The sequence below is a fragment of the Oncorhynchus nerka genome, linkage group LG11, assembly GCF_034236695.1.
Source record: "Oncorhynchus nerka isolate Pitt River linkage group LG11, Oner_Uvic_2.0, whole genome shotgun sequence".
Taxonomy (NCBI): Eukaryota; Metazoa; Chordata; class Actinopteri; order Salmoniformes; family Salmonidae; genus Oncorhynchus; species Oncorhynchus nerka.
In genome coordinates, this window is record NC_088406.1 from 31,677,541 (window position 1) to 31,965,898 (window position 288,358).

The following is a 288,358-nucleotide window of genomic DNA, read 5'->3' on the forward strand; positions in this document are numbered from 1 at the left end:
GTCTGGCCTGATATGGTTCTCAATCAGAGGCAGGTGTTAGTCATTGTCTCTGATTGGGAACCATATTTAGGTAGCCTGGGTTTCACTGTGTGTTTGTGGGTGATTGTTCCTGTCTCTGTGTTTTGCACCAGATAGGACTGTTTTAGGTTTTCGCACGTTTGTTGTTTTGTTGTTTTGTTAGTTTATTCGTGTACAGTTTCTTTATTAAAGTACAATGAATAACAACCACTCTGCATTTTGGTCCGCCTCTACTTCACCTAAAGAAAACCGTTACATTACATGTGATAATGAGGTACTAACAGAGATACTTATGTGGTACTATAAGATACTGATAATGAGGTACTATAAGAGACTTATGCTGTACTATAAGATACTATAATGATACTATAAGATACTGATGATGAGGTGCTATACTATAATTATAATGAGGTGAACATGAGGTACTATAAGGTATGAGGTAGGTTGTGAAGGGTCCTATTGACATTCCCTACCACCACTACACATGACCACATATATGTTTCATTTGCAGTCCCTCATGGACTGTGTAGCCTCCATACTGTATGGATAGTAATTAAAAGGAACTAAATTAAGAGGAATCGAGAAAGCCGCCTGTCCGTCAGGACCGGTCTATCCTAGACCAATCAATATCTCACAATATAGGAGCTGCATATTCCTCTAGCCGATCAGATGGGAGAATTCTGTCTGGCTGATTTAAGAGAGCTGTTAATAAACTTTTCGCATGCCCTGGAGGGTGGTGTGTAAATCTCAGACCACCGCCATGGTTCATTTGGTTTCTAGGCCTACTTCAGAGGAAGTTGGGATGGGGGCAAGGAGGGATGAGGAGATGAATACAGTTATGTGGCATAAGGTGATAAATCCACCCCCTCGCCAGGAGGACGCCAACCCAACCAAGTCTCCCACCTAGTCCAGTCTGATGATAGAGGAATAGAGGAAGCTCATGAGAGACCATTTGTTGTCAGAAGCATCCAGCAGCGCAGATCAGACCCTTCAGTTAGGACACGGACAAGACAGCTTCAGTTAGGACACGGACAAGACAGCTTCAGTTAGGACAGGGACAAGACAGCTTCAGTTAGGACACGGACAAGACAGCTTCAGTTAGGACACGGACAAGACAGCTTCAGTTAGGACACGGACAAGACAGCTTCAGTTAGGACACGGACAAGACAGCTTCAGTTAGGACAGGGACAAGACAGCTTCAGTTAGGACAAGGACAAGACAGCTTCAGTTAGGACACGGACAAGACAGCTTCAGTTAGGACACGGACAAGACAGCTTCAGTTAGGACAAGGACAAGACAGCTTCAGTTAGGACACGGACAAGACAGCTTCAGTTAGGACACGGACAAGACAGCTTCAGTTAGGACACGGACAAGACAGCTTCAGTTAGGACACGGACAAGACAGCTTCAGTTAGGACACGGACAAGACAGCTTCAGTTAGGACAGGGACAAGACAGCTTCAGTTAGGACGCGGACAAGACAGCTTCAGTTAGGACACGGACAAGACAGCTTCAGTTAGGACATGGACAAGACAGCTTCAGTTAGGACACGGACAAGACAGCTTCAGTTAGGACAAGACAGCTTCAGTTAGGACACGGACAAGACAGCTTCAGTTAGGACACGGACAAGACAGCTTCAGTTAGGACACGGACAAGACAGCTTCAGTTAGGACACGGATAAGACAGCTTCAGTTAGGACACGGACAAGACAGCTTCAGTTAGGACACGGACAAGACAGCTTCAGTTAGGACACGGACAAGACAGCTTCAGTTAGGACACGGACAAGACAGCTTCAGTTAGGACAGGGACAAGACAGCTTCAGTTAGGACGCGGACAAGACAGCTTCAGTTAGGACACGGACAAGACAGCTTCAGTTAGGACACGGACAAGACAGCTTCAGTTAGGACACGGACAAGACAGCTTCAGTTAGGACACGGACAAGACAGCTTCAGTTAGGACACGGACAAGACAGCTTCAGTTAGGACAGGGACAAGACAGCTTCAGTTAGGACACGGACAAGACAGCTTCAGTTAGGACACGGACAAGACAGCTTCAGTTAGGACACGGACAAGACAGCTTCAGTTAGGACACGGACAAGACAGCTTCAGTTAGGACACGGACAAGACAGCTTCAGGATCCAGAGAGAGAGAAGAGAGAAGGAGACAGTGTCAGAAGGATCATGGGGGAAGACTGGTCTTGTGAGGAGGACAAGGGCTGACAGATGAAAGTAGCACAGGGTTACCTCCAGGGAGATGCCCAGTATTTCATGAGCTCCAAATTGCCCCCATCTGATGCCTGTTCTTCTGGCACCTCATTATGAGGCTTACGGGTGAGTGGTGGTCTATTCCAAACCTGCCTAAACTGACACTGCAGCACAATCCCCTCAGAGCCTCCCTAACCAATAGAACCATCCTCAGGGCATTATCTCTGACCTCTAGCCGAATCAGCTCACACACACACACAACTTTAGAATTCCAGCCCATCTCAGATAGAGTGGGAAAAGCCATGAAACCCCTCTTCTACTGTACATTCACTCCCTGTGAGGCTGTACGGTCCTTGTACACTGTGCTACAAAACTGTCTTATCATTTCCGAACCCCAACAACACTTACTGAATGAGCTCATCAGCTTATACTGTAAGTAACACCATTTTCACATTTGGATGCAGGCTATGACTTAACAAAAAGTTGTGAATCTCTCCTGAATGACACTGAGGCATTCACGTCTTGTTTCCCCAGGGGAAGGTCGTCGTGTCTGTATCTAAAATCTGATTAGGTTTAGAGCTTCTCTAAGGTGTGCGCATTGGGAGGTGGAATAATGGCCTCCGGTCAGAGGAACAAATACTTAATGTATGAGAGTGAAATCAGCACAGTACATTTACTACTGTACATGGCACCTACTAAGTAGGTGCCATGTACAGTAGTGAATGTACTGTGCTGATTTCACTCTCATACATGAAGTATTTGTTCCTCTGACCGGAGGCCATTATATATATATATATGCTCATATTGTCCTGTGTGGCTCAGTTGGTAGAGTATGGTGCGTGCAACGCCAGGGTTGTGGGTTTGATTCCCATGGGGCACCAATACGGAACTAGTATACATTCACTACTGTAAGTGGCTCTGGATAAGAGTGTCTGCTAAATGATGAAAATGTTCAATATTGTTGCTGTCTTATGGAAACCCCATTACCCCAAACCAAAACCTTTTAGTAAAATTATTTTTTTCTCTCCATAATTTCCATTTAACGAACGTACAATTATAAAACATCCGAAGCTATTTTGAACACATTTTGTTTTTGGTACTAGAGTCATGAAATATTCAGAGGACATTGAGGGGAGTTGCTGCTTTCAATAAATGAAAAGAAAACATTTATATTGACCAACAATTTGTTTCCAGGTTTTCATCAGACAGTGACGATGTGTAGGATAAATGAGTTATAACCACACTTTCCATGTAAAGACAGGAACAGTTACATCATGTTAGTATGTACAGTATATATGTGATGTCAAGTCAATTAGGAATATGTCAACATGTACTGTAGATGTGTGAAGCACAACAAAAGGCTCCAATGTTTTTCAAAACACAACAAGTGCCTACTTCTGTCATTACGTAAGCCCCATAGCTGTGATGTGACTCCTCAGGCTCAGTAGAGTAGCTCATCAGATCTCCAGTGCTGCATTATAGATGCTGTGTCTACATGCAGACCCATTTGGACAGTAGACAAACCCAATAGCACCACCTCCGTATTGTTTCTAACTTTCCAGAGACGTAGTACGTTCATTAAGATGTTACTACCACTCCCTGCAGTGGCATAGTGCTGTGTGTGTGTGTGTGTGTGTGTGTGTGTGTGTGTGTGTGTGTGTGTGTGTGTGTGTGTGTGTGTGTGTGTGTGTGTGTGTGTGTGTGTGTGTGTGGTGCCCCATATTCTGTTATAGGGATCAGTGTGTGACAATGTAAACCTGATCTGGGACCCAATGTCGTTGTGGGGATGAATAATTTATTGGGTTCTGTGCGCTAGAGTCTAGCGACGCTCCAAGTGGCTGGATAGACTACAGCGTGTTCCTGTGCTGCCCTTGAAGCTTCCCATGAGAATGTCACAATGTGTTTAAGTACTGTACAGCCCTCTCTAAAGCTAAACCAATTCCAGGCCAACCCAGTGAGAGCCATTCAAAGTCATATCAAAAGAGCGCTGGTACAACCAGTGCTAAAGGACTCGAAATATAGACTAAGACACAGGAAGTCTCATCTTTCATTAGTTTGTCATCTCACTGAAATAAGTATAAGGTCTTGTCAATACCCTTCACTACAGTGTTAAATTTAGATTTGGGCTTTCAGGTGATGAATGTAGCAATAAGTTGTCACTACTGTAGATAAATGATACTTATTTAAGCAGAGAGCCCTCTGCACTAAAGGTGAAGGGGTCACTGGACTCAGATACCCCTGAGGTCTGATAGGGAGCAGTGATGTCTATACCCTGCCTGCCCTCTACTTGCTATTATAATGTGAGACATCCAATCCAGGTGACCTGTTCAGAATAATTGACCATGTATACACCAAGACCAATTATTGCAGTTACCTCGACTTACATGTACCCTTGCACATTGACTCGGTATTGGTACCTCTTGTATATAGCCTGGGTATTGTTATTCTATTGTATTACTATTTTTCCTTTAGTTTATTTAGTACATTTTTCGCGCATCCTTTTCTTTTACGCTGCATTGTTGGTTAAGGGCTCGTAAGTATGCAATTCACAGTAAGGTGGCAAGGTAGCCTAGTGGTTAGAGCGTTGGACTAGTAACCGCAAGGTTGTAAGTTCAAACCCCCGAGCTGACAAGGTACCAATCTGTAGTTCTGCCCCTGAACAGGCAGTTAACCCACTGTTCCTAGGCTGTCATTGAAAATAAGAATTTGTTCTTAACTGACTTGCCTAGTAAAATAAAAAAAAATAAAAAAAGGTCTACTACACCTGTTGTAATTGGTGCATGTGACAAATAAAATAAAATTTGATTAAGTGAGCTGTGTGCTGGGCTCTGTGGTGGCTGAGAGGGTAGAGATGGAGGAACAGAGAGAAGAAACAGTAGTATCTCCAATCAAACCCACGTGTGCAAACATGACTAAGGACTTTATTAACCAAATCATTTTCCTTGTAATATCCACAAATAAAAGTGATCTCTTTTATATATATTCACATTGTATAATTTTCATAGTGTGACAAAATTCTCTTTTGGATTTTCCAGCCATTCCTATAATTGTCATAGATCAGTCCCCATGCAGTCATTGGAAAGGTTGAAGAACGTAGTAACAATCTATCTGAGTAGATTGAGTAGATGGCATGGACAGACAGGTTCAGCTTTAATGGAGTTCTTTTCCTTGACTCCTCTCGTTGTTGAAAAACGGCCAGATACCTAATCATCGATTTGATCACACTGCAACATACAAAATAAATAAATGAAGAAAGCAATATCCCCTTGCAGAGTCCTCCTCTTCTTCTTCTTGTTTTTAGATTTCTATATTTTTATATATAATAATAATGACTGTAATTATCCTTGATATAAATTCAATAGTATTTTTCTCTGTCAAATTTAAATACATTATTTTGGCAATTTCATATGGTGTTTAGAATAAAATAATACTCAAAATAGAAAATAAAACAGAGAAATGAGACAGCCAGAAGAGGAAAGAAGGGAGAAAGAACAAAATAAAGGAATACTTGGAGTCAGAAATATACAACTTCAGTTGTTGTTGAAAAGTGTCCATCATCATCATAGTTCCGTGCCAGCTCTCTGTGTAGAGCTGCAGTACAGTATACAGTCCAAGTCCTGGAGTGTGTAACTCCTTGTGTTATACCAGTGTGTAGGACTTTGCGTAGGGGTTGTTGCTCTGTTTTAAGTGTCCTCTGGAATCTAGCAGGGACTCCTGTGAGCTACTGAGCTTGGCGGCCTGTGCCTGGGCCAGGTCTCCGGTGGCCTCACGGCCAGTGGGCTCACGCTGGGGCAGGGTGGAGGCAGTCCCTGGCTGCCACTGCTGCACCTCCCTGGACGTGGGCACCTCCATGGGTGTGGGCTCCAGGAGCGGGGGCCGTTTCAGGGTGCGGCTCTTCTGGGGCTCCAGACACGCCTGGCCCAACGCCCCTGCCTCCCCTCCTCCGTTACCACCGTTGGACCCCCGGCCTCCCGACACAGAGCCACGGTTTAACAGGAAGTCCATGCGTAGGTACGGGGGCAGGTGCACCAGCTCTCCACCTGAGGGATGAGACCAGAGAGGGGGTTAGAGGGGTAACCAGTCAGGAAGGTTAGCGGGGTAACCAGTCAGGAAGGTTAGAGTGGTAACCAATCAGGATGGTCAGAGGGGTAACCAATCAGGAAGGTTAGCGGGGTACCCAGTCAGGAAGATTAGCGGGGTAACCAATCAGGAAGGTTAGAAGGGTACCCAGTCAGGAACGTTAGCGGGGTAACCAATCAGGAAGGTTAGAGGGGTACCCAGTCAGGAAGGTTAGAGGGTTACCCAGTCAGGCAGGTTAGAGGGGTACTAGTCAGGAAGGTTAGCGGGGTACCCAGTCAGGAAGGTTAGCGGGGTACCCAGTCAGGAAGGTTAGCGGGGTACCCAGTCAGGAAGGTTAGCGGGGTAACCAATCAGGAAGGTTAGCGGGGTACCCAATCAGGAAGGTTAGAGGGGTACCCAGTCAGGAAGGTTAGCGGGGTACCCATTCAGGAAGGTTAGAGGGGTACCCAGTCAGGAAGATTAGCGGGTTACCCAATCAGGAAGGTTAGAGGGGTACCCAGTCAGGAACGTTAGAGGGGTAACCAATCAGGAAGGTTAGCGGGGTACCCAATCAGGAAGGTTAGAGGGGTACCCAGTCAGGAAGGTTAGAGGGGTACCCAGTCAGGAAGGTTAGAGGGGTACCCAGTCAGGAAGGTTAGCGGGGTAACCAATCAGGAAGGTTAGAAGGGTACCCAGTCAGGAACGTTAGCGGGGTAACCAATCAGGAAGGTTAGAGGGGTACCCAGTCAGGAAGGTTAGAGGGTTACCCAGTCAGGCAGGTTAGAGGGGTACCAGTCAGGAAGGTTAGCGGGGTACCCAGTCAGGAAGGTTAGCGGGGTACCCAGTCAGGAAGGTTAGCGGGGTACCCAGTCAGGAAGGTTAGCGGGGTAACCAATCAGGAAGGTTAGCGGGGTACCCAATCAGGAAGGTTAGAGGGGTACCCAGTCAGGAAGGTTAGCGGGGTACCCAATCAGGAAGGTTAGAGGGGTACCCAGTCAGGAAGGTTAGAGGGGTACCCAGTCAGGAAGGTTAGAGGGTTACCCAATCAGGAAGGTTAGAGGGGTACCCAGTCAGGAACGTTAGAGGGGTAACCAATCAGGAAGGTTAGCGGGGTAACCAATCAGGAAGGTTAGCGGGTACCCAATCAGGAAGGTTAGGAAGGGGTACCCAGTCAGGAAGGTTAGAGGGGTACCCAGTCAGGAAGGTTAGAGGGGTACCCAGTCAGGAAGGTTAGCGGGGTAGGAAGGGAAGGGTACCCAGTCAGGAACGTTAGCAGGGTAACCAATCAGGAAGGTTAGAAGGGTACCCAGTCAGGAAGGTTAGAGGGTTACCAATCAGGAAGGTTAGAGGGTACCCAGTCAGGAAGGGGTAACCAATCAGGAAGGGTTACCCAATCAGGAAGGTTAATACCCAGTCAGGAAGGTTAGAGGGGTACCCAGTCAGGAAGGTTAGAGGGGTACCCAATCAGGAAGGTTAGAGGGGTACCCAATTAGGAAGGTTAGAGGGGTACCCAATCAGGAAGGTTAGAGGGGTACCCAGTCAGGAAGGTTAGAGGGGTACCCAGTCAGGAAGATTAGCGGGGTAACCAATCAAGAAGGTTAGAAGGGTACCCAGTCAGGAACGTTAGCGGGGTAACCAATCAGGAAGGTTAGAGGGGTACCCAGTCAGGAAGGTTAGAGGGTTACCCAGTCAGGCAGGTTAGAGGGGTACTAGTCAGGAAGGTTAGCGGGGTACCCAGTCAGGAAGGTTAGCGGGGTACCCAGTCAGGAAGGTTAGCGGGGTACCCAGTCAGGAAGGTTAGCGGGGTAACCAATCAGGAAGGTTAGCGGGGTACCCAATCAGGAAGGTTAGAGGGGTACCCAGTCAGGAAGGTTAGCGGGGTACCCAATCAGGAAGGTTAGAGGGGTACCCAGTCAGGAAGGTTAGAGGGGTACCCAGTCAGGAAGGTTAGCGGGGTAACCAATCAGGAAGGTTAGAAGGGTACCCAGTCAGGAACGTTAGCGGGGTAACCAATCAGGAAGGTTAGAGGGGTACCCAGTCAGGAAGGTTAGAGGGTTACCCAATCAGGAAGGTTAGAGGGGTACCCAGTCAGGAACGTTAGAGGGGTAACCAATCAGGAAGGTTAGCGGGGTACCCAATCAGGAAGGTTAGAGGGGTACCCAGTCAGGAAGGTTAGAGGGGTACCCAGTCAGGAAGGTTAGAGTGGTACCCAATTAGGAAGGTTAGAGGGGTACCCAATCAGGAAGGTTAGAGGGGTACCCAGTCAGGAACGTTAGAGGGGTAACCAATCAGGAAGGTTAGCGGGGTAACCAATCAGGAAGGTTAGCGGGGTACCCAATCAGGAAGGTTAGAGGGGTACCCAGTCAGGAAGGTTAGCGGGGTACCCAATCAGGAAGGTTAGAGGGGTACCCAGTCAGGAAGGTTAGAGGGGTACCCAGTCAGGAAGGTTAGCGGGGTAACCAATCAGGAAGGTTAGAAGGGTACCCAGTCAGGAACGTTAGCGGGGTAACCAATCAGGAAGGTTAGAGGGGTACCCAGTCAGGAAGGTTAGAGGGTTACCCAATCAGGAAGGTTAGAGGGGTACCCAGTCAGGAACGTTAGAGGGGTACCCAATCAGGAAGGTTAGAGGGGTACACTCACTACACTGAGCTGGGAGGAAAATTGTCAATGTCAGCATTACTTGGTTACTTTCGATTCCATAGTAGGTCTTTTCATATGGTATGTACTTACTGTCAGGATATATGGTATATGATAGGAAATCATATGAGTGGAGGAAATATGATTTCAGTTTGGATAATGTAATCTAATCTATCATATTGAGTCAGGAGGATACAGATTCTATAATGATTTCAGGACGATATAATTTTACATGGCTTGGCGAAGGGATTACTTATCCTATGATATTGCTGCATTAACCTGTCAGATTCATATTCAAATCACCTTTCCATTTCTTCAGGACTATCACATCGAACAGTCCTGCACTGCCCACTCTCAAACTCTCCTCATCTGTACTTGGGGTTAACTGAAGCAAAAAGGTGCTTCAAATCTCATTCAGAGACAGATTCTTTGCTGTCCAGGACCAGAACAAACCAAGCATGTGACGTAACCCAAGCGTACATTTAGTTAATGACACTGCAGCACTTTAAAATACTTCTCAACACAGTATTCCCCCATGCAGACAGTGAATCACTGGACACGGTTGAGTGGATGATGACACCATCACTTCTGCTGTAAATGTATCTCATCCACTGAATAAATGACATATTTCATTTAGTAAATTAGATAATCACAAAGACGTGTCCAGTAGCCATAGATGTATGAGTCGTACTGAAGATTTTACACTTGATTAGGAGTGGTGGGGAGACGTGTACTGTTCCATTACTGTTCTAATGGATGTCTTCAATATTAATCTTTCAGAGGCCACAGAGATCAGCATGCTTCAGTGACTGGCCTTTTCAATGCCAAATCATTATCCCCCATCACACAGAGGAGGACCGGCCCATCTATGTAGATTATATCCTACATGTGACCTTAGTGACTTAATCCCAGAGTTCACAGGGAGCATGAATAATTTACTGTGTATCTAATAGGCTTTATTAAAACCTGTAAATGGCAACCATTTTAAAGCTTTTCTTTGGGAGCTCATTGGGAATTTATTTAGCTGAAATCCATCAGGCTGTAAATTGCAGGGCGTGGGTAATGGCACAATTTATATCAACTACACAACAATGATTCCCAGTCATGCATTATGTCTCTATGCGGGGGTTTGGGGGTTGATGTATATGAATGTTTCAACATTCTGTGTGCCCAAGTCGATCTGCGCTAATGGGAGCTGTTCTCATTTTCTGTAATCTGGCCTTCAACTACCCACACACTAGTAAACATACAGACACATCGCGCATGCCCACACCCACACACACCCACCCACACACACCCACACACACCCAAACACACAGAGACACCTTGGCTTGTTTAAAGGCCCATCACATTTTGACTACTCAACACAAGAAACAGTGTTGCAGTAAATGTTTATGAGCTGAGAACCTCAAGATCATCCTCTATGATTGGCTCATAACAGTAATTGCACAGGACAGACTGTTTATGAGCGGAGAACCTCAAGATCATCCTCTATGATTGGCTCATAACAGTAATTGCACAGGACAGACTGTTTATGAGCTGAGAACCTCAAGATCATCCTCTATGATTGGCTCATAACAGTAATTGCACAGGACAGACTGTTTATGAGCTGAGAACCTCAAGATCATCCTCTATGATTGGCTCATAACAGTAATTGCACAGGACAGACTGTTTATGAGCGTCACACAGATCGTTACCCAATGTTTCCATCCAGCTTGGCCCCAATCACTCTATTGTCACACACACACACACACACACACACGCACGCACTCGCACTCGCACTCGCACACACTCACACACACACACACACAAAGAAATGGGCTTGCCAGGTTGACCCACTGACCCCAGGTTGACCTACTGTATCAGTATCAGGTGTGTGTGATTGTGATTGACACGTGCCCTCCTCTGTATCCCTGTGTGAATGACAGATGAGGTCACAGTGTCAACTCAGGGCAAAGGTACATTACTACAGAAGGGGGGGGGGGGCAGGGGGCAGTGGGCCACTGTCAGTCAGTCAGTCAGACAGACAGACAGACAGACAGACAGACAGACAGACAGACAGACAGACAGACAGACAGACAGACAGACAGACAGATCGTTGACATTTTATATTGAAAATTGACTTTTTTTTCTGATCATACTGACACTCACTGGGAAAAAGCACACAAAAATGAACTGTGTTCAAACTAACATGGGTGAATTCCACAGTGTGTGCCACAACAGAGCTGGCTGATGGCATACAAGACTGGTAACAACGGTCTTCAACAGGGACTTACTGTAGAAACCTCTAAACTTGTCTATGTGTCGCTGGTGTCGCCCAACTCCCGCTGGATGAAAGTGAAACCAGGGTTAGCACGACGCTACATCAGGCTCTGCGTCTGAAAGACCGATATCACGCTGAACGTCTCCATTGTGGAAGTAAAGTGCTGTTTTGTATTGACAGACAATAGCTTTAGATTGGCTTGACAGATAGCCTCTACTTGCCCTTAGCTGACGGTTTAAGTCTCCTGCTGGCTGATGACTGTGGGCAGATGGCTTGTGTACTCACCATGAAAACATAATGAGGAACGGAAACTCAAGACCCAGCTCAGATAGCCAAAACCTGTCTATCTCGTGTCGTTGACCCCAGCCCAGTCCCTACCTCCAGACACCATCAACAACTAGCTAGTCTTCATACCCCCAGCCCAGAATGACAACTAGGCAGGCCAGGACTCACTAAACGCACAATACATTCTGTCTCTGTGTATTTTTTACAAAAAATATTTGAAAATGGGAATTTCTTCATATCTATGTATTTCAACCCAGTCTGTTTGGTCTGTCCACAAACTGCGCTAGACAGTGTAACCAATAGGAATGGGAGGTGAGAAGCAGCAGGTCATATGAGGCCAACCCGGGAGGAGGACAGTGTCAGAAAGGCGGATAGCCTGACAGATGGACGTAAGGACAGCTCCTCCATGTGCAGACATTTCTGCAGAGAGCTGAAGCTAAACGCAGCACTGTGAAGGGTATTACTGGGTTTTAATGGTGTTTGTACTTCATCGAGCATTAACAGCATGCCAGAGGTGTTATCTGAGGAAGAGTATCTCATGATCACTATTTTGCAATAGGCATTTTGTAAAATGCTGTGTTAAATGAAAGCTATGAAACTTAACTTAACTTTGAACAGGCCAGAGAGCTGTGGAAGTTACAGTTGTAATGCTGTGGCCCAAGGCCTAATTGGAGCAGAACTGAACTGCTATCTATAGCAGTGTTTTCCAACTCCGGTCCTCTAGTACCCTCAACAGTACACATTTTTGTTGTAGCCCCAGACGAAAACACCTGATTCAACTTGTCAAGGGCTTGATGATTAGTAGAATCAGGTGTGCTTGTTGAGGGACATATGCCTGTTGGGGGAGGACCCGAGTTGGAAAACACTGATCTAGAGTAATGAGGAAAATAATACATAATCATTTCCTTTCAGTAAGGTTTGAATTGTACTGTGTGTTTGCAGTGTATGTCTGTTCTGTATATGAGTGCTGCCTTCTCCTTACCCGGTCTGTGGGCCTTTGGTGCGGCCATGTTCATGACCCGGCTGATGTCCTGAGGCTTGGGCGGGGAGGCTGTGAACCTGCAGATGCCTGACTCAGACGGCGTGCTAGATGCCAGGCTGTCTGTGTAGTCGTTGGTGCCGGCCGTCATTTGCTCCGAGGAGGTGTCGGAGATGAAGCACTCTGTGATAGTGAACTTGGCGTGCCGCAGGTGCTCCTCCATCTTGGCGTGCTCGTAGGCCCGGGCCAGCTCCTCGTACGTGGACGACGCGCTCTCCGTCGACACCATGCTGCTCCGCGCACGGTCTGCGTAGTCACACACACACACACACACACACACACACACACACACACACACACACACACACACACACACAGACACAACATCCATTATAGTGTATGTATATAGCTGAAATTTCCTAAGATATATAGGAAATATCTTAAAACATACCGTGATCACTCTGACCCTTCCACGTACAGTAGTAGTGGTCTCCCCTTTGCTGCAGACTAATGTTGTATGTGAGACATAGGGTCAGTCCAGTACCTGTGTCCTGCGATGGGCTGACGCTGTAGCTGTCGCTCTCCTTGTCCACAGAGCCGGCAGCACGCGGTGTGGGCAGTCTCCAGTCTGTGCTCAGGGTGTGGGAGGAGGTGGGTGGTTGTGGCCGGTTCAGAGTCCACTGGCTGGCATAGCGGTTCCTGCTGGCTGCAGGGCCTGCTTTGGCAGTGCGGCGTGCTGTGGGGTCTGGGCATGAAAGGGCCAAGGTCTTTACTGGTGAGAGGCCTAGGCAGTGTCAGGCCTAGGCAGTGTCAGAATTGACACCCTATCCCCTATGTAGTGCACTACTTTTGACCAGTGTCCATATAGAAAAGGGTGCCATTTCAGACATACCACTGAAGAGCTACTAGAAAGTAAATTGCATACTGTATATTGAGTCTTAATTGTCTGTGTATCAAATTACACAAACATCTATTGATCAATAATAACTCCTAGGTTTGAAATTACAGTATCATCCTAACCTTTCACAGTCGATATAATATTTCCCAAAGACAAAAATAGTATCATATTCGGTCTGACCCAGACATTTAACCTACTGTGCTATGCATCAATGGCACCAAATCAGAATGTCCCTTTAGAACGGCCATGATTAGATCCGGCCTGGAGAAGCCAGAGAAGAATAGCAGTGGTAATAGTAGTAGATAGTAGTAATTCCATCAGTGGGTTGGAAACTGGCACAGCGGGCAGTGTTTGCCCAACACTCTGGATAGATGTGGCTGAGTCAGCAGATAAGGTTCAGGCTCACTGTGCTTATTGTTTATTCATTTTTTTTGGGCCCACTGTGCTTCCTGGCCAGCCTCAATGAGCCCAATCAGGTGAGCGGTCAGATGGAGCCAGAGGCCTCTCCACTCTTCATCAGCTCAACTCGACTGGCTCAGCAGCAAGAGCCTCCATAGGCCACTGTCTAGCCACTGCCTTGAATCACATTGCTCTGGGCTGTGGGCTCTGTAAGTGGATCTGAGTGTTGAAACTATGATAAGCTGAAGATTCTAGTTTGCTTAGAATGGATTTGGGATCAGGGTATGTGGATACCTGGAGGTTAATTGTTAGAGCTTTTGTTTATAAAAAAAAACTTTAAAGTCTAAACACTGATTGGAGGACTGGGGTACAGTTACATGCACATGAGAGAGAAATATGTACAATGATGCTTGGATTGAATGCAACTATATAAAAAAATGTGAATCTTGACAAAGAGCATTCTCTTATGTTTCCAGGGGATGACATTAGGCTAGTAGCTTACTGTACGTCAGAGTAAAGGTGGTGAGGGGTGGGATATAGAGGTGATTAAATAGGCTCTTACTGGTTCCAGGCCGGGCGTCGGAGACGTCCACCAGTGGACCGGTGGCCTGCGACAGGGACTGGTAGTGGACTGTGTGCGTGACCGTGGACGACTTCTGTTTGGACGTCTCCCCAAAGTCATTATCAGTCAGCAGCACCGTCGACCTGTCGTCTGTCAGACAGAAAACAGGGAGGGAGACAATGAGTTCTTAGAAAAGATGATCAAATATAACATGCAAGGGATAAGCATACTGTAAACTGGCGGGGAAGACAGGGGTCTCACCAATAATCTCCATAGTATCTCTCTCCTCGATGAGCAGCTGGGCTCGGGGGATATCGATGTGCATTCTCATGGTCTGCTGCTTGTTGGATGTGTCTGGTGTCCGTGTGTTTTTACTAGGAGATAGTATTGTTTGCAAGTATTCAGTCATAGTTAGTAACTGTCCAGTGAAAATATCAGTTTTAAAAACTCATATTTTGATAACTCATACTCAAATAATGTTGCTGACTCATCCTGTAGACGTATTTGTGGCCAAAGCATAAATTGGAGAAAAAAAACGCTTCAAAAACCCTACCTCAAACTTGAATCTCAAAAAGACTCTTTTAAAAAGACTTGCTATTTCCTCATACAGTATGTCATACTCCTGAGGAGGATGAGCTGGCCAATCAGCGGTCTAGAGGAGGATGAGCTGGCCAATCATCAGCGATCTATTTGTATTCATATTTTTAATGGCTGGTATACGCCCACAACATCCTGTTGTCGGGGTACGCACACACCATTCCAACACAGAAAAGTTGTTTTAAAAAAACTGAATAAAAGAACGTTGGAAGGGAAACTATTTCACTCATATTGTAAGTAATTATAGGTAATACTTAATAGAAATCTGGAAACACTGGACAGTTAGTTTAAAGTATTTTATGATTCCTATCTAAAGTTAACATGTATTCTTCTTCACGTACCTCATCAGCATTTCTGCCAGGCTTTTTGCATCTGTAAAGTCAGCATATAGTAAATTAGTAACAACGCAGAGTTGACAGAAGCTAACATATTAAAATCAAAAGCACCAAGCTAATTTCCTAGATGTGCAAAACTAGAACATTAGAGTGGGGCAAATTAAAAGTGGAACACTAGATCTGATCAGAACGTTCTACGCTGTTAGCTAAACTGATAGCCTCTTAGCCTCTCGGGGCGGCAGGTAGCCTAGTGGTTAGAGTGTTGGGCCAGTAACCAAAAGTGTTGCGAGATCAAATCCCTGAGCTGACAAGGTAAAAATCTGTCGTTCTGCCCCTGAACAAGGCAGTTAACCCACTGTTCCTAGGCTGTCATTGTAAATAAGAATGTGTTCCTAACTGACTTGCCTAGTTAAGTAAAACAATCTATTACATAATGAAAGTCAATAGTCAGAATTCTACTGGTTCTGCTCAGGTTAATTGATCCTCACTCTCTTGAGCATGAAGCATACAGCTCTAAAAAGTGCTTGTGTGTTATTAAGTGCTTTGTTTCTATTGTGTGTGTACGTGCTTGTGCGTGTGTCCTGACTCACCGCGTAGCCTCTTGAGCCTCTGCTCCCTCCTCCTCCTCTTCAGCACCATCAGGAGGATGAAGACCATGACAGCAGCCACCAGGATACAGGTGATGGTCACCATCATCTTCAGCCCCTCGTTGCCTGACATGTTGTCTGTGATGGGGTCCACTGTCTTCAACAGAGGAGGGATGGTGCCTGCGGAGGGAGGAACCAAATAAGCTTGGGGAACCTACCATCCTGAGTATCAGGCATGACTATTTAAGGATGCACCACCAGGGTTGAGGCATCGTAGTCAAATATGTCTCTTTGGAAGGCCTTCTTTGGTATATGAAATTACCCTGGTTCAGGAAAATTTTTTATCATACTAGAAGACCACTGAACTGAACTCACTTCCATCGGCGTTGAGCGTGGCGAACATGATCTTCTTCTCAGCGGAGCCGGCGCTATTGACCACTTTCATCTGCAGCTCGTACCAGGTTGCCTCCGCCAGGTCATACAGGATGTAGCTCTTGGTTAGGGAGGTGCGCTGAGCCGTGGTCCACGTTGCCGTGTCCATCGGATGGTACTCCAGGGTGAACGAGGTGATTGGGCAGCCACCATTGTTCCACCCAATTAGATTGAGCCTGACCCGGGTGGAGTTGATGCTGGCAAACAGCTCATGTTCTTTGGCAAACTGGGGCTCTGGAAAGAAGAGGGGTGAAGAGATCAGATGTAGACTTCTAAGGATGCCTGTAACATTTTATTCATGAGCCAGATCAGGTCACATAATAATTGAGCTAGTCTGAGGGATTGTTTGATAAAATGTTGGATAAACTGCTGAGTTAGAGTCAGTTCTAAGGGGACAGTGGTGGTGGAGATGCTATAGAGCATGGATGGGCAACATTGAAGGGGGTGGGGGCCACAAAAAAGTTGCTTGCAGGTCTGCATACCCACATGTGCCCACACACACCCCACCCCACCGCCACCACGTTGTGAGCAAAACATTTTAGCAGCCCCCCTCTTGACAGTGGACTGATTTTTTTTTACGTTTAAAAAAAAAAATGTTGCAGTTTTATAACTAATTTCATGCAATTCTACTCATTTTGCCATGGGGTGGAGAGGAAAATTAGCCGTTTTACATTTTACCATAGGGTGGAGAGAAGTGTTTGCAGTTTGTGATATCTGTGATATCTGAGTGAGACTGACTAACAAAATCAATGGGGGCCCCTCGGCCGGTAATTCGACCATGATTACTAAGTTTAGATAGCTGGCCGCTAGACTAATTTATCAATCTAGAAATGTTTAGCTGACGTGGCTAATTGATTGACTATCAGTGACTGACATAAGATAAAAACTACTGATGCACAACCAAATTTCAAAATTGCACTTTGTGTATTCAACTATTCTAACTTGCAATAGAACGTTTAGAACCCGACTGAGTAAAAAAAAAAAAAAAAAAACTTGATCCGAGGGCCAGTTGCCCATCCTTGCTAAAAAGACTTCACCTTTTCCGTGGGTCTTTGCTTCAATGATCTCACTGATGCGTCCGGGGCCCACTCCGTTCTGAGCAGTCAGGGTGAACTTGTACCAGGTGCCACACTTCAGGTTCTCCAGACGGTACGACCGCTCACTAGGGCTGATGGGAAAGCTCCCCCACTGCTCAGAGTTGTCCTCTGAGTACTGCAGGATGTAGCCTACAGAAAGAGAAAAAGACAGAGACAGAGCATAACTGTAAAATCTCTCCCAACATACTCCAAGTTAATCTAATAACTACATTACCCAGATAATCACTCACAGTGCTGGCACAGCAAAGTGGAACCTTGTAGTATTTGCACTTCCCTTCCAACAGATTGTTCAGTGTTAGACATCGGCTAAATACCTATAAACATGCCATTGAGATTGATTAACATTAAATGTAACATAAGGCAGGACAACAGCACCTGATCATAGCCACCATTTACTCGGACAAGAGGAAAATAAGACACTGTATTGGTGTTAGAGCAAAGACTAAACAAAATCATTTGACTCATGACATGAAAACAAATACCATAGGAAATCATCCTGGATATTCCTTAAAATCTCTTTTAAAAAGCCTGAGAGGCCAGAAGCCTGTTGTGTTCCAGTGATGACCAGCTATGATAAATCACCAGTGCTACTCCTGTGATTGGGCTTTCTTCTTGACTGAGTGGTTTAACCTTCCACTTTAACCCACCTAATCTTCTTTGTTCCTTTTTAATCTATTCCCTCTCCACTGTTTTAGCACCCCACTCAACGCAATTACCAGGCCTGTCTAAGATAATGAGAAGTGGAGGGCCTTGTAAGATGATTTTGTTCACCCAATGTCCTAATAGGATACTAGCCGTGTAACTGAAGTGTCATTTGTGTGTCTTGGTAGTTATCAGTGGCTTGTTGAGGTGTTGTTGGTTTGCCCAAATGGAGGTCTACTTTATCTCTTGTTGAAATGTCATTAGATAGTGTGTCTGAATGGAGGTCTACTTAATCTCTTGTTGAAATGTCATTAGTTAGTGTGTCTGAATGGAGGTCTACTTTATCTCTTGTTGAAATGTCATTAGATAGTGTGTCTGAATGGAGGTCTACTTTATCTCTTGTTGAAATGTCATTAGTTATTGTGTCTGAATGGAGGTCTACTTTATCTCTTCTTGAAATGTCATTAGTTAGTGTGTCTGAATGGAGGTCTACTTTCTCTCTTCTTGAAATGTCATTAGTTAGTGTGTCTGAATGGAGGTCTACTTTCTCTCTTCTTGAAATGTCATTAGATAGTGTGTCTGAATGGAGGTCTACTTTATCTCTTGTTGAAATGTCATTAGATAGTGTGTCTGAATGGAGGTCTACTGTATGTCTTCTTGAAATGTCATTAGTTAGTGTGTCTGAATGGAGGTCTACTGTATGTCTTCTTGAAATGTCATTAGATAGTGTGTCTGAATGGAGGTCTACTGTATGTCTTCTTGAAATGTCATTAGTTAGTGTGTCTGAATGGAGGTCTACTTTATCTCTTCTTGAAATGTCATTAGTTAGTGTGTCTGAATGGAGGTCTACTTTATCTCTTCTTGAAATGTCATTAGTTAGTGTGTCTGAATGGGAATATTTGTCTTGTTGAAGTGTCACTGGGGTGTCGGAAAGGAGGTCTATGCCTTGTAGAGGTGTCTCTGGTGTGTCCAAATGGCCTAATGTCACTCACCTCTGATGGAGCTTCCTCCATTGTCCCCAGGTATCCAGGACAGAGTGATTGACGTGGTAGTTGTCTTGGTAACTGTGAGGCGTGGTTGGTCTGGAGGAACTGTAGAACAAAAGGAATGATGTTTTGAACTAGATCCATGACAACAAAGCATCTGTGCTACATCAAACTATCCACAAAGTGTCCTCAGAAGACCTACTGCTAACCTACATAGAAAGGCCTTTGAAGTGTTAGTACCAATTAGTATTGGACAGTTTTGGACAATTCTCCTTTTGCATCTCTCTCTGTCTTACCTTGAACCTGCAGGTTCAGCGTGATTTCATCAGAGCCCCAGTTGTTGCTGGCCACACAGCTGTAGTTCCCAGAGTCCTCTGCTTTCACCGTCCGGATGATGAAACTAGCGTTGCTATGGACACTGTGGCGTCCGTCAATCAGAACAGGAGCAGGGGTACCATTGCTGTTGAGAGGTAGAGTTGACCACATGATATTCAGTACAGTATGTGATCAGAGTAATAAAAAAAAAGACATTCCTGCGTTGTGTTGAATCATGTGACAGATGGGTGTTGACCATAGAGATGTATAGAGATCATTACTTGGAAATAACCCAGTTTTGCATGGTTTGCCTAGTTCGTAAACAGCTTAAAGCTATATGACCGCCATAGAGTGGCTACAATAAATGAATGACACACAATATTTGCTTCAAGACTCCAGCCCTGCAGGTGGCGGTAAGTCACCAATATTAGCTTTGCACTTTTTTCAAACGTCAAAATAAGAACAAAATTGAATACTTTAAAATGTAGATAGCCTCAATGACTGTCACAGACGCCATAATGGCACAGATACAACGTTGCGATCTCTATACATCTCTATGGCCTTGACTTACTTTCCCTTCAGCCACTTGATGGTGGGGGGTGGATCTCCGACCGCCTTGCAGGGCAGAATGATGTCCCTCATCCAGGGTGTAGTCACTGTTCCGTTGAACGTCAGGATCCTGGCCGGAGCTATGGGGGTTACATACATGCACCACTGTGACTGTACCATTCTACTCCTATGAAAAACAATGATGAATAAAAACAGAACGCAAGCAATATCATAGATGCCAACACCATAGTGCAATCAATAATACTTCAGCCAGATTAGTTTTGATAGTTACACTATTACACAGGCAGCCTGTACCTTTGGCCCGAGGTTCCACTGTGATGGTCTCACTGCTGTTGCCTCGCCCAGCGGCTGTCACGGCAACCACCCAGATGCTGTACTTCCTGTTGCGGGCCAGGTTTGGCACTCTGTAGAAATATACATCAGGAGAAGCCTCAAACTCACTCATCACCTGGAGAGAGGGACGGAGAAAGGGAAGGGGGTTACACATCTGTGCATTTAACAGGGGAGTAATCTTCAAGAGTATTCTCTCTCCGTACAGGACTTTCAAATACAGCCCAGAATGGCAGGACTGGAGGCGGCGTTATAATGAGAGCTGTGGTAATGATAATAGAGCTCCGTACAGTGGGGTGGTTGGAGCAGAAGACGATGTACTTCCTAATGATGCCGTTGAGTTTGAGAGGAGGGAGCCAGGACACAAACACCACGGAGCTGGTGGAGGCTGCGGCCTTAACCCCCGCTGGAGGCCCAGGGACTAGAGGGAGGAAGGAGAGTAAAGATTATGTTAAACATACATATATACTGCAAGTATTAATAGAAACATATGGGCTCATGGCCCTATTCAAGCCCATTGCAGACAGTGCTTTATTCCTGAAATCTGATTTGACGTATTCATGCATAGCTTGAACTTTTGCAGGAATCATGCTGTGATGTCAATGTGAAAGCAATGATCCACATCTATCTCAAGTGTATCTCAAGCCAGGATTTGTATCTCACTGTCTTCCTTGGTCCGGGTGAAGATCTGCTCGCTGCGCACCCCGTCCCCGGCCCGGGTGAAGGCCAGAACCTGGATGCTGTAGTTGGTGTATTTCTCCAGACCATCCAGTTCCAGAGATGGGTAGGAGGTGGTTACGTTCCTGATCTCTCCCAACTCTGACAATGTCACACAATGGTTACACAACAGTTTATCACTCACTCTCACACCATGTCAAATCAAGTCTATGATCCAGTGTGATAGAATTCAAAGAACTACAGTACAGTGACCACAATAACACAATAAGCCTATAACATGCTCCCTGTAATACCACACTGCAAACTACCATACAAGATGATGCCCATACACAGTAAAATCCTGTGATTTTTGACCGAGGTAGTATCTGTGATATTGCAATGACTGACTACTGGCAGTAGTGCTCTGTCTGCTGCGTCTCCTCTGTCCTTGACTGAGTGTCCTTGTAGACAGAGCTGAAGCAGTGACATACTGCATCCTGTGAATTATTGATGGAGGCCCGGCAGGCTGCAGGCTGGATCCCATCCATAGGGCCTGAGCAGGAGCAGGGTGTTAGCTCTGGGTGCTGCCCACTCTGGCCCTGTGGTACCTTCCTCCATATAACCCACCTCACTAGAATGAAGCTACTAAACAACTAATGGACTAGATTATATACAGAACAGGATGTGTCTATTGAGATATAATACTCATTGGATAGTTGATTTATAAGTAAAGCTATAAGTTTAATTTGTAACTCATTTGACCAACACTGGCAGAATGAAATTAAGGAGAAAATGGCAATGTTGCTGAAATATTGCAAAAATTCAAAAAGAAAACCCATAATCTAGTGTTGCCTGTTGAGAAAACTAAAAACGAAATTACTACTAATAATAAAAACTAAGCTAGGGGTGCAAATCTGCCAAGTAAGAAAATTAGAGACTGGGCAAAAACCATTATGATCATAGTGCTCACACCACCAGTGGTCCGCTAAGTGCCTGCTAGCTGGTGTGTTCTGAGTGTCTGTTAATAAGCCCCTACCTCCATCTGGCAGATTGGCCCAGTAGATGACTCTGTAGCCCTGCAGGTTTCCATTGAGGGCCTCTTTGGGCAGGGTCAACCAGGAAAGAGAGATGACTTCTGGAGACTTGGCCATGGCCAGGACATTCTCAGGGGGACGCGAGGGGACTGTTAAGGGACAGGAGGGAAACAAAGTTAGGACAAATGTACAGACAATGGTCAAACTAGGCTGAATTAACTCCCCCTACTGGCTTCTTTGTATTGCTGATTTCAAATCTTTCGGTTTGAGGTAATTCAGCAATCATCCAGAAGATGGTAGTCTACCTACGGCAGTGAATTTTCACACTGTGAATGCAGGCACACGCACACACACACACAACTCTACCCTACCCCACCCCTTAACCCCCTGATCCATACTAACCATCCTCCAGTGTTTTGGTGATGACCTCCTGAGAGGAGGGCCCGGTGCCTGCACGGTTAGCCGCCTGCACCACCACCCCGTACTCAGTGAACTTCCTCAGGTTGTCCAGGGTGATGCTCTCGCTGCTGTCCCCTGTGGTGTCCATGCTGATGATGTTAAACTGGAAGCTGCCTCCAGAGCTGTACTCTCTGTAACCCACCTGGTAGCCCCGGATCACCCCATTCTGAAGGTGCTTGTTGGGGGCCTGAGGAGTAGGAGGAGGAGGAGGAGGAGGAGGAGGAGGAGGAGGAGGGATGGATCAGACTGTACATACTCATGACACAGATAGAAACAGGAAAATCTCTCTGTTTAACTCCATGAAGACACAGTACCTTCCATGTGACTTTGATGCTTTGTGGAGAGGTGGCCTCCAGTTGTACTTCTTGTGGAGGGCCATCGGGGGCTGTAGAACAGATGTGTAATATTAACACAAAATACTCTTATGAGAGATTCAGTTGAATGAGGCAGAGATGATAGCAGAGACGATAGAGGAAAGCAATACTTTTTTCTGGTTGGTGTGTGGCAAATTAATTAAGTAGACTAGACCCAGCTGCTATCGCATTGGTGCATATGGGAGAGACACCCCTTAAGTAGACCAGAACTGTGAAAAGAAAATTCCACGGTAAAAGGCCTTTTTGAATCATCTGTATAATCCACCATCTTTGACGGAGGCATTTCAGACATTAATTATATTTAGGAAATATTTCACTAGATGGCGATGCAGCACTAGAAATATGTTTGCTCTGTTATGAACGAGAGACAGACCTTTACTGTATTCAAGGGAATATTACAATACAAATAAATACATATCCATGAATAAAATCTGAAGACAAACAGAATATGTGTCAACCTGGTTTGGAACATAACTACATGATGTTTTGACCCGGTGAAGGAGAGATCTGCGTGGGCTGACCTGCTTCGTCAGTGGTGATAGTGAGCTCGTTGCTGGTATCGCTCTTGCCGATGTCGTTCTTGGCAAAAATGCGGATGTTGTAGGTGGAGGAGGGGTGCAGGTCTATAATGGTGGCCTGGTTCAGCTGGGGGGACACGTCTTTTGTTATCTGGGCTGAATTCCACGAGGCTGGGGGAAGGGGCAAACACAATGAACCTATTAGCATCTCTGTATGACATGACAACCAACAACAAACAAGTTAGCTAAAGCAGAAACATATTTAGTTATAACTATGTCATATGCAATTTCCTATGGATTTATCACGTTATTCCATAGGCCTATATGCCAGCACTACCTGATTTGTTCTTGCACTCAATGTCATATCCTGTGATGGGGCTGTTTCCGTCGAAGCCCATGGTCCAGCGGAGGGCAATGGTCCGGTCTCTGACCTCTCGGATCTCCACCTCGGGAGGGTCTGGAGGTTCTGAACGGGTTTAACACCACACACACACAGATTAGATAGAGAGGTTTACCTGTTCGCTTAGTTGTCCTGACAAGGAGAAAACAAACTGCAGGCTGAAGTTAACTAGGGCCCAGAGATGTTGGCTTATGTAGTCAGGAACAACTTACAGTAGCAACAGAAAGGTTCCACTATGAAGAAACAGCTTAAGAAGCTGGAGCAGAAGCCAGGGGTTTACCTTGTACTGTTAACTGAATGATCCCTCTGTCTTCACCATAGGAGTTGATGGCATGGCAGGAGAAGAATCCAGAATCTTCCCGAACAGTGGGCAAAATCTGAGGAGAGGTCAATGTAGTTTTTAACCAGGAAGCATCACCATAATGCACCATCATAGTTCAGTATTCAACTGATAATAACCTCTGGTTATTTTATAGGCTACACAAAATGTCCAGCATCAATCACTGCAAGTACAAAGGCTACTATAATTATTCATGCTATATTGAGAGCGTACTATACTAATACCAGCTCAGTACAAACACAACAATATACATCACCCCCTTTTGAGGTGGAGGCCCCAGGCCCCCAGCGCACCTTCAGAGTGGAGATGACCTCGTCAGCCACCTCTTTGACCACGACGGTGTAGCGGCTGGTCTCTGGGTTGATGATACGTTCCTCCTTCTCCCAGCGCACCATGATGGGCTTCTCCCCGTGGGCCGTGCAGCTCATCTCCTTCTGCTGGCCCACCGTGGCCATGGTCGTGTTGGGGTACGACGTGATCATGGCTGGGACTGAGGGAGAGAGGGAGAGGAAAGAAAGGGAGAGATTGATGCAGAGATTGTAACTTTTATTCAACTCAACAGAGGCTCATACATTCTCCTTTAACAATTCACTCACTATAAGTTCACAGACTGGCCTCTGCCACCCTAAAGCCTAAGGGGGGACTCATTCCCAACATGAGAATAGTCAACTATGGAGAGGCATGAACTCCTATTTAGATCGCCCTGGTTCCCACAATACATTGAACACTAATGGTTCAAAAACAGGCCTTCAGGTAAGCAATCTTGTCTCTGCTACAGCATATTTGATACAGACGGACAGCAACTGTTTACGTGTTGTTCCTGAGGCAGAGCGTCTCAGACAGAGACAGAGACAGGGTGCTACAGAGCAGAAGAAAGCCGTGACTAGTCTGAACTCCCCACGGTGTGTAGAGCTCGTCTGGCGTTACGACACTATGACGCACCACGCTTATTAGCAGTGGCTATGTGTGTGTGTGTGTGTGTGTGTGTGTGTGTGTGTGTGTATATTTGGGGAAATACCCCAGTACAGCTATAAACTGCTGCAGGTGTCTTCTACTACTGTACAGATACACAACACAGTCCTGTACTGTCTCACATAGGTTTGTGTAGATCACAGTTACATTGAAAGCCTTAATGGTACAACCTGCTGTATTGATATCTGTTACAAAGGCAGCACATGCTGTATGTACAGTGCACTGTTGCTGATGTTTCAGAGAGGAATGGACTTCAAAGCAGATCAAATAATGTATTGTATATGAATGTGTATGTTTACTGTATGTGTTTAACAAGATCATCCATACAGTACATCCTACTGGCTAAGACAATGGGATAAGTCTGGGGGCTGGTGCTGTAGCCATTCTCCTCTGTCTGTGTGTGTGTGTGTGTGTGTGTGTGTGTGTGTGTGTGTGTGTGTGTGTGTGTGTGTGTGTGTGTGTGTGTGTGTGTGTGTGTGTGTGTGTGTGTGTGTGTGTGTGCGTGTGCGTGTGCGTGTGTGTGTGTGTGTGTGTGTGTGTGTTAAAGGAGCTGTTTTCCAGAAGCTAAGTGGGTAGTACAAGCAGAGGACTCGTGGCACGTCTCAGAAACACTGTCTGAGAGCATGTTCCCCTGCAGCAGTGTAACTGTGATCTCTCTCCTCTCTCTCCTATCCCACCAGGACAGCTATGATTTAATGATGAGAGCCCACTTTGATTATTCATACACAGCAGACAAGACTACTCCTCTGGCCCCACTGCTGTCTCACTACCTCTCCACACACACACTCAGAGCCTCAACCTCTCCACTGTCTTCTACACACACAGTCGCACACCAACACAAGAAGGCAACACTCATACACAGAACACACACATACACACACACAAATTCAGAGAAACAGAGAAAGACATGCAGAAAAAACAAACCACACATAATCCCAGGTGACACACTCAGAGGGGTGTGTGTGTAGGAGGGAGATGCGGCTCTGCTAGCTGACAGCCCGTCTCTGACATGATTGAATGTGTCAGACTAAGGTCTGCCAACGTTTAAGCCTCATCTCTTATTCACTCCCAAGCTACGCCAAAGAACGCTGATTTATTTAGCGTGACAACTATGAATTTTAAGTGAGGCACATTCAAAAATCCTCCTCAGCCTTCTCTAAATGTTATTGCTCCTTAACAGGGGTAGTTTCTACATCTGAGGCAGCAGGCAGCGCCGTGGCGGGCGGAGTCAGCAGGAGACCTGCCTGATGTTCTCCTACTCCTGCCCCCGTGAGACCGAGGGCATGCCTTGATGAGCGCTCCGCCTTTGAGGGGAGGGGGGAAGAGGGGGAGCCGGAGGAGGGGAGAAAAAATGCAGAAAATAAGAAGAATCCTAGTTCTGACATTCCTTTCGAACAACACAGGCAAATGATCTGCTATTGTTATCACACACGTAGCTCTGGCACATAACCTAGCTCCATCACTGTGTGATCAGCACAGGTCCACATGATCAAATTGCAGGGAAATGTCTGTCTGCTGTGGCTGTCTGTTAAAGCTACAGAGACTGCCTCCTCTGTGCTGTCACGGTGTCATACTCAGTTTGCTGTGACACTCCCAATACTGCTACAGTAAAGGCCTCAGGTGTCAAAGATGACCGAAAACAAACAGGCAGCTCAAGGTGTTCTCCATCTTAAACCATCCTCACAACAACCTGAGACTTGTTAAAGAAGGTTGGGGGACAACAAAAGGCTGCTCTCAGCTAGACTCCTCTCTCCTGCCTACATTCACCAAACAGCCCTCAGTAGCCCCCAGGCTACCAGTATTCTTTTTGATGGCCCATAATTGCTTCGTTGATGTATATTTTTTAATATCCAGCGATGTTACAGAGCCTGGTAATAAAGCGCAGTAGGGAGAGAAAGAGAGAAGGGGAGAGAGAGAGAGAGCGAGACAGAGAGAGGGAAGAGGTTTCTATTCCTATCTGTCTGTCAGGTCCCAGTCAGGGCTGGCTATGTGTCACTGGGCAGAGGGAGACTGAGGAGGAGGTTTCTATTCCTATCTGTCTGTCAGGTCCCAGTCAGGGCTGGCTATGTGTCACTGGGCAGAGGGAGACTGAGGAGGAGGTTTCTATTCCTATCTGTCTGTCAGGTCCCAGTCAGGGCTGGCTATGTGTCAGAGGGAAACTGAGGAGGAGGTTTATATTCCTATCTGGGCCCAGAGGGAAACTGAGGAGGAGGTTTATATTCCTATCTGTCTGTCAGGTCCCAGTCGGGGCTGGCTATGTGTCACTGGGCAGAGGGAAACTGAGGAGGAGGTTTCTATTCCTATCTGTCTGTCAGGTCCCAGTCAGGGCTGGCTATGTGTCACTGGGCAGAGGGAGACTGAGGAGGAGGTTTCTATTCCTATCTGTCTGTCAGGTCCCAGTCAGGGCTGGCTATGTGTCACTGGGCAGAGGGAGACTGAGGGGGAGGTTGCCATATTGGATGGAGATGTACTACAACTGACTAAGAAAACAATCATCCAGTAGCATTATTAAAAGGATTGAATTGCAAAAACTGCCGGTCTTGAAATTGTGCATGATGAACAGAACATTATAGAGTTTAATTTAGGGAAATCCAAAAAACATTGGTTTATCAAATAAAATGAAAACATCTTAATGTAGGATTTCTAGTTGGCTAAGGTGTACACATTTTGAGGAAAATGTATTATCTGCACAGCAGGAGAAAAATCATTGTATCTTTTTGATCTGTACCCCTTCTCTGTAGAAGAGAGGGACTGAAAATAAGGTAGAACACCACATGCAAATAGCTGTTCCCCTGTGCCCTTACTTAGTCTGTCTCTAATTTAAGTACTGATGGGTTTAAATGAAGCAGAAACGCACTGAAGAGCTTCATCGGCCGGTGACACACACATGCATGCACAAATGTGCACACACACACACACAGGATAGTTAGGAGAGGGAGGGCAGGCAGGCAGCAGTGCATACTGAAACACTAATGGTCTTCCTTTTCAATCCACTCAAGCGAATAAATACACTTTTACAGAAAGCATCTTGAGTCTGAGTGCACAGTTCAGGGGTTATAAGGCATGAAATGTGATATTATGATGAGTGACAAGAGTACAGCTGTACCATCATGTAATGATAGCTTCCAACCCCCCAGTAGCATGATGGATACCACTAACAAAAGCCCCAAAGGACATCACAACTCTGGGATTTTGGGATAATCAGAATTTCCCCTCTCCAAGATGTCGATCGTCATTAAATTAAAATAGTCTTGAGAGATTTGAGTAAAAATAAACAGGAAATGAGAGTAGGCTATAGAAGAGAACGAGCAGGAATCTATAAAGTAGGGAATCTATACAGCTCACTACACAGAGACACGCTCACAGTAGGTCCCCTTTACAATTTGTGTTACTGTAACGCCCCTTTCTATAACAGCCCTAAATCTCCCTGCGTCTTCCTGATGAAGCTTTTGAAGGCATACTGAATCTGGTGGTCAGGAGCAGCTCTCCACCTAACTCCTCCATCCTAACCTACAGTACAGTACAGTACAATGTAGCCAGCTCACACATACACACACAATTACAGTAGGCTATGAAAGACTGAGACTGATACATTAAAAGCAAATCTCTTGCTCTCCCCTCCTCCCCCTGTTCATTCCCAATGATATTGTGTGTCCTGGGGCGTGCTGGTCTCAGTGTCATGGTGGAGGCTGATCTGGGACGGAGGCTGGGGTGACGGTGCTGTGTGAGGATAATACGCTTCAACCCTCATTTCATCATCTCTCCTCGCCGGGCATCGTGGGAAAGTAGGCCACCACGCCACACAATGCCTCACTGGGCAATACCCCCCAAACACACACACACACACACACACACACACACACACACACACACACACACACACAATTAAATGCATATAGCCTACAATACACCCACACACGCATATTTACAATACATACACACACACTCCTCAGGCCGGCCCAGCATTCTTCTCACAGGCCATACAGTACAAGGATGACTGGTTGGGTGGAGCCACTTTAATGCCCTGTTCTCCTGCACAATTACTCTCTCACACTCACTCACCACCACACTGCCACAGAACTCTGCGACAACAAGAGACAAATACCTCGAGGGAAAAGAAGGTAGAGAGGAGAGGAAGATACTTTCTTGTGTCTGGAAGTGTATTGCTGTTGTTGGGCATGGCTACGGTGTACAGCCAACTGTCTGTCAGTGATAAGTAGGCATTAATCACCTGCTTAGCTACTGTTTATGGCATGCTGACCAATGACCTGTGTGGTAATGTGAAAAAAGTAATGGTGCCTGGGCCCAGCCAATTGCTGATTGGCTGTGTAAATGTGCTGTCTCTAGGAGGGCTGAGAGTCAGTGTCACCACAGGTCTAGCCACTGCATGGCAACCATGGCCTTCAGTGAGCTAATGTACTGATGGAAACACAGAGTGCTACATAAGCACTTCCATGTTAGCCTCATTAACTATGACAAGCTCATACTGTACAGTACACTGGGTGGAGTAGGCCAGGGCATCGTAGCCATGCTAGCTAGCATACAGCCACTGTCTGTTGCATCTGTGAACAATGGCGCCGGAGGGGAGGGCTGCCGTCTTATCGGCTTTTAACCAACCATGCTATTTTGTTAGTTTTTTTGCATTGTTCATAACTTGTTTTATACATAATGTTGTTGCTACCATCTCTTATGACCGAAAAGATCTTCTGGACATCAGAACTGTGATTGCTCACCTCAAAATGGACAAATAGTTCTTTTTTAATGAGTCGGACGGAAGGGATATACTACTACAGACACCCGATCAGGCCCAGATCCCCATGATTCGCTGGAGAAGGAAACAGAGATTTAGTGGAAAAAGATCAGGGTGCCTTGCGAGGATGAGGCGACGAGTGGTTAATCTGCCCTTGCCTTCCGTCCTGCTAGCTAATGTTCAATCGCTGGAAAATAAATGGGACGAGCTGAAAGCACGTATATCCTACTAACGGCACATTAAAAACTGTAATATCTTTTGTTTTACCGAGTCGTGGTTGAACGACGACATTAAGAACATAAGGCTGACGGGTTATATACTCCATCGGCAGGACAGAACAGCAGCCTCTGGTAAGACACGGGGTGGGGGCCTATGCATATACAGTATGTGAACAACAGCTGGTGCACGATATCTAAGGAAGTCTCGTGGTTTTGCACGCCTAAGGTAGAGTATCTCATGATAAGCTGTAGACCACACTATCTACCTAGAGAGTTTTCATCTGTATTTTTCATAGCTGCCTACATACCACCACAGACTGATGCTGTCACTAAAACCGCGCTCAATGAGCTGTATACCGCCATAAGCAAACAGAGGCGGCGCTCCTAGTGGCCGGGGACTTTATAGCAGGGAAATTTGAATCCGTTTTACCTCATTTCTATCAGCATGTTAAATGTGCAACCAGAGGGAAAAAAATTCTAGACCACCTTTACTCCACACATAGAGACGCATACAAAGCTCTCCCTTGCCCTCATTTGGCAAATCAGACCATAATTATATCCTCCTGATTCCTGCTTACAAGAAAACATTTAAACAGGAAGCACCAGTGACTCGGTCTATAAAAAAGTGGTCATCTGCAGATGCTAGCACAGACTGCAATATGTTCTGGGATTCTTCCGATGGCATTGAGGAGTACACCACATAAGTCACTGGCTTTAAGAATAAGTGCATCGAGGACGCCGTCCCCACAGTGACTGTACGTACATACCCCAACCAGAAGCCATGGATTACAGGCAACATTCGCACTGAGCTAAAGGGTAGAGCTGCCGCTTTCAAGGTGCGGGACTCTAACCCGGAAGCTTATAACAATTACTGCTATGCCCTCCGACGAACCATCAAACAGGCAAAGCATCAATACAGGACTAAGAACGAATCGTACTACACCGGGTCTGACGCTCGTCATTCACAAGGCCGCAGGGCCAGACGGATTACTAGGACGTGTACTTCGAGCATGCACTGACCAACTGGCAAGTGTCTTCACTGACATTTTCAACCTCTCCCTGCCTGAGTCTGTAATACCAACATGTTTCAAGCAGACCACCATAGTCCCTGTGCCCAAGAACACTAAGGTAACCTGCCTAAATGACTACCGACCCATGGTAGTGGGCTATGTTTGTAGCCATGAAATTCTTTGAAAGGCTGGTCATGGCTCACATCAACACCATTATCTCAGAAACCCTAGACCCACTCCAATTTGCATACCACCCCAACAGATCCACAGATGATGTGATCTCTATTGCACTCCACACTGCCCTTTCCCACCTGGACAAAAGGAACACTATTCATTGAGTACAGCTCAGCGTTCAACATCATAGTGCCCTCAAAGCTCATCACTAAGCTAAGGACCCTGGGACTAAACACCTCCCTCTGCAACTGGATCCTGGACTTCCTGACAGGGCCGCCCCCAGGTGGTAAGGGTAGGTAACAACACATCCGCCACACTGATCTTCAATACGGGGGCCCCTCAAGGGTGCGTGCTCAGCCTCCTGTACTCCCTGTTCACTCATGACTGCACGGCCATGCACGACTCCAACACCCTCATTAAGTTTGCTAATGACACAACAGTGGTAGGGCCTGATCACCGATAACGATGAGACAGCCTATAGGGAGGAGGTCAGAGACCTGACCGTGTGGTGCAAGGACAACAACCTCTCCCTCAACTTGATCAAGACAAAGTAGATGATTGTGGACTACAGGAAAAGGAGGACAGAGCATGTCCCCATTCTCATCATCAGGGCTGTAGTGGAGCAGGTTGAGAGCTTCAAGTACCTTGGCGTCCACATCACCAACAAACTAATATTGTCCAAGCACACCAAGACAGTCGTGAAGAGGGCACGACAAAAGCTATTCCCCCTCAGGAGACTGAAATGATTTGGCATGGGTCCTCAGATCCTCAAAAGGATTTACAGCTGCACCATCGAGAGGATCCTGACGGGTTGAATCACTGCCTGGTTTGGTGTCAGAGGAAGGCCCTAAAAATGGTCATCGACTCCATACACCCTAGTCATAGACTGTTCTCTCTGCTACCACATGGCAAGCAGTACCGGAGCGCCAAGTCTCGGTCCAAGAGGTTCCTAAATAGCTTCTACCCCCAAGCCATAAGACTCCTGAACAGCTAATCAAATGGCTACCCGGACTATTTGCATTCCCCCCACCCCCTCTGGAACACTGGAACACTGTTGCTACTCTCTGTTATCATCTATGCATAGTCACTTTAATAACTCTACCTACATGTACATATTACCTCAATTACCTCGACAAAGGTTCCCCACACATTGACTTTGTACCGGTAGCCCCGCTATTGAGGACTGGCCACCCCACATATGCTCTCTCTAATTCTCTCTTTCTTTCTCTCTCTCGGAGCACCTGAGCCCTAGGACCATGCCCCAGGACTACCTGACATGATGACTCCTTTGCTGTCCCCAGTCCACCTGACTGTGCTGCTGCTCCAGTTTCAACTGTTCTGCCTTATTATTATTCGACCATGCTGGTCATTTATGAACATTTGAACATCTTGGCCATGTTCTGTTATAATCTCCACCCGGCACAGCCAGAAGAGGACTGGCCACCCCACATAGCCTGGTTCCTCTCTAGGTTTCTTCCTAGGTTTTGGCCTTTCTAGGGAGTTTTTCCTAGCCACCGTGCTTCTACACCTGCATTGCTTGCTGTTTGGGGTTTTAGGCTGGGTTTCTGTACAGCACTTTGAGATATCAGCTGATGTACCAAGGGCTATATAAATACATTTGATTTGATTTGATTTATTGTTATTTACTGTTGCTCTTTAATTTGCTATTCTTATCTCTTACTTTTTTTTGTGTATTTTCTTAAGACGGCAGTATTGGTTAAAGGTTTGTAGGTTAAGCACTTCACTGTAAGGTGAACGAACACCTGTTGTATTCAGCACGTGACAAATAACATTTGATTTTATTTGATCTTCTCAGTGTCTTAGCCACACCATGATCAGAGACTCTGTCTAAATAGATTGTTCATGCTTGTTTACACCAATCAGAGTAAGTATATGAAACACAAAGGCATGAGATGGAACCTAAAAGTCTGTGTGAATTTATGATGTGTACATGTGAATGTATGGTTACTGATGTGTGTGAGAGGGTGTATTTATTTACATTATGTGAATCTGAATGGATGCATGTTAGAGATAGTGTGCGCGCACGTGTGTGTGTAAATGTGGCATTGTGTGTACTGTAGGAGCACACGTGTCTGACCATATTTGCATGTGTGTGTCTGTCTATGTGTGTTTGTGTGTGTGTGTGTTTGCATTATTATGTAGCAGTCAATGCCAGGAGGGAGCTGCATTTGGCTCTGACAGAGAGAGCGACTTAGCAGGGGGGCTCCTGCAACAGCTTGATAAGAACAGCAACAGAAAATAAGCTCTCCTCACATCTGAGCATCATCAAATGAGAATACTTCCCCCACGCAGCAAAGCCAGACTGGCAGTGCCAGGAGACTGGTGACCAGGTCATTAACATACTCCACATGCTGCAGTCAACACAGCAGAGAGAGAGACACCACAAACTGTCTGGACTCCAATAAAAAAATAAAAATAAACCATGTCCTTCTTTCAGTATGTCATGACTCATCACTCAGACTGTGTCTGTTTAAACGGTGTGATGATTCAATGTACAGTTACTACAGTAGCTTATAGGCCATCTGAGCAACCCTAAGGTCCATTGTTCTAAACCTTTGGAATGACACAGTGTCTAATGAGTGACCTCACGTCACTGAACTGTATCCCAGTTCCTCTTGGTTCTGTCTCAGGTTGGTTTTGTAACCAGAAAGTGATTAGTGATGCTACAGTTAGTTACATTTGGCTGCTGCTGGTACTGATTAAAATAGACCTGGCAAGGCAGGTCCTCTCCCTCTTGTCATTCACACATGATGTCTACAAGGCTATAGGAGAACACTGTAATACAAATCAATACGCAGCCAGGGACAGGGCTGATACCAGTAGATAACATATGGGGTGGTACAAGACATGTCTGTGACTTAAGGGAAATACAGAGAGATGGCATGAGAGATGGCATACAGTAGATAACAAATGTGATGCAGGCAATGTAGTACAAGTAGGGCAACAGTATCATTATCATACACAGACACAGACTGAAAGAGAGACAGACAGACAGACAGACAGACAGACAGACAGACAGACAGACAGACAGACAGACAGACAGACAGACAGACAGACACACACAGACAGACACACACAGACAGACAGACACAGACAGACAGACAGACAGACAGACAGACAGACAGACAGACAGACAGACAGACAGACAGACAGACAGACAGACACACAGACAGACACACAGACACACAGACAGACAGAGAGGGTGAAAGAGTGAGATAGAGAAAGCAGGGCAGAGAAAGAGAGAGCACAGTGGTGTAGTGGTGTTGTGCTCTCTCCCTCTCTTTTCCACATGGCAGACTCTGCTTGAATGAAGAGTTGAACGTGTAATGGAGGGGACATAAGTCCTTAGCTGCTCAACAAAAAAACACACGGTCACCCCCCCATGGCCAAAGTACCAGTGACTATACTGTGGGGTCAACATTTTACCCTTACCCTTCTTTCCTCTGACCCAAACTCACAGACATGATACAGTTAAATAAAGGTTCAAATGAAAAATAAATAAAATAAAAAATACATACTTGTCATTTGATGCTTCACCCAACAATACCAAACAGAGTTTGTCTAACAAGGAAGTCAAAAAGAAACGTTACAGTAGTTTTGGAGTCTTACTTTTGACGGTGAGGTACATGGACTTGCTAACGTCAGCTCCCACATCGTTGCTGACCTTACACAGGTAGTAGCCGCTGTCCTCCTCTAGCACGTGTTTGATTAGCAGAGAGCCATTGACCAGCAGCTGGATACGGGAGCCAGAGTTCAGGGCGATGGGCTGGAACTGGGGAACCCCGTTACCTGGGGTGGAGACAAGGAGGGACGGGGACATGAGTCATGGATGATACACATTTCAAATGCATTTAGCACCTTTCAAAAATCACCATCATAAACACTTTGAATGTAGAAGTCTACAATATCCTCTAATCCTTAATCGGAACCATTGTATTTATGGCATAAGCAAAGTAAGCTTAAGAGCACATGGGGATGGTGTTCTACAATTTCCCCTAACTAATTTAAACCCAAAGCTACTACTGTTTTTGTTTTTAAAGCTCATGTTTTGGGTGCAGACTATTGACAGATGCGCATCCTTATTCAACTTGTACAGTGTGTAACGCTTCAGTGACAAAGCTTTAGGGATTTAAGGACAGTAAACATGCATCTTAACGCTGCCCCTAAACCTCAGCAGCTGCTGTGGAGAATGTAGCCACTAAAAGTGGGTAATCATGAAAGATATGGTGCCCATGTTCAACACCAGAGCAGATTGTAAAGGAAGAAAACAACAAGACTGCAATGAGGCCTTGAAACAAGGAATCAGCCAATGAAATGCTGTGCAGTTTCCTTTACACAGCAACGTACTTTTCTTTTCCTTTGTTTTTACATGTGAGGATTTATTTATCCACGGACTCTCAGGATTTGATGCCTGTAAGCTATGATTGGTATTTTTCATGTGAACAACACTGAACTTGTAGGCATGTACATTTACAAATCTACACATCAAAGACGGAAAAATGTATTGTACATATATTTTTGGGTAAATACAACCTAATCCCCAAAGCATTGATTTTGTCTTGGTGAAACACAAAGATTAGTATTAGTATGTACATGCTTTTGTAGGTCAAATAGTATTCAAAGATCTCTGGTGATGAGGTACACTTCAGCATACCAGCATACAGCATTATACTTTCCACATATCAGGGAACAAGTATATTTTCTATAATCCTCCATGTTTCCGTTGGAGGTAATGTTGGACAGTCTCATTCAAAAAGGTCAAAATGACTTAGTGTAGTGTAGGAAATGCTGAAAATGTTCAGGTCAATGAGCTGCCTGGGAATGGAAACCCACTCAGAGCTGTAAGTGGTCTACCTATGTTACAGTAATAGCAACACATCCAGGCTCGCTCATAGAGTATTAAACATATGTCTGAACTGGGCCAGATATCAGCATGCGCTAAAGTTAGAGTGTAAAGATAAGGACATTTAGTGAGCTGTGGGTTTTGGTCCTTAATTAAACATGCAGTCAAGTGCTTCTGGTTAGCGAGGGGTCAAGTGGCAGTACTATTCCCACTCTGCTGCCTTGTAAACGAGAAGAGAGAGAGATAGAGAGAGAGACAGAAAGTGAAAGAGAGAGAAAGAAAGAGAGAGACACACAGAGAGAGAAACCAAGGGTGACAGAGAGAGACAGAGAGAGAGAGAGACAGAGACAGAGAGAGAGACAGAGAGACAGAGAAAGTGCTCTTGGATCATGGATTTTGCATATCCAGAGAGAGCTAGCAGTTATGATAATACCAGCTGACCTTTCCTTATTCACTTTTCTATCTCTCTGTTGCTCTGCTCTGCTAACACCTGACTGGGAGAATAAAAAGCATCTCCAGTGCCATAATATACAGCAACACAGACACTTGCACTTATAAATTAGAGGTACATCTCAGATAAAGGCGCCGGCCAAGTCTTCTCTCGCCATCGCCGTGGCGAAGGATCAAGGTTCTGTCAGGCGTTATTAATCAGACAGGGCGTCTAAGATATTCAGGAGCGTCTCTCTCACATCAAACCCAATCTCCTCTCGGTCCCAGGGAGCCCAAGTCAAAAACAAATCCCATCAAAGCCTGGCTGCTGAGTCTGGCCCTGACCCACACCTTTGATGCCCCTCACACTGCCCCCACACGCCACACAATTGGTTGGATTAGTTGTCGTCTCTCCATTGGGGGAAGATTTCACCCGTGTTATGGACGGAGCAGCAAACACCTGGGTACCATCTTCAGCTATCCTGGTCAAGTGCTGTGCCACTTTATTCACCTGCTCTCTCCCACCTCACTGGTAGCTCCCCCACCAAACAACCCACAGTGGCTTCACATCTGTGACTTGTGAGAGTGTGTGTGTACACCTGCGACCTGCGACCTGTGAGAGTGTGTGTGTACACCTGCAGTTGTTGAACCACATCATACATGGGCTGTGGATGAAACCATATGTGTTCAATTACAACTACAGTTACTCTATCCAAAACAGCTGCTGTTACATCCCTAAACAATGTCCTTTAATACGTTTGTATAACCATTGAATTAATGCTACCGACAGTCTTCTGATGCTTGATTTACGTATCTGTTTACCTTTGGAGTGTTTCCATATGAGGGTGGGGCGTGGATAACCCTCAGCAGAGCAGTTGAGGGTCACAGTTTTGCCATAGATCCCATCCTGGTCTGTGGGCTGCACCACAAACTGGGGAGGAACTGGAGGAGCAGAGGGAACCACACACAGACTGACTTACTAGTACTTCTGAGATAGAAAGATAGTATGAGAGATAGATTAAGATTGACAAAAAAGAGTGCAGTGGAGAGAAATATACAGTATAAAGACAGATGCGAAGCAACGGAGAGAGGAGCAGAGAAACAAACAGAAACAGAGAGAGAAAGAAAGACAGTAAGAGTCAGGGAGTGAGAGGAGGGAGCCTAAGAGAGATACATCTAGAAGCAGTGACGGACACAGAGGAATAACGTGCTAGCCTCCTCTCACCCCTGACAATGAGCTGACTCTGGTGCTCAACGGCTGCAGCCTCGTTGCGCGCAATGCAGGTGTAGTTTCCGTTGTGGTCTGGGGACAGGTTGGAGATCCGCAGTGAGCTGGTGAACTCTATGTTGTCAATGGTGACCCCCAGACTGGCAGGGATTGGCCGCCCGTCCTTCTGCCATGTGATGTCCAGGGGCTGGTCACCTGACATTACCACGCAGGGGATGAAGACACGCTGGCCAATGGAGAACCGCTGGAATGCAAAGGGCTGGATGTACGGTGGAACTGGAGGGGAAGAGGGGGAGAGATGACCATAACCACATTAGGCTGAGAGACAATACACTATACCAGTCCAATCTCCTGTGTGTCATACTTCAATCTTCTATCAATCCCTTTGGTCCTTGGAAATCGTTGTTTAGACTCTAAACTCAAAAGGACTGAGAGTGAATCATCACATAATTCCACCTTAGTCATTCCTCCTGTCTAGCCGAACATTCTGTACTCTGAGTCAGAGCAAACAGTACCAAGCACAGGTGTACTATTCCAGAAACAGTTGAAGGGGTGATTCTGTATTTTGGCGATTCATGCCATGTCTGTCTAGAAAGAGAAGATTAAAGAAAACCTAACGATCCTCAAGTAGGGAAAAACCACCATGTTAAACAAATGATTGGAGAATCAGGCCTCATGCTAGACTAGATAATGACCTAGATGTGAGATCCTCCTCAGTAAGTCCACTGTTGCACCTTCTCAGGGGACTCTCCAGCCATCTCGCAAGTCAGCCGTATTTGAGGATCAACAAGTTAAAATGACATTAAAATAAGCAGCACTTCAGCACTGATTTAATTCACAACAAAGTAGGGATAATGGACTCCTGGGATCTCACCAGCCGCTTTCAGAATTTGAAACATGAGCAGAGCAAATTAACTAAGGTACTTGTAGCGGGGAAGTGTTGCTTTATATCATGTGGTCACCCTTTTCCCCCGCACCCCCAGGCTCATCTTATGGAAATGTCTTAAGTTAAGCAGTGGCTGCATCCTTCATGACATGGATATGAGGCGTGGGGAATCACTTGTTAACGTTACCATTACGTATTCTTGGGCCTCTGGTAATCAAGCTCAATCGCTACAGTACGTGCAGTCATACTAATGACCCTAGCTTAGTCTCACATCCCATAGCAGTGCAGTCGTAGCAGTGGTGAATGTGTTACTGTAGCTTATGTTACACAATGTGATGTGAAGGCCAATGGGAGTATGGTCATTGCGAGGTCACTTCCTATCTCTGCCTACAGCTTTGCCATGTTCTACTGTCTACACTCTCATACCTCTTAGAATGCTTATGTATCACATGGAGATGTGTGAAACTTACTCCTCAGCCTGCAGTGTCCTCACTTGCGCCAATGAATAGCTAGCTTTTCATGTGGTGCCGACTGGTAAGAAACTTCAGGAGGGTGGTCGTGTGTGCTAGCATGGCAGAGGTCAGGAGTTTGCGCCAGGTGTGGGCCAAATCAAGAGGCAGAGGAACTCGCTAAGCAAGCAGGGTGACGTCCTTTACCTTTATCCTTTACTAGTGTGGTATGCTAGTGTGTTTACTGTGTACTGTCACAGTGCATGAGTCAGGGAGACGGGCTCTTCCTACCTTTGACACTAAGATGGACGCTCTGATTGGTCTCTTGGTGAGGTTTGACCAATACCCTGCAATTGTACTCTCCCTGGTCCAGCTCCTGCACGTTAGACAGCTTCAGAGTGCCGTTGTTCTCAAAAGCCCTCTGCCTGTGGTTGAAGGGGAGCAGGTGGGAGTTCTTATACCACTTGATGGAATAATACGGGTAGCCAATAACGCGACAGTGGACGTACGCGTCCCGCCCTGCGATGGCCGTGATGTTTTTCATTGGACGGATGCTGGCAGCCCCTAAAAATACAGAGAGGGAGAGAGAGCTCTCTATAAACACATTTATGGGTGAGGGGATTGTGACATGACAGTCAGCAACATCAAGCCGTATGTATTGACAGCACACCCAAATGTGTTAGTTTTTACCACAGGACCTCATGGTAGACTCTGAAGAGAGGGCTGTGAAATCAGGACCATATTAGACAAGGACAAGGTAGGGTTGGCTGACAGCTGAAAGACAGAACACTTTAGTGGACAATATTCACTGTATGAGTAAACTGAATTACAAATCCAAGAGCCACTTGAAACTAATTGTCTTGTCTGAATAAATAATCTATACATTCAGCCACAACATAATAAGTAAAAACTAACTAAGGAAACAAGAGAGCGAGAACTATATTCCCTTTTTCAGTCTAAAGATAAAACCACCACCAGCCTAGAAACAAAGTTAACCTATGTGACGCTCAACAGTTACACCACACTGGACTGAAAACCTGCCTGTCAGTAAGGCCTACAAAGAAAATAATAATAAATTGGTCAACTGTGTTCAAACATCTACACATGGAACAGCAGTGCAAATCAGCTGACGGGAATCATCTCAGCAACAGTGATCTGTGTAGAGGATCAGATTACTATTAAAGACAAGAAGAGAGGTATTATGTTCAACAAATAAGACACAGTCAATAGAACAGACATGTTATGGATGGATCATACACACAATACACACAAACCGACACTAACAAAACATGGGTGGTTGTGACCTGGCATTGTTATTGACAGTATGAGGTACTGACATGCCAACAGGCCAACCAGATATGGGTGACTACAAGCAGACCTGGAGTATCACAATCACACTAAGAGCATAGAGGGACGATGTGATGAGAGATTCACACAGGGATACAAAATAAAAAAAACACTGAAAGAAATTAGGGGAAACTAAACAATGGAGTCCAAAAGCTGCAACTGAGGAATAAAGGGAGCAAAGAGAAAGAAAGAAAGACAAAAAAAATCTGAAAATGAGTAAAAAGTAAAAAGGTTAGGAATCTGTAGGCACTTTACAAAGGAGGGAGAATACCACAAAAACCTAAAAGAAACAGGCATTGAATTTGGAAACCAAACAAACATGAGTTAGGTGTATGTTCTTGTTGTTTTGGAGGAGCTGATCTGACAAGCACCTCTTACGTTTATTCGAGCCTGGTGGTAGACCGCCCCGGCCGAGTTCCTGCAGGTGCAGCGATACACCCCTCCGTCCACCTCCTTAGTGTGAGTGATGTTCAGCTGGCTGACCACGTGGCCCTCGTTGGTCTCGTAGTGGCCGGGGTGGTGGTGGTTGTCCTTGATGACCGGGTCATCGTCCAGGTTCCAGGTGCAGGAGGGAGGGGGAGTGCCTTTGACGTTACACACCAGGAAGACCGGTTCGTTGGGGTTGACCACCTTCTCACTGAAGGAGGACAGAATCTTCGGAGTGCCGTCTGAAAGGGGAGAGAAAGGGAGACCATGAATAATGGTTAATAAGACTGAACAAAAGCAGCAATAGAATATCTATCATCTGTCACTCAAACCTGTACACCTACCTTTTTTCTTTGTCTGCCATTATTGGGGGCAGTCTTGGCCAAATAAAAAACAGCTTTATTTTAGAGTGGCCTGCTGTTGCTATCTGCTAACCCTGGTATGTTCTACATCATTATAGATGATCAATATCCTCCTTATACAGTTCTGTGGCCACGCGAGACAGTTGCCCAAGCAACCAGGCTCAGGTAAGCAGTTTAAAGCTGACTGGGATAGTAGCCCTAATGACACTGGCTGCTCTGCAGCAGCACAACACAATGCATTAACACAGGCCCTGCATCGATCCAGGGCCAAAATCCCTTTGTGCTAAGTCACCGCTGGTGCTACTAAACATACATGGAGACAAAACATATACACAACCAGGGGTGAAACATTCACTGGGTACAAGGGGGACATGTCCCCCCACATTCTGAAATTGCATTTTTGTCCCCCCCAGTTTTATCATTGGAATGTGAGGCAATGGTGTACTTTAGGACTATGCAGACACCTCAGAGTGGTCAGGTAGGCTGTGTTTATCTGACTGGATAAAAAAATGGAACAATAATTATGTCCCCCCCACTTCTTTTTTTTGTGTTTTTTGTTGTTGAAATTTTTACCCATTTTTCTCCCCAATTTCATGGTATCCATTTGTTTAGTAGCTACTATCTTGTCTCATCGCTACAACTCCCGTACAGGCTTGGGAGAGACGAAGGTTGAAAGTCATGCGTCCTCCGATACACAACCCAACCAAGCCGCACAGCTTCTTAACACAGCGCCATCCAACCCGGAATCCAGCCGCACCAATGTGTCGGAGGAAACACCATGCACCTGGCAACCTTGGTTGGCGCGCACAGCGCCCAGCCCACCACAGGAGTCGCTGGTGCGCGATGAGACAAGGATTTCCATACCAGCCAAACCCTCCCTAACCCGGACGACGCTAGGCCAATTCTGCGTCGCCCCACGGACCTCCCGGTCGCGGCCGGTTACGACAGAGCCTGGGCGCGAACCCAGAGTCTCTGGTGGCACAGCTGGCGCTGCAGTACAGCGCCCTTCACCACTGCGCCACCCGGGAGGCCTCCCCCCAATTCTAACACAAAAGTTGCGCCCCTGCATACAACATAAAACCGTGAACGCTCATGCTACAGTCAACTGCCAAGAGGTACAGTACACATGGAAAAAAAACACATGGTAATATATTCTAACCACTGTCTTGTTACAACATCATAAATATATCCAATAACTGTCATAGCAACATTGATCTTTATAAGAAACCACTACTGTATCTCACCCTCCAAGATGACCGGAACAAAATCCTGAGCGGACATTTTGTTCTTCCTGGCGAAACATTGGTAGGCCCCTCCGTCGCTCTTGGCCATGCCCTCCATGATCAGGTTCTCCCTGCTGATGCCTGTGATCCGCACGTTGTTGCCGGGGTAGATGATCTCTCCGTTACGGTACCACGACAGCTCGTACTCATCCGAGCCACTGACACTGCAATGCAAGGACACCTTACTCCCCACGCTGCCCTTCACCTTTCGTGGGCTGACCACTGCCTTCAGGGGCTCTGGACACCAGAGAAAACACAGAACACACATCAAAAACCACAAACCAAACTGGAGGCCTATGACATTGTTATACCGTGAAATAAATATTTTGTTGTGTGAACATGATCAAACAAATAGGTAAACAAAGTGACAGGGCTATAGCAGCTAACGCAGAGACATCATGGTACCCAGGCTGGGATAGCTCCTGATGTGTGAGTGTGATGTGGTGTTTGGACTCACGTTTGACAAGCAGCCGGCCAACCACCTCAGCGTTGCCATAGCTGTTCCACACCTCACACACGTAGGTGCCAGAGTCGGTGGGCTGGGCGCTCTCTATCAGCAAGCCTGTGACACTCTGGTGGAAACGTGTGTCGGGCTCCAGGGGGCTGTTGTCCTTCAGCCAGCGGTACTTGGGCATGGGATGGCCCGACGCCTTACAGGGCAGCTCTACCCGATGGGACGCCATGACCTCCCGACGGTCAAAGCCATCCAGAATCCCCGGCTCTGAGTTAGTGGGATCTTGTGAGAGATAATAGAGAGAATATGTTATGATAAGAATAGAGTTCACTATTAGAAGAGATAGTGTTACGATAGCATTCACTGTGTTGTGGACATTGCAATATATGAAGATGCAGAAGTTTCTGATGTATTACTGCACCATTGTGTACTGTACAGAAATCTAGATGTTTCTGGAGTACCGTTATTTAAGGTATTTAGGGCACCATAGACTGACCTGACACAAAAAGTCGGGCGCTGTTGCTTTGCCTGGTCTCGCCCGTGTAGCGATGCCGTGTGGTGCAGCGGTAGTTATACAATCCATCCTCATTCTGGACGTCCAGAATATACAAGGCTCCTGTGGTTGTGATGAGAAATCTAGGTCCTAGAAGAGAAAAAGAGAGAGGAGGGGTTATTCACATAAAAAAATACAGGAGGTCGTCTGGCCAATCAGCTCAATAGGAAACTATCCATCCAGTTAGAAGATACACCTGGTCCTGCATAATGCATAAAATGCTCAGTCTACACACAATACACCATAATGACAAAGCGAAAACAGGTTTAAAGAAATTTTTCCAAATGTATTAAAAATAAAAACAGAAATACCTTATTTACATATGTATTCAGACCCTTTGCTATGAGATCAGGTGCATGCTGTTTCCACTGATCATCCTTGAGATGTTTCTACAACTTGATTGGAGTCCACCTGTGGTAAATTCAACTGATTGGACATGATTTGGAAAGGCACACACCTGTCCATATAAGTCTCTGACTGCATGTCAGAGCAAAAACCAAGCCATGAGGTCGAAGGAATTGTCCATAGAGATCCAAGACAGGATTGTGTCGAGGCACAGATCAAGGGAAGGGTACCAAACAATGCAGCATTGAATGTCCCCAAGAACACAGGGGCCTCCATCATTCTTAAATGGAAGAAGTTCGGAAACACCAAGACTCTTCCTAGAGGTGGCCACCCAGCCAAACTGAGCAATCGGGGGAGAAGGGCATTGGTCAGGGAGGTGACCAAGAACCCAATGGTCACTCTGAAAGAGCTCTTGACTTCCTCTATGACAGGGCTGTCCAATCCTATTCCTGGAGAGCTACAGTCCTGTAGGTTTTCACTCCATCCCTCATCTAGCACACCTGATTGTAATAATTAATTATTATGATGAAACCAAGATTTAACTCTTTGGCCTGAATGCCAAGCGTCACATCTGGAGGAAACATGGAACCATCCCTACTGTGAAGTATGGTGGTGGCAGCATCATGGTAAGGGAATGTTTTTCAGCGGCAGGGACTGGGAGACTAGTCAGGATTGAGGGAGCGAAGTACAGAGAGATCCTTGATGAAAACATGCTCTAGAGGTTCACCTTCAAATAGGACAATGACCCTAAGCAAAGATCCAAGACAACGCAGGAGTGGCTTCGGGACAAGTCTCTGAATTTCCTTGAGTTGCCTAGCCAGAGCCCGGACTTAAACATGATCGAACATCTCTGGAGAGACCTGAAAATATCTGTACAGCGACGCTCCCCATCCAACCTGACAAAGCTTGAGAGGATGTGTAAAGAATGGGAGAATGCCATGAAGGCGTCGCTCTCTGATCAAACATGGTGTTCTATAGGATATACTACACCCCTTATGATATAGTGAAGTCTGGTTACGTTCTAGGAACTCTGACGAATACAAACGGACGTGATTTGACTGGTTGAAACAACGTTTAGGGTCAGATTTTCACAGATTCCTGTCTTTGCAAATAGAACAAGTGGAAATACAAAATCGATTGTTCATACTATATGGACCTTTTTGGATATGAAAAAGGATTTTGTCTAACAAAACGACACTTCATGTTATCTCTGGGACCATTTGGATGATAAATCAGAGCAAGATTTCAGAATGTAAGTACACATTTCACCTTCAGAGGGGAATTTATCAAACCTATCGCGGTGAAAAAAGTGTTTTGTTGTAAGGAGCTCTCCTCAAACAATAGCATGGCATTTGTTCGCAGTAATAGCTACTGTAAATTAGACAGTGCAGTTATATTAACAAGAAATTAAGCTTTCAGCCGAAGACCCTTATATGTACCGACATTTGTTGTTTCTCTAAAATCTGCGATGGTGACAGAAGGCGCCGCATGATTTACAACTGTCCCATTGACGGGACGCCTATCCCTAAGAAGTTTTAACGCTACAGCATACAATGACATTCTAAACCATTCTGCGCTTCCAACTTTGAGGCAAAAGTTTGGGAAAGGCCCTTTCCTGGTTCAGCATGACAATGGCCACGTACAAAAAGCGAGGTCCATACAGAAATTGTTTGTCAAGATCGATGTGGAAGAACTTCCGACTGCGAGCCAGGCCTAATTGCCCAAATATCAGTAATGACCTCACTAATGCACTTGTGGCTGAATGGAAGCAAGTCCCTGCAGCAATGTTCCAACATTTAGTGGAAAGCCTCCCAGAATAGTTTTTATTTTTATTTTACCTTTATTTAACTAGGCAAGTCAGTTAAGAACAAATTCTTATTTTCAATGACGGCCTAGAAACAGTGGGTTAACTGCCTTGTTCAGGGGCAGAACGACAGCTCGGGGGTTTGAACTTTTGCAACCTTCCGGTTACTAGTCCAACACTCTAACCACTAGGCTACTCTGCCGCCTCTTGGAGGCTGTTATAGCAGCAAAGGGGGGCCCAACTCTATACTAATGCCCATGATTTTAGAATGAGATGTTCCACAAGCAGGTGTCCACATGCTTTTGGTCATGTAGTGCATATCCTTGAACACATCATACCAAGACCTTTTACCTGAAATAACCTTCACATTTGACCTCTGTCCTCCCTAGCTCCAGTAATCTATCTGGTCTGAACCTCTGCTTCAGCAACCAAGTCCTCTTTGGGTGTCACTAGCAGTTCAGTCTGTGCAGTAATATTATGTTAATTCTGGGGATCAAACCCGACTGAGTGGGGTTGTCAACATCCATAAGGAATGATACCTTCCTCTTGCAACCATGCGTTATCCCCATGAGAGCAGATTGATGTCAAAACTGATCGAAAAAGCAATTTAGAGAGATTGTCTTCACTGTGCTTTGGCGAGCATGCTACGACAGAGACAGCTTAGTGAGCATTTAGGTCCCAAGGTACACCAGCCAGGGGCAGCTTCAGTTAAAACCAGCTATAGTAGCAGTGCTGTGCCTTGTCTCTGACAACGAGGAGGATGTCTTTAGATAAAGCCTGATCAAAATAGACTGTAAAACGTCATGCTTACAGGCCCCATGTGGCCTGAAATGTACAGAGAATCAATGACAAGTCAAGCATAGGAACAGTATGTGTTTTTTTTACAAAGTTACCAATTGGTCAAATATACAAAAGGACCGGAAAAACCTCAATTTAATATGGGCATATTTAATCATTAATTCAATATCTATTGTTTATATTAATAAATAATTACAAATACAGTGCCTTCAGAAAGTATTCAGACCCCTTGACCTTTTCCACATTTTGTTACATTACAGCTTTTTTATCAAATGAAAAAAAAAATCCTCATCAATCTACAGACAATACACCATTATGACAAAGCGAAAACAGGTTTTTAGACATTTCTGTAAATTTATAAAACATTAAAAACAGATACATTTTTCACATAAGTATTCAGACCCTTTGCTATGAGACTAGATATTGAGCTCAGGTGCATCCTGTTTCCATTGATCATCCTTGAGATGTTTCTACAACTTGATTGGAGTCCAAATGTGGTAAATTCATGATATGGAAAGACACACACCTATCTATATAAGGTCCTACAGATGACAGTGCATGTCAGAAACCAATATAGGAGGTCAAAGGAATTGTTCGTAGAGCTCCGAGGCAGGATTGTGTCGAGGCATGGATCTGGGGAAAGGTACCAAAAAATGTCTGCAGCATTGAAGGTCCCCAAGAACACAGTGGCCTCCATCATACTTACAGCTGAAGTCGGAAGTTTATATACACTCTCAAACTCAGTGCCTCTTTGCTTGACATCATGGGAAAATCAAAAGAAATCAGCCAAAAATTGTAGACCTCCACAAGTCTGGTTCATCCTTGGGAGCAATTTCCAAATGCCTGAAGGTACCACGTTCATCTGTACAAACAATAGTACGCAAGCATAAACACCATGGGACCACACAGCCATCATACCACTCAGGAAGGAGACACGTTCTGTCTCCTAGAGATGAACGTACTTTGGTGCGAAAATTGCAAATCAATCCCAGAACAACAGGTAGGCCAGTTGAGAACAAGTTCTCATTTGAAACTGTGGCCTGGCCAAGATAAAGCAAAGCAGTGCGACACAAACAGCACAGAGTTACACATGGAATAAACAAACGTACTGGCAATAACACAACATTTTTAAAAGTATATACAGCGTGTGCAAATGAGGTAAGATTAGAGAGGTACGTCGAAAAATAGGCCGTAGTGGCGAAGTAATTACAATTTAGCAATTAACACTGAAGTGATAGATGTGCAGAAGATGAATGTGCAAGCAGAGATACTTGGGTGCAAAGGAGCAAAACAAATAAACAACAATATGGGGATGAGGTAGTTGGATGGGCTATTTACAGATGGGCTATGTACAGGTGCAAGGATCTGTGAGTTGCTTTGACACCCGATTCTTAAAGTTAGTGAGGTCTCCAGCTTCAGTGATTTTTGCAATTTGTTCCAGTCATTGGCAGCAGAGAACTGGAAGAAAAGGCAGTCAAAGGAGGAATTGGCTTTGGGGGTGACCAGTGAAATATACCTGCTGGAGCCTGTGCTATGGGTGGGTGCTGCTATGATGACCAGTGAGCTGAGATAAGACGGGGTTTACCTAGCCTGTTGTGACTCGGGGGCAGTATTTTCATTTTTGGAGAAAAAAAACGTTCCCGTAGTAAACGGGATATTTTGTCAGGACAAGATGCTAGAATATGCATATAATTGACAGCTTAGGATAGAAAACACTCTAAAGTTTCCAAAACTGTAAAAATATTGTCTGTGAGCATAACAGAACTGATGTTGCAGGCGAAAGCCTGAGAAAAATCCAATCCGGAAGTGCCCCATGTTTTGAAAGTGCTGCGTTCCAATGAGTCCCTATTGAGCTGTGAATGGGCTATCAACCAGATTACTCTTTCTCCGTATTCCCGAAGGTGTCTACAGCATTGTGACGTAGTTTAACGCATTTATGTTGAAGAATACCCGTAAGTGGCTACATTGCGCAAGTGGTCACCTGATGCTGCCAGAGAGATTCTCGCGTAAAATACAGAGGTAGCCATTACTCCAATCGGTCCTACTGAAAAACGAATTGTCCCGATGGATATATTATCAAATAGATATTTGAAAAACACCTTGAGGATTGATTATAAACAAAGTTTGCCATGTTTCTGTCGATATTATGGAGCTAATTTGGAATATTTTCCCCCGTTTTCGTGACTGCAATTTCCAGGCGATTTCTCAGCCAAACATGAAGAACAAATGGAGCTATAAAAAATATTTTTGGAAAAAAGGAACATTTGCTATCTAACTGGGAGTCTCGTCAGTGAAAACATCCGAAGCTCATCAAAGGTAAACGATTTAATTTGATTGCTTTTCTGATTTCCGTGACCAAGTTACCTGCTGCTAGCTGGACAAAATGCTATGCTAGGCAATCGATAAACTTACACAAATGCTTGTCTAGCTTTGGCTGTAAAGCATATTTTGAAAATCTGAGATGACAGGGTGATTAACAAAAAGGCTAAGCTGTGTCTCAATATATTTCATTTGTGATTTTCATGAATAGGAATATTTTCTAGGGATATTTATGTCCGTTGCGTTATGCTAATTCGTGTCAGGCGATGATTACGCTCCCGCATGCGGGATGGGGAGTCACTAGAGATGAGCAAAGACTTATAGATGACCTGGAGCCAGTGGGTTTGGCGATGAATATGAAGCGAGGGCCAGCCAACGAGAACATACAAGTTACAGTGGTAGGTAGTATATGGGGCTTTGGTGATAAAACGGATGGCACTGTGATAGACTGCATCCAATTTGCTGAGTAGAGTGTTGGAGGCTATTTTGTAAATGACATCGCCGAAGTCAAGGATCGGTAGGATAGTCAGTTTTACGAGGGTATGTTTGGCAGCATGAGTGAAGGACGCTTTGTTGCGAAATAGAAAGCCGATTCTAGATTTAATTTTTGATTGGAGATGCTTAATGTGAGTCTGGAAGGAGAGTTTACAGTCTAACCAGACACCTAGGTATTTGTAATTGTCCACATATTCTAAGTCAGAACCGTCCAGAGTAGTGATGCCGGGCTGGTGCGGGCAGCGATCGGTTGAAGAGCATGCATTTAGTTTTACTTGCATTTAAGAGCAGTTGGAGGCCACGGAATGAGAGTTGTATGGCATTGAAGCTTGTCTGGAGGTTAGTTAACACAGTGTCCAAAGAAAGGCCAGAAGTATACAGAATGGTGTCGTCTGCGTAGAGGTGGATCAGAGAAATACCAGCAGCAAGAGCGACATCATTGATGTATACAGAGAAAAAAGTCAGCCCGAGAATTGAACCCTGTGGCACCACCATAGAAACTGCCAGACGTCCGGACAACATGCCCTCCGATTAGATACACTGAACTAACTCTATCTGAGAAGTAGTTGATGAACTAGGCGAGGCAGTCATTTGAGAAACCAAGGCGGTTGAGTCTGCCGATGAGAATGTGATGATTGACAGAGTCGAAAGCCTTGGTCAGGTCGATGAATACGGCTGCACAGTATTGTCTCTTATCGATGGCGGTTATGATATTGTTTAGGACGTTGAGCGTGGCTGAGGCGCACCCAAGACCAGCTCGGAAACCAGATTGCATAGCGGAGAAGGTATGGTGGGATTCGAAATGGTCGGTGATCTGTTTGTTAACTTGGCTTTCGAAGACCTTATGAAGGCAGGGTAGGATAGATATAGGTCTGTAACAGTTTGGGTTTAGAGTGTCTCCCCCTTTGAAGAGGAAGATGACTGCGGCAGCTTTCCAATCTTTGGGGATCTCAGACAATATGAAAGAGAGGTTGAACAGGCTAGTAATAGGGGTTGCAACAATTGCGGAGGATAATTTTAGAAAGAGAGGGTCCAGATTGTCTAGCCCAGCTGATTTGTAGGGGTCCAGATTTTGCAACTCTTTCAGAACATCAGCTATCTGGATTTGGGTGAAGGAGAAATGGGGGAGGCTCGGGCAAGTTGCTGTGGGTTTGCAGGGCTGTTGACCGGGGTAGGGGTAGCCAGGTGGAAAGTATGGCCAGCTATAGAAAAATGCTTATTGAAATTCTCAATTATCGTGGATTTATCGGTGGTGACAGTGTTTCCTAGCCTCCTTCTGTTCACCTGATTTAGAATTCCTCACAATCAAATGTAGACCGCATTATCTTCCAAGAGAATTCTCTTCGATTATAATCACAGCCGTATATATCCCCCCCAAGCAGACACGTCGATGACTCTGAACGAACTTTATTTAACTCTTTGCAAACTGGAAACCATTTATCCGGAGGCTGCATTTTCATTGTAGCTGGGGATTTTAACAAAGCTAATCTGAAAACAAGACTCCCTAAATTTTATCAGCATATCGATTGCGCAACCAGGGGTGGTAAAACCTTGGATCACTGTTACTCTAACTTCCGCGACGCATATAAGGCCCTGCCCCGCCCCCCTTTCGGAAAAGCTGACCACGACTCCATTTTGTTGATCCCTGCCTACAGGCAGAAACTGAAACAAGAGGCTCCCACGCTGAGGTCTGTCCAACGCTGGTCAGACCAAGCTGACTCCACACTCCAAGACTGCTTCCATCACGTGGACTGGGACATGTTTCGTATTGCGTCAGATAAAAATATTGACGAATACGCTGATTCGGTGTGGGAGTTCATTAGAACGTGCGTCGAAGAAGTCGTTCCCATAGCAACGATAAAAACATTCCCTAACCAGAAACCGTGGATTGATGGCAGCATTCGCGTGAAACTGAAAGCGCGAACCACTGCTTTTAATCAGGCAAGGTGACCGAAACATGACAGAATATAAACAATGCAGCTATTCCCTCCGCAAGGCTATTAAACAAGCTAAGCGTCAGTACAGAGACAAAGTGGAATCTCAATTCAATGGCTCAGACACAAGAGGCATGTGGCAGGGTCTACAGTCAATCACCGACTACAAGAAGAAACCCAGCCCAGTCACGGACCAGGATGTCTTGCTCCCAGGCAGACTAAATAACTTTTTTGCCCGCTTTGAGGACAATACAGTGCCACTGACACGGCCTGCAACGAAAACATGCGGTCTCTCCTTCACTGCAGCCGAGGTGAGTAAGACATTTAAACGTGTTAACCCTCGCAAGGCTGCAGGCCCAGATGGCATCCCCAGCCGCGCCCTCAGAGCATGTGCAGACCAGCTGGCCGGTGTGTTTACGGACATATTCAATCAATCCCTATACCAGTCTGCTGTTCCCACATGCTTCAAGAAGGCCACCATTGTTCCTGTTCCCAAGAAAGCTAAGGTAACTGAGCTAAACGACTACCGCCCCGTAGCACTCACTTCCGTCATCTGGGTCTCGACCCCGCCCTGTGCAACTGGGTACTGGACTTCCTGACGGGCCACCCCAGGTGGTGAGGGTAGGCAACAACATCTCCTCCCCGCTGATCCTCAACACGGGGGCCCCACAAGGGTGCGTTCTGAGCCCTCTCCTGTACTCCCTGTTCACCCACGACTGCGTGGCCACGCACGCCTCCAACTCAATCATCAAGTTTGCGGACGACACAACAGTGGTAGGCTTGATTACCAACAACGACGAGACGGCCTACAGGGAGGAGGTGAGGGCCCTCGGAGTGTGGTGTCAGGAAAATAACCTCACACTCAACGTCAACAAAACTAAGGAGATGATTGTGGACTTCAGGAAACAGCAGAGGGAACACCCCCCTATCCACATCGATGGAACAGTAGTGGAGAGGGTAGCAAGTTTTAAGTTCCTCGGCATACACATCACAGACAAACTGAATTGGTCCACTCACACTGACAGCGTCGTGAAGAAGGCGCAGCAGCGCCTCTTCAACCTCAGAAGGCTGAAGAAATTCGGCTTGTCACCAAAAGCACTCACAATCTTCTACAGATGCACAATCGAGAGCATCCTGGCGGGCTGTATCACCGCCTGGTACGGCAACTGCTCCGCCCTCAACCGTAAGGCTCTCCAGAGGGTAGTGAGGTCTGCACAACGCATCACCGGGGGCAAACTACCTGCCCTCCAGGACACCTACACCACCCGATGTTACAGGAAGGCCATAAAGATCATCAAGGACATCAACCACCCGAACCACTGCCTGTTCACCCCGCTATCATCCAGAAGGCGAGGTCAGTACAGGTGCATCAAAGCTGGGACCGAGAGACTGAAAAACAGCTTCTATCTCAAGGCCATCAGACTGTTAAACAGCCACCACTAACATTGAGTGTTTGCTGCCAACACACTGTCATTGACACTGACCCAACTCCAGCCACTTTAATAATGGGAATTGATGGGAAATGATGTAAATATATCACTAGCCACTTTAAACAATGCTACCTTATATAATGTTACTTACCCTACATTATTCATCTCATATGCATACGTATATACCAGTGGTTCTTAACCTGGGTTCGATCGAACCCCAGGAGTTCGGTGAGTCAGTCTCAGGGGTTCGGCGGAGGTCAAGACAAACATCCGATTCATATGATTCGTGATGACACGCTCCGCTTGGCCATCATTGGCTGCAGGTGATCACGCTACATCGCTTGGCCTATCTGTGCTGCAGGAAATTTGGTGCGCTCAGTTTGTGACTGTGGTGATGGTACGTCTTGTGATTTCTTTCTTAATATTTTAATCCCTTCATACTTACTATGTCGAACAAAAAAAGAAAGTGGTCGGACGAATATGTACAATATGGATTTACATGTATAACCGAACGTGATGGGAGTCAGTGTCCTAACTGCATGATTTGCAATGCCAAGTTGAGCAATTCTAGTCTAGCACCGGCAAAACTAAGAGAACACTTCCTTAAGCTGCATGGAGATGGAAAATACAAGAACACAACGCTCGCTGAATTCAAGGTGAAGAGAGCCAGATTCGATGAAAAGGCTACTCTGCCTGTTCTTGGCTTTGTACCCATCAACAAACCGATCCTCACAGCATCGTACGAAGTTGCTTACCTGATCGCAAAGCAGGGCAAACCACACACCATTGGTGAAACACTCATAAAACCAGCTGTGTTGAAGATGGCGAATATCATGCTGGGAAATGAGGCCGAAGTTAAGTTATCCCAAATTCCTCTTTCAAATGACACCATCAGCGACAGAATAGAGGACATGAGCAAAGACATCTTGGCTCAAGTAGTTGCAGATCTGATTTCAAGCCCGGCAAAATTCAGCCTTCAACTCGACGAGAACACAGACGTTTCCAATCTAAGCCAGCTTGCTGTATTCGTGCGCTATGTGAAAGACGACGTGATAAAGGAAGAATTTTTATTTTGTAAGCCTCTTACAACAACAACTAAGGCAGCCGATGTGAAGAAACTTGTGGATGACTTCTTCAAAGACAACAATCTTTCGTGGGATATGGTTTCTGCAGTTTGTTCGGACGGAGCTCCAGTCATGCTGGGAAGTAAGACTGGTTTTGGTGCGCTAGTGAAAGCCACACATCATTGTTACGCATTGTATTCTGCACAGGCATGCGTTGGCAACAAAAACCTTGCCTCCAAAACTGGCAGAAGTATTAAAAATTGTAGTGGAATGCGTGAACTATGTGCGAACTAGTGCTCTGCGGCATCGCATCTTCAGTGAGCTGTGTAAAGAAATGGGCTCTGAATTTGAGGTACTTCTGTACCATTCTAACGTTAGGTGGTTATCCCGGGGACAGGTGCTGAATCGTGTTTTTGCCGTGCGTGTGGAATTAGCCCTGTTTTTGCAAGAGCACCAACATTGTCATGCAGATTGCTTCAAAAATTCTGAGTTCATTCTCATTTTAGCGTACATGGCCGATATCTTCGCAGCTCTCAATCATCTCAATCAAAAGATGCAGGGCGGTGGAGTCAACATCATCGAAGCGGAGGAAAACCTGAAGGCTTTTCAAAAAAAGCTACCGTTATGGAAACGATGAACAGAGAACAATAACTTCGCAAACTTTCCCCTGCTGGACGACTGTGTAAGTAAGATCGAAGATGTATCTGGAATCGGAGACATTTCTGTACCCGCTGAACTGAAGCAAGCAATTGCCACGCACTTAGATGAGCTTGCAAAGTCTCTCGACAGATACTTCCCTACAAGAGAGTCATATCCAGCATGGGTGAGACAGCCGTTCACGTTTAGTGTTGAGACAACAGATGTCAATGATGAATACCTCGATGAAATCATTGAAATTCAGCAGAGCCAGGTTCAACAGCAACTCTTCAGAACAACAACGCTTTCAACGTTTTGGTGTCAACAAATGGTAACGTACCCTGTTATTGCTAAGAAAGCTCTGGAGATTTTCATACCGTTTGTTACAACATATCTTTGCGAGGAATCCTTTTCGAGGATGCTGGACATAAAAACGAAGAAAAGGAACAGACTTTGTTGCGAAAATGACATGAGAGTGGCACTTGCCAAGGTGAAGCCGCGCATTTCTGAACTGGTCTCTGAAAGGCAACAGCAGAAGTCACACTGATTTGCAGTAAATATTCATTATTATGTTTTTGTTTTTGTGTGAAAATGATAATCTGTGTGAAAATGTTTTGATGATTTTGTTCTTTGAACACAGTGATGTTGATGCACGGTTCATTTTGTGCACCAGTCAAATATATACCTATGTTTTGAATTTGATTTTTTTTTCAATTAAGAAGGGTTCGGTGAATGCGCATATGAAACTGTTGGGGTTCAGTACCTCCAACAAGGTTAAGAACCACTGGTATATACTGTACTCTACATCATCGACTGCATCCTTATGTAATACATGTATCACTAGCCACTTTAACTATGCCACTTTGTTTACTTTGTCTACATACTCATCTCATATGTATATACTGTACTCGATACCATCTACTGTATGCTGCTCTGTACCATCACTCATTCATATATCCTTATGTACATATTCTTTATCCCCTTACACTGTGTATAAGACAGTAGTTTTGGAATTGTTAGTTAGATTACTTGTTGGTTATCACTGCATTGTCGGAACTAGAAGCACAAGCATTTCGCTACACTCGCATTAACATCTGCTAACCATGTGTATGTGACAAATAAAATTTGATTTGATTTGATTTGATTTGGGAGGAGGTGCTCCTATTCTCCATGGACTTTACAGTGTCCCAGAACGTTTTGGAGTTTGTGCTACAGGATTGAAAAAGCTAGGCTTTGCTTTCCTCACTGCCTGTGGATATCGGTTCCTAACTTCCCTGAAAAGTTGCATATCGCAGGGGCTGTTCAATGCTAATGTGGTATGCCACAGGATGTTTTTGTGCTGGTCAAGGGCAGTCAGGTCTGGAGTGAACCAAGGGCTATATCTGTTCCTGGATCAATTTTTTTTTAATGGGGCATGCTTGTTTAAGATGGTGAGGAAAGCACTTTTAAAGAATAACCAGGCATCCTCTAATGACGGAATGAGGTCAATATCCTTCCAGGATACCCAGACCAGGTCGATTAGAAAGACCTGCTCGCTGAAGTGTTTTAGGAAGCGTTTGACAGTGATGAGTGGTGGTCGTTTGACCGCAGGCAATGAGGCAGTGATCATTAGATCATTAGAGGGCAGGTTGGTTAGGATGATATCTATGAGGGTGCCCGTGTTTACGGATTTGGGGTTGTACCTTGTAGGTTCATTGATAATTTGTGTGAGATTGAGGGGATCTAACTTAGATTGTAGGACAGCTTGGGGTGTTAAGCATGTCCCAGACCCAGTTTGGGTCACCTAACAAAAGTACAAAAGTACAAAAGTCCACAGTAAAACGAGTCCGATATCAACACAACCTGAAAGGCTGCTCAGCAAGGAAGAAGCCACTGCTCCAAAACCACAAAAAAAATGCCAGATTATGGTTTGCAACTGCACATGGGGACAAAGATCGTACTTTTTGGAGAAATTTCCTCTGGTCTGTTTGGCCATAATGACCATCGTTATGTTTGGAAGAAAAAGGGGGAGGCTTGCAAGCCGAAGAACACCATCCATTGTTGTGGGGGTGCTTTGCTGCAGTAGGGTCTGGTGCACTTCACAAAATAGATGGCATCATGAGGAGAAGAATTATGTGGATATATTGAAGCAACATCTCAAGAAATCAGTCAGGAAGTTAAAGCTTGGTCGCAAATGGGACTTCGAAATGAACAATGACCCCAAGCATACTTCCAAAGTTGTGGTAAAATGGCTTAAGGACAACAAAGTCAAGGTACTGGAGTGGCCAACACAAAGTCCTGACCTCAATCCTATAGAAAATTTGTGGGCAGAACTGAAAAGGCGTGTGCGAGCAAGGAGGCCTACAAATCTGACTCAGTTACACCAGTTCTGTCAGGAGGAATCGGCCAAAATTCACCCAACTTATTGTGGGAAGCTTGTGGAAAATGTTTGACCCAAGTTAAACAATTTAAAGGCAATGCTACCAAATACTAATTGAGTGTATGTACACTTCTGATCCAATGGGAATGTGATGAAAGAAATAAAAGCTGAAATAAATAATTCCCTCTACTATTATTCTGACATTTCCCATTCTTAAAATAAAGTGGTGATCCTAACTGACCTAAGACAGGTAATTTTTTTAATGATTAAATGTCAGGAATTGTGAAGAACTGAGTTTAAATGTATTTGGTTAAGGTATATGTGAACTTCCGACTTCAACTGTAAATGGAAGAAGTGTGGAACCACCAAGACTCTTCCTAGAGCTGGTTGCCCGGCCAAACTGAGCAATCAGAGGAGAAGGGCCTTGGTCAAGGGAGATGACCAAGAACCCGATGGTCACTCTGACAGAGCTCCAGAGTTCCTGTGTGGAGATGGGAGAACATTCCAGAAGGACAACCATCTCTGCAGCACTCCAACAATCAGGCCTTTATGGAAGAGTGACCAGAGTGAAGCCACTCCTCAGTAAAAGGCACATGACAGCCCGCTTCAAGTTTTCTAAAAGGCACCTAAAGACTCTCAGACCATGAGAAACAAGATTCTCTGGTCTGATGAAACCAAGATTGAACTCTTTGGTCTGAATGCAAAGCGTCATGCCTGGAGGAAGCCTGGCACCATCCCTATAGTGAAGCATGGTGGTGGCAGCAGCACCATGCTGAGGGGACGTTTTTCACTGGCAGGGACTGGGAGACTACACAGGATCGAGGGAAACATTAACCGAGCAAAGTACAGAGAGATCCTTCATGAAAACCTGCTCCAGGGTGCTCAGGACCTCAGACTAAGGCGAAGGTTCACCTGCCAACAGGACAATGACCCTAAGCACACAGTCAAGACAATATAGGAGTGGCTACGTGACAAGTCTCTGAATGTCTTTGAGTGGTCCAGCCAGAGCCCAGACTTGAACCTCTGGAGAGACCTTAAAATAGCTGTGCAGCGACACTCCCCATCCAACCTGACAGATCTTGAGATTATCTGCAAAGAAGAATGAGAGAAACTCCCCAAATACAGGTGTGCCAAACTTGTAGCATCATACCCAAGAAGACTCGAGGCTGTAATCGCTGCCAAAGGCGTTTCAACATAGTACTGAGGAAAGGGCCTGAATACTTGTGTAAATGTGATATTTTTTTATTTGTATTGCATTTGCAAACATTTTTTTTTTAAATCTGTTTTTGCTTTGTCATAATGGGGATTGGTATAGATTGGTCGTGTGTAAATCTAGTGTAGATTGGTAGTGAAAATATCAAGAGAGAGGAGAGGGAGAAAGAGTCTGCAGCTCATGTAAAAGTTGACCTAGTTAGAATAGACACCAGAGTCCATGGATTTGATATCCTGAAGGAGCTTCTAGCTCCTGGTTTCAATGCAATTGTGTGAGACGGGCAACCAGCAGTGAGATCCGTAGAGGGAGGGAGAGAGGGAGGTGTGTGTGCATGTCCTTATCATTGCCAGGCTTTTCTTTTAAGTTTGAAGAGAACAGGTACATCAATAATAACCCCTGCAGCATCTCTTTCATATTGATATTCATAAATGATATGTATGATTTACTTCTTCAATATTCAATATTGATTGCACAATACATTGTGCAATCAAAGTGAACATATACAATTGTGTGATTTGTATCAGAGTATTTGATATCACCAACATAGACCAAAAGCAATTATGTCTAAAAAGCCTTTATTTTTTTCCTTTCGAGTTCTCCATTTTGATTCTGTCTTTGGTACCCTGCAATCTCAGAGTGGAATCCATCTTGAGCGAGACAAAATGTTTTTTTCTCTCTTGCCACTGAGCTGCCTGTGTTCTGCAGCAATTTTCTCCCCAAGCACCTCCATGCTCATCCAGTGTCTTTGAAGCTGTCAGACCTCTGTTATTGTGTTATGACAGACTGAAGAGCAGGAAGAGGGGATGCTAGAGAGAAGACAGGGGCTCAGCAGACTGCAGCAGAAAATCAAAATGAAAGAAAATCTATTGTCTTTCTCTCGCCTATCTCGCTCTTTTTTCTATTAGTCTCTCCTTGCCTCGGACTCCTTCTCCACTATCTAGCTTCTGATTTCACAGCACTCAGAGATATTCTGTCCCTGTTCTTCTATCAATGTTAGTCTGTAACAGATCCTCCAGACATACAGTACTATTATACACAGAGTATTCTTATACACCCCCCCCCCTTCAAAATAGTTATTGACACCAACCAGTGGCACCTACTACCATACCCCATTCAAAGGCACTTCACTCTCTGAATGGCACATATACACAATCTGTCTCAATTGTCCCAAGGCTTAAAAATGATTCTTTAACCTGTCTCCTACCCTTCATATACACTGATTGAAGTGGAGTTGACATCAATAAGGGGTAATAGCTTTCACCTGGATTCACCTGGTCAGTCTATGTCATGAAAAGAGGAGGTGTCCTTAATGCTTTGCACACTCAGTGTATATGCATGTATAGATTAAGCTTCTGAACCTGAGGCGAAGTCATTGAAACAGGCAGCCTGAAGTTTGTGATGAAGGCAAACAGCCCAACCCTGCTCAGCCCAGCTCCACACATTCCCTTCCCAGTCCAGCCCAGCCCAGCTCCACACGTTCCCAGTCCAGCCCTGCCCAGTCCAGCTCCACACGTTCCCTTCCCAGCCCAGCTCAGCTCAGCTCAGCACAGCTTCAAACGTTCCCTTCCCAGCCCTGCCCAGCTCCACATGTTCCCTTCCCAGCCCAGCCCAGCTCAGCTCAGCCCAGCTTCACACGTTCCCTTCCCAGACTAGCTCAGCTCAGCCCAGCTTCAAACGTTCCCTTCCCAGCCCTGCCCAGCTCAGCCCATCTTCTCAGGTTCTCTTCCCAGCACAGCCCTGCCCAGCTCCACACGTTCACTTCCCAGCCCAGCCCAGCTCAGCTCAGCCCAGCCCAGCCCAGCTTCACACATTCCCTTCCCAGCCCAACCCTGCCCAGCCCAGCACAGCTTCACACATTCCCTTCCCAGCCCAGCTCAGCCCAGCTCCACACATTCCCCTTCCCAGACCAGCTCCACACGTTCCCTTCCCAGCCCTTCCCAGACCAGCTCAGCCCAGCTTCACACGTTTCCTTCCCAGTCCAGCCCAGCTCAGCCCAGGTTCACACGTTCCCAGCCCAGCCTTGCTCAGCTCTACACATTCCCTTCCCAGCCCAGCCCAGCTCAGCATCACGCATTCCCTTCCTTCCCAGCCCAGCCCAGCCCAGCATCACGCCCAGCCCCCAGCCCAGCCCAGCCCAGCCCAGCCCAGCCCAGCCCAGCCCAGCCCAGCCCAGCCCAGCTTCACACGTTCCCTTCCCAGCCCAGCCCAGCTCAGCCCAGCCCAGCCCAGCTTCACATGTTCCCTTCCCAGCCCAGCCCAGCTCAGCTCCACATGTTCCCTTCCCAGCCCAGCCCAGCTCAGCTCCACACGTTCCCTTCCCAGCCCAGCCCAGCTCAGCTCCACACGTTCAATTCCCAGCCCAGCCCAGCTCCACACGTTCCCTTCCCAGCCCAGCCCAGCTCAGCCCAGCCCAGCTTCACACGTTTCCTTTCCCAGCCCAGCCCAGCTCAGCTCCACACGTTCCCTTCCCAGCCCAGCCTTGCTCAGCTCCACATGTTCCCTTCCCAGCCCAGCCCAGCTCCACACGTTCCCTTCCCAGCCCAGCCCAGCTCAGCCCAGCTTCATACGTTCCCTTCCCAGCCCAGCTCAGCTCCACACGTTCACTTCCCAGCCCTGCTGATCTGAAGGAGCTGGCTCTCCCTCCATTCTCCAGAAACACACAGTCACCATCACTTTGCCCCGACAAATCAAATTTCTCCTGACTCTCATACTTAGAATGCTAAATAAGGCACAACTTACAGATGAGAATGTGTGTCCTCCTTTTTAAGGGGAGGGGGTTCTGGATCCTCTGGTGACATAGACTGTGTTTCCTAGTTCAATAGAGAAACTATGGATAGGATCATTCTTACCATGTGGCTTCCCACTGTGCACAGACGTCAATTCAACGTCTATTTCACGTTGGATCAACAAAATGTAATTGAAATTCAACCAGTGTGTGCCCAGTGAGCAATGGTGTAGTACAATGACTTTAAGTACCACTTAAAAAACAAATTGTATCTATACTTTATTTTGCTATTTATATTTTGACAACTTTTACTTTTACTTCACTACATTCCTAAAGAAAATAATTTTTTACTCCATATAACTTACACCAATAACTTTTTACTCCGTGCATTTTCACTGACACATAAAAGTACTCGTTACATTTTGAATGCTTAGCATCACAGGGAAATTGTCCAACTCACATAATTTGCAAGAGAACATCCCTGGTCATCCCTACTGCCTCTGATCTGACGGACTCACTATAGACAAATGCTTTATTTGTAAATGATGTCTGAATGTTGGAGTGTGCACCTGGCTAAATAAATAAAAACCAAGAAAATTGTGCCATCCGGTTGGCTTAATATAAGGAATAAGAAATTACTTGTACTATTACTTTTGATACTTTAGCAATTACATTTACTTTTGATACTTAAGTATATTTAAAACCAAATAGTTTTAGACTTTTACTCAAGTAGTATTTTACTGGGTGAAAAATCTATGCGAAATAGGTGTGGTATTATATGGACATTGTACAGACAGAGATCTGGGCTCTGCCTGCTCCTCCACACTCTCTCCTTGTCCTCCTGGACAGGGTATTCTGTTCTGACGGCATGTTCTGAGTCTAATTGGTGGCTGCTCTGAGGTCAGCGGTGCATTGTGCCGTGCTGGGGATCTGATCTGATCTCTAATCTGGTCTGATAGAGGTCAGGTCACTGGGCTTCTGACCTCACCATTCAGGGACAAGAGCCAGGGAGCTCCTCTCCTCCTCAGCCTGTAGCGCTGCTGGGTGGCTGCATGGACACCCGGCTGGCTGACCACATGGCTCCATCATGGCTGTCATAGTGTACGTAGGCTACATTCACCAACAGCCCAGTCCTCACACCCTGGACAATATAAAACACACCAAGCCCTCTCTCTGGACCTTTCTCTCCTTTAGCCACCTCTCAGTCCCTCTTTTCACTTTCTCCTCCTTTCTACATCTCTCGGTCCTCTCTCGGTCCTCTCTTGGTCCTCTCTCGGTCCTCTCTCCCTATTCATCTACATGTACTGTATGTGAGCTGACTAGTGTCATTTGAGTTTAGAAGGGGTTGCTAGCCAGCCTATAGAGGTGAGGGGGAACCCTGTACCTGCAGGGTCAATAAAATAATCCTATCTGTTCCAGTACACAGAGCCCAGCCCACTAGACAGCTGGCCCAGACACACCACACCGACCCACGGGTAGAGTAGGGTAGGGACGCGGCACACTGTGGAGCGTCAATAATGAATGTGTGTGTAAGGGCGACGAAGCGTGTCACCATCTCCCCTCTTCCTCTTTGTGCTACATCAAAACACCCCTTAAGGTCACATAGTAACTCATTTGATCCATCACTCAACCCTAACCCCCTCAAAGATCAAAGACCTGTAAAATCAAGAAGTGATTTTAGAGGAATTATTTGATGGCTTGTTGTGATTGGCCTGTAAATAAAGCGTCCTCCATTTTGCAGTGAGTGGCTGGTGTTATTTACCTCTCCTCAGTCAATTAAAGATGCCTTTTCATTCATCATAAATCATTCAGCTGGGTTGAATCAATCCATGCAAAAAATGCCCAGCTGCCATGAGATGAACTATGCATATTTAAACACAAATCTTACACGTGAAATATGTCATTTGAATAAATCATATGGAGTTAACCTTTATCCAAATACCTTTAGTTTGGCAATTAAAAACCTAGTTTGGATTGTGAAGGAGCCGATAAAAAAATGCAGGTAGCCACTAACACATATGAACAGTGTACAGTAGTTGAGTATAGAATGACCTGTACAGTACTTTATCACAAACAACAATGGTTTTCCTAAATTAACCTGTTTTATACAACAATAATTGATTCATCAAAAGGTTAAATGCAGCTTGTTAGTATTTCAAACTCCCTCTTCAAGTTGTGATGTCAACGAGTCTTTAACCCTTCTAAGTAATACAAGGCCTATACAGGAGATTATTGAACTATACTAGCCTCATCAAAAACACCAGAGCTCCAGTCTGCATAACCTCTGGGACCTGGGTTTTTCAGTACTTTAGATCCTATAAACACACAGCCTTAGGGCTCAGACAGACCAATAGCGTTTGCTGGCCAAGAGTACTTAGCACCTCTGAATGTAATTTGCAAACTGATTGCGCAGCGATTTTACATGTAGAAACGCATGAAAACTGTTGGCAGTTTGACGTCTACAGCAGGTGGTCCCTGAAACAGCACGCTGAACAATCGTCAGGCGAATGGTAGATCCACATTCGGTGCGATGTGTGCAAGCCTTTAGTCTGAGACCGGCTGGGCAGAGACGCCAGGCAGGCAGGGAGCTACTGTATTGTACTTGCATGTATAATTAATCCACCTTCCCTCCATGTGCTCTCTGCATACCTGGTGCCATTGTGGAGGTGTTCTCCCACCGTGCCATTCCACGACCACGCACCAACCAACCGCTCTCATCTCCACACGATACTGTATAATGAGGGAGTGCTATTCTTTCTCTCTGACTCCTGGCCTGATGAAAGGTATTCAAAGATCTCTTTTCTTTCTTTCTTCCCTCTGCTCTGACAACAACAGAGGCTCCATGCTGCTTCCATGCAACCAGAAGCCAAGGTCAGTATAGTGCAGAGAGCGACTGGCTGGCTGGCCACCCTTAGATGTACTCTACTACAGCTGGCTTCTTGTATGAGCACCTCTAGCCAACAATGAGAAAAGGTTCCTGGATTAACAGTGGTTGTTGCTGTGGACTGCGCATGGTTGGAGAGGCGACTATAGATCTATGGTGGGATTTTAGCTGTGGGGTGGGATATTTGTATGTGGGGGTAATCTTTTTCATGGCAGTTAAATATCCCTGAGAGATGCCTGATGGGCTGGTTAATGCTAGCTGCAGCACAAACAGACAGCACACTGCAAGCAAAACCAATCAACTGGGAAGACAAAGGCCTGTGCTTGCTCCAGCCAGAGACAACAACATTCACACTTCTGTCAGTCAAATTATTACCTCTAGTCTGCAGTGTCTTTGTATCTGAGAACCACATTCTGTGTAGGCTACAAGAGAGAGGACAGCCAATGCCACAGGAACCCCTGTATGTGTCACATTAAACCAGCTAACTAACACCACAGCTGGAAACTCTTCCACTGGCACTAAATGTATATTTGACAATGTCGAATATCCACAGATTGTAAAATTAGTTATTCAATTTAGCACCATTTTCACCAACCAACTGTTCTGTGAGTTTATACAGGCTGAGGCTAAATAATGTGCCATGAGTAGTCTGCCATCATAACCTCATTATTGCAGCAGCTTAACAACAGCAATTCACACATTTCCATCAGACAACACTAATTTGTGAATTTCCTTCCCTCTCCATGCAGTCACCAACAAGAGACAAACAACAGTATTCTCCACTGAGCTATTGGCAACACCAAACCCACATATATTAAGCCGCTGGAATTGCTTATGGTAATTAAAGTTATTTTAAAGCTAGGTTTAAGCTCTCTATTTCATAAAACTAAAGTGAGGCTGGAATTAAATTGAACCTGCCATAGAAATGTTCATCCTGTAGCGTCATGTCGTTTTAATGTTATATGTTGAACAATGTTGATCATCCTTTTACTGTCTGTCTATAATGCTGAACTGTTATGGACTACTGAGTTCCTCCAAGCTCTCTCTCAATTCAATTTCAATTTAAGGGGCTTTATTGGCATGGGAAACATATGTTTCCAAAATAATAAAGACATTTCAAATGTCATATTATGTCTATATACAGTGTTGTAGGGATGTGCAAATAGTTAAAGTACAAAAGGGAAAATAAATAAACATAAATGTGTATTGTAAATAGGTTGTATTTACAGTGGTGTTTGTTCTTCACTGGTTGCCCTTCTCTTGTGGCAACAGGTCACAAATCTTGATGCTGTGATGGCACACTGTGGCATTTCACCCAATAGATATGGGAGTTTATCAAAATTGGATTTGTTTTCAAATTCTTTGTGGGTCTGTGTAATCTGAGGGAAATATGTGTCTCTAATATGGTCATACATTTGGCAGGAGGTTAGGAAGAGCAGCTAATTTTTCACCTCATTTTGTGGGCAGTGAGCACCTAGCCTGTCTTCTCTTGAGAGCCAGGTCTGCCTTCTTGGTTGGTGAGCGAACCTCACAACCATAAAGGGCAATGGGTTCTATAACAGATTCAAGTATTTTTAGCCAGATCCTAATTGGTATATCGAATTTTATGTTCCTTTTGATGGCATAGAAGGCCCTTCTTGCCTTGTCTCTCAGATCGTGGAAGCTTTGTGGAGGTTACTGTGGCGCTGATATTTAGGCCGAAGTATGTATAGAATTTTTGGTGTGCTCTAGGGCAACGGTGTCTAGATGGAATTTGTATTCGTTGTCCTGGCAACTGGACCTTTTTTGGATCACTATTATTTTTGTCTTACTGGGATTTACTGTCAGGGCCCAAGTCTGTCAGGGCCCAGGTCTGTCAGGGCCCAGGTCTGTCAGGGCCCAGGTCTGTCAGGGCCCAGGTCTGTCAGGGCCCAGGTCTGTCAGGGCCCAAGTCTGTCAGGGCCCAAGTCTGTCAGGGCCCAGGTCTGTCAGGGCCCAAGTCTGACAGAATCTGTGCAGAAGTTCTAGGTGCTGCTGTAGGCCCTCCTTGGTTGGGGACAGAAGAATCAGATCATCAGCAAACAGTAGACATTTGACTTCAGAATCTAGTAGGGTGACGCCGGGTGCTACAGCCAATTTGTTGAAATACACACTACCGTTCAAATGTTTGGGGTCACTTAGAAATGTCCTTGTTTTTTAAAGAAAAGCTATTTTTTGTCCAATAAAAACATCAAACTAATCAGAAATACAGTGTACACATTGTTAATGTTGTAAATTACTATTGTAGCTGGAAAGGGCTGATTTTTAATGAAATATCTACAGAGGCCCATTATCCGCAACCATCACTCCTCTGTTCCAATGGCACGTTGTGTTAGCTAGTCCAAGTTGATAATTTTAAAAGGCTAATTGATCATTAGAAAACCCTTTGCAATTATGTTAGCACAGCTGAAAACTGTTGTTGTGATTAAAGAAGCAATAAATATGGCCTTCTTTAGACTAGTTGAGTATCTGGAGCATCAACATTTGTGCGTTCGATTGCAGGCTCAAAATGGCCAGAAACAAAGCACTTTCTTCTGAATCTCGTCAGTCTATTCTTGTTCTGCGAAATAAAGGCTATCCCATGTGAGAAATTGCGAAGAAACTGAAGATGTCGTACAACGGTGTGTACTACTCCCTTCACAGAACAGCACAAACTGGCTCTAACCAGAATAGAAAGAGGAGTGGGAGGCCCCAGTGCATAACTGAGCAAGAGGACAAGTACATTAGAGTGTCTAGTTTGAGAAACAGACGCCTCACAAGTCCTCAACTGGCAGCCTCATTAACACCAGTCTCAACATCAACAGTGAAGAGGCGACTCCGGGATGCTGGCCTTCTAGGCAGAGCTCCTCTGTCCAGTGTCTGTGTTCTTTTGCCCATTTAAATCTTTTCTTTTTTTTGGCCAGTCTGAGATAGGGCTTTTTTCTTTGCAACTCTGCCTAGAAGGCCAGCATCCCAGAGTTTTTTTTGCGGGTACTATTTAATGAAGCTGCCAGTTGAGGACTTGTGAGACTGGTGTCTGTCGTACGATAATTTCGTAAAAAGACAGTTTGACATTTGCTTAGTACATTGTTTTCGCTGAGGAAATGTATGAGTCTGCTGTTAATGATGCAGAGGATTTTCCGAGAGTTGCTGTTGATGCATATCCCCCGGTAGTTATTGGGGTCAAATTTGGGGTAATCAGTCCTTGGTTCCAAATATTGGGGAAGATGCAAGAGCTGAGGATGATGTTATAGTTATAGTTTAGTTATAGTTTAAGTATAGCCAATTGGAATTTGTGGTCTGTATATTTGATCATTTAATTTAGGATACCATCAACCCCACAGGCCTTTTTGGGTTGGAGGGTTTGTATTTTGTCCTGTAGTTCACTCAATGTAATTGGAGAATCCAGTGGGATCTGGTAGTCTTTAATAATTGATTCTAAGATGTGTTAACTCAGCAAAAAAAGAAACGTCCCTTTTTCAGGACCCTGTCTTTCAAAGATAATTAGTAAAAATCCAAATAACCTTACATATCTTAATTGTAAAGGGTTTAAACACTGTTTCCCATGCTTGTTCAATGAACCATAAACAATTAATGAACATGCACCTGTGGAATGGTCTTTAAGACACTAACAGCTTACTGACGGTAAGCAATTAAGGTCACAGTTATGAAGACTTAGGACACTAAAGAGGCCTTTCTACTGACTCTGAAAAACAACAAAAGAAAGATGCCCAGGGTTCCTGCTCATCTACATGAACGTGCCTTAGGCATGCTGCAAGGAGGCATGAGGACTGCAGATGTGGCCAGGGCAATAAAGTGCAATGTCCGTACTGTGAGACGCCTAAGACAGAGCTGCAGGGAGACAGGACGGACAGCTGATCGTCTTCGCAGTGGCAGACCACGTGTAACGACACCAGCACAGGATCAGTACATCCGAACATCACACCTGCAGGACAGGATAGATAACTCTTTGTGTTGTTGTTTGTTTAGAGTTTTCCAATTTTCCCAGAAGTGGTTAGATTCTATGGATTCTTCAATTAAATTGAGCTGATTTCTGACATGCTGTTCCTTCTTTTTCCGTAGTGTATTTCTTTATTGTTTTAGTGATTCACCATAGTGAAGACGTAGGCTCAGGTTTTCTCTTTTTTGGTTGAATAGGTTTCTCAATTTCTTTCTTAGGTTTTTGCAAACCATTTGTCATTGTTGTTCAAATTTTGGGATTTGATAGGGAAGCCGAGAAATAAAATATACTGTTTAGGTTTTCTAATGCCAAGTTTACACCTTCACTATTACAGTCAAACCTTTTGTCCAGGAAATTGTCTAGAAGGGATTGAATTTGTTGTTGCCTAATTGTGTTTTGGTAGATTTCCACACAATTTTCCTTCCATCGCTAGAATTTCTTAATATCTTAATATAAGAGATAAGCTATAGGTGTACCTACCATAGGTGTCCCCTCGAAGCCTAGCATTAACTATGTACATACCCAGCATGCGACAGAGCTGCAGGAGTTGTGACCCATTTCTGTTGGTTATGTTGTCGTAGTTGTGTCTAGGGGGGGGGTATATGGGGGAGGGAATGCTGTCACCTCCAGATAGTTGTTTGTCCCCCTGTGTGCTGAGGGTGTCGGGTTCTTGTCCAGTTCTGGCATTTAGGTTGCCACAGACTAGTACATGTCCCTGAGCTTGGAAATGGTTTTTCTCCCCCTCTAGGATGGAGAAGCTGTCATTGTTAAAGTATGAGGATTCTATTGGGGGGATATAGGTAGCACACAAGGACATTTTTCTCTTTTGAGATAATGTCCTTATTCATTTATAGCCATATGTAAAATGTTCCTGTTTTGACTAATATCATAGAGTGGGTTAGGTCTGCTCTATATCAAATTAGCACTCTCTCTCTCTCCCTAAGACAAAGGGTCATAAAGTGGCCCTTCACACCTGAGTGTGATACTATGTGACCTCACAGGACTACAGAAGGACTCTGACGTCTCCCCCTCACTCGCTTAGCCTCTTATCCTGCTGGACCTCTCAAGCTGGATCTCTATCGAGGAGGGAGAAGAACCTCCATGTTCAGTAGGCAGACCACAGGGCCTGGACCTTTGCCTTTAATGGCAAGAAGTAGTGAACTGATAAGTTAGGGAAAAAGTACCTTTTATGGAATAGTACCTGTAAACCCACTGGCTCCAGGTCATCTAAGTCTTTGCTAGGTAAAGCCCTGCCTTATCTCAGCTCATTGGTCTCCATAGCAACACCCACCCATAACACGCGCTCCAGCAGGTATATTTCACTGGTCATCCCCAAAGCCTACACCCCCTTTGGCCGCCTTTCCTTCCAGTTCTCTGCTGCCAATGACTGGAACGAATTGCAAAAATCACTGAAGCTGGAGACTTACATCTCCCTCACTAACTTTAAGCATCAGCTGTCAGAGCAGCTTACCGATCACCGTACCTGTACACAGCCCATATGTAAATAGCCCACCCAACTACCTCATCCTCATATTGTTATTTTTGTTATTGTTTCTCTTTTGCACCCCAGTATCTCTACTTGCACATCATAATCTGCACATCCATCACTCCAGTGTTTAATTGCTAAATTGTAATTATTTCGCCACTACGGCCTATTTATTGCCTTACCTCCCTAACCTTACTACATTTGCACACACTGTACATAGATGTTTCTATTGTCTTTTTTACTGTACGTTTGTTAATCCCATGTGTAACTCTGTGTTGTTGTTTTTGTCGCACTGCTTTGCTTTATATTGGCCAGGTCAAAGTTGTAAATGAGAACTTGTTCTCAACTGGCCTACCTGGTCAATTAAATAAAGGTGACATTTTTAAAAAATATGACGGAAGAGCCCATGCACTAAACAGTCTCAGAAGGAGACTTACTCTTTAAAGAGTTAGTGTGGACTAAACGGTACATTTAAGCTAACCTTCTTCAAGGAAATAAGGAGAAGACAATTTAGACCACAGCCTCTGTAACTCAAAGGAAGAGCCAGCAGACAGAGTAACCCAACCCAGAGTAACACAACCCAAAGGAGCAGCCCACGAGGGACCATCCAAACTCATAGCAAAGGAGCAAGAAACCACCACCAAGAAACCCCTCAACTCAGGACAAAGGACACACCACCATCTTTCCTTTGTTCACTTCCATGTGGCCTAACCAGAGCCAAGGACAGCAGTCTGAGCATCACATCTTTAATATTCAGATATCTTGAGGTCTCCTTCTTGTCTTTCATTCTATTCCCTACCTTTTCATGATCACTTTCATTATGATTGTGAATATTTAGATTAGTGTTCTTAAATGTTGATTGTATGAATAACTTATGTTTGTCTTGTTATTCTGGAAAAGAACTCCAATAGATTCTTAAATAATTCATACCTTCAGATTAATCAATGTATTACTATTATTGAAATGTTGTCTTATTGAGTTATTGTAAATAACTCATATGTCAGGTCTTCTTCGAATACCAATTTTGTCCAAGAAAGGACTGGTGGCCCATTAATAATTTCATAGTAATAAGCGTACACACTATCTTACAATGCAGTGTCTTTGTTGACAAATTACTGCCCACACACACAACTGGAAGCACCTGTGACGGGAGTCTAATTGGTAAGAAAAGTAGGTTTGTATCAGAATCAAAACCATTCTGTGATTTTATTTGACCATGGGAAAAAGCTCCTCCTATGTACTGTAAATACTGAAGTGCAGTTCCATTGAATTGAGTCGTATGTCTATTACCCCCTAGCCTGTCCTCCTACAGTATTTCTGTCTGAGTGAGTAGAGTTCTGGACTTAAGGACATTAGTATACGGGTTCTCTACATCAGCCTCCCAGAGATGCAGCTGAATGATAGGCCTAACCATGAGACTCGACACTGAATCTGAAGCCCTGGCTTTTAATAGGGTCTGTTCTTAGTAATTATGCTGACACAATTTGATCAGTGCAGGCTAAGTATCTTCATCTGAAGGAGATGGGGGGAAATTAACGCTGATGTAATAAGTACCATTTGTCACTATTAAGACAGAGGTGTTGACAGCTACTGATGTTGTCAGGGCAACTGTTGCCGCTCCCTCACTTCCAGCAAGCACCCCATCCCCCTCAAATAATCAAGTCAAATACTGTACTGTGCAGTACACACACGCATGCACACACACGCAAAATAACCATTATTCCCCAGGGCGCTGTGTTTCAAGCAGTCCCCCATCATGATTGAGAGCTGCTGCATGCTGACTTGAGCAGTCAGTGCTACACATTGGCCTGGTTAGTATCGGCTTGGAAAATAGTTTAGCATGAAACAAAGCACGAAGCCCACATGAAAAACATGAATTAGAGAAAAAAAGCCATCAAAAATATTGACAATGCCTTTCATAAATGATCCATGGTTTGTCAGGTCAGTGAATCAAATATGAATTGTCACATGCTCCACATACAACAGGTGTAGATTTAACCTTGAAATGTTTATGAGCACTTACCCAAAAAAAGGAAAGGGTAACACAATAAAATAACGAGGGAATGTACAAGGAGAGATTGTTGTCCTGGTACCACACTGCCAGGTCCATGACCTCCTCCCTACAGGCTGTCTCATCGTCGTCAATGATCAGGCCTACCACCGTCGTCTCGTCAGACAACTTAATGATGGTGTTGGAGTTGTGCGAGGCCATGCAGTTGTGGGTGATGGGTGAACAGGGAGTACGGGAGGGGACTAAGCATGTCAGTGTGGCGGATGTGTTGTTGTCTACCCTCAACACCTGGGGGCAGCCCATCAGAAAGTCCAGGATCCAGTTGCAGAGGGAGGTGTTCAGTCCCAGGGTCCTTAGCTTAGTGATGAGCTTGGAGGGCACTATGGTGTTGAACTTTTGTCCGGATAGGAAAGGGCAGTGTGGAGTGCGATATAGATTGAATAGATTGGAGTCCAGGGTGTCTGGATATCTGGATTAGTATCCCGCTCCTTGAAAGCGGCAGCTATAGAATTTAGCTCAGTGCGGTTATTGCCTGTAATCCATGGCTTCTGGTTGGGGTATGTACATACGGTCACTGCGGGGACGACGTTGTAGATGCACTTATTAATGAAGCCGGTGACTGATGTGGTAAACTAAGCTACAGTCCTGTAGCTTAGCATCAACTTCTTCGGACCACTTCCATATTGAGTACTTCTGGTACTTCCTGTTTGAGTTTTTGCTTGTAAGCAAGAGAGAGCTTTTTATGCGTCTCTGTGTGTGGAGTAAAGGTGATCTAGTTGCACAGGTGACATTCTGGTAGAAATGAGGTCAAATTATTTCAGTTCCTGCATTACAATCACCAGCAACTAGGAGTGCCGCCTCTGGGTGAATTTTTTTTGTTTGCTTATGGCCATATACAGCTTGTTGAGTGCTGTCTTAGTGCCAGCATCGTTTTGTGGTGGTAAAATATATATGACAACTCTCTTGGTAAATAGTATGGTCTACAGCTTCTTATGAGGTATTCTAGCTCAGGCGAGCAGAACATAGAGACTTCCTTAATATTAGAGACCAGCTTTGTTAAGAAAGAGACACACCACCCCCCTTGAGTTTACCCGACGTTGCCGTTCTGTCCTGCCGATGTTTAGAAAAAATAGCTTAATTTATATTTTCCATGTCCTTTTTGAGCCACGACTCGGAGAAACATTCTCCAGTGATTGCACATTCGCCAATAGAACGGTAAAGGCAGTATATCCACTCGCCGACATAGTCTCGTCAGGTATCCTACACAATCATACTTCAATACTGAAGTATGACTGTGTCATGACGTTGGCCTGGGGGTAGGTTTATGACAGTCATAAATACCTCTTCCCCCCTTTTTCCTCTCTCTACCCCGACTGATGTTACATTTGCAAACCCTTTGGTTAACATAGAGATTCTGGGAACATCAGAAGGTGGGGGGAAATTAACTATATTCTGGTAATCCGACCAATTGAACATATGCGGTGGTACTTAATGAATATGATGTCAGTTCGGTTGTCATCTGAGACATTCTTATCAATGATAAGATGATATAAACTCTACGGTGGAAAGTCTACACATCAGAGTCATCGGATTCACATGGAATTGTTGTTCAATTTAAATGTTTGAATATGAAATTATTTGTGATGGGATGTAATGTGATTTTAGCTTCTAAAATGTGAGATTTGGGTTTTCATAAGGTAGGGCTCTGCTCAATCAGTAGCCTGCCCCTGTGAAGGGACATGGGCTATAAAACTTTTCAAACACGCCCTCCTCTCCCTTCCTATATAAGTCCTTGACAAAAATATAACCTCCTGTTCCGAAGGAAGTGAGGACGATGGTCCGATGTCAGAATGGTTCAGATAATAACTACAGAACGAAGCCAACATCAGCATGAGCTTTGGTTGCGAATGGTATGAACGTTGAACTCTTATTCACTACAGAAGTGATGCCTCTTAGCCGTTGAGTTAGCAACAGCCGCTGCAAACGAGGGTTAGGAAGGAACAGACAGAGTATCCCGTCTACCACACAACGACGTTACTACAACATATTCAATTTACCAGCAGAGACATTCTTCAAAGGACAAAGGACTCGGTTGGGCAACCTACCGAAGCGCAGCTCAGAGTAAATATGTATTGCATTTTCCTTTTCCAAATGGGCGGTCATTTAGAATGCATAATATACTGTATTTACGATAGCACAGCTTCGCCTTTTGTTCCTCAGTCTTCCCGCTCTTTCACTCAAACCCAGACCCTTTTTTTTGTGTAACCAGCTGTCATATATGTTCCGCCCGCTAGGGACGTTTTCCTTTATGATGTAATTTGTAATCAAGTTATGATTTAAATATGTGTATGTGTAATTCTGTGTGATTAGTTAGTTATTTAGTAAATCAATAATTAAACCCAATTTTGCATTGCTGAATCAACTTGTTAGCCATGGTTCGTGCAGATAACCAAGAATTTACAACTTTCAGATGAGACTCAATTAAGATGACGATTAATATTGACTGCTATTGATGTAAAATATTACTAGGTCTTTAAGAGTTTATTCGGAAGATAACAGCTCTATAAATATTATTTCGTGGTGCCCGACTCTCTAGTTAATTACATTTACATGATTAGCTCAATCAAGTAATATTAATTACGGAGAAATTATTTTATACAATAGCATGTCATATCACTTAATCCGGCATAGCCAAAGACACGACAACTGTGATATTGTTGTGTTAGAATACTGAGGACAACTTCTGTATCTGACTAGATTACACCTAAATAGCACACATTGCTTGTACCACTTTTGACACGTTTAGCCAACAGCAAAAAAATATACATGTATCTACCCCCTAAAAATGAATATATAAAAACTATCAAATCTATTATCTAATACTGAACAACAACAAAATGTAAATTTCCCAATATAACCCAAGTGTCCTTTCAGACAATGACTCCAATTAAGCATCCAAAACGAGAGAGAGAGAGAGAGAGTAAAAGAGAGTGAACGAAAGAGGGTGAGACAGAGGATGCAGCAGAGCTACAGTAATCAGATGACACATATGGTTTTGTAAGGCTGAGCTCGTTAAAAACTACCTGCAGCCAGGGGCCCGGGGCACGTCCATCTTAGGGCCCGGGGCACGTCCATCTTAGGGCCCAGGGCACGTCCATCTTAGGGCCCAGGGCACGTCCATTTTAGGGCCCTGTCTCTGTCTGAGGCTTCGTCCCAAATGAGCCCTTGTCAAAAGTAGTACTCAATATAGGGAATAGCGTACCATTTGGGATGGAGCCCGACACTGCCCATCCTGCAGTATCCCCTGTTCTGTCATTCCTCACAACACCGTACTGATACGGTCATAATCCCCAAGCTTTTTCTCTTTTGTGTGTGAGATTTGACTGGGATGTGAGCATTTTTCGAAAGGAATACTCAGACACACATGACATCAAAACCTCAAATCAATTAAATACACCAAATGTGGGTTTTCAGAACACCTTAGCATGCTGATTCCATACATTTTACACGCACACGTCTAGCACCCCCCCGCCCTTGGGGAACCCCACTCCTACACCCCACCACCCTGCCCCTGCCTCTCCTTTTCAGGTGACTGCCCTTCTTCCATCCAGGCCACTCACAGGGGTAATTAATAGGGCCCACCTTGCCTGCTCTACACTAAAATATCTTTGACGATGCCTCTGTTTCAGGGAAGGGAAATGGGGGTTGGAAAAAAGCCCTGTCATGTTGTGTTGGGGTGACATTAAAGCCAGTGACGTGTGACATTAACCAAAGGTCACATGTGGACACATTCAGCAGCCACGCAGGCAGAATGCCTCTCTGGGTTACAGTTTGAAACCGTCATAAGAGGATATTGAAAGCTCAACGGAGAGGGGCCCTATAGGGTGTTTTCACATTTGGTCCCTTTCAGACAATTTCTGTGAACTCAGATAGGTGGCCCGAGTTCGGTTTGCTTGAATTCCGGTTCCCTTTTTTAGGGCAATGTGAATGCGAAGATCCCCAGATTCACTTGTTATTATTCCTGCACCACACACTAGACTACTGCAACACTGTTTCCCTTGCCATAAACCATCATATTGGTGCCACAAAAGAGAGAAGAAGATGATCTGCAGGTTCGGGCAAAAAAATGTGTGCTGTTTTTGGATATTGATTAGTGATTGTCAAGGGCGGACAGAAATTCCAAAATGTGTGGAGGATTTAGTTCAGATTATTTGTTTGCAATATGTGATCTATAGGCTAAGCGATCTTCATAAGATGTTTATTGATTTTGGGGTTTGTATAGTGTGAGAAAACAATATATTTGATGAAAATCACAACATGGGGTACAAAATCTATTCTAGCTCTTAAAGGGGTAGTAGCCTACCGTGTACAAGTTTCAATTACAGCATTATTTATTGTGCAGTTATTATTTTGCTATTTATTCTGTTACCAATCAAATGTACAGCTGTCCGACTCCATTTTGTTGCTCCCTGCCTACAAACAGAAACTAAAACAAGAAGCTCCCGCGCTCAGGTCTGTTCAACGCTGGTCCGACCAATCTGATTCCACGCTTCAAGACTGCTTCGATCACGTGGATTGGGATATGTTCTGCATTGCTTCCAACAACAACATTGACGAATACTCTGATTCGGTGAGCGAGTTCATTAGAAAGTGCATTGACGATGTAGTTCCCATAGCAACGATTACAACATTCCCAAACCAGAAACCGTGGATTGATGGCAGCATTCGTGTGAAACTGAAAGCGTGAAACACTGCTTTTAACCAGGGCAAGGTGACCGGAAACATGACGGAATACAAACAGTGTAGCTATTCCCTCCGCAAGGCAATCAAACAAGCTAAGCATCAATATAGAGACAAAGTAGAGTCACAATTCAACGGCTCAGGCACAAGATGTATGTGGCAGGGTCTACAGTCAATCATGGATTACAAAAAGAAAACCAGCCCCGTCACGGAGCAGGATGTCTTGCTCCCAGGCAGACTAAATAACTTTTTTGCCCGCTTTGAGGACAATACAGTGCCACTGACACAGCCTGCAACCCAAACCTGCAGACTCTCCTTCACTGCAGCCGACGTGAGTAAAACATTTAAACGTGTTAACCCTCTCAAGGCTGCAGGCCCAGACGGCATCCCCAGCCGCGTCCTCAGAGCATGCGCAGACCAGCTGGCTGGTGTGTTTACGGACATATTAAATCAAATCAATCCCAGTCAGCTGTTCCCACATGCTTCAAGAGGGCCACCATTGTCCCTGTTCCCAAGAAAGCTACGGTAACTGAGCTAAACGACAACATCATCATGAAGTGCTTTGAGAGACTAGTCAAGGACCATATCACCTCCACCCTACCTGACACCCTAGACCCACTCCAATTTGCTTACCGCCCAAAAAGGTCCACAGACGACGCAATCTCAACCACACTGCACGCTGCCCTAACCCATCTGGACAAGAGGAATACCTATGTGAGAATGCTGTTCATCGACCACAGCTCAGCATTTAACACCATAGTACCCTCCAAACTCGTCATCAAGCTCGAGACCCTGGGTCTCGACCCCGCCCTGTGCAACTGGGTACTGGACTTCCTGACGGGCCGACCCCAGGTGGTGAGGGTAGGTAACAACATCTCCACCCCGCTGATCCTCAACACTGGGGACCCACAAGGGTGCGTTCTGAGCCCTCTCCTGTACTCCCTGTTCACCCACGACTGCATGGCCATGCACACCCCCAACTCAATCATCAAGTTTGCGGACGACACTACAGTGGTAGGCTTGATTACCAACAACGACGAGACGGCCTACAGGGAGGAGGTGAGGGCCTTCGGAGTGTGGTGTCAGGAAAATAACCTCACACTCAACGTCAACGTCAACAAAACAAAGGAGATGATTGTGGACTTCAGGAAACAGCAGAAGGAGCACCCCCCTATCCACATCTATGGGACAGTAGTGGAGAGGGTAGTAAGTTTTAAGTTCCTCGGCGTACACATCACGGAGAAACTGAATTGGTCCACCCACACAGACAGTGTGGTGAAGAAGGCGCAGCAGCGCCTCTTCAACCTCAGGAGGCTGAAGAAATTCAGCTTGTCACCAAAAGCACTCACAAACTTCTACAGATGCACAATCGAGAGCATCCTGTCGGGCTGTATCACCGCCTGGTACGGAAACTGCTCCGCCCACAACCGTAAGGCTCTCCAGAGGGTAGTGAGGTCTGCACAATGCATCACCGGGGGCAAACTACCTGCCCTCCAGGACACCTACACCACCCGATGTCACAGGAAGGCCATTAAGATCATCAAGGACAACAACCACCCGAGCCACTGCCTGTTCACCCCGCTATCATCCAGAAGGCGAGGTCAGTACAGGTGCATCAAAGCAGGGACCGAGAGACTGAAAAACAGCTTCTATCTCAAGGCCATCAGACTGTTAAACAGCCACCACTAACATTGAGTGGCTGCTGCCAACACACTGACTCAACTCCAGCCACTTTAATAATGGAAATTGATGGAAATTGATGTAAAATATATCACTAGCCACTTTAAACAATCCTACTTAATATAATGTTTACATGTATATACTGTACTCTATATCATCTACTGCATCTTTATGTAATACATGTATCACTAGCCACTTTAAACTATGCTACTTTGTTTACATACCCTACATTACTCATCTCATATGTATATACTGTACTCAATACCAACTACTGCATCTTGCCTATGCCGTTCTGTACCATCACTCATTCATATATCTTTATGTACATATTCTTTAGCCCTTTACACTTGTGTGTATAAGGTAGTAGTTTTGGAATTGTTAGGTTAGATTACTCGTTGGTTATTACTGCATTGTCGGAACTAGAAGCACAAGCATTTCGCTACACTCGCATTAACATCTGCTAACCATGTGTATGTGACAAATACATTTGATTTGATTTGATACAAGTTAATAGTATCTTCTGGTTACAATAATTTAACAAAACGCTATTAGCTTCCAAAATATAAGTAGGTATATCTAGCTGTCCGATAACACAATCTGATTGAATGGCTTGTCCTGCACTTTGTAAAAATCCAGAGTGCATGTTGGAAAAATATCTTGGTTCCTTTCTAAACGAAGCAATGTGAATGCAGAGAGGACTCGGTCCACAAAATAGGTGAAGTGAACTGGTAGAGCCTGCTAGAGCTGCCCTGGTCAAAGTGCTGTTATTGTGAATTGGAAATGTCTAGGAGCAACAGCGGGTTAGATGCGAAATGGTAGGCTAAACAAGCTCACCGATTGGGATGGCCGAGTTGGTTGCAACACTCACTGCTGAGTTCCAAATGGCCTCTGGAAGCAACATCAGCACAAGAACTGTTCATCGGGAGCTTCATGAAATGTATTTCCATGGCCAAGCAGCCGCATACAAGCCTAATATCACCATGCGCAATGCCAAGTGTCGGCTGGAGGGGTGTAAAGCTCGCCGCCATTGGACTCTGGAGCAGTGGAAACACGTTCTCTGGAGTGATGAATCACGCTTCACCATCTGGCAGTCTGACAGACGAATTTGGGTTTGGCAGATGTCAGGAGTCCCCTCCTGCCCCAATGCATAATGCCAACTGTAAAGTTTGGTGTAAGAGGAATAATGTTCTGGGGCTGTTTTTCATGGTTCGAGCTAGGCTCCTTAGTTCCAATGAAGGGAAATCTTAATGCTACAGTACAGCATACAATGACATTCTTGACGATTCTGTGCTTCCAACTTTGTGGCAACAGTTTGGGGAAGGCCATTTCCTGTTTCAGCATGACAATGCCCCCGTGTACAAAGCGAGGTCCTGGCAGAAATGGTTTGTCAAGATCGGTGTGGAAGAACCCTAACGTCAACCCCATCGAACACCTTTGGGATGAATTGGAAAGCGATCTGCAAGCCAGGCCTAATCACCCCGCATTAGTGCCCAACCTCAGTGAGGAGTTTCTCTAAAGAAAAGGTGAGAAGCTGAGGGTCAAATCTCTGTCCTGTAATGGCATGGCATGGCTGCCCCCCCTCCCACCCATTCACACACACCTGACAACCTGTGATGTATGATCGCCATTGTGTGTGTGCGTCTATGGCTCAGTCAGCAATTCGGCAGTGTGTGGTGTCTGTTCAGCTGATGTCACACCTGGGGAATGCGACTCAAACTCTACCAGGCAACCCCTGGCCCTATCCGCACAGAGACGGGCAGAAAATACAGCCAGACAATTCCTATCGACATAAAGACAAGGAAGACATCTACAGCCAAATCAAATGCAAAGCATTTTGTCGCACTCTCCCAGTGTCTTTCTCTCTCTTTCTCACTCTGCCTCTCGATCTTTCCCCCCTGTCTCTCTTTCTCTCTCTCCCTCCCCCCCACTCTGTCTTTGTATGTGTGGATGTCTCTCCATTTCTCTCTCTATCTCTCTCCACACACTCCATTCACTGTTCATAATCTCCACTCAAGACAGCAATCCTCCTCCCTCTCTCTCCTCTATCTACCCTTTAGAGTACCATTGCAGGTCTGGCACTCAGTATGCGATGATGTGGCCGTGTGGCTGAACAATGGCTCATTTCAACCTCAATTTCCCCTGAAATGAATGGCTGCCCAACCCTGCGCACGCTGCATGCCTTTTAATTGGCCCCAGTTAGATTCAAGCCATTAAACCATTGATGTCTACACATCTCCACGGCACCCATTGGCCTTTTTTCCCCTGCTGGCAGAACATAAACGTCTTATCTCTGGGCTCCAACCGAGCACCAAGCACGCGCCAAGAATATTCAGCATTCAGCAGCCTTTCTCTGTTGTCTCTGTTTCAGGCATCACACAACAACACACCCTAGGCTTTTATCTTACAAACACCACTCTCAACCCATCCAGGCATCCTTATGTTGCGATGACTTCTGGTAATTTGTCTAGTACTGTACTTTCTATTTGTTATTAGTCGTATAGATACTACTGATTAGAGATGCTATTGAATCACCTGACAAAAATTTGAATCCACTGGCTACACTACAATATTTCAGTTTCAGTACTAGATTTTTTTCTAATTATGTTAATTGAACACAGTACAATATATTTATATGGCTTACCTGTTTCCAGAATGATTCCAAGGTATGAATGGAAGAGAAAAGAAGGGGAGAAATTGGTTAATTTAATACACCAGCAATTAACCTATAATAAATAGCTGTTATGTGATTGTGTAGTCAGCACTAATCAACAACAGCACTTGCTTCTTGTGAACTGTTAGTCACGCAGAATGTAAACAAAGTCAAATGTATAAATGGTATGTGCTGTGTGAGGTTCCACTGTCTAGATGCATTTGAAGATATCATACATTATCTGGAGGCAGGTTCACAATCCGTTGCATAGAGGACAGAAAATGAATATGTAGCATTGAACAATTATTCAGAAACTAAATCCAGCCCTGAGATGATCTAGTACACAGTAATTTTCAGAAGCAGACATAGCAATTATTAGTCTGTGTGTCATCCTGGTTAATCAATGTCGGACTGTATTATCAGGTGAAAATTAAAAAGACAACAATTGCAGCAACCCTTAGATTTCTACTCAGCAGCACAGAGACAACATGGTAGAGGAGAGATGAATCTTCAGTTCTGCAACCCCTTTGAAATAGGGGTCGCAGAATATCCCAAACCCCCAGAGGATGTTGTAAGAGATGAAAGAGGGAGTGTTCTGTCCGCATGCTCCCTCCCTCTCTCCCTCCCTCTCTACAGCAGAAGAAAAAGGAGAGAATGCTCAAGCAGCCCTCTCTCCAACCATTTTACACTCCTCTCTTTGATCTGCTACAGCATGCCACCGTCACAGAAACCACGGATAAACCCCAGGAACGTCTTTGTATTAGAAAGTGCATTCTTCCCTGAATCTAACTTGCATGCATTAATTTCTCTTTCTCTCTCTTATAAAAAACTCTGCTGTTGGCTGAGAGGGTTTTCCTCCTCGTTTAGCTCGTTAGAGCTTGGCGGTAGCCAGCAGGATCAATTACTGGGAATATGCTCTCCCGTCTCGGTATCATTACCCAGCAAAAACTATATTAGCTCAGTCTGAGGGGGAAAACAGACGAGGAGTCATTATTATTAGTCTGTATGTTGCTTCTTGAGCATCGTCTGCTGCTAGCTTGTCTCTCTGGCCTCAACACATACACACTGCCTTTGTTCCTAAACTTCAAACGCTACACTGTTTTTACTTACTTGATGCCAATGACACAACCAACACAACTTAAGAAAGAGGTTAGAGATATATTGAATATGTTGAGACAGAACTAAATTAGTAGGGATGCTACTTTACATTTCCTCCGATAAGTGAATTATTTTGTTTGTAATCATTCTTGTCAACAAAGGTCAATATGTCACTGTGAGAAATGATGGCTCAATTTGTCACAACGTGAAAGCCCACGGCTGCGGTCTCCTTATCTCCCCGTGTTTTTACATCTTATGCACAGATCTAGGATCTGTTTATCCTCCCCAAATCCTAAACTTAACCATTGCACAGGGAAATGAAAAACCAACCTTAAATCTGTGTCTTAGGTGCAACCTCGCTCTGTTTTGATGCATCTCATACAGTATCTCTGGTGATTCCTCATCATCACATATTCAGCGGCCAATCTAGAGGAGGCATGCTACAGGGAGTAACACATCCTCATCACCAGATGTCCGAGGAAACCAGCCCCTTTCCCCTTCCTCCCTCTCTCCACCTTTCTTCTCTCCCTCTCCTTCTCTCTCTCTCTCCCCTCCCCTCCCCTCTGTCCCTCTGCCTCCCTCTGTCCCTCTCCTCCTCCCTCCCTCCCTCCCTTACCCCCCCCCCCTTACCACCCCCCACCTCCCTCTTCTGTGAGCTGTATTCTGTAATGTGAGATTATGATACAAATTAGATCTCCTTAATCTGTAATGGAAGCCACTTGATATTGCATCATGTCTTCTGCCACGGCATGAATAACCTGGCAGATTTCACTAGGAATACTCTTTGAGCAGATTTGACATGAGAAGAAAATCATCTCAGCAAAACCCAACATGATTTAATCTATGGGATGATGGTGATTGGCTGTGGAATGTCCATTCATAAATGAGTGGTTTGATTCTACAAGCCGGAGGCATCCTCCAGAGCTCTGGGCCTCCACAGTTGGCCTATTTATTTACGGGATGATCCTCAAATCAGAACTAGTGACTGCATGAACAATGCCCAGCTGTTGTGTAAATTGTCAAAGGACTGCATGACAACAAACATACAGCCAACAGCTGAAGTTGTGGGGAGTGAATAAGATCTCCCTTCATCATTTAGCTCGACAGAATGATCACTCAATAAATAAAGTCAACCAATTAATCACATGTATTTTCTAAAGCCATTTGTATGATGTCGATGAGAGCATTAAGTGTAGGTTCTAATATCATACATATCTGACATACAGTATATAAATCCTGATGACTTGAGAAGGGTTGCAAAGGGAGGGTATAAAACTGACTAATGTGCTCCAGACTAATGTTTTCTATTGTCCACAGGGTTGGGGAGTAACAGATTACATGTAATCCGTTACATAACTGAATAACTGTAATCCGTTACCAGCAAAAATATTGTAATCAGATTACAGATATTTTTGAAAAACTACTTAGTTATTTAGAAGATTACTTTTAAATTCAGAAAGGACGTTTGTGAGGAAAATCGGACACTCTGTTTTCTCAATGACATTCAAATCAGCATTGAAAGAAGAAGTTCAAGTGTGTTCCACCTGAGTGAGTCTGACCACAAGTCAGAGACCACTATGATGACACTCCAAATGTGTTTGACAGATTGCGGGAAAAGAGCAGGAATAGGCTTTTGTAGGCTACAGTCCAAGCTATATGGGGTGGCAGGTAGCCTAGTGGTTAGAGAATTGGGCCAGTAACCAAAAGGTTGCTAGATCGAATCCCTGAGCTGACAAGGTAAAAATCTGCCCTTCTGCCCCTGAACAAGGCAGTTAACCCACTGTTCCTAGGCTGTCATTGTAAATAATAATTTGTTCTTAACTGACTTACCTAGTTATATAATAAATTCATTTTAAAAATTACCCTAAGCAAAAAAAAAAGATTACAAAAAAAAAATGTCTTCCAAAGATTATCCAATTGAATAAACGCTTGGAGGTAAGTATGACAGCTGTGGTGTAGTCTGCGGCAACACGGATATCACTTATACATTTACATTTACATTTACATTTAAGTCATTTAGCAGACGCTCTTATCCAGAGCGACTTACAAATTGGTGCGTTCACCTTAAGACATCCAGTGGAACAGCCACTTTACAATAGTGCATCTAAATCTTTTAAGGTGGGGGGGGGGTGAGAAGGATTACTTTATCCTATCCTAGGTATTCCTGAAAGAGGTGGGGTTTCAGGTGTCTCCCGAAGGTGGTGATTGACTCCGCTGTCCTGGCGTCGTGAGGGAGTTTGTTCCACCATTGGGGGCCAGAGCAGCGAACAGTTTTGACTGGGCTGCGCGGGAACTGTACTTCCTCAGTGGTAGGGTGGCGAGCAGGCCAGAGGTGGATGAACGCAGTGCCCTTGTTTGGGTGTAGGGCCTGATCAGAGCCTGGAGGTACTGAGGTGCCGTTCCCCTCACAGCTCCGTAGGCAAGCACCATGGTCTTGTAGCGGATGCGAGCTTCAACTGGAAGCCAGTGGAGAGAGCGGAGGAGCGGGGTGACGTGAGAGAACTTGGGAAGGTTGAACACCAGACGGGCTGCTTATTGTTGATAGCGCGTTGATGTGAATCACACTCCTGCTCTCTAATTTAGATATTTGTGCCATACGGACTGTGGTTGTTGTGGATGGCTGTTCACAAATCTACATTTGTATTTGAACCAAATAATGGTTGAGTTCAAGAAGTTTAAGCAAGCTATCACTAATTGTTTTTGAAACCAGTGGACAGCCAGTGAAAAATGCACTCTTGCAACAGCTGCATAGTGCGGATCCAAGCCTGTGGAATAAAAGTGGGGCTTTTATTGCCCAATCTTATACATTCTGATAAAAAAATGGTCACATGCTCAAAGTTTTGATAGACTTAAAGGGGCAATATGTAGTTGCTACACCCATTTTTGGACTTATAAATAATATATATATACATATCACCACAGACCGATGCTGGCACTAACACCGCACTCAATGAGCTGTATTATTATTATGTTTTATTATTGTATTTCACCTTTATTTAACCAGGTAGGCTAGTTGAGAACAAGTTCTCAATTACAACTGCGACCTGGCCAAGATAAAGCAAAGCAGTGTGACAGAAACAACAACACAGAGTTACACATGGAATAAACAAGGGTACAGTCAATAACACAATAGAAAAAAAAGAAAGTCGAAATACAGTGTGTGCAAATGGTATGAGGAGGTACGGCAATAAATAGGCCATAGTAGCAAAGTAAATACAATTTAGCAGATAACACTGGAGTGATAGATGAGCAGATGATGATGAGCAGATGATGGTAAGTAGTGATACTGGTGTGCAAAAGAGCAGCAAAGTAAATAAAAACAATAAGGGATGAGGTAGGTAGATTGGGTGGGCTATTCACGTGGACTATGTACAGCTGCAGCGATCGGTTAGCTGCTCAGATAGCAGATGTTTGAATGTAAGTCTCCAGCTTCTGCGATTTTTGCAATTCGTTCCAGTCACTGGCAGCAGAAAACTGGAAGAAAAGGTGGCCAAAGGAGGTGTTGGCTTTGGGGATGACCAGTGAGATATACCTGCTGGAGCGCGTGCTACGGGTGGGTGTTGTTATTGTGACCAGTGAGCTGAGATAAGGCGGAGCTCTACCTAGCATAGACTTATAGATGACCCGGAGCCAGTGGGTCTGGGGACGAATATGTAGCGAGGGCCAGCCGACTAGAGCATACAGGTTGCAGTGGTGGGTGGTATAAGGCGCTTTGGTAACAAAACGGATGGCACTGTGATAGACTACATCCAATTTGCTGAGTAGAGTATTGGAAGCTATTTTGTAGATGACATCGCCGAAGTCGAGGATCAGTAGGATTGTCAGTTTTACTTGGGTAAGTTTGGCGGCGTGAGTGAAGGAGGCTTTGTTGCGCTATAAGAAAACCGGAAAACGCTCATCCAGATGCGGCGTTCCTAGTGGTCGGGGACTTTAATGAAGGGAAACTTACCAAATTTCTATCAGCGTGTTAAACGTGCAGCCAGAGGGAAAACAACTCTAGATCACCTTCACTCCACACACAGAAACACAGAAAGATACACAGAAAGATCTCCCTCGCCCTCTATTTGGCAAATCTGACCATAATTCTATCCTCCTTATTCCTGCTTACAAGCAAAAATTAAAGCAGGAAGCACCAGTGACTCTGTCTATAAAAAAGTGTCAGATGATGCAGATGCTAAGCTGCAGGACTGTTTTGCTAGCACAGACAGGAATATGTTCCGGGATTCTTCCCGATGGCATTGAGGAGTACACCACATCAGTCATTGGCTTCATCAAAAAGTGCATCGATGATGTCGTCCCTACATACCCCAACCAGAAGCCATGGATTACAGGCCACATCCGCACTGAGCTAAAGGCTAGAGCTGCTGCTTTCAAGGAGCGGGACACTACACCGAAAGTTGATAAGAAATCCTGCTATGCCCTCCGACAAACTATCAAACAGGCAAAGAGTCAATACAGGATTCAATGCAGGACTAAGCCCTGCGTCGGATATGGTATCCCAGAAACCCTATACCCACTCCAATTTACATACCGCCCTAAAAGATCCACAGATGACGCAATCTCTATTGCACTCCACACTGCCCTTTCCCACCTGGACAAAAGGAACCCCTATGTGAGAATGCTGTTCATTGACTACAGCTCAGCGTTCAACACCATAGTGCCTTCAAAGCTCATCACTAAGCTAAGGACCCTGGGACTAAACACCTCCCTCTGCAACTGGATCCTAGACTTCCTGACGGGCCGCACCCAGGTGGTAAGGGTAGGTAAAAACACATCTGCCACACTGATCCTCAACACAGGGGCCCCTCAGGGTTGCGTGCTCAGTCCCCTCCTGTTCTCCCTGTTCTCTCATGACTGCACGGCCAGGCACAACTCCAACACCTTCATAAGCTTGCCGATGACACAACAGTGGGAAGAGGGAGGAGGGAGGAGGTCAGAGACCTGGCCGTGTGGTGCCAGGACAACAACCTCTCTCTCAACGTGATAAAGACAAAGGGGATGATTGTGGACTACAGGAAAAAGAGGACCGAGCATGTCCTCATTCTCATTGACGGGGCTGTAGTGGAGCAGGTTGAGATCTTCAAGTTTCTTGGTGTCCACATCACCAACAAACTAACATGGTCCAAGCACACAAAGACAGTCGTGAAGAGGGCACGACAAAACCTATTCCCCCTCAGGAGACTGAAAAGATTTGGCATGGGTCCTCAGATCCTCAAAAGGTTTTACAGCTGCACCATCGAGAGCATCCTCCTGACTGGTTGTATTACTGCCTGGTATGGCAACTGCTCGGCCTCCGTGCGCAAGGCACGGGTAGTGCGAACGGCCCAGTACATCACTGGGGCCAAGCTTCCTGCCATCCAGGACCTATATAACAGGCGGTGTCAGAGGAAGGCCCTAAAAATAGTCAAAGACTCCTGTCACCCTAGTCATAGACTGTTCTCTCTGCTACCGCACAGAAAATCTAGGTCTAAGAGGCTTCTAAACAGCTTCTACCCCCAAGCCATAAGACTCCTGAACATCTAATTAAATGGCCACCCAGACTATTTGCATTGCCCATCTCCTTGACGCCGCTGCTATTCTCTGTTATTATCTCTGCATAGTCACTTTAATAACTCTACCTACTTGTACATAGTACATATTACCTCAAATACCTCAACTAACCGGTGCCCTCGCACGTTGACTCTGTACCGGTACCCCTGTATATTGTTATTTTACTGCTGCTGTTTAAGTCCTTTAATTTCTTATTCATGTTTTTTTAACTGCATTGTTAAAATGCAAGTAAGCATTTCACTGTAAGTAAGCATTTCACTGTAAGTAAGCATTTCACTGTAAGGTCTACCTGTTGTAATCGGTGCATGTGACTTGTACAATTTGATTTGATTTGATATACATACATTACCGGTCAAAAGTTTTAGAACACCTTCCCATTCAAGGGTTTTTCTTTAATTTTACTATTTTCTACACTGTAGAATTATAGTGAAGACATCACAACTATGAAATAACACATATGGAATCATGTAGTAACCAAAAAAGTGTTAAACAAATCAAAATATATTTTATATTTGAGATTCTTAAAATAGCAACTCTTTGCCTTGATGACAGCTTTGCACACTCTTGGAATTGTTTTGGTTACTACATGATTCCATGTGTGTTATTTCACAGTGTTGATGTCTTCACTATAATTATACAATGTAGAAAATAGTAGAAATAAAGAAAAACCCTTGAATGAGTAGTTGTGTCCAAACTTTTGACTGGTCCTGTATATATTTACAAAAATATATATGGGGGATTGGAAATTATGCACACAGGTTACAGTTAACTAAATTAAAGAACTCAAATCTGATTTACTTTCTATATGCAATCTTTTTTTCTGAATGCCCGCACACAGTTTTACATGTGACCCATATCAGAATATTTACATTCACATTGATTTAGCAGTCGCCTCTTACACTGAGATGCAGTGCCTTAGATTGCTGCGCCACTCAGGAGCCCCCCAAAGGTTATGTGCTGTACACCACTAGCTTGTCTGACAGTTTCAGTGAAGGAAAAGTGCTTGGACAGTGTCTGAGTAACAGCGCTAAACTTCATGGCTATGGTGACTAAGAGGGGACCTGCCTCTCTCCTGTCTGTAACTATGATGGAAATTGATGTAACGCAACCATATGTAGACCGGTTGTTATGATGTCATCATTGTATTCTCTTATCATTGGACTGAGTAGCCACCAACATTTTTCACGCTCCACTCCTATAGCTACTTGGCCTAGATAGTCTTTTTCTTTTTTATTCTCTACAGCTAGGCTATTAATAGTGTCCCTGTTACATACACCTTAAAGAGGTTATGAAAACACAACTTAGGCATACCGTATGTCATACATAAATCCACACTTTGTTCTAGCCACAATTTCACACACACACACACACACACACACACACACACACACACACACACACACACGCACACACACACACGCACGATTAGTCCATTCTCATGGAGGCAGCCACTCACTTAACAATTCTAATGGGGTGATTCCAGTGTTAAGATCCCATTTAACAACCGAGCAGCGTCATGTGGCTACCCCCGCAAAGATAGATTGTCACCACAGAGACAGAAACGAGACACTTCAGGATTTGCATAGAGCTTAATTTGATCTACTTGAGATTACGACTTCCTCCACTCAATGTAATTAAACTCAGATGTGACTAATTACGTTGACGGTAAAAACTGGGATGAATCTGAGCGCTGCTCAGTCTGATGTTGACGTGGGAAGCAGCAGACGACTGTTAATATTGTCACCGACACCTGATTACTGAACACACAGGGACTGATGATAGTCAAGTTAGTGAATTGAGGAGACCTTCACATGGATGATCATGTGTGAATTTGATGTTCTAGAGAAGAGAAGTGCTCATGTACAATATTGACATCTGACCGTTCTTCTGATTGCCTCTGTATTATATAACCATGCCTTATTTATAAGGTAAAGATATGTAAAACATACGGTTCAAATCGCAACCCAGATTCCAACATACACACAGATAGCCAATATGACCCTTGCACAAGCCATACAGCAGCCTCATACTGGCAAAGGGCAACAGTCCAACCCTGCCAGTTCAGCAGGCCACCCTGGGTCAGTCATAACACAGGATTAAGGTGTGAGATCCATTCCCTGTGATATAACTCTATTACCATCTGTCCAAATGTGCCGTTAATCACATAAACAATTAGTGGGCCGTGTAAACTGGCTTTAATTAAACCTGGGGTAAAGACAATAAAACAGCATTAAAGACTGCTGACTGTTTCACAGAGACGACAGAATGCCGGTAACCACACACACACACACAGGACCGAGGCATAAAAGCACAAAATATTTTACATCTCCCTCCGGTCAAGACAGGTATATAAATATGATTGCATATAAACCACAGCCATGTTGTTGTTGTTGGGGAAGCTTTTTTTCACTCAAATTGCCATCGTCACTTGCTCTCGTTTGTGTTCGGTGGCTCCATTCAAGTGCATAATTGGCAATCTGGGCTGGCCCTGGAGGCTTGATTCATCGCTCCGGATGGGGCTTTTAGGGCACCACTACAGACATACAGGAGTTTAAACAGCATTGTAGCGTTGAGGAACAGATGCTCACACACAGCAGGGCAACAGGTCTGGAGCCGTTGGCAACAGCTGTTGGTCTAGTACAGAGCTCTTCAATCCTGTGGGTTTTCTCTCCAACCCTGTTCCCAGAGAGCTACCGTCCTGTGGGTTTTCTCTCCAACCCTGTTCCTGGAGAGCTACCGTCCTGTGGGTTTTCTTTCCAATGCTGTTCCTGGAGTGCTAGCGTCCTGTGGGTTTTCTCTGCAACCCTGTTCCAGGAGAGCTACCCCCCTGTAGATTTTCGCTCCATCCCTGTTCCTGGAGAGCTACCCCCTGTAGGTTTTCAATAACAGTAATTACATTCAACTCATTGAGTATGAATTGAGCAGAATGGAGCCGAAAGCAACAGTGCCAGGAACATTTACTTTTAATTGAATTTTCATCTCCGATTGTAATCACAATTTCCTTAGTCCAGGGTAATTAGCCATTAACAAGAGTGTTATTGGATGTTTATAGACATATACAGGTGGTGAAAGTCTCCCTCCCTCTCCTCTCTCTCTGCCCTCTCTCTCTCTCTCTCTCCACTCACAAAAGTTCCATAAGAATGTCATATTTTGTCTATATACAGTGTTGCAATGATAAATAAACACTTCACTGGTTGCCCTTCTCTTGTGGCAACAGGTCACAAATCTTGCTGCTGTGATTGCACACTGTGGTATTTCACCCAATAGATATGGGAGTTTATCAAAATTGGATTTGTTTTCAAATTCTTTGTGGGTCTGTGTAATCTGAGTGAATGTGTCTCTAATATGGTCATACATTTGGCAGAAGATTAGGAAGTGCAGCTCAGTTTCCACCTCATTTTGTGGGCAGTAGTGCACATAGTCTGTCTTCTCTTGAGAGCCAGGTCTGCCTTTGGCATCCCTTCTCAATAGCAAGACTATGCTCACTGAGTCTGTATATAGTCAAAGACTTCCTTAATTTTGGGTCAGGTATTCTGCCAATGTGTACGCTCTGTTTAGGGCCAAATAGCATTCTAGTTTGCTCAGTTTTTTTGTAAATTATTTCCAACGTGTCAAGTAATTATCTTTATGTTTTCTCAAATATTTGGTTGTGTCTAATTGTGTTGCTGTCTTGGGGCTCTGTGGGATCTGTTTGTGTTTGTGAACAGAGCCCCAGGACCAGCTTGCTTAGGGGGCTCTTGTCTCTGCCTCTGCTCTCCATTCCCCCTCACTCCCAATTCCCCTGTCTTTCTCTCTCTGTCCTCCAGCAGATACACTCATCTCATTAGGTGTGACTGGGGAGGGAAGGTGAGATGGTTACTGTGACAACGGCAGGGAGTCACAGGCGGTGCGGGGTGGTGTAGAGCAGAGCGGTGACAGGAGCAGAGAGCAGTGGTGTATACCTCTCTCAGCTCTAAGAGGCCTATCACAGACATGCCAGATGGGGGGACTGGGGGACCGGAGATCCACCCTGTTCACCCAGGAAGAAAAACCCAGACAAAGACGTCATCATCCTCTCCTGGATAACTGCAGTCGGAGGCTGCGGAGAGACTGTCACAATAACCAGTGTCACACTAACCAGCTCTGCTGCTGTCTCCCTGAGATGCTACAGACAGTGTGTTTGTAGTGCTGCTACTGTACAATAGCTGACATATGAGATTATGTCTCTATTTTTCTTCTACATTATATATGTGGTAACTAGGCTAACATTTGGGTACAAAAAGCACCGCACATCACCTTGTGGTGTAACTAAGTTCTTAACATTATCTATTTTACAGCAGCTTATTTATAATGAAGATTACTGTCGGTAGACTCCAATGAAAATAATCTGTTTGAAGAACAGAACACTCAGCCACACTCAAGTGGATATCTCATTGAATGGCTGTCAGTCAGACAGAGTGAGTGTGGCTCTGTTTCCACTGTGCCAGGAAATGAAGCCCAGTACTGAGGGGCAGGGATAACTTTAGATCTTGAGTGACAGCCTAGTAAACCCAATTGGAAGCATGCCACCCTTCCCATCAGAGGTACCCACTGTGTTCCACCACAGGAAAGCCAATGTATTTAATGTAAAGTATGTACAGTACAGGTCCAACCCAGCAATAACAAACAGAGAAAGACAACACAGATACAACCCTTCTATTGTGAAATGTAAGATTTTACTGTACATACTGTAGGGTATCAGGTCAGGTGGCCAAGTGGGGAAGGGAGGCGGTGTTGATGCTTCTGGGCTGTGACACGGAGAAGTGCCACCCCTGTGACCGAGAGAGAGGTCAGCAGACGCCCGTGGTGAAGCAGAGGGGGAGAGAAAACAGCCTGGTGGGGTATCTGAAGTGTGGATGCTGCCCCCTGTGGTGTGGATGACCTTCGCACTGCGTCAGCACTATGTGGCTCTGGCAGGCCCAGCTGAGAGGTGCCAAACTGCTCCGGCAATCTCCCTCACAACACAAACAAACATTTACTATAAAGACACACACAAACTTACACATGCACACACATTACTCAGCTCCAAGCTGATTATGGGAAAAGAGAGTAGAAAAACGGGAGAAAATATCTAAGCTGAGAACAAACTAAATGCAAATAACCAAAAGCACAAGCATCAAGATGCACAGCGATCATAAGACAGAGAGACAGTAACAAGGAAGGGTGTAAGGGGTGAGGCAGGCTCTCTAGCTCAAGGGGAGAACTAAATAGCATTTGAAAGCTTTTGCTGAAAATGTCCTTTTCAACACTAATTACCGTCACAGAGCTAGACAGTAGGCAGAGCAAGGGAGCGAGAGAAAAGGAGAAGAGAGAGAGTATGAGAGGGAAAAGGGGATGATAGAGAGAGAGCAAGAGAGAAGGGGAGTAGAGAGAGAGGAGGAAGAAAGGGAGGGTAGCGAGAGAGAGGGAGAGAGAGAGAGAGAGAGAGAGAGAGAGAGAGAGGGGAGGAGAGGAGAGAGAGGCAGAAGCGGAGGGGAGAGAGAGAAAAGGGACAGGGCGAGGGAGTGTGCGTGCATAAGTGGGGCAGAGTATATGTAAGTCATCAGCTTGTCTGACACACTGACACGCTAGTTCTCCCTTCAAGTCACCTTCTGCAGAGCAGGCACTATCAAACACAGGGGAGAAACCTGACCCGGCCCATCCAGGGCAGGCCGGTCGTAGGGTAACGGGGTCAAAGAGAATGAACTAGCTACAGTCACATACTGTAGGCTGCAGGTCCTCCAATGTAACCACAGCTGGGCTAGCCCAAATTGCCAGACGTTGGACTGCGCCCCCCAACCCAGATTGAACGGGAGGTAATCTGATTATGAACCAGCTGTCACAGATGGCCTTTGACGTATTTTATCGGTCTCCTCCTCGTATGTGTACATACGTTCAGGACAAACGCTCAGGCAACGTTGTCCTAAGGCCAGAGCACTCAGACATCAGGCTTAATTACATGGACTGTAATTAACACTCTTTACAGGCTTGTAACGGAGGGGCAGCACCTGGTGAATGGGGACGAATGGCCTCTTTGAAGACAGTTATGGTCCATCTCATCCATTTCAATATAACCCTACACACACATGCACAAACACACCCACACAAACATACACACTACAAGCTGCCACCCTTGTTAGAGCGCCAGCCATATCCAATGCAGCCGTCAATCAGCTGTGGATTAGAAGGTGGTGACGTCAGGGGCGGGGGTTTCCTCGCTGTGGTGACGGCGGCACTGATGGTGACAGCCCCACAGAAAGACAGGCGGTGATGAAACAGCCTGGGCGTCACACAGACACAGGAAAATAAGCCATCAGCTGGAAACCAGTTTGCTCCAGTACACTCATCGTAGGAGGAACGAAACAGACTACATTATGCAGAGATGGAGAGAGAGAAAAGAGAGAGAGACATGAAAATGGTATCCCTCCGTGCACATCCACACTCCACAGCAGAAATCAGTCACTTTCATCATCTGAGACCCGTTTGCAGAGGGAATAGCTCTCTTTGTCATAGAAGGACGTTTGTGTGTGTGTGTATGTGCGCGTGCGCCTGTGTGTGTGTGCGTGCGTGCGTGTGTGTGTGCGTGCGTGTGCGTGTGTGTACCCACAAACAGCATGGCATTTGGTAAGTTGCTTCTTGGCGATGACAAGCGACAAGTTAACAGAGTAGTCAGCAGAGAGTAGGCTACGCAGGGGAAGAAGGTTGTGTAAGGGGGGACGGGGGCTTTACTAAACGCTCTCATCTGTTCAAGCCCTCCGGCGCTACGGTACTCTTTTATGTAGATGAATCTGTAACAGGGCCTTCCATTTAGCTGTGATATATAAATACATTAGAATAATGGAGAGCTAGCGCTACAGTGTGACGGCTTGGAACACAATGTCAACAGTCGCCTCGGGGCACATTATTTTACGGTGTAGCAATTGGAAGATGAAAACGCAGCTTAACAGGACCTCCCGCCTCCTCCCCCCCTTCAGCGTTAATTACTGGCCTCCCAAGGGACTTGCTGCCACCCCGAGAGACTCAGCTTCTTGGTTGGGATCTTTGAGTAAACAAACGGATGCTTAATTGAACGCCTCTTTTCTCAGCCAGAACTAATTTGCCTTCCCTTTTGTTATCAATTGGCACATCGAACACTGTACAGGAGCCATAGGCCTAGGAAGAGAGACCGGTAAGATCCAGGCCTAATATCTTACCCAGAGCCCTACATACAGTGGGGAGAACAAGTATTTAATACACTACCGATTTTGAAGGTTTTCCTTCTTACAAAGCATGTAGAGGCCTGTAATTTTTATCATAGGTACACTTCAACTGTGAGAGACGGAATCTAAAACAGAAATCCAGAAAATCACATTGTATGATTTTTAAGTAATTAATTAGCATTTTATTGCATGACATAAGTATTTGATACATCAGAAAAGCAGAACTTAATATTTGGTACAGAAACATTTGTTTGCAATTAAAGAGATCATATGTTTCCTGTAGTTCTTGACCAGATTTGCACACACTGCAGCAGGGATTTTGGCCCACTCCTTCGGAGCCACTCCTTAGTTGCCCTGGCTGTGTGTTTCGGGTCGTTGTCATGTTGGAAGACCCAGCCACGACCCATCTTCAATGCTTACTGAGGGAAGGAGGTTGTTGGCCAAGATCTCGCGATACATGGCCCCATCCATCCTCCCCTCAATACGGTGCAGTCATCCTGTCCCCTTTGCAGAAAAGCATCCCCAAAGAATAATGTTTCCACCTCCATGCTTCACGGTTGGGATGGTGTTCTTGGGGTTGTACTCATCCTTCTTCTTCCTCCAAACACGGCGAGTGGAGTTTAGACCAAAAAGCTATATTTTTGTCTCATCAGACCACATGACCTTCTCCCATTTCTCCTCTGGATCATCCAGATTGTCATTGGCGAACTTTAGACGGGCCTGGACATGCGCTGGCTTGAGCAGGAGGACCTTGCGTGCGCTACAGGATTTTAATCCATGACGGTGTAGTGTGTTACTAATGGTTTTCTTTGAGACTGTGGTCCCAGCTCTCTTCAGGTCATTGACCAGGTCCTGCCGTGTAGTTCTGGGCTGATCCCTCACCTTCCTCATGATCATTGATGTCCCATGAGGTGAGACCTTGCATGGAGCCCCAGACCGAGGGTGACTGACCGTCATCTTGAACTTCTTACATTTTCTAATAATTGCGCCAACAGTTGTTGCCTTCTCACCAAGCTGCTTGCCTATTGTCCTGTAGCCCATCCCAGCCTTTTGCAGGTCTACACTTTTATCCCTGATATCCTCAAACAGCTATCTGGTCTTGGCAATTGTGGAGAGGTTGGAGTCTGTTTGATTGAGTGTGTGGACAGGTGTCTTTTATACAGGTAACGAGTTCAAACAGGTGCAGTTAACCTGTTAGTCCTATAGGGGCAGTATTTCATTTTTGGATAAAAAGACGTGCCCGTTTTAAGCGCAATATTTTGTCACGAAAAGATGCTCGAATATGCTTGGAATTGATAGTTTTGGAAAGAAGACACTCTTACGTTTCCAGAACTGCAAAGATTTTCACTGTTGAGTGCCCTAGAACAAATGCTTCGGACAAAACCAAGATGTTTGACCGACCAGGAAATGAACAGGATTTCTGAGGCTACGTTTTCCATGATCGCCTTATATGGCTGTGAATGCGACAGGAATGAACGGACACTTTGTCTTGTTTCCCCAAGGTCTCTGCAGAATTGTGACGTATTTGTAGGCATATCATTGGAAGATTGACCATAAGAGACTACAATTGCCAAGTGTCCCGCTTGGTGTCTGCGTGGCAATTGGTGCGCAAAAGTCAGCTCCCAGTATTTTTCCATTCGAATCAGAGAACAAAGCTTGCTTCAAGGACTGGGGTTTCAATGGAGAGATATATGACAAACCACCTTCAGGATTGATTCAAACAACGTTTTCCATGTTTCAGTCGATATTATGGAGTTATTTCGGAAAAAGTTTGACGTGTAGGTGACTGAATTTTCGGTTAGTTTCGGTAGCCAAATGCATAGTAACAAAACGGAACGATGTGTCCTACACAAGAATCTTTCAGGAAAAACTGGACATCTGCTATGTAACTGAGAGTCTCCTCATTGAAACATCTGAAGTTCTTCAAAGGTAAAATATTTTATTTGATTCCTTGGCTGGTTTTTGTGAATATGTTGCGTGCTAAATGCTAACGCTAAATGCTAAGCTAGCTATCACCACTCTTACACAAATTATTGATTTTCTCTGGTTCAAAAGCATATTTTGAAAATCTGAGACGACAGGATTGTTAAGAAAAGGATAAGCTTGAGAGCAGGCATATTTATTTCATTTCATTTGCGATTTTTAGAAATCGCTAACGTTGCGTTATGGTAATGAGCTTGAGGCTGTAGTAACGATACCGCATGCGGGATGGGGCGGACTATGAGGTTAATACAGGTAATGAGTGGAGAACAGGAAGGCTTCTTAAAGAAAAACTAACAGGTCTGTGAGAGCCGGAATTCTTACTGGTTGGTAGGTGATCAAATACTTATGTCATGCAATAAAATGAAAATTAATTACTTAAAAATCATACAATGTGATTTTCTGGATTTTTGTTTTAGTCTCTCACAGTTGAAGTGTACCTATGATAAAAATGACAGACCTCTACATGCTTTGTAAGTAGGAAAACCTGCAAAATCGGCAGTGTATCAAATACTTGTTCTCCCCATTGTACATGTAGGATATTCTGTAATGTTGGCTTTTATCCTAGTGTTCTCTTCTTGTTCCATTTTCTCTCAAGATAACTAAATGTGGTCGTATCCTCTGAATTACCTGGAATCAGTTCAAGGCTAAGCTTGATCTATTATTGTTGCTGGTTGTCTGTACACATTCTGTAGATCATGTCTTATAAAATATATCCAATCTCACTGTTTGGTAAAGTAATTGCATATGGTTCATGTGTTGAATCCTAGTCCCTCTAAATTGCAGTACATTCAAATTATGAGGCTTTAAATGAAAGAAAAGGGAAAATTGGACAGCTTCCACCCCACTCCTCCATACGTCCTTCAGGTAAACAAATATATTATGATGCTTTAGACACAATACACCGTGTGCTAGGTTTAGGCTAGACTACTATTGAAGTACCAGTCAGTGATACAGGCTTCAAGCATGATCTCACAGCTTCAAACCATACTACTTTAGTATAAAGACCAAAAAGCTAAAAAGCTGTATGGAGATGGGCAATTATTCACAGATAAAGCCCCGTTCCCTCAATCTAAATTAGCCTAGCACGTAGCCTACTGTTAACCAGGGGATATCTCTGTGGGGCTAGCATTATCTAACACTAGCTAGTGTTAGTGTGTAACTTCTATTGTAATATCTGAGTCGTGTGTCCACAGTTCTGATCGCTGATACAATTGAGTAGAGGGCCCAGGCCTAGATAATAGGAGTCTATTTTTAGAGCACCAGTATATTAAAAAAGAGAGGGGATGGAGAAAAATCTAATTGACAAATTTGTAACATTGAAGTACTGAAGGAAGAACAAAAGTGTTATGAGCAACCAAGCAACTAATAAGCTTGAACCTCAGCACTCTGCGTAATGCGACAGCTCATTACAGCCACATTAGGCATTAAAAGCCTTGCTTAGCCTGGTTTATTGATGCAAATCAGCCTGGAAAAGATACCCTGGTGCCAAAAAAAGGAGAAAGAACTGGATCGACAGGGAACCAAAATTGTTGTAAGTACAAGCTTGGTGGCAGGTTGATCGGTTTACAAACTGTCTCTGGCGGTAGGTCTATCCAAATGAGGATGATATGCTGACAATATAGAGAACTTTTTCCCTCCACAATCAAATAGCTTGGCTTCCATCTTTGATACACTGTAGCTTTGAGAAAACTATGGCTATAAAGGGCATACCATCTCTAATTCTCCCAACAAGTGAGTTGTTGTAGATGTTGTTGTTATTAGACGATTTAGAGATGAGTGCCAACAGACGCTGATGGTAGAAAGCAGATTCTGTTTCAAGACCCACACACATGGGTCAGACTATTAGCCCCTAATGTTCCCTTATTCATTTATTTATTTTCTTGTGGGATGCTAATTTCTCCCGTCTCCATATACTCCCAGGATTACCACATGGCAGTACATTCCTGTGTGGATGAGGCCTGGCTGGGGTAATTACTGTAGAGGCCTGTCACTGTGTGTCCGCCTGACTGACGGCCTGACTGTCTGACTGAAGGCCAAAACATCCATCTCTGACTCCCTGACTAGCTGTGGTGGTCCCTAGGACTGAGGTCAGGGTGAGGTGAGGCCCACCCGAGTCAGTGTCTCACCAAACGTCTGGAGAAACAGAAATTAAATACAGAAAAGTTCCGTTTGGATTAACAGTTAATGCAAAGTAAAAGAGGCTCATCTTCACTCTGTTTGCCTTTAATGATGGCCAGGAAGTCAAGTCATGAATTACTAAAAACATTGTGTGTCAGACAGACACTGTCCATAATAATCTCTGGGAGTCTTCTAAAACAACATGTTTGTAGGGAATATATATTGTCTCTCTCAGGCACCAGTTACTTGAAACAAGGCGGTTGTGAACATGTAAACAGTATGTACTGTGTGTATGTCTGCCCTCGTGTTAAATTATTATTGAACATTTCCTACACTCCCATATACAGAAGGCTATGTCCTGTGAATACCACCTACCTTGTTACTTGAACATTGTGTGCTAAGTGGTAAGATATGATCAAGATAGCAGTTATATCCAGCAGACAGTCTATACAGACAGAGAAAGGGGTGGTCTCCATTTTGTTTCTCTCCCAAGGACACAGTAAGGGTAGAAGATACTTGTGTAGAATTGCTCTTCACTCCATCTTATTCACTAGGAGATATCCTCCTCCATCACTCAGCCACACACACAGCCTCAGCACCACACAACCTGCCTGTTTCAGCCTGGCACACCCAATGTCCACACGTGTCAGGTGGGTAGAACAAGGGACAGTCCATTTAGGGTGGGAAGAGGGGTTTGTAGTAGCATCACAGTGGTAGGCTGGTTATTTTTTAATGGGCCAGTGGTATAACCTGATAAAGGGCAGCGATCCATCTGTGCTCCACAGTCAACTCTGACACGGTTTCCTAGGAGACACCACCCGTGGGAGAGCTAGGGAGGGAGACCTTGAGGGGGAATATTCTCTTCTGGTTTTCGCCTGTCTGAAAGCCAGAAGGGGTGAGGGAGGGAGGGAGGGAGGGAGGGAGGGAGGGACCAGCCGCTTCACAGGGGTTAACTATAATCAGACATGACAAACACCCTCCCCAGGAAAAGAATGACATGTAGGGAGAGTGACACACACACACACATCACTACAAACTACCATCAAGAGACCCTTTGTGAAATACGTAGCAAAATCCCCAAATGACATACTTCATTTTCAAGTAATAATTTTCCTCGCTACCAGAAAAAGGCAAATGGATGACAGACAAAAACCTACTGATGCAAATGGCTAGGAAATACATCCTACAGGGTGTATCATGATATGAAAATCATATACTGTCATTTCTAATAACATCCTACATTACTAATATCACATCATCATCCATCATACAGTAGAGATTTTTTTTAAATACAGTACCTTCGGAAAGTATTCAGACCATTTGACTTTTTACACATTTTGTTACATTAGCCTTATTATAAAATTGATTTAAAAAATATATAGAATCCTTAGCAATCTACACACAATTCCCCATATTGACAAAGTGAAAACACGTGTAAAACACATAGCACATAATGTTTTTTGCGACTGTATTTGAAGAAACATTGAAAGTTGTTGAAATTTTCCAGATTGACTGACCTTCATTTTATTTTTATTTTATTTCACCTTTATTTAACCAGGTAGGCTAGTTGAGAACATGTTCTCATTTGCAACTGCGACCTGGCCAAGATAAAGCATAGCAGTGTGAACAGACAACACAGAGTTACACATGGAGTAAACAATTAACAAGTCAATAACACAGTAGGAAAAAAAAGGGGAGACTATATACATTGTGTGCAAAAGGCATGAGGTAGGCGAATAATTACAATTTTGCAGATTAACACTGGAGTGATAAAGAGATATTGGTGTGCAAAAGAGCAGAAAAGTAAATAAATAAAAACAGTATGGGGATGAGGTAGGTAAAAATGGGTGGGCTATTTGCCGATAGACTATGTACAGCTGCAGCGATCGGTTGGCTGCTCAGATAGCAGATGTTTGAAGTTGGTGAGGGAGATAAAAGTCTCCAACTTCAGCGATTTTTGCAATTCGTTCCAATCACAGGCAGCAGAGAACTGGAACGAAAGGCGGCCAAATGAGGTGTTGGCTTTAGGGATGATCAGTGAGATACACCTGCTGGAGCGCGTGCTACGGATGGGTGTTGCCATCGTGACCAGTGAACTGAGATAAGGCGGAGCTTTACCTAGCATGGACTTGTAGATGACCTGGAGCCAGTGGGTCTGGCGACGAATATGTAGCGAGGGCCAGCCGACTAGAGCATACAAGTCGCAGTGGTGGGTGGTATAAGGTGCTTTAGTGACAAAACGGATGGCACTGTGATAAACTGCATCCAGTTTGCTGAGTAGAGTGTTGGAAGCAATTTTGTAGATGACATCGCCGAAGTCGAGGATCGCTAGGATAGTCAGTTTTACATGGGTAAGTTTGGCGGCGTGAGTGAAGGAGGCTTTGTTGCGGAATAGAAAGCCGACTCTTGATTTGATTTTCGATTGGAGATGTTTGATATGAGTCTGGAAGGAGAGTTTACAGTCTAGCCAGACACCTAGGTACTTATAGATGTCCACATATTCAAGGTTGGAACCATCCAGGGTGGTGATGCTGGTCAGGCGTGCGGGTGCAGGCAGCGAACAGTTAGCACAGTGTCCAAGGACGGGCCGGAAGTATATAGAATGGTGTCGTCTGCGTAGAGGTGGATCAGGGAATCGCCCGCAGCAAGAGCAACATCATTGATATATACAGAAAAAAGAGTCGGCCCGAGGATTGAACCCTGTGGCACCCCCATAGAGACTTCCAGAGGACCGGACAGCATGCCCTCCGATTTGACACACTGAACTCTGTCTGCAAAGTAATTGGTGAACCAGGCAAGGCAGTCATCCGAAAAACCGAGGCTACTGAGTCTGCCGATAAGAATATGGTGATTGACTGAGTCGAAAGCCTTGGCAAGGTCGATGAAGACGGCTGCACAGTACTGTCTTTTATCGATGGCGGTTATGATATCGTTTAGTACCTAGAGCGTGGCTGAGGTGCACCCGTGACCGGCTCGGAAACCAGATTGCACAGCGGAGAAGGTACGGTGGGATTCGAGATGGTCAGTGACCTGTTTGTTGACTTGGCTTTCGAAGACCTTAGATAGGCAGGGCAGGATGGATATAGGTCTGTAACAGTTTGGGTCCAGGGTGTCTCCCCCTTTGAAGAGGGGGATGACTGTGGCAGCTTTCCAATCCTTGGGGATCTCAGACGATATGAAAGAGAGGTTGAACAGGCTGGTAATAGGGGTTGCGACAATGGCGGCAGATAGTTTCAGAAATAGAGGGTCCAGATTGTCAAGCCCAGCTGATTTGTACGGGTCCAGGTTTTGCAGCTCTTTCAGAACATCTGCTATCTGGATTTGGGTAAAGGAGAACCTGGAGAGGCTTGGGCGAGTAGCTGTGGGGGGCGGAGCTGTTGGCCGAGGTTGGAGTAGCCAGGCGGAAGGCATGGCCAGCCGTTGAGAAATGCTTGTTGAAGTTTTCGATAATCCTGGATTTATCGGTGGTGACCGTGTTACCTAGCCTCAGTGCAGTGGGCAGCTGGGAGGAGGTGCTCTTGTTCTCCATGGACTTCACAGTGTCCCAGAACTTTTTGGAGTTGGAGCTACAGGATGCAAACTTCTGCCTGAAGAAGCTGGCCTTAGCTTTCCTGACTGACTGCGTGTATTGGTTCCTGACTTCCCTGAACAGTTGCATATCGCGGGGACTATTCGATGCTATTGCAGTCCGCCACAGGATGTTTTTGTGCTGGTCGAGGGCAGTCAGGCCTGGAGTGAACCAAGGGCTATATCTGTTCTTAGTTCTGCATTTTTTGAACGGAGCATGCTTATCTAAAATGGTGAGGAAGTTACTTTTAAAGAATGACCAGGCATCCTCAACTGACGGGATGAGGTCAATGTCCTTCCAGGATACCCGGGCCAGGTCGATTAGAAAGGCCTGCTCACAGAAGTGTTTTAGGGAGCGTTTGACAGTGATGAGGGGTGGTCGTTTGACTGCTGCTCCGTAGCGGATACAGGCAATGAGGCAGTGATCGCTGAGATCCTGGTTGAAGACAGCGGAGGTGTATTTGGAGGGCCAGTTGGTCAGGATGATGTCTATGAGGGTGCCCTTGTTTACAGATTTAGGGTTGTACCTGGTGGGTTCCTTGATGATTTGTGTGAGATTGAGGGCATCTAGCTTAGATTGTAGGACTGCCGGGGTGTTAAGCATATCCCAGTTTAGGTCACCTAACAGAAGAAACTCTGAAGCTAGATGGGGGGCAATCAATTCACAAATGGTGTCCAGGGCACAGCTGGGTGCTGAGGGGGGTCGGTAGCAGGCGGCAACAGTGAGAGACTTATTTCTGGAGAGAGTAATTTTCAAGATTAGTAGTTCGAACTGTTTGGGTATGGACCTGGAAAGTATGACATTACTTTGCAGGCTATCTCTGCAGTAGACTGCAACTCCTCCCCCTTTGGCAGTTCTATCTTGACGGAAGATGTTATAGTTGGGTATGGAAATCTCCAAATTTTTGTCGTAAAGTAATGATGAACTGTTGTTTCTCTTTGCTTATTTGAGCTGTTCTTGCCATAATATGGACTTAGTTTTATACTAAACTTCTTCTGTATACCACCCCACCTTCTCACAACACAACTGATTGACTAAAACGCATTAATAAGGAAAGAAATTCCACAAATTAACTTTTAACAAGACACACCTGTTAACAGAAATGCATTACAGGTGACTACCTCGTGAAGCTGGTTAAGAGAATGCCAAGAGTGTGCAAAGCTGCCATCAAGGCAAAGGGTTGCTACTTTGAAGAATCTCAAAAATAAAATATATTTGAATTCATTTAACACTTTTTTGGTTGCTATATGATTCCAAATGTATTATTTCATAGTTTTGATGTCTTCACTATTATTCTACAATGTAGAAAATAGTAAAAATAAAGAAAAACCCTTGAATGAGTAGGTGTGTCCAAACTTTTGACTGGCACTGTGGGGAGAACAAGTGTTTGATACACTGCCGATTCTGCCGGTTTTCCTACTAACAAAGCATGTAGAGGTCTGTAATTTTATCATAGGTACACTTCAACTGTGAGAGACGGAATCTAAAACAAAAATCCAGAAAATGACATTGTATGATTTTTAAGTAATTAATTTGCATTTTATTGCATGACATAAGTATTTGATACATCAGAAAAGCAGAACTTAATATTTTGTACAGAAACCTTTGTTTGCAATTACAGAGATCATACGTTTCCTGAAGTTCTTGACCAGGTTTGCACACACTGCAGCAGGGATTTTGGCCCACTCCTCCATACAGACCTTCTCCAGATCCTTCAGGTTTCGGGGCTGTCGCTGGGCAATATGGACTTTCAGCTCCCTCCACAATTTTCTATTGGGTTCAGGTCTGGAGACTGGCTAGGCCACTCCAGGACCTTGAGATGCTTCTTACGGAGCCACTCCTTAGTTTCCCTGGCTGTGTGTTTCGAGTCATTGTCATGCTGGAAGACCCAGCCACGACCCATCTTCAATGCTCTTACTGAGGGAAGGAGGTTGTTGGCCAAGATCTCGCGATACATGGCCCCATCCATCCTCCCCTCAATACGGTGCAGTCGTCCTGTTCCCTTTGCAGAAAAGCATTCCCAAATAATGATGTTTCCACCTCCATGCTTCACGGTTGGGATGGTGTTCTTGGGGTTGTATTCATCCTTCTTCTTCCTCCAAACACGGCGAGTGGAGTTTAGACCAAAAAGCTCTATTTTTGTCTCATCAGACCACATGACCTCCCATTCCTCCTCTGGATCATCCAGATGGTCATTGGCAAACTTCAGATGGGCCTGGACATGCGCTGGCTTGAGCAGGGGGACCTTGCAGGCGCTGCAGGATTTTAATCCATGACGGCATAGTGTGTTACTAATGGTTTTCTTTGAGACTGTGGTCCCAGCTCTCTTCAGGTCATTGACCAGGTCCTGCCGTGTAGTTCTGGGCTGATCCCTCACCTTCCTCATGATCATTGATGCCCCACGAGGTGAGATCTTGCATGGAGCCCCAGACCGAGGGTGATTGACCGTCATCTTGAACTTCTTCCATTTTCTAATAATTGCGCCAACAGTTGCTGCCTTCTCACCAAGCTCACCAAGCACCTATTGTCCTGTAGCCCATCCCAGCCTTGTGCAGGTCTACAATTTTATCCCCGATGTCCTTACACAGCTCTATGGTCTTGACCATTGTGGAGAGGTTGGAGTCTGTTTGATTGAGTGCTTGGAAAAGTGTCTTTTATACAGGTAAGTAGTTCAAACAGGTGCAGTTAATACATGTAATGAGTAGAGAACATGAGGGCTTCTTAAAGGAAAACTAACAGATCTGTGAGAGCCGGAATTCTTACTGGTTGGTAGGTGATCAAATACTTATGTCATGCAATAAAATGCAGATTAATTACTTAAAAATCATACACTGTGATTTTCTGGATTTTTGTTTTAGATTCTGTCTCTCACATTTGAAGTGTACCTATGATAAAAATTACAGACCTCTACATGCTTTGTAAGTAGGAAAACCGGCAGAATCGGCAGTGTATCAAATACTTGTTCTCCCCACTGTATATATATATATTAGTCACATGAAATGTGCTGTTTTACATAGTAGTACAGCGCCCCTGGAGAAAATTAGGGTTGAGTGTGTTCCTCAAGGGCACATCAACAGATTTTCACCTTGCTGGCTCAGTTATTCGAACCTGCGACCAGTTACTGGCCCATCGCTCTAACCACTTTGGTACCTGCCACCCCGTACATGTAGGTGTGGGCCGCTGTGCATGTCAAACACATGCAACTTGATGAGTTCCTTCCCTCCATACAGACAGACACACCGCAGCCCTCCCCTCCCTCTGAAGCAGCATGAAAAACATTGTGTAATAGAACAGCCTAATCCATAGTCCTCCTCTCTAGCTGCTATTTGTATTCTGCTGATAATAGACTGGCTGTCCTGGTTAGCTGCCTGCTCCCTGCTTCGCTGTCTGGCCCCAGAGCAGAGCAGCAGCCAAGGCTGTTCTGTTCCCAGGCTTCCATTACACTACAGCAACACCACAGCAGCCTCGCCCTGCCTCCCCCAATTAAAAGGTGTAACCTTCCACAATCCATCTGCCAGAGGCCCGAGCACAAATGCTGAGGAAAGGAGAGGAGAAAATAACCATTATTACCAGCAGCTAGCTGGAGCTCTATGTACTGGGAGCCTGATCACCTGCCTCATCCACACACACTGCTTTACTCAATCTTTTTCCTTTCATTTCTCTCACATGCACACACACTCTAACTTTCCTTCTTCTCATGCACACAAATACACACACATGCATCCACATCAGCATTCATGCACAGTTGTACACAACAGGCATCTACTCTAAATAGGCTATGAATGCATATACTATACATATCAAGACTTTTGTGTTACACAGCATATCCTTGAACAGTGAGGGATATTGAGAATTAGTCACCCTAGCAACAGACTGCAGTTCACTTTGATTTAACCTTCTTGATTCCAATGTTTACGGTACACTTTTCACTACTGATTACATTACGTGTGCAGTCCAACTATACTGTCACACCCTGATCTGTTTCACCTGTCCGTGTGCTTGTCTCCACCTCCCTCCAGGTGTTGCCCATCTTCCCCATTATCCCCTGTGTATTTATACCTGTGTTCTCTGTTTGTCTGTTGCCAGTTAGTTTTGTTCATTCATACCTACCAACGTTTTCCTTGGTCCTGCCTGTTTTTCTACTCCTGTTTTCTAATCCTTCCCGGGTTTTGACCATTCTGCCTGCCCTGACCTTGAGATTGCCTGCCGTTTTGTACCTTACCCCACCGTTCTGGATTATTGACCCCTGTCTGCCTTGACCCTGAGACTGCCTACCGTTCTGGACCCTTTATACCTTCTCATTGACCCCTGCCTGCCTTAACCTGTCATTTGCCTACCCCTGTTATTAGGAATAAACTTTTGTTTAAAATATAATAATCCTGTATTATCCTGTATTAACAAGAATCACAGCAACAAAACAAATGCTGTTTAAAAACGTTGTATAGATTATAATATTAACAATACTGTTAACATGTTTTCTTATATTACAGCTGTATTACAGCTGCATTATATTGGATCAGTGGCACTGTTCCAAGTCTTGAGAGCAAGGCCCCATTAAAAAAAACTGTCAAAAACGTGTTTTCATTCCAAATGTTCTAATATAAATCATATTAAATAATAATATTTTTTAAAATTCTAAATATAAGATTCTATAGAAGTAACTTCTACAACCAAATACATTTGATTTTGTGCGTTTACATTTGTCATATGAAATCTATCAAGCAAAGGATGATGTCTTTGATAAATACTTCAAATCACTTATACATACTGTATGTATATAGTGGTATGTCTGCTTTTTTTTTGCTCTCTTCTATGCTTTGACACCTTTGCTACAATCCAGTAGTCCGTTTCTGCAGGTGTCAACTCTGTCCTTTTCAGCGTGCATAACGGAACAAATCATCAATTATCAACAAAAACCTCCAGCCAGCACAGAGCCTCTAATTCTCCTTCTGTGTCCACTACGAGGTGTGATAGTGGCGAATGCTCTTTTCTTTTACTGCAGGAGACCTTCTCAAAGAGCATAGCAACAGACCTGTCTTCCCTGTAAAAATAGGATGGGCTTGCATGAAGCAGTCTCAATGCTGGGGGTACAATACACACTTCACTTCATTGACTATGCAGCCCAGCCCTTGAGGGCCCAGCTTTACAAGCAATTTCTTCTTGCATCCTTCTGCAATTTTCACTCTCAGATTTGGAGCCATTTACCTCGCAGTGGCATAAATATTTCAACCTGCCAGGATGCTGAAATGTCCTTCTTTTTTTTTACATACATTACTATTGTATCACACTGGTAATGAAATGTTAATGTTATTTGTGCCTGACAGACAGAAAAAGGCCAAAGACAGTGATGGCAGCCATGTTGTAAATACAGGAAGTGTATGTGGAAGTCCCCCAAAAAGTATAAAATAAAAATCAGGGGCACATTTGATTTCTCACTCTGTTCTATGGTTAATTTTCTTGCAGCCCTCTGGTATGAGTGGTCTTGGTAAGTGGAATGTGTAGCATGCTTCTCTACATATTGGACTAGCTTTCAGTAGCTGTCCATTAAACCCAAGCAAGCAGAGCACACACTGGGCTTGGAATACAGGCACAAGGGCAGAAGAGTCTGAGCCAGAGGCGATTTTAGCATGTAAAACTTGATGGGGTAAACTCATTGGTGTTCTTAAGTAGTTTTAGATGCATGCCAGCAAAGCCTCTACAAAACACAACACTAAACAATACATTCATTGCACTATAACGGATTACAAACGGTGACCACAAACTGTTAGTGCCTACATAAAGCTGTCCCAACAGCAGAGCATTCTTTTCAGCACCATGTAGTGAATCCTTACCACTGCTACACCTGACTTTTAGATGAGCCTTGTCTGGAGGCAAACCAGTTCATTCAGCCTCATTTGCTGCCTTTTCAAAAAACATAGCTATTATGGCTGACTTGCTTAAACAAATGATGACGAGCGTATAAGAGGCAATCCATAATTTCGATTAATGAGCGAGCTAGGATGGACGTAGGTCAATATAACTATTTGTTATATGAAATTAACATTGAATTCAGAACATGGGTCGTTCTTACAGTATTCTCCCTGTACACCAAGTCAGAACCGTAGGATAAATAAAAGGCGCATATAAGCAGACAATGAAAGCTCTTACAATATTTGATGATCACATAACACTAAAACAGGTTCTAGGCTACATGTGCACCACCAAGGCAGAATAGTCGGCTACTTTATGAGGGGGAAAGGGACTAAATTATTAGGGTGTGGCACATGGGCTACTAACAGCTTACAACACAACATACACTTAGTATTACTTTCTTAGCTACAGTATACACATATCTCCCTGGCATATTACATCATTTATGCAGCAGCATAAAATACATTTTTGGAGTAGCCACATTTGCACACTCTTGGCATTCTCTCAACCAGCTTCATGAGGTAGTCACCTGGAATGCATTTCAATTAACAGGTGTGCCTTGCTAAAAGTTCATTTGTGGAATTTCTTTCCTTATTAATGAGTTTGAGCCAATCAGTTGTGTTGTGACAAGGTAGGGGTGGTATAAGGAAGATAGCCCATATTATGGCAAGAACAGCTCAAATAAACAAAGAGAAACGATAGTCCATCATTACTTTGAGACATGAAGGTCAGTCAATCCAGAAAATTTCAAGAACTTTTAACGTTTCTTCAAGTGCAGTCGCAAAAACCATTAAGCACTATGATGAAACTGGCTCTCATGGGGACCGCCACAGGAGTGGAAGACCCAGAGTTACCTCTGCTGCAGAGGATAAGTTCATTAGAGTTACCAGCCTCAGAAATTGCAGCCCAAATAAATGCTTCACAGAGTTCTAGTAACAGACACATCTCAACATCAACTGTTCAGAGGAGACTGCGTGAATCAGGTCTTCATGGTTGAATTGCTGCAAAGAAACTGCTACTAAAGGACACCAATAAGAAGAAGAGACTTGCTTGGGCCAAGAAACACGAGCAATGGACATTAGACAGGTGGAAATCTGTTCTTTGTTCTGGTGAGTCCAAATTTGAGATTTTTGGTTCCAACTACCATGTCTTGTGAGACGCAGAGTAGGTGAATTGATGTTCTCCGCATGTGTGGTTCCCACCGTGAAGCATGGAGGAGGAGATGTGAAAGTGTTAGGGTGCTTTGCTGGTGACACTGACAGTGATTTATTTAGAATTAAAGGCACACTTAACCAGCATGGCTACCACAGCATTCTGCAGTGATACGCCATCCCATCTGGTTTGCGCTTAGTGGAACTATAATTTGATGTCAACAGGACAATGACCCAAAACACACCTCCAGGCTGTGCAACAAGTGCTCAGCATATGTGGGAACTCCTTCAAGACTGTTGGAAAAGCATTCCTCATGAAGCTGGTTGGGAGAATACCAAGAGTGTGCAAAGCTGTCATCAAGGCAAAAGGGTGGCTACTTGGAAGAATCTCAAATATAAAATATATTTTAATTTCTTTAACACTTTTTTGGTCGCTACATGATTCGATATGTTTTATTTCATAGTTTTGATGTCTTCTACAATGTAGAAAATAGTCAAAATAAAGAAAAAAAACCTTGAATGAGTAGGTGTGTGTCACGTTCTGACCTTAGTTCTTTTGTTATTTCTTTGTTTTAGTATGGTCAGGGCGTGAGTTGGGTGGGTTGTCTATGTTAATTTTTCTATGATTTGCTATTTCTGTGTTTGGCCTGGTATGGTTCTCAATCAGAGGCAGCTGTCAATCGCTGTCCCTGATTGAGAACCATATTTAGGGAGCCTGTTTTCTATTGTGTTTTGTGGGTGATTATTTTCTGTTTAGTGTGTGTTGCACCAGACGTGGCTGTTTCGTTTGTTCTCTTTTGTTACTTTGTATTTAGTGTTAATTTCAGTTTATTAAAAGGATGAACACTTACCACGCTGCGCATTGGTCTGACATTTCTTACTCCTCGTCAGTGGAGGACGAAGACAAGCGTTACAGAATCACCCACCACCAAAGGACCAAGCAGCGTGGTAACGGGCAGCAGCAGCAGCAGCAGCGATCTCAGGAATCCTGGACATGCAAAGGTCCCTGGGCACAGGCTGGGGAATATTGCCGTCCCAAGGCAGAGCTGGAGTCAGCGAAAGCTGAGAGGCGGCGGTATGAGGAGGCAGCACGGCAGCGTGGCTGGAAGCCCAAGAGGCAGCCCCAAAAATGTCTTGGTGGGGGGCACACGGGGAGTGTGGCGAAGTCAGGTAGGAGACCTTCGCCAACTCCCCGTGCTTACCGGGGAGAGAGAGGGACTGGGCAGGCACCGTGTTATGCTGTGAGGCGCACGGTGTCCCCAGTGCGCAGGCATAGCCCGGTGCGGTACATAGCAGCGCCTCGTATCGGCCGGGCTAGAGTGGGCATCAGGCCAGGTGCCATGAAGCCGGCTCAGCGCATCTGGTCTCCAGTGCGTCTCCTCGGGCCGGGGTACATGGCACCAGCCCTATGCATGGTGTCTCCGGTTCGCCAGCACAGCCCAGTGCGGGCTATTCCACCTCGCCGCACTGGCCTGGCTACGGGGAGCATTCAGCCTGGTAGGGTTGGGCAGGCTCGGTGCTCGAGAGCTCCAGTGCGCCTTCACGGTCCGGTCTATCCGGTGCCACCTCCACGCACCAGCCCTCCGGTGGCAGCCTCCCGCACCAGGCTGTCTCTCCGTCTCCTCCCTACAGGTGCTCCCGTCTGTCCAGCGCTGCCAGAGTCTCCCGTCTGTCCGGAGCTGCCAGAGTCGCCCGTCTGTCCGGAGCTGCCAGAGTCGCCCGTCTGTCCGGAGCTGCCAGAGTCGCCCGTCTGTCCGGAGCTGCCAGAGTCGCCCGTCTGTCCGGAGCTGCCAGAGTCGCCCGAATATTACAGATGTAGACCTTACAGTGAAATGCTTACTTACAACAATGTAGTTTTAAGAAAAAATAAGTAAATAGATAAGTGAACAAGAAAAAGAACAGTAACAAATAATTAAAGAGCAACAGTAAAATAACAATAGCGAGGCTATATATACAGGGGGTACTGGTACAGAGTCAAAATGTTAGTCGAGGTAATTGAGGTAATATGCACATGTAGGTAGAGTTAAAGTGACTATTCATAGATAATAAACAGAGAGTAGCAGCAGCGTAAAAGGGGGGGCTATGCAAATAGTCTGGTTAGCCATTTGATTAGCTGTTCAGGAGTATTTTGGCTTAGGGGTAGAAGCTGAAGTATTTTGGACCTAGACTTGGTGCTCCGGTACCACTTGCCATGCAGTAGCAGAGAGAACAGTCTATGACATGGGTGGCTAGAGTCCTTGACAATTTTTAGGGCCTTCCTCTGACTCCGCCTGGTATGGAGGTTCTGGATGGCAGGAAGCTTGGCCAAAGTGATGTACTGGGCCATACGTACCTCTCTCTGTAGTGTCTTGCGGTTGGAGGCCGAGCAGTTGCCATACCAGGCAGTGATGCAACCAGTGCTCTCGATGGTGCAGCTGTCAAACTTTTTGAAGATCTGGGGAAAGGTACTAAAAGAAGTCTGCAGCATTGAAGTTCCCCAAGAACACAGTAGCCTCCATCCTTCTTAAATGGAAGAAGTTTGGAACCACCAAGACTCTTCCTAGAGCTGGACGCCCGGTCTAACTGAGCAATTGGGGGAGAAGGGGCCTGGTCAGGGAGAGCTCCAGAGTTCCTCTGTGGAGATGGGAGAACCTTCCAGAAGGACAACCATCTCTGCAGCACTCTACCAATCAGGCCTTTATGGTAGTGGCCAGATGGAAGCCACTCCTCAGTAAAAGGCACATGACAGCCCACAGTTTACCAAAAGGCACCTAAAGAAACTAGATTCTCTGGTCTGATGGAATCAAGATTGAACACTTTGGTCTGATTGCCCAGCGTCACATCTGGAGGAAACCTGGCACCATCCCTACAGTGAAGCATGGTGGTGGCAGCATCATGCTGTGGAGATGTTCTTCAGCGGCAGGGACTGAGAGACTAGTCAGGATCGAGGGAAAGATGAATGGAGCAAAGTACAGAGAGATCCTGGATAAAAACCTGCTCCAGAGCGCACAGGTCCTCAGACTAGGGTGAAGGTTCACCTTCCAACAGGTCAACAACCCTAAGCCCACAGCAAAGACAACACAGGAGTGGCTACGGGACATGTCTAAGAATGTCCTTGAGTGACCCAGCCAGAGCCCAGACTTGAACCCGATCAAACATCTCTGGAGAGGCCTAAAAATAACTGTGCTGCGACGCTCCCCATCCAACCTGACAGAGCTTGAGAGGATCTGCAGAGAAGAATGGGAGAAACTCCCTAAATACAGGTGTGCCAAGCTAGCTTACTGACAAATGAAATACATTTAAGAATAATAACAGGCTTTCTACATAATAATTTGTCATATCAAATAACAATAACAATAAAATAAACATGAGATTTCAAAAAATATTAGGCAAGTCTTTCTCTCAATCTCTCAATAAATGTACATTTGTCAAAAATACAATTTTGGCCATGGGGACTTTGATTGATGGTGTGCAGGTAAACACCAGGTGTCCAGTTAAGACCAGACCCTTGCTTTTATACTGTACAGAATGTCTTTATCAAAACAGCAAAGGGGCTAGGAAGTGACATATGACCACTGTGCCTAGTATCAAATGCCAGCTATTCTAAACCTCTCTTCTACAGAGCTGTCTGACTGTTTACCGTACAGTACATGGACACTTCAGTCAGTATCCCTCTAGGGAGGACTATTAATTACTATTGATCTGGAAGAGAAAGTTGGGATATGTCCAACACAGTGACAGGACAACATCTGACTTGAAATACTGAGGAAACTGGTGACCCCAAGGCCCCTTTTGAATCAAAGCCGAATAGTTAAGAACCCTCAGCCTTTTTGCTGAGTAAGCATGCGATACCGCCCAAATTTCAGTTAATTATTCCTGCAAGAAATCGAGAGCTCTCTCTCTCCTCTCATTTGGGTAGGAAATATAAATCCTGTAAAAACAGTATGAGAGATGCTTGGCAATGGCAGTTACTGTACATCCCTACAAGCAGTTATTTACATTACAAATGCAACAGTCCTTTGAAGTAGGCAATAATGTATAATCAAATAGAACGGGAGAAGAGAAGGCATTACTTTATTTCTAGCAAAGGTAAACATAGTACACTATCTTCTTATGAATGTAGTCAGAGGCTGCTAAATGCTACACAGGCAGGTTCATAAAGCTCCAATTGTAGAGACTCCAGAAGGAATATATCCTTGAGAATGTTTTTTTTAATGTGATTGGTAGATGAACCATTGAGAGAGCTGGAGAATTTGGCTTTGAGAAACAGACAACAATTACACTTGCCCTAGGAGGCCAGGGGAACATGACCAGGTTTCCATGGTAACAAGTACAGCAGAATTTAACAGGAAAATCAATTCAGATTGAGCTTTTTTTATTTATTTCATTTCACTAAGGCTACAAAGCTTTTGCTCTAAAACCCTATTTAACATTTTTTCTAACATTATACTTAATTGCAATGATTGAGGCACTGAACATTTTTCAAACAGCATTAAAAAAACTCTTCTTCAAATATGTTTAAGCACAACAGCAATATCAAACCCTAAAAATGAAATGTGAACGTAGTGCTTTAAAATACATGGATATGTCCTGGTACATGCAGCGGAAATCATCCTCTTGGACGGCAGAAACATCTCTCCCTCTCACTCTTGCTTCTTCTCTCCCTCCTTCCCTCGCTCCCTCCCTGCCCTCCTTGCTCCATCACAGGGGCAGCAGCAGCTGTATGCAGGTGATAAGACTGTGCAGCAGCAGGAGCTGCTCTGATTGGCTGGCTGAACTCCTACACGGATGTGAAGATTGCAGGCTGCGTCTGTCAAAAGGTCAGTCTCCACAGCCGCCACCTTGTGACGTCACAGTCAACAACACTATGAAAGGCTCCATAATACCAAAGGAAGACAGGGACAGATAATTGCTTTCCCTTTCACTGCGGTATGCACAAAATGGAAAATGTCAAGAGTGCACCTACCAAGCCCAAGGCTGTGCATCTCAAAATAAATTGCATCCCTACTTTACGATCCTCACTTTTGTTATTTCAGGTAAGCTGAATCAGGTTTGTTACATTAGTACATGGCTGGAACAAAATCCTGCACACCCAGTTAGCTATCCAGGCCACCCCTTTTCTAGACCATAAGCATCTTAGTGACAGCCAGGAGAGAGCCACACCTCCACCCTGCTGCCACCAGAAGCACTCAAATGACCTATCCTAGAACAACCCCTAGACCCTACCATGCTACCCAACACCCTAAACCATATCACCATGCTAACACTAATTGCTATTCTCTCCTGATGAAAACTGTCTGACGGTCCGTCCGTCCTGGATGGATAGATAACAATGTCCACAAACCCACCACACACCGCAGGTCTGATACTCACATTCAAGGGAGACATACTGTAGTGTAGGCTGAAGGGGGAAGGAGTGGTCAAAGACATGCCACTTGTGTTCTTTGTCCATGTTCCTAGGGTTAGTGTTAAGGAAGAAGGGAGAAGGGAGAAGGGGAAGAAGAAGAAGGAATTGGCCATATATGGCTGTAGAAAAGGGGCCAATGAAGGTTGATGTTTCATCCATCGAAACAGAGATGGAAGGTCACCTTAAAATGATAAGGGAGCAGTGGTGAGGAGCACTGGTACACTGTAGACACTGTATATTAACACCAATAACAGATTTGTATCAAATATTTTTTTAATGCATGATTCAAGCTCAGCTTTGTTTGAATACAAATATGATATCCACCAACAACACCAAAACTGCAATGACATTTGATGTCTGAGATGAGTTCTTTGTCGCACAAGAAGCAGTTTCACTCTACTTGATTAGTTTACTTCAGTGTCTTCAATGTCTTAACTGTTTCCAATCAGCGTTAATGCCCCAAGTATGGGCAGAATGGCTCACGGCTTTCGTGTGAAAGTTTAATGGACTAAATGCGATTTACTGTATTTTTCTAGATTGACCACCCTGAGAGGAAGATGCATTCATCTTAAATTGAAAGGATGAAGGAGAGAAAATAAAATCCCATTGGTCAGTCAGTGGGTGTTTTAGTTTCTTTAAGTGCATTTTTCAAGGCTTTTAAGATGGGATCAGACACTGTTGCATTCTGGGAGGTTGATTGAATATCAATTGGCCTATGTTCTCTGTGTTTATCCTGTGTTCCAGACCATATGAGAGGCGCCAACCACAACCCTCGCCACCTGCCACCAATACACCCCGACCAGGGGACGCCTGCCCCACTGCACCATGGGTAAACACAACCTCAAATCTAGGAGTGGTTTATAAACAGAAATTAATTGGTTGGTCTGCCCGTAATTATCTCACGCCGTGCTTATTACTAATCTGTTTCTTGGCCAGCTGCCATGATGTAGGCTGGCCTGGGTCCAGTCCAATAGTACAGCAGTGTAATCCATAAGCACTGGAAAGGCCCATTCCAGTTCCGACGACTGATACCAAAATGCAAAATACCATAAACCCATCACTGCTTATTAAAGATTAAACCATACTTAGTACCCATCGCTCACAGATCCCCACCTAATCATTTTCATCCTAAGCGGCCTAATGGCTGCCATATTGCTCTTATTTATCAGTAAACTGTGATGTAAGAATGCCTGCTAGGAGCTCTAACTGTGATGTAAGAACGCCTGCTCAGACCTCTAACTGTGATGTAAGAATGCCTGCTCAGAGCTCTAACTGTGATGTAAGAACGCCTGCTCAGAGCTTTGACTGTGATGTAAGAATGCCTGCTCAGAGCTCTAACTGTGATGTAAGAACGCCTGCTCAGAGCTTTGACTGTGATGTAAGAACGCCTGCTCAGAGCTCTAACTGTGATGTCAGAGCTTTGACTGTGAACGCCTGCTCAGAGCTCTGACTGTGATGTAAGAACGCCTCTAACTGCTCAGAGCTCTAACTGTGATGTAAGAACGCCTGCTCAGAGCTCTAACTGTGATGTAAGAACGCCTGCTCAGAGCTTTGACTGTGATGTAAGAACGCCTGCTCAGAGCTCTAACTGTGATGTAAGAACGCCTGCTCAGAGCTTTGACTGTGATGTAAGAACGCCTGCTCAGAGCTCTAACTGTGATGTAAGAACGCCTGCTCAGAGCTTTGACTGTGATGTAAGAACGCCTGCTCAGAGCTCTAACTGTGATGTAAGAACGCCTGCTCAGAGCTTTGACTGTGATGTAAGAACGCCTGCTCAGAGCTCTAACTGTGATGTAAGAACGCCTGCTCAGAGCTTTGACTGTGATGTAAGAACGCCTGCTCAGAGCTCTAACTGTGATGTAAGAACGCCTGCTCAGAGCTTTGACTGTGATGTAAGAACGCCTGCTCAGAGCTCTAACTGTGATGTAAGAACGCCTGCTCAGAGCTTTGACTGTGATGTAAGAATGCCTGCTCAGAGCTCTAACTGTGATGTAAGAACGCCTGCTCAGAGCTTTGACTGTGATGTAAGAACGCCTGCTCAGAGCTCTAACTGTGATGTAAGAATGCCTGCTCAGAGCTTTGACTGTGATGTAAGAACACCTGCTCAGAGCTCTAACTGTGATGTAAGAACGCCTGCTCAGAGCTTTGACTGTGAGGTAAGACTGTGAGGTAAGAACGCCTGCTCAGAGCTCTAACTGTGATGTAAGAACGCCTGCTCAGAGCTCTGACTGTGATGTAAGAACGCCTGCTCAGAGCTTTGACTGTGATGTAAGAACGCCTGCTCAGAGCTTTGACTGTGATGTAAGAACGCCTGCTCAGAGCTCTAACTGTGATGTAAGAATGCCTGCTCAGAGCTTTGACTGTGATGTAAGAACACCTGCTCAGAGCTCTAACTGTGATGTAAGAACACCTGCTCAGAGCTTTGACTGTGATGTAAGAATGCCTGCTCAGAGCTCTAACTGTGATGTAAGAACACCTGCTCAGAGCTCTAACTGTGATGTAAGAACGCCTGCTCAGAGCTTTGACTGTGAGGTAAGAACGCCTGCTCAGAGCTCTAACTGTGATGTAAGAACGCCTGCTCAGAGCTCTGACTGTGATGTAAGAACGCCTGCTCAGAGCTTTGACTGTGATGTAAGAACGCCTGCTCAGAGCTCTAACTGTGATGTAAGAACGCCTGCTCAGAGCTTTGATTGTGATGTAAGAACGCCTGCTCATGCTCTAACTGTGATGTAAGAACGCCTGCTCAGAGCTTTGACTGTGATGTAAGAACGCCTGCTCAGAGCTCTAACTGTGATGTAAGAACGCCTGCTCAGAGCTTTGACTGTGATGTAAGAACGCCTGCTCAGAGCTCTAACTGTGATGTAAGAACGCCTGCTCAGAGCTTTGACTGTGATGTAAGAACGCCTGCTCAGAGCTCTAACTGTGATGTAAGAACGCCTGCTCAGAGCTTTGACTGTGATGTAAGAACGCCTGCTCAGAGCTCTAACTGTGATGTAAGAACGCCTGCTCAGAGCTTTGACTGTGATGTAAGAACGCCTGCTCAGAGCTCTAACTGTGATGTAAGAACGCCTGCTCAGAGCTTTGACTGTGATGTAAGAACGCCTGCTCAGAGCTCTAACTGTGATGATGCTCAGAGCTTTGACTGTGAGAAGAACGCCTGCTCAGAGCTCTAACTGTGATGTAAGAACGCCTGCTCAGAGCTCTGACTGTGATGTAAGAACGCCTGCTCAGAGCTTTGACTGTGATGTAAGAACGCCTGCTCAGAGCTTTGACTGTGATGTAAGAACGCCTGCTCAGAGCTCTAACTGTGATGTAAGAATGCCTGCTCAGAGCTTTGACTGTGATGTAAGAACACCTGCTCAGAGCTCTAACTGTGATGTAAGAACGCCTGCTCAGAGCTTTGACTGTGAGGTAAGAACGCCTGCTCAGAGCTCTAACTGTGATGTAAGAACGCCTGCTCAGAGCTTTGACTGTGATGTACTGTGATGTGATGTAAGAACGCCTGCTCAGAGCTTTGACTGTGATGTAAGAACGCCTGCTCAGAGCTCTAACTGTGATGTAAGAACGCCTGCTCAGAGCTTTGACTGTGATGTAAGAACGCCTGCTCAGAGCTCTAACTGTGATGTAAGAACGCCTGCTCAGAGCTTTGACTGTGATGTAAGAACACCTGCTCAGAGCTCTAACTGCCTGCTCAGAGCTCTGAACTGTGATGTAAGAACGCCTGCTCAGAGCTCTGACTGTGATGTAAGAACGCCTGCTCAGAGCTTTGACTGTGATGTAAGAACGCCTGCTCAGAGACTGTGATGTAAGAACGCCTGCTCAGAGCTCTAACTGTGATGTAAACGCCTGCTCAGAGCTCTGACTGTGATGTAAGAACGCCTGCTCAAAGCTTTGACTGTGAGGTAAGAACGCCTGCTCAGAGCTCTAACTGTGATGTAAGAACGCCTGCTCAGAGCTCTGACTGTGATGTAAGAACGCCTGCTCAGAGCTTTGACTGTGATGTAAGAACGCCTGCTCAGAGCTCTAATTGTGATGTAAGAACGCCTGCTCAGAGCTTTGACTGTGATGTAAGAACGCCTGCTCAGAGCTCTAACTGTGATGTAAGAATGCCTGCTCAGAGCTTTGACTGTGATGTAAGAACACCTGCTCAGAGCTCTAACTGTGATGTAAGAACACCTGCTCAGAGCTTTGACTGTGATGTAAGAATGCCTGCTCAGAGCTCTAACTGTGATGTAAGAACACCTGCTCAGAGCTTTGACTGTGATGTAAGAATGCCTGCTCAGAGCTCTAACTGTGATGTAAGAACACCTGCTCAGAGCTTTGACTGTGATGTAAGAACGCCTGCTCAGAGCTCTAACTGTGATGTGAGAACACCTGCTCAGAGTTTTGAGTGGGATGTAAGAACGCCTGCTCAGAGCTCTAACTGTGATCAACAGTTTTTGTTTTCTATAGCTCTGCTAGGCTGGGACAGGCAGGCAGGCACTGTATCAGCAGGAAATCTGGTGCTCGGCCTCTCCAATAGAACATTGCTATACTATTGTAATACTGCAGTAATACTCTGACTACTTAATTTATACTGTACATCCCTACTAAAAGAGATGAGTGCACCTCATACAATTGATGTTTTACTCATGTTGTACAATGTAAAAATAGACAAACAATTCTAAGTCACTGAATTCAGGAAGTGATCAGAATTTTTTATTTAAAAAATTGAATAACTGAAATGAATAGCTTCTCCTGTCCAGTTTATTCAGAAATCATGAAAATAGTTGCCCTTTTCTCAATTATTGAATTGGAAATGTAGCTTAATTTATGAATTGGCCGATTTGAATTTGAAATGACCCCAACACCGCCTCCCTCCCTCTGTCCCACATCACAGAAATGCTGAGGACTTCAAACATCAGACATCAATAGCAAAGACCGTTGGTTACTCATTTACTCCAACATGCCATCTTCACATATGAATAATGTCTTCTATGGTTCATATTGAGGGCTGAGTTGTGTGAACAATATGTTTTTAACATGAAATGAAAACCCAGCAGTGCGGTTCTCAAGAGTTCATATGGCCATATAACAAAAATATCACTGTGTTGATGTACATTTAGATTAACAACCCACCCCAGACCATCTCCTCTGCACACCCTACTCAGATAGAAAAGGGTCCATTCTCCCCTCACCCCAATTCCACAAACTCCCCTTCAAACAGCATTCATGCTGCAAATGCACAAATGCATCCTTCAGCTCATGTTCCCATAATTCTCTCTGGCAGCCGCGTGATTAATGCACACAAGTATTGATAGTTCTGGATTGTATCCTTCTCCACAGTCGTGCACACACTCCCAATACCCCATCTCCCCAGCTTTCTAGCAGCTGTGCATGAGTAGACTATGAACTGGGATCTAGTGAAAGATGAGGGTCAGCATTTCAGTTGCTGCTGCTCTGGGTGGAGCAGGAGTAAAATGATGTGCTGTGTTGTTTCATAAGGCTTTACTGCAGGGTGGGAGGAATAGCACACGCAGGCACACACACACACACACACACACACACACACACACACACACACACACACAGCCCAGGGATGCCTCGTAATCGTTCTGTGGTTAGATAGAGATCATGCTCTCCCTCTTTCTGAGAAAGAGAGAGAGAGAGAGATAACAATGCGGCCCATGCAATGCAGTGTGGACGCCTATGTTTACCAAGGAAAGCTTCAGCCTCGCCCACTCACCTCTCCATTGTCTTCTTCCCCCTTGGCACACCAACAGAACCAGTAAGGTTCTGACTTAGGGTTGGTTCCGGGGAAATATAACTGTCCTGTCTCTGCCTGCCTGTAGGTGCCCTCTGTCAATCCCAGTGACAAATGGGGAGGCGTCATGAAGCTGACTAGATAAATCCCTGCTGTGTGATGATAGCTTCCTTCCTTCCCTACTCTAGCTCCTGTAAGGGCATCCCAGACATTATGGAGATTGGCTGGTTAAGGCACTGATGCTATTAGCAGGCAAACTCCTTGATAAGCTTTGATTAGCACTACTCAAGTACCTTGAATGAGGGTGAGTGGCATCAAGAGCAGGAGGAGAGATTGCAGTGGCATTTAAACAGTTAGTGTAAAGTACACAGTTGTGAAGCAGCCCACATAAATGTGACTGAAAAATGTTTCCAGGGGCTCTGGTAATGCTCAGAACATTAGATGGTACATTTGCATAAACCAAATAGAAAACATTGTTTTTGTTGCCAGCAGTAAATTGACTCGGGCCTTCTGCCAAGTGTTACGCAATGGAGGATGGCAGGCTGACAGTCAAGGCCAGTAAATGATGAACGGGAAGAAGACTCACTGATCATCCAGGATAGAGACTTTATGACTGCATCAGTAGAATCGTAAGGCCCGTTTCGCTGGCCACTACAACCCTTATAGAAGGTCAAATCCAGAAGATTATACAGTACATACTGTATGACTGCATTTAATACCATTATGGTATTGTACCAACACTAAGAAATAGGAAAGCTGCTCAGTATACAATGCATTCACCAATACATGTAATAACAAATGCCTTTCAACAACATTCCTTATAAGTGAGGAAGGGAAAGAGGTGATGAGAAGGAGAGAGAAGGAGAGGGAGAAAGACGGAAAAGAGAAGGAGAGGGCGAAAAAGAGAGGAGAGAGGAGATGGAGAAAGAGAGGAGAGAGGAGAGGGAAAAAGAGGGGAGAGAGGAGATGGAGAAAGAGAGGAGAGAGGAGAGGGAAAAAGAGGGGAGAGAGGAGATGGAGAAAGAGAGGAGAGAGAATGAGAAGGAGAAAGAGAGAGGAGCGAGAAGGAGAGGGGAAAAGAGAGGAGAGAGGAGAGGGAGTAAAAGAGGAGAGAGAAGGAAAAGGAGAAAGAGAGGAGAGAGGAGGAGGGAGAGGCTTACAGTCATCCTTCCCCTCCAGCATTGCAGTAAGCCTGTGCCTTAATGCTTGAGAAAAGCTTTCCTTGCACCATCTCCAGCTTAATCTTCAGCTTGAAAAGATGAAAGGCACGTGTGTTTGTTCTAATGAGAAAGCACTATCTCCAGCAACAGTAGACTTACACTGGCTGTCATGCTCATACACAGGCCTTGTACCTGTCTGTTGGTCTGTCTGTCTGGGGCAATGTGATCTACCAGGCTACAAACTTGGTGCAAAATGGTCTGATGCAGCAGCACTATGGAAACATCCTGACACTTAAATGAACATTTAAATATGTGCAACTGTTTGCGAACGCCAGCAAACTACATGTGTAAGATACTGTATACACAGAACGCCATTTGCTCAAGACAAAGTCCCACCTCACATGGATGAATACAAGTTTCCTAGTAGGTGCAGAGTGTAGCATCATTGGAGAAGACTGAAACCCAGAGGACCAATGCAGGGCCATGCAGAGACGTGCTCTGAATGAGACAGGTTCACTGTGCAGCAAACCCCACCTCTACTTCATCCAGCAAAACAAAGAGTAAGAGTGTGAGAGAGAAGAGAGGAAGAATAAGTTATTGTATAACCATAGGACTGGAATACAAACCTGTATGCCCACATGTTGTATGCATCCCTTAGAGAGCTAGTTTTGATCAGCCTTTCTCCCATCAAGGCCCCCTCATTAAATTGGATCACATGTGAAAGGTGAGAGACAAAGGCAAAGCAGATGCGGAAGACAAAAAGATGTGCCATCCAGCCCATCCCATATTCAACAACCCCACCACTTGATACACACACATAAAACAGCTGGAGATGCATTAGGCGTCCCATATAAAAGCTGGAGATGCATTAGGCGTCCCATATAAAAAGCTGGAGATGCATTAGGCGTCCCATATAAAAGGCAGCCGCCTGCACTCCTTTTCTCTTTCATCTCCCTATTAGCTCTGTCAATTGTTTATCAAAAGCAGAGGGGAGCCGAGCGGCTGCCGTGAATTTGAAAAGCTGCACAGTGAGGTACATTTTAAAATGCATGACAGGTTAATGGTAAGTTAGTGGCAACATTAGGGCTTGTGAGTTGCGGTGCTCATTCAGACTGAAAACAGGGCCACTTCAAATGACTACTAAGCAGTCCTTATTTTAAGAGGTCATTCATATTGTAATTAACTTTTCAATCACAGTTGATTAATTAAAACCAGCCATAGTCTGTAATTATACATATCTTTTCCCCTGATATGAATCACTGGAAATTCAAAGGCTTCAGACGAGACGCAATGCAAACCAGTCGCTTGTACATGATTTTAAAGATATATAGGATAACACTTCATGCTAAGGTGTCTACTTTAAATGGATTTTATGAAACATTAATCCATAAAATACATATAGTACCAGTCAAAAACCTTAGATTAATCATTTAGCACAGCAGTTGGATAGCTTTATTTTGTGTCAACCGAGACCAAGTCTTCTTTCATTAAAAATGTAAAGTGCAGGGCTGGCAACCCTCAGAGAAGAATAGGTTGGGTCAATCTGCTTTGTTTCCAGGCCTGGTTGATAACCTTACGCTAACATATCTACAAACATATACACACACACAACCTGGGATCAAACCCCTGGTAAAGAAATAACACACACACCTTTAATGCCCATTGTAACCCCTGCTCATGCCGTAAACACACCCTCTCCATAACAGTGTAAGGTGCATTTGTTCATGCATCAGGACATCATAGAATATTTAGCAGGGAAAGAGCGCTGATTCTGACCATGCTGATGATGCTTCTGACAGGCCTCGTGTGGAATAAACAGGGACAATCCCATCTAGATTGTTTGTAATGCATGTAAAAGCACGCCTAAGAACTGGGTAATGATAAAACACATTATTCACCTTCACAATACCCTGGCTGTTGTAAAAGTTGAACAAATTAAAATAAAGCTTCCATAGGAATACAATACTGCATGACCTAAATTCACTTTTAAAAAACACTAGCTTTTACACATCTGCCCTATGTTATATAGTTAAGTACGTAATTTAAACAAGAGAAGTCAAAATTCCACATCCCATGCTACTCTACTTTTCAAGGCTATGAATGTGACAGTAAAAAGTGATAACTTCTAGGTTTCACAGAGGCTAGCATCTTTTTCACTCGTCTGAATCTGCAAAACTCATGTGCAGTCATTATAGATCATATAATATCTCCTTACAGCAGCAGAAACAGTGATGCCCTCGACTAGCAACCAGTACACACAGACATGGATCACAGAAGGGATCTTTGTGCTTGAGTAGACACATTTAACATGTTACTAAATTCGCCCGCTGTCAAATGGCTTGAGGTGCGTGCTTGTCTATAGTTTTTCTAAATGCACCATATAAAGCAAAATTGCCCAGAGGGTGGGCATCAATTGAATGTTTAATGTACAATATCAACCTGTGCAATGAATGATTCCAATTGAGGGCGTTGGGGGTGGGTCAAAATGACAGACAGACTTTAGCCTTGCTATTACTGTTGGAGGACAGGATTCCATGGAGCTCCAGTAATGGCTGACTGAGAGCACAATCAGGTAAGTCACAGAGAGACACAACAGTGGCCCGAGTACAAAGAGCAAACCAGGGAAGGATTCACATGTAGAAACCTTTGGATCCATAGCACTGTCTGTGTACACCGATCTTGTTTTGTTAGCTACACCTAAGAATCCCTCTTCTGAACTTGTAATCCAATAGCTGATTTGAAGAGTCCAAGCAAGGAATTGAACAAAATTCTGACCAAGATATAAGAATATTGTCTTACCTGAGGATAGTGAGACTGTGTCTTTCTCCCACGATACGACAGTGACGTAAGCCTCCACGGAGGCAGGGATAATGCACTTGAAGACCGCTACATTGCCTCTCATGGCTTTCTGGTCCTCCACCCGAACGGTGTAGGGTTCCCGAAATACTGAGGATAGCAAGAGGGGTGGCATTTGGCAAAAGCAAATTAAATACATACTGTACAAGCAGAAATTAAGGAATGAAAACAACAGTTACTATTTAAAAGAAGCACTTACCGGCCTTAATGTGGACATCTTGACTTCTTATTTTCCCTGAAGGATTTTCAGCTGTGCAATAGTAGGTATTGTCATGGATCAGCTTACTAAAGCTGGAGGGGAGGAAGTTAAAGATCTGGAGGGTGCCATTGGGGTGCACGTGGCGGATCCCAGGCACATCGTAGATCTCCTCTTCGGTGGCCAGATACCAGCGCAGCGAGGCGGGGGGCACCCCTGCAGCGGGACAGGGCACCAGGGTCCCTGTGGTGCTGGCAAACACTACCTCTTGCAAAGATGCATTGACAAAATATAAGCTGGAACGTAGATCTTCACTAAAAACTGCAAGAGAGGAGAACAAAGAGAACAACATTTTTTGATGACATGACAACTGACTAACTGGGTATACTACAGGTGCAGGATCTTAATTTGATCACACTTTATTGCTGCAAATTTTCCTGCTGAGAAAATGCAGATCAGCTTAATGATTTACATAAATTCAGTGAAAACCTGCACTAACACACGGTTATATTACCAGTATTACACTTTTCATGTAGCCTCATTTTAGCCAGCTAATAGCCTAACCACTGATCAAGCAACATTATGGACTAAAATTTAAAATCCTGTTGCTGCAGGATTATTTTTGTCATGACTTCCGGCTAAGTCGGCTCCTCTCCTTGTTCGGGTGGCGTTCGGCGATCGGCGTCACCGGCTTTCTAGCCATCACCGCTTCATTTTGTCCCTTTGTTTTGTCTTGTTCCATACACACCTGGTTTTCATTCCCCAATCAATCTACATGTATTTAGTCCTCTGTTCCCCATCATGTCTTTGTGTGTAATTGTTCATTGTTAACGGTGTATGTTCACGCGCAATACTTTTATAGTTTATGTTCCGTGTTTTGGGACACATTTTTTGTGCCTATTGTTGTACGGAATAAAAGTGCGCCTGTTTACTCTACTCTACTCTACTTGCTGCGACAATACTGGTCAAATTAAGATCCAATATACAGTACAAATCAAAAGTTTGGATACAACTACTCATTAAAGGGTTTTTCTTTATTTGGACTATTTTCTACATTGTAGAATAACAGTGAAGATATTAAAACTATGAAATAACACATATGGAATAATGTAGTAAACAAAAAAGTGTTAAACAAAACTAAATCCATATTATATATGAGATTCTTTAATGTAGCTTGATAACAGCTTTGCACACTTTTGGCATTCTCTCAACCTGCTTCATGAGGAATGCTTTTCCAACAGTCTTGAAGGAGTTCCCACATATGCTGAGCACTTGTTGGCTGCTTTTTCTTCACTCTGCGGTCCAAATTATCCTAAACCATCTCAATTGGGTTGAGGTCAGGTGATTGTGGAGGCCAGGTCATCTGATTCAGCACTTCATCACTCTCCTTCTTGGTCAAATAGCCCTTACACAGCCTGGAGGTGTGTTTTGGGTCGTTGTCCTGTTGAAAAGCAAATGATAGTCCCACTAAATGCAAACCAGATGGGATGGCGTATCGCTGCAGAATGCTGTGGCATCCATGCTGGTTAAGTGTGGCTTGAATTCTCAATAAATCAGAGACAGTGTCACCAGCAAAGCACCACCACAACATCACACCTCCTCCTCCATGCTTCATGGTGGGAACCACATATGCGGAGATCATCCGTTCACCTACTGTGCGTCTCACAACGACACAGCGTTTGGAACCAAAAATCTCAAATTTGGACTCATCAGACCAAAGGACAGATTTCCACCGGTCTAATGTCCATTGCTCGTGTTTCTTGAACCAAGCAAGTCTCTTCGTCTTATTAATGTCCTTTCGTAGTGGTTTCTTTGCAGTAATTCAATCATGAAGACCTGATTCACAGTCTCCCCTGAACAGTTGATGTTAAGATGTGTCTGTTACTTGAACTCTGTGAAGCATTTATTTGGGCTGCAATCTAAGGTGCAGTTAACTCTACTAAACTTGTTCTCTGCATCAGAGGTAACTCTGGGTCTTCCTTTCCTGTGGCGGTCCTCAAGAGAGCCAGTTTCATCATAGCGCATGATGGTGTTTGCGACTGCACTTGAAGAAACATTCAAAGTTCTTCAAATTTTCCGGATTGACTGACCTTCATGTCTTATATTGATGATGGACTGTAATTTTTCTTTGCTTATTTGAGCTGTTCTTGCCATAATATGGACTTGGTCTTTTACCAAATACGGATATCTTCTGTATACCACCCCTACTTTGTCAAAACACAACTGATTGTCTCAAACGCATTAATAAGAAAATAAATTCCGCAAATGAACTTTTAACAGGGCACACCTGCTAATTGAAATGCATTCCAGGTGGCTACCTCATGAATCTGGTTGAGAGAATGCCAAGAGTGTGCACAGCTGGCATCAAGGCAAAGGGTGGCTACTTTGAAGAATATAAAATATATTTTGATTTGTTTAACACTTTTTTGGTTACTACATGATTCCATATGTGTTATTTCATAGTTTGGATGTCTTCACTATTATTCCACAATGTAGAAAATAGTAAGAATGAATAAAAACCCTCGAATGAGTAGGTGTGTCCAAAGTTTTATGCATATGCATGTTTACTTGTAAATACATCAGGATCGTTATTTACTTGGCCATGATGAAACCAATAAATGCTTTTGTTATAAACCTGATGTTTACAGTGTCTTTAATATGGACCTTTTTAGTCATCATCTAATCCTTGATACCGCTTAAATCACATTCATTACATAAAAGTAAAATAACAGTCCTTGAAGTGAGGCTCATAGACAACATGTATGCTGCTTTGGTTGAGCAGGGGAGCAACAAGGTGGAAAGAGTGTTGATGATGTAAAAGTGTGTGTCGTTACGTAGCTCCCTTGGAAGGGAGAGAAACACGAAGTGGGACCAATTAGCATCAGGTGGCTCAGTGCTAATTTCTAGGTGGTTGATTACTGAGTGGTGTATAAACTAGGTGTACAAAGCATTATGAACACCTGCTCTTTCCATGACATATTGATGTCACTTGTTAAAGACACGTCAATCAATGTAGATGAGGGGGAGGAGACGGGTTAAATAAGTATTTTTAAGCCTCTAGACAATTGAGGCATGAATTGTGCATGTGTACCATTCAAAGGGTGAATGGGTAAAACAAAATAATAATAATAATAATAATAATAATAAATGCCAAGATTTAAGTGCCTAAATATTGTATGGTAGTATGTACCTGGAATGCTGGGTTTTTCACACTCAACAGTTTCCCATGTGTTTCAAGAATGGTCCACCACCCAAAATACATCCAGCCAACTTGACACAACTGTGGGAAGCATTGGAGTCAACATGGGCCAGCACCCCTGTGGAACGCTTTCGACACCTTGTAGAGTCCATGCCCCAACGAATTGAAGCTGTTCTGAGGGACAATATTGGTGCAACTCAATATTAGGAAGGTGTTCTTAATGTTTTGTACACTCTGTGTATAACTACTCCTGGCTGAGCATGATCCTGTGCCTGCCTGCTGCCTACCTCTGGATCTCTGTCTGGTGTCAGAGTCCGTGCCTAGCAGTAAATGGCTTACCAGTGACAGCTAGCTAGGCCTCCCTGGGGATAAAACATTTTAGCACTTCATACATTTCTAACAAGGTTTCAAATCGCAGTGGTTTCCACCCTCTCTATGCTCCAGCGGCTTTGACCCACAAAGAGATACACACAACCATCCGTGCACACACGCACACACAAATACAAAATAAAAACGAATAATTACAACAACAACAACAAAAAACGTCCATATTGCTCTACTCAGCAGTTTCTGATGTGAGAGTTTCTGTTCAGTCCAGAGGTAAGTTGGCATCAATGGTAGCCACTCTGACTTACCAGTTGAACCCATTTACTGTAGTTGGCGTTAAAGAAAACGCACTCCTGTATAACCAGTGGCTCATCCATAATTGTATTTCTTAGGGGACCCTATGAGTCAGTCAGACAGTGTTGTCTATGGCAGAGAGTAGGCCTGAGAGAATCCCTGGCTGTGACTGAGATCAGTCCTTAATGGGTGATGGAGGCGCTAGCTGAGCATTAGCCTCCTCAGACTGATCAACCTGTCAATGGCAGCCATACATACAGGACAGACGATAGGGGTGACTCATGATGCACACCCACACATGATTTCACAGACACTTAAGGGTATCCTGAGTCTAGCTGCATTACGCCCATGACTTCCAACAGGAAGGCTTCTCTCTCTCTCTCTCTCTCCGTACTAGCATCTGCAACATAAGGTTTGAATTGTGTCTATGAATGACCTAGGCTTATCCATTGAAGCCCATCATGATTTGCTCAATAATAAATAAATAACATTGATTGAGATAAAAAGCAGTTCTATCAAGGTGGTGCCTGTTTAAATCTTTTAAAATGGAGTGAAAATCGTATTGCTCTGTATGGGTCTGTAGCTGCATTAAAGACTCAATTGTAAAATAATACATCAAAATCCTATCAAATTGTAATTCATTCCTTTTTCAGCTGGGGCTAAACACAGAACCCTTCTTTGTGGCCGATTGATAATACATCCTCAACCTGTAGGTGTGCTAATATTAATGAAAAATTCTCTTTGAAATCATCAACGTGTATTTATTTATTTTTATTTAACCTTTATTTAACCATTGAGACCCAGAGTCTTTTTTTCAAGGGAGTGTATAGATAGGTGTCTTAAATAATTAATCAATAATTGGTGATGTTGTTAATATTTTAGAAACATTAAAATCCCTATTGCATTGATAAAAATGTAAGATATGTTGAATATAGTATTTGATGCCTTTCTAAAAGTCTGTGTCAGTGAAACATTTCTGTGTTACAGATATTTGGTGGTTTATCAAGAGCAATCAGAGCCAATGACTGAGAAAGAACACAGATGCAGCACACATTACATTTCTAAAACGAGTGGAACAAGAAGTCCTTTCCAGTCATTTCAAACAGAAATAACACTGATGAATAGAATTCCCAAATAAAAAGCCATCTCTTCAATTTGACTTGAACACCTTGTTCATTTACACTGGGGAGTACATATTTAATCTATCCTACTGAGCCATTTACTTTATGATGGTATTCTTATCTTTTATTATTTCTTATTGTTGTTGCATTGTTGAGAAGGAACCTGCAAGTAAGCATTTAGTTGGACGGTGTAGACCATGTGTATCCTGTACATATGACCAATAAGACTTAAAACTCATAAAAGAAACTCAATTTAGCACAGTGTAGTCATAACAAAGATTGGTTCGATAAGACCAACTGCAGAGAAGTCAAAGGTCCTTGTGGATCTAATCATATTGAGTATCATGTCACTGTACTGCTACACCCATTCCTTACCAAGGAGGTCTACATGAGTTCCACCCAGGTACAACCTCCTCAGAAGCCCCACAAAGCGTCATGCTTCTCATGCCCGAACAACTCCTCTCAAACCTAACCACTTACTAAACAACCACAGAGGAAATGTGTAATTGCCATAATTTTTCGTGAGCTGAACCATAAAGACTAAAGAAGTGACACTCTTCAATAATGTTATATATGCATCCATAATTAACCAAGCTTTGTTTCTATCAGCAAAGCTGGAGGGAGAAGAAAAAAGACAAGACCACTTCATCGCCACCGTCTTTTTCAGTGAGAAGGGGGGAGGATTCTAGTTGGGAATATAAATCCAAAACATATCCCTTAACAGATTTCTATTTTCTGAGATTAGCAAATGTTGGAGAGCCCAGAGATGGGAATCTAACCATGAAAACAAACAAGGAAAATGTTTATGCCAGAGGCACATGATGCTTTGCGTGAGGACCACATATATGACCAGAAATATGTGGACACCTGCTCGTCGAACATCTCATGACAAAATCATGAGCATTAATATGGAGTTGGTCCCCCCTTTGCTGCTATAACAGCCTCCACTCTCCTGGGAAGGCTTTCCACTAAATGTTGGAACATTGCTGCAGGAACTTGCTTCCATTCAGCCACAAGAGCAAAGCTGACCACGACTCCATTTTGTTGATCCCTGCCTACAGACAGAAACTAAAACAAGAAGCTCCCGCGCTGAGGTCTGTTCAACGCTGGTCCGACCAATCTGATTCCACACTCCAAGACTGCTTCCATCACGTGGATTGGGATATGTTTCGTATTGCGACAACATTGACGAATACGCTGATTCGGTGTGCGAGTTCATTAGAACGCGTTGAAGATGTCGTTCCCATAGCAACGATTAAAACATTCCCAAACTAGAAACCGTGGATTGATGGCAGCATTCGCATGAAACTGAAAGCGCGAACCACTACTTTTAATCAGGGCAAGGTGACTGGAAACATGACCGAATACAAACAGTGTAACTATTCCCTCCGCAAGGCAATCAAACAAGCTAAGCGTCAGTATAGAGACAAAGTAGAATCTCAATTCAACGGCTCAGACACAAGAGGTATGTGGCAGGGTCTACAGTCAATCACGGATTACAAAAAGAAAACCAGCACCGTCACGGACCAGGATGTCTTGCTCCCAGGCAGACTAAATAACTTTTTTGCCCGCTGTGAGGACAATACAGTGCCACTGACACTGCCCGCAACTAAAACATGCGGACTCTCCTTCACTGCAGCCAACGTGAGGAAAACATTTAAACGTGTCAACCCTCGCAAGGCTGCAGGCCCAGACGGCATCCCCAGCCGCGCCCTCAGAGCATGCGCAGACCAGCTGGCTGGTGTGTTTACGGACATATTCAATCAATCCCTATCCCAGTCTGTTGTTCCCACATGATTCAAGAGGGCCACCATTGTTCCTGTTCCCAAGAAAGCTAAGGTAACTGAGCTAAACGACTACCGTAGCACTCACTTCCGTCATCATGAAGTGCTTTGAGAGACTAGTCAAGGACCATATCACCTCCACCCTAGACCCACTCCAATTTGCTTACCGCCCAAATAGGTCCACAGACGTTGCAATCTCAACCACACTGCACACTGCCCTAACCCATCTGGACAAGAGGAATACCTATGTAAGAATGCTGTTCATCGACTACAGCTCGGCATTTAACACCATAGTGCCCTCCACTGTGCAACTGGGTACTGGACTTCCTGACGGGCCGCCCCCAGGTGGTGAGGGTAGGCAACAACATCTCCACCCCGCTGATCCTCAACACTGGGGCCCCACAAGGGTGCGTTCTGAGCCCTCTCCTGTACTCCCTGTTCACCCACGACTGCGTGGCCACGCACGCCTCCAACTCAATCATCAAGTTTGCGGACGACACAACAGGGAGGAGGTGAGGGCCCTCGGAGTGTGGTGTCAGGAAAATAACCTCACACTCAACGTCAACAAAACTAAGGAGATGATTGTGGACTTCAGGAAACAGCAGAGGGAACACCCCCCTATCCACATCTATGGAACAGTAGTGGAGAGGGTAGTAAGTTTTAAGTTCCTCGGCGTACACATCACAGACAAACTGAATTGGTCCACCCACACAGACAGCATCGTGAAGAAGGCGCAGCAGCGCTTTTGGCTTGTCACCAAAAGCACTCACAAACTTCTACAGATGCACAATCGAGAGCATCCTGTCGGGCTGTATCACCGCCTGGTACGGCAACTGCTCCGCCCACAACCGTAAGGCTCTCCAGAGGGTAGTGAGGTCTGCACAACGCATCACCGGGGGCAAACTACCTGCCCTCCAGGACACCTACACCACCCGATGTCACAGGAAGGCCATAAAGATCATCAAGGACAACAACCACCCCGCTATCATCCAGAAGGCGAGGTCAGTAAAGGTGCATCAAAGCTGGGACCGAGAGACTGAAAAACAGCTTCTATCTCAAGGCCATCAGACTGTTAAACAGCCACCACTAACATTGAGTGGCTGCTGCCAACACACTGACTCAACTCCAGCCACTTTAATAATGGGAATTGATGGGAAATGATGTAAAATATATCACTAGCCACTTTAAACAATGCTACCTAATATAATGTTTACATAACCTACATTATTCATCTCATATGTATACGTATATACTGTACTCTATATCATCTACTGCATCCTTATGTAATACATGTATCACTAGCCACTTTAACTATGCCACTTTGTTTACATACTCATCTCATATGTATATACTGCACTCAATACCATCTACTGTATCTTGCCTATGCCGCTCTGTACCATCACTCATTCATATATCTTTATGTACATATTCTTTATCCCCTTACACTTGTGTCTATAAGGTAGTAGTTTTGGAATTGTTAGCTAGATTACTTGTTGGTTATTACTGCATTGTCGAAACTAGAAGCACAAGCATTTCGCTACACTCGCACTAACATCTGCTAACCATGTGTATGTGACAAATCAAATTTGATTTGATTTGATTTGATTTAGTGAGGTCGGGCACTGATGTTGGGCGATTAGGCCTAGTTCGAAGTGAGCATTCCAATTCATCCCAAAGGTGTTCAATATGGTTGAGGTCAGGGCTCTGTGCAGGCCAGTGAAGTTATTCCACACCGATCTCGACAAACCATTCCTGTATGTACCTCGCTTTGTGCACAGGGGCATTGTCATGCAAAAACTGGAAAGGGCCTTCCCCACACTGTTGCAACAAAGTTGGAAGCACAGAATCATCTAGAATGTCATTGTATGCTGTAGCGTTAAGATTTCCCTTCAATAGAACTAAGGGGCCTAGCCCAAACCATGAAAAACAGCCCCAGACCATTATTCCTCCTCCACCAAACGTAACAGTTGGCACTATGCATTGGGACCGATAGTGTTCTCCCGGCATCTGCCAAACCCAGATTCGTCCTTCGGACTGCCAGATGGTGAAGCGTGATTCATCACTCCAGAGAACGCGTTTCCACTGCTTCAGAGTCCAATGGTGGCGGCTTTACACCACTCCAGCCGACACTTGGCATTGCACATGGTGATCTTAGGCTTGTTTGCAGCTGCTCGGCAATGGAAACCCATTTCATGAAGCTCCCAACTAACAGTTCTTGTGCTGACATCCAGAGGCAGTTTGGAACTCGGTAGTGAGTGTTGCAAGCAAGGACAGGCGATTTTTACATGCTTACAGGCTTCAGCACTCGGTGGCCTACCACTTCGCGGCTGAGCCATTGTTGCTCCTAGATTTTTCCACTTCACAATAACAGCACTTACAGTTGACCGGGGCAGCTCTAGCAGGGCCGAAATTTGACGAACTGACTTGTTAGAAAGGTGGCATCCTTGATGTTGCCACGTTGAAAGTCACTGAGCTCTTCAGTAAGACCATTCTACTGCCAATGTTTGTCTATGGAGATTGCATGGCTGTGTGCTCTATTTATTTATTTTTACACCTGTCAGCAGCGGGTGTGGCTGAAATAGCCGAATGCACTAATTTGAAGGGGTATCGACATACTAGATATACTATATAAAAGTAACTACTGTACAGTAGTTACATGCACCTGGGAATATTATCAGTATATCATTACTGTGAATGCATGTTTAATTCCTAAGCAACTGAGCAGAGCAGTGCATGAAATAATTTATGTATATGCACAGAGAATGATAGCTTAATCATTCCATTAAATGTGTGGTATCAGCACTAGATTGGTAAAACAAAACAATAATGCTAATATGAAAACATCTGTAATGAAACACATCAATGAGCAGTAATTCCGAAAGTGTAACACTTGAGAGTAACAACAATTTGCAATCTATTATCCTTTTACTTCAGTATTGAAATTACGTCCATTAACATCAACATTCCATAGCACCAGATGGCTCCTCTCTCATTTTAATATGAAAATAACTCTCAATCACGCTGCCATTATGCAACTGCCTTGTTGTGATTTTTGGATGGAATGCTTAGCATGATTATTATCTGCGCCCAGAACAGGCCCCCATATTAACATATAGGTGCAGTGTGAAAAACCAATGTTTACACAACACAGTTGTCATAAATATGATTATAAATATGAATATTCAAATTTGTTGAGTTAAGCTGATCAATCAAAGGCAGTAGAATTCATCAGCTGACAGACAGGTGTAATCAGCCATCACAGAGGGCTTTCAGGACTATGGAGGCGCTTCGTTTAATTCAACGTGCAATCGATGCTGATGGTACAAACTCGAACAACATGTATGCATGCTTTAACCCCTTACTGCCTTCCTCTAATGAATACAGCCACATGTACAGTTTATGTACTGCATTTGCTTGGATGTTTACTGTTTAAATTGCAATCATCCATTGGTGCTATTCCATATTTTGCCCATCATTTTATCATGAGCTCATCTGACAGACATAGAGAGCAGAAAAAGAGAGAAAGAAATAGGGAGATCCAGAGAGAGTGGGATGGTGGACTAATCAGTTGGGTCCAAGTATTTTATAGGGCACCCATGTCACGTCTGGTGAGCCAGTGGCCTGTCGTCGGGCTCTCAGTTGGCTTGGGCACACGGGGCAGGGTGAGACGGGGCGGGCAGCTGCTGCACTGTGACAGGCTCTGTCAACCAGGAACGCTGGGTAATTAAAGCAGCCCTCTGTGCTGTGCCTGGGAGGTGGAGTGGGATCAGGAGCAGAGACAGGAGATGGGGAAGAAAAGGAAAGAGGTAGGGGGCAATGAGGGGGGTTATCCAATGTGAGTAAGCATTCTCCTCTTTCTGCCCAAGGGCTACACACAGGGCTTGTACAGGAACTTGCTAAATGACAGTCTCCCAATTTGCTTTCATGAATATTAACCAGGACATGACAGAAGAAAGGGGCCGCTGTCTGCTCTGCTCTGCTCTGCTCACTGGTGATATGCAAAGACAGATCCATCGTCTGATGTCAGAGGAGTAGGATATGGTAAAGCGGAGCCCCACGGTGCACCTCTCTAGATCTACTTTTATTTTCATGTGTTAAACGGGTGAGAGTGGATGTCTCATTAATAGAGAAGGAGGCAGCAGCAGCAGCATATCTCAGTAGGGAGAATGTCAGCGTTCCAGACGTTGATGTCTAAATCATGCTGCTGATGAACCAACGGGAGGGGAGAATCTGATGGGGGATTACAGTATACTGGATACCAAACTATAGCAACTCCCTCTGCTGCTACTACTACAGCTGAATAAAAGTACCAGGGTACAAATAATAGTATTTTGAGGTGCAATATGAACACTAAAGTGTGGAGAAAGAGTTTCTTTGAGGCATTAACCGAGCAGGTTTTTTTCCATATTTCTCAAGAAATTGGTAGTGCAGCATTTTCATATTGGGTCAACTTTCCACAAACAAATGAACATAAATGAAAACAACATGGTGTATTTATGGCAAGCTGAAGCTAATCCCCTTGTCAAATCCTGTGAGTAGCATGGGGGAGTCAATGCGTGTAGACTAAACTTAACCACTGCTTAAACCTACAGAGATAATGCCAAGATGTTAGACCATCTTCATTTCATGATATAGTAGACCAACACTGGGTGGCAACCTTTTAGATGAGGAGGGCATAGTCACACTGGACTGTATGAATAAAGAAAGAGCAGTGAACCTTTTGAGTATAGTGTGCTGAATTCTTCTTATATCCTTTGTCGGATTCCTTTGTACAGGAAATGCTACTGTACTGAATAACCAGTTAAAGACAGCATGATTATGGTGGCCCAGAGGGCGATTGTGTATGGTGTCCTGCACGAGTTTTGCGATTTCTAATTGTCACACCCATATTGACCAGGCCAAACCTCGCCACAGCCACCAAACGGGATCAAACATACCGCGAAGGCTGTTAAAAAACGCAGCGGTAAACCGAACTGAACACACCCCAAGTCAAGAGGACATGGGGTCAACGGTATTTTGACAGACAACCCTGCTTAGCTTCCTCACACAGAGTTAGAATAATTGAGTATATTACATACTGTTGATAGCGTAGTTTGAGGGGTCTTTAGATGGTGGATGGATAACTGTCTATGTAGACAAACACTGGAAGGAGACTGATGAAGAATTAATGATGAACTGACCACAGGTGCAGGGGCATCAATGATGTTGTCCTGCATATACTCATCACTGCCAACCTGCATGCTCGCTATGGGAACAGCATCTTCCAGAGTGGTGGCAAATGTACACATTCTACAGTGTGGAGGTGGAATTAAAATAGTAAAATAGGCGAACAGGTGAAAAGGTCAACAAAATCAACTGAAAATGCCCAGGAGATAATAAATCATGTAGACAATGTAAAATAAGTTGCAAACGCCCCATTTATTGTTAGACAGTGATGTAACACCAGCTGAGAAACCAACAGAAGTGATCACATTGATCCACATTCCACTGTTGTTAAACAGAAGTCCGTCATGAACAGCTGGCGTTGTGAAGTGTGTCAGTGCTAATGTCACAGCAGCTGGCTCCTGTCATCTTATTAGCTGCCCCATAACCAGGGCCCTTTAAATATGCTATGTGCCACACTCACTTAAGTACTCCAGACCTATTTGACAATCGTTATAGACGTATTATATTAAACATTTATCACATCCAAACCGTAAAGCAAACATGTTTATTTAACACTAAGGAGCACAGCATGTGTTCCCTGAAGAATCCCCCAGCCAACCTGCCTCCTCCTCTCTTCTCCGTCAATCCCTCGCTTGCTTTCTTATCCCCCTTCCTCACTACACACCATCCCTCCAAAACATACATGTTCTAGGGTTGTCTCTTTCTCCTGTGTGTTCGCTGTGTGACAGGGGACGTTAGCTCTGTAAAGCCAGCAAGCCAAGCAGACGCAAATGTATTCAGAGCATTTAGTACTCCGGATTAATCGAATTATAATGTAATCATCTGATCAAACAGCAATTAGCATAATCACTTCTGGGGAAAGGCTGATAGAGAGAGGGAAAGCAACACATAATAAAGCTCAGGCTAGCAACACTAATGAGACATTTACTACCAGCAGTCACAAAGTTACAGATTCCTGGGGACACAGATTCTTTAAAAAGGAACCACCTCTTTTTAGAGGTGCAACTGTGCATATCAAAACATCAAATTGGTAACTGATCCAAATTCATTGGAATGCAGGCTCATTCATACACTGTGGTTTGTGTCTATTTCTCTGTATTCTGAGAACAGATATGAAGTTAGCATATTGTGAACACAAACAGTATTTTCATCTTATAGTGTAGAAAATGCCCAGAAAGTGAAACCATAACAGTGATCCTAGCCTTTGATCGTTAAACCACTCTGGTCTTTTCCAGCAGCACATATTAATATGAAAGGTGACTCTAGGGTTAGCAGAAATATTCATAGTTGAGCATATGGCATATAGAAATAAGCACAAAGACATGCAGTCTCTCACACCAGAATGATCATAGGATGCAAAAGCATCAATCTGACTCCTCTGGGTACAGCAGGCACATTCACACACCTACACACACATCTTTCCTCAACCCAGCAAATGACAGCACTTTTAAAATGGACAGCTAATAATAGCAGGCACTAAATTGGTCTTAAATCTTACCGTCTGTGCCAGGTTTAAAAATAAAGCCGTGTCGAGAAACCAAGCTGGACTAATTTGTCTTTCCTTCACTGTCTATCCACCCCTGCCTCTGTCCTGCCTCTGTTACCCCTCAGCCTACTTTACTATTGGTACTATGCATAAAAGGCCTCTGAAGACTCTAATTGTAAAATACCTCAGGAAACATAACTTGGTGCATTCACAGAATGACTGATTGAGAAGTTTATCTGTGATAAAGACATAGGAGACAGTACAAGAGATTAAACACTAGAAGGAGGTAAAAGAGTGGCAGTCAATAAGACAAAGAGAAGCAGATGAAATGTGAGGAAAATACCAAGCTCAAAGGGACAAACCCTGAGAGAGTCACCAAGGTGATCCATCCATACCAGAGCAAACACGTGCACTGGGCATATAGGGATCAATCAAGTTAATTCACATGGGTGTGTAGGTCAAAGCATGGGCATTTAGGTACCAGATTAAGTGACTAATTAAATATTTCCCTCATAAATTCTATGTGATCTTTGTGACTTTGTGAATAGTTATCGTTACTCATTGTGTATTTATTCCTTGTGTTATTATTTTTCTATTATTTCTCTTTTTTTCTTTCTGCATTTTTGAGAAGGGCCCATAAGTAAGCACTTCACTGTTAATCTACACTGTTTACGAAGTATGTGACAAATACAATTTGATTTGGTTAGCCACATCAACCACACCTACAACATCTGTCCTGTTCACTGCGTTCTTATGAGTTACATTGCATCATACTTGGGCTCTATACACAAACACACACACACACACACACACACACACACACACACACAGTAGTCCTAATCCAACATACAGTATGTGCATTAAACATAGGTAGAATGTTAGTGCATGTATTTATGATGTGGGTAATCTCTAAAAACTGCATTAGCCACTTTTCTAGGTGCTCAGCCTTTTAAAATAACATGACATAAAATAACACGACATAAAATAGCACGACATAAAATAGCACGACATAAAATAACATGACCTGTCTATGCCAGACGCACCCCCCTCTCTACATGGTTGATCAAACATATAAATCTGTGTGCGTTTTTTCCCCCCCGTCGATGCTAAACGGTATAGTTAACATTTTAATGTGAAAGCCATTTACATGGTGATAATGCAATTATATTGTTCTGATTCAGCAGAATCCTTAAGGATAAACAGTCTGATTTGTAATTAGATTTTACATTCAGTGAAACATACCACCACCACTGCGAGTCTCCCATGCCCCATTACTAATTAGACTGCAAAACGGCTGCTGAACATCTTTAGTAGGCATCTTCATTATGGAGTCAGTATGTGTGAACTGGGAGATCCATTATTACACATCAGGGTCTCCATTATCAGACATTACCATTAGCAACCGTTCCTCAGGAATGACAATAACAACGCTACCACACATACTTTTCCACAAGCAAACACCCTCGAAAAGGGGAACTACTGTACGGAATAATTGACCTTAAACAAGTGATGAAATCATGTTTGAACTGAACTCACATTTACTTCTCAGATAGGTACTGTATCTATCAATACATACATTGAGGGCCTCCCGAGTGGTGTAGCGGCCTAAGGCACTGCATCGCAGTGATTCGGGCTTCACTACAGACCCGGGTTCATTCCCAGGCTGTGGCACAACCGGCCGTGATCGGGAGTACCATGGCGCAGCGCACAACTGACCCAGCCTCGTTTCGGGTTAGGGGAGAGTTTGGCTTTACTTGGCTTTACTTGGCTCATCGCGCTCTTACGACTCCTTGTGGTGGGCCAGGCACCTGCAGACTGACTTCGGCCGTCAGTTGAACAGTGTTTCCTCCGACACATTGGTGCGGCTGACTTTCGGGTTCAGCGGGCAGGTGTTAAGAAGCGCGTTTTGGCAGATCATGTTTCGGAGGACACATGACTCGACCTTCGCCTCTCCGAGCCCGTTGGGAAGTTGTAGCGATGAGACAAGATCGTAATTGGATATCATGAAAGAGGGGGTAAAATGCACAAAAAGTTATTATAATAATAACACACAGTGAGACTATATATTTTACTGCCTTACTATACACGTTTTCATAGCTAGGTCACATGTGCTGCTCTGATACCTAGTTGACGAAGGTCAGAAAATAACTTTGTGGACCTGAATGACAAAACATTTAGGGGTTAGATGTGCTCAAAGGTAACATTTTTTGCATTTATTTTTTGCAAATATTGTAAACTCAGATTTTTTAAATGTTCACACATTTTGAAGCTTAGACTCTATTTGACATCATCTGAAGTGTTTGTGTTGTACCCGCCATCAGTTGAGACGCAGCATACTCTTGACGGTGACTGTCATGTTTTGGCTGATAACATTTATTTCAAGAAATGTTTTAATAGTTTGATAACCCTGTTTGTAAGCTTTTAAATTATATAAAACCCAATCTTTTATTTTTTCCAGTGACGAAGACATGGATGTCTCATGGTAGGGTGGGGTATGAAAAACAGGTCAACTTTGAACACATCTATCTACTAAATGTTCTGTCATTCAGGTCTAGTCCACTAAGTCCTCCTCAATTGCCTGCATGAGGCCACTGCTACCAAAATACAGTAAGTCTTAAAGATCTTTAAATAGATATGGAGGATTCAAAGGCATACGTCTTACAAGAGGAGCACCTCACTATACAGGAACAGATGGATCTGTAATCAGTGCGCTGCCTTAATTGCCCCCAGTAGATTAACTCCACTGAAACACAGGTTCCTCCTCTCTGCCAAGTTTAGTCAAATCAAGCTGCCCCCAGTCTCCATTGCATTTTCCTTCTCAGGTTCCTAATGTGTTGTCATGCTAACTTGGCAGACTAAGTGATGTTGGCAGGGGGGGGGTTGCTGAGAAGTATTTTTATCTGTAATAAATCCCTTTTGTGGGGATAAACTAATTCTGATTGGCTGGGGCTGGCTCCCCAGTGGGTGGGCCTATGCCCTCCCAGGCCCACCCATGACTGCACCCCTGCCCAGTCGTGAAAACCATAGATTAGGGCCCAATTTATTTATTTAAATTGACTGATTTCCTTATATGAACTGTAACTCAGTAAAATTGTTGAAACTGTTGAGTTAAAAAAATAAATATATATTTTACCTTTATTTAACTAGGCAAGTCAGTTAAGAACAAATTCTTATTTTCAATGACGGACTAGAAACAGTGGGTTAACTGCCTGTTCAGGGGCAGAACAACAGATTTGTACCTTGTCAGCTCGGGGGTTTGAATTTGCAACATTCCGGTTACTAGTCCAACTCTCTAACCACTAACCACTAGGCTACCCTGTTTGTTTAGTTTATATATAGAGTCATCTCTCGACAACGTGAAAGACGGGCAAGTTGATTGAGATAGAAATGTGTACATGAGAAGTGTGCGTGACCTATTGACCTTAGTGTAAATGTTAATTTATTGAAGACAAAATAGATGTAGGCCATCTCAAACGGCCTTGCTCAGGTCTGTCTCTCAATCACTGTGCTGGAATCTGCAGGTTGCACCTCAGTCACTCTGTCGAGTCATGCCATTGTTATGAACGTTCTCAAGCCGCCCTCTGCCATAGTGGTGCCCAAGAAGTTGTGATAAGCCCAGTCATTGTGAATGGAGGCCAATGACTCTTTTGTCTAAATTACAGTATAGTGGGCTGGTAATCCATTGACATTGCACATATTTAGTAGGAAACAACTTTGCCATGATATACAGTATATGTTGTAAAATGTACTTTCGATAGATGGCAATGTTGTCATTAGCTAGCAAAGTTTGTCAAAAATAGCTAGCAATGCTAACGTTAGCTGGCTAAAATCTGGTGGTCTCCCCCAATCCTAGCTAGCTAACATCTAAAGTCAATCTGACAAAGGTTTTTCCTATTAATTATTTGCCTCCTTTTGACATTTCATTGTATTTGCAAGCCACTGTAATGCACTTTTGATTAAATCTTTATCAGCTCTTATTGACAATGCATTGAGTAGAACGCTCAGTCAGGCATCAGTCCTAAAACGAATGTTCAAAACAATAGTAAGACAAACGTGCACCCCATGAATAAGGGCCCTATGTGAGCTGCCTCGCCTCATAATTTTTACAAACAGAATTGGAGCTTGGATTGGTTTTGCTTTAAGGCATCTTTCAGAGAGCAAAAATAAACATGTTTCCTTAGCCATCTAAAGATAGCTATATCCTACTGTATCTCTTAATTACAATTCAATTTGAATAAAAATGATCAAAGGTAACCCACAGTACACAAAATAAATACATATTTTAAGTTACGTATTATTAATTCATGTTTTATAAATGCTTTAATGGTTCAAAATAAAATCATAATATCTTCGGAAATATGGATAAATGGAGTTAATAGGCCAGAATTAAAATGATAAGAATACTTAAAAATATCATACCTGTAGTATTTTGTATTCAGGGGTTAATTACAACAGAGAAAACTAATCTACTGACCCAGTTTCCTCAAAAATTTGATATTTTACCTGTATCTTGTATTGTGCATTTCATGTATAATTTCCTCAATTATCATTATGCCAGAATATGCACAATAAGGGCTCAGGAAGTGGCTGGGCCCTTACCAAGCACTTCCAGGTCACCGCTCAGTATAGCCTTATTGTGCCAAACTCACACTTTCCTGACACCCATAATGGTTTCCATAGAGAAAGGCCAGTGAGCATGTGATAGACCTATAGAATTAGGAATTAGAATACAAATTGAGTATTTAGAACAGTAATTTAATAGGATCTATAGATAAACCTAACTCTAAAAAGGAAACATTTTCTAGAATCCAATTTCTCTGTGTAACTACAAGGTCTTTCATTCTACCATCGTCAGCTCAGCTCAGTCAATACAGACCTCATCATTATCATGATAATCACCATCTTCAGAAAACCAAACACAGAAAACATAATGAAATACAGTGCAGCGAAATAAAGTATGATCACAGCTCCAACTACATTCTATGCCCACTGTCCACAAAGGCATAACATGTAGGACAATAGAACAACACAGAAGGATGAAGCCATTCCCAAATAATACAATATACATTTTGCATGTACCGTTTATTCTATTCTTATATTAGGTTGCCAATATGAAGGCTTCTGAGACTATACAGTATATGGATCCAGGCTGGCCAGACAGTTGATCTAATGTCACAGCACAATTATAATGATTAACCACGAATGCTTATTGTTCTTTTATGAGTTTCCACAGAAGCCAGTGTGAGTGAGGGAGATAAGATGTTATGTGAAGTAGAGATGGAATAGCCTAACATAGATGTCAATAAGCAGCTGACTGAGAATTGCATTACAAGGAAAAGGGGATGATAGTCAAATATGTATCATTTAAGTTTTGGGATTTTGGGGGGGAGGGAGGGGGAGTGGAGTGAAACAAGGAACTAGAAATGAACCATTGATTTTCTTGCCAAGTGGGTTGGGTTCAACTTGTCATATCTGCGTTGGTATAAAATGAACGTCCCTCGATGTGCTACAATGGGTTAATCCCAAACCTCCAATGCCCCCTTTTTGCCTGATGCGGTAAATTCAGCGACCCTCTACGACATAACCACAACCAGAGGTTCTACCCTGTTAACTTACAATATCTGCAACACCCCCATCTTGTCAGCTTTTACATTTTGTAAGAAGATATATTTTCTACCCCTTTCCGTACACACCCAGCCTTGTCATAACTCCCTTCCTGGGGAAGAGATTATATCCAATAAATAATGGTTTATTTGATCCTGTGTAAGTAATAAATTGTATCAATTTACTCTTCTCCCCGATCAGCTTCACATTGCAAATTCACAGATTTATGAAAGCACACACACACTACACAAATATACACACACACACCTTTTAACTGAATGCATTAAGAAATTGTCTTTCTATCATCTCTTGGTCTTTTTCAATCTTTGGAGATTGCAAATCAATATGAATTGATCACATGAAAGGAGACAGAATAATTCTGTGTGTAATATTCTATAATATCATTGTTTTTTATTTCTGTTACATTATATATGGCCTGCAAGCTCTTTCAAATCTATTTACCAGCATTATCTCAATAAGAAATAAAACATGTGTTTGCAGTGTCTACAGGGGTCCCTTTTCTGGTAAGCCATTTTTCAACATTATCAGGTCCTGGTGGCTTACATTTTTTCTCTCTCATTGATACACCATTATTGTTAATTTACATGTCTTCATTTGTCTACACCCCTGTGCAAAGGCTAGAAATGCATTGCATTGTTTAATGAAAACTTGCATGCATGTATTCAAAATCAATGTAGTATTTTAATCTAATATCATAAATCTCTAAGGATAGACTTAAATGAATCTATTTAATTCACATAAAATGATAGGCTACATTATCAGCTTTTACATGTCCCTAATATCCTTTCGAATCTGAATACCCGACATTGAATTTTAAAATATACAACTCTAAATGAATACATTGGATGGGGGAGGGGAAGGGTGTTAAACCAAATGTCCAGTATATAAAATACGTCACTCATTATTGAGGCCCATGCTACTTCGGACTGAAATCATAGCCTGCCGGTATATACATCCAGACATGAAAATATGGGTTACATTCGATGTAGTAAATGTAACTGACAACAATTACGGTTTAAACCTTAAGGTCACGTCTACTTTATCAAACCTCTCTTGAACAAGGCAAGGCAACATCAATTTATTTCCTCAGCAAGCAATTGAATAATGAAGGCATCATAAGAAATCCCCTAACTGCCTAAAAACATAATATATGTGATTCTATCAAATATTAACCAATGATGTGCTTTATAGGTAAAACAGATTAAAGCACATTTCACTCCCGTTCCTCTCTTCCTAGCACTGTTGGCAACCATACAATGTTATCATGTGTAAAACAGGTGACCTCCAACCCCCTAATCTACTTTGCTTTACTCACTGAATTACTGACATAACTAACATTCAAATGTGAAAATTAAACTTACCATTTAAGATGCTCTGGAAAAAGATAACTGCAAATATCCACATGCCCCGCTCCGTTCAAATCCCCCAAAGCTATGTTTTCTCGTCTTCCTCCGCACTCTTTGGCCGCTGCTTTCCTATAATTATGTTCTGTGGCAGGTGTAATGTTAAACATTTGCTACTAGCTTCTAGTAACCAGTCCAACTCTCTGCTGATCTGAATGTTTTCACCGTCTCCTCCTTGTTTCTCTATAACTCCCTCCCTGGTACTCTCGTAGCCTACTCTTCCTCTCCCCTTTCCGACCCCTCTTTACGCTTGGAGGATATAGTATGTGTATCTCTGATTGTCTTGGTTAAAGCTGTGATCCGACTCTGCGCAGCTCTACTCTGGTCCTCCGTGCCTTGTTACTTCCCCTGCTCTTCAAAGGGATGCTCGAGGGGGATACAGTGCTCGCCTGCAGTCCAGGTGTGATGCTGAGTCAGGGTAGTGGCACGCGGGCAACGATAGGTCCTCAAAAAAATGTCTGGGTGTTAAAACCGGGACACCTAAACAATAACAATGTGGAATCCAAAAAACGCATCTTAAATCGAAAACTGAAAAATAGAAGCAGGTTGGGAAACAAAACGTGACAAATAAAATAACTTAAAATAAAGAGTAAATGGTCAGTTCAATAAGAATGAAAACCCAATCCGGATGAGCTGAAGTCAGACCATCTTCACCACCGCTCTCCGTCCAGCAAGAGGCAAGCACGCGCATCTTCCCACTGCCCTTTTAATCGCGTTGGTCCATGCGGTAACCCTCGCTGCCTCATAACCCTCTCCCCTGCCTCTGCAGCCACTTTAATTCCTCATTGCCTTAAAGGAGCAGAGGCGCCAGCCAGTCCTCCTAGGCGCTAGGTGAGAGCATGTGCAGCAGGGAGGGAACATTTGCAGTTAAAGAAGGCGCACCTGAAGAGCCGGTTAACAAGGAGAACATTTTACGCACGGTGTTATACAGGCACACAAAGTGCGTGCGTAAGTAAATAAGTGGTACTTTTATTAAAGGCACAATAGGAACATGACGATACACGTATTTTTTTTATACAGGAGAGGGACAGTGGACTATGCCTTCAAAATGTTATTGATGCAAAGAGCCCTTGAGTTTTTTTATAATATATTTTGTGGGAAATCATTTTATAAATTGATTTGAAATTAATCATACACTCAAATCTACCATTAGGTCGGTGAAATGCATGTAAAATATGTAATGATATCTTATTTAAACACATTTTTAAAAGTAATTTGTTCTTTATTTTTTACTATATTTCGGGTTGGCATTACATTTTGGCATTGTGTTGATATAGAATTGAATACTAAATGATGTTCTAACATCAGCAAGTATTATGCTATTGTTTTGATTGTGAATTCTAGCTGGATTTGGTGCATTTAACATTGACCTGCCTCTGGTCCTTTCCCTGCCCAGCCTCTGCCCAGGAGCAGATCCTGTCTGATAAGCTTCTAAAATCATCAGACCTGCACAAGAGGCCATTCACTGCAAACAGAGGACCTGTCTGTCAGCATCCTCTGTCTGCAGTCACACATCCAGGACTGGCCCCTATCCCTCTCCAGGCATATAGACTGCTAAATTAAATGTATGTACCACTGTCCTTGAGCTATTTTGTGCATCATAGTTTGGTATTATGTTCTGTTTCATGTGGACCCCAGGAAGAGTAGATGCTGCTTTTGCAACAGCTAATGGGTATCCTAATAAAATTCTAACTACTGAAAAATAACCATGAGGAGGATACGTTATGGTGAGGAGGCTATGTTATTAGTTGCTGAATAATTTACTTGAAATCAGCGATTTTAAAAGGATGAGTGTTTGTCAGATTTTCTGTTGGTTGTTTTTATCTCTGTCTCTCAACTTGGTGAGGAGGACGTTGCTGTAGGAGGACGTGTCCTCTTCCTGGTTCTCAGCACGTTCTCTCTCGCCGTCTCTCTCTCTCAACACAATGTTCCAGCATCTCTCGTCAACAGCATTCCTTTTGTTCGGTAAAAGGTACTTACACTGGACAGTTCTCCAGACGCAAGAAGAGATTTATTCAAATTGAAATGGTCTAGCGTTCATTTAATTTGGTATACTATTTATACTACATATACAAAAGTATATGGACACCCATTCAAATTAGTGGATTCAGCTATTTCGCCAACACCCGTTGCTGACGGGTGTATAAAATCGAGCACACAGCCATGCAGTCTCCATAGTGAAACAATGGCAGTAGAATGGCCTTACTGAAGAGCTCAGTGACTTTCAACGTGGCACCGTCATAGGATGCAGTTTGGCGAATTCAAGGAGAACGCTACCTGCTCCAACACATAGTGCCAACTGTAAAGTTTGCTGAGGGAGGGATAATGGTCTGGGGTGGTTTTTCATGGTTCGGGCTACAGTAGGCCCCTTAGTTCCAGTGAAGGGAAATCTTAACGCTACAGCATACAATGACATTCTAGACCAGGGCTGCCCAACCCTCCTCCTGAAGATCTACCGTCCTGTGGGTTTTTTCTACCGTCCTGTGGGTTTTCAGTCCAACAGGACAGTAAATCTCCAGGAAGAGGGCTGGGCAGCCCTGTTTTAGACGATTCTGCGCTTCTAACTTTTTGGCAACAGTTTAGGGAAGGCCCTTTCCTGTTTCAACATGACAATGGCCCTGTGCACAAAGAAAAGTCCATACAGAAATGGTTTGTCAAGATCGGTGTGGAAGAACTTGCCTGGCCTGCACAGAGCCCTGGCCTCAACCCCATCGAACACCTTTGGGATGAATCGGAATACCGACTGTGAGCCAGACCTAATCGGCCAACATCAGTGCCCGACCTCACTAATGCTCTTGTGGCTGAATGGAAGCAAGTCCCCGCAGCAATGTTCCAATGTTCTATCTAGTGGAAGGCCTTCTCAGAAGAGTTGAGGTTGTAATAGCAGCAAAGGGGGGACCAACTCCAAATGAATGACAATGATTTTGTAATGAGATGTTCGACAAGCAGGTGGCCACATACTTTTGGTCATGTAGTGTATTTTTATCATGAGCACTCCAATAAAGTGAGGTCAGGGACGGACAGGAAGAGGAGTCAGGCCAGTGGGTCAACAAACACTGCCTGCAAACCACTTACATTGGATTTAGAATGGTCTGCTCTAGTATGGAACTATTTGCATGGGTTTGTAAGCTCGTGCATTTGTAGAAGCACAATGGACCCAGCCCCAAGACAGGGGACTGTAGCTTTGTGAGGCTGGCTGTGCAGTGGTTTTGGCTGTTTACTGGTGCTCATTGCTGGGATGTCCGAGGCAGAGATGGCCTGTGGATGCGCCCTACAGATGATGGGAAGCAATCCTGTTAGAAGACCACCTGAGGGGCTCGTCTTGTCCAGCTATATCTCATTATCAATCAGGTCTGTCCAATGGGCCTGCCATGGCTGCTCTGTATCCTCCCAGGTGAGGGGGATGGACATGGAATTATGGTGCGTTATAAATAAAGCATCCAGCGGCATGCCAACAACTAAAAACAGACTTTATTTTGAACCTGTTAATGATATTGGTTATTAAGCTAGCAATAGTTGTTTTTTTCTGCTACATAGTTCAGACTGGGGAGGGACAGAGCAGAGGAGGGGTCTGATCGCATGGAAATATTATGGTGCGTTGGTCATAACAGTACCTTCAGAAAGTATTCATACCCCTTGACTTATTCCACATTTTGTTGTATTACAGCCTGAATTCAAAATAGATTTTTGTTATCACACAATACCCGATAATGACAAAGTGAAAACATGTTTTTAGAAATATTTGCTAATTTATTGAAAGTGAAATACAGAAATCTCTCATTTACATAAGTATTCACACTCCTTTGCTATGACACTCCAAATGGAGCTCATGTACATCCAATTTCATTTGATCATCATTGAGATGTCACTACAATGATGATCCACTCTGGCTCCCGAGTGGCGCAGTGGTCTAAAACACTGCATCTCAGTGCAAGAGGCGTCACTGCAGTACCTCGCATCCAGGCTGCATCACATCCGGCCATGATTGGGAGTCCCATAAGACGGTGCACAATTGGCCCAGTGTTGTCCGGGTTTGGCCGGGGTAGGTCGTCATTGTAAATAAGAATTTGTACTTAACTGACTTGCCTAGTTAAATAAAGGTTAATTAACTAAAAAAAACTTGATTTGAGTACCCTTGTGGCCAATTCAAATGTTTGGACATGGTTTAGAAAGAAACACACTGGTCTATACAAGGTCCCACAGAGCAGAAACTATACCCTGAAGTCCAAGGCACTGTCCTTAGATATCTGAGATAGAATTGTGATGAGGCATAAATCTGGAGAAGAGTTTAAAAAAATGTCTAGCGTTGAAAGTTTCCATTGTGAAATTGAACAAATATGGAGCTTCCCACTCAGTATGTTGTCTGATGAGGCCAAACAATGAAATGGAGCCAAATACTGGAAAATCCTTGATGAGAACCTGCTTCAGAGTGCAAAGATTTACGTTCCAACAGGACAATGACCCCAAGCATACAGTTAAAGCAACGATGGAATGGCTTCAGAACAAGAATGTGAGTCCTTGAGTGGCCCAGCCAAAGTCCAGACTTGAATCCCATTGAAAATCTCCCATTGCCTCCCGGGTGGCGCAGTGATCTAAGGCACTGCATCGCAGTGCTAGCTGCAAGTATAAACACCATTGCCTTTAAACAATTTAAAGGCAATGCTACCAAACAGTAATTGAGTGTATGTAAATGTCTGACCCACTGGGAATGTGATGAAAGAAATAAAAGCTGAAATAAATCATTCTCTCTATTCTGACATTTCACATTCTTAAAATAAAGTGGTGATCCTAACTGACCAAAGACAGGGAATTTTTACTAGGATTAAATGTAAGGAATTGTGAAAAACTGAGTTCAAATGTATTTGGCTAAGGGGTATGTAACCTTCTGACTTCAACTGTAAATGAGATATTTCTGTATTACATTTTCAATAAATTTGCAAACATTTCTAAAAACATGTTTTCACTTAGTTGTTAGGGATTATTGTGTGTAGATGGGTCAGAGAAAAAAAAAATATTTAATCCATTTAGAATTCAGATTTACACAAAATGTGCAATAAATTAAGGGGTATGAATACACTGTAAGCCATTCAGCTCCATGCTAACTAAAAGACTAAACAAGAAACAAAACGTTTTGTTTTTAATTTGAGCATGTTAATGATATCTGTAATCAAGCCAATTATAGAGATCCTTATAAAAAAACTGGGGATGCTTCATCGTTTGGACATGAAATACTGCAGTTGAATGTGCCCCTTTGATAGTGTAGGGATTATTTAGTTAAAGTTACATCTCAAACATAATGTGTCCCCACAAGTGAGATATTTGTGTAATACTTATGTTATTACATAAATAATAAGGGTGTAATAACAATGCATCATTGTTCTCCTGTCACCGACAGGATTCATTTCCAGGTCAACCTCTATGAAGGCACCAATCTTCCATCTGTCAGAAGTATGTCTCCTTTCAACCACCTTCTCTTGGCAGGAACAGGAAGGGAAGTGGCCAGAAATATCATGTAAGCCCTTTCTACAGAACGACATTTCCTTGTGAATCTCACAAATGACACATTCTCTAATCTTTGTGGTCTAAGGTAACTTCAAGTGAGTCTCTCATAGTTCTTTATAGCCACCATTTAGCAAAGTGCATAGCGAAGTCCAGTGTTGACATCTGCACTCCTTGTTGTTGATATTCACGTTGCGTAAAAGGTAAACACGGGAGAATAAATAGCTATGAATAAAATCATGTAAAATAGTTATCCAAGGTTAAGGATCTCTTTCAGAGGAAGTACAGTAGGTGACCTTCCACAATATTTTCATATCATCATTATGCTCCTCCTTCACACTTGGTTTCTGTGTGTTTGGTGGCAAATATAAATATACCAGATAGCATCAATGGAGATCTAATAGCCTTCAGTGATCTGCCTATAAAGCTGGTAGGCCTAAATAATAAAGGTACTTCCACATTTTTGTATCCAGGAGGTTTATGTTGATGGACATCTAAAATAAAATATAAATGATACAATACCAGTGCCATGAAATAGATTTTCAGCCATGTCTGATGTATACAGATGTAGGATCTTAATTTACGATGCAGTAAATGTAAAACTTGCAGTGTATTTGAGATTTAAAAAGGCTTCTGACTTGATTTTCTCCTACAACAATTCATTATAATCCACTGAAAATGTCACATTTCCCGTTGCTGCAGGATTATTTTCCAGCTGTAGTAAACTGTCTCAAATTAAAATTCGACACCTGTAGGCAGCAGGAGGAAAAGTGCCCTTTTACATTATGGGCTTCAAGAATAATTACAAACAGTGCATTCAGAAAGTATTCAGACCCCTTGACTTTTTCCACATTTTGTGACATTACGTCCTTATTCTAAAATTGATCAAATAGTTTTTTTTACCCTTATCAATATACATACAATACCCCATAATGACAAAGCAAAAACAGGTTTTTATACATTTTTGCTAATTTTCTTAAAAATAAAAACTGAAATATCACATTTACAGAAATATTCAGACCCTTTACTCAGTACTTTGTTGAAGCAAGGATCTCTCTGTACTTTGCTCCGTTCATCTTTGCCTCAATCCTGACTAGTCTACCAGTCCCTGCCGCTGAAAAACATCCCCACAGCATGATGCTGCCACCACCATGCTTCACCGTAGGGATGGTGCCAGGTTTCCTCCAGACATGACGCATGGCATTCAGGCCAAATAGTTCAATCTTGGTTTCATCAGACCAGAGAATCTCCAGTTCTCTAGTTTTTGTTTTCTAAGCCTGCCTGCCGTTCTGTCCCTAATTGACTCTGCCTTGGAATTACGAACCTCTGCCTGCCCTCGACCTGACCTTTGCCTTTAGGTACTTTTTGGCAAACTTTTACTGAGAAGTGGCTTCAGTCTGGCCACTCTACCATAAAATTCTTCCATTTAAGAATGATGGAGCCACTGTGTTCTTGGGGATCTTCAATGCTGCAGATATTTTTTTGTACCCTTCTGCAGATCTGTGCCTCAACACAATCCTGTCTTAGAGCTCTGCGGACAATTCCTTCAACCTCATGGCTTGGTTTTGCTCTGACATGCACTGTCAACTGTGGGACTTTATATAGACATGTGTCTGCCTTTCCAAATCATGTCCAATAAATTGATTTTACCACAGATGGTCTCCAATCAAGTTGTAGAAACATCTCAAGGATGATCAATGGAAACCGGATGCACCTGAGCTCAATTTCGAGTCTCATAGCAAAGGGTCTGAATACTTATGTAAATAAGATATTACAGTTATTATTTTTCATGAATTTGCTCAAATTTCAAAAAAACGTATTTTAACTTTGTCATTATGGGGTATTGTGTGGTTGTGTGATTTTTTTATTTATTTAATCAATTTTAGGATAAGGCTAACGTAACAAAATGGGGAAAAAGTCAAGGGTTCTGTGTCACACCCAGATCTGTTTCACCTGTCTTGTGCTTGTTTCCACCCACCACCAGTTGTCTACCATTTTCCCCCATTATCCCCTGTGTACTTATACCTGCGTTTTCTGTTTGTCTGTTGCCAGTTTGTCTTGTTTTGTCAGTTTTACCAGGGTGCTTCCCGTTTTTCCAGTTCTCTAGTTCTTGTTTTCTAAGCCTGCCTGCCGTTCTATCCCTAATTGACTCTGCCTTGGATTACGAACCTCTGCCTGCCCTCGACCTGACCTCTGCCTGCCCTCGACCTGACCTTTGCCTGCCCTCGACCTGACCTCTGCCTGCCCTCGACCTGACCTTTGCCTGCCCTCGACCTGACCTCTGCCTGCCCTCGACCTGACCTTTGCCTGCCCTCGACCTGACCTTTGCCTGCCCTCGACCTGACCTCTGCCTGCCCTCGACCTGACCTCTGCCTGCCCTCGACCTGACCTCTGCCTGCCCTCGACCTGACCTCTGCCTGCCCTCGACCTGACCTTTGCCTGCCCCTTTGTTAATAATAAATATTGTGAGAAACGAACTATCCGCCTCCTGTGTCTGCATCTGGTTCATATCCTGAGTCGTGATAGGTCTGAATACTTTCCGAAGGTACTGTACATCTCCATCGTATTTTAAAATATCACACTCAATGGAGGAATTTTGTAAGTAGGTGATATGTACAGTATATATCAAATGTTACTGAAACCCTATATTCTTTATGGAGAGCATGTGCTTTCATTTATCACTTCAATGCTGTGATAGATGTAAGATCTCTGTGGTTTACTTACATTGTGAAACACAATACCATCATTCACACTCCCAGAGCAAGATCCTTGGACCACTGACTGTTCACAATGTACTAGATGTTAATGAAGTAAGGCTAGGCATAGATGGTTAGTTTTCAGCAAAGCAGTAGCCACTCCAATGCAGGTTTATCAGTGTAAATGTATTTCAGATATACTGTATACACACATAATGGAAGGACTTCTTACATCACATTTTGAATATGGCATGGGGTTAGGTGGAGGTGGGGTGTAATTTAACCTCCCATCAAGTTGTTCAAATACTGGAAAATTCATCTGATGAGGCCAATGGGCTACTGCATGCAGGCTTGCCCTTGCCGTGTGGTCGTGGCAGACAACAACAGAACTAAAAAGAAATATCTCTATATTGAAGGACTCTCCATAAACACACAATCACCAGAAATACACACATTGCTTTCACAAAATGGGTTGAATATTTGTGTTACTGATGTTTCTTCTATGTCATCATATCCAATACAAACTGTGGTCATGCAACAGTACTTTATACTAAAACACTGTTGTAGTATTTTAAGTTACTTCAAAATGTTCCTATTTTTGGTAAAAAGACATAATGATGAAGGCCTATTTCTTTATTTTTATTCCTGTCTGCACTTTTTCCATCCAAAACAATGAGAGAGATCTAATGAACTGTTTGACCTGTCTCCATGATGGCCCTGCCTGCTGCCTTTATCCAGTCTGCCCATCCACTTCACCCTCTCTCCCATCATCATTCCCCTGGCCTTTCCATGGCACTTGTGCTGCAGATGGTGGGTTAGGTGTAATTGCCAGGACAGCATTCTTGTTTTGACAACTTCTCTGAAGCCGGGTGTCTCTTATAACAAAATACAGACTTACCTATCATCAGAAAAATGTCAGGCGGCCCTTTTCCAAGTCACCCAAAGGAGGATCAGGTTCCCTCTCACTATGCAACCCATTAGCTCAGAATAGAACTGTCCACAGCACCAGTAAATGATCCCCTTTGTTGACTAAAACAATGATGCTGATAAGTGACAAACTGTGCATGTGGCTCCAAATATAACAGTGTGTAGAGTTAAGTTGGCTGAGGGAGAATGTTGTGAAAGACAACACATGATGGTGTTCTGTTATCAACCATATCACTCTCAGAGGAGATAAACACTTGAATCCTTCAATATCAACACAGTCTACATGAGGACCGCCAAGTGAGGAGAGAGCTTTTGAGTCTGAGTGCTCAAGATATAAAAATGAGCAGTGATGTTCTTTGGTCAAGAGAAAAATAACATGTCAACCATTGCAAACAGTATTGCAGGATCAATATAAAAGTATTTTGTGTAAACAAATCACAAATATACAACATAGAAATATGATCCCCACTGGTGGACTAATACTGATTATGTATTATGTTTACAAACACATGCATTCCATTGTCTTTCTCCCTCTATGACTTGTCACCCATTCCCCTTCATCCTTAGAGAGCAGTTATCCACCCCCCTACCTCTACTCCCCAAGCAATCCAGTACCACTTCACAACACCAACGCCCCACCCTACTACCGCAACTACTGACGGCCTTCCATTGGCTAGCCCCAAGGCACGGAGCAGCATATCTGTAGCCAATCTTGACGTGCTAAACTAGGGCGCTGAGGGGGCTAGAGGGGGCTAAAGTGAGAGGATAGAGGGAGGAAAGGAGCGAGGGAGGAAAGGATAGAGAGGACGAAAAGGGGCTGTTTGGTGATTTGGTGCTTATAGCTGCATTCCCCTTGCCTCCCTCTCTCCCATTCCTCACTGGAAAAGTGAAAGATCAATAAATCATCATTATGCATTTCATCTCCTAAATGAACAACGCTTTTCAACCCATCATGATCATCAGATCATTTCACCACCAGTGTTATAACAATGGTGTAATAGCATTTTGATATTCTCTTATCAATAATGTGTTTGCCTTTAATCACTCAAAGTCTAAACTAGTCTCTCGGTCTTGACACAGACCATGCATGGAGCAGTGAGCTGCCTGATTGTTAACAAACGCAGAAGCATGACGGCAATAAGAATGTGGAATTTGACTTCTCAGCTTCACAACTCAATCCAACACAGGGTTGCAGTGTTGCCTAGTAACGATGGCACACAACTGATCTCATCTATGTGGTCATAAAAATGTATGAAGACCCTCTTTCCTCCCCACCTCTATGTTTATTTATCTCCTCCTCTCAGAGCACAATCACCAGCACACAGCCAGGGGGCAAGCACACTCTGCACTCTCTTACCCCGGCTAAGGCAGCAGCCGGGTGGGTGTTTCTGCCTGGAAGCGCCCTTCTTTCATTATAGAAGGATATCTGAACCAGAAAACAGCCACACAACACATACAGCACTGGTGGGCGGGAGATAGTGGAGATGCAGATTGCATGCCATGAAATGAATAGATAGCAGTAGCACAGAGGGACAGAGCGAACAACAACAGACATTTAACGATGAATTAACCAAACTGAACCAATTTGCTGTGGAACATAGACCTACAGAGAGTCAACAAATCTAGTAAGTGTATCTGATCTCTCACTCTCTTGGTAACAACACTCAGTATCATGCCTCTGATTGTCTACTGCACGTGACCTTGGAGATATGAACTCATCCTGGGAGCTCTTTGGAGTTACTCTTTCTTCCCCAGGGGCTCCATACTGTACTTTAAACACCATACCATGAAAACTACTCTGCTCTGCCACCAACCACCAGCCTCCCTTCCTGCTGCTACCATAGGAACATCTGTGTTGTGATGCTGTGAGCATCTGGCGGGCACCATGCTAACACAGATGGTGTGTGTGTGTGTGTGTGTGTGTGTGTGTGTGTGTGTGTGTGTGTGTGTGTGTGTGTGTGTGTGTGTGTGTGTGTGTGTGATAATGCAAACGGTGGGCAAGGGTAGTGTCTGCCGTGGGGGCTAAGAGCAGGAGGTGGCAGGGATCCTGACTCCTACAGGGACTGCTTTGCTGCTATATCCTACTATGTATCATATGTATCCACAGTAATCCCCATTTTAAGGGTCAATGAGTGACTTTGAGTATAAATCTTTCTGTAGGGCAACGATGGTCAAATCTCTTTGCAACAAGTATGAGGCAGCGTGGTGCCAGGACAAGAACCTCTCCCTCAATGTGAGCAAGACTAAGGAGCTGATCGTGGACTAGGTGGAAAAGGTGAGCCAAACAGGCCCCCATTGACATCGACGGGGCTGTAGTGGAGCGGGTTGAGAGTTTCAGTTCCTTGGTGTCCACATCACCAACAAACTATCATGGTCCAAACACACCAAGACAGTCATGAAGTAGGCACGACAAAACCTTTTCCCCCTCAGGAGACTGAAAATAATTAGGCTTTTTTTAAACCTTTATTTAACTAGGGAAGTCAGTTAAGAACAAATACTTACTTTCAATGGCGGCCTAGTGGGTTAACTGCCTCGTTCAGGTGCAGAACGACTGATTTTTACCTCGTCAGCTCGGGGATTCAATCTTGTAACCTTTCAGTTACTAGTACAACACTCTAACCACTAGGTTATCTGACACCCCGGGTCCCCAGATCCTCAAAAAGTTAAACAGCTGCACCATCGAGAGCATCCTGACCGGTTGCATCACAGCCTGGTATGGCAACCGCTCGGCAACTGACCGTAAGGCGCTACAGAGGGTAGTGTGTATGGCCCAGTACATCACTGGCGCCAAGCTTCCTGCCATCCGTGACCTATATAATAGACGGTGTCAGAGGAAAGCCCATAAAATCGTCTGTTTTCTCTGCTCCCGCACGGCAAGCGGTACCGGAGTGCCAAGTCTAGGACCAAAAGGCTCCTTAACGGCTTCTACCCCCAAGCCACAAGACTGCTAAACAATTAATTAAATGGCCACTACCCCCTCCATTTGTTTTCTACACTGCTGCTACTCTCTGTTTATTATCTATGCATAGTCACTTCACCCCTATCTACATGTATAAATTACCTCAACTAACCTTTATCCCCACACACTGACTCGGTACCCCTTGTATATAGCCCTTGTATATAGCCTTGTTATTGTTATTTTATTGTGTTACTTTTTATTATTTTTTAACTTTAGTTTATATGCTAAATATTTGAACTCTTCTTGAACTGCACTGTTGGTTAAGGGCTTGTAAGTAAGCATTTCACGGTAAGGTCTACACTAGTTGTATTCGGCGCATGTGACAAATAAAGTTTGATTTGATTTGACCACAGACTTTCTGATCTCCACAAAAATCTGAAGCAGAGTAGCTAGGCTAAGAATCTCTATACAAACAATGCTATTGCCTGCCCAATGAAAAGACCCAGGCAAGCAGGGTGATGGTAGAAAATGAGATTTTCAGCAGAAACATGTGGCCAGGTCATTACGCTCCATCCCCTTTAATCCCAGCTTGTCCAGCTCTTTCCTGGCTGTAATTACACAGTATCCAATGTCACATGGAAATGCCAACAGATGCACAGCGTCTAAGACGAGCATTATGTACTTAGAGATGTCCCAGTCATTATGCCTGTTGTACAAGGCATGCTGATTACACCATTGTTGTGCTCTGGCTAAGGCAATAGGGCAAGGTGGATGGACGGAAGGACAGGAATGCATAACAGGTGGACAATTATGTGAAGACATTTCAGAGGATGCGCTGCCTCCATAATGTCAACTGTGGTCATAATGAGAGTGAAAAACGCCAACAATGTCTAGTTACTTCACAGATCTCCTCATTGCAGTCTGAGCATGCAATGCTCACAACTGCTACAGCTAATACTGTATTATACAATCACAATGTGTGCAATCAAAATATATAGTCTGAGCCAAAAAAGTTCTCATCATATGTTTACATTGTACCAGAATTGTAATGTGTTAGGCTGTGAAATCTCATTTCATCTAGACGTATGTGTATATATAAACTCTAGAAGTTGACATGTATGAAGGGGGTAACTTGAAGGAAGAGTTGTTTTTCTTTCTCCGTGTGGTCATCTCTCTGGTCTCTCATCAGATGTAGTGATCAGAGCTCTGTGAGGATTAGGAACCAATGTTCCTCTGAAGAAGCTTTGCACAGCACTGTGAGGCTGTTTACTAATCTGACTAATTTGCTCACCAGTATGTCACAGTGCCTCCAGCTCACATGGGAGAAAGGTAATGGCCAGGAGTGCCCTCTTCTGGTCATTGTTGGAGCAGCATTAAGGGATTCGATTAACACCCTGGGCGAACCGGGTTTTGACTAGGTGAGATACAGCTTTTGTCAGATTTTACTTTTCGTAGCAGGTTAGGAGAACCTAAGCAGGAGATTACGAGAATTACAAAGCAGGTTAGGTTAATTATGTTACGGTTGCAGTAATAAGTAGGATTCTGTGTTTTCACATGCAAAAGTGATTGGTTTTGATAAAAACGCTTTCTGTCTTCCCAATGAAAACTAGTTTGAAAATTTGAACATATATTTTATGGAAAAGAGATGCACCATACTGCATTGATGACAATATGACAGAGCGATGCAGATTCCGTAAACCATTCCGTTTTAGCAGAGCTCACCTCACTCACCGGCTTCTGGGGCAGCTTAATCGAATCCCCTCAATGTGTGCAAGGAAGAGTTTAAAGATATCTTTGTTCTGATTGGCCCATTGAGGCCCTGCACAAAGACATGCACAGTCAAAATGATGAATGACCATAAAGCTGCTATGAGTTTATGATAATAATGTCTTTACAGGAAGTTAAGAAGGATAGAATGCACACCAAGGAAACATAATACCAATATTCCAGCTGAGCCAGAGAAAATTCAATTCAGTTCAATTCTTTCCCCCCAAAAAACAGTAAATCCACAAAAACTGGAATTATAATAAAATAGGAAATATTGTATCAATCTAATACAGTACAGTACACTCACCACTCCTTTGTGATGATAGGAAGTCCTTGAGAGACATGTGAGAGAAGTCCAGTAATTCCCTATTTCTTGGCAAATTATTAAACAATTTTTTACAGCACAATTACGGAACTATTTTGTTTCGAAACAAACATTGTATTCATTGTTCTCATACCACAGCCATTTTGCTTTGTTATCCCTACTCACATGACGCCATAAAGTGGCAGGTATAATTCTGGTCAATCAACATAATTTCAAACTAGCATTTAAATCATGGCATGGAGCATGGTATACACATGTATACATTTCTTTTTTTTAAACCTAGGAACACATGCCTAACCTTTCTTTCTGTTTAATTTCATTCCACATTTAATGTGGAGATGTTACAACTCTGATGAATTGTTGACTTGCAGACTGCCTGGAATACATTTCTTGACTTAAAAGGCAGAGGCCAAAGGAAAGCATTGATGCTAACATTACGTACAGTTTAAATACAGGAACATCAGGTGTTATATAAATGGTGATATCCATAGTAGGTACCATTTCATTGTGTCATGTGAGGCCATACAGTGCATGCAGCTGTGTTGCTATGGAGCAGCTTGGTAAATGCTTTTCCCTGGCGATTAAAACTCTATCAGCTCCGCTGTAGGCTGTGGAACTTCACTGAGGACATGTGACACTGGAACTGTCTTAGCCCAAGTGGAACTCATTGGGGTTGTGGAGAGAGACAGTGCCTGTCTCTGTGCTGCTTTTAGAGAATAAAGTGTGGTGATGTGGTGTGTCATATTGATCCTTCTGACCAATAGGGTCTCTCTCCCTCCACTTGTGGTGACAGAGACGGACTGGACAGTTTGCAGGTCATCCACACCATATTGGTCAAGTGAGTGAGACAGGGCCTAAAGGGAATCCACCTTAATGGCACTTAATGACACTGGAGCAGGTAGTTGGGTCATTTTTATGCAATCATATGGATCAGCAGTTGTTGCCTGAGGTAGGACGAGGAGGGCAAGGGTCAAATCAGAACGTGATGCAAATAGGACAATAACACCTCTCTGTGCACATGGGTCATTGTGTGGGTCATTCTGTTTCACCATTGAAGAATACAAAATAATTTCCATGTTATTCTTCCATTTACAATATAAGCTCATGTATGCCTATTTATTTTGTATCTTACAAAAAAGTCCTAAATTAAAAAATATTTCCTCTAGCTAAAGACTTGCCATACAGGACACAAATCACTTTTAAAGGTCCAATGCTGCCAATTTATCTCAATATCAAATCATTTCCGGGTAACAATTAAGTACCTCACTGTGATTGTTTTTAATTAAAATGGTACTGTAAAACATTTAAAACTGTTAACCCTCACAAGGCTGCTGGCCCAGACAGCATCCCTAGCTGAGTCCTCAGAGCATGAGCAGACCAGCTGGCTGGTGTGTTTACTGACATATTTAATCGCTCCCTATCCCAGTCTGTTGTCCCCATATGCTTCAAGATGGCTACCGTTTCTCCTGTACCCAAGAAGCACTCATTTCTGTCATCATGAAGTGCTTTGAGAGGCTAGTCAAGGATCATATCACCGCCACCTTACCGGCCACCCTAGACTCACTTCGGTTTGATAACGCCTCAACAGGTCCACAGATGAAGCAATCGCCATCACATTGCACGCTGCCCTATCCCATCTGGACAAAAATAATACCTACAGTGCCTTGCAAATGTATTCATCCCCCTTGGCGTTTTTCCTATTTTGTTGCATTACAACCTGTAATATAAATTGATTTTTATTTGGATTTCATGTAATGGACATACACAAAATAGTACAAATTGGTGAAGTGAAACTAAAAAAAAATGTACGTGGAAAAGTGGTGCGTGCATGTATATTCACCCCCTTTGCTATGAAGCCCCTTAAATAAGATCTGGTGCAACTAATTACCTTCATAAGTCACATGATTAGTTAAATAAAGTCCACCTGTGTGCAATCTAAGTGTCCCATGATCGGTCACATGATGTCAGTATATATACACCTGTTCTGAAAGGCCCCAGAGTCTGCAACACCACTAAGCAAAGGGGTACCACAAAGCAAGTGGCACCATGAAGACAAAGGAGCTCTCCAAACAGGTCAGGGAGACAGTTGTGGAGAAGTACAGATCAGGGTTGGGTTATAAAACAATATTCAAAACTTTGAACATCCCACGGAGCACCATTAAATCCACTATTAAAAACAACAAACCTGCCAAGAGAGGGCCTCCCACCAAAACCGGCAAGGAGTGAATTAATCAGAGAGGCAACAAAGAGACCAATTATAACCCTAAAGGAGCTGCAAGGCTCCACAGCAGAGATTGGACTTTCTGTCCATAGGACCACTTTAAGCCGTGCACTCCACAGAGCTGGGCTTTACAGAAGAGTGGCCAGGAAAAAGAAAAAAATAAGCAAACACGTTTGGTGTTCACCAAAAGGCATGTGAGAGACTCCTCAAACATATGGAAGAAGGTACTCTGGTTAGATGAGACTAAAATTGAGCTTTTTGGCCATCAAGGTAAATGCTATGTCTGGTGCAAACCCAACACCTCTCATCACCCCGAGAATAACATCCCCACATTGAAGCATGGTGGTGGCAACATCAGGCTGTGGGGATGTTTTTCATCGGCAGCGACTGAGAAACTGGTCGGAATTGAAGTAATGATGGATGGCGCTAAATACAGGGAAATACTTGAGGGAAACCTGTTTCAGTCTTCCAGAGATTCACCTTCGAGCAGGACAATGGGGCGGCAGGTAGCCTAGTGGTTAGAGCATTGGGCCAGTAACCGAAAGGTTGCTAGATTGAATCCCCGAGCTGACAAGGTAAAGATCTGTTGTTCCGCCCCTGAACAAGGCAGTGAACCCACTGTTCCTAGGCTGTCATTGTAAATAAGAATTTGTTCTTAACTGACTTGCCTAGTTATATAATAAATTATTTAAAAAATGACCCTAAGCATACTACTAAAGCAACACTTGAGTGGTTTAAGGAGAAACATTTAAATGTCTTGGAATGGCCTCGTCAAAGCCCAGACCTCAATCCAATCGAGAATCTGTGGTGTGATTTAAAGATTGCTATACACCAGTGGAACCCATCCAACTTGAAGGAGCTGGAGCAGTTTTGCCTTGAAGAATGGGCAAAAATCCCAGTGGCTAGATGTGCCAAACTTAAAGAGACATACCCCAAGAGACTTGCAGCTGTAATTGCTGCAAAAGGTGATTCTGTATTGAGTGTCACGCCTTGGTCATTGTATTTTGTGTTTTCGTTATATGTTTGGTTAGGCCAGGGTGTGACATGGGTTTATGTTGTTGTATTTCGTATTGGGGTTTTGTATTATTGGGATTGCGGTTGAGTAGGGGTGTTGTATATGCTTGGCTGCCTGAGGCGATTCTCAATCAGAGTCAGGTGATATTCGTTGTCTCTGATTGGGAACCGTATTTAGGTAGCCTGAGTTTCACTTTGTATTCGTGGGTGATTGTTCCTGTCTTTGTGTAGTGTGCACCTGATAGGCTGTATAGGTTTCACGTTTGTTGTTTTCTTCTTTATTAAGTTATTTCATGTATCGTCATTCATTCATTAAAGAACATGAGTAACCACCACGCTGCATTTCGGTCCGACTCTCTTTCAACAACAGACGAAAGCCGTTACATTGAGAAAGTATTGACTTTGGGGGGTGAATAGTTATGCATGCTCAAGTTTTTTAAATCTTATTTATTGTTCATTCCACAATAAAAAAATATATTTTGCATCTTCAAAGTGGTAGGCATGTTGTGTAAATCAAAATGATACAACCCCCCCAAAATTCCAGATTGTAAGGTAACAAAATAGGAAAAATGCCAAGGGGGTGAATACTTTCGCAAGCCACTGTATGTAAGAATGCTGTTCATTGACTACAGCTCAGCATTCAACACCATAATACTCTCCAAGCTCATCATCAAGCTGGAGGCCCTGGGTCTCAACTCCTCCCTGTGCAACTGGGTCCTGGACTTTCTGACGGGCCACCCCCAGGTGGTGAAGGTAGGAAATAACATCTCCACTTCGCTGGCCCTCAACACTGGGGTCCCACAAGGGTGTGGGCTCAGCCCTCTCCTGTACTCTCTGTTCACCCACGACTGTGTGGCCATGCACGCCTCCAACTCAATCATCAAGTTTGCAGACGACACAACAGTAGTGGGCTTGATCACCAACAAAGACAAGACAGCCTACAGGGAGGAGGTGAGGGCACTGGTGTGGTGCCAGGTAAACAACCTCTCACTCAACGTCAACAAAACAAAGGAGATGATCGTGGACTTCTGGAAACAGCAGAGGGAGCACCCCCTTATCCACATCGAAGGGATAGCAGTGGAGAAGGTGTAAAGTTGCAAGTTCCTGGGCGTACACATCACAGACAAACTGAAATGTGTGGACAGTCTGGTGAAGAAGGCGCAACAGCGTCTCTTTAACCTCACGAGGCTGAAGAAATGTTGGCTTGTCACCCAAACCCTGACAAACTTTTACAGATGCACAATCGAGAGCATCCTGTCGGGCTGTATCACAGCCTGGTACGGCAACTGCTCCGCCCACAACCGTAAGGCTCTCCAGAGGGTAGTGAGGTCTGCACAATGCATCACCGGGGACAAACTACCTGCCCTCCATGACACCTACAGCACCTGTTGTCACAGGAAGGCCAAAAAGATCATCAAGGACAACAACCACCCGAGGCACTGCCTGTTCACACGGCTGTCATCCAGAAGGCGAGGTCAGTACAGATGCATCAAAGCTGGGAACGAGAGATTGAGAAACAGCTTCTATCTCAAGGCCATCAGACTGCTAAACGGCAATCACTAACTCAGAGAGGCTGCTGCCTACATTGAGACCCAATCACTGGACAATTTAGTAAATGGATCACTAGTCACTTTAAACAATACTCCTTCTAAATAATGCGACTTTAATAATGTCCAAGTATCTTACATTACTCATATCTCATGTACATACTGTATTGAGACCCAATCACTGGGCACTTTAATAAATGGATCACTAGTCACTTTAAACAATGCCATTCTAAATAAGGCCACTTTAATAATATCTACATATCTTACATTACTCATATCACATGAATACTGTATTTTATACCATCTACTGAACCTTGCCTATGCCGCTTGGCCATCGCTCATCCATATACTTACAGGTACATATTCTCATTCACCCCTTTAGACTCTTGTGTATTAGGTAGTTGTTGGGGAATTATTAGATTACTTGTTAGATGTGTGTATTAGGTAGTGGTTGGGAATTGTTAGATTACTTATTAGATATTACTGCACTGTTGGAACTAGAAGCACAAGCATTTCGCTACACTTGCATTAACATCTGCTAACCATGTGTATGACCAATACAATTTGATTTGATTTGGTAAAAAATAACAAACAAAAAATAGTTTCTTAGCAAATTGCAATTTCTCAAGGAAGAATTTTGCAACAACTATCTGGGAGTTTCCCAGCAGCCGGATGTTCCAGTTTTCAGGGGTTAATGGAAAAGAGAGCCTGTAATCTGACTTCCACTTTTGGACATTAATAACAAGGTGACACTATCTTAACTTCTCCTCCACATTGACTAGATTGGTTGAACAGTGCAGAAGAGACCCTCCCCTGGACAGTTTTTCTTCTTCTCCTCAAGACCAGTATGTAGGGGATCTAGTTTTAGGCAATTATTTTATGCCTACTATGTTAAGTTAGTGTGGGAGTGATCTGAGTAGGGAGGGGGAAACTGAATAATAGCTTTGTTTATTGGTCTATTAACTAATTTACTGTATGGTGATATCACTCCATCCCACCAAAACAGGCAGAAATTTCAGCCGGTCTTTTCAAACAGCTCTTACACTAAAACAGCATTATCATCATGTTCACAATTTTACAGTATTATTCCAAATTCATGGTGTGGAAGTATATACAAAACACAGGGAAATCACGTTGACAATGATAGAGGCCTCTAGTGTCCAAAAGTACATTTTATCATGGGCAGCGCCATTGAGGGCTTCCACCATGTTAAAGTAGTCCGAGTAGTCAACTGGGTGGGGATTGCTATGGGTTGTAGCCTCATTGGCGCTGCCCATGCTGTCACATACGCTAAAACGACACAGATATAAGTCCTCTAACAAGGCTGAAGGTATCTCTAGACTAACATATGGTGCTCTATCTTTATATCTTGACCGTAAAATAAGCAAGGAGATAGACCAGATGCTTTTCAACTTTCTTTGGAGAAACCGTACCCATTACATTAGGAAAACTGTTGTAATGAACACTTATGAGAATGGTGGACTGAATTTTCTGGATTTTACTACTTTAAATAATACTTTCAAGATCAATTGGATAAAACAATTCCTAAGAAGACCCACTTCTATCTGGAATTGTATTCCTCATCATGTCTTCTCTACTTTTGGTGGCCTTAACTTCATGTTGTTTTGCAATTATAATATTGACAAAGTTCCAGTGAAACTTTCTGCTTTTCATCGGCAGGTTTTCTTGTCATGGTCCTTAATTTATAAACACAATTTTTCTCCACACAGATATTATATATGGAATAATCGGGATATATTGTATAAAAATACATCTCTGTTTTTAGAATATTGGTTCAGAAATAATATCCTATTGGTGAGCCAACTGGTAAATGCAGAGGGTCTTTTACTCAGTTATAAAGAATTCTTATCACTTTACAAGGTCCCTGTAACACCTAAAGATTTTGCAATTGTTTTAGATGCCATTCCCTCAGGTGTTGCTATGTTATTCAGGAACATGTCAAGACCTGACCCTCAGAGCCTACCTTCTATTGACCCTGTTGACTCATCAGTAGGAAAGATTTGTTTCTCTTTTGGTCCATTCAACAACAGAGCGATACGATCCTTGTTTCAGCAGGATGTTGTATCTATACCTTATGTCATGCCTTACTGGAATGGATTTATTGATAATATCTGTTGGAAAAAGTTTGGATGTTGCCACAAACATACCTACTTGTTAACAAAATTAAGGAAGTTTCCTTTAAAATTATTCATAAATACTATCCTGCCAACCACTATATGAAGAAGTTTAAGGAAAACATCAACTCAAATTGCTCCTTTTGTAATGACCACCCAGAAACAGTTGTGCATCTTTTTTGGCATTGTATGCATGTAAGAAAACTGTGGCAAGACATCAGTAGGTTTATAATTGAACACATTTATGAAGATTTTACACTATTGTGGAGAGATGTACTGTTTGGATTCTTTACATACAATAGAAATAAGCGGAATCATTTTTATGTAATTAATTTCATTATTCTTTTGGCCAAATTTCATATACACAAATGTAAATTTACAAACAGAAAACCACATTTTCGTATCCTACAAAAAGAAATTGAACTGTATTTTAAGACGGTTAAATGCTCTACTAACAAAAAAGCTGTTAGAATTGTAAGTATATGCATGTCCCTTAAGGTCCTTGTGTAATTGTAATGTGAAATTGTACCCCCTAGCTCGATTGTCAATTGTTTGTAATCTATGTATGCTTGTGTTCCCTCATGTGCTTTATGTATTGATTTGTTGTTAATAAAAAAAAATATATATATATATATTTTTTAAATAAATAAATAAGTCCTCTAACTATCTCTATGGTGCGCCCATAGGCGCCCTCCAAGCAAATCTTCCCTGACCAAAAAAATAAAAGTGGTGGCACTTCGTCACATCCGTGATATGGAATAAGGAAGTCATCCATCCAAAATAATAAATAAGGCAAACAACTTTTGGAGAGAGTAGTAAACTTCTGAAAGCGTCTGAATGTGAAAGCCGGGGTCGTTTCTTATGTTTCTTTAGCGTCGTCGTCTGAACATCACGTTCAACATGATTACCTCACTAGAGGTCTAATGATGGCCAAGCTGAAAACTAAGGAGCAAACTTTGAACAAGGAGCTGGACATTTTCCGAGGTTTGACTTTCCCTGAATAATATTTGCCATGGCTTACCATAACGGTTCGATCCCCATTAGAGCATTATTTATCATGCTCTGTTTTGGAATGGCAAAATCTCTCTATACCATTCCACTTAAAATATTTACAGGTAAGTTTAACTCTTCTTTGGATTTGGATTTAACTCCTCTGAAACTAATACAAGCCTCAGGAAATGGACTGTCCCTGGCATCTGATCCAGCTGGAATAGTGAACTTTTTGGACATGGTCAATAACTTACAAGGCGATTCTGGCAGAGGTTACTACATGGAGATGACACTGGGTACCCCTGGTCAAAAGGTAAAACAAATATGACCTATTGTTTTAAAGTTTTCAATGTGGAATACATTTATTGACCTCTTTAGTCCAAATGTAATCGAATGAAGTAGACATTTATTTATATATATGTTTTATATATATATATATATATATGTGTGTGTGTGTGTATGCAAAACAGCTGCTTTTTTCATAACAGATTGAACAGGTGAAAGCTATGATGCCTTATTGATGTCACTTTTTTAAAATCCACTTCCATCAGTGTAGATGAAGGGGAGATAGGTTAAAGAAGAATTTTTAAGCCTTGAGACAATTCAAGCATGGATTGTGTATGTGTGCCATTCAGAGGATGAATGGGCAAGACAAAAGATTTAAGTGCTTTTGAACGGGGAATGGTAGTAGGTGCCATGTGCACTTTTTGTGTCAAGAACTGCAACGCTGCTGGGTTTTTCATGCTCAACAGTTTCCCGTGTGTATCAAGAATGGTCCACCACCCAAAGGATATCCAGCTAACATGATACAACTGTAGGAAGCATTGGAGTCAACATAGGCCAGCATCCCTGTGGAATGCTTTTAACACCTTGTGGAGGTGTTATGGAGGCTGTTCAGAGGGCAAAAGGGGGGATGCAACTCAATATTAGGAAGGTGCTTGACTTGGACTGAACTAGGTTCCAGTACTCATTTTGGGTGCTGGTACTGTTTATATTTAGGTGCAGGACCTCCACAATACTTTTGAGCTAATATTCTATAAGAGGAATAGGAGCTCAAGCAGTAGAAAATTTGAGGTGCCAGTACTCTGCTTCTCTGAGCTCCAGTCAAGCACTGGAAGGTGTTCCTAATGTTTGGTATTCTCAGTGTATATATATATATATATATACATATGTATGTATGTATGTATGTATGTATGTATGTATGTATGTATGTATGTATGTGTGTGTGTGTGTTGTTAATACACTGTAATAGAGCCTACAAATTCAACTACATAATGCAATACATGTTCACATTTAGGCCATGATATTTAGTAGGCTAACTTATGACCAAGCCTGTCTGTCTGCAAATAGTTTTTCTAGCCAGCATGTGATCTGGAGAGAGGGTGTGGGGAGGCTGTTAGCCCCTGGGGCACAGGCGGGCGGGCAGGAGGGGGTGACGGCGAGAGTGAGACTGCAGCCAGCTCTGAGCCCAGGGCCTAGTTCTGCCATGTAAGCCCCCACGCACATGAGCTCACATGATGCTGCTAGACCCGAGCCTCTGCTTGGGCTCCACTGGCCAGGCAGCTGACCAGGATTATGAGGCACAAAGGCTCAGGGAGAAAGCTGAAATCTGCTCAAACTCTACCAATGGAATGTGGCCCACAGTTTCTGTTCTTTTGTTCTAGGTTTTATATAAATATCTCCCTCTCCATCACCATCTATTTCCCCCTGTCCTCATTTATGCCTGGTTTTGCCATTTGGCCCTAATTGCATGCAGTTTTAGGTACCCACACTTCTCAGTCTTTGGAATGTTTACAATATGTTAGTATGTTATTGATAAAGCCAGTGTGTTCTTAGCTGGAACACTTTTTATTGTTGGACCAAGAGTTGGGTGTTAGCAAGATACCATGGCTATAGCACAGCCAGACTCTGGTTCCCACAATCTTATCAAGCATATTTCTGCCTTGTAATTTCCTTGTGCTTATTAGTGGAATAATCACACTGAAGGAATCTGACCTCACTAAAATGAACCTGGCTAAGTAACACTTCTGACTTTAATCAGATGAGCGGTAGGGAGGGGAGAGAAGAGGTAGGGAGGGGAGAGGTAGGGAGGGGAGGGGAAGAGAGAACAAGGGGAGGGGGGCACAATAACACCAATCCTCAAACAGTTCTATCTATGATATAATTAAAGGCCTGGTGTTAAACAAGGTGTTATTCAGATGAACCACTAATTGCCACATCTGTTAGCCCCGTCGCAGCTAAGCCGAGGTGTCGGCTGGAGTGCCTCACATCTGCTAATTGGTACAAACAGGTAGCAGATGCACATCCCCGCCACAGAGCCTCTGCTAATTAGCCAGGCAAGGCTCAACCACAGGCGACCAAGCCGCCATGCTGGCACAGGGATGGGGAAGAGAAGGGATTTGCCTGGTGGTTCCGCCCAGCCAAGCTAGGGGAGTACGGAAGAGGATTGAGAGGGTAGGAGGTACAAGGAAATGCCCCTAGTTTTCCCCAACAGGCTGCGTCAGGATGGTCTTTCTGGTTTGGGCCCAGCGTGAGTGGCGTGCTGCCATCTGTGTGGTGGCAGTAGGGTTTCAGATGGCAAAGCCATAGTGGTGGGACTTCGGCCAGTCCAACTAATAGGGACGCAACAGAGATTTGAGGAAGTACAGTGCCTTCAGAAAGTATTCACATCCCTTGACTTTTTACACATTTTGTTGTTACAACCTGAATATAAAATTGATTAAATTGAGATTTTGTATCACTGGCCTACACACAATACCCCATAATGTCAAAGTGGAATTATGTTTTTAGAAATGTTTACTAATTAATTGAAAATGAAAAGCTTAAATGTCTTGAGTCAATAAGCAATCAACCCCTTTTGTTATGGCAAGCCTAAATAAGTTCAGGAGTAAAAATGTGCTTAAGTTGCATGGACTCTGTGTGCAATAATAGTGTTTAACATGATTTTTGAATTACTACCTCATCTCTGTACCCCACACATACAGATCATTTTAAGGTCCCTCAGTCGAGCAGTGAATTTCAGACACAAAGATCAGGGAGGTTTTCCAAAGCCTCGCAAAGAAGAGCACATATTGGTAATTGTTTTTTTAAAACCTGACATTAAATATCCCTTTGAGCATGGTGAAGTTATTAATTACACTTCTGATGGTGTATCAATACAGCCAGTCACTACAAAGATACAGGCATCCTTCCTAAATCAGTTGCCGGAGAGGAAGGAAACCGCTCAGGGATTTCACAGAGAGGCCAATGGTGACTTTAAAACTGTTAGAGTTTGTAATGGCTGTGATAGGAGAGAACTGAAGATGGATCAACAACATTGGATTTACTCCACAATACTAACCTAAATGACAGAGTGGAAAGGGAGCCTGTACAGAATATGCATCCTGTTTACAATAAGGCACTAACGTAAAACTGCCAAAAATATGGCAAAGAAATTAACTTTATATCCTGAAATCAAAGTGTTTGGTGCAAATTCAACACATCCAAGCATGGTGGTGGCTGCATCATGTTATGGGTAGGCTTTTCCTCGCAAGGACTAGGGAGTTTATAATTTTTTTTATACATAAAAAGAAATGGAATGGAGCTAAGCACAGGCAAAATCCTAGAGGAGAACCTGGTTCAGTCTGCTTTCCTGAGAGACAAATTCACCTTTCAGCAGGACAATAACATAAAATATAAGGCATGCCATTGCCAAATATACAATGGAGTTAAGTAACCTAGTTACAGTTTAGACAGAGCTTGAAGAATTTTAAAAACAATAATGTGCAAATATTGTACAATTCAGGTGTCCAAAGCTCTTAGAGACTTACCCAGAAATGCTCACAGCTGTAATCGCTACCAAATGGTAGCAATATATTGACTCAGGGGTGTGAATACTTATGTAAATTAATAATTTGTGTTTAATTTTCAATACATTTGCAAAAAAGTCTAAACATGTTTTCACTTTCTCATTATTGGGTGTTGTGTGTAGATCCTGCTAGGGTTTTTGTATAGCCTATATTGTGAGGGATAGCTAAGCCTATTTACTCCGTTTTTGTCGGTCATCAATGGTTCCTGCTCAACTGGGTTTGTTTTCTTCTCAGAACCGGGTCGACAACAAGAAGGCAGAATACTCGAGCAGCCTATTTATTGAGAGCAGAATGCTACATTTGTTTTGTCTGGGTGTCAAGTAAGGTCTTCACTGTAAAATTTTGAATGAGTTACTTCTTATTCTTAGCTTTGACGAAGCCCATGCTTTAGTTGGATGGAAACAAATATCCCGAATATCACATTTTCCTCAGGCTGCTTTAGGGAAGACGCAGGAAGTGTAATGTCACACCAGCAGACCGCTTTCCTGTGTGTTCCCTTTATGTTGCCTCTCCTCCATCAATCCAAAGTGCTTTAAAGGCTAGTTAAGCAGCCTAACACATTTAAATGGTAAATAAACTCCTTTGTTGCGAGCGGAGCTGTGGAGAGCACAGCCTCTTTAATGATGAGGAATGTTCAGTAATGACCCTTCTGCGCGTCACCGATGTGACAGAAGTCGGTTAGCTCATTAGTTCCCCTAGTTGAATTTATGCCTGAGACAACAAGATCTCAACTGCTGCTTTGCTAGCTCATGTTCCGCTCCTGCTCGCACACCGCTGACAAATACCAGGATGGAGAGAGTTTTAGACTATGGAGCAATGGGCGGGAGTAACGTGGGCATGTTTTTTCAAAAGATACCAGACCAGAGAGCTTTTTTTTCCAAATCTTCAGACGTCAGAAGCATAGTAAATAACCTGCCCTGCTCAAATCACGATCGCTGACTGAGTCAGTTTGTGTGTTTATGGTGTCTTAAGAGGGGTGCGGAGGAGTAACGCAGATGGTTGAATGACTGATAAAGTACTCACTACTCTTTTGTTTTTCCAGCTGAATATCCTGGTTGATACGGGAAGCAGTAACTTTGCAGTGGCTGCAGCAGCACATCCCTTTATCACACACTTCTTCAACACAGCACTGTGAGTCAGGCTCGCATATTTGCTCCGTGGAAACTCTTTCTATTGGGTCAATGAGAAGGCTATGCATTACATTTGGTGGCCTCATAATATTAGAAAATGCCTTAATTAAATAATCAGTGTTTCACATCAATCTCATAAAACATGATCAGATTGTAGTATAAATTGTTTGTTTATAATTGTCTCAGGTATTCATTTGATAAGATTTCCTTTGTCTAAGAGTGCTGCTTAATCTCCCCGACTGTCCCTGTGTTCAGCTCCAGTACGTACAAGTCCACTGGCAGGGGCGTGGCCGTCAAGTACACCCAGGGCAACTGGGAGGGCGAGCTGGGCACCGACCGCGTCCTCATACCCAGCATCGCTGGCAGCCTCACCATCAACATCGCCACCATCTTTTCCTCTGACGGATTCTTCCTCCCAGGGGTCAACTGGCAGGGCATCCTGGGTCTGGCCTACCCCCTGCTGGCTCGGGTAAATGGGAAGGGGGGTGGGGTCCTCATGCCCTCTGAGACTCTGGATATGAGGATATTGCCATGTTTGTTTGATTTGGCACAGTGGTGTCCGTAAGCGTGGTGGGGCGTGAAGAGCTGCTGAATGTTATCAAAGATCAAATTAACTCAACCGGAGAAGGTTCACACACATGATACTGTTCAGAATGGAACTGTGATCTCATCATCACACAGAACCATGGGGCGTAATGTTGGTTAGGCTATTCTGAGCTTACACAATGTATGCCTTATGCAGATTTTGAGGTCAACTATTTTAAATCATTGACATACAGTGACCACTCTGTACTGTGGATCTCAGCTTTGTTCAGGTTCAGATGATTTTCAGAATGTTTGTCATGCATCACATGCATATATCTGGCCCTTGACTTCAAATGGTGTATATATCAAGGTATAGAGGGGGGGGGATCCTGTTTAGTCAGGGTGATAACTGATAAGACTTGACCTGTCATTCTCTGTGCTTACAGCTTCACTATTGACCAATAGGACAGCCAATACGTTACACTATTTTACACTAAGTTAATGACCAGAGCGTTTTGTGTTTGTCTCCTGTTTTCCAGCCTGACTCCTCGGTGGAGCCTTTCTTTAACTCCGTGGTACAACAGACCGACATCCCAGATGTGTTCTCCCTACAGATGTGCGGAGCTGGGTTGTCAGCCAGCACCACTGCCGACCCCACGGGGGGAAGTCTTGTGAGTAGTCAGGAGGAGAAAGCTAAAGGTTATGAATGGGAGGAGTGAATGGTGTGGGGGGGGGGGCTTCCTTACAAAGGCTGGTTGTTGTACTGTCAAATAAGATGATTATTGAGGCTGTTCATCTCGCACACGCTAGGCAATTGCTTGGCATAATATTTCTCCCGACGCCCAGACCAGATAAACCTTTCAAGGGTGGATTAGACTGAGCGGCATGGTGCTTCTTAGAAGCATGATAGCTAGCAAGTCTCTGCGCCTCTCAATGCGTTTCCCCATTGGACACCCAATCTAGTTAGCGAGTGGCTAATTAAGCTAAGATAGCCCCTTGCCGAATGCAGGTCTGTTGGTGTTTTAAGAGCAGTCGCGGTTGAGCCGACCACGTGAGAGAGATAGTGGGGTGTAATCAGTGTCTGCAATGCCATGCCAAACATTGCGAAGGCATGCCATTGTAGTTTTATTACAGTATTCAGGCTATCATTGCATTCATTAATTTGTAAAGTGAATGAAAACCCTGTTTTGTTTCAGGTCATGGGAGGGGTTGAACCAACATTGTATTTGGGGTCCATGTGGTACACCCCTATAAAGGAAGAGTGGTACTATCAGGTGGAAGTATTGAAGCTGGAGGTTGGGGATCAGAATCTAAACCTGGACTGCAAAGAGGTATGAGACAAACTGTCCACTGTTGTTTTCTGAATTGCCCTTTCCTGGTCTAAATGGTTTGCAAAGTATTTCAAATCTGCACAACACGTCAGGTTTGAGGAACAAAGCCTAACCGTGGCCATAAGACTAAGACTAAGGATGAGCCTGTAGTGCAGATCTGGAAAGAGGATATAAAGCAACAGTTAATAAAGAATGCCTGAGCTGAGACACAAGAATGTGGTAAACCTGTTTCTGAAGCCTTCCAGGAACCAAGGTGGATATTTCAGCTTTTTGTTTGATCAAGGTCTTCTGAAATGAAATATGCAACTTTCTTTATACATCTTCCTCTCTCCCTCTCCTTCTCTCAGTACAACAAGGATAAAGCCATAGTGGACAGTGGAACCACTCTTCTGCGGCTGCCTGTGAATGTGTTCAGTGCTGTGGTTGAGGCCATCTCAAGAACATCTTTGGTATGTCAGCCGCTGTGCCCATGATCAAATGACAAAGAACTTCTAGGATAACCTGGTTGTCTGAGGACACTTCAGTAACTGTGTAGACTGAGGACACTGCAACTTATTTCCTTTCTATACCATGGCTTATATTTGTCCACCCCTATATGGCAACTTTGTTCTGGTCTACGGATCTGAGAGAAAATGAGTGGTTATCTATGTAAAGTACACCTTTTTTTTACAACTCAGAGTAATTTTATTGGAGTCTTAATCCATCGCTGTCTTTCTATGGTCCAGATCCAGGACTTCACCTCAGGGTTCTGGGGTGGCACTAAACTGGCCTGCTGGTTGAAGGGGGAGACACCGTGGAGGTTCTTCCCCAAACTGTCCATCTACCTGAGAGGCACCAACACCAGCCAGTCCTTCAAAATCTCCATCCTCCCTCAGGTGACACAACAAACGTCCCCCATGTTGCCTCTGTGTGTTTGTTGTTTGCTTACTCTAACCAATATCAACCATCTTGTTATGAGCTTTAGATCTGTTTGCCGACAGCTCTTTTATTGACATTAGTGTGGCTGCTCCCTACAGCTGTATATCCAGCCAATCACAGATGTGGACGGTACGCTAGACTGCTTCCGCTTCGGCATCTCGTCGTCAGCCAACGGCCTGGTGATAGGAGCAACCGTCATGGAGGGCTTCTACGTCGTTTTCGACCGGGCAGAGAAGAGAGTGGGCTTCGCTGTCAGCAGATGTGCAGGTGAGTGCTGGAGACATTATTATTGGGTCTTAGATGCGCCTGGTTAAGTGCTCTTTGTATACCCTTCTTACATTCCACAGTACGTTAGCTATTATAACCCTGGTTCCTCTCTCCAGTGAACGGTGGGATAGCCGTGTCCGAGATCTCTGGGCCCTTCTCATCTGCAGACGTGGCATCTGACTGTGCTGCTGGAGGGCTGCTGAAGGAGCCCCTTCTCTGGGTCATCTCCTACGCCCTGGTTGCCGTCTGTGTCGTGGTGCTCCTCATCCTGCTCCTCCTCCTCGTCCTGCCCTGTCGTCACCGAGACCGGTCCGGCGAGATCACTGATGAGTCCTCGCTGGTCCGCCACCGCATCAAATGACTGAGGCGGGCCTCGGGTAGGATGACGACGGCCACCGGGAGTTCCAATTCTACTGAGGCAGGGAGAGGGGAGGGGTTGGGGCTGCAGTGACCAATAGGACTGTTCTCTGGACACATCATGGAGACTGCAGTTTGACCAGAGAATGCTTTTCTTAGTTTATATGTTACCAGTTTTTTGCACTCCAGTTTCACAGCAACCTCTGATTTAATTTAGACACATTATTAGACTGGTTGGGTAGCAGAAAGGAATGCTATCTATGCCAGCCCAGTCTCTCCTTGCACATATTTCCTGCTGATTCCCCACTGCCTACAACATGGTAGTGAAGTGCACTGCTCTCACCTGAGACAAGGTCCTAAGAACTCTTAAACAGCAATGTTTCTTTTTACTTCTCAGAAGCCTCAACTCAAAATAGCATATTGTAAATTACTCAAGTTTGTTGAATGTTCCCCATAGGTATCATTACCATTCTTTCATTACAATTTTCTTCTTTGCTGTGTGATGAAAGTTTTGTAGGAAATGTCCTTTGTCAAGCTGTTTTATTAAGAGTTGGAGTTGACAATGTTTTTATTCAAAGTACAACCAGGTCAGACAATAGAAGATGATACACATAGGTCGATATACGTCCCTTGTCGTTTACAATGCTATCAAGTCACAGCCATCTCATATGGGAACTAGCATGGGTTTGCGACATTCTGTTTAACTGTAAAAAGTGATCAAAAGTGTCAAATTATGAATATCACTCCATCTGTATGAGTGAGAATGAAGCAATCCGTGTTAATAGGATTTTGTAATGACATTGTGTATTTGATATTTAAGTCAAAATGAATGATTGTATAATATTTCAAAACCTCACCATTAGTAGACATACAGAAACCTGATTTGTAAGGCCACATTTATATTGGAGTATTTCTATGTTAAATAATATTTTCTACATTTTACGTTACCCATGATTTCAAAAGGGGAGATGTATTGGCCCAAAAAAAGTATTGTACTGTATTTTCAAAAAGTTAAATATTTTTTTGCAAAGGTGTTTGATACAACATCAGGTGCAGTTTTAATTTAAACTCACGATTGTTTAAATGTATCAGTGCCAAAATTGTGACTGTATATAATTAAATTGATCAGATTAAAGTAAAGGCTCTCATTCCAGCGTGATAAAACGCCCGGCCTGTATTCCAACCTGGATAAAAACAATTCACCATTCACTTGAATATTATGAATAAAGAGTTACACAAGTAGAGAGCACCATGGTGCAGGTTCTGTTTCTCTGTAATCTTGCATTCAAGAGCAACTACCAAGACCACTCTTCAAGCATAGGGGAGACAGTACAGTATGCAGAAGACAGTGAGGAACTTACTGGATTAGTGGTCATTTTGTTTTAAGGAAACCTTATTATAGACAATTATATGACATACTTTTTACAATTCTTGGAAGTCAATGAAACAAAACAATTCAGTCATTCTTAATATCCACGGTGTAGGAAATAAGACACAGAAAACATTCAAAACTGCATAGGCACATTCTATAGGTAAGAAAATATAAAAACACTTACTTGCAAGTCCTCCTGTTGAGGTGAGTCCATTCATTCAACACTACACTGAACAAACAGGTGTCAGGTCTGTATGAGTGGTGGTCCTACTGGCCACTCGTGTGGAACCGTCCATATTTAAATACCTCAGATTGACTCGAGGGAGTAAGCTCTCAATTTGTCTCTCGTACAACAGCCAATTATCTTTATCAGCTATTTATTATCCTATGATACAATGAACCTATACTAGAATCAAATAGATTATATATCAGACATTTGATGAAAATAATTCTGAGCAACACAAAAAAACTACTCATATAAATATTGCATTAGAAACCTAATATTTGATTACAGTCTGGTTGAGAGAATGCTAAGACCGTCCAAAGCTATAAAGGCAAAGGGTGGCTACTTTGAAGAATCTCAAATATATTTTGATTTGTTTAACACTTTTGGTTGCTATATTATTCCATATGTGTTATTTCATAGTGTTGATGTCTTCACTATTATTCTACAATGTAGAAAATAGTAAAAATAAAGAGAAACCCTTGAATGAGTAGGTGTGTCCAAACATTTGACTGGTACTGTACATCAGAGGAATAGCGAAATGTTTAAGAAAATATTTGTTGTAGGTATAGTAATGATTGTGTTGTGGAGAGCAGAGTAGGGGCGGCAAGTATACCATGTGACATGGTATATACATACATTACAGTGCAAATTCTATGCAAAATGGCTGCAAAACATCCTATTGCATAACAAAAATCCAATTATGTCAAGTGATTGATTAGTGAGGGAACCACAGATGATCAAACCCATTCTCTACCTTGATCTCCATCGTAGGAATGACGACATCATATAGGTTCTTTATCGGCATGATGGGCAGGTCAAAGGGGAGGGCTTATACAGAGGAACACAAGGGACGGTAACTTCATACACCAGTAAAAGCCCAAAAGTAATTTGGAAAGTGGTTGTGTTTTATTTCATTTAACCCTTATTTTACCAGATAAGTTGACTGAGAACACATCATTTACAGCAACGACCTGGGGAATAGTTAAATGGGAAAGGAGTGGGGATGAATGAGCCAATTGGAAGCAGGGGATGATTAGGAGGGTATGAGAACCAGATTGGGAATTTAGCCAGGACACCAGGGTTAACACCCCTACTCTTACATTCCATGGGATCTTTTAGTGACCACAGAGAGTCAGGAAAACCAGCACACTACACAGGCTAATGTCCCCAATCACTGCCCTGGGATCCTCTCGTAGGCATTGATCGTCTCAGCTGCCTTCTGACACACCGCCAGCAGGATCCTCTGGATGGAGATCTAGAATCACAACACAAGCTGATCACAGAATCCGGATTCCTTTCCAGATTAAATGTTTTTTTTTAAACTGGGCCCAGGAAACCACTCAATTTTGTAAAACCAAATTCTGTTCCATTGTGTTATAATAACATTCTACAGCAATTGCAACACAATTATGAGACAAGGACAGCATTTTACCAGTGTCCTGGATAAAATGGCCACCAGGGACGACTGGTGACTGGCACTGTGACATTTGCTGAAGTAGTCCAGTGTGGCTTTGATAACATTGGAGCTGAAAGAGGGTGGGATTGGGGCTGGGTCCAGTTCCCTAGAGAGAACATGGAACATATCATCACAGACAATGAAAGGTTGTGAATGCAAGTAAGTGTGGTTGTGGAGTGGTAAGGAGTGATGTGTAATGAACATTATCCTATGCACCTCCTCAGGTCCCCTCTGCCCTCCTCAGTAGCAGCCCCATCATACAGGGTCATCAACAGCTCCACCACAATGTCCGCCAGGTTACTGTGAATCAGGCAGTAGATTTGCTGTGGAAAGTCCAACAGTGATACAGAAAGTTAGGTCTGTCCGAGAGACAGACATTAAGACTGCTTTTACAGCTTCTACTGCAGGTTCACTTGGCTGCTGCTGCTGGTTGTAGTTAGCGCACCCTGAAAGGGTTGGCAGACATGGCACCAGGGTTGGGCCAATTCCATTTCAATTCAGCCAATTCAGGGGGTGAAGTGAAAAGGACTGGATCCCAATCCTAGTTTATACAGTGCATTCGGAAAGTATTCAGACCCCATTACTTTTTCCACATTTGGTTACGTTATGGCCTTATTCTAAAACGTATTAGTGTTTTCATCTCATCAATCTACAACATTTTTGCAAATGTATAAAAAAATCTAAAACTGAAATGTGACATTTACATAAGCATTCAGAACCTTTACTCAGTACTTTGTTGAAGCACCTTTGGCAGCAATTACAGCCTCGAGTCTTCTTGGGTATGACGCTAAAATCTTGGCACACCTGTATTTGGGCGACAGGTAGCCTAGTGGTTCGAGCGTTGGTGACCGAAAGGTTGCAAGATTGAATCCCCACCCTTCTTTTTCAAGACCTCTGCAATCCGCTCTGGCATGCTTTCAATTAACTTCTAGGCCACATCCTGACTGATGGCAGCCCATTCTTGCATAATCAATGCTTGCAGTTTGTCCGAATTTGTGGGTTTTTTGTTTGTCCACCTGCCTTTTGAGGATTGACCACAAATTCTCAGTGGGATTAAGGTCTGGGGAGTTTCCTGGCTATGGACCCAAAATATCGATGTTTGTTCCCCAAGCCACTTAGTTACCACTTTTGCCTTATGGCAAGGTGCTCCATCCTGCTGGAAAAGGCATTGTTCGTCACCAAACTGTTCCTGGATGGTTGGGAGAAGTTGCTCTCGGAGAATGTGTTGGTACCATTCTTTATTCATGGCCGTGTTCTTAGGCAAAATTGTGAGTGAGCCCACTCCCTTGGCTGAGAAGCAACTCCACACATGAATGGTCTCTGGATGCTTTACTGTTGGCATGACACAGGACTGATGGTAACGCTCACCTTGTCTTCTCCAGACAAGCTTTTGTCCAGATGCCCAAAACAATTGGAAAGGGAATTCATCAGAGAAAATGACTTTACCCCCATCCTCAGCAGTCCAATCCCTGTACCCTTTGCAGAATATCAGTCTGTCCCTGATGTTTTTCCTTTAGAGAAGTGGCTTCTTTGCTGCCCTTCTTGACACCAGGCCATCCTCCAAAAGTCTTCGCCTCACTGTGCGTGCAGATGCACTCACACCTACCTGCTGCCATTCCTGAGCAAGCGCCTTATTGGTGGTGCCCCGATCCCGCAGCTGAATCAACTTTAGGAGACGGTCCTGGCGCTTGCTGGACTTTCTTGGGCAAAGCCTTTTTCACAACAATTGAACCACTCTCCTTGAAGTTCTTGATGATCCGATAAATGGTTGATTTAGGTGCAATCTTACTGGCAGCAATATCCTTGCCTGTGAAGCCCTTTTTGTGCAAAGCAATGATTACGGCACGTGTTTCCTTGCAGGTAACTATGGTTGACAGAGGATGAACAATGATTCCAAGCACCACCCTCTTTTTGAAGCTTCCAATCTGTTATTTGAACTCAATCAGCATGACAGAGTGATCTCCAGCCTTGTCCTCGTCAACACTCACACCTGTGTTAACAAGAGAATCATTGACAGGATGTCAGCTGGTCCTTTTGTGGCAGGGCTGAAATGCAGTGGAAATGTTTTTGGGGGATTCAGTTCATTTGCATTGCAAAGAGGGACTTTGCAATTAATTGCAATTCATCTGATCACTCTTCATAACATTCTGGAGTATATGCAAATTGCCATCATACAAACTGAGGCAGCAGACTTTGTGAAACTTTATATTTGCGTCATTCTCAAAACTTTTGGCCACAACTGTACAGCTGCAGCGATCGGTTAGCTGCTCAGATAGCTGATGTTTAAAGTTAGTGAGGGAAATATAAGTCTCCAGCTTCAGCGATTTTTTAATTAGTTCCAGTCATTGGCAGCAGAGAACTGGAAGGAAAGGCCGGTCAAATGAAGTGTTAGCTTTGGGGATGACCAGTGAGATATAACTGCTGGAGTGCATGCTACGGGTGGGTGTTGTTATTGTGACCAGTGAGCTGAGATAAGGCGGAGCTTTACCTAGCATAGACTTATAGATGACCTGGAGCCAGTGGGTCTGGCGACGAATATGTAGCGAGGACCAGCTGACTAGAGCATACAGGTTGCAGTGGTGGGTGGTATAAGGGGCTTTGGTGACAAAACGAATGGCACTGTGATAGACTGCATCCAGTTTGCTGAGTAGAGTATTGGAAGCTATTTTGTAAATGACATCGCCGAAGTCGAGGATCGGTAGGATAGTCAGTTTTACAAGGGTATGTTTGGCGGTGTGAGGGAAGGAGGCTTTGTTGCGAAATAGGAAGCAGATTCTAGATTTAATTTTGGATTGGAGATATGAGTCTGGAAGGATAGTTTACAGTCTAGCCAGACACCTAGGTATTTGTAGTTGTCCACATATTCTAAATCAGAACCGTGATGCTAGTCGAGCGAGCGGGAGCGGGCAGCGAATGTTTGAAAACCATGCATTTGGTTTTACTAGCGATTAAGAGCAGTTGGAGGCCACGGAAGGAGAGTTGGGATGGTGCCAGGTTTCCTCCAGACGTGACAGTTGGCATTCCTCCAGGTTCCCTCTGAGAGTTCATCAATGAGCTTGATGCCTTGATAAGCTCCTTTCCTGAGGACGGCTCACCTCTCACAGTTCTGGGCGACTTTAACCTCCCCACGTCTACCTTTGACTCATTCCTCTCTGCCTCCTTCTTTCCACTCCTCTCCTCTTTTGACCTCACCCTCTCACCTTCCCCCCCTACTCACAAGGCAGGCAATACGCTCGACCTCATCTTTACTAGATGCTGTTCTTCCACTAACCTCATTGCAACTCCCCTCCAAGTCTCCGACCACTACCTTGTATCCTTTTCCCTCTCGCTCTCATCCAACACTTCCCACACTGCCCCTACTCGGATGGTATCGCGCCGTCCCAACCTTCGCTCTCTCTCCCCCGCTACTCTCTCCTCTTCCATCCTATCATCTCTTCCCTCTGCTCAAACCTTCTCCAACCTATCTCCTGATTCTGCCTCCTCAACCCTCCTCTCCTCCCTTTCTGCATCCTTTGACTCTCTATGTCCCCTATCCTCCAGGCCGGCTCGGTCCTCCCCTCCCGCTCCGTGGCTCGACGACTCATTGCGAGCTCACAGAACAGGGCTCCGGGCAGCCGAGCGGAAATGGAGGAAAACTCGCCTCCCTGCGGACCTGGCATCCTTTCACTCCCTCCTCTCTACATTTTCCTCTTCTGTCTCTGCTGCTAAAGCCACTTTCTACCACTCTAAATTCCAAGCATCTGCCTCTAACCCTAGGAAGCTCTTTGCCACCTTCTCCTCCCTCCTGAATCCTCCTCCCCTCCCCCCTCATCCCTCTCTGCAGATGACTTCGTCAACCATTTTGAAAAGAAGGTCGACGACATCCGATCCTCGTTTGCTAAGTCAAACGACACCGCTGGTTCTGCTCACACTGCCCTACCCTGTGCTCTGACCTCTTTCTCCCCTCTCTCTCTCCAGATGAAATCTCGCGTCTTGTGACGCCGGCCGCCCAACAACCTGCCCGCTTGACCCTATCCCCTCTTCTCTTACATTTACATTTACATTTAAGTCATTTAGCAGACGCTCTTATCCAGAGCGACTTACAAATTGGTGCGTTCACCTTAAGACATCCAGTGGAACAGCCACTTTACAATAGTGCATCTAAATCTTTTAAGGGGGGTGAGAAGGATTACTTTATCCTATCCTAGGTATTCCTGAAAGAGGTGGGGTTTCAGGTGTCTCCGGAAGGTGGTGATTGACTCCGCTGTCCTGGCGTTGTGAGGGAGTTTGTTCCACCATTGGGGGGCCAGAGCAGCGAACAGTTTTGACTGGGCTGCGCGGGAACTGTACTTCCTCAGTGGTAGGGAGGCGAGCAGGCCAGAGGTGGATGAACGCAGTGCCCTTGTTTGGGTGTAGGGCCTGATCAGAGCCTGGAGGTACTGAGGTGCCGTTCCCCTCACAGCTCCGTAGGCAAGCACCATGGTCTTGTAGCGGATGCAAGCTTCAACTGGAAGCCAGTGGAGAGAGCGGAGGAGCGGGGTGACGTGAGAGAACTTGGGAAGGTTGAACACCAGACGGGCAGCGGCGTTCTGGATGAGTTGTAGGGGTTTAATGGCACAGGCAGGGAGCCCAGCCAACAGCGAGTTGCAGTAATCCAGACGGGAGATGACAAGTGCCTGGATTAGGACCTGCGCTGCTTCCTGTGTGAGGCAGGGTCGTACTCTGCGGATGTTGTAGAGCATGAACCTACAAGAACGGGCCACTGCCTTGATGTTAGTTGAGAACGACATGGTGTTGTCCAGGATCACGCCAAGGTTCTTAGCGCTCTGGGAGGAGGACACAATGGAGTTGTCAACCGTGATGGCGAGATCATGGAATGGGCAGTCCTTCCCCGGGAGGAAGAGCAGCTCCGTCTTGCCGAGGTTCAGCTTGAGGTGGTGATCCGTCATCCACACTGATATGTCTGCCAGACATGCAGAGATGCGATTCGCCACCTGGTCACTCTTCTCCAGACCATTTCCGGAGACCTTCTCCCTTACCTCACCTCGCTCATCAACTCATCCCTGACCGCTGGCTACGTCCCTTCCGTCTTCAAGAGAGCGAGAGTTGCACCCCTTCTGAAAAAACCTACACTCGATCCCTCCGATGTCAACAACTACAGACCAGTATCCCTTCTTTCTTTTCTCTCCAAAACTCTTGAACGTGCCGTCCTTGGCCAGCTCTCCCGCTATCTCTCTCAGAATGACCTTCTTGATCCAAATCAGTCAGGTTTCAAGACTAGTCATTCAACTGAGACTGCTCTTCTCTGTATCACGGAGGCGCTCCACACTGCTAAAGCTAACTCTCTCTCCTCTGCTCTCATCCTTCTAGACCTATCGGCTGCCTTCGATACTGTGAACCATCAGATCCTCCTCTCCACCCTCTCCGAGTTGGGCATCTCCGGCGCGCCCACGCTTGGATTGCGTCCTACCTGACAGGTCGCTCCTACCAGGTGGCGTGGCGAGAATCTGTCTCCTCACCACGTGCTCTCCCACTGGTGTCCCCCAGGGCTCTGTTCTAGGCCCTCTCCTATTCTCGCTATACACCAAGTCACTTGGCTCTGTCATAACCTCACATGGTCTCTCCTATCATTGCTATGCAGACGACACACAATTAATCTTCTCCTTTCCCCCTTCTGACGACCAGGTGGCGAATCGCATCTCTGCATGTCTGGCAGACATATCAGTGTGGATGACGGATCATCACCTCAAGCTGAACCTCGGCAAGACGGAGCTGCTCTTCCTCCCGGGGAAGGACTGCCCGTTCCATGATCTCGCCATCACGGTTGACAACTCCATTGTGTCCTCCTCCCAGAGCGCTAAGAACCTTGGCGTGATCCTGGACAACACCCTGTCGTTCTCAAATAACATCAAGGCGGTGGCCCGTTCCTGTAGGTTCATGCTCTACAACATCCGCAGAGTACGACCCTGCCTCACACAGGAAGCGGCGCAGGTCCTAATCCAGGCACTTGTCATCTCCCGTCTGGATTACTGCAACTCGCTGTTGGCTGGGCTCCCTGCCTGTGCCATTAAACCCCTACAGCTCATCCAGAACGCCGCAGCCCGTCTGGTGTTCAACCTTCCCAAGTTCTCTCACGTCACCCCGCTCCTCCGCTCTCTCCACTGGCTTCCAGTTGAAGCTCGCATCCACTACAAGACCATGGTGCTTGCCTACGGAGCTGTGAGGGGAACGGCACCTCAGTACCTCCAGGCTCTGATCAGGCCCTACACCCAAACAAGGGCACTGCGTTCATCTACCTCTGGCCTACTCGCCTCCCTACCACTGAGGAAGTACAGTTCCCGTTCAGCCCAGTCAAAACTGTTCGCTGCTCTGGCCCCCCAATGGTGGAACAAACTCCCTCACGACGCCAGGACAGCGGAGTCAATCACCACCTTCCGGAGACACCTGAAACCCCACCTCTTTAAGGAATACCTAGGATAGGATAAAGTAATCCTTCCCCCCCCCCCTTAAAAGATTTATATGCACTATTGTAAAGTGGCAGTTCCACTGGATGTCATAAGGTGAACGCACCAATTTGTAAGTCGCTCTGGATAAGAGCGTCTGCTAAATGACTTAAATGTAAATGTAAATGTAGTTCAATCTTGGTTTCATCAGACCAAAGAATATTGTTTCTCATGGTCTGAGAGTCCTTTAGGTATCTTTTAGCAAACTCCAAGTGGGCTGTCATGTGCCTTGTACTGAGGAGTGGCTTCCGTCACTCCAATTCTGTCAGATCAGTAAATTCACTAAAAGTAATTTTATGGTCATACAACTTATGGGCTAAAGTATAATGTAAACTAAGCATGTGCAACTACCTGTAGAAGAGAGTGGGGTGATTGAGCAGAGTGTAGGAGAAGGACTCCAGGGTATAGCCAGGCTAGCCCAGCCCCTCTGCCACCAGGTAATCCAGGTGAGAGCTAACAAACCCCTCCACACTTCTGTAGCCCAGAACTCTGGACTCACTGCCCAGGATCTACATGGGGTGAGGGACAAACCAGGTTAACATTCAGTCTGTCAATATCATAGCATACTGATAGTAGTCAGACAGCGATACTGTATGTAGTGACGGTGGAAAGGCTGAGTTATCCACCTACACTATAAAGTGCTTTCAGTTTAAGAAACATTAATACAATACATAATTTATGAGACTGTAAATACGTGTAGCCAAATGATTTGCCCTTAGCTCTTTGATGAGTGGCTCCTCTATGTTGTTCTCCTTGTTGGACTAGAAGAGGGCGAAGAGGGACTGTTTCTCACAGACGGGGCTGCAGCACAGCACCACCGACATTCTTCAGCAGCGTGGCCTTGCGGATAAATGTCTCGTCATTCAGGTATTCAGGAGAGCTGCTCTTCTGTGACACACACCAGGGAGAGCAGAGGGATAGTGAGATGGACTGGCCATAAAAATGTCTGTCAGAGTAACATGTGAAAGACAGGTTTACCTGGAGCCTCATCCCTTCTTAGGCTTTCGGGTAGACGTTCTCAAAGGCTGTCTGCTGGCATTTCAGAGGAAGCATCTTTCTCTTCTCCAAGCTGTCTGGTGTCATCTCCAAGAACAGCCTATGGATGGAAGAGAGCATGCATGGTAGACATGTTAAACATGTAAATATTAACTTTTTAACTTCATAGACATTAGCCTCTGTGATGGCATTAAGGCTGGTGAGAGTGTTCCCTTGGTGTAATGGCTGAGGACACCATCACTCCCTTCACTTTCACCATGTAGTCAAAGGGCATCTCGTTGAAACTGAAATGCAGGTACATGCTCTCAATCTCATTCAGGCTATCTTTCGCTTTCACTTGAGTTTGGTCTTGAGTCACAGCACTTTAAGCAGAGGGAAAGATTGGAGGCAGCATGAAATCTATGGAGTGGCGCAGTGGGCTAATACACTGCAGCTCAGTGAAAAATGCTTCACAGCTGTACCTGGTTCGAATCCTGGCTGCATCACATCCGGCCGTGATTGAGAGTCCCAAAGGGCGGCGCAAAATTGGCCCAACGTCGTCCGGGTTTGGCCGGGGTAGGCCATCATTGTAAATAAGAATTTGTTCTTAACTGACTTGCCAAGTTAAATACTGACTTGCCCCCCAAAAAATTGACACTAACCAGGTTTTCATCAAAACTTTTTATGCGAGTAAAGCACATGACAGAAAGTGTAAAGACTGGCCTGATGGAAATAGCAAATTTGTCAGTAAAAACTTTCCAAATGTTGACAAAACTAAAAAATATTCTAAACCAGGTGGGATGTTTTTGTGTCAGTAAAATTAATTATGCGAGAAATGGCAGTGGAAACACCTTTATGCGCCAGTATTGATATAATAACCATCATATCGTAGTAAACTTGGAATCATGTGAGTAAATGTTGGCTCACACAACCTTAATTGACCCCACCATATACATTCCTCCTAGAGATAACCATTAACTTCTGGTGTAGCAAGTATTTCAAATTACAACCCAACACCTGAAAGCAGACTGTGGCCCTCCTCCTTTCCATAGGATACCTGATGTCTAACAATAACATGTTCTGCATTCCCCTCTCTCCCTCAGTACCATGAACAAGGATATTTCATAGTTCAAGTTCAGAATGAAGAACCCATCTGGGTAATAAACTGTGTAGGAAGACATACTACCTGAGACCTGCATCCCAGGTGAGCTGCTTGGAGCCTTTAGATGCTCTGGTTCCAGAATGTGATGCAGCTCCTCCACTGTGTCAGGAGACCGGAGGAGTTGTCTGAAGCTATAAGCCTCTTTCTGTATACAAGAACATAATGTTTTGTGCACAGATGCAAAAGCCACCACCAGTAATAACAATCATCAAAACAAACTTCAATGACAAACGGGTATCAGCTTCTATATGTAACGTCGTGGAAGTAACTTGAAATTAGCTAAAAACTGAAAGTGGACACTCCCACTTGAAACACAATTTCCCATAATGCACATCTTCCAAATATGATGGAAATTCCGGGTTACGTGTGCTCGAGTTCCCCGCCTTTTCACGAATCGTAGGATGTTGCACCCTGGATGTTTTGACCAAATGTAGCGTTACTTGCTTTATTCGTGATTAATGTATTTTTACTTGATTTTACAGATAATGTAACTTGTAATTGTTGCAATAATTCGACATTGCAGCCATGTTGCTTCCGTCTGACATAGCGCGGCTCGTTTTAGGTAAGTCTGAACTGGGTCCTGTTTGTATTGCTTGCTAACCTAAAGCTACCTATGTGGAAGTGGCAGTAAGCTAGCTAACGTTAGAATACTATCTGCAATATCCTGCTGGTGATATTGCGTCCAGGGCTGCACTGTAGCAAGCCAACTCGCTGTCCTCTTACTGTGGAAAGTTACGCCTCCAATTCTGCTACTCTTGTATACTGTTTTCTTTTACAGGATACATGCAACAAGAGGGACTGTGTTCTACAAGCCAGGCATTCATTCGTGAAAGCCCCAATTTGAAGGAGTACGCAGAACACAGCTCAGATGATGCAACTATTCCTGCTTGTGTGTTTGTAAGTTTCTTTCATACTGTATATAGCTGTGCTCAACTCTTCACTGTAATGACTATATAGTTAGTGAGTTCGTTAGTGGATTAACGTTACTTAGCTAGGTAGCTAATTCATGTGTACTCCCATTGCAGTCCCTCTTTGGGAAAAACCTGACAACTATTTTGAATGAGTATGTTGCTGTCAAAGCTAAAGGTAAGCATAACCTCTGACCACTACCACTTTCAGTAAATGAGTACAAGGACTTTCACGTTTGTATTTTATTCTTGGTTGTCACACTTCCCTGCTATTTCTCCTTAGAGACGATTGAAGAGACTCAGATACCTGTCATGATGACATCATTGTGGAAAAAGCTTGATTTCACACTCAATCAAATAAAGTAAGGACCTATTTTTATCTATAAAACGGCAAAGAAAAACTTGCCAACAGATTGCTGTTTGATGGTGTCACTTTCTGACATTTTCAATTCTACGTATTTCTTTCATTAGGTCTATGCAAAACTCCCCAGCTATTATCCAGAATCAAAGACGTAAGTGCTTTATTAAATATTCTTGCACATTAAATGGTTATGGTTTTAGTACTACCTCTGAACTTGGGTTTCATTGCCTCTTTTTTGTAATGTTGTGGCTCAAGCTGTCAGGCAGAGTGTTGAACTCCATGGCAGTATGACAGGGGTCCCTAATTACATTCAGCCATGGGCAGTTTTTTTCCCCTTGGGCGAGGGGCCTACCTGGAATATAGTAATAAATCATTTAGTGGCTGTGGTTCTGAATTTTCTGGATTCAGACTTGCTGTTGCAAGAGACTTCTGTGCATTAATCTCCTTTCAGTTGCTGCTCAGTCGTTTTTGACGCTGCCACTTGTTCACAAATTAGCAGTCAATAGTAATTTAATGTAATTTTTTTATCGTCATTGCAAACATTGTCTAAACAGTAGGCAGACTGCTGGCTATATGGCAGCATAACTATAAAGATTACATCACACAAAACGCAAATTGTTTTGAACACTGCAAATTGACTGCAAGAATCCCAAACAGAGTATTTGATAAAAACATAATCATTTTAAACCTTCATTACTTTGGTATACAATCATATATTCCTCTCTGTTTATGTGTAGGAATACTAATTTCCAGGTGATTTTACAATATTTTATGTCAAATCGATTTGACATAAAATAAATTCACCCACGGGCTGTCTATTGGGGAAACCTGCTGTATGATGTGATTCATAAACCTATTTCCTCTGCAAGTCCGCACACGTAATGGGATCGTGAACATGAGGGGGCGACAGAGAGCCTTGTCATCAACGCAGTCCCCCAGCTCTGGGTTTCTGTCATCGTCGGCCCAGGGCATCGCCACCCCAGTCTGCTACAGCTCCCAGCAGAACAGACCCTCCCCCATCTGCGGCACACAGCCCCAGATCCAAGATGGAGGACATCTGCTCATTAATGTGAACCGTAAGTAAACTCATCCATGAGCAGCAGTGTACTGGGGAAGGTTGTTACAGTAGGTGTCTATCACATCTCATTTTAACTGGCAATTGCTGTCATCATTATGAACATTAATACCAACTTATAGGAAAGAATGTCAAAGCTTCATTGAATAATTGACACTTGCTTTTTATTACAGGGGAGTCACCTTTGCAAATAACGGTTCCAGACAACCGGTTAACCACAGGACCATTATCCCCAGGGCGTCGGAAATGGTAAGATAGTCATTCTCATCTATTTGTTTACTTCTTTAAGTTCTTCTTACCCATGTGTAGATTGTAGGGATGTACCAATTCAACTGTGTGCATTTTTCCCCATTTTAAAATGTTTAAAGATACACGTGCATCGGACGGTGGACCCCAAACTGACCCAAATGTAGCATGCATTGGTCAGAAAATCAATTCAATCGGTGCTTCACTAATATGTTTTGCTCATATTACGTTATTTTTCTACCTCTCATCTTTGGTGATAACTGATGCATCCTCTGCTTCAGTATCGAACTGCATGTGCCTTCAGAAAGTAAGTAGTCGTACCACTTGACTTATTCCACATTTTGTAGTTACAAATGGAATTCAAATGGATTTTTTTTTTTTTCACCCATCTACAGGCAACACACCATAATGACCAAGTGGAGAGAGTTTTTTTGGGACATTTTTGTACATTTTGTGAAAATGAAATACGGAAATATATCATTTACCTGAGTATTCACACTCTTGAGTCAATAGTTTGTAGAAGCACCTTTGGTGGCAATTACAACTTTGAGTCGTCTTGGGCAGGTCTGTATCAGCTTTGCCCATCTGGATTTGGGGATTTTTCTCCCATTCTTCCTTGTAGATTTTCTCAAGCTCTGTTAAATTAGCTGGGGAGTGGTGGTGAACAGCAATCTTCAAGTCTTTCCACAGGTTTTCAATGCAATTCATGTCTGGGCTTTGGCTGGGCCACTCAAGGACTTAAACATTCTTGTTCTGTAGCCATTCCAGTGTTGCTTTGGCTGTATGCATGATGTCATTGTCCTGTTGGAATGTAAATCTTTGCCCCGTCTGTCGTTTGCACTTTGAAGCTGGTTCTCATCAAGGATTTTCATGTATTTGGCTCCATTCATTGTTCCCTCTATCCTTACCAGCCTCCCAGTCCCTGTTGCTGAAAAGCATCCCCATAGCATACTGGTAGGGACGGTGTTAAGACGGGTGATGAGCTGTGCCTGGTTTTCTCCAGACATATCGCTTTTTGTTCAGGCCAAAGAGTTTAAGTTTTGTCTCATCAGACCACAATCTTTTGCCTTATGCTCTGAGTCTTTCATGTGCCTTTTTGTTGACATGTGCCTTTTTCTCAGGAGTGCTTTGGTCTAGCCACTCCCATAAAGCACAGGTTGGTGAAGTGCTGTAGAGAGTGTTTCTGGCAGGTTCTCCCTTCTCAGCCAAAGAACCGTCAGAGTTGGGTTCTTGTTCACCTCCCTGACCAAGGTCTTTCTTGCCCGCTTGCTTAATTGGTCAGACGGCCAGCTCTAAACAGTCTGGGTAGTTCCATTTTCCAATAATGTGCTCTTGGAAACTTGCAACTCTCTAGAAATGGTTTCATACCCTTCCCATCAAAATAATATCTCAGATCTACAGACAGTTCCTTGGACTTCATGGTATAGTTGCTGCTCTGACATGCACTGTCAACTGTGGGACCTTATATATACAGGTGTGTTTTTATAAATCATGTCCAAATAATTGAATTGGCCACAAGTGGACTTGGATGCACCTCTAAGCTCAATTTGGAGTGTCATAGCAAAGGGGTATGAATACCTATATTTCTGTATATAATTTTCAATAAATTTGCAAAGATTTCTAAAAACATGTTTTCACTTTGTCATTATGGGGTATTATGTGTAGATGGGTGAGAGAGAATCTATTTAATCCATTCTGAATTCAGGTTGTAAAATGTGGAATAAGTCAAGGTTATGAATACTTGGCCTCCCGGGTGGCGCAGTGGTTAAGGGCGCTGTACTGCAGCGCCAGCTGTGCCATCAGAGTCCCTGGGTCGCGCCCAGGCTCTGTCGTAACCGGCCGCGACCGGGAGGTCCGTGGGGCGACGCACAATTGGCCTAGCGTCGTCCGGGTTAGGGAGGGCTTGGTTGGTCCTTCCATTTCTGTGTGGCACCTTCAGCATTAAAATACTACAATGGCTTGCGTGATATTATGCTTTATTAGTTATGTCATTTGCTAAGTTATTGTTATCTATGCGCTGTTGAAAATGCTGGTACGCAACTCTTATCTGGCTGTATCTGCTGAATGGGGCTTACAATAGATTTTATTTTGAGATGGGAGTGAAATCTAAAGTTGTGCTATATAATCGTTGGCTGTGTCATAGCTAATTTTGCTATGTTCAAACCGAATCGCACCGACTCGGTTCAAACTAAAACGTATCGTTCTTGTAACATATTGGAGCCCATGTATCTAGATGCGTATCGAATTGTCTTGAAATGGAAAGATGCATATCCTTAGTAGATTGAGTTATGATAAAAGAGTAATCTTCCCAGTGACTCCCCCAGGAGGAGAGGTGGGGGCTCCGGTGGGACTGGAAGAGCCAACATGGCGGCCAGTAGCCTGACAGCAGAGCCCCAGAGTGAAGAGGCAGTCACAGAGAATTTCCCTGTGAGTACAAAACAAAGTTAATACTCTGCATTTGAAACACTGCTAAACCCAGTTGACTGATGTGAATTTATCATTAAATTGTGTTTTTGCAGCAAATGTTGATACAAAATGCAAGAGAGAGGATTCTAAATGACAAGTCCTTACAAGAGAAGCTTGCTGAAAACATCAACAAAATTCTAGCAAGGTAATAATAAAAGTAGATATTCTTGAGTAACATTTGAACAGTACCGACTTCATTACGTATTACATTTGGCTGTTGGGTAGAGTAGCTATTATTTCTTACCTGTGCATGTGTTTCTTACTCTCTACTTGTAGTGATGTCAGTCCTCAGGCTTTAAAGGCATCATGCAGCACCATGGAGCCTGACCAGTCAATAGATGAAATTCTGGGCCTGCAGGTAATGTCATGTTCTGACAGACTTGCTATAACCCCATTTCTCCATTCGAACTCGCAGAACATTGTCCGTCTTTAGTGCATAGAGTGTGGATTTGTGCTTTCTACTGACGTTTTACTTTGTGCAGGGGGAGATTCATATGTCTAATGATGTTATACAAGACATCTTGGAGCAGACAGAGTCCGACCCAGCCTTCCAGGCTCTTTTTGACCTCTTTGATTACGGTAAACATTTTAATCTTTGCTGATGATTTAATCTAGATCATGTGCAGGATTTTGTTGCACCTGACAATGCATGAAGTGGGTCTGGTGATTGTTTGACTAAGATTTTATAAAAATGTAATTATTCCACTAAATCTCTTGATTCTTTGCATTAAGGCAAAAGCAAAACCAGTGAGGATACTGAACAAGGAGCTGGGAACGTGAGCAATACCACCACAGAGCATGGTGAGACTGAGACTAGATGTATTGACGGCTCTCCTGAGACTGGAGACCCAGGTATGGACAAAATTCTCATGACCTTTTAAATAATGCCTGTTGGAATCATATACTAAACATTATTGATGCTTCATCAGCAATCTCTTTCTGACAGTGGGATTTCTCTTTAATTTCTCAGGCACTGGGCCTGAAAACTCGACATGTGGACAAGAAAATAGAGTAACAAAGTCCAGTCAAGAGCCCAAGCGTAAGAAAACAAGGAAATCTGCACCTCCTGTTTCAAGCACTTCAAAGGCAACTCCTGGACCCAGTAGCAGAGGGTTGAGAAGGGGAGCTATCTCAACAACTCCTGGACTCAGTAGCAGAGGGTTGAGAAATGGAGCTAGCTCAACAACTCCTGGATCCAGTAGCAAAGGGGTGAAAAAGGGAGATATTGCAACTCGACCCTCAGCACGTATTGATCAACTTACCGTCGCTGCTTCATCTGCCGCAAAGGACTCTGATAGGGTTGACTCAGGCTCCATCTTTAATCCGGATGTATCAGGCGTGGATATAGACGAACCTCTCAATACCCCCCTTGACAGTATAGCTCCGCCAGATGTCTTTGAGCCAGTCAGACAGGAGAGTGGAACAATTCGTCCGGCGTCAGCATGCAACACACCTTCATCTGAAACCAGGACGGTCTCTGCTGTGAAAAACATATTAGGCAATGAGAACACAGTGGGGGCTGATGGTAGACAAGTGATGGATAACCAAGCTTCACTTCTTAACTCCTCACCTTCCCTGTCCAATTCCATGCCAATGCTGGATCAGTCAAACAAGGCTCCCATACAGGCCTCTAACCTGCCTCATAGGAATATTACCCCTCCCAGCAGTGTAGGAATTTCACAACCTCTACCACAGACCATACACTCTATGGCTGTCCCCTCAGTTACAACAACTCCTGCTGCCCCAACCTTCATCCCAAACCCCAACCCTACAGGCAAGGAAGTAGACCCCAGTAAGATTGTTGCCCTGAAGATCATAATCAGCGATGAGCAGGAGGAGCCCTCCAGTGACTCTGCCCTGAACCAGGCTGTGTCCAGCATCACTGGGGATAGGATCCCCACCATCTTCCTCTCCTCTCCCACCAAGTCACCTGCTAAGGCCCCGGCCCTCAGTGGAGCCCCAATGGCTCAGGAGGAGACTGTGCAGGCAGTGAGCAGCTTACAGAGGGCAGAAGTCCTCCTGCCAGCAGAGACCAATCCTCTTAGTGGGAAAGCAGGGGATGTGGCAGCATTGGCAGGGACGTCATCTGCGTTGACACAGCCTGGCTACTACATTCAGCTGCCCTTTGATTCAGCCACATCCACCAACAGCTACATCTTAGTGACAGACACATCAGCTACAGACCCCCAGTCCAACAAGGTGATATTACCCAGTGGCGCCCCACAGGTACAGACTGTACCCCCTACCTCATATACTCTGGCCACTCCACCCTGCTATTCCCCTGGTAAGACTGCATATAAATACTTAAAGATGCACTATTCAAAAATCACTCACCATTTCCTTGTTGCTAAAATTCTAATAGTTCACCTAATTTCAGTTTGAAATATATTTTCCTTAACCAAAAATATTGTGTATTCAGCTTTTTGAAGCTGGTGTACAAAACCGAAAATAAAAGATGCTAAAATGAAACTTTGTCTCTTTTGAACGTCAGCCATTTGACCTTCGGTTGATCCGCATGGCAGAGTCTACTCTTTTCCGGCTTACAGACTGGTCGTCAGTTGCCGAGTCATCTAAGAACGGGAAGCATAGAAATAGTGCACTTAAACAGATATACTGCTTGTTAGACTTGCTTTCAATAAGTGACAGATCTATAACACACATTTTTATGTGAATTTGGTTGGGTCGCCTAAAAAGTTACATATTGTATGTCAAATTGGGGGACAAATGAATGCGAAGAGTCACATTTTGTATTACGACGCATACCTTTTCTGGCCATTTACCATCCTAAAAATTAGGAATAAGCTAAGGCTTTGATTTCTGGTCAAACATAGAAAAGGAGTCTTTCGAAAACAAACTAGAATAGGTCTTATAAGGTATTAGAAATACATCAAAACAAGACTTATATCAACACTTTTGTATGTCGTTTTGGAGAAATTGTTCTGCCTTCTGTAAGTTTAAGAAACATTGCCATGTGCCTTGAAGTTCCGTTACCAAAAACTAGCATCTTTAATATATTTTCTAATTTCTCTCCCTCTTGAGGGAAGATAATGAATGTTCAGAAGTAACAAGAAAAGGCAGACCTATGAATTAGTTATGGTGCTTTTACTGTTAACACTTTTGTTAAGTGATTAGAATGTGAATTTCTGAAAAATCGTCAATGGAATTTCTGTTATTCAATTGGCTACAATGGGAAATCATAGTAGTCACAAACCACACTTTGGTTCACAAGATTGAACAGCACAGTTCAGTAGAGAATAGTATATAGTTCAGTAATGTAGAGTTCAGTACAATTAGGAAAAGTAGAATACAGTACAGCACACTAGAGTTGAGTACACTAATATACTGTACTGAGCAGTACTTTGATATCCAAACTTGTGAAACATAGACGTTTATGATTGGTTCAAATTTGGTCCGGTCCTGACCAACCAAATTTGGTCTTGTTTGGGGGCAGAGCTCATTAAAATTATAGCCAGTTTGTAGAATAATACCCAAGTATGCAATGTGTAACTATTTAGGATACACCACCAGGAATAGAATGATATTCATATCCATAATTATGCATTTCTGTGTAGTACAGATCAGGGATCCATTATGAAATTCCGTTACCTCAATTCCGTTACCGTGTGTAAATCCACTTCACTTACAGTTCAATAACCAAAAGGGATCCATTATGAAATTCCGTTACCTCAATTCCGTTACCGTGTGTAAATCCACTTCACTTACAGTTCAATAACCAAAAGAGAGTCAATAACTGACACCTCATTCTTTCTGCAGACATCATTGAATTCTTAATTCAGAGCATATATTTAAACATTTTGGGGAAAAGTAGATAAAAAAAAAACGAAGTGATGTTTTACTGAAATTCTGTTACCAAACTTTGCATCTGCACAGTTCTTGCAGTACACTTAATTTATTAACATTTTCTGTGTAAATTGTTAAAAGTAGACTTTGTGCATGAAGTTGTATGCTTTGTTAAACTTTGAAATCAATGTTTTTTTGTTTGGCATACATTTACAGTTGAATGACCCCAATAGTCATCACTCACTTAATTTGCCATGCTGTTTTGCTGGTGGGAAATGTCTAACCAGTTATATCCTCCCAGGATCTAGACTCATCATATCTTCACCAGTTCAGCCCATGCTGCAAAGCATGGTGGTTCCTGTATCTGTTGTTGGGCAGAACAATGCAACACAGTTCTCAGTAGTTCCTAATCAGGTAAGCATTCCTTCTCTTTTTTAAATCTTTTTTTTTGTTTTTTTACTGTTTTACATATTTGGATTTAATCATTTTCTTGAACCAATAGGCTAATTTAGCTACAACAACATGTGCATCTAGTGATCATTTGTTTGTTTCAGTTGATAGCCATGCCTAGCCCTGCTTCAGCAAAGCAGCCAGCAGCAGTGAATACCGACCCTAAACTGGCTCCCAAGGACACCACGGTCTCAGGTAAGGAATGGTGTTCAGTCCTCCATGTCATTGTCTGTTTACTGTTGTCCTGTAATTTATTCACAAATTTTGTTGCTTGCTTGTGCATTTCAGGAAAAACGGGAGCTTCTGGATCGAATATAGTTACAAAGCAGGTCCACCCGCAATCCTCTGAAAGCACAGGGCAGCAGAAGGGAGCAGTTGGCTCGAGCCCCAGCCATAGGAGGATGCTTTGCTTTGATGGGTCTGCTGGTGAAACTTCCACCTCCAAAGCTACAGCTACTGCTGTATTGCCTGTCCAACAGGTGGAGAAAGAGATACCTAAATCTGCCTCTGCTATCTTGGGGAGCAGCAGGCCAAAAAGGAGAATAGAAACTGTAAGATGTACAGACAACACTCAGACATCATGGACCGGAACAGAGATGGAGAAATCCTCCACTGTCCAAAAGCAGAAAGAAGCTGTGAAAAAGACCCCTTCAAAGAGGGACGCAAATCAAAATGCTAGAGGTCAAAGTGCAAGTACCAGTAGATCTCAGAGTGCTGGTAGCAGTAGGACTGATGCTTCACAGTCAGAGTCCAGGAAGAGATCTCAATCAGCAGACAAGAAGGATGATGGTGGAGCAGGACCTAAGGATGCCCAGAGCTCCAGGTCCTCTTCCTCTGATCACAGACTGAGATCAGGGAGCAGGAAAGAGAAAGACGCATATAGACAAGAGCCTACTGAGAAATCTCCTGCCAAGGAGCGGGAGGGACGGACAGAGAAAAGGGCATCTTCTCAGGATCCCCCTCGTGTCACTGCCAATAAGGAGAATGAGCTGGAGGGGGGAAGGCGAGAGCAGCAGCCCACACCAGCACCAAGAGCATTCAGCCCGGCCCCCCAAACCCCTGTCCCCCAGGCTTGCTCCAGCAAATTCCCCTCCAAGACCAGCCCACTGACCAAGCAGGCAGCTGAAATGCTCCACAACATCCAGGGTCTAAACCCTCCCTCCACCCCTCCTAAGAAGCCTGGCATGGGCTGTCTGGAGCTGCCTCTTCCTCGGACCCCTGGCCGTCTCCAGGAGTCTCTATACTGCCCCAGGACCCTGCACGTCAGAAGCTAGACAGAAACGGAGAGGGCACCCCCAGGCACCTGGTCCCTCCCACCACCCCAGACCTTCCCTCCTGCAGCCCAGCCAGCGAAGCAGGGAGTGAAAACAGCATCAACATGGCGGCTCACACACTGATGATCCTATCCCGAGCCGCCATTGCCAGGACAGGCACCCCACTGAAAGACAGCTTGCGCCAGGAGGGGGCTGGAGCAGTGACCCCTGTAGCCTTCAAGAGCAAGAAGCGCAAGCAGCCTGAGTCCCTGGCCAGCCCGCCAGCAAAGAAAGATATCTCAGGTTCATCTGGCAGTACGAAGAAAGCAAAGGTGAATTTTCTATTCAATCTGTGTATCTTAAGGTTCATAATTGAATGTGATTGCATCAACCCAGTCGTAGATATTTGGCATAATCTCCGACATTAAATGTGAACTCAGTTTTTCCTTCTTTGCTTGTATAATGAGAAAGCACATTAAAACCACTGCATCTCTTTATGATGTGTACCCCTCAGAAACAGCAGAAACTAATGGATTCCTTCCCCGATGACTTGGATGTGGATAAGTTCCTGTCTTCACTGCATTATGATGAGTGATGGGTTGAGTTATAGCAGTTGGACAATGAGATGAGAATCTCCCAAACACTACCTACCTACTCTCCAGGAATTGAACAAGCCATAATTTACTGCCACAGTGCCTATGGTTAAATCATAGGTGTTAGGCACCTGTGGCCTAGTGGAGCATGTCCTCAGCTATTATTTTTTCTTCGTTGGTATGCCTGCTTGTAGGGTTTGTCCTACATCCTTTGGCGTAACAACTAATTATACATGTGATGTATATACTGTATAGACATTATTGCAGAAATGCTAGATTGAGAGCACTTTGGTTCCATTCAAGGACTGTAATGTTAAGAATGGTTTCCCAATCTTGTATTAATAATTTCAAGAATTCAACCCTTTTTCAATATTTCACTGTGTCTAAACTTTAAATGATCCACCCAACACACTATGGCTGTGGTTAGATAGGCAGCACAATTCTGATCTTTATTTCACTAATTGGTATTTTGACCAGATCAGATGTGAAAAATATTGGTCAAAAAGACCAATTAGTGGGAAAAAATATCAGAATTGGGCTGCGTGGTGTGTGTGTGTAAAATACATTTGTGCAGATGTTTTCTTTACTAGTGATTTTAAATTAAATCTTGTTTTAGAAAAATCTAGTTTCATTGTTTCTGTGCAGGTAAAAACTGACCGGTTTTCAGTCCAAAGCAAAATATCACTATCAGAACACAGTCTGATAACCCAATCTGTGAAATTCACTATAACCAAATTAATATTGCACCATTTTATTCACTTGAGTTAATTACTACTATATAATAGGCTTATATCATCACAGTGATAGAAGAATCTCTACTGGCACAGCAGTCTAAGGTACTGCATCTCAGTGCTAGTGGCATCACTACAGACCCTGGTTTGATTCCAGGCTGTATCACAACCGTCCCTGATTGGGAGTCCCATGGGGCGGTGCACAATTGGCCCAGAGTCATTAGGGTTTGGCCGTAGTAGGCCGTCATTGTAAATAAGAATTTGTTCTTAACGGACTTGCCTAGTTAAATAAAGGTTCAATTAAAAATGTAAAAATAAATGATCCTATCTTTATAACAATGCCACACATAGCAGAGGTAAGGCAATCAAGCATGGTAAAGGACAACTCCACCAATACAATATTTTGGCATTTGTTTCATTAGTTCAGCAATCAAGTTTAAGACATGTAACTTTCAAAATACAGAAGTCTTGCCCATATGATGCATTTTGCATCATATGATGCTGTGTCTTGGTAAGCAATTTTGGCCTTGTGTTTTAGGTTATTGTCCTACTGAAAGGTGAATTTGTCTGTCTGTTGGAAAGATTTTCCTCTAGGATTCTGCCTGTGCTTAGCTATGTTCCGTTTCTTTTTATCATAAAAAAAAAAACTTGAGTCCTTACAGATAAGCATATCAATAACATGCTTGAAATTTGAAGTGGTACTCAGTGATGTTGGATTTGCCCCAAACAACGCTTTGTGTTAAGTTATTTGCCACATTTCTTTGCAGTTATACTGTAGTGCCTTATTGAAAACAGGATGCATGTTTTGGAATATTTTAATTCTGTACAGGCTTCCTTTTCACTCTGTCATTTAGGTTAGCATTGTGGAGTAACAAATGTTTATCCATCCTCAGTTTTCTCCTATCACAGCCATTCAACTCTGTAACTGTTTTAAAGTCACCATTGGCCCCATGGTGAAATCCCTGAGCGGTTTCCTTCCTCTCCGTCAACTGAGTTAGGAAGGACGCTTGTATCTTTGTAGTGGCTGGGTGTATTAATACACAATCCAAAGTGTAATTAATAACTTCACCATGCTAAAAGGTATATTCAATGTCTCCTTTTTTTTTACACATCTACCAATATGGAAAACACCTCTGGTCTTTGTGGTTGAATCTGTTTTTGAAATTCACTGCTTGACTGAGGGACCTTGCAGATAATTGTATGTGTGGGGTACAAAAATGATTTTAAACACTATTGCACACAGTGAGTCCATGCAACTTATGTGACTTGTTATTTAAGCACATTTTTACTCCTGGACTTATTTAGGCTTGCCATAACGAAGGGGTTGAATGCTTATTGACTCAAGACATTTCATTTTTAATTAATTTGAAACATTTTCTAAAAATGTAATTCCACTCTGACATTATGGGGTATTGTGTGTAGGCCAGTGACAAAATCTCAATTTTAAATTCAGGCTGTAACACAGCAAAAAAAAAAAAAAAAAGGCTAGAGGTGTGAATAATTTCTGAAGGCACTATGTATGGATAAAGTGACTAGGCAACAGACTAGATGATTAAACAGTAGCAGCAAAGTATGCGAAGAGTCGAGAGTTAGTGCAAAAAGGGTCAATACAGATAGTTATCCAAATACAGTGGGGCAAAAAAGTATTTAGTCAGCCACCAATTGTGCAAGTTCTCCCACTTAAAAAGACGAGAGGCCTGTAATTTTCATCATAGGTACACTTCAACTATAACAGACAAAATGAGAGAGAAAAATCCAGAAAATCACATTGTAGGATTTTTAATGACTTTATTTGCAAATTATGGTGGAGAATAAGTATTTGGTCAAGAACAAACGTTTATCTCAATACTTTGTCATTGCCAACAAAGGGTATATAACAGAGGTCAAATGTACATACACACGAACAGTAGGTATCCTACGCACATACTTTATCACTACCCAGCCGACAAAGATTAGGGAGACCGTGGGAAGCACTCCCTGTCCTCCCTCATCTCTGAGCCCCTAGCAAGTCCGGCACTAAATTTGTCTCAGACAGTCTGTGTTTAAGATACTATAAAGACATTTTGTACAGAGATATAATTTTACTGACTAAACCTACAGACCTAATTACTAGTAACTTTATGATTCTAATCAATTTCATACAATTATATGGTTTCAGGGTGGAATATTCTAATCATTACTTTAAACATATAAGTTCCATTATCAAGAGCGAAAACAACAATGTCACTGAGCGAAACACCCATTGCAAAAAAAGTTTGATGCCCCACCCCCAATTAATTACAAAAACAACATGGTTTATCACTACCGAATTTGAATTGCAGAATGGCACCCGTGTTCCCCTGCTTTCTATATAGTGCACTAGGTTTGAGCAGGGCCCATAGAGAGAAATAAATAACCTTGCTTTTTTATTTAACCAGGTAGGCTAGTTGAGAACAAGTTCTCATTTACAACTGCGACCTGGCCAAGATAAAGCAAAGCAGTGCAATACAGAGTTACACATGGAATAAACAAACACAGTCAATAATACAATAAAAAAGTATAAATACAGTGTGTGCAAATGAGGTAGGATAAGGGAGGTAAGGCAAAAAATTGGCCATGGTGGCAAAGTAATTACAATATAGCAATTAAACACTGGAGTGATAGATGTGCAGAAGATGAGTTTACAAGTAGAGACACTAGGGTGCAAAGGAGCAAAATAGATAACAGTATGGGGATGAGGTTGTTGGATGGGCTAATTACAGGTGCAGTGATCTATGAGTTGCTCTGACAGCTGGTGCTTAAAGCTAGTGAGGGAGATATGAGTCTCCAGCTTCAGTGACTTTTGCAGTTCGTTCCAGTCATTGGCAGCATAGAACTGGAAGGAAAGGTGGCCAAAGGAGGAATTGGCTTTGGGGGTGACTGGTGAAATATACCTGCTGGAGCGCGTGCTATGGGTGGGTGCTGCTATGGTGACCAGTGAGCTGAGATAAAACAGGGCTATACCTAGCAAAGACTTATAGATGACCTGGAGCCAGTGGGTTTGGCGACGAATATGAAGCGAGGGCCAGCCAACGAGAGCATACAGGTTGCAATGGTGGGTAGTATATGGGGCTTTGGTGTCAAAACAGATGGCACTGTGATAGACTGCATCCAATTTGCTCAGTAGAGTGTTGGAAGCTATTTTGTAAGTGACATTGCCGAAGTCGAGGATCGGTAGGATAGTCAGTTTTACAAGGGTATGTTTGGCAGCATTAGTAAAGAATGCTTTGTTGTGAAATTGGAAGCTGATTCTAGATTGAATTTTGGATTGGAGATGCTTAATGTGAGTCTGGAAGGAGAGTTTACAGTCTAGTATTTGTAGTTGTCCACATATTCTAAGTCAGAACCCGTCCAGAGTAGTGATGCTGGGTGGGCGGGCAGGTGTGGGCAGCAATCGGTTGAAGAGCATGCATTTAGTTTTACATGCATTTAAGAGCAGTTGGAGGCCATGGAAAGAGAGTAGTATGGCATTGAAGCTCATCTGGAGGATAGTTAACACAGTGTCCAAAGAAGGGCCAGAAGTATACAGAATGGTGTCGTCTGCGTAGAGGTGGATCCAGAGAGTCATCAGCAGCAAGAGTGATGTCATTGATGTATACAGAGAAAAGAGTCGGCCAGAGAATTGAACCCTGTGGCACCCCCATAGAGACTGCCAGAGGTCCGGACAACACACCGATTTGACACACTGAACTCTGTCTGAGAAGTAGTTGGTGAACAGTCATTTGACAAACCAAGGCTGTTGAGTCTGCCGATAAGAATGTGGTGATTGACAGAGTCGAAAGCCTTAGCCAGGTCAATGAATACAGCTGCACAGTGTTGTCTCTTATCGATGGCGGTTATGATATTGTTTAGGACCTTGAGCGTGGCTGAGGTGCACCCATGACCAGCTCGGAATCCAGATTGCATAGCAGAGAAGGTACGGTGGGATTCGAAATGGTCGGTGATATGCTTGTTAACTTGACTTTTGAAGACCTTAGAAAGGCAGGGTAGGATAGATATAGGTCTGTAGCAGTTTGGATCTAGTGTGTCTACCCCTTTCAAGAGAGGGATGACCGCGGCAGCTTTCCAATCTTTGGGGATCTCAGACAATACGAAAGAGAGGTTGAACAGGCTAGTAAAAGGGGTTGCATCAATTTCGGGGGTTAATTTTAGAAAGAGGTCAATACGAAAGAGAGGTGAAGAATTTGGGTGAAGAAGAAATGGGGGAGGCTTGGACAAGTTGCTGCGGGGAATGCAGGGCTGTTGACCGGAGTAGGGGTAGCCAGGTGGAAAGCATGGCCAGCCATAGAAAAATGCTTAATCTCAATTGTTGCGTATTTATCAGTGGTGACAGTGTTTCCTAGCCTCAGTGCAGTGGGCAGCTGGGAGGACGTGCTCTTATTCTCCATAAACTTTAGTGTCCCATGAAGTTTGTGCTACAGGATGCAAATTTCTGTTTGAAAAAGCTAGCCTTTGCTTTCCTAACTGCCTGTGTATATTGGTTCCTAACTTCCCTGAAAAGTTGCATATCGCGGGGGCTATTCGATGCTAATGCAGTACGCCACAGGATGTTTTTGTGCTGGTCAAGGGCAGTCAGGTCGAGTGAACCAGGGGCTATCTGTTCCTGGTTCTACACTTTTTTAATGGGTCATGCTTATTTAAGATAGTGAGGAAAGCACTTTTAAAGAATAACCAGGCATCCTCTACTGACGGAATGAGGTCAATGTCCTTGCAGGATACCCGGGCCAAGTTAATTAGAAAGGCCTGCTCGCTGAAGTGTTTTAGGGAGCATTTGACAGTGATGAGGTGTGGTCGTTTGACCGCAGACCCGTTACGGATGATGATGTTAAATTATGTTATTGTCTGGCCAACTGCTTTTTGCTGGTGTCCCTTTCACATCAGTGCTACCAATATGGAAAAATCATATTGATATTTGAACAACAACAATTTTCTGCATTCTGAATCTGAGAACACGCTACAATTTGCTCCTGACCCTCAATCTCCCCACCTTCCTCCTGGGAAGTCGTCTTGTCCATGGACTAAAGTCAGTCTGTTAACGCAATGCAGACGGCGTCTATCGCCTGTTCTAAAAAGGAGAAACTCAATAAAAGCAAATAATTGTCATAAAGAATACCCATTGCATAACAGGTTTAACCCCCAATTAATACCAAAAACAACACCAATGGTTACCTAATTTGAATAGCAGAACTACACATGTTCCCCTGCTTTGCACTGATGTGAGAGAAAGGGATGTCTGCAAAAAAAGCAGTTTACCCAAGGACTGAGGATGGTCGGACAATTACATTTTTATTTATCTAGGCAAGTCAGTTAAGAACAAATTCTTACTTACAATTACAGGCTACCCCAACCAAACCCTAACCTGGACAACACTGGGAAAATTGCGCGCCGCTTTTTGGGACTCCCAATCACGGCCGGTTGTGATTCAGGCTGGAATCGAACCAGGCTCTGTAGTGATGCATTGCCTTAAACCGCTGCACCACTCGGGAGCCCAATTTACTCCATGGGTCCTGTTCAAAAGTAGTGCATCCAATCTGCCAGCCATTGGCCTAGGGAATATGTAGACTCATACCGCAATTGAGAATCGATTCACGCGTGGATGAAGTATTTGCTGTTTTTACTTCTAGAGACAATTCCCCCATTAAAAACAGATTTTGTAAGGTCCTTGAACTAAGGAGTAACGTTAAATTAGTACAATATTGGGCGGATAGGGAATATGGTGTGAGGCACAGTCAAGTTGTATAGACGTTGGCCAAACATTAACGGATGGTCTACGACTTTTACCAACTCATTGTTGAATGAAACCTCGACAGAGGATGCCATTTATTTACATTAAACTCATCTCGGGCATTTCCAAACAGGACTCGTCGCCATTATTTCCCAGTCCATGGCAGCGTCACATATGTCCAGTTCTTGCTGTTGTGAACAGTTTGGCTATTCCCGTCCTTTCTTTTCTCATACCAAATATTCAACCATTTCAGTTCGCTGACGATCTGTTCTTGAGTCCACTTTATGTCCCTGCTCTGGAATGCGAATTTCCATGTCTGACCAATGTGTCAATATGAAAATTAAGTTAATAAAAAAAAACGGCATTAAAATTACCTCAACTGTAGAATCTCCGATGAATCAACTGAAAATAAACACCTTTGTTTTTTGAGGCATGAAATGGGCGTGTCCTTCTAGTCCTCTGTCAAATGTTTTTGTTGGATGTGTTCATTTGCTAATGCTGCGTTCATAACCAAGTGGGACAGTGGTAATTACCTGTTGTGAAGTGGTAAATACTCGTTTGATATGTTCAAGTGCGTTAAACTCATTGAGAAACGCAGATAGGTTTTTGGCGATTAGCCTATGTCAACCATAAACTAATAGTACCGCTATCATGCGGTACTTTTAATACATTGTTTTTTTAGAAATGATGTTTTGTTGTTGCACTTAATTGACGATAATCTCTCGCGGACAGATGAATCTGATAATCTGTCAAGAATATGTCGAGGCTCACTTAGAATTATGCTATTTCGAGCAGCAGTAGTTCCTGGTTTGGGGTTTTTGCCATTTATTATTTGGACAAATCAGGATTGGGTAAAGGTGGTGCTGTGATTTTCAAATCTGTGTGCGGATGATAAACGGTTTCCACTAGATTACAGTCAAAATTGTCTATATAGTAAAAATGTATGAAAACATAACTTCACTTTTTGGCCATGATATTGGTGAAATTAGCGGAAGGGAGGGGTTTGGCCAAGAGTTTCGGTTTGCACAAAGGTAATCAAAATTGTTAATGGCATTCCCCATAAAACAGGAAATGACAAACTTGGTGGTCATTTTACTTTTGGATAACCGAGATTAAACTGCAGACAATTCTGTTATCGAGGTAATATCCTTAGAAGGTGACGTCAGAGGTCATCATGTGGGAGCTCAGGATGATAGACGATGGAGTACAGCCAATGATATGTTTTCCTCTACTCAGGCATTGCTGACGCATGCCAAATCTTACTTAAAATACCTATCCAGGCGTTGTATCAGCTAACCACATCGTATAGTAATCTGTCAGTCAATGACACAGTTGATGACATGGAACGCAACCATTGGTTGAGGCAAAGTCTGAGCAGGGGAACATGACCATAATCTTCAACCTAACAAGTCCTGCAGTAATTGGCTACAATCAGCAAGCAACTTCCGTACCCTGCTGCATGAAAGGCTCCAAAATTGGGATGAAACACTTACGCCGCATTCAAAACAACTGGGAACTCTGAAATCTTTAACTTCAGTGCGTTCAAGACAACTAGAAACTCAGAAGAATATGAGCTCTGACTGGAAAAATCATTTAATGGTCATTCAATTCGGAGTTCCCAGTTGTCTTGAAAGCGCCAATACAGTCGTGGCCAAAAGTTTTGAGAATGACACAAATATTAATTTTCACAAAGTCTGCTGCCTCAGTTTGTATGATGGCAATTTGCATATACTCCAGAATGTTATGAAGAGTGATCAGATGAATTGCAATTAATTGCAAAGACCCTCTTTGCCATGCAAATGAACTGAATCCCCCCCAAAAAAATCCACTGCATTTCAGCCCTGCCACAAAAGGACCAGCTGACATCATGTCAGTGATTCTCTCGTTAACACAGGTGTGAGTGTTGACGAGGACAAGGCTGGAGATCACTCTGTCATGCTGATTGAGTTTGAATAACAGACTGGAAGCTTCAAAAGGAGGGTGGTGCTTGGAATCATTGTTCTTCCTCTGTCAACCATGGTTACCTGCAAGAAAACACGTGCCGTCATCATTGCTTTGCACAAAAAGGGCTTCACAGGCAAGGATATTTCTGCCAGTGAGATTGCACCTAAATGGGCCTCCCGGGTGGCGCAGTGGTTAAGGGCGCTGTACTGCAGCGCCAGCTGTGCCATCAGAGTCCCTGGGTTCGCGCCCAGGCTCTGTCGTAACCTTCCGCGACCGGGCCAGGAAAGAGGTGAAACAGGGCCAGCACAAGAACGAGTCAGTTGGTTGGGCCTTGGATTCCTTAGGCGGGCAAGTTTTTACACAGGACCAATGTGTGCACACGCTGGTGCATTCACTATTTTTTAAATGGGTGTAGCCAGTCCATAGCCAGTTTCAAAATTAATCTGACAATTTATCCACCCATTTTTCTACCGATCTGCATGCCAGTTATGATTATTTTTATATGCGCATTTTGGGGAACAGTTTCAATTCAATAATAACGTTTTAGTTTCTCAAAAACGTGGTGAATAATACAAATCTTAAGTAAAAGGATACAAATCTAAAAGTTAGTTGAATTCTAAGGCAAGAGCACCAGCCTCTGCCATATGGACACATTGATACACTGCAATCCATTGGCGGCTAAATAAATGAGCACATAGAACTCAGAAATAGCCTATAGGCCAATGCAGCAGTAAGCTAATAACTTCATCATCAACTAAGTAAAACACATAGGCCCAAAGTCGACCAATAAAAGCAGGAGAAAATATCCTGATGAAAATTAATCTCTCAACTCCCTCCCTTTCTACCGGTCTTGACTTGAGCTGTCACTAACGAATTTGCAACACAACTAGCCTATTCCGGGCCCTCAGTTTCCCACGCCAGTAATTTGGGAGGTGCATCACTGTGCGCCTCCAAAATGTTGTAACAATGCAAAAGGCTCCCTATAGCAGAGGGCTCCTTATAGCTCCACATTGACATGATTGGTTGATTGTAGATGGGGAAGGGTGATGCTGTATAAACACAAACTCACTTCCTTCCCAATAGCTCTGCACTGCTCCGCTCAACACCTAAAGTATGAATGCCCTGACTTCTGCAGGAAGTCTGCAGGAAGTCTGACTTCTGCAGGAGCCCTATCCCTATTAATGTTGCACGGCCAATGCAGACGTCAGATTGACCATGCAGCACCTTTAACTGTGCACCAGCCAAATTTCCTTTCCAATTCACAATTGGCTGAAACCAGAGATCTGTATAAAATGACGAGCATTTCAATTAACAGGTGTTAATGTTGTGTAGCTATTTTATTGACTTGGCCAAAGCTTTTGATACGGTATACCATTCTTGTGGATCGGCTAAGGAGCATTGGTGTCTCTGAGGGGGCTTTGGCCTGATATGCTAACCACCTCTCTCAAAGAGTGCAGTGTATAAAGTCAGAACGTCTGCTGTCTCAGCCACTGTCACCAAGGGAGTACCCCAAGGCTGGATCCTAGGCCCCACGCTCTGTTGTGGAAATGTCCTGTATTTACCAAATCATGAGAGCAAACCACACACAAGTCAGAGTTATCATAAAGTCCATCTTTAATTATATGAGCTCCATCACAACCCTGTGACTCTCAGATCAATTCAGTGTCTATAAATGAATTCTCTGAGAGTCCTTACACATTGCAACTGAGAGCAAAGACACACATATTCAGACATTATTGGCTATAAATTATCGTTCAGCTTTGTCTCCTAAACTATGTTCTTATCTCGCTCTCAGGACCATAAAACAAAACAAAACCTATATCAACAGGCATATATCAAATACACCCCTCCTGGACAAGATCACAGAGACACAGTGACTGGCACACAGACATTGTGGAGCCAAGAGATAATTGGTTTAAAATATTTTTTATTTATTTTTTATTTCACCTTTATTTAACCAGGTAGGCAAGTTGAGAACAAGTTCTCATTTACAATTGTGACCTGGCCAAGATAAAGCAAAGCAGTTCGACACATACAACAACACAGAGTTACACATGGAGTAAAACAAATATACAGTCAATAATACAGTAGAAACAAGTCTATATACGATGTGAGCAAATGAGGTGAGATACGAGAGGTAATGGCAAAAAAAAGTCCATGGTGGCAAAGTAAATACAATATAGCAAGTAAAACACTGGAATGGTAGATTTGCAGTGGAAGAATGTGCAAAGTAGAAATAAAAATAATGGGGTGCAAAGGAGCAAAATTAATTAATTAAATACAGTAGGGAAAGAGGTAGTTGTTTGGGCTAAATTATAGGTGGGCTATGTACAGGTGCAGTAATCTGTGAGCTGCTCTGACAGTTGGTGCTTAAAGCTAATGAGGGAGATAAGTGTTTCCAGTTTCAGAGATTTTTGTAGTTCGTTCCAGTCATTGGCAGCAGAGAACTGGAAGGAGAGGCGGCCAAAGAAATAATTGGTTTTGGGGGTGACTAGACAGATATACCTGCTGGAGCGTGTGCTACAGGTGGGAGATGCTATGGTGACCAGCGAGCTGAGATAAGGGGGGACTTTACCTAGCAGGGTCTTGTAGATGACATGGAGCCAGTGGGTTTGGCGACGAGTATGAAGCGAGGGCCAGCCAACGAGAGCGTACAGGTCGCAATGGTGGGTAGTATATGGGGCTTTGGTGACAAAACGGATTGCACTGTGATAGACTGCATCCAATTTGTTGAGTAGGGTATTGGAGGCTATTTTGTAAATGACATCGCCGAAGTCGAGGATTGGTAGGATGGCCAGTTTTACAAGGGTATGTTTGGCAGCATGAGTGAAGGATGCTTTGTTGCGAAAAAGGAAGCCAATTCTAGATTTAACTTTGGATTGGAGATGTTTGATATGGGTCTGGAAGGAGAGTTTACAGTCTAACCAGACACCTAAGTATTTGGAGTTGTCCACGTGTTCTAAGTCAGAGCCGTCCAGAGTAGTGATGTTGGACAGGCGGGCAGGTGCAGGTAGCAATCGGTTGAAGAGCATGCATTTAGTTTTACTTGTATTTAAGAGCAATTGGAGGCCACGGAAGGAGAGTTGTATGGCATTGAAGCTTGCCTGGAGGGTTGTTAACACAGTGTCCAAAGAAGGGCCAGAAGTATACAGAATGGTGTCGTCTGCGTAGAGGTGGATCAGAGACTCACCAGCAGCAAAAGCGACGTCATTGATGTATACAGAGAAGAGAGTCGGTCCAAGAATTGAACCCTGTGGCACCCCCATAGAGACTGCCAGAGGTCCGGACAGCAGACCCTCCGATTTGACACACTGAACTCTATCAGAGAAGTAATTGGTGAACCAGGCAAGGCAATCATTTGAGAAACCAAGGCTGTCGAGTCTGCCGATGAGGATGTGGTGATTGACAGAGTCGAAACATATGAAGACAAGCTTGACCCCTCCCCTCTCTGCGGCCCAAGTAACTGACCCCATGACAGAGAACAGATAACTGCAACCGGCCAGCACTATAGTACAACAAAATAAATTCTGATGAGAAGTAACTCACAAGCATATAATGAAAATAAAAAATATCTATGTTACCCAACTAATTCTGATTATACCCCAACAGCTCTTCTCAATTTACATCAACAACATAGCTCAAGCAGTAGGAAGCTCGCTCATCCATTTATTTGCAGATACTCAGCTGGCCCCTCCCCGGATTTTGTGTTAAACGCTCTGCATTGTATTTGGGACAAATCATTAACTAAACCCTAAACCTCAACTAAATCTTGTAATGCATAATGTGGAAATTGAGCAAGTTGAGGTGACTAAACTGCTTGGAGTAACCCTGGATTGTAAACTGTCATGGTCAAAACACATTGATACAACAGCAGCTAAGATGGGGAGAAGTATACCAATAATAAAGCGCAGCTCTACCTCCTTAACAGCACTATCAACAAGGCCCTACAGGCCCTGTTCAGTCGTGTGGTGACACAAAAAAAGGACTTCGGAAAATTGCAATTGGCTCAGTACAGGGCAGCACGGCTGGCCCTTAGATGTACACAGAGAGCTCATATTAATAATATGCATGTCAATCTCTCCTGACTCAAAGTGGCAGAGAGATTGACTTCATCACTACTTGATTTTATGAGAGGTATTGACATGTTGAATGCACCGAGCTGTCTGTTTGAACTGCTGGTGCACAACTCGGACACCCATGCATACCCCACAAGAGGTCTCTTCACAAGTCCAAAACAGACTATGGGAGGCGCACAGTACTACATAGAGCCATGACTACATGGAACTCTATTCCACATCAAGTAACTGATGCAAGCAGTAAAATTTGATTTAAAAAACAGATACAAATACACCTTATGGAACAGCGGGGCCTGTGAAGCAACAAACATAGGCACAGACACATGCATACACACACACGATAACATGCGCACGCGTACACATGGATTTTGTACTGTAGATATGTGGTAGTGGTGGAGTAGGGGCACACCGTGTGTTGTGAAATCTGTGAATGTATTGTTATGTTTTAAAAATTGTATGAACTGCCTTAATTTTGCTGGACCCCAGGAAGTGTAGCTGCTGAGGATCCATAATAAATAAAAATACAAACAAAGCTTTCTCTGCCCTTAACCTTGTTCTAAACACCTCCAAACCATGTATTTGGTAAGAAGAATGCCACTCTCCCTACCAGTGTGATTACTACCTCTGAGGGTTTAGAGCTTGAGGTAGTCACCTCATACAAGTACTTGGGAGAATGGCTAGACGGTACAGTCCTTCTCTTAGCACATATCAAGGGTAGATCTAGACTTGGTTTCTTGTATCGTAATCACTCTTTCACCACAGCTCCTAAACTAACCCTGATTCAGATGACCATCCTACCCATGCTAGATTAGAGATGTAATTTATAGATCGGCAGGTGAGGGTGCTCTCGAGCGGCTAGATGTTCTTTACCATTCGGCTATCAGATTTGCCACCAATGCCCCTAATAGGACACATTACTGCACTCTATACCCCTCTGTAAACTGGTCATCTCTGTATACCCGTCGCAAGACAGACTGGTTAATGCTTATTTAGAAAACCCCCTGAGGCCTCACTCCCCCCTATCTGAGATACCTACTGCGGCCCTCATCCTCCACATACAACACCCGTTCTGCCAGTCAAATTCTGTTAAAGGTTCCCAAAGCACACACATCCCTGGGTCGCTCCTCTTTTCAGGTCACTGCAGCTAGACTGTAACAAGCTGCAAAAAACACTCAAACTGGACCCTTTTATCTCCAACTCTTCATTCAAAGACTCAATCATGGACATTTACTGACAGTTGTGGCTGCTTCCCGTGAGGTATTGTTGTCTCTACCTTCTTGCCCTTTGTGCTGTTGTCTGTGCCCAATAATGTTTGTACCATGTTTTGCTGCTGCCATGTTGTGTTTTCATCTGTTGCTGCCATGCTATGTTGTGGTCTTCGCTTTCTCTTTATGTTGTGTTGTGGTGTCTCTCTTGTCGTGATGTGTGTTTTGTCCTATTTTTGTAATAATTTTTTAAATCCCAGCCCCGTAAATAAGAATTGTCTTAACTGACTTGCCTAGTTAAATAAAGGTAAAAAAATATACACTGCTCAAAAAAATAAAGGGAACACTTAAACAACACAATGTAACTCCAAGTCAATCACACTTCTGTGAAATCAAACTGTCCACATAGGAAGCAACACTGATTGACAATAAATTTCACATGCTGTTGTGCAAATGGAATAGACAACAGGTGGAAATTATAGGCAATTAGCAAGACCGCCCCAATAAAGGAGTGGTTCTGCAGGTGATAACCACAGACCACTTCTCAGTTCCTATGCTTCCTGGCTGATGTTTTGGTCATTTTTGAATGCTGGCGGTGCTTTCACTCTAGTGGTAGCATGAGACTGAGTCTACAACCCACACAAGTGGCTCAGGTAGTGCAGCTCATCCAGGATGGCACATCAATGCGAGCTGTGGCAAGAAGGTTTGCTGTGTCTGTCAGCGTAGTGTCCAGAGCATGGAGGCACTACCAGGAGACAGACCAGTACATCAGGAGACATAGAGGAGGCCGTAGGAGGGCAACAACCCAGCAGCAGGACCGCTACCTCCGCCTTTGTGCAAGGATGAGCAGGAGGAGCACTGCCAGAGCCCTGCAAAATGACCTCCAGCAGGCCACAAATGTGCATGTGTCTGCTCAAACGGTCAGTTACAGACTCCATGAGGGTGGTATGAGGGCCCGACGTCCACAGGTGGGGGTTGTGCTTACAGCCCAACACCGTGCAGGACGTTTGACATTTGCCAGAGAACACCAAGATTGGCCACTGGTGCCCTGTGCTCTTCACAGATGAAAGCAGGTTCACACTGAGCACGTGACAATCTGGAGACGCCGTGGAGAACATTCTGCTGCCTGCAACATCCTCCAGCATGACCGGTTTGGCGATGGGTTAGTCATGGTGTGGGGTGGCATTTCTTTGGGGGGCCGCACAGCCCTCCATGTGCTCGCCAGAGGTAGCCTGACTGCCATTAGGTACAGAGATGAGATCCTCAGACCCCTGGTGAGACCATATGCTGGTGCGGTTGGCCCTGGGTTCCTCCTAATGCAAGACAATGCTAGACCTCATGTGGCTGGAGTGTGTCAGCAGTTCCTGCAAGAGGAAGGTAATGATGCTATGGACTGGCCCGTCCGTTCCCCAGACCTGAATCCAATTGAGCACATCTGGGACATCATGTCTCGCTCCATCCACCAACGCCACGTTGCACCACAGACTGTCCAGGAGTTGGCGGATGCTTTAGTCCAGGTCTGGGAGATCCCACAGGAGACCATCCGCCACCTCATCAGGAGCATGCCCAGGCGTTGTAGGGAGGTCATACAGGCACGTGGAGGCCACACACACTACTGCGCCTCATATTGACTTGTTTTAAGGACATTACATCAAAGTTGGATCAGCCTGTAGTGTAGTTTTCCACTTTAATTTTGAGTGTGACTCCAAATCTAGACCTCCATGGGTTGATAAATTTGATTTCCATTGATAATTTGTGTGATTTTGTTGTCAGCACATTCAACTATTTAAAGAAAAAAGTATTTAATAAGAATATTTCATTCATTCAGATCTAGGATGTGTTATTTTAGTGTTCCCTTGACTTTTATATATATATATATATATATATTTCCCTCTCATGGTCAAAATGCTGTAAAGAAACCACTACTACAGGCCACCAATAAGAAGAGACTTGCTTGGGCCAAGAAACACAAGCAATGGACATTAGACCAGTGCAAATCTGTCCTTTGGTCTGGAATCCAAATTTGAGATGTTTGGTTCCAACTGCTTTGTCTTTGTGAGACGCAGAGTAGGTGAATGCATGTGTGGTTCCCACTGTGGAGCATGGAGGAGGAGTTGTGATGGTGTGGGGGTGACACTGTCAGTAATTTATTTAGAATTCAATGCACACTTAACCAGCATGGCTACCACAGCATCCTTCACGATACACCATCCCATCTGGTTTGCGCCTCCAGGCTGTGTAAAGGCTATTTGACCAAGGAGAGTGATGGAGTGCTGCATCAGATGACCTGGCCTCCACAATTACCCAACCTCGACCCAATTGAGATGGTTTGGGATGAGTTGGACCGCAGAGTGAAGGAAAAGCAGCCAACAAGTGCTCAGCATGTGTGTTAACTCCTTAAAGACTGTTGGAAAGCATTCCGGATTAAGCTGGTTGAGAGAATGCCAAGAGTGTGCAAAGCTGTCATCAAGGCAAAGGGTGGCTACTTTTTAGAATCTAAAATATATTTTGATTTGTTTAACACTTTTTTGGTTACTACATGATTCCATGTGTTATTTCATAGTTTGTTTTCACTATTATTCTACAATGTAGAAAATAGTACAAATAAAGAAATACCCTGGAATGAGTAGGTGTCTACACTTTTGACTGGTACTGTATATGTTTTTCACATATTGTGAGAGGGACGCAATTTAGCTCGCTCGGATTCTTTAACTTAGATTGATGAGTCTTTCTGTCGCCGCGCATCTCGGTCAAATACATGATAAATATTTCAATATTTTATTTGGATGGGAAAAGAGGTACAGTAGGACGAGCCAGGCCCCCTAAGACCCACCCATAACGCCTGACCTGTGGGGGAAAGAAGTAATACCGTCTACAAGACTTTATGCATAATTAATATGATCTGTCTAGAACGTCTTAAAATCCATGACTTTTAAGATGTGTTTTCAGAGATTCCTTTAAAGAAAAACTCTTCCCACACTTGGAGCATTTGTGACCTTTCTCACCCGTGTGAATTAACATGTGTCTTTTAAGTTCACTGAGAATGACAAAACGTTTTGTGCACAGGGTGCAGGGGTATGGACGCTCCCCTGTGTGAAATCTTCGTATATGAATCTGAAGATGGCATGCTGCTTTGAAACCCCTTCCGCAATGTTCACAGGTGTAGGGACATTCTCCTGTGTGCGATCGTGTATGCAGCCTCAGTTCTCCTGAGCTAAGGAATGCCTTACCACAGATGCTACATAAATAGTTTTTCTCCCCTGCATGCATCCGCATGTGTCTTGCTAGATGTTGGACAGATGTTTTCCCACAAATAGTGCAACAGTAGGGACGCTCCCCAGTGTGTGTGCGTACATGCATTTTGAGTGAATATGCACACATGAATCTCCGGTCACAGTGAGAGCATTTGAATGGTCTTTCCCCTGTGTGAGCTCGCTGATGTCTTTTCAGACCTAATCTGGTAGAAAATCTTCTCTCACACTGGTTACAACAGAATGGAAATGTGTGAATTCTTATGTGTTTTTTCAGAGAGTTGAGGTTTTGGTAAACATTCCCACAATGAGGGCAGCTTAGAGTCATGTTATTGGGTCTATGGGGGATAATCGTTGTGCTTGAGGGAAAGTTTTCAGTCCCAGATTCTTCAGAGTGTTGACACTTCTGTTCATCTCCTTGGTGCCTAGTCCTGATGTGCTGGTGAAGTAGTTTTGTTCTGCTTGAGGGAAGGTGCTTTTCAGTCCCAGATTCTTCAGGGCGTCGAAGCTTTCGGTCCTCTGCTCGATGCCTAATCCTGATGTGCTGGTGGAGTTTTGCCATATCACTGTGAGAGAATGAGCAGAGGGAGCAGGCGAGGACCTGGGATTCCATGTCACTATTCAATCCTGCAATGACAAAATCAGGAGGACAGATTGCTTAAGAAGTGATATTCTGCCCAGATTAATGAATTACCATTTAACAAAGCAATTTTGAGTAACACTACATTGAACAGCTTGCCGACTACCAGGTATTTACTTACAAAGTACATAAAATAAGGTAAGAATTGTGTTAGTCATTTCACAAAGAACACAAGGATGTACCAATTGTTATCAAGAATTGACAGATTCTGTTAATAATTTCCAAGTTGCTAATTACCATGAGGTACCAATTGTTAAAGTAATTTCATTTTAAATGCCAGATAAATGACAGTGATAATAGGACTGTAAAATAAAGTCAAATATTTTATTAATAACTTGAATTCTTGAATGTCCATACCGTTGCTGGGTACTGGGATACACGGACCAGAATTCTCTGCAGGTAAAACATTAATCTGCTCTTGTTGCTCTAAATAAAAATGATCTTCTTCCTCCTCCTCTCTGCCCCAATTAAATGGTCCTTCTGCATCTCTCTCTATCCCATTCTTTAAGCATTCATCTCCATCGGAGCATGACCTTGTTTTGTCAGAGCTGGCCTGCTCAGAGCTAATGACAACTCTTATTGTTGGAGGGAAGGAAAGTGTGGACAGGATGGTATCTGCAGTGTAGTAAGAGAAATAACCTAGGAAAGACAACATAATTGATCCCATAAATTACACTCTTGCCATACATCATCTTCCACTACTTACCAGACAAAGAATTTAACATACACAATAACAAATATATAATTCTGGTTGGACACTTACCTCTTTTCAGGTTTCCATGATGCTGATGGTGCTGCAGAAGAGTCTTCAGCTCTTCAGTGTCAAAGATGGTGCTTCCACATTCCTCCACGACAGAGGGGGCATCACCAAGCCATGCTGCTGTCTGAGGAGCAGGGGAAATAGCACATTTTCTATTTCATTTCATTCTGGGGGAGGGTTATGTAATTGATTACATTTCAATATTTTTCAGCGCTTTAGAATAGATTGAATTCAACGCTGTGTATCATTGGTATGCACCCTTTGCTCCCTTCTCTGCATGCCAGATCCTGGAGCATTGGGTAGGTGTTTTCCTTTAGCTCACCATTCCATAGTTCTCAGCCCCATTTTTTATTTTAAACAGTGACCAGCAGTCAATACTTAAACAGGCAGAACTGCAATTTTTCTATCTGTACCTGTGTGAAGTCTGGTACAGGTAGCAGCTCCTCCAGTCTGGAGAGGAACTCCCACACCAGTACCTGCAGTGCGGTGTCATACCGAGGGCCATAGTGTGCTGGGAACACCTCCTGAAATTTTTTGAATTTAACACACAATAAGTCTGGTGGCAATGGCTTTCGGGTGTCATTTGTTGTGTGGTATAGTCTGCAATCATCTCCTGGTAATGCAGGCAATTAACAATGTCAATAATAGCAAAACTTGGCTTGAAGGTGACTGCTGTGCCAAAAAAATACACTTACAGATGCATTAAATACACACCTGACGGTCACAAGTATTACCAGTTGTGAGACAAAGATCTCTTACCTGGAAGAAGTGCTCCCGCTCAGACGGGTCTTCCAGCAGGGTTTGGACCAGCTCCACAAAGTTAGACTCTGTAGCCTCCAACTCATCATCATCATTACTCTGTCAGTAAGCATAAACAAACCAAACAAATTTCATCAGACATTAACTCAACCTCACCATATGAGTTGAAAACATCTTAAACATACACTACAGCTCAAAAGTTTGGGGTCACTTCAAAATGTCCATGTGTTTGAAAGAAAACACATTTTTTGTCCATTAAAATAACATCAAATTGATCAGAAATACAATGTAGACATTGTAAATGAATATTGTAGCTGGACACGACAGATTTTTTATGGAATATCTAAATCAAATCAAAGTTTATTTGACACGTGCGCCGAATACAACAGGTGTAGTAGACCTTACAGTGAAACGCTTACTTACAGGCTCTAACCAACAGTGCAAAAAAAGGTAGTTGGTGAACAATAGGTAAGTAAAGAAATAAAAACAACAGTAAAAAAGACCGTGAAAAATAATAGTAGCGAGGCTATATACAGTAGCGAGGCTATATACAGGCACCGGTTAGTCGGGCTGATTGAGGTAGTATGTACATGTAGATATGGTTAAAGTGACTATGCATATATGATAAACAGAGTAGCAGTAGCGTAAAAGAGGGGGTGGTGGGACAGAGTGCAGATAGCCCGGTTAGCCAATGTGTGGGGGGGCACTGGTTGGTCGGGCCAATTGAGGTAGTATGTACATGAATGTATGGTAAAAGTGACTATGCATATATGATAAACAGTAGCAGCAGAAGATATGGTTGCAGAAACATTATGTAGAAAATAAGTTACAAATAACGCAAAAAACCCCACATAATAGCACAATTGGTTGGGCGCCTGAAACTGCTGCCATTTCATCCGGCGCCATTTTAAATAGGTGTTCAGAGGCCCATTATCAGCAACCATCATTCCTGTGTTCCAATGGCATGTTGTGTTAGCTAATCCAAGTTTATCATTTTAAAAGGCTAATTGATCAATAGAAAGCCCTTTTGCCATTATATTAGCACAGCTGAAAACTGTTGTGCTAATTAAAGAAAATTAAAGGCTATTCCATGCGAGAAATTGCCAAGAAACTGAAGATCTCGTACAACGCTGTGTCCTACTCCTCACATGGAATAGCCTTAATTTCTCAGAACAAGAATAGACTGACGAGTTTCAGAAGAAAGATATTTGTTTCTGGACATTTTGAGCCTGTAATCAAACCCACAAATGCTGATGCTCCAGATACTCAACTAGTCTAAAGAAGGCCAGTTTTATTGCTTCTTTAAATCAGCACAAGAGTTTTCAGCTGTGCTAACCTAATTGCAAAAGTAAAATTTAGCTAACACAATGTGCCATTGGAACACAGGAGTGATGGTTGTTGATAATGGGCTTCTGTACGCCTATGTAGATATCACATACATTTGCACTTTCCAGCTACAATAGTCATTTACAACATTAACAATGTCTACACTGTATTTCTGATCAATTTGGTGTTATTTTAATGGACAATTTTTTTGCTTATCTTTCAAAAACAAGGAAATGTCTAAGTGACACCACACTTTTGAACAGTAGTATAAGTTAACTTACCTCTTTGTGTACAGCGTATTCTGTCAAATAATGGATTTTGTCCAGGTGAGGCTGGATGGTCACGAGGTCAGCTGTGCTCTCACTGAGACACAACTCCAGTACCAGCTGAAAAAGAGGTAGACATGTGAGAGCAAGCCCCAGGGGAAAACATACTATTTACAGCTATCAGAATCCTCTGCATGCATTTCCACCTCTCTCACCCTTGCTCTCAGACCCAGAAGAAGTTGTGTCCTCTGCCTGGAACTCAGCAGCTCTGGAACCATCTCTGTCACCAAAGTCACAAACTCCTCCAGCTTCCCATAATGCTTTACAATATGCTGCTGAGCCACTTGCCACATGAATGCTGACATCAAGCGTAATGGTGGAGCAAGGAGACGCAGTGAGGACAGAGTTAAACCGGGACCTACGTTGGGAAACACAAACAATAACATGTTATAGAGTAAAAACCAATGGCATATTTAAAATACTGTAGGTGAGTTATATATATATATATTTATCTAGCAAGAGATTAGGAAACTAGCCAGCATCAGCAACTAGCTATTTAACCAGCCAGTCACCACAGTGAAAGCCCTCACACAAACTACAAAAATGTATACAGTAAAAGTTAACTTACCAAAGTCTTCTGCACCTGGAAAAGAATAAGCCTGAGCTTTTGTTTGGTTAGTGAGGACACTATCGATGATGGCAAAACAGCTTTCTTCAAGATAGATGGAACCACTCATGTTGTCGTCATCCTCAAGTTTTCTGTATTCCTGTTTCAGCTTTTTTAACTTTTCTCTGCATTGCTTCGACGTCCTGTTAAATCCAAGGGCAGCGAACTCTGAACTAAATTTGGCATAGACGTGCTCATTTTTATAAGAGAGAAGCTGCTTCTGAACTCTCTCATCTGCCCAGAGTGTTAACAATGTGTGAACCTCCTGCAAAGTCCAGCGGTATCCAGATTCCTCTGTGAAAGAACCGCATCAGTTGAAAGCAGTCAGAAACTGGAAAACAATATTAGCTAGCAAGCTTAAGGTACTGTTTATGAAAAACGTGTAGCTACTAGTATTTCTCAACTTCTGGCTGTTGCTGACTGGACCCTCAGATGATGATGTACTAGACAACTTACCATAATCTTCCACTTCTTCTGGGGAATAGGATTGGGTCGACTCCAGTAACATAGTAGCAGAATTTATCACCTTAGCCCCTGAAGTTCCTGTTTGGTGACCAAAGAGATTATGGACCTCATCAGGTGTCCAACTGGATGAAGATTGGTCTGTGGAAGCAACAGGTCAGTTGACAGTACTCACACTATCAATATTTACTACCAAACCTGCGGTAACAGGCAAAGTAACTGTGTTAAAAATGTGTATTCGATTCTGTACTAGACAACTTACCAGAGTCTTCAATTTCTTGTTGGGAATCAGGCGACTCCAAAATCTTTGCATCTGAATTTATCACCCCAGACTCCAAAGTACTTGGTTGGTGACAGAGGACTCTATCCATGATGGCAAACCATCTTTCTCTACAATGGTTGGAACCTCTCTTGTTATGGTCAAACTTGATTTGTCTATATTCCTGCCTCAGCTTCTTTAGTTTGTCTCTGCACTGCCTTGAAGTCTTCTTAAATCCAAGGACGGCGAGCTCTGAACTAAATGTGGCATAGACATGCTCGTTTTTATAGGCGAGAAGCTGCTCTTGAACACTCTCATCTGCCCAGAGTGTTAACAATGCATGGACCTCCTGAGACGTCCAGCTGTATCCTGATTTTTCTGTGAAAGAATCACATCAGTTGAAAGCAGCCAGAAACTGGTAAACAATAGTAGCAAGCAAGTTTACAGTACGGTTTATGAAAAATGTGTACTAGATAAATGGTTTTCAACTTCTGTCTAATACTGGACGGTCCCTCAGATGGTTAGCAGAGACATTGACTTAGTTAGCTAGTAAAAGAAAATAAACAAATATTACTAATCCCTGATACAAAAAAGGTTGAGAAAGACTGTACTAGATAACTTACCATAAGGTTCCTCTTTTACAGGGGAATCCGGTTGAGTCAACTCCAGCAGCATAGTAGCAGAATGTATCACATCAGCTCCTGAAGTTCCTGGTTGGTGACCAACGAGTCCATGGACCTCATCAGGTGTCCAACTGGATACAGATTGATCTGTGGAAGCAACAGCTCAGTTGACAGTTCTCACATAATCAATATTAACTACGAAGCTTGCGGTAACAGGCAAGTTACTGTAAAAAACGTGTACGAGATGCCGTACGAGACAACCAACCAGAATCCTCAATTTCTTGAGGGGAATCAGGTTAAGTCAACTCCAAAGGCTTTGGATCTGAATGTATCATCCCAGACTCCAAAGTACTTGGTTGGTGACAGAGAACACTATCGATGATGGCAAACCATCTTTCTCCACAATGATTGGAACCACTCTTGTTATCCTTGATTTTTCTGTATTCCTGTTTCAGATTTTTTAGTTTGTGTCTGCACTGCACATTAGGGATCCACATTAGCTGCTGACACTTTCTGGGGTCCAAACACATTAAAACACTTGTATTACACATAAAACAAAATATGAAAACAGTACATACGTATAACACTGTCACACCACAACAAAATGTATGATACCACCATACAACAATATTGCAATGTAAGTGTGTGTAGAGTGCGTGTTCTAGCGCCTGTGTGCGCATGCGTGTCTGTACCTGTGTTTGTGTCTCTTCACAGTCCCCGCTGTTCCATAAGGTGTATTTTTTTTTTATCTGATTCTATTGCTTGCATAAGTTACCTGATGTGGAATAGAGTTCCATGTCGGCATGGCTCTATGTAGTACTATGCACTTTCCAGTCTGTTCTGGCCTTGGGATTGTGAAGAGACCTCTGGTGGCATGTCTTGTGGGGTACGCATGGGTGTCCAAGCTTTGTGCCAGTAGTTCAAACAGACAGCTCGGTGCATTACGCTTGTCAACACTTACAAAAACAAGTAGTGATGAAGTCAATCTCTCCTCCACTTTGAGCCATGAGAGATTGACATGCATATCATTAATGTTAGCTCACTGTGTACATTTAAGGGCCAGCCATGCTGCCCTGTTCAAAGCCAATTGTAATTTTCCCAAGTCCCTCTTTGTGGCACCTGACCACACGACTGAACAGTAGTCCAAATGCGACAAAACTAGGGCCTGTTGAACCTGCCTTGTCAATCGTGTTGTTAAGGCAGAGCAACGCTATATTATGGACAGACTTCTCCCCATTTTAGCCACTGTTGTATCAACATGTTTGACGATGACAGCTTACAGTCCAGCGTTACTCCAAGCAGTTTAGTCACCTCAACTTGCTCAATTTCCACATTATTCATGACAAGATAAATGAGCTAATCTTGCCAATGAAAAAATCATTAAAGTCATTGGCAATTTCAGTGGGTTTTGTGATGAATGAACCATCTGATTCAATGAATGTTGGAGCTGAGTTTGTTACGGTGTTAAAAATGTGATTGAGAAGCTGCACGAGACAACCTACCAGAATCCTCCACTTCTTGTGGGGAATTGGGTTGAGTTAATTCCAAAAGCATTGCATCTGACTGTATCACCCCAGACTCCAAAGTACTTGGTTGGTGACAGAGAACACTATCGATGATGGCAAACCATCTTTCTCCATGATGATTGGAACCACTCTTGTTATTGTCATCCTTGACTCTTCTATATTCCTGTTTCAGCTTTTTTAGTTTGTCTCTGCACTGTTTAGATTTCCTGTTAAATCCAAGGGCGGCAAGCTCTGAACTAAATTTGGCATAGACATGCTCGTTTTTATAGGAGAGAAGCTGCTTCTGAACACTACCATCTGCCCAGAGTGTTAACAATGCCTGAATCTCCTTTGGCGACCAGTGGTATCCAGATTCCTCTGTGAAAGAATCACATCAGTTGAAAGAAGTAAAAAAAATGGTAAACAATACTAGCTAGCAAGCTTACAGTATGGTTCATGACAAATGTGTACTAGATAAGTGTTTCTCAACTTCTGGCTATTACTGGTCAGTCCCTCAGATGGTTAGTGAGACATGCATGCAAGTGCGTTAGCTGGCTCACAGTCCAAGCTTGCATCCATTTCAAGACCATGGTGCTTGCCTACGGGGCAACAAGGGGAACTGCCCCTCCCTACCTCAGGATATGCTCAAACCCTACACCCCAACTGAGCACTACCACCTCTGGTCTCTTGGCCCTCCCACCCCTGGCTAGCCTGTGGTACAAAAAAGGTTGAAAAACACTACTAGATAACTTACCAATATGTTCCTCGCCTACAGGGGAATCAGGAGTCGATTCAAACAGTAGATTAGTTGCATTTATCACCCCAAGCCCTGAGGTTTCTGATTGTTGACCATGGACCTCATCAGGTGTCCAAATGGATGGAGATTTGTCTGTGGATACAACAGCACAGTTGACAGTACTCACACAAAGAAAAAAAATTTAAGTACCAAGCTTATGGTAACAAAGTTACTGTGTTAAACATGTGAACTAGGTGCTGTACTGGACAACTTAACTTACTAGAATCTCCCATTTCTTGTTGGGAATCAGGCGACCCCAAAAGCTTGGCATCTGAATTTATCACCCCAGACTCCAAAGTACTTGGTTGGTGACACAGGACACTATCAACGATGGCAAACCAACTCTCTTCACGATAGATGGAACCACTCATGTTATTGTTATCCTTGATTTTTTTGTGTTCCTTTTTCAGTATTTGTATCTTTTGTCTGCACTGCTTCGACGTCCTTTTAAAACCCAGGGCAGCAAGCTCTGAACTAAATTTGGCATAGACGTGCTCGTTTTTATAGGAGAGGAGGTGCTTCTGAACACTACCATCTGCCCAGAGTGTTAACAATGCCTGAATCTCCTTTGGCGACCAGTGGTATCCAGATTCCTCTGTGAAAGAATCACATCAGTTGAAAGAAGTAAAAAAAATGGTAAACAATACTAGCTAGCAAGCTTACAGTATGGTTCATGACAAATGTGTACTAGATAAGTGTTTCTCAACTTCTGGCTATTACTGGTCAGTCCCTCAGATGGTTAGTGAGACATGCATGCAAGTGCGTTAGCTGGCTCACAGTCCAAGCTTGCATCCATTTCAAGACCATGGTGCTTGCCTACGGGCAACAAGGGGAACTGCCCCTCCCTTTGACCTCAGGATATGCTCAAACCCTACACCCCAACTGAGCACTACCACCTCTGGTCTCTTGGCCCTCCCACCCCTGGCTAGCCTGTGGTACAAAAAAGGTTGAAAAACACTACTAGATAACTTACCAATATGTTCCTCGCCTACAGGGGAATCAGAGTCGATTCAAACAGTAGATTAGTTGCATTTATCACCCCAAGCCCTGAGGTTTCTGATTGTTGACCATGGACCTCATCAGGTGTCCAAATGGATGGAGATTTGTCTGTGGATACAATTCAGCACAGTTGACAGTACTTGCACAAAGAAAAAAATTTAAGTACATTGGCTTATGGTAACAAAGTTACTGTGTTAAACATGTGAACTAGGTGCTGTACTGGACAACTTAACTTACTAGAATCTCCCATTTCTTGTTGGGAATCAGGTTGACCCCAAAAGCTTGGCATCTGAATTTATCACCCCAGACTCCAAAGTACTTGGTTGGTGACACAGGACACTATCAATGATGGCAAACCAACTCTCTCCATGATAGATTGGAACCACTCATGTTATTGTTATCCTTGATTTTTTTGTGTTCCTTTTCAGTATTTGTATTTGTGTCTGCACTGTTTAGATTTCCTGTTAAAACCCAGGGCAGCAAGCTCTGAACTAAATTTGGCATAGACGTGCTCGTTTTTATAGGAGAGGAGGTGCTTCTGAACACTACCATCTGCCCAGAGTGTTAACAATGCCTGAATCTCCTTTGGCGACCAGTGGTATCCAGATTCCTCTGTGAAAGAATCACATCAGTTGAAAGAAGTAAAAAAAATGGTAAACAATACTAGCTAGCAAGCTTACAGTATGGTTCATGACAAATGTGTACTAGATAAGTGTTTCTCAACTTCTGGCTATTACTGGTCAGTCCCTCAGATGGTTAGTGAGACATGCATGCAAGTGCGTTAGCTGGCTCACAGTCCAAGCTTGCATCCATTTCAAGACCATGGTGCTTGCCTACGGGGCAACAAGGGGAACTGCCCCTCCCTACCTCAGGATATGCTCAAACCCTACACCCCAACTGAGCACTACCACCTCTGGTCTCTTGGCCCTCCCACCCCTGGCTAGCCTGTGGTACAAAAAAGGTTGAAAAACACTACTAGATAACTTACCAATATGTTCCTCGCCTACAGGGGAATCAGGAGTCGATTCAAACAGTAGATTAGTTGCATTTATCACCCCAAGCCCTGAGGTTTCTGATTGTTGACCATGGACCTCATCAGGTGTCCAAATGGATGGAGATTTGTCTGTGGATACAACAGCACAGTTGACAGTACTCACACAAAGAAAAAAAATTTAAGTACCAAGCTTATGGTAACAAAGTTACTGTGTTAAACATGTGAACTAGGTGCTGTACTGGACAACTTAACTTACTAGAATCTCCCATTTCTTGTTGGGAATCAGGCGACCCCAAAAGCTTGGCATCTGAATTTATCACCCCAGACTCCAAAGTACTTGGTTGGTGACACAGGACACTATCAACGATGGCAAACCAACTCTCTTCACGATAGATGGAACCACTCATGTTATTGTTATCCTTGATTTTTTTGTGTTCCTTTTTCAGTATTTGTATCTTTTGTCTGCACTGCTTCGACGTCCTTTTAAAACCCAGGGCAGCAAGCTCTGAACTAAATTTGGCATAGACGTGCTCGTTTTTATAGGAGAGGAGGTGCTTCTGTACTATCTTATCTGCCCAGAGTGTTAACAATGCCTGAACCTCCTTAGACGACCAGTGGTATCCAGATTCCTCTGTGAAAGAACAACATAAGTTGAAACTTGTCAGAAACTTGTAAACAATATTAGCTAGCAAGCTTACAGTACGGTTTATAAATAATGTGTACTAGATAAGCGTTTCTCGGCCATTACTGTCCGGTCCCTCAGATGGTTAGAGCTTACAAAGTAAGTTTTAATCCATTCCACAAAGGGGAGCACCAAATCTTGCCTGTCCCTGGTAAAATATATATATATATTTTAAAACTTTGTACAAGATGACATACCATATTCTTCAGAGGAATCAGTCAACTCCAACAGCCTAGAAGCTGAAATTCTCACCCCAGACCCTGAAGTTTGTGGAAGTTCATCAGGCGTCCTACTGGATGGTAATTTGTCTGTGAAAGCACCAGATCAGATAAAAGCACACACAAACAAAAACATCCACCGGCTGTTTATGACCAGTGTGCTGTTAAGGTGCATTGCAAACAACCATGTCATATTAAAGTTCTCTAGGTCGTGTAGACAATCTTCTGTACTTCATGTTTACCATTTACAATTTGGCTTATTTATGTGTATTCATGGTTAACAGTTCCCTTTGTTGTTTAATGTGCCTGTATGCGCTTGGGAGTGGATTTTTTTTTATAGCAACATCGAAATTGAAGAGGAGTGGGACAACATTCCATAGGCCACAATCAACAGCCTGATCAACTCTATGCAAAGGAGATGTGTTGCGCTGCATAAGGCGAATGGTGGTCACACCAGATACTGACTGGTTTTTGATCCACGCCCCTTATTTTTTAAGGTATCTGTGACCAACAGATGCATATTTGTATTCCTAGTCATGTGAAATCCATAGATTAGGGCCTATTATTTTATTTCAATTGACTGATTTCCTTATATGAACTGTAAATCTTTGAAATTGTTGAATGTTGCGTTTATATTTTTGTTTAGTGTAGATGAGACCTGTATTTAATTTAATACATTTACAAACACTCATAAAATAATGTTTTCATTTTGTCATAATGCGTTATTGTGTGTAGATTGTTTTTACTCTCTCAATTGAATCAATTTTAGAATAAGGCTACAACACAACAAAATGTGGAGTTAGTCATGGGGTCTGAATACTTTCTGAAGGCACTGTATACAGTGCATTTGGAAAGTATTCAGACCCTTTTTCCACGTTGTTACGTTACAGCCTTATTCTAAAATGTATTAAATAGTTTTTTTCTGAATCTATACACAATACCACATAATGACAAATTGAAAACAGGTTTAGACATTTTTGGTAATTTATAACAAATCAAAAACAGAAATGCCTTATTTACAGAAGTATTCAGACCCTTTGCTATGAGACACAAAATTGAGCTCCGGTGCATCCTGTTTCCATTCATCATCCTTGAGATGTTTCTACAACTTGATTGGAGTCCACCTGTGGTAAATTCAATTGATTGGACATGATTTGGAAAGGCACACACCTGTCTATATAAAGGTCCCACAGTTGACAGTGCACATCAGAGCAAAAACCATGCCATGAGGTCAAAGGAATTGTCCGTAGAGCTCTGAGACAGGAGGCACAGATCTGGGGAAGGGTACCAAAAAATGTCTGCAGCATTGAAGGTCCCCAAGAACAGTGGCCTCCATCATTCTTAAATGGAAGAAGTTTGGAACCACCAATACTCTTCTTAGAGCTTGCCGCCCAGCCAAACTGAGCAATTGGGGGAGAAGGGCCTTGGTCAGGAGGTGACCAAAAACTTGGTCACTCTGACAGAGCTCCAGAGTTCCTCTGTGGAGATCGGAGAACCTTCCAGAAAGACAACCATCTTTGCAGTACTCCACCAAAATATCAAAACCTTATTTTAAGTGTTTCTAAATTCCCTTATGGGGAAAATGAATCGTGGAAAAATGGTTGGAACCATTTTCCTGTTTGATCGCTAGGTTTTATGGGTATTATGACACCGTTAATGTTGGGGTTTATGGTGAGAATGGTTCTTCCTTCAAAGCTCGTGAAACACTTAAATCGTTCTTCCGAAGTAGGCAAGTATTTTTTATTTTATTTAACTAGGCAAGTCAGTTAATTAAGAACAAATTCGTATTTACAATGACGGCCCACAAAGGCCAAACCCGACGCTGGGCCAATTGTGCGCCGCCCTATGGGACCCCCAATCACGGCTGGTTGTGATACAACCTGGATCCGTGTCTGTAGTGACACCTCTAGTACTGAGACGCAGTATTTAAGACTGCTGCGCCACACGGGAGCCCCAGTCACTCTGACATGACTACCGAGAACCACTGAGTTCAAATGTACATTATTTGCGCAAACTTCCTACTGGTTGATTCTGGTACTTTCAAGTGGGAAACTCAGTTCATGTTTTACAATTAGTTTCCAAGTCGGACATTTGAGTTTCCTAGTTCCGACTAGTACGTGAACGCAGCAGATAGCAATCTGTACACGACCTGTTATCGTATTCTAAAGCAAATTAAGAAAAACAATTTACCGTTTTTTTGTGATACGGTGGCTTTGCCACTTCTCAGTATTGGCTTTCTGAGTCGCTGTCCCAGTACAGCGTCCATGGCATCGAACCATGATGGTGGAAAATAACTCCGGCGGTCGGAACCGTTTGACTTAATTTCTTTGTACTGACCCTTTAGTTTTTTTAGTTTGTCACGACATTGCTGGACGGTTCCCCTATAACCTAATTTGCGAAGGCGCACAAAGATCTCATGGTACACCTTGGCGGCACCTCGATACTCAGAGTCAGACGAACGTAATGCACGCTGTATTGCCTCGTCTGACCATATTGAGACGATGGCATTCACCTCTTCCCCTGACCAGTGATATCGGGACTCCGGCATTTCTCTTTAGCTAGCTATCACTTCACCAACATGCTGAGTACGGCAGGCTCTGGAGAGACAGATAAGATGATGAAAAGAAAGATGTGATGGTTTGTTAATTTCTGGTACCACCATCAACATCCGGCGTTATCCTACTAGCACGTTTTACCCCAACGCCGCCCATACACTGATCACAGGGACTGGGCGCGGCTCTGAGCGGGTTTTGAGAGGAAAAGATGGCGGAAGTGGATTCTGAATCTAATTGCTTTAGAATCAAGAATAATTGGAACATTGACCGAAATAATGGGAAACGGAACAAATTAGTATACCGTGATGAGAATGTCATTTCGTATCATGTAGGAGTATGATTTATTAATGAGGAGCAGCTGATCGAATTACCAATCTAGGGGAATACATTTGAGATATCCAAACTGATGGAGAGAGTGCTGGGTAGAGTGAAGGCTGTGAGGATCACGAGAGGCGGGCTTGTTTAGATTTTTTTGTGCTTCTAAGGATCTGAAGAAAAGTGTGTTGCGTCTCACCCGAATTGTTAAAAGTGTCCTGTGTGTGTCTCTTAGGAACAGAGCACCCCTCAATTGTGTTATCTGGCTTCTCATGGAAAGTGCTTTTTTTTTAAACCAGGTGGGCTAGTTGAGAACAACCTGGCCAAGATAAAGCACAGCAGATTGACACATACAACAACACAGATGGAATAAACAAACATACAGTCAATAATACAGTAGAAAAAAAGTTTATACATAGTGTGTGCAAATGAGGTAAGATAAGGGAGGTTAAGGCAATAAATAGGCCATGGTGACAAAGTAATTACAATATAGCAATTAAACACTGGAATGGTAGATGTACAGAACATGACTGCAAGTAGAGATACTGGGGTGCAAAGGAGCAAGATAAATAAATACAGTATGGGGATGGGCTGTTTACAGATGGGCTATGTACAGGTACAGTAATCTGTGAGCTGCTCTGTCAGCTGGTGCTTGAAGCTAGTGAGGGAGATATGAGTCTACAGCTTCAGTGATTTTTTGCGTTCCAGTCATTGGCAGCAGAGAACTGGAAGGAAAGGCGGCCAAACAGGAATTGGCTTTGGGGGTGACCAGTGAGATATACCTGCTGGAGTGCGTGCTAGGGGTGGGTGCTGCTATGGTGACCAGTGAGCTGAGATAGGTCGGGCATATGGTGTCCAGGGCACAGCTGGGGCAGAGGTTGGTCTATAGCAAGCGACAACGGTGAAATACTTATTTCTGGAAAGGTGGATTTTTAAAAGTAGAAGCTCGAATTGTTTGGGTACAGACCTGGATAGTAAGCCAGAACTCTGCAGGCTATCTCTGCAGTAGATTGCAACACCGGCCTCTTTGGCAGTTCTATCTTGTCAAAAAAAGTTACAGTTAGGGATTGGAAATGAACTGTTTTCTGGGATGTTGAAGAGATCAACAATATTCCTGGAGTGATTGATGCACGTCAGTTGAATCTGTGTGGTGAATTAAGAAAAAGTGAAGAGTATCTGTTCTATTGTTTTTTGATATAGAGTCTCTCCCTACTCAAGTGCAGGCAGATCATTTATCCCAAGACCAATGCAGTGTGATCATTTATAGCTTTTGGTCATGTTTCAGGTGTTTGCATACTTATTTTCCATCATAATTTGCAAATAAATTCATTAAAAATCCTACAATGTGATTTTCTGGATTTCTTTTTCTAATTTTGTCTGTCATAGTTGAAGTGTTCCTATGATGAAAATTACAGGCCTCTCATCTTTTTAAGTGGGAGAACATGCACAATTGGTGGCTGACTAAATACTTTTTTGCCCCACTGTACATATATATGAGGTTGGAATAATACTGTGAAAATTATGATAATGCCCTTTTTAGTTTAAGAGCTGTTTGAAAAGGCTGCATGAAATTAAAGCCTGTTTTGGTGGGATGGAGTTTTGGCCTACCTAGTGACATCACAAGGCACTAAATTAGTTAATAGACCAGTAAGAAAGAGTTCCAAACCTCTCTGCCAATAACAGTTTGTTTTCCCCTCCCCACTCAGAGACGCTGTCAGACAGCTTATTTTTGACCGTTTTGATTTAAAAACTATCATAGTAAGGTTCTTAATTGTTTCCCAGAAATTATTTTGCTGTTGAGATAAAAAAAATGTTTTAAAAAACGTCTGCATTGGACCTTTACCTTTTTTGCTGTAACTAAGAGCCATTGGGAATACAAAATATATTGATAACTAATCGCTTTCATCTGTGAATATTCATATTTTGAAGGATTTTTGAGAAAAACAGTGTGATCCGGAAGTAATTTGTGATTCGTTGATGCTGACCTGGAGTCTTCAATAGGTGGGTTATCTCGGCTCACTTTTATCGAACTGAGTCGTGCTAGGCAGAATATTGTGAAAAGGGTATTCTATAATCTTCTGCAAATAGCAAATAAATGACCCTCAAAAACAACAAATCTCTTGTTTTGCGCATGTCAATTGTATGTGACACTTGAGGAGATAGAGGTGTTGTTCGGGATTGTTCAAGAGCAGCTTCTTTCCGCAGTGAGAAACGAGAGAGGCTTTACCAAACTTCAGAGCCAAACGAGTCCATGCCTGATTTCCCACCAGAGGCGAAAGATCCCAGTAACTTAGACAAATGTCCCTTTTCCAATGCAGGGTTTTACACAATGATGTTGACAAACACTAGATTGATGATGCGTATTGGTTATTGAGGGGCTTTGAAGATACCGGTCAGCCATGTTGGCACTCCCCACTAGGAGCAGCCCTCCATGGGAATTAATGGAATTTTACAGTATTTTAATTAAATGTTTCAAGGACAAAATTAAATTTAAGTATGTAAGTATTTTTGTTGTTGTAGTGGACAGTAACATTGGTAATTAAAACAATATACTTTAAGAAAAATGTTGTTTTTATTTGTATTTTTAGCTCACAATATAATTTGAAAGTTTTCACTAAGATGTCTGTGAATAAAATAAATGTGGCAAAAATGAATGGAGACTTTAATAAATGCATTTCTATAGCTTCCAAAATATTTTTTTTACCACGGCGGAGGAGTGCTAAGATGAAGGCACACTGGCTTCAACACAGCGCCTCCTATTAGTGATCTAGTGTATGTATAAATCATTTGTTTACACCAGTGCTTGGCCTGTATTTCGACCACTGGAGGCCAGGCAAGAAGGTATTGTGCCATGGCCTATTTGCCTTTTTTTCATCATGGCTACACTGCTGTGACTTTCCTGGCACTGGGAAACCAGTGGAGGCTGGTGGGAGGAGATATAGGAAAAGGAAAAAATAAAATAAAAGTAGCACAAAAAAATAGAGGCTATATACAGTGGGTACCGGTACCTAGTCAGTGTGTGGGGATACAGGTTAGTTGAGGTAATTTGTACATGTAGGTAGGGGTGAAGTGAATATACATAGATAATAAACAGCAAGTAGCAACAGTGTACAAAACCAAATGGGGGGGGGTCAATGTAAATAGTCCGGTGGCCATTTGATTAATTGTTCAGTAGTCTTATGGCTTGGGGGTAGAGTGGAGTACAACCTAATGGGGCAGAGTGGAGGAAGAAGAGGAAATGGAAGAGAGACAGAGTGAAGAGGACTGGGAAGATGACGATTGCAATGAATACGTTTATATAAGGCAGGATTTGGAGCAATAGGAACAGATGGGCATTTCAACTGCAGAGACTTATGCTCTGTGTATCCCAGTAACAGTAAGGGAATTCAGGAATTTAAACACTGATCTAATGTTAACAAATGATTAATAACATCACCTCTTATACGATCTACACTCCTGATCTTGTCATTGCAGGATTGAATTGTAACATGTCATTCTGCATTCTTGCCTGCTCCCTCTGTCCATTCTCTCACAGTAAAATGTAAAAACTCCACCAGCACATCAGGATTAGGCATCGAGGAGTTATGTTCTGAGGAATCTGGGGATGATAACCCCCTTCTTTCAAGCAGCACTAAAAGGATTCCCTATGCACCAATAATCAAAGACCCACAAGTGCACTCATTGTGGGAAGGTTTTCAAAAACCCTGAAAGTACATATAGGAATTCACACATTGGCATTCCATTGTAACAAGTGTGAGAAAATATTTTCTTCCAGGTGTGGTATGAAATATCAGCACGCTCACACAGGGGAAAAACCATTCAAATGCTCTCACTGTGACCAAAGATTCATGTGTGCAGGTTCACTCACATGGCATGTGAGCACACACACACTGGGGAGCGTCCCTACTGTTGCACTATTTGTGGGAAAACATCTGTCCAACATCTAGCAAGACACATGACGATGCATGCAGGGGAGAAAAACTATTTATGTAGCATCTGTGGTAAGGCATTCCTTAGCTCAGGAGAACTGAGGCTGCATACATGATCGCACACAGGAGAATGTCCCTACACCTGTGAACATTGTGGGAAGGGCTTCAAAGCATCATGCGAACTCACACAGGAGAGCTTCCATACCCCTGCACACAAAACCTTTTACTACGGCAAGAGGCCTTAAACATCACACGCTTATTCACACTGGCGAAAAACCTCACCAGTGCTACAAGTGTGGGAAGAGATTTTCTGTAAGGGGAAATCTGAAAACACATCTTAAAAGTCATAGATTTTAGGACGGGGTTCTGCAGGTGCAGTCTCGTAGAATTGACTTGAGAATGAAATAAAATAATGAATTAAATACTGAAAACAAGTATTGTGATTAATGATTCCCTGTGCATTTAGTTTAGAATAACCTCAAACCTGTGCACAATGTGAGGGGTTGATCAATACCCTGCTATACTGTTCATATGCTGAGTCCATGCCTCTAGATTCAACCTAGCCCAAGATGTACTCTTATGGAGCCTACCATTATTCCTTAAGGTCCAAATACTGTATGTTATTTTCAGAGATAGACTGGCTCTGGCAGCCAAAACAGCCAAATACTCCATCTAAACGTGAATCGATTCTAAATTGCAATTGTGATACAGTTCTAAAAATATAAAGCCCTTTACTTTCATATGACATCAAAATAATTTCACAAATGCTAAATATAACTTACTGTTTCAACCAGCTTCATCAGCTTTGTACACTTTTTTAACCAGCTTTATCACAGTTTCAGTCAATGGTATATATTTTTTTGTTGTAAGATTTATTTGATAAAAAATAGAAAACATAGACAACCTCATACAAACATAAACTACATCAAACCTACCCAGACCCACTAGCCCCCCATCTCCAGAACTTGCATTACTTTCCTCCACATGGCCTGAAACTCCATTTTGTTTCTCACTGTAGCCCACGCATTTTCAATATTTAATAAATAAAAAATATTTCGATTTTTTTCCCATTGTGTTAATGATTTACATTTACATTTAAGTCATTTACTTATGGCGGATTGATTGATTTCCACATTTTTTGTATACGTTTTTTCAAGATGAGTGATGAGAAGGGAATCGTCCAACCCATCGGGTATCTCACTACATATGCCATGTCTTGAAATTTACATTGTAGTACTTCTGACAGACAACTTTCTAGCTCTACCCACAACTTCCGGACTGTATAGCATTCCCAGAAAGCATGGATTATTGAGTCATTATTAGTTTTCCACTTAAAAACCTCTTCGGGTTAGGGGGCGGTATTTTCACATCCGGATGAAAAGCGTGCCCAAAGTAAACTGCCTGCTTCTCAGGCCCAGAAGCTAGGATATGCAGATAATTGGTAGGTTTGGATAGAAAACACCCTAAAGTTTCTAAAACTGTTGAAATTATGCCTGTGAGTATAACAGACCTTATTTGGCAGGCGACACCCAGAGGACAAACCATCCAGGATTTTTTTTTGTTTGTTGAGGGGACTGTGTTTTCTTTCTTTTTTTATAATATGTTTATTATTTTACAATAAAAAATCAAATAAAAAAGACAGCAATACTAACAATGACATTCATTGTACTGTTGAATGGGATGGCCAATTTAGAGGACAAAACAAAACTTAACTCCCACATACACAAAATAAAACAAAATCCTATTAGGTGGTACATGTATAAGAAGACAGCATAGTCATTACAAGCAGTGTAGTTAAGCCAAAAATAGATATTGAGTGGAGTACAGCACAGAGTAGCAGCAGATCGTCAACCCAGTTATGAAGCGGGTCTAGACCATTTATCCAGTATCGGCTGCCATATTTTGTAAAACATTGGACTTCTATTGGAGGTATTGTATCGAATCTTTTCCATATGTATTACATTCCCTAAATCCTGTAACCACATTTCAAAGGTAGGTACAGTCTCCAGTTTCCAAAATTGCAATATGAGCCTTTTGGCTAATAGAGTACAAAGAGAGACAGCTTTCCCTTCGTGGTTATTCCCATCAACTGTACCAAACAGAGCGGTCAATGGGTCTGGGGCTAGAACTCTATCAAAGGCTCTAGATAAATAATCAAAAATGAGAGCCCAGTAAACATGTAACTTAGGACATGTCCAGAATAAGTGGGTCAACGTCCCCTCGTCCTGCTTGCACCTCTCACACAGTGGTGAGGTGTCCGGGAATATTTTATGCAGTTTTACTTTTGAGTAATGTAACCTGTGTATCACCTTAAACTGTACAAGGTTGTGTCTGGCATTCACTGAACTGTGGTTTATATTCCTGAGAGCTTCTACCCAGTCCTCATCTGAGATTTCTGACCCAAGTTCTTGTTCCCAAGCCCTTTTAATGGTGTCTGTGGATACCTCTATATGGGCCTGTAGCACATCATACAGTCTAGAGACCGACCCTTTTGAATGGGGTTTGACAAGGATCAAGCTATCTAATGTAGGACTATTTGGCTTCATGCCATACTGTGGGATATGTGTCCTTACGAAATTCCTGATTTGGAGGTATCTTATAAAATGTGTTGTTGGCATGTTGAACTTTCCCTGTAATTGTTGAAATGAAGCTAACTGACCATCTATGTATAGATTACCAATTGTTGTGAGCCCCTTCTCCCTCCACTGTGAAAACACCACATCATCCAATGCAGGGTGGAAAGCATGATTCAGGCAAATCGGGCTGTCAATGTATACAGTGGGTATGTTAAGAAAAGACCTAATCTGTTTCCAGATCCTAAGCGTATGACAAATGACTGGGTTAGAGTCATAAGTGGATTTTTTCACATATGATGGGCTATTAACAAGTGCAGGGAGTGAGGAACGTTGACAGGAGGCCTGCTCAATCAAAAGCCATGAAGGCATATCCTTCTGTCTCATCGCAGGTAAGTTTTCCCTCCAGAAAGACACAATGTTCAGATTAGCAGCCCAATAATACAGTTTAAAGTGAGGAAGGCCAAAGCCCCCCTCTATTTTGTACTTGCATAAATGTTTCTTTGAAATTCTGGCTGCCATAAAAATGGAGTTACTATTGAATCCAGTTTCTTAAAATAGCTTTGTGGTATGAAATTGGGTAGACATCGGAAGAGGTAAAGAAACCTGGGTAGGACAACCATTTTAATAGCGTTTATACGACCAACCAAGGAGATAGGCAGAGTTTTCCAAAACTCTATATTTTGTTTAAGCTGATATATTTTCATGTCCCAATTCGCTTTCAATAGCTGATCAAGGTCTCTTGTCACTACAATGCCAAGGCTTGTGAACTTGTCCATCACTGTTCTAAACGGGGTAAGCTGCCCCCCTGTCTAGTTTAGGAAGTTCACATTCAGCGAGAAAGCGTTCCATAGTTTGTGGATCAGTAGCATCGCATTTTGATTGGTATAGCTCTGAGTAAAACTGCGCAAAGCATTTATTAACATCCTGCGGATCTGTTACTATTTTACCCTTCTTGTCTTTTATTTTGTGAATAGCTCTAGATGCCTGTACATGCCTTAGCTGTCTTGCTAATAATTTATGTGGTTTGTCACCCAGTTCAAAATAACTTTGTTGCGTAAAGAGCCAAGTAAAGAGCCCACCCGTTTCGAAAGGATGGTATTGTATTCATATTTTAACTTTGTGATCTTCTCAAGGACTCTATACGAGGAATTCGTCCTAAAAACGTTCTCCTGTTCCCCTAACTCTCTTTCAATTTCTCTTAGCCTAGTATTGGCGCGTTTCTTCCTCTCTGATGCATAAGAAATAATGTAACCTCTAATCACAGCCTTTAGAGATTCCCAAAGGGTGGAGTCGTCAACATCCCCCGTGTCGTTAGTTCCGAGGAAAAGGGCAATCTGCTCCTTCAAATACTGACAAAAAGCCTCATCTTTCAGCAGGTATGCGTCTAAGCACCACGGTCGCCGACCTGTCGACATATTGTCGAGTTTCAGCACCATGGACACAGGAGAGTGGTCCGTAATTAGAATAGGGTGATAGGTAACCGACTCAGCTGCTGAAATTAGTTTGGAGTCCAACAAAAAATAGTTAATTCTGGAGTATGATTTATGAACTGATGAAAAGAAAGAGTAATCCCTGTCTGTTGGGTGCGTCAGTCTCCAAATATCAACAATGTTAAGGTTTGTCATCAATGTATTTAGACAGACACTGGCATTTGATTGTTGAAGTGACCTTGATAGCTGTTTATCTAAAAGAGGATCTAATGTACAGTTAAAGTCCCCTCCAACAATAACACTTGTATCCGAGATATTTGGTATGTCCTTAAATACCCTTTGAAAAAATAATGGATCATCGAAGTTGGGTCCATATAAATTGACCAAGGTTACTGGTTTCGAATTCAGTGTACCAGCCACAATAATATACCGACCATTAGGATCTGAAATCGAGGAGTGGGTTGGGCTGTGGTGTGTCACAGCGGTGTGCTGACTTTAGATCCAGCAAGTAGTCTCTTCGCCAACTTCACCATCAGGATCAAGTGCATGTTCCAGGAAATGTGGGAGAGGGGACTCAGCTGGGACGAAGAATTACTACCTGATCTGACACGAGAATGGTAACAGTGGTGTTCAGAACTACCCCAGTTACACCAGCTCACCATACCAAGGTGGTACAGAACAGACATGCGGCCACAGAATAACCACACCCTGAAACTACACGTGTTCTGTGATGCAAGTGAAAGGGCTTACAGTGCAGTAGCTTACTTGCAAGGTGAGTCACAAGACAGGGAAACAACAAGTCTAGTCGCATCCAAGTCCAGGGTAGCCCCAATTAAGAAAATGACGCTGCCACGCCTGGAGCTCATGGGAGCTGTGATTGGAGCGAGACTAGCAAACAACTTGATGACCACACTGAAAATGGAAGAAAAACAGATCAAAATGTGGACAGACTCGATGATCGTGCTGCCTTGGATTTGCAGCTCAGCTCAGAAATGGAAACAGTTTGTTGCGAACAGAGTGACAGAGATCCAGTCCTTGACCAATCCAGAGTCATGGTCACATATTGAAGGGAAAACTAATCCAGCTGACCTCCCTACAAGAGGACAAACTCTTCGAAACTTGACACAGAGCGAGCTATGGTGGAATGGACCCAGAATTCTGACATCACCCAATCAGTCCAAAGAGACTGATGATAACAAGGTTCCGGATGAGGTGAATATAGAACTCAAGTCCAGTTGCCAGGTTACTGTACAACTCGCAGCAAACAGCACAGACAGCACTGAACCTGTGTTGGAGCTTGAAAGGTACAGCAAACTGAAAAGAGTGTTCAGAGTCACCGCCTGGATAAAGACATTCATAGCCAATGCTCGCACAACCATAAAGATGCAAGGTGAACTGTTCGATGCAGAAAAGTACTGGATTAAGGTAACACAACAACAGAGTTTCGGACATGAGATCAAACTACTGAAGGCAGGAAAAAGCCTAAACAATGACTGTAAAATCAGAGAACTGAAACCTTTCCTGGACGAACACGAACTACTCAGTGTAGGAGGACGACTGCAACAGTCCAACTTCACATTCAGAGAGCAGCACCCATGGGTTCTGCCCAATAAGTCCAGATACTCAGAAATGCTGATACAGTACCACCAAGTGGTACTCAGCACCCAACGTTACACAAGCGGGAAATGACACGCAGATGGAAGTTGGAGCGAGCGGTCGCATCTGCACTCGGTCCGCAGGTAGTATTACATTTCATTACATTTCATTATAGTACAACGGTTTGATTTGTCTAATCTTAGCAATTTCTTCTTAGCTAGCTACATAGCCGTCTTTGTATCATAGATAATTGCGTAATTATCGTATTTCGTCGTCCTAACGCAGTCTACACTGCCCTGCAGCTAGCCAGCTAGCTAACGTCCACCGTTAGCTAGTCCACCGTCTACCGATTAGCAGCACAACTATTACACTCAACTGAACGACTTGATTAGTGTAGTGTTAGCTAGCTACATAGTTGTCTTTGCTGTCTTCGTATCCAAGATAATTGTGTAGTTTAGAGTGTGTAGTTTTAGAGTGATTATCTTAATTTACCGAGGTTAGCTAGCCAGCTATTTGTCGTCCTTAACGTAGGAGACTCTGCTAGCTAGCCAACAGCTAGCCAACGTCTACCGAACAGAACTTCTGCACTCAACAATCCGTCGCATTTCGCTCGCTCCACAGGTAGTATCACATTTTTCATTTCATTTCATTACAGTACAACGGCTTGATTTGTTTGATCGTAGCTAGCTACATAGCTAGCTACATAGCCATCTTTGTATCAAAGATAATTGTGTAGTCTAGAGCGATTTCCTAGGTTAGCTAGCCAGCTATTGTCGTTCTTTTAACGCAACGTAACGTAATCAACACTGCTAGCTAGCCAGCTAGCCCCGAATAGCAGCACAGTAGAAACTATTACACTCAACGGAACGACTTGATTAGTGTAGTGTCAACAACGCAGCCAATGCCAGATAGCCTACATAGTCAACAACGCAGCCTCTGCCAGCTAGCCTACTTCAGCAGTACTGTATCATTTTAATCATTTTAGTCAATAAGATTCTTGCTACGTAAGCTTAACTTTCTGAACACTCGAGACGTGTAGTCCACTTGTCATTCCAATCTCCTTTGCATTAGCGTAGCCTCTTGTGTAGCCTGTCAACTATGTGTCTGTCTATCCCTGTTCTCTCCTCTCTGCACAGACCATACAAACGCTCCACACCGCGTGGCCGCGGCCACCCTAATCTGGTGGTCCCAGCGCGCACGACCCACGTGGAGTTCCAGGTCTCCGGTAGCCTCTGGAACTGCCGATCTGCGGCCAACAAGGCAGAGTTCATCTCAGCCTCCCTCCAGTCCCTCGACTTCTTGGCACTGACGGAAACATGGATCACCACAGACAACACTGCTACTCCTACTGCTCTCTCTTCGTCTGCCCACGTGTTCTCGCACACCCCGAGAGCTTCTGGTCAGCGGGGTGGTGGCACCGGGATCCTCATCTCTCCCAAGTGGTCATTCTCTCTTTCTCCCCTTACCCATCTGTCTATCGCCTCCTTTGAATTCCATGCTGTCACAGTTACCAGCCCTTTCAAGCTTAACATCCTTATCATTTATCGCCCTCCAGGTTCCCTCGGAGAGTTCATCAATGAGCTTAATGCCTTGATAAGCTCCTTTCCTGAGGACGGCTCACCTCTCACAGTTCTGGGCGACTTTAACCTCCCCACGTCTACCTTTGACTCATTCCTCTCTGCCTCCTTCTTTCCACTCCTCTCCTCTTTTGACCTCACCCTCTCACCTTCCCCCCCTACTCACAAGGCAGGAAATACGCTCGACCTCATCTTTACTAGATGCTGTTCTTCCACTAACCTCATTGCAACTCCCCTCCAAGTCTCCGACCACTACCTTGTATCCTTTTCCCTCTCGCTCTCATCCAACACTTCCCACACTGCCCCTACTCGGATGGTATCGCGCCGTCCCAACCTTCGCTCTCTCTCCCCCGCTACTCTCTCCTCTTCCATCCTATCATCTCTTCCCTCTGCTCAAACCTCCAACCTACCTCCTGATTCTGCCTCCTCAACCCTCCTCTCCTCCCTTTCTGCATCCTTTGACTCTCTATGTCCCCTATCCTCCAGGCCGGCTCGGTCCTCCCCTCCCGCTCCGTGGCTCGACGACTCATTGCGAGCTCACAGAACAGGGCTCCGGGCAGCCGAGCGGAAATGGAGGAAAACTCGCCTCCCTGCGGACCTGACATCCTTTCACTCCCTCCTCTCTACATTTTCCTCTTCTCTCTCTGCTGCTAAAGCCACTTTCTACCACTCTAAATTCCAAGCATCTGCCTCTAACCCTAGGAAGCTCTTTGCAACCTTCTCCTCCCTCCTGAATCCTCCTCCCCCTCCCCCTCCTCCCTCTCTGCAGATGACTTCGTCAACCATTTTGAAAAGAAGGTCGACGACATCCGATCCTCGTTTGCTAAGTCAAACGACACCGCTGGTTCTGCTCACACTGCCCTACCCTGTGCTCTGACCTCTTTCTCCCCTCTCTCCAGATGAAATCTCGCGTCTTGTGACGGCCGGCCGCCCAACAACCTGCCCGCTTGACCCTATCCCCTCCTCTCTTCTCCAGACCATTTCCGGAGACCTTCTCCCTTACCTCACCTCGCTCATCAACTCATCCCTGACCGCTGGCTACGTCCCTTCCGTCTTCAAGAGAGCGAGAGTTGCACCCCTTCTGAAAAAACCTACACTCGATCCCTCCGATGTCAACAACTACAGACCAGTATCCCTTCTTTCTTTTCTCTCCAAAACTCTTGAACGTGCCGTCCTTGGCCAGCTCTCCCGCTATCTCTCTCAGAATGACCTTCTTGATCCAAATCAGTCAGGTTTCAAGACTAGTCATCCAACTGAGACTGCTCTTCTCTGTATCACGGAGGCGCTCCGCACTGCTAAAGCTAACTCTCTCTCCTCGGCTCTCATCCTTCTAGACCTATCGGCTGCCTTCGATACTGTGAACCATCAGATCCTCCTCTCCACCCTCTCCGAGTTGGGCATCTCCCGGCGCGGCCCACGCTTGGATTGCGTCCTACCTGACAGGTCGCTCCTACCAGGTGGCGTGGCGAGAATCCGTCTCCACACCACGTGCTCTCACCACTGGTGTCCCCAGGGCTCTGTTCTAGGCCCTCTTCTATTCTCGCTATACACCAAGTCACTTGGCTCTGTCATAACCTCACATGGTCTCTCCTATCATTGCTATGCAGACGACACACAATTAATCTTCTCCTTTCCCCCTTCTGATGACCAGGTGGCGAATCGCATCTCTGCATGTCTGGCAGACATATCAGTGTGGATGACGGATCACCACCTCAAGCTGAACCTCGGCAAGACGGAGCTGCTCTTCCTCCCGGGGAAGGACTGCCCGTTCCATGATCTCGCCATCACGGTTGACAACTCCATTGTGTCCTCCTCCCAGAGCGCTAAGAACCTTGGCGTGATCCTGGACAACACCCTGTCGTTCTCAACTAACATCAAGGCGGTGGCCCGTTCCTGTAGGTTCATGCTCTACAACATCCGCAGAGTACGACCCTGCCTCACACAGGAAGCGGCGCAGGTCCTAATCCAGGCACTTGTCATCTCCCGTCTGGATTACTGCAACTCGCTGTTGGCTGGGCTCCCTGCCTGTGCCATTAAACCCCTACAACTCATCCAGAACGCCGCAGCCCGTCTGGTGTTCAACCTTCCCAAGTTCTCTCACGTCACCCCGCTCCTCCGCTCTCTCCACTGGCTTCCAGTTGAAGCTCGCATCCGCTACAAGACCATGGTGCTTGCCTACGGAGCTGTGAGGGGAACGGCACCTCAGTACCTCCAGGCTCTGATCAGGCCCTACACCCAAACAAGGGCACTGCGTTCATCCACCTCTGGCCTGCTCGCCTCCCTACCACTGAGGAAGTACAGTTCCCGCTCAGCCCAGTCAAAACTGTTCGCTGCTCTGGCCCCCCAATGGTGGAACAAACTCCCTCACGACGCCAGGACAGCGGAGTCAATCACCACCTTCCGGAGACACCTGAAACCCCACCTCTTTAAGGAATACCTAGGATAGGATAAAGTAATCCCTCTCACCCCCCCTTAAAAGATTTAGATGCACTACTGTTCCACTGGATGTCATAAGGTGAATGCACCAATTTGTAAGTCGCTCTGGATAAGAGCGTCTGCTAAATGTCTTAAATGTAATGTAAATGTAAGTACAGGCAGAGACTTGTGACCAGTTTCTGGAACAGTTGCGGACAAGGTGGTAGGCATTCCGGAGGTCAAGTTCAGTAAACACTGTAGCACCATGAAGAGGGGAAAAAGCAGCACTGATGAGTGGCAAGGGATACTTGTTCCTGACAGTGATAATATTCAACCCATGGAAGTCTATGCATGGCCTCAGTGACCCATCCTTCTTCTTGACAAAGAAAAACCCAACTCCCACCGGAGAGGAAGGCCTAATATGTCCGACAGCCAGGGAGTCCTGGATGAATTCTTCCATGGCCTCTTGCTCGGGCGAGAGGTTATACAACCTGCTACTAGGGAGAGGAGCTCCAGGATGAAACTCAATAGCACAGTCGTACGGCCGATGAGGCGGCAGAGATGGGGTGTGGTGCTTACTGAATACATGAGCTAGACCGTGATATTCTGGAGGAACAGAAGACTAGTCTGGGGGTTCTGGAATGGACTGGGGTGCAGACAGGGCGACACAGGGGAACCCAAGAGCAGACTCAGATGAGGAAACAGGGATGAATTAACCAAAATATTTATTGTTACACAGGGAGATATGGAGTGCAGATCCGTGGAAGCTTGTACGTGTTGCAGAAAAAACAAATGTGTCAGGCAGGGAAACGGGCACAGCTGAATAACACAAACTTGAATAATCATAAATGGCTAGAATCATGAACTGACTGAGCAGAGATTACAATCTGGCAGAGTGGGAGTGGCAGGACTGAGTTTTTGTAGAGGTCTTGATTATGGGACGAGTTGCAGCTGGTAGGGATCTGCTCTGACTCCAGCAAACCTGTCTCCAACCACACAATCACACAGAGAGGGAGAGAGTGGACAGGGGGGACTAAGTGCAGGTCAAGAAGACACCGGATGAACACCAGAGGGCGTAGCAGGAGCAGATGTGACAGTTCGTTCTAAATGTTCCATTGCCATATTGGCTGGAAACGTTCTTGGAAAGACAGTACCGTGCAGTATCAAAGAGCCCTCGCCGTTGCTCGATCATCCTATTTTTCCAACTTAATTGAGGAGAATAAGAACAATCCTACACTTATTTTTGATACTGTTGCAAAGCTAACTAAAAAGCAGCATTCCCCAAGAGAGGATGGCTTTCACTTCAGCAGTGATAAATTCATGAACCTCTTTGACAAGAAGATCATGATCATTAGAAAGGAAATTACGGACTCCTCTTTAAATCTGTGTATTTCTCCAAAGCTTAGTTGTCCTGAGTCTGCACAACACTGCCAGGATCAAGGGATCAAGGGAGACACAAGTTTTTTAATACTATATCTCTTGACACATTGATGAAAATAATCATGGGTTCTAAAGCTTCAAGCTTCATACTGGACCCTATTCCAACTAACCTACTGAAAGAGCTGCTTCCTGTGCTTGGCCCTCCTATGTTAAACATAATAAATGGCTCTCTATCCACCGGATGTGTACCAAACTCACTAAAAGTGGCAGTAATAAAGCCTCTCTTGAAAAAGTCAAACCTTGACACAGAAAATATAAAAAACTATTGGCCTATGTCGAATCTCCCATTCCTCACAAACATTTTTGAAAAAGCTGTTGTGCAGCAACTCACTGCCTTCATGAAGACAAACAATGTATACGAAATGCTTCAGTCTGGTTTTAGACCCCATCATTGCACTGAGACTGCACTCGTGGACGTGGTAAATTACCTTTTAATGGCGTCAGACCAAGGCTCTGCATCTGTCCTCGTGCTCCTCGACCTTAGTGCTGCTTTTAATACCGTCAGACCAAGGCTCTGCATCTGTCCTCGTGCTCCTCAACCTTAGTGCTGCTTTTGATACCATCGATCACCACATTCTTTTGGAGAGATTGGAAACTCAAATTGTTCAACACGGACAAGTTCTGGCCTGGTTTAGATCTTATCTGTCTGAAAGACATCAGTTTGTCTCTGTCCATGGTTTGTCCTCTGACAAATCAACTGTAAATGTTGGTGTTCCTCAAGGTTCCGTTATAGGACCACTATTGTTTTCACTATATATTTTACCTCTATGACACTAGGACAAAACAAAAAGTTATAGGTCTAGGTCCCAAGAAACAAAGAGATCTTCTCTTGGATCTGACAATTAATCTTGATGGTTGTACAGTTGTTTAAAATAAAGCTGTAAAGGACCTCAGCGTTACTCTGGACCCTGATCTCTCTTTTGACGAACTGTTTCAAGGACAGCTTTTTTCCATCTATGTAACATTGCAAAAATCGGAAACTTTCTGTCCAAAAATGATGCCGAAAAATGTATTCTTGCTTTTGTCACTTCTAGATTAGACTACTGCAATGCTCTACTTTCCGGATACCCAGATAAAGCACTAAATAAACTTCAGTTAGTGCTAAACATGGCTGCTAGAATCTGGACTAGAACCAAAAAAGTTGATCATATTACTCTATAGTGCTAGCCTCTCTACACTGGCTTCCTGTTAAGACTAAGGCTGATTTCAAAGTTTTACTGATAACCTACAAAGCATTACATGGGTTTGTTCCTACCTATCTTTCCGATTTGGTCCTGCCGTACATACCTACACATACGCTCTGGTCACAAGACGCAGGCCTCGTTATTGTCCCTAGAATTTCTAAGCAAACAGTTGGAGGCAGGGCTTTCTCCTATAGAGCTCCATTTTTCTGGAATGGTCTGCCCATCCATGTGAGAGACGCAGACTCCGTCTCGACCTTTAAGTCTTTACTGAAGACTCATATCTTCAGTAGGTCCTATGATTGAGTGTAGTCTGGCCCAGGGGTGTGAAGGTGAATGGAAAGGCACTGGAGTGGCAAACCGCCCTTGCTGGTCTCCACTGGGATTCTCTGCCTCTAACCCTATTACAGGGGCTGAGTCACTGGCTTACTGGTGCTCTTCCATGCCGTCCCTAGGAGGGGTGCGTCACTTGAGTGGGTTGAGTCACTGACGTCTCAACGTCAACAGCGAAGAGGCTACTCTGGGATGCTGGCCTTCTAGGCAGAGTTCCTCTGTCCAATGTCTGTGTTCTTTTGCCCATCTTAATATTTTCTTTTTATTGGCCAGTCTGAGATATGGCTTTGTCTTTGCAACTCTGCCTAGAAGGCCATCATCCAGGAGTCGCCTCTTCACTGTTGACGTTGAGACTGGTGTTTTGCGAGTACTATTTCATGAAGCTGCCAGTTGAGGACTTGTGAGGTGCCTGTTTCTCAAACTAAACACTCTAATATACTTTTCCTCTTGCTCAGTTGTGCACCGGGGCCTCCCACCCCTCTTTCTATTCTGGTTAGAGCCAGTTTGCGCTGTTCTGTGAAGGGAGTAGTACACAGCGTTGTACGAGATCTTCAGTTTCTTGGCAATTTCTCGCATGGAATAGCCTTCATTTCTCAAAACAAGAAAAGACTGACGAGTTTCAGAAGAAAGGTCTTTGTTTCTGGCCATTTTGAGCCTGTAATCGAACCCACAAATGCTGATGCTCCAGATACTCAACTAGTCTAAAGAAGGCCAACTGTATTGCTTCTTTATTTAGCACAACAGTTTTCAGCTGTGATAACAGAATTGCAAAAGGGTTATCTAATGATCAATTCGCCTTTTGAAATGATAAACTTGGATTAGCTAACACAACGTGCCATTGGAACACAGGAGTGATGATTGCTGATAATGGGCCTCTGTACACCTATGTAGATGTTTCCTAAAAATTCTGCCATTTCCAGCTACAATAGTCATTTACAACATTAACAATGTCTACACTGTATTTCTGATCAATTTGATGTTATTTTAATTTTGAACAAACTTTTTAATGGTAGTGTACATTTTAATTAAAGCTTCTAAAATGGTCATTAATCTCGTTGTTTCTAATTACAGTGTTTGTGTCTTTACCTTTGAAAATTATAACTGGTTTAGGGGTTTTAGGGTATCTTTTCCAAGCTTAAAAGTATAAACATTCAACATTGACCATGCTGTCAATCTAGCATGATTTATGCCAAGTTCAAAACAACTGGAAACTCTGAACTGGGAAATCTCAGACTTCAGTGAGTTCAAGACAACTGGGAACTCGGAAAAAAACTAGCTCCGACTGGGAAAATACGTTTTGAACAGTCATCCAACTCGGAATTCCAAGTCATGAACTTGGGCCTCTTTCTAGAGCTCCGACCTGAAGATAGCTGACATCATGACTCAACCTTGTTTTTGTCAGAGTTCCTTATCAGAGCCTTGTCAGAGTTCCCAGTTATCTTGAAGCACCATAAATCCAGATAATGCCAGACTTTGATGACTAAGTTTGACAACAAAATTTGCCCACGAAGGACAGTGCGCATAGCACAACAAGGTGAGTCCAAAAATGTCTTGTATGGCGCTGCACGTCATATGCCATGGAGATATGTATGCTGTAGCTAAGTGTATGTTGTGTAGTAAGCTGTTAGTAGACCATGTGCTTCACCCTAATAATTTGGTCCCTGTTCCGCTCACAACTTCGCCTACTGTTCTGACTTGGTGGTACACATTTAGCCTATAGCCTGTTTTAGAGAAATGTCATCATTGAATATTGTAAGAGCTTTCATTGTCAGCTTATATTCCCCCTTTATTTATCCTGTGGTTCTGACTTGGTTTACAGGGAGAATACTGTAAAAACGGCCCATGTTCTGAATTCTTTCGCTGTACATTTCAAAAGTGCTGAACAAATAGTTACATTGACTATGTCTGTCCTTGTCTTAATCGAAATGACAGATGGCCTCTTATCCGCACATCGTCCCCTTATGCCATAGTTTGTACACCTCAATTGTCATGCCCTGATCTGTTTCACCTGTCCTTGTGCTTGTCTCAGCCCCCCCTCCAGATGTTGCCCATCTTCCCCATTATCTCCTATGTATTTATACCTGCGTTCTCTGTCTGTTTCTTGCCAGTTTCGTCTTGTTTGTTTCGAGCTTACCAGCGTTTTTCCTGTAAGCTTCTATCGTTTCCCAGCTTCTCTTTCCTCGTCCTCCTGGTTTTTGACTTTTGCCTGTCCTGACCCTGTACCCGCCCGCCTGACCTCTCTGCCTGACCCTGAGCCTGCCTGCCATCCTGTACCTTTGCTCCACCTCTAGATTACTGAACTCTCCCCGGCCCCGAGTCCCCCCCCCCCCCCCGAGTCCCCCGGCCCCCCCCCCGAGTCCCCCGGCCCTCCCTAGTGTCCCCGTACCTGTGCCTTGACCTGTCTTTGCCTGCCCCTGTTGCTACAATAAACAAAGTTACTTCGACAGTCTGTATCTGGGTGTTACTTTGATCTCTGATATCAATTGTCAGTAGCTGCCACATTTGTTTTAGTAAGTCAGCCATATCAGCTATGTTTTTTTTAATGAGGCTGAGTGAACTGTTTGGCTTCCAGACAAGGCTTCGCTGATAGCCAGGTATAGCAGTGGTAAGGCATTGGGACTGCTGTTGGGACTCTGCTGTTGGGACAGCTTTATGTAGGCCCTAACAGTTTGTGGTCACCGTCATAGTGCAATTAATGTATTGTTTAGTGTTGTGTTGTGTTTGCTTTCTGGCATGCATAAGGTTATGCATGCCAGAAAGATTTACATGCTAAAATCGTCACTGGGATACTTGTATGAATGATAATGAATCGCTTCTTGTTGGGATGCGTTTAAAAATATATATATATTGTTGTTTAAAAAATACTTTTTACCCCTTTCTCTCCCCAATTGGTAGTTACAGTCTTGTCCCATCGCTGCAACTCCCATACAAACTCTGGAGAGGCAAAGGTTGGGAGCCAGACATCTGCCAAGCCGCACTGCTTCTTGACACACTGCTCGATTAACTGCTTGATTAACCCGGAAGCCAGCCGTACCAATGTGTAGGCGGGAACATCATACAGCTGGTGACCGAAGTCAGGGTGCATGCTCCTGGCCAACCACCAGGCGTCAATAGAGTGCGATGGGACAAGGACATCCCGGCCGGCCAGACCCTCCCCTAACCCGGACAACGCTGGACCAATTGTGCTCCGCCTCATAGGTCTCCTGGTCGCGGCTGGCTGCAGCACAGCCCGGGATCGAACCCGGGTCTGTAGTGACGCCTCTAGCACTGCCTTAGACCACTGCGCCACTCGGGAGGGCCCGGGATGCATTTGTTGAGTAAGGATGCATATGTGGGAAACCCGTTTGAGGTGTCAGAAATGGTGATGTACGCACTGGGAAAAGTGGAGTCTGTCAGAGTGACCACGAATGGTCTTGTTTTGATCAATTGTATTTCTGAAGAACAGAGGAAGATTGCAGTGAGCCTCAAAAGAATCTGAACAACAGAAGTTTTGAACTTCGGAGTAGAGCACCCGTCAAAGGAGTCCTCTCAGGGTTGACGATGGATGTTCAGGTTGAATACCTGGAGAAAATTCCTGGTACGGTTGGGTAGGTTACTTTCTAAATGTAATCCGTCACAATTACTAGTTACCTGTCCAAAATTGTAATCGGTAACTTAACTTTTGGATTACCCAGTAATGTAATCTGATTACATTCAGTTACTTTTAGATTACTTTTCACTTAAGAGGCATTCGAAGATGACAAAATGTATGTTACCAACTGAACGATATCTTTTGCAGGATAAATCAATGTTAAAGTTTACATAGCTGGCCATACTGTATATGGATGTTACATTTTAATTTATGGATTGGTTATGTAGGTTTTTTCTAACCCATCACTTTCTACAACATAATTATACGATTAAATAATATCTTTACATTACACCAAAGTCTATCAGAATTCCAGTCATTCCAATAAATATTATACCCCTTGATCTTCAGGAATAGGACTTGGAAATATGGAAGTATAGATTAGCCAAATTGTTTTACCTGAGCATAAACCCAAAACAAAGGACTTATTAGCCAGCCCTCCTGTGTTGTTTATGATGTTGTTGTCATGGAGGACTGATTGGGCTCATTGATTCGAGTTGAAAAATAAATGCTGCGCCATGGAATGGCATGCTTTCAGCACTAATGAAAAGTGCTATTTACATGTGAAAATTGAATGCCATTTGCTGCATTTGCTATAGACCTATAGTATTTGTAATCTGATTACAATATTTTTGCTGGTAACGGATTACAATTAGTTTTTCTTGTAATTTTTTGTACTCCCCAACACTGGTGGTTGGTGCTGAGCATCTGACCCGCTCGATGAATGGAGAAAAAGAAGAAAGTCTGTCGGTCTTGTTGTTTTAGGAGTTCCTGGAGTGCCCTGTAAGGGTGAAGGAGACAAAGGTGGCAAAAGTTTGAGCGGTCAATCTAATGTCTTATGTGGATGCGATTAAAATAATTGAAAAAACAAGTGAAGATACTGTATGGTAGTGAATGCACCACAGCCTGCAGTAAATGTTTGCTGCCAGTCAAAAGATACCCTGAGTGTTAAAAAGGTGTATTTTGTGGCGTTCATTGCCACATCTATAAACTGTACAGCACAAGTCTCAAAGAAGTCTAAAAAACTGGACATTATTATGGCTGCGGCAGAAAAGGTTTTGGGACTTAAGAATTTTACATCTGAAGACTTGCAAGGAGCACTGGCGCCGGAAGACCCACCCTTCCAGGTTCCCCTTGAGCCTGTGTAGGAATAAGATCTGTTTTATTTTTTTACTGAAAAGTTGTTTGATTTGGTTCGGTAGTTTTTTTGGGGGGGTATTTTGATGGGAATCCTGTTTCCACCCCGCACAGTAGGTGGCGGGATGCACATGAAGTTGTGCGATCGCCAATATACCATAGAAGAAGAACATTCCTCCAGGAAGAAGACTCGGAGGTATGACAGCTCATTTAATTCAATTTGTGTGACTAACACATTTATATTTGTCTAGAATATGTATCATTTTCGAATGTGAACAGAGTTGTGACATTACAGTCAACACAACAACTGAAGTAACTAGATCCTAACATGTTTCCATGGTTGTTGTAGCCTATACTATTTCCACAGTGTCGTTAGCTAGCCACTTAGCTAGACAGAGCTATCTGGCCAACTAGCGACGTCAACATGCAATGGGTTACTGGAGTTAATAATCCGTTATTCATAGTTATAAACATTGAACAATTAATTGTAGCTAACTATGTTTTTATAATCTCACTCCAGCCAGCCAGCTTGCTAAGGGAGTGATATTACACACTTTAACGTTACTTGCTAGCTAGTTCTTGAAAACCCATGGTGGTTTATACAGCCGGTCAATGTATTCCAATGGAGTTTGAGTCGTGAATAAGGGTTACTTGTTATCAGCTGTTTGTTAGCTTGTATGCCGGTTGGCAAGCTAACTTTAGCGTGTGGCAACATCTTCCACTAGCTGTCATTTAGTGACAAGCAATAACTAGCTAATGTGCTTCCTACCGTTGACAGAGGCCAAAACCCTAAAAAAACGTATTTGGTGATCTTGTCTTCAGGTTGTCTGGTCGATTCAACAGTGAATGAGATGGCAAAGAATGGGGCAAGCTGTGAACAACCACAGAAGCGAGGAACCAAAGACAAACAGAATGGACATTTTGCAGGTTGGTTTTGAAACTTCTCCAAGTGAACCAGCATTAGGCAGTGTTTTTATGGAGAAAAGAAACAGTTTTACCAAGGAAGGAGAATGGTGTGTGTTGCTATTGTTAAGCAGCAACTGCAAAAAAATATTCTCTTGGCAGTTCTTCTTGCAACATTCCAGTATTGCCAGAATGGTCCCCAGCTGTTGGGTACTAACTTATTCCATAGTTAATTAACTACTAAATGATTAAAAGGTCTAGACTATAGAACACCACCAATTGCTAGTTTTATGTTCCTACTTAGGCCTAGACAGTCACATGACTTTATCAGAGTCACAATTTAATTTGACATAAGACTATCGTATTTGTCACATTCGCCGAATACCATAGGTGTAGACCTTACAGTGAAACGCTTACTTACAAGCCCTTAACCAACAATGCAGTTTTAAGAAAATACAACAAAGTAACAAATAATTAAAGAGCAGCAGTAAATAACAATAGCGATGCTATATACAGGGGATACTGGTACCCCCTGTACATACTACAAATGAGGTAGTATGTACATGTAGGTAAAATTAAAGTGACTATGCATATATAATAACAGAGTAGCAGCAGTGTAAATGGGGGGGGGGGGGCAATGCAAATAGTCTGGGTAGCCATTTGATTAGATGTTAAGGAGTATTATGGCTTGGGTGTAAAAGCTGTTTTAGAAGCATCTTAGACTTGGCACTCCGGTACTGCTTGCCATGCGGTAGCAGAGAGAACAGTCTTTGACTAAGGTGACTGGAGTCTTTGACAATTTTTAGGGCTTTCCTGTGTCCAGCAAAATAATTGGATATTGCAGTAGCTTTTTTTAAACTATCCCACTTTATAAGTTAGTCTGACCTCAAGAGTGTGCTCCGGTATCTACAGACTCTGCGGTGAGTGAGAGGAGGCAGAAAGATCGGGAGGAGCGTCTCGCTCTGGTGCTGTGGAGGAGGCCTATCGTCACACTAAACTACTTCCTCTTGGAAACCTTCATCACACTAAAGGAATGGACATTAAAGTAAACCACCACTACTTAACAGTAAAACTAGAAATCAACTGTTCAATTGAAAGCTTTTTTTCAGTTTGCCAATCTAGTCATTAAATAGTTGTACCTAATAAACTGTTTACTTCTCCCCTCTATAGGTTATGGCAAAGAAGGGGTACAGTGTTCTTGATCCTGGTATTGTGTTCCCTCTTCTCCCTTGCCTACTCCACTGAGGGAGCACACCAGAAGGTAAGGAAGGAGAGAAACAGAAACCTCTATCACCTCCTCTGTAATTGATTTATTTGAGATGTTTAATGGTTAAAGATAAGTAACTGTTCATTCAGATACACAGCATTTCTAGAGGAAAGGTCATCTGAGGAGACATTTTTTTTTGTTTGAGGCTCAGGCCAATACATTGGCTGTAACGTAGTTTATATGTTGATATTATGGTGTACAATTTTTACAATTCCTCTTTTTCCACCACTATCCTTAACATAACATAGGTCACCAATGTTCTATCCAAAGGATAAATGTATTTTGCAGTATGTTATGGCTATCTATGTCCATGCAAAAGCCTAAAACTCTCTCTACTTCTCTTTCCCCCTCCTGTCTGTTCTCCTTTGCAGTATGTGCAGTACCTGGAGAAGAGGTTCCTGTGGTGTGCCTACTGGGTAGGTTTGGGCATTCTGTCCTCAGTAGGCCTTGGGACTGGCCTACATACCTTCCTACTATACCTGGTAAGTAAGATAACCACCCTTCCCTTGCCTGTCAGCTGTGCCAACAAAAACATAAGCTAACTTATCACGCTCAGACAGTGGAAAAGCCTGCTGTATCTCTGTAGTAATTACTTATCTGAGAATGCTGGCACAGTATGTGACATTGGATATTTTTGTGAGGCTGTTAGCTCTGCTTGTTGTTCCATAACTGGCACAATAGATACAAAAATATATAGTTACGGTGAATTAGTTGACAGGCTTGTCCTCTTTGAGCAAGAGGGACATATTTTGTGCACAGGGTATTTTCATCATCTGAGTGATGTTTAACGCTGACCACTACCAGAAATGTAATACATATCCACAGTTTGTCCAGTGGGTGGCCTCATTTCCTATCTCATTCTTTGTGTGTTCAGTTCTCCATAGATCTGCCTTTCACCTCTGGGCACAGTTTTTCAAAAGTTATCTATCTGGACTAAGTCCAAATAGATAACTTTTGAAAAACTGGGCCCTGATTAGGGCTGTTACAGTGACCGTATTACCGCTACACCCGCATTCAAATTCCATGTGACAGTTGAGTCACGGTAACTAGGCTTCTCCAAAACTGCGCTCTGATGCCACCGATGGTCATTAGTAGCCTACCAAACTTGCTAACGGCCGGTTGCTAATGACCTGGTACTCAGCGATCTGTTCCTATAATCAATGCAATCGCAAATCTAATCAAACACTGAAAGAGAGCCCTGACATTAAGTTTGAGCAGAATAGGATCACCTGTTGCGCAGCGAGAGCCAGCTCCTCATAGCTGGTTGATGCATAGAATGAAATAAGTGTTCCTATAAGCCCATGATGTGCAACATTTCTATAGGCTATGCCAAAAATAATTTTGATTGCCTCTATTGAAGAGGATCCTATCAGCTTTCTATAGGCTAGCCTACTATATTTATTTCTCAACTTTCCTAATATTAAGCACATTGCTTATTTTACAACCGGAGTAGATTATCTGGCATGAAAATTAACCATGGGAAAAGTGTCCTCCATTCATTATGACATCTTTTTTTCTCCCCTGTTCCTACAGGTGCTTGATAATGGCCCATTCTAAATCAAAACTAATTTCACACACATTATTTGGCATATGTAAAGACAAAATTAAATTGAGAATAGTGTGAAATAATAATAATAATCACTTGTGAATGATGGCCAGCGTGTGCAGTCTAAGGGAAGACAGTTTTTGCGACTTTTTCAGATCATAGTCTCATTCATCATGTATCCTAGCCGATATGTTTTGACAAGGTTCGTATCACAACTAAAGTGGAAAATAACTCTAAGCATAGCCTATAGGCCTAGGATCCCTGGAACAGAGTTGGAGAGCCTACCAACTACAGAGTCTAGTGACACTGTTATAAACCCAGTCATTGCACAATCATGTATGTAAAGAGTTTTGACTGACCACTATTTTAAAAGAGGATCCAAGCTTTCTTGTGCTGCTATTTATTGCTCAATTCTTATTGCTAATTCAAATTGTGAATGAGAGACTGAGGGAAGAGCATCCTCCATTTGCTATTCGAGCGCAGGCTATATTAATTTTTTAAATGGGGGCCTTTAAAAAAAAAAAAGAGACAGGTTAATTGAAGAAGGATTTTTAAGCCTCGAGACAATTGAGACATGGATTGTGTATGTGTTCTATTGAGGGTGAATGGGTAAGACAAAATATTTAAGTGCCTTTGAACGAGATATGGCAGTAGGTGCCAGGCGCGCTGGTTTGTATGAAGAACTGCAACGCTGCTGAGTTTTTCACAAAAATGGTCCAGCAACTTGACACAACTGTGGGAAGCATTGGAGTCAACATGAGCCAGCATCCCTGTGGAACACTTTCAACACCTTGTAGAGTCTACACCCGACAAATTGAGGCTGTTTTATACACTTGTGTTAAAATTAGTAGGCTACATTTAAAGACTATATTTAAATTCTAATCAAATCAAACTTTTTGTCACATGTGCCGACTATAACAAGTGTAGACCTTACCGTGAAATGCTTACTTACAAGCCCCTAACCAACAGTGCAGTTCAAGAAGAGTTCAAATATTTACCAAATAAACTAAAGATAAAAAGTAACACAATAAAATAACAATAATGATGCTATATACAGGGGGTACCGGTACCTAGTCAATGTGCGGGGGTACAGGTTAGTTGAGGTAATTTGTAGGTAGGGGTGAAGTGACTGCATGGGGGGGGGGGGGTGTCAATGTAAATAGCCATTTGATTAGTTGTTCAGCAGTCTTATGGCTTGGGGGTAGATCCTGTTAAGGAGCATTTTGGTCCTAGACTTGGCACTCCGGTATCGCTTGACATGTGGTAGCAGAGATCACAGTCTATAACTTGGGTGATTGGAGTCTCTGACAATTATGGGCTTTCCTCTGACACCACCTATTATATAGGTCCTGGATGGCAGGAAGCTTGGCGCCAGTGATGTACTGGGCCGTACGCACTACCACCTGTCGCGCCTTAGTCAGATGCCGAGCAGTTGCCATACCAGGCGGTGATGCAACCGGCCAGGATGCTCTCGATGGTGCAGCTGTATAACTTTTTGAGGATCTGGGGACCCATGCAAAATTATTTTAAGTCTCCTGAGGGGGGAAAGGTTTTGTCGTGCCCTCTTCACGACTGTCTTAGTGTGTTTGGACCATGATAGTTCATTGGTGATGTGGACACCAAGGTACTTGAAACTCTCGACCCGCTCCAATACAGCCCCTTCGATGTCACTGGGGGCCTGTTTGCCCTCCTTTTCCTGTAGTCCACGATCAGCTCCTTTGTCTTGCTCACATTGAGGGAGAGGTTGTTGTCCTGGTACCACACTGCCAGTTCTCTGACCTCCCTATAGGCTGTCTCATCATTGTCGGTGATCAGGCCTACCACTGTTGTCGTCAGCAAACTTAATGGTGTTGGAGTTATGTTTGATCAAGCAGTCGTGGGTGAACAAGGAGTACAGGAGGGGACTAAGTACACACCCCTGAGGGGCCCAGTGTTGAGGATCGGTTTGGCAGATGTGTTGTTGCCTACCCACCTGGGGGAGACATGTCTGGAAGGCCAGGATCAAGTTGCAGAGGGAGGTGTTTAGTCCCAGGGTCCTTGGCTTATAATGAGCTTTGTGGGCACTATGGTGTTGAATGCTGAGCTGTAGTCAATGAACAGCATTCTCACATAGGTGTTCCTTTTGTCCAGGTGAGAAAGGGCAGTGTGGATTGAGATTGCGTCATTTGTTGGGCTGGTATGCAAATTGGAGTGGGTCTAGGGTGTCCGGGAGGACGCTGTTGATGTGAGCCATGACCAGCTTTTCAACTCACTTCATGGCTACCGACGTGAGTGCTATAGGGCGGTAATCATTTAGGCAGGTTACCTATGCTTCCTTGGGCACAGGGACTATTGGTGATCTGCTTGAAACATGTAGGGATTAGACTCAAACATGTAAGGTTGAAAATGTCTGTGAAAACACTTGCCAGTTGGTCCGTGCATGCTTTGAGTACACGTCCTGGTACTCCGTCTGGCCCTGCGGCTTAGTGAATGTTGACCTGTTTAAAGGTCTTGCTCACATCAGCTACCGATTGCGTTATCACAGTCATCCAGAACAGCTGGTGCTCTCGTGCATGCTTCAGTATTGCTTGCCTCGAAGCGAGCATAAAAATATTTTAGCTCGTCTGGTAGGCTTGTGTCACTGGGCAGCTTGCGTCTGGGTTTCCCTTTAGTCCGTAATAATACTTTTCAAGCCCTGCCACAAACAACGAGAGTCAGAGCTGGTGTAGTAGTATTAAGAATTAGAGGTTGACCGATTATGATTTTTCAACGCCGATACCGATTATTGGAGTACCCAAAAAAAAAAGACGATACCGATTAATCGGCCGATTAAAAAAATTTAAAAAAGGAGAGAAAAAAGATGTAATAATGATAATTAAGACAATACTGAATGAACACTTATTTTAACTTAATATAATACATCAATAAAATGAAACGTGTTCAATTTGGTTTAAATAATGCAAAAACAAAGTCTTGGAGAAGAAAGTAAAAGTGCAATATGTGCCATTTAAAAAAGCTAACGTTTAAGTTCCTTGCTCAGAACATGAGAACATATGAAAGCTGGTGGTTCCTTTTAACAGGAGTCTTCAATATTCCCAGGTAAGAAGTTTTAGGTTGTAGTTATTATAGGAATAATAGGACAATTTCTCTATACAATTTGTATTTAATATACCTTTGACTGTTGATGTTCTTATAGGCACTTTAGTATTGCCAGTGTAACAGTGTAGCTTCCGTCCCTCTCCTTGCCCCTACCTGGCCTCGAACCAGAAACACATCGACAACAGCCACCCTCGAAGCAGCGTTTACCCATCGCTCCACAAAAGCCACGGCCCTTGCAGAGCAAGGGGAACAACCACTCCATGTCTCAGAGCGAGTGACGTTTGAAACGCTATTAGCGCGCACCCCGCTAACAAGCTAGCCATTTCACATCGGTTACACCAGTCTAATCTCGGGAGTTGATGGGCTTGAAGTCATAAACAGCTCAATGCTTGAAGCACAGCGACGAGCTGCTGGCAAAACGCAGGAAAGTGCTGTTTGAATGAATACTTATGAGCCTGCTGGTGCCTACCATCGCTCAGTCAGACTGCTCTATCAAATCATAGACTTAATTATAACATAATAACACACAGAAATACGAGCCTTAGGTCATTAATATGGTCGAATCCGGAAACTAGCATCTCGAAAAACAAGACGTTTAATCTTTCAGTCAAATACGGAACCATTCCGTATTTTAACATTGGCCATTTGATTCTACACTGACTCTGCGTGCATATACACTGACTCTGCGTGCATATACACTGACTCTGCGTGCATATACACTGACTCTGCGTGCATATACACTGACTCTGCGTGCATATACACTGACTCTGCGTGCATATACACTGACTCTGCGTGCATATACACTGACTCTGCGTGCAATTACCGCAAGAGAAGTGACACAATTTCACCTGGTTAATATTGCCTGCTAACCTGGATTTCTTTTAGCTAAATATGCAGGTTTAAAAATATATACTTCTGTGTGTTGATTTTAAGAAAGGCATTGATGTTTATGGTTAGGTACAGTCGTGCAACGATTGTGCTTTTTTGGCAAATGCGCTTTTGTTAAATCATCCCCCGTTTGGCGAAGTTGGCTGTCTTTGTTCGGAAGAAATAGTCTTCACAGAGTTCGCAACGAGCCAGGTTAGCAGGCAATATTAACTAAATATGCAGGTTTAAAAATATGTACTTGTGTATTGATTTTAAGAAAGGCATTGATGTTTATGGTTAGGTACACATTGGAGCAAGACGGTCCTTTTTCGCGAATACGCACCGCATCGATTATATGCAACGCAGGACACGCTAGATAAACTAGTAATATCATCAACCATGTGTAGTTAACTAGTGATTATGATTGATTGATTGTTTTTTTTAAGACAAGTTTAATACTAGCTAGCAACTTACCGTGGCTTCTTACTGCATTCGCGTAACAGGCAGTCTCCTCGTGGAGTGCAATGAGGCAGGTGGTTAGAGCGTTGGACTAGTTAACTGTAAGGTTGCAAGATTGAATCCCCGAGCTGACAAGGTAAAAATCATTGAAGTCATTGAAAATAAGAATGTGTTCTTAACTGACTTGCCTAGTTAAATAAAGGTGTAAAAAAATATATATATATTTAAATCGGTGTCCAAAAATACCAATTTCCGATTGTTATGAAAACTTGAAATCGACCCTAATTAATCGGTCGACCTCTATTAAGAATAGTCTGATAGGTGAGAATATTATCAAGTGCCTGTCAAATTGTGAATTAGAGACTGAAGTGTGTGTAGCCTGCGCCAGAAACCGAGCAGAGTTCATGACTTTCATGGAACTTTTTGAAATCATTTGAGTTGCAGACTTGAAGCCTCGTTCACATTACCAATAAGTACACTGTTACACCGGATGTCATGCATTTCATTGGGGACGTCTACAACTAGGAGGAATCGCAATGCCCCCTTTTGAAGGCTCCATTGTCAGATGGACAAAGCATACTTTGACATTTTTCAAACATTGCGTTTTCAGTCCTGCTATTTTATTTGTATTTTACCTTTATTAAGAACATATTCTTATTTTCAATGATGGCCTAGGAACAGTGGGTTAACTGCTTTGTTCAAGGGCAGAACGACAGATTTTTACCAAATCAAATGTATTTATATAGCCCTTCGTACATCAGCTGATATCTCAAAGTGCTGTACAGAAACCCAGCCTAAAACCCCAAACAGCAAGCAATGCAGGTGTAGAAGCACCTGTCAGCTCCGGGATTCGATCTTGCAACCTTTCAGTTCCTAGTCCAACGCTCTAACCACTAGGCTACCTGCCGCAAGAGTCCATTTATGACTTGAATAATGCACATTGGCTGTTAAGCCAATTATATTATGACAGTTGCCTCCCGTTTTAAGTTTATTGTGATGGTAATGACGTTTGTTTTTATGATTATTAGGTGGAGGTCGCTAGCTACACTGGTATCTTCAGCCTAGCATTTAGTTGGCTAGTTAACTAGCTGCTCTGCAGTGCAAGCTAGCTTGACTTGCTATGAAGTTAAGAGAAACAAGTTGAGGAAAAGGTAACTAAACGAAACATGTTTTGTCACCTGAAACAATATACTCCCAGTTTATTAGGTACACCACCCCGTTAACGAAAATGGATAGCTCCTACAGACAGTGAGTCACGTGGCCATGGCTTGCTATGTAAAGCAGGCAGACTGGCATCTAGGGATTCAGTTAATGTTCGATTGTAATTTAAGATTTGGCGAAATGAGTAACATAAGTGACTTTGAGCGTGGTATGATCGTCGGTGGTAGGTACGCCAGATCGAGTGTCTCAGAAACATCCGCTCTCCAGGGCTTTTCACAACTTTTGTCGAGGGTTTACCGAGAATGATTAGACAACCACTCATCATTGAGTGCTCCAGTGGGCATGCGATCAACAACACTAGACAATTGAGGAGTAGAAAAACATTGCATGGAACATGACAGCAAGTTCTGTTCACTTGAGTGGCCAGCGCAGTCCCCAGACCTCAACCCAATAGGCCATCTTTGGGATAGTATGGAACGGAATTTATTTGCATGACTATTACCGTCCGACAATTTCATGACCGCCACAGCCCTAGTTCCTGATGAGTGATCATAGTGTGACTGTGGTTGAGTCACGCTCCTTCCTCACTGTGTGGTATGTTTGTGACATCCATCTTGGCTGTGGTGAAATGAAGCATTCATCTATGACGAAGACAAGGAAGTGATTCTGCCGAGGTCCCCATTTTCTTCAGTGAGGTGCCCATTGTTCACTAGATCTTATGATGTAGATACCCTTGAGTCAACAGCTCCATATTTACAAATGGGAAATTGCACGGTTTCTACTAAACTTTTGAAATGACTGCTTTGGAAATACAATTTACTATGATAGTCCTTCCAATTCTATGCCTAACGACCAATTTTCTTCACTAAATACTACCTAAACCCACTAGTAGAGACGGGCCTGAAAACGACAGCCTCTGGTAGTGTTGGTGGTGTTGACCTCATGACGTGTCATCTCCCCTAGACGTGTGTATGACCTTATTCCCTTTCCCACATCTCCCCACTCAGTGTGAGGGTGGTTATTTCCATCAGCTTTCAGTCATCTTTTCCAAAATGAGAAACTGTAGCTCTTTAATGCAACTTACAAACACTCAAATGATTCAATATGAATTCATAAAGACAGTGTCAGTATCATGATTTGTATAGTGGTAGGCCCCATTTTGTCTAATGCAACTTATAAACACTTAAATGATGCTATATTAATTCAAAGATGCAATGTCATGATTTCTATAGCGGTTGGCCTACTTTGTATTGTACAAATGTTCATTTGGCTATTACCAGTATGTTTGCTTTATATTTCAATCAAGGCATCACTAAAATATCAACCACTTGTGTAAATATGTGCTTATATGAGAGAGTGCTTGCTTAACTGTTTTTTTGTACTCTCCACTTAAAAACGATATATCCTCCTACTATCTGGAGAATGGTGAGGTTGTGCTCCCTGATAAAATAGTTAGGCTATGTGTACACTTTACCATACTGAGGTGAGGTCAACATGTTGGAAAGTCCCAAGTTGAATGGTGCCAGAAACATCTGCCCTCTAAAGAGCTGCTATGGATTTACCTTGCCCCATAGTAAGGAGCAGAGACCATGCTCCCATTCAGCTGGGGGTTACAAGCATAATTGTATGATTCATGAGTCTGGTAATGCTGGATTCAGATGGAAATGTAGGGACTGTTCTTCTTATTTTGCTAAACATTCAAGGCAATGGCCACCGTGCATTTCATTTGCTGTGTTTTGTGGATTATTTCTTTCCAAATAATGAAAAGGTTTTGTTATCATTGACTCATCATCATGGTGAAACGAGAATGGATTTGTAATGGAAGGAATGGAAAGGCAGGGATTGAGACCTTGTGAACCCGTATTGTGAAAAGAAGACTCCCCAGCATGTCCGCTCGCTTTCTCTAGGAGAGCTATGGGGATCAGTACTGTCTATCTCCTGTCACTTTGGTATCTCAATAGGATATGGCATACTAGGCTTCCTGTGTTGTGGTTTCAGGTTCCCTGACTGCCCTTGTTACTGAAGCCAGGTGGCTAAAGCTGGGCAACATGGACAGAAATCCATATCGCAATAAATTGACCCTTTTTTTTATTTTACCAATAACAATAAATCAGCAATAAATAACAACACTATTTTTGGGGGGGTAAGTGCTAGAGCTGTGTACAAAAAGTCATATTTCTATTAAATGTAACTATTTTGCTCGATTACAACCAATTGTTTTGTTTTTTTGACAGTTACTTTACATTAGCGATACGGCTCAAAACTTATTTTTCCAGTGCTAAGTAACACAACTGAGGTGGTAGCCTATGATTTCATCTAACATATCCAGCAAATGCGTGATTGATATTTTGATGTACAACCTGTCAAAATAGGATCCGAAATTATCAGATTTATTTTTGCCTCTGTAGAGAATCTGCTGACATCTTTGTAGATGCTATTATTCACCAGCTGAGGAAGTGGGAACTCAAAACTCTAAATATGATATTGTAGCTAGATAGATTCATCGATTAGTCTACATGACTATCAGTAAATGTAGTCTAATGTCCTACAAACACTTTCCAGCGCTAGGCCTATGCTACTTGATGTAGGCAAATGGCGCACTGGGCTCTGTGGGCGCATCAAAACCATACTAACTAAAGCCTACACCGGTTGTAAAGTGGTGTTATGAACTCAATATTAGGAGGTGAGAAACGCATTGGCATACTCACAGAAAGCTGGGACTCTCTTCTGTAACTAGAACAACAGTAGTTGCTTTGAAAACGTCCCGCAATAGCATTTTGAGCAAAGGTCATGTGCTCCTCAGATTGCATTGTTGTGTAGCAAAATCAACAAATTAAGCTAAATGCTTCGGTAAGAAGAAGGTGGTGTCGGTAATTTTCGGTTTATCATCCCAGCTCTAGTGTGTGTCAACTGTACATGTTCAGTTGAATTAAAGAATATCCATCCTCTGGCTCTCAGGGTCCACACATAGCATCAGTCACCCTGGCTGCGTACGAGTGTGGTTCCACAGACTTCCCCGAGCCCCCCTACCCAGACCAGATCATCTGTCCAGAGGGAGGAGTGGAGGGCAGCATCTCACTCTGGTCCATTGTCTCAAAGGTCCGCCTGGAAGCCTGTATGTGGGTGAGTAAACATGCCTTTCTTCAATGGCAAAAATAAGTATAATTAACCTAAAGTCTATGCTCAACGTTCTAGTGAACTCTATTGGGTGGTTTCCCGGACACAGATTAAGCCTAGTCCTGGACAAAAAAAAGCAAGCTCAATGGGGAATGTCCATTTTTAAAACGTTTTTATTTTTTGGTCCAGGATTTAATCTGTGCCTGGGGAAACCGCTCCTTTGGGTTTAGAACAATCGGGGCATCTTGAGGACTCAACAATGGTAGTCTTCAGTTGACCTCACGTAACCTCACCGAAGAGATTCTCTAGTAGTGAGAGACCATAGAGCTATGCTTGACTCTGGTATGATCCAGTGCTAAACTAAACCAGTGTGTGACTGTCTCTCCAGGGTGCAGGTACAGCTATTGGGGAGTTGCCCCCCTACTTCATGGCCCGAGCAGCCAGGCTATCTGGAGCAGACCCAGACGACGAAGACTATGAGGAGTTTGAGGAGATGCTGGAGCAGGCACAGACTGCTCAGGTGAGTGGGGACTCTGTCCTCCCCTCTCACAGTGTAGTAGCCTGCCTCTTGAATGCCCCATTCCACCCAAGTCTCTGTAGTCTTATAAACTCTCATTCAGTATTTTATTTGGGGATGGAACTCTACCTAACTGTCCATCACTATTTACTGACTTCTATCTGGCCTGTGATTGGTCTCCAGTTATCACATGACTTTCCTGAAAGCCCCTCCCACCATTTCCAGTAACAGTTGCTAGTGGTGAGTCACGGTGAAACAAGCTCCCCTTTAATCATCCCTACGGTCTTTCTTTCATGATCCTTTCAATTGAAGGACAGGCAATGTGAACAGGCTACTGACATGACAACCAGTGCCTACCCCTTAGATTAGATTGCTAACTAAGCAAAGAGCTCAGATTAAGAATCAGATTTTCCTCCAGTCTAGTCTCACTTAATGGAATCTGAAATAAAGAAGTAATATCTTATCATGTCTTTACTAGTAAATGTGTGTACCACTGCATACTCATTTATTATTAAGATATTGTGACCATGGGACTATACGGTTCTATCAGCGCAACGGATAGTTTTGAGATGTTGAGCATCAAAGTTTTTACATCCAACATCTCAGAACTGTTTGGAAGTGAATTCTTCTTTCATAACTCATTTAAGGTCCTCACCTTAAAGGTACCTAAAATTACAGAGTATCCAAACCCAATCCAACATTTGTAAAAATAAAAAGTAAAAAATAAAAATAAAAAGTGGGGTGCAAACACCGTTCGAACCTTAAGTTTCTGAAATGTCAATATAAGTTCAGCCATAAGGTTCTATCAATGTTACAATTATTTCAATAGGTAGACATTTTAATGATTAAATAAAGAGAATACCCTTTATAATCACATCAGCAAATATATTAATCTTCATTACACGGTCGTTAGTTCACTAAAATGACAAATACACTATATCCTATGCAGAACTAGCAACATTGCTAAAGCTTAGCTCTGGATGAGTAAACTGATATATTTTTCTGGTCTCTGACACACAAACTCAGTAAACTACTTGCTAGTTATCAATAAAATGTGGTATGTTTGTAGTTTTAGTGAAATACTCCTTCCATTAAGGGGTGGCAGGTCGTCTAGTGGTTAGAGCGTTGAGCCAGTAACCGAAAGGTTGCTGGATTGAATCCCCGAGCTGACAAGCTAAAAATGTAATTCTGCCCCTGAACAAGGCAGTTAACCCACTGTTCCTAGGCCATCATTGTAAATAAGAAGTTGTTCTTAACTGACTTACCTAGTTCAGATAAAGGTTAATTATTATTTATTTATTTTTAATTGAAGGTTTTCATATTGATATCGAACAAGACAAAAACGCAATGCCTCTCAAATGGTTCTTAAACATGCCTTAAGGCACATGTATTTATGTTTGCCATGAAGGGCTTAAGTGATGGGCATTATTCTGAAAAGGTGGTGAAAAAAAGTACTTGCAAAAGAGGACCATAACCTGTGATATGAACAAAGTACTTGGTACTGAAAGGTTCTATCTGCAAATTGTATGGTTTTGAGATTAGTATTTTTAGAGTCCCAGACTGTTTTGTGAAGTCTTCTTCCTCTTTCATGATTCAAAAAGTACATTGACATACATTCTTTATTATTGACAACCCAGCTCTGTGTGATTGGATTGCAGATATAACCTTTATAGCACCAAGTTCAAAGGTGTTTGCACAGGTTCAGATCTTTTCATCGTAAATTGACTTTTTCACATCTGACATATGTCACATGTGAAGGACTTCCTAAAGAACAACTCTATATGAATAACTCCTTCTTGACAAATGTCAGGTGGAACCTTGTAAGTCCTAAGGTCTCGATATACAGATTCATGTCAGATGCTTTTGACCTGACGGTTACAACGGAATAGTTTTAGGGCAAAGGTTGACACATTATCACTGATTTTGATGTAGTGTATATCAATCAGATCATAAGAGTTCAACAGTTCTTTGCCAACAACTCTTGGCTTGACTTTTAGCAGAGCTGCTTAAAGAGATCAAAGGAAAAGATAATAGCCCATCTGATAGCGTTTGTTATACTACCGTACATGAATTCTTTATCAAGTAACACCCTTTTCAAAATGACATTAGACTTGTTTATCAGTTTGGATATATATCATGATATTGATATTATTGAAGAAATGGTTTGTTAATGTGTTAAGCATAAATGTCATATTTGATAATAAACTGTTGAATTATGTTTCCAGGATTTTGTCACAAGAGCAAAACTGGGCGTTCAGAACATGGTGCAGAAAGTGGGATTCTTTGGGATTCTAGCCTGCGCCTCGGTAAGTCCAAGCCTACATTTGATGACTTGACGTGCACTGTTATCTTATACTGTTTTTTAAAGTTGAGGCCTTTATTATTAAAGCGCATCACTGAATGTTGATGTTGGTTACAATGAAGTTATGGCAATGAAGGTAGAACTCAAATGCACTCCTCTATTACAGGATATATTTTCACATGTTATGACCTGTCTTTCAGATACCTAATCCTCTGTTTGACCTGGCTGGTATAACATGTGGCCACTTCCTGGTACCATTTTGGACCTTCTTTGGAGCGACGCTTATTGGGAAAGCCATCGTCAAGATGCACATACAAGTAAATATTTTAGTTGTACTAACCAATTAGACATTCATACAATGTCAGAATATGTTCAGTTGGCTGTAATTCCATGGTGTCTGTGTGTTGAAGTACTTCTAGTGCTGCTGTAGAAGACCATTCCAGATGAAAGGAGTATGGGGAGCACTTTAATGAGAGCCATTGCTTTTTGTAAACCAGATAAAACTCTTAATTGTAGGCTTTATTGTTGAGTCTGCCATAGTGACTAATCTACTCCCAGACGGTGAGAGACTGACTGTGTCTCTCTGTGAGTCGTGGTGGTGAGAGCTGAGCAGTCTAACCAGACCAATTAATCTCCGTGGTAGCAGCCAGTGATCTCACCAGTTCTGACAAAGCCCTCCAGGGTTGAGGAGGACCAGGGTCCGGGGGAGGCTTTGTGCTTCTCCCTCAGACCTCATGGGTCTTTTACTGTCCAGATTTGGCTGGGATGGCATGTGTCACTGTGTTCATAGGATATGTCCCCCAACTCGGTGCAGATGGCGACTCAGGGTCTCACTGTCTCTGACCGAGACTGATCACTAATCACCCAGTTGATTCATTTGTCTTCCCACAGAAACTGTTTGTTATTATAACGTTCAGCAAGCACATAGTGGAACAGATGGTGTCTCTGATCGGGTGAGTATGTGTCTGTTAATGTATGCGTATAGATGAAGAGGGAGGTGCTTTTACTGGGGGGCAGGGGCTCAACATAGATGCTTGTCCTCTTGTTAAGTAAAAAATAAAAATGTGTTTAAATGAATTGTTTAAAACTGTTTTTCAAAGTAGCCTAACCAAAATAAGACCATGGGAATTATTTGATAAACTCTTGGGTCTAATAGCCTATGCCATTGAAACCAGCATTTTTCTCATGTTCTATGTAGTGAGTGGTGTTTTCCCACTAATTGCATTTTGGAACATTTGTGCACAGCCTACAGCCATGTGCACATTGTTGACATTATAATATGAAGAAATAAAACTACTGCATCAACATTCTAAGCTAAACTGTCTGATCTGTTGCATCAGCATCATTGCTTTTTAACATTTTGTGCAGTGGTTGTATGAATCTTCCCAGAACTGTCCAAGAGTCTGTTCTGTACCGTAGACATAAAGTATTTGTCGACGGGACACCCTTAATTTCGAGCCCCGGAGGGAATTATTTTATAAAGACAGAGTATTTTGTATGCTACCAGGGTGGTCAACCATCCTCCAAGAGAGCCTTAAAGGGGGAGTGTTGTATTGTGAGACAGGCTTGAATATGTAGTGTAGCCTATATTTGTCTGTTTCTATGGTGAAAAAGATAGTAATGCATTTTGTAAAGTGGTTCCTTGCTTCATACAATGATGTAAAAATGCTCTTACAGACAAGTGACTTGAGCTTTTGGACAAGAGGAAAAAAGTTAATGTCAAGCCCTGGGGGGGTTGATCATTCTGATCAAATACCATCATAAAAGCTTAACATCAAAGTCAGATGTGTGTGTTTACCTTTAAGGGTATTTCCCTTGCACGCAAACCAATCCCCCCACATGGCTGGCTGACCACCTATCAGATGGAATCTGTTCTGACTCACAGCAGTTTAGCTTTGACTGAACCAGAATCTCCCTGACAGCAGCAGGGGAATAATAACTGCAGGATATACAGTGCCTTGCAAAAGTATTTGTCCCACTTGGTGTTTTTCCTTTTGCTGCATTACAATTTAAATGCATTTTGTGTAATGGACATACACAAAATAGTCCCAATTGATGAAGTGAAAGGGAAAAAATGGCTTGTTTTGAAACAATTCTTAAATAAAAAATGTAAAAGTGGTGCGTGCATATGTTTTCACCCCCTTTGCTATGAAGCCCCTAAATTAGATCTGGTGCATCCAATTACCTTCAGAAATCACATAATTAGTTAGATTGCACACAGGGGAACTTTATTTAAGTGTGACATGATCTCAGTATATATACACCTGTTCTGGAAGCCCCAGCATCTGCAACACCACTAAGCAAGGGGAACCACCAAGCAAGACCAAGGAGCTCTCCAAACAGGTCAGGGACAAAGTTGTGGAGAAGTACAGATCAGGGTTGGGTTATAAAAAAAACATCTGAAACTTTGAACATCCCACGGAGCAGCACTTTAAATCATTATTAAAAAATGGAAAGAATATAGCACCACATCAAACCTGCCAAGAGAAGGCCGCCCACCAAAACTCAGACCAGGCAAGGAGGGCATTAATCAGAGAGGCAACAAAGCGAACCTGAAGGAGATTCAAAGCGCCACAGAGGAGATTGGAGTGTCTGTCCATAGGACCACTTTAAGCCGTACACTCCCCAGAGCTGGGCTTTACGGAAGAATGGTCAGAAAAAAGCCATTGCTTAAAGAAAAAAATAAGCATACATGTTTGGTGTTCACCAAAAGGCATGTGGGAGACTCCCCTAACATATGGAAGGTACTCCGGTCAGATTAGACACAAATGTAGCTTTTAGGCCATCAAGGTAAATGCTATGTCTGGTGCAAACCCAACACCTCATCACCCCGAGAATACCATCCCCACAGTGAAGCATGGTGGTAGCAGCATCATGCTGTGGAGATGTTTTTCATCTGCAGGGACTGGGAAACTGGTCAGAATTGAAGGAATGATGGACAGCGCTAAATACAGGGTAATTCTTGAGGGAAACCCGTTTCAGTCCAAAGATTTGAGACTGGGACAGGTTCAACTTCCAACAGGACAATGACCCTAAGCATACTGCTAAAGCAACACTTGAGTGGTTTAAGGGGAAACATTTAAACGTCTTGGAATGGCCTAGTCAAAGCCCAGACCTCAATCCAATTAAGAATCTGTGGTATGACTTAAAGATTGCGGTACACCAGCGGAACCCATCCAACTTGAAGGAGCTGGAGCAGTTTTGCCTTGAAGAATGGGAATAAAAATCCCAGTGGCTAGATGTGCCAAGCTTATAGAGATATAGCCCAAGATACTTGCAGCTGCAATTGCTGATTCTACAAAGTATTGATTTTGGGGGGGCGAATAGTTATGCACGCTCAAGTTCAGTTTTTTTTAGTCTTTGTTTCACAAAACATTTAACATCTTCAAAGTGGTAGGCATGTTGTGTAAATTAAATAATACAAACCCACAAAAAATACATTTTAATTCCAGGTTGTAGGGCAACAAAAAGGGAACAATTCCAAGGGGGGGTAAATTTTTCGCAAGCCACTGTATGAAAGAAAAATAAATCATCACTTCCATTTAACACATCCAACATAATCAGCTAAAATCTTCAGCTCTTCCTTGACTATTTCTTCTCATCCAATTATTATTATCATGAACAAATAAAATACAAATCTTAGTGCCATCTTATTCACAGTTAAAATGAGTCGCGTGAGAAGGAACAATTGCTTGCTACCATTGCAATTGTTTGACTGGTCTGACTCGCTGTTACACTGGTGCTTGAACGCTGAATCGGAACTGTTGGTGATTGCAGCAGTTTGTGTGTGGCTGAGTGAGTCACTCAAAGTTAGTCTGGGAATGGGCATGCCATATCCCTTTGTTTAAGATCAGCAATTACAATTATCCAATTTTTTACCCCAATAGTAAATTATCTTGAATCTGTCTAGTCAAGCTTTAGATGAAGTTTATATTAACACCTGCATTTAAAAAAAAAAAAAAAACGAACCATGTCTAAGAAATGTTTGTAAATTTTATTTAATGATGGTTGTGATACATTGATTAAATTATACCTATTATTTTGGTATAGTACTGTCAACTACGAATTATTATGGTGTTACTCCGGTACATCAAGTTGTGGTGTCTGAGGGTTCTCTTCCAATCAATTTGTCTGCATTCCCTGTAACTATAATGTAAAGAGCCCTGATGAACTGAGGGGCCCACACAGTGATGTAATCCTTTGCTCTCCCTCCCATATGGAGTCATATTGATGAACACGCCTAGTTTGATCTGTTTCCACCCATAAGGCTGTGATGACAGCATATTGAGTCACTTCCTGGTTATTGGTTTCAGACTGGTTGCTTATAGGGATCTCAGGAATAAATAAGAGATGAGGACTGCCTCACTTCACTCTGCTGTGTGCTCTCAGCCACTACACTGGCAGTGGGAACTCCCAGCTAGACTTGATGCCTAACTAGAAACATAGAAATTGGAACTCTTGACATCATGAGCAATAGACTGCTCTCTTGTCCTATGGACCAAGGGTTCCGTCGACAAAGCCTCATTATTTTACCATGTGAAGGGATACTGCTGATATGGTAAGTACTCTGGGATATAATGTTGTCTGTCTTTCCCTCCTTTTCCCCCGCCTCGCCTCTCCCCTTGCCTGTGGATGTCCTTGCCCTGCCACTGTGTTAGGTCTCTGCCGAGGGTAGGTCCCTCCATACAGAAGCCTTTCAGTGAGTACCTGGAGGCCCAGAGGAGTAAACTCCACCACCACACTGGCGCTGGCACCCCGGCGGTAAGAGCACTATTACCATCATCCATCCTTCCTAAGTCGAGACAAAGCATGTGATTTTATTGATTGCCAAGATAATACAAATTGTAATGCATTCGTGTTAGTCAAGAGTAATATTCCTCTGTATGCATGTCTCTCTGTGCAGACTGAGAACTGGCTGTCATGGGTCTTTGAGAAGGTGGTTCTGGTCATGGTCTGTTACTTTATCTTCTCCATCATCAACTCCATGGCTCAGAGCTACGCCAAGCGACGACAACAGAGTCGGCAGCAGAGGTACACTGAGGAGAAAACCAAGTGATAAGAGACACACCAACTGACTGCTGAGAGTCCCTCGGCTCTTGTCTCAAACTAACCTTGCCCTTTTCCATTCTTAAGAGGCTGAACTGGCACTATTCTGTGTGTGCTTACGGATGTATACTGTTTGTTTGTCCTTAAGGTTTTGTAGTTTCCCCTCATCTGTGTTTAGTGTGTGATAGGATATTATGAGCAGAAACTGGAGGTCAACTGTTTTGCCGGCAGCTATACCAGCTGCAATGCCTTATGCAAGGTAGAGGGTCCTACTTCCATTGAACACCGTTCTTAAATCACTAGACTTGATTTGTACCAAACTTTTCACTGTATGGATGGACTCAGACATTGTGTATGCTGATATGATGCTAAGGACGTTTTCAGGGTTACATTTTCTTGTGTTTTGTCCTGTTGATCAGAAATAGACCATCTGTCATTTGTGTTTCTTGGAAATAGCAATATCAAGTCGGATCAATGTGTTATTGGTTTGCACATCCTGGAAATATTTTTGGGACGGTATGTATTTTGAATGATCTGGACGAACTAACTTGGACCAAAACGGATTTGTAACTTAACATTACACTCAGCGTCATTTTTATTCTGTACATTTAGATGGTCTTTGAGCAGAATATATAAAAATGCCTAAATCATTATTGTTTCCATGTCTGAGTTTCTCTTACTATTTAAACAATTGCTTCCATTCTTGTAAGCTTGCCCCATGTTATTGTATATAGAGCATCTTCTACTGTTGAGGTAATAGTGCTTAGGCACTCAGACCACCAAGATTGAAAAAATGCTTGAACCGCTTTTAAAGAATTAACATCAAAAGGTAAGTGCCAAGATTCTCAAAAAGCATATGGATCGCTATATTGTAAATTGGAGAATAATGTATTTAAATATGGAATTGAAATGTTGTAATTTGAAACTAGATATATGAGCGAGTTGTATATCATCACGGCTTATTGTTTCAGATAATGCAATGCTTATTGTCCTGTCGGAAAATACGTTTTCTGAAGCTGGTTTGTATAGACCTGGTCCTGGTTGTTTGCAGGTATTTTACTCCCTCTCCCATCCTGTCAGATAGCTTATCAGACTGGTGTTGACTGTTAGAATCACATGGCAACAACAGCCTGTAAGCTGTCTGAAGTTCTGGGTATTAACCATCTGAAGAGTGCTGTCTTGACTATGGTACAACCTTTAAAGCATGTGCTAATTTCAGTACCTTTTATGGCTAATGATTCAAATCAAACTTGCCTTCCCAACAAAGACATCTTTGTAAGGCTGTTTTGTGTGCATTTAGTGGTATTTTCTGAAATCTTCAATAAAAGCCTTGTTCATATAAAACGTGTTACTTGAATTATACCCCTCAATGTACTTGAATAATGGAATTTTATTTGTATAAATTCATTTTACAAAAGTGTACATGTAACTCTTTCAACATTAATGCTCTTTGACTCTTTTGGTACAAGAGAACAGTAAGTGTGTCATGTTCAATCTCCTGTCCAATAACATGCCAATATAGCATAAGCTCCCTGCAAGTTTCTATTGGTTTAGGCCGGAATACAATCTGATCGCTCAATTTGTCCGCAATGCATGTTTAAAGGCAATGTTCAGAGACCACATTCACGCTAAACACTGCATATGTTAGCTCAATCAGAAATTACCTTGAAAGTGCATTGTTGGAGTGAATCCTGGTTTTCGTCATATACAAACAGTATTGTACTGGTCCAAAGCAGACCGTAGCATCAAAGTTGACTGTAGCTAGAGATGACCTGTTCAAGAGACGTGAAGCTATCCAAGAAATCCTCCTCTGAGATCCCGAACTTAGTGTATTGATGAATGTAGGCCCTATGGAAGCAAAGACACCACATCAATATGTGGAAACCCAATAACCTGGGAATGAGGTAGTTTAAATCATTAATCTACCATTGGAAAACTTCAAAATAAGTGAACATGCATGCCATTTTTACATGTGTCTAACTGTACCTGGAGGCAAACATGTTCCAGGCTTTCCCCACCATGTTGTCCAGAGGCCTCAACAGAGTCTGACTGTTGCTGACCAGTATAGCAGACTTCTCATACTTGTTAAACGGGACTGGGGTTTTCCACATGCTGAAAGCCTCATCTGCTGGAAGCCAGGGGGTATATAGACTCGGATGCTGAAATCCACCTATAGATTTAAAAACATTCAAAAGTTGTTTTGGATTCTAGAATGAATCAACTATGTCCCATAGTAGTTAGACACCTATGTACTGGTCTCTTACTTATCTCTGCATTGTTCACATCCTTCCCCCGCAGTATGAGCAGGTTGGCCAGGGAGGTGTTGAAGCCTGGTCGTCTGTGACTCCCAGTCCTCTCTATCCCTTCAGGCTGGAGAGAGGGGGCTCGCACCTGCCAGTCGATGCCTGATAACAGTCCTCAGAGCATTAACATCTGGACATGAAAAACAGTAAACACATGATGGAGAAGCTAGCTTATACAAACTAGCATGGCTACACAACAAAAAAACAATACAATTCATGACTAAACAGCATCAATATAAATAGACCCATGTTGAGTTGCATGGGGACATAGATTGATTTGGAATTTCAGTTAGCCAATACAGACTCCTAGTGTTCAAGACTAGTACAGCACTCATTTCTGACCAATGCACTATGAGAACACAACACGTGCCTTCCTCCATTTTGGAGTTGGCAATGAGCATCTGACGTAGATGTTTGAGCAGGCCCGGCCAGGTGAACATGCTGTAAGCCATAGAGGAGCTGGACACCTGGGGAATGTTGCACACGCTGAGAAGCTTGTACTCTGGGTGACACACCAGGCTGCTCATCAGTTCACCTGGAAACACAGTGTGTGATATGCAACTTCAATACTTTCTGACACACTGGTTTATTTCATCCACCTACTACACTTGAAGGGGGCATATGTTTATGTGTGTATATGTACAGAATGTGTGTTGTTACAGTACAGTGTTGATGCTGCTCAGTACTCACCTATGGGGTTTCTATTGTAGATACCATGGGAGTCACCAGTGAGTGCAGGCTGCAGAACACTCCCTAGCTGGTGGGCGATGACTTTGTTGACGTCACTGAATGATATGTGTTTGATATTCATGAGCTGAGCACAGATCTTGTGAACCGTGTCATTTTCATGAACCAGGATGGCATCTGAGAGCTGGTAGAGGTGTGACAGTGTGAGCACAGAGTTGTAGTTCTGGACTATCACCTTCAAAAGGAAAGCACAATCAGTGAAAACTAGTCATCCAAAGAGTACTGATGATGTTGTTTCTACCTTCAAAAATTATATTATTGTAACGGTGTAATTCTTTTGTAGTTTTGTGGAAATGTGGTTGTCTCACCTAGCTATTTTAAGATAATTGTAAGTCGCTCTGGGCAAGAGCGTCTTTTAAATGACAAATGTAAATGTAAAAAGTAAATGCTTTGCAATATTACTTTCTTATTCCATAGGAAATATGTCTATTTTAAAACATAAATTTTAGGCCTTTACAGTGCATTCAGACCCCTGGACTTTTCCCACATTTTGTTACGTTACAGTCTTATTCTAAAATCGATTAAATTGTTTTTTGTCCACATCAATCTACACATAATACCCCATAATGACAAAGCAAAAATAGGTTTAGAAATGTTCGCTAATTTAAAAATAAAAAACCGAAATATTAGTATTACTCAGTATTTACTCAGTACTTTTTTGAAGCACCTTCGGCAGTGATTACAAGTCTTCTTGGGTATGGCGCTACAAGCTTGGCACACGTGTATTTGGGGAGTTTCTCCCTTCTGTTTTTGCTTTGTCATTATGGTGTATTGTGTATAGATTGCTGAGGAAAATTATTTATTTTAGCCATTTTAGAATAAGGCAGTAATGTAACAAAATGTGGGAAAAAGTCAAGGGGTCTGAATACTTTCCGAAGGCACTGTATATACACATTTGTTGACAGTTCTTTGATGTTTTGCAGGTGCTGAAGCAAGCCTCTTACCTCTCCAGTGCCATAGGGCCATGTCAGGTGGTTGAGAATGAAGGAGTTTGGGTAGGCGTCCCGGAGACACTGAGTAACGTATGTGCCCACCCCTGACCCTGTGCCCCCTGCCACACTCATCATGGCCACGATTCCTGCCAGACAGTCACAATGCTCCACCTCCCTCCTCACGATGTCCATCACTACCTCCTCATGACGTGGTCCATGGACACAGTATCTACAAGCAAAGAAAAGAAAACACAGTGTTGTCATATTATAGTGCTATGGACACTGCTGTCAGGTGCGGGCATAGAGTTTTTCCTAACTACAGTGCATTCGGAAAGTACTCAGACCCCTTGACTTTTTCCACATTTTGTTACATTACAGCCTAATTCTAAAATGGATTAAATTGTTTTTCCCCCCTCATCAAACTACACAAAATAATGACAAAGCAAAAACAGGTTTAGACATTTTTGCAAATGTATTAAGAATAAAAAAACTGAAATATTAAATTTACATAAGTATTCAGACCCTTCACTTAGTACTTTGTTGAAGCACCTTTGGCAGCGATTACAGCCTCAAGTCTTCTTGGGTATGACACTAGAAGCTTGGCACACCTGTATTTTGGAGTTTCTCCCACTCTTCTCGGCAGATCCTCTCAAGCTCTTTCAGGATGGATGGGGAGCGTCGATGCACGGCTGTTTTCAGGTCTCTCCAAAGATGTTTGATCCCTCTAGCTGGGCCACTCAAGGACATGCAGAGACTTGTCCTGAAGCCACTCCTGCATTGTCTTGGCTGTGTGCTTAGGGCCATTGTCCATGTCTCTTTTCCCTGCTTCATCCTGTTGGATCACGTTACCACTCTCTTAACATCCTCTTATATCGCTTTCCATTTTCTAGACCTATCAATTTCTTGCCTTGAAGGTGAAGCTTCGACCCAGTCTGAGGTCCTGAGCGCTCTGGAGCAGGTTTTCGTCAAGGATCTCTCTATACCTTGCTCCGTTCATCTTTCCCTTGATCCTGACTAGTCTCCCAGTCCCTGTCGCTGAAAAACATCCTCACAGCATGATGTTGCCACCACCATGCTTCACCGTACAGATGGTGTCAGGTTTCCTCCTGACAGGACACTTGGCATTCAGGCCAAACAATGTTGTTTCTCATGATCTGAGTCCTTTAGGTGGAACTTTTTCCCTCACGGCAAATTCCAAGCACCTGGGCCTGGATCATGAAAGGTTTAGATGCCTTTTACTGAGGAGTGGCTTCTGTCTGGCCACTCTACCATAAAAGCCTGATTGGTGGAGTGCTGCAGAGATGGTTGTCCTTCTGGAAGGTTCTCCCATCTCCACAGAGGAACTCTGGAGCTCTGTCAGAGTGTACATCGGGTTCTTGGTCACCTCCCTGACTAAGGCCCTTCTCCCCCGATTGCTCAGTTTAGCCGGGCGGCCAGCTCTAGGAAGAGTCTTGGTGGTTCCAACTTCGAGTCTCATTACAAAGGGTCTGAATACTTATGTAAATAAGGTATTTCTGTTTGTTATTTCTAATAACCTGTTTTCACTTTGTCATTATGGGACATTGTGTGTTGTTCGATTAGGAACATTTTTTACTTAATCAATTTTAGAATAAGGCTGTAACGTAACGTTTCCAAAAATTTGGAAAAAGTCAAAGGGTGTGAATACATTCTGAATGCACTGTACATGTCACCTGACCAGTTTTTCATGTCACGTCATGTGGTCATGAAAAATTCAGAGCCATTATAATTACAATAATTACAGCCCCTCCAAACAAATTCTGCACATTGAAAACATATTTACCCATTTGCCCAGTTGTTTCCAGAACCCTGTTTCTGACTGAAGTGTGAACGGTCCCCATATCTCCACTTCCCAGATTTGGCAGTCTTTGCAATACTCTGTGAGATGACTTTGGGTTCCATGTCAATCAGCACTGACCTTGCCACGAGTTCTGTGCAAAGACAACATTAAAGGTTAAATACACATCTGTTAAGTTTAAATGTTAGAAGAGGTGCACCAGCTTATTATCATTAGGAATAGCTAACGTACCTCTATTTGCAGTCTCATTGAAGAAACGCTCACTGCTGCATTCACTGTAAACCTTTCTTTGCGTATCATTTGCATCATTGCTGATCACCTCGAACAACTCTTGGCCTACCTGGTTGCCACATTGTCCAAGTTGCACTGTCACGATGGACATTATTATTCCTGCTTGCAAAAGCTGTTGTTTTCAAGTATGTTCGCCTAAATATTCAATGAATATGTATGGAAAATAAATTTGCTAGCTATGTTTCCTCCAACTATCAATGACAGTTTTATGTTTGTATTCCAGTCTGGTTTGAAGCTCGCCGTGTTTCCTGCAACAAATCGATCATGTCCGCGCTTCACTTGGTTGGTTGCGTGGTGCGCATGCTCAGTGTAGTAGCCGGTTATGGCCACAGCGATGTGTGGTTGTCAATGAGGCGGGGAGCGCGAGCTATTTTCACGGACTGAACGAGAGCAGCGATGGCGGGTATATTCGATATCGATTTGGATCAGCCGGAGGAAAATGTCTCCGACGATGAGCTCGAGGAGGTAATTTTCTCGATTTTGTCGCGTGTGGTTGCACGAGTATTCGATGTAACTTCTAATAGCCATGTTAGCTAGCTTACTAGGTATAGATAGGCCTGTCGTCTTGGTTTGTTACCAATCATTAGGCCCAATTTTGACAATGCTACCAGCTAACATTAGCTAGCCGCATAGATCAACTAGCTAAATTAACACTAATGAGCTGTCACTTGTTCTCAGCTTTCGCGAGATAGTTGTTATACATTGCATTACGACATTTTCATACGTAACGCGTTATACTAATATTGAATATATTATTTTTAAACTTGCTAGACGGTCTGTGTGCAGCAAAAGCAAGCGTGCTTTGGTTGCTGGCGTGCAACAGTTTATTTTGGCACTTCTGCAGTTTGGAACAATATGGACTGGAGGTGAGGTCCTTATGTGGACACAGGCAGATCCCAATTTGGACAAGCTTTTAATCATGGTTATAGTGGACATCCACAGTTCTGATAGACCTATCTATGAACAATTTGCGACAACTAGCTAGTGAATTGGTTGTATAGGGCCATGTTTAAATGGTATGAAATAACTATTCATGCACTGACAGTTCGCTACCAAGAATGACAACCTTAGCGTAAACATTTCGTATGTAATCGCATCTCATGTTCAGTGCCCTTTGTCAAGGATTTTGGGCAACACTAAATATCACGTCACATGTTTATTGGGGTGTAAAATATTTACCTCCATAAAGACTTAACATTTATAACATAATAAACGTAAATTAGGGGTCAATTCCTAGGCTGTCGAGAAAAGCAGTCTACAGCTCAAGATCCGCTATCCAGGATTCTGAATGAATGATGGTATGCTCTCAAATCTTGGCTTGTGCTGATTTAATGTTTTAACTAATATTGCATTGATTTCAGTTGTCCTTGCGTCTAAGATTGAACACTTTTAAGATATAATCAACATTCCTGTTGAATCTAATGAGATGCTACTGCGGTTCTATGGCTCTGATTTCAGTTATAAAGCAGATTTATTTTTTAATTCACATTTTCTGTCAGACTCAGATCAACGATTTCATGGACCAGTGCAGCGGCTTTGAATTGTAAGTGTTAACACTTAGCATTATGAAGGACTGGTCGATTAAATCATTATGTTGAGTAGTTAGTAATTGTACCGTGCTACAGTCAGGGTATTGAAAGTGAGCATATAATTGCATGACTTCTTTCCTCAGCAATCTGGACGACTGTGAGAAAATTGAGATATCTGAGGACAACGTCAATCAAGGAACAGAGAACATCAGGCCGGAGTGTTTTGAACTGCTGCGAGTGCTGGGAAAGGGCGGTTATGGAAAGGTATCCTCCTCTTATTCAAATGTCTTTTCATAAGATTACTTTTATGACATTTTTTAATTCCATGTCACACTTGTCATTATTTGGCCTGGCCCATTGTGTTGAACTGGTTATTGCCTTTTTCTTTTTTGTAGGTTTTTCAAGTTCGAAAAGTTGCTGGAGCAGCATCAGGGAAGATATTTGCAATGAAGGTTTTAAAGAAGGTACCTAAAAACAACATTCAAACACATTTATTTACATTTAGTACATCATTGGCAGCATGCATAGCCCTTAAGTGTCTCTCAATTTTGTCTCAAACTTAGTAAATATGACAAACATTGTTTTATGTTGCTTCTGTGTACAAATATTTCCTTGAAGCCTATTGGTGGGTAAGGTCTTGTTGGTAGTTAGCCATCTTCGCTGCTGCAGACTTGGCTGTTAAGAAGCTGTCTCAGTCCATTAGATTTTGCACAATAGATAGTGTTTTTGCTTGATCAGTGAAAGTGAAATGGCCTTTAATGACATATGCAGTCACTTACCACTTCATCAAGATTTGTTCAACAAGCTATGCTTAAAAAATGCACTGAAAAGCCAATTGCTTAATTTCAAACAGAACTATTCTAAGCAACACTGAGTTCAGTGTTAGCACATTCTTGACAGTGGCTGCTTGTCGTGAACTGATAATGAAATGTATTTTATCATGTGGCTTTTGAAATGGCAGACTAGCGGTAATAACGTGACTAATGGTCATGAATGTTTTGGGGCCTCGCAGGCTATGATTGTACGCAATGCAAAGGACACTGCCCACACCAAGGCGGAGAGGAACATCCTGGAGGAAGTGAAGCATCCTTTCATCGTGGATCTCATCTACGCCTTCCAGACGGGGGGAAAGCTGTACCTCATCCTGGAGTACCTCAGCGGTCAGTAAATCAGGGGTCACAAAGGCAGTTACACCAAATGACCTATTCACCAGAAGATAAACAACCATCCATTCTTTCCACACTCTTCCTGTTGCCCAAGAGTTGCTGGGGAGCCAGACTGAATCTCCTTCCATATTAGAAGTCCCAGTCATGCAGATGGTTTCTTTTCTTAGACCAAAGGATGGTTTCACCAAAATGATGATTCAAATCATCTGAATTGGTTGTCACACACAGGATGTTGGCCTTTGCATACTTTACATCAACACTTAATGGGCCTCTGCTCATTACATCTAACCATAATCAAATCAAAGTTTATTTGTCACGTGTGCTGAATACAACAGGTGTAGACCTTACAGTGAAATGCTTACTTACAGGCTCTAACCAATGGTGCGGGGAAAAAAGGTGTGTGTGTAGGTAAGTAAAGAAATAAAACAACAGTAAAAAGACATTTGAAAAAAGAGTAGCAAGGCTATTTACAGACACCGGTTAGTCAGGCTTATTGAGGTAGTATGTACATGTAGGTATCGTTAAAGTGACTATGCATATATGATGAACAGAGCGTAGCAGAAGCGTAAAAAGAGGGGGTGGTGGGACACAATGCAGATAGCCCGGTTAGCCAATGTGCGTGAGCACTGGTTGGTCGGGCCAATTTCTGGAGTATGTACATGAATGTATAGTTAAAGTGACTATGCATATAAGATAAACAGAGAGTAGCAGCAGCGTAAAAGAGGGGTTGGGGGGTGGCACAAATCAACATTTTTGGGTAACCATTCGGTTACCTGTTCAGGAGTCTTAATGGCTTGGGGGTAAAAACTGTTGAGAAGCCTTTTTGTCCTAGACTTGGCACTCCGGTACCGCTTGCCATGCGGTAGTAGAGAGGACAGTCTTTGGCTGGGGTCTTTGACAATTTTTTTCTTTGACCTCCTGGTGTAGAGGTCCTGGATGGCAGGCAGCTTTGCCCCAGTGATGTCCTGGGCCATACGCACTACCCTCTGAAGTGCCTTGCGGTCGGAGGCCGAGCAATTGCCGTACCAGGCAGTGATGCAACCGGTCAGGATGCTCTTGATGTTGCAGCTGTTGAACCTTTTGAGGATCTCAGGACCCATGCCAAATCTTTTTAGTTTCCTGAGGGGGAATATGCTTTGTCGTGCCCTCTTCATGGCTGTCTTGGTGTGTTTGGACCAATCTTGTTTGTTGTTGATGTGGACACCAAGGAATTTGAAGCTCTCAACCTGCTCCACTACAGCCCTGTTGGTGAGAATGGGATTGTGCTCGGTGTTTCTTTTCCTGTAGTCCACAATCATCTCCTTAGTCTTGGTTACGTTGAGGGATAGGTTGTTATTCTGGCACCACCCGGCCAGGTCTCTGACCTCCTCCCTATAGACTGTCTCATCATTGTCAGTGATCAGGCCTACCACTGTTGTGTCGTCAGCAAACTTAATGATGGTGTTAGTCATACCTGGCCATGCAGTCGTGGGTGAACAGGGAGTACAGGAGGGGACTGAGCACGCACCCCTGGGGAGCTCCAGTGTTGAGGATCAGCGTGGCAGATGTGTTGCTACCTACCCTCCCCACCTGGGGGCGGCCTGTCAGGAAGTCCAGGATCCAGTTGCAGGGGGAGGTGTTTAGTCCCAGGATCCTTAGCTTGGTGATTAGCTTTGAGGCTACTGTGGTGTTGAATGCTAAGCTGTAGTCAATGAACAGCATTCCTACATAGGTGTTCCTTTTTTCCAGGTGGGAAAGGAGATTGCATCATCTGTGGATCTGTTTGGGCGGTATGCAAATTGGAGTGGGTCTAGAGTTTCAGGGATAATGGTGTTGATGTGAGCCATTACCAGCCTTTCAAAGCACTTCATGGCTACAGATGTGAGCGCTATGGGTCTGTAGTCATTTAGGCAGGTTGCCTTTGTGTTCTTGGGCACAGGGATGTATGTAATAGTGTCTATATCCTGTCTACCATCCCTTCCTGTCTGTGCACATCTAGAGTTATAGAAAAATTCACACTATGGTGTGTGAAATTCAGTCAATGTCAGGATTCAAAATGTAAATGGGTTAATTTGGTGTAGTCCCCCCACAATTATTTTGTGCATTTGTACATCACTACAATTGCATCGTTTTTATATGTCTGTTTCAGTTTTAATTAATTTTGTTATTTTCAGGTGGAGAGCTGTTTATGCAACTGGAAAGAGAGGGGATATTTATGGAAGACACAGCCTGGTGAGTAGAGATGACGAAAGGCAATATTGTCATACCAGTGGCAGTTTTCTTATATCCACTGCACTAAGACACTTCTTTGGAATATCCTCCACCAGTATGTTAGTTGGTGAAAGGGAAAATGCAATTGACAAAAGCAGTAAACTGAAGATTGGGGAACCAGGTGTTGGCTGTGCCTGGCACAGAAAATAATACAATGTAAATGTGGTCTCTTTCTTATCTGCAGTTTTTACCTGGCAGAAATCTCCATGGCTCTGGGCCATCTGCACCAGAAAGGCATCATCTATAGAGACCTGAAGCCTGAAAACATCATGCTTAACAACCAAGGTAATGCTGGAGCTGGGCAAGGATGTCAGAACAAACGTCCTGAGTTGCAATCGTGTTCACTGCAAGTCGGACCATATTTGATGCTACATTGGCTGTAAATACGTCCATATTTGTGCTTGTATATGCACTTCATGTTAGACATTAGGGCTGGGAATTGCCAGGGACCTCATGAGACGCGCTTAGGTGCTGATTCGATATGATTCGATACTGCGATTTTATTGCAGTTTGGTATTCCAAAAATATTGCTCACTAACACGGAACCCAAACGGCTTCGCGCGTGCGCCATTGTGCATAAATGTATTTTGTCCCCCTACACCAAACGTGATCACGACACGCAAGTTAAAATATCAAAACAAACTCTGAACCAATGACATTAATTTGGGGACGGGTCGAAAAGCATTAAATATGTATGGCAATTTAGCTAGTTAGCTTGCACTTGCTAGCTAATTTATCCTGTTTAGCTAGCTTGCTGTTGCTAGCTAATTTGTCCTGGGATATAAACATTGAGTTGTTATTTTACCTGAAATGCACAAGGTCCTCCACTCCGACAAATTAATCCACATATAAAACTACGAACTTATATGGTGATCGCATCTAAACTACCGGCAAAACAGTTTGTCTTTCAATCACCCATGTGGGTATAACCAATGAGGAGATGGCACGTGGGTACCTGCAACTATAAACCAATGAGGAGATGGGAGAGGCAGGACATTCAGCGTGATCTGCGTCAGAAATAGGAATTCTATAATAGGAGTTCTATTTTAGCCCTTGGCAATGCAGACGCTCGTTGGCGCACGCAAGCAGTGTGGGTGCAATAATTGAATAACATGGATTTCTCCATTTATTTTTGCGACGCTCGCACAGGCGACGTGTCCGGTCTGGTCAGCATGTGAGTCTGCTGCTGAGAGACAAGAGAACATGTGAAAACAAGTTTTTATCGGTTATGGAAATAAGTGGTGAAAACATTTTGCAACACTATTTAAAAAGATGGGGAACAAGATATAGGATGACAAACACCAGAGTTTTGGCTAACAGCTGACTAGCGCTAGCTAATGCTACCTACAGTAGCAAAAATATAAAATAATATTGAGGTATATAACTTGATTTCCTCCCCATCAATATATTCTGCAGGAAATGTAATTTACTAAATGTTCTGCATATCCACCTCAAAGTGAAATTGGCTGACTTGTTTCTGTGTTGTTTTTCCAGGCCATGTGAAATTGACTGACTTTGGGCTGTGTAAAGAGTCCATCCACGGCGGCACAGTCACCCATACTTTCTGTGGCACCATAGAGTACATGTAAGTCACACTTTGTAAAATACACACCACCTGTTCTTCATGTAAATCTGTTGAAAGCTGTGCAATTTTTATATATTGACTGCATCAGTCTACCATGAAAATATGTATTTAAAAAAAAAAAAAAATGGATGTTGTATCAGGGCCCCAGAGATCCTGATGAGAAGTGGACATAACAGAGCAGTGGACTGGTGGAGTCTTGGAGCGCTTATGTACGACATGCTGACTGGAGCGGTGAGTACAAAACTTCTCTCATAGCCTCCTGCTTATAATGATGTGGTAATACAACAACTTCTATTACAATCAAGTGGTGTTGACCCAATGTTATTATTTTGTTCTTTCTTCAAATGTAGCCACCCTTCACTGGTGAAAACAGGAAGAAGACCATTGACAAAATCTTAAAATGCAAGCTGAACCTCCCACCCTACCTCACACAAGAAGCCAGAGATCTCCTGAAAAGGGTGACTATTTGTTTAAACATTTTACATTTTTATTTTTGTTATCACTTATGTATTTATACTAGTTCTTGTTTTTCAGCTGCTGAAGAGAAATGCCTCGTCAAGACTTGGAGCAGGGGCCGGAGATGCTATAGAGGTGCAGGTGAGAACAAATGGGAAAATGTTGGATGGAGTGACTTGATGCTGTCAAGAATAAACTGTAACCTCATCCTTGAGGGCAGGAGAGTTTGAGATTTTACCCCATTCTGGAAAGCACCACTTTCTGTCTCAAGCCTTTGATCATAAAACAACAGAAGATGACCCTAAATAGAAGTGTTCAAAAGTGAGAGGGGAAAGGGAAGTATTGAAATTTAAAAGCTATCGTTATAATTATTTTCTGATGATCTTTCCTTAGGCTCATCTATTCTTCCGACACATTAACTGGGAAGAGCTCCTGGCCAGGAAAGTGGAGCCTCCATTCAAGCCTTTCCTGGTAAGCAACAGAATAATTCCATTTTGTTTTAGACAACTTTCAAGCTCTCACAGGCGTTAGACTCTGTAACACACCTGATCTCTTGTATCCATAGCAATCCGCTGAAGATGTGAGCCAGTTTGACTCTAAGTTCACCAGCCAGACACCAGTAGACAGCCCAGATGACTCCACGCTGAGTGAAAGCGCTAACCAAGCCTTTCTGGTAAGACGGCTACATATCTTGTTAGGGATTACATTATTTTATTATTATTTGTTTTTTGGCCTGTCCACCACCCCTTTGTTTTTACAGCTTTTTCTTTCTTTGTTACATGCACATTCTAAAGACATTTTATACTGAACAAAAATATAACACAACAATTTCAACGATTATACTGAGTTACAATTCATATAAGGAAATTAGTAAATTGAAATGAATTTATTAGGCCCTAATCTACGGATTTCACATGACTGGGCAGGGATGCAGCCATGGGTGTGCCTGGGAAGGCATAGGCCAGCCTACTTGGGAAACAGGCCCACCCACTGGGGAGCCCGGCCCAGCCAATCGGAATGAGTTTTCCACCACAAAAGGGCTTTATTACAGACTGAAATACTTCATCAGCTGTCTGGGTGGCTGGTCTCAAACGATCCCGCATGTCGAGGTCCTGGGCTGGTGTGGTTACACGTGGTCTGCGGTTGTGAGGCCGGTTGGACGTGCTGCCAAATTCTCTAACCAACTTGGGGCGGCTTATAGTAGAGAAATTAACATTTAATTATCTGGCAACAGCTCTGGTGGACAATCGCATGCTCCCTCAAAACTTGAGACATCTGTAGCATTGTCTGTGTAACAACTGCACATTTCAGTGGCCTTTTATTGTCCCCCGCACTAGGTGCACCTGAGTATTGATCATGCTGTTTAATCAGCTTCTTGATATGCCACACCTGTCAGGTGGATGGATTATCTTGGCAAAGGAGAAATGCTCACTAACAGGGATGTAAACACATTTGTGCACAGACTGATAAAAATAAGCTTTTTGTGTGTATGGAACATTTCTGGTATCTTTTATTTCGGCTACATATTGTTTTTATTTTTGTTCAGTATACATAGTGGCAAGAAATAGTATGTGAACCCTTTGGAATTACCTGGATTTCTGCATAAATTGGTTATAACATGTTATCTGATCTTCATCTAAGTCACAACAATAGACAAACCCAGTGTGCTTAAACTAATAACACACAAACAATTATACGTTTATGTCTTTACTGAACACACTGTGTAAACATTCACAGTGCAGGGTAGGAAAGGTTTGTGAACCCTTGGATTTAATAACTGGTTGACCCTCCTTTGGCAGCAATAACCTCAACCAAACGTTTTCTGTAGTTGCGGATCCTATCTGCTCAGAGGTCAGGAGGAATTTTGACCATTCCTCTTTACAAAACTGTTTCAGTTAAGTAATATTCTTGGGATGTCTGGTGTGAACTGCTCTCTTGAGGTCATGCTACAGTATCTCCATCGGGTTGAGGTCAGGACTCTGACTGGGCCACTCCAGAAGGCGTATTTCCTTCTGTTAAAGCCATTCTGCTGTTGATTTACTTCTGTGTTTTGGGTTGTTGACCTGTTGCATACACAACTGAGCTTCAATTGGCAGACAGATTGCAGACACATTACATTCTCCTGCAAAATGTCTTGATAAACTTGAATTCATTTTTCTGTTGATGACTCGTACAAATATGATTAGGCCTTTCATTGACTAGGCCTTGTAATAGAAAGAGGGTCAATCAAGTTAGGTCTGCCAAATTAATGTAGCATAGGAAAAAATATAAATCCAGCCATAGGCTATACTCTATCATAAAAAAAAGGTTTCTAACATGCACAATCTATATAGAACAAGGTTGACTAAATTCGAGCCTAGTAACTTTGCTCACCTTAATTTATCCTTAATACATTTGTAGGCAGTACTGGTGACCATAACCCCTCTGTCATTGCTTCTGCAGGGCTTTACGTATGTTGCTCCATCAGTACTTGAAAACGTCAAGGAAAAATTTTCATTTGAGCCAAAAATCCGCTCACCCCGACGGTTTTTGGGGAGCCCAAGAACACCAGTCAGGTATTCCATTGTTTCAGCCTCTACGGCTGTTCCTACATAGCTTGTGCAGTAACATTGAATATGCCACATCATCACAGTCATAGTATGTCCCCTATTCATTTTCAGCCCTTTCAAGTTCTCTGCTGGTGACATGTGGCCCCGGGGCCCCTTGATGCCCGGCGGATCCTCTCTATGTCTCCAGTCGCCCCAGGAGCAGGTCATGGAGGTGTCCGCCTCAGAACAGATGGAAGTGCAGGCCAGCTCTGAGGCCTCTGCGCCCCTTCCCATCCGCCAGCCTTCGGGAGCCAACCTGTCCCAGTTCAAACAACAGGCCTACCCTGTCATGGCCAAGCGGCCCGAGCATCTACGCATTAACCTATGACCAGCAGCTCATCTTAGAGGATTTTGTTTTTTCTTTGTTGATATTTCTTCTCTTATTTTTTATTTTTTAAATATAAAGACACTAGAGACTATGAAACATTACATTTCAGTTCTACACACCATCACTACCTGAAGTCTCCCTCAGGCTTTCACCTCCAGTGTGCTGCAGCTGAGCTCGGCGGACTGGGCCACTCCCTCAGGTCCCCTTGACCTCTTCACCCTGACCCCTAGCAGGACTGGACCAGCGGGCTGGGGCATCACTTTGAATCTTTAACTTGTTTTTATTACTCCATCCTACCACAAAAAAAGGAATGAGAACATGTATAAAATGTGCAGTATATAAAATACCATGCAAAGTGCTTCTTGTTTGATGATTGAATGCTTATGATGAATTAATTGCTTCCACTGAACACTTGGGAGATTTGACAGTATTTCTTGAAGATTGCTTCCTGGCTCGGAATGAAATCATGAATTATTGTTAATTGAAAATACGATTAGGAGGGTTATCAATAAGCTGAGGTTCTGAACATAGCTTTGTCTTAATACAAAAGAAATGCATCTACTGTGCTATATCAATGATGGATCAATTCATGAGGGCCTCAATAAAAACAAATGTTTACTTTTTACATTCTTTCACTTTTAGTGTCAATTACTTACTGAATGGGGACATTTGGTTATATTTGTTGTGCTGATAGAGAAGAGAATGTTGCGTCATGTAAAAGCTAAATGAGTACATGCATATCTTCTATAATGATAAACATGAATAATAACTCAAGTGTATTTTTAATTGTTGGAAAGGTACCATTGCTTAGTTGGACTAGAATTGCTGTGACAGACCCGGGACTATGACTAGACTTTAAAACATGTTGAATATCCTGGTTCGTATCCTGCCTAGGTTAATTTCTGCTACCTAGCAAACCTTGGTATAAAGTAAATATGTTCAAGTCAGTAACTCAGCTTTCCAGCCTGTCGTACCAGCTCGCCTTGAATAATATTTGCCAGCATCAACAACCTCATGTATAAATTATTTTCACGTCCTCTTCGCTGTGGAAAAATCTCTGCTTCTGTCCTATAAACCAGCAAATTGAGAGCCAGACTGGGTGGCTGCTGCCAACTTCGGTGAAAATACATTTCTCATACTGAGGCTGCTGCCATGTGGTGGTAAGTGGTACTGCATGACTAGATGCACTTGTTTGGATTTTTCCTCCCAAAAATTAACTAGGCAAATCAGATAAAAATAAATTATTTTTTGCAGAACGACAGATTTTTACCTTGTTAGCTCAGGGATTAGATCTAGCAACCTTTCGGTTACTAGCCCAATGCTCTAACCACTAGCCTACCTGCCGCCCCTAAAAACAATGATACTGATAGAGTTTAGACTCATAATGAACCATATATTTGGATTGCTGTCATAACTTGTCCATAGACTGCTTACAGGGTAAGGAAACAAATGTGATTTTGTAATTTGGGTGTATCCCTTTAAATATGAGGTGTAATACTCCCCAGAAATCTGGATCAAAAGAACCGGGAACAGTTTGATCAAAATGCACTGCGTGCAAGACTGGTCTTCGCACCAATGTTCATGTTTATATACAGTACCAGTCAAATATTTTGTACACACCAACTCATTCAAGGGTTTTTCTTTATTTTTACTATTTTCTATATTGTAGAATAATAGTGAAGAGAACACATACAGTTGAAGTCGTAAGTTTACATACACCTTAGACAAAAACATTTAAACTCAGTTTTTCACAATTCCTGACATTTAATCCTCATAAAAATTCCCTGTCTTAGGTCAGTTAGGATCCCCACTTTATTTTAAGAATGTGAAATGTCAGAATAATAGTAGAGAGAATTATTTATTTCAGCTTTTATTTCTTTCATCACATTCCCAGTGGGACAGAAGTTTACAAACACTCAATTAGTGTTTGGTAGCATTGCCTTTAAATTGTTAAACTTGGGTCAAACGTTTCGGGTAGCCTTCCACAAGCTTCCCACAATAAGTTGGGTGAATTTTGGCCCATTCCTCCTGACAGAGCTGGTGTAACTGAGTCAGGTTTATAGGCCTCCTTGCTCGTACATGCTTTTTCAGTTCTGCCCACAAATGTTCTATAGGGTTGAGGTCAGGGTTTTGTGATGGCCACTCCAATACCTTGACTTTGTTGTCCTTAAGACATTTTGCCACAACTTTGTAAATATGCTTGTGGTCATTGCCCATTTGGAATACCCATTTGTGACCAAGCTTTAACTTCCTGACTGATGTCTTGAGATGTTGCTTCAATATATCCACAGAATTTTCCTCCTCATGACGCCATCTGTTTTGTGAAGTGCACCAGTCCCTCCTACAGTAAAGCACCCCCACAACATGATGCTGCCACCCCTGTGCTTTACGTTTGGGATGGTGTTCTTCGGCTCCACAAGCATCTCCCTTTTCCTCCAAACATAACGATGGACATTATGGCCAAACAGTTCTATTTTAATTTCATCAGACCAGAGAACATTTCTCCAAAAAGTACGAATTTTGTCCCCATGTGCAGTTGCAAACCATAGTCTGGCTTTTTTTATGGTGGTTTTGGAGCAGTGGCTTCGTCCTTGCTGAGCGGCCTTTCAGGTTATGTCGATATAGGGCTCCATT

General features: G+C 43.5%; 9 protein-coding genes across 16 annotated transcripts; 4 read left to right on the forward strand and 5 right to left on the reverse strand.

Moving 5' to 3' along the window:
* Window positions 1-5,107: 5,107 nt before the first annotated feature.
* Window positions 5,108-145,042, reverse strand: LOC115136687 (cell adhesion molecule DSCAM-like). The gene is made up of 33 exons (XM_029672354.2): window positions 144,189-145,042; window positions 123,829-124,146; window positions 123,573-123,719; window positions 43,323-43,469; window positions 42,830-43,108; window positions 42,334-42,609; window positions 40,673-40,969; window positions 39,246-39,518; window positions 37,617-37,895; window positions 37,214-37,333; window positions 34,729-34,908; window positions 24,268-24,464; window positions 23,915-24,011; window positions 23,572-23,700; window positions 23,238-23,405; window positions 22,657-22,727; window positions 22,286-22,529; window positions 21,886-22,032; window positions 20,856-21,011; window positions 20,483-20,613; window positions 20,157-20,310; window positions 19,864-19,981; window positions 19,274-19,437; window positions 18,984-19,082; window positions 17,290-17,478; window positions 16,196-16,486; window positions 15,824-16,000; window positions 15,240-15,270; window positions 14,563-14,675; window positions 14,302-14,451; window positions 12,987-13,187; window positions 12,446-12,748; window positions 5,108-6,259 (listed from the first exon to the last, which is right to left on the reverse strand). Exons 1-33 carry the CDS (start codon window positions 144,229-144,231, stop codon window positions 5,859-5,861), a joined length of 6,090 nt encoding a protein of 2,029 aa, XP_029528214.2. The 5' UTR covers window positions 144,232-145,042; the 3' UTR covers window positions 5,108-5,858.
* A 20,969-nt stretch (window positions 145,043-166,011) lies between these two features.
* On the forward strand, window positions 166,012-175,868 carry LOC115136688 (beta-secretase 2-like). 2 transcript variants are annotated; one of them, XM_029672355.2, is made up of 9 exons: window positions 166,012-166,563; window positions 171,141-171,229; window positions 171,484-171,697; window positions 172,293-172,424; window positions 172,950-173,084; window positions 173,432-173,533; window positions 173,810-173,959; window positions 174,101-174,269; window positions 174,386-175,868. In XM_029672355.2, the coding sequence occupies exons 1-9, from the start codon at window positions 166,273-166,275 to the stop codon at window positions 174,628-174,630; spliced, it is 1,527 nt and encodes a 508-aa protein (XP_029528215.1). In that variant the 5' UTR covers window positions 166,012-166,272; the 3' UTR covers window positions 174,631-175,868. The 2 variants fall into 2 exon arrangements, with proteins under 2 accessions (XP_029528215.1, XP_064880483.1); XM_065024411.1 differs by lacking the exon at window positions 166,012-166,563 and adding an exon at window positions 168,990-169,324.
* Window positions 175,869-177,108: 1,240 nt separating this feature from the next.
* Window positions 177,109-186,654, reverse strand: LOC115136691 (serine-protein kinase ATM-like). 2 transcript variants are annotated; one of them, XM_065024412.1, is made up of 6 exons: window positions 186,324-186,654; window positions 185,141-185,258; window positions 184,514-185,050; window positions 177,897-178,003; window positions 177,657-177,786; window positions 177,109-177,479 (listed from the first exon to the last, which is right to left on the reverse strand). In XM_065024412.1, the coding sequence occupies exons 4-6, from the start codon at window positions 177,947-177,949 to the stop codon at window positions 177,396-177,398; spliced, it is 267 nt and encodes an 88-aa protein (XP_064880484.1). In that variant the 5' UTR covers window positions 177,950-178,003; window positions 184,514-185,050; window positions 185,141-185,258; window positions 186,324-186,654; the 3' UTR covers window positions 177,109-177,395. The 2 variants fall into 2 exon arrangements, with proteins under 2 accessions (XP_064880484.1, XP_029528219.1); XM_029672359.2 differs by lacking the exons at window positions 184,514-185,050; window positions 185,141-185,258.
* A 53-nt stretch (window positions 186,655-186,707) lies between these two features.
* Window positions 186,708-198,073, forward strand: LOC115136690 (protein NPAT). The gene is given in 18 exon segments (XM_029672357.2): window positions 186,708-186,861; window positions 187,078-187,196; window positions 187,325-187,385; window positions 187,491-187,569; window positions 187,679-187,719; window positions 188,438-188,644; window positions 188,817-188,892; window positions 191,214-191,316; window positions 191,409-191,500; window positions 191,632-191,713; window positions 191,838-191,934; window positions 192,088-192,207; window positions 192,326-193,639; window positions 195,458-195,570; window positions 195,711-195,801; window positions 195,895-196,857; window positions 196,860-197,191; window positions 197,374-198,073. Coding segments are annotated over 18 exon segments (4,008 nt in total). The 5' UTR covers window positions 186,708-186,824; the 3' UTR covers window positions 197,455-198,073.
* A 15,842-nt stretch (window positions 198,074-213,915) lies between these two features.
* On the reverse strand, window positions 213,916-223,788 carry LOC115136692 (uncharacterized). 2 transcript variants are annotated; one of them, XM_065024413.1, is made up of 16 exons: window positions 223,702-223,788; window positions 223,439-223,572; window positions 222,686-223,060; window positions 222,424-222,558; window positions 221,667-222,047; window positions 220,165-220,311; window positions 219,545-219,919; window positions 219,277-219,423; window positions 218,782-219,114; window positions 218,369-218,571; window positions 218,169-218,273; window positions 216,562-216,660; window positions 216,216-216,326; window positions 215,806-215,926; window positions 215,400-215,681; window positions 213,916-215,029 (listed from the first exon to the last, which is right to left on the reverse strand). In XM_065024413.1, the coding sequence occupies exons 3-16, from the start codon at window positions 222,834-222,836 to the stop codon at window positions 214,068-214,070; spliced, it is 3,552 nt and encodes a 1,183-aa protein (XP_064880485.1). In that variant the 5' UTR covers window positions 222,837-223,060; window positions 223,439-223,572; window positions 223,702-223,788; the 3' UTR covers window positions 213,916-214,067. The 2 variants fall into 2 exon arrangements, with proteins under 2 accessions (XP_064880485.1, XP_064880486.1); XM_065024414.1 differs by lacking the exon at window positions 221,667-222,047 and having other exon boundaries at window positions 223,702-223,787.
* Window positions 223,789-223,888: 100 nt separating this feature from the next.
* On the reverse strand, window positions 223,889-228,095 carry LOC135573873 (zinc finger and SCAN domain-containing protein 20-like). The gene is made up of 5 exons (XM_065024059.1): window positions 227,549-228,095; window positions 225,338-225,448; window positions 224,715-225,089; window positions 224,453-224,587; window positions 223,889-224,076 (listed from the first exon to the last, which is right to left on the reverse strand). Exons 1-5 carry the CDS (start codon window positions 227,904-227,906, stop codon window positions 223,889-223,891), a joined length of 1,167 nt encoding a protein of 388 aa, XP_064880131.1. The 5' UTR covers window positions 227,907-228,095.
* A 21,497-nt stretch (window positions 228,096-249,592) lies between these two features.
* Window positions 249,593-270,384, forward strand: LOC115136696 (vacuole membrane protein 1-like). The gene is made up of 12 exons (XM_029672369.2): window positions 249,593-249,666; window positions 250,293-250,397; window positions 251,286-251,418; window positions 251,544-251,634; window positions 252,012-252,122; window positions 261,710-261,874; window positions 262,257-262,388; window positions 264,611-264,691; window positions 264,888-265,004; window positions 265,579-265,640; window positions 269,346-269,448; window positions 269,591-270,384. The coding sequence occupies exons 2-12, from the start codon at window positions 250,322-250,324 to the stop codon at window positions 269,741-269,743; spliced, it is 1,224 nt and encodes a 407-aa protein (XP_029528229.1). The 5' UTR covers window positions 249,593-249,666; window positions 250,293-250,321; the 3' UTR covers window positions 269,744-270,384.
* Window positions 268,117-276,084, reverse strand: LOC115136694 (tubulin, delta 1). 2 transcript variants are annotated; one of them, XM_029672368.2, is made up of 9 exons: window positions 275,763-276,084; window positions 275,517-275,664; window positions 273,728-273,944; window positions 272,727-272,907; window positions 272,407-272,571; window positions 271,998-272,138; window positions 271,720-271,903; window positions 271,398-271,581; window positions 268,117-269,723 (listed from the first exon to the last, which is right to left on the reverse strand). In XM_029672368.2, the coding sequence occupies exons 1-8, from the start codon at window positions 275,911-275,913 to the stop codon at window positions 271,479-271,481; spliced, it is 1,290 nt and encodes a 429-aa protein (XP_029528228.1). In that variant the 5' UTR covers window positions 275,914-276,084; the 3' UTR covers window positions 268,117-269,723; window positions 271,398-271,478. The 2 variants fall into 2 exon arrangements, with proteins under 2 accessions (XP_029528228.1, XP_029528227.1); XM_029672367.2 differs by having other exon boundaries at window positions 272,727-272,958.
* Window positions 276,085-276,119: 35 nt separating this feature from the next.
* Window positions 276,120-286,349, forward strand: rps6kb1b (ribosomal protein S6 kinase b, polypeptide 1b). Of its 4 annotated transcripts, none has more exons than XM_029672364.2 (15): window positions 276,120-276,287; window positions 277,322-277,365; window positions 277,495-277,615; window positions 277,747-277,815; window positions 278,364-278,511; window positions 280,671-280,728; window positions 280,952-281,052; window positions 282,262-282,352; window positions 282,493-282,583; window positions 282,703-282,810; window positions 282,887-282,949; window positions 283,202-283,279; window positions 283,374-283,481; window positions 285,251-285,363; window positions 285,469-286,349. In XM_029672364.2, the coding sequence occupies exons 1-15, from the start codon at window positions 276,219-276,221 to the stop codon at window positions 285,722-285,724; spliced, it is 1,518 nt and encodes a 505-aa protein (XP_029528224.1). In that variant the 5' UTR covers window positions 276,120-276,218; the 3' UTR covers window positions 285,725-286,349. The 4 variants fall into 4 exon arrangements, with proteins under 4 accessions (XP_029528224.1, XP_029528226.1, XP_029528225.1 ...); XM_029672365.2 differs by lacking the exon at window positions 276,120-276,287 and adding an exon at window positions 276,318-277,120; XM_029672366.2 differs by lacking the exon at window positions 277,322-277,365 and having other exon boundaries at window positions 276,259-276,287.
* The last annotated feature ends 2,009 nt before the right edge of the window (window positions 286,350-288,358 follow it).

What these genes read in the sequence shown, in the direction of transcription:
- LOC115136687 (XM_029672354.2), bottom strand. Translation starts at nt 144,231, where the DNA reads ATGTGGATATTTGCAGTTATCTTTTTCCAGAGCATCTTAAATG. An exon ending in AGATGTCCACATTAAGGCCG is followed by an intron (nt 123,720 to 123,828) that starts GTAAGTGCTTCT and finishes TGCTATCCTCAG; the next exon opens with TATTTCGGGAACCCTACACC. An exon ending in CACAGTCTCACTATCCTCAG is followed by an intron (nt 43,470 to 123,572) that starts GTAAGACAATAT and finishes TTTCTCTTCTAG; the next exon opens with GACCTAGATTTCTCATCACA.
- LOC115136688 (XM_029672355.2), top strand. Translation starts at nt 166,273, where the DNA reads ATGGCTTACCATAACGGTTCGATCCCCATTAGAGCATTATTTATCATG. An exon ending in CACTTCTTCAACACAGCACT is followed by an intron (nt 171,230 to 171,483) that starts GTGAGTCAGGCT and finishes CCCTGTGTTCAG; the next exon opens with CTCCAGTACGTACAAGTCCA. An exon ending in CCATCTCAAGAACATCTTTG is followed by an intron (nt 173,534 to 173,809) that starts GTATGTCAGCCG and finishes TCTATGGTCCAG; the next exon opens with ATCCAGGACTTCACCTCAGG.
- LOC115136691 (XM_029672359.2), bottom strand. Translation starts at nt 177,949, where the DNA reads ATGACCCTGTATGATGGGGCTGCTACTGAGGAGGGCAGAGGGGACCTG. An exon ending in GGCAGAGGGGACCTGAGGAG is followed by an intron (nt 177,787 to 177,896) that starts GTGCATAGGATA and finishes TGTTCTCTCTAG; the next exon opens with GGAACTGGACCCAGCCCCAA. An exon ending in CCATTTTATCCAGGACACTG is followed by an intron (nt 177,480 to 177,656) that starts GTAAAATGCTGT and finishes TTGTGATTCTAG; the next exon opens with ATCTCCATCCAGAGGATCCT.
- LOC115136692 (XM_065024413.1), bottom strand. Translation starts at nt 222,836, where the DNA reads ATGAGTGGTTCCATCTATCGTGAAGAGAGTTGGTTTGCCATCGTTGAT. An exon ending in TGTAGGCGAGGAACATATTG is followed by an intron (nt 222,048 to 222,423) that starts GTAAGTTATCTA and finishes ATTCTTTCACAG; the next exon opens with AGGAATCTGGATACCACTGG. An exon ending in TATCCCAGTACCCAGCAACG is followed by an intron (nt 215,030 to 215,399) that starts GTATGGACATTC and finishes TTGTCATTGCAG; the next exon opens with GATTGAATAGTGACATGGAA.
- LOC135573873 (XM_065024059.1), bottom strand. Translation starts at nt 227,906, where the DNA reads ATGCCGGAGTCCCGATATCACTGGTCAGGGGAAGAGGTGAATGCCATC. An exon ending in ACAAGAAATGGGAGATTCTA is followed by an intron (nt 224,588 to 224,714) that starts GTAAGTTAAGTT and finishes TTGTATCCACAG; the next exon opens with ACAAATCTCCATCCATTTGG. An exon ending in TGTAGGCGAGGAACATATTG is followed by an intron (nt 224,077 to 224,452) that starts GTAAGTTATCTA and finishes ATTCTTTCACAG; the next exon opens with AGGAATCTGGATACCACTGG.
- LOC115136696 (XM_029672369.2), top strand. Translation starts at nt 250,322, where the DNA reads ATGGCAAAGAATGGGGCAAGCTGTGAACAACCACAGAAGCGAGGAACC. An exon ending in CTAAAGGAATGGACATTAAA is followed by an intron (nt 251,419 to 251,543) that starts GTAAACCACCAC and finishes TCCCCTCTATAG; the next exon opens with GTTATGGCAAAGAAGGGGTA. An exon ending in GCCTGGAAGCCTGTATGTGG is followed by an intron (nt 261,875 to 262,256) that starts GTGAGTAAACAT and finishes CTGTCTCTCCAG; the next exon opens with GGTGCAGGTACAGCTATTGG.
- LOC115136694 (XM_029672367.2), bottom strand. Translation starts at nt 275,913, where the DNA reads ATGTCCATCGTGACAGTGCAACTTGGACAATGTGGCAACCAGGTAGGC. An exon ending in CAACTCCAAAATGGAGGAAG is followed by an intron (nt 272,139 to 272,406) that starts GCACGTGTTGTG and finishes GACTGTTATCAG; the next exon opens with GCATCGACTGGCAGGTGCGA. An exon ending in TGTGAACAATGCAGAGATAA is followed by an intron (nt 271,904 to 271,997) that starts GTAAGAGACCAG and finishes TTAAATCTATAG; the next exon opens with GTGGATTTCAGCATCCGAGT.
- rps6kb1b (XM_029672363.2), top strand. Translation starts at nt 277,244, where the DNA reads ATGAGATGCTACTGCGGTTCTATGGCTCTGATTTCAGTTATAAAGCAG. An exon ending in CATCCTGGAGTACCTCAGCG is followed by an intron (nt 278,512 to 280,670) that starts GTCAGTAAATCA and finishes TGTTATTTTCAG; the next exon opens with GTGGAGAGCTGTTTATGCAA. An exon ending in GCGCTAACCAAGCCTTTCTG is followed by an intron (nt 283,482 to 285,250) that starts GTAAGACGGCTA and finishes TTGCTTCTGCAG; the next exon opens with GGCTTTACGTATGTTGCTCC.